The sequence below is a fragment of the Taudactylus pleione genome, unplaced genomic scaffold (genome assembly GCF_031769625.1).
Source record: "Taudactylus pleione unplaced genomic scaffold, aTauple2 ptg000642l, whole genome shotgun sequence".
NCBI lineage: Eukaryota > Metazoa > Chordata > Amphibia > Anura > Myobatrachidae > Taudactylus > Taudactylus pleione.
Window position 1 is genome coordinate 557,220 of NW_028285044.1, and position 288,358 is coordinate 845,577.

The 288,358-nt window shown below is 43.8% G+C and overlaps 5 protein-coding genes across 15 annotated transcripts; 2 read left to right on the plus strand and 3 right to left on the minus strand.

Annotated features, from left to right (window-relative positions):
* The first annotated feature begins 4,113 nt into the window (after window positions 1-4,113).
* Window positions 4,114-206,999, plus strand: MICALL1 (MICAL like 1). Of its 4 annotated transcripts, none has more exons than XM_088455095.1 (16): window positions 158,257-158,757; window positions 160,003-160,051; window positions 182,576-182,717; window positions 182,803-182,870; window positions 184,322-184,452; window positions 187,927-188,273; window positions 188,859-188,922; window positions 189,042-189,364; window positions 193,967-194,397; window positions 196,820-196,954; window positions 197,644-197,770; window positions 197,848-197,938; window positions 198,644-198,717; window positions 200,414-200,528; window positions 201,890-201,936; window positions 204,781-206,999. In XM_088455095.1, the coding sequence occupies exons 1-16, from the start codon at window positions 158,612-158,614 to the stop codon at window positions 204,921-204,923; spliced, it is 2,433 nt and encodes an 810-aa protein (XP_088311221.1). In that variant the 5' UTR covers window positions 158,257-158,611; the 3' UTR covers window positions 204,924-206,999. The 4 variants fall into 4 exon arrangements, with proteins under 4 accessions (XP_088311224.1, XP_088311222.1, XP_088311221.1 ...); XM_088455097.1 differs by having other exon boundaries at window positions 200,414-200,451; window positions 204,781-204,903; XM_088455098.1 differs by lacking the exons at window positions 158,257-158,757; window positions 160,003-160,051 and adding an exon at window positions 4,114-4,133.
* Window positions 121,618-159,690, minus strand: LOC148478988 (speedy protein 1-A-like). 4 transcript variants are annotated; one of them, XM_088455101.1, is made up of 7 exons: window positions 159,599-159,690; window positions 144,493-144,597; window positions 140,882-140,991; window positions 139,623-139,681; window positions 138,629-138,714; window positions 137,701-137,860; window positions 121,618-121,892 (listed from the first exon to the last, which is right to left on the minus strand). In XM_088455101.1, the coding sequence occupies exons 4-7, from the start codon at window positions 139,638-139,640 to the stop codon at window positions 121,656-121,658; spliced, it is 501 nt and encodes a 166-aa protein (XP_088311227.1). In that variant the 5' UTR covers window positions 139,641-139,681; window positions 140,882-140,991; window positions 144,493-144,597; window positions 159,599-159,690; the 3' UTR covers window positions 121,618-121,655. The 4 variants fall into 4 exon arrangements, with proteins under 4 accessions (XP_088311227.1, XP_088311225.1, XP_088311228.1 ...); XM_088455099.1 differs by lacking the exon at window positions 159,599-159,690 and adding an exon at window positions 158,563-158,708; XM_088455102.1 differs by lacking the exons at window positions 144,493-144,597; window positions 159,599-159,690 and adding an exon at window positions 158,563-158,708.
* A 3,365-nt stretch (window positions 207,000-210,364) lies between the features above and the next one.
* CUNH22orf23 (chromosome unknown C22orf23 homolog) lies at window positions 210,365-227,999 on the minus strand. Of its 2 annotated transcripts, none has more exons than XM_088455064.1 (7): window positions 227,911-227,999; window positions 220,203-220,315; window positions 219,218-219,280; window positions 218,211-218,393; window positions 211,157-211,285; window positions 210,977-211,077; window positions 210,365-210,818 (listed from the first exon to the last, which is right to left on the minus strand). In XM_088455064.1, the coding sequence occupies exons 2-7, from the start codon at window positions 220,303-220,305 to the stop codon at window positions 210,723-210,725; spliced, it is 675 nt and encodes a 224-aa protein (XP_088311190.1). In that variant the 5' UTR covers window positions 220,306-220,315; window positions 227,911-227,999; the 3' UTR covers window positions 210,365-210,722. The 2 variants fall into 2 exon arrangements, with proteins under 2 accessions (XP_088311190.1, XP_088311191.1); XM_088455065.1 differs by lacking the exon at window positions 227,911-227,999 and adding an exon at window positions 222,788-222,876.
* Window positions 228,000-228,045: 46 nt separating this feature from the next.
* Window positions 228,046-240,005, plus strand: POLR2F (RNA polymerase II, I and III subunit F). The gene is made up of 4 exons (XM_088455066.1): window positions 228,046-228,232; window positions 231,609-231,809; window positions 239,344-239,415; window positions 239,814-240,005. Exons 1-4 carry the CDS (start codon window positions 228,213-228,215, stop codon window positions 239,902-239,904), a joined length of 384 nt encoding a protein of 127 aa, XP_088311192.1. The 5' UTR covers window positions 228,046-228,212; the 3' UTR covers window positions 239,905-240,005.
* Window positions 240,006-248,980: 8,975 nt separating this feature from the next.
* SOX10 (SRY-box transcription factor 10) lies at window positions 248,981-257,972 on the minus strand. 4 transcript variants are annotated; one of them, XR_015872009.1, is made up of 5 exons: window positions 257,765-257,972; window positions 254,015-254,422; window positions 253,386-253,639; window positions 251,598-252,977; window positions 248,981-249,932 (listed from the first exon to the last, which is right to left on the minus strand). XR_015872009.1 is itself a non-coding variant. In XM_088455080.1 (4 exons), the coding sequence occupies exons 2-4, from the start codon at window positions 254,401-254,403 to the stop codon at window positions 252,304-252,306; spliced, it is 1,317 nt and encodes a 438-aa protein (XP_088311206.1). In that variant the 5' UTR covers window positions 254,404-254,422; window positions 257,769-257,972; the 3' UTR covers window positions 249,959-252,303. The 4 variants fall into 4 exon arrangements, 2 of the variants coding, with proteins under 2 accessions (XP_088311206.1, XP_088311205.1); XR_015872010.1 differs by having other exon boundaries at window positions 248,986-249,932; window positions 252,220-252,977; XM_088455080.1 differs by lacking the exon at window positions 248,981-249,932 and having other exon boundaries at window positions 249,959-252,977; window positions 257,769-257,972.
* Between the last annotated feature and the right edge of the window lie 30,386 nt (window positions 257,973-288,358).

Below are 288,358 nucleotides of genomic sequence, written 5' to 3' on the forward strand. Positions count from 1 at the left end.
ATGTCCCTGTCACCGATTGCATCGAAAGACACAGTTGCACTGACACTGACAGCCATGTGCAGATGGAAATTCTGTGTCTCCATAGGGCTGGTGCAGTCTTTGATGGTGCGTCTTAATACGCACCGTAACGGATTAGTGCCACAGCCAGTGGGCGTTTCTGTAGAAAGGCCATCAGCCGCGACGTGAATAAAGTCGCAGCTGCCGCAAAAGACGCACTCGCAACTGCATTCACCACTGTAGCAGGCCCACCATGTGAACATTCGTGTGTGTGTGTATATATATATATATATATATAATGTTTATATATATATGTTTATATTTATTTTTACATGCTTAACCCTGCTAATTATGGCGTCTATGTACTAAGCTTTGGGGCTAAATGTAATTGCACGCAGAGGTGTCTATGTGAGTAAAAAAATAAATAAAAGGATGCAGTACCTTGCGCCTCAGACTGCTGCTCAGTACTAATCCAAGGTTCACCAACCTTATAAACTACACACAATAAAAAAATGGAGCAGTACATAAGCGCGGTCTAAACAAAAACTCAGTAAAAAAGGTAATACTAAAATAATTGTTTCTATAATGAACACGTCTCAGAGATAAAACATGGAAAATATCAAATGTAGGCACTAAACAGATGGGTGAGGCTATTTGGGCATATAGATTTTTTTCCCAGGCATAACAAACGGTGTTTTATCAGTACATTCGAATGTCTGTTTATGGAGGATTTGGAAAAAACCCAATTCAAGACAGGGATGTTAATTTATCAAAAGAGGAGCGGGTGGCCATTAAAGTCTAAAAAACAATCAAGAGATTGCAATTAAGCCCGCTGATAAGGGAGGGGGGTCGTCTTCATGGAGTTGGATGATTATAATTCGGAAATCCTAAAACTATTGTCAGACGAAAGTACGTATAAAACATTTACGGGTAATCCATCAGAAAAAAATAAGTAAATTCAATACATTTTTGGCCCTATATAAATCTATTGGGATTATCAGTGAAAGGGAGCACAGTTTCTCAAAATCGGTCCTCAGGAACCCCAAACAGTGCATGTTTCCGTGTCTCCACAGAATCACAAGTGAAATAATTAGCTCCACTTGTGGATCTTTTAAAATGTGTCAGTGAGTAATGAATACACCTGTGCACCTGCTGGGTGACCTAGAAAAAGTGACCTGTGTGGGGTCCTGAGGACCGAGTTTGAGAACCTCTGGGATAGAGAATTTGTGTATTGACAAACCTCCATACAAGTAATTTATGGACTCCCTAAAATACATAAGAGCTAGCTACAACCTCCCTGCCGACCGATTTTTTTCAGGTACCAACTCTGTATTGTCTAATTTGTCCCAATTTATAGATGGTGCCTTACAGCCACTCGTGAAGAGAACTTCATATCTTAAGCATACCATCTCCCCTATAAACAAGGTGGCAGAAATATGTTGGGAATCGGCATTTACTAGTCACTGCTGACGTAACATCATTGTACACCATTATTAACTAAGAGTTGGGATTATCGGCTACTAAGTTTTGTTTTTTTCTGGATAAAGAGAACCTCTCAGATAAATATAAGGAGTTTATTCTGGAAGGTATTTCCCTGATCCTCAAGAACAACTATTTTTGGTTCACAGAGTCCTTTTACCTACAGGTGTCTGGTACCGCAATGTGTACCAGACTGGCCCCAAGCTATGCCAACCTCTTTATGGCCTTTTGGGAGGAGCACTCCATTTGGAGTGGGCATGGCTTTGGGGCTAGTCTGGTGTCCTGGATGCGCTATATTGATGATATTTTGTTCGTCTGGAAGGGCGATAGAGAGTCCTTAGAGAATTTTTGTATTTACATTAATAATAACTCCTGGAACATTCACTTTTACCATTAGTGAGGAATCTGAATTCTCTGGACCTCATTGTCTATGTAAACCAAGGAAAGGTGAAAAACACAAATTTTTGCAAACCCACTCATTTGTATTCCTTCATTGACACAGATAGTAACCATCATTGGAATTGGCTGAGGAGCATTCCCCTCAGCCAGTTCCAAAGAATCGGAAGAAATTGCACAGATGTATGAGTTTCAGGTCAAGATTCTTAAATATCAATTTTCCTCAAAAAGATATGATAATGGGATAGTAGTTGGAGCATTGAAACAAGCTCAAGAAATAGATATGAAAGTTGCTTTACAAAAGAAAGAGGATGTAGTTGTTAAACATAGAGAAAATTTCAAAATGCCCTTCATTACAGACTATCATAGCCAGTATAAGCAAATGGAAAGTAGAGTGATGATATTAAAAAGAACCTCTATATACCCCTGCCTGTACCTTCTAAAATCCTTCCTATAAACCTCTAAGGATGACGCTAATTTGCATACGCAGTCATACAGTAAATAAAGACTTAGACCTGGAATCTGTGGTTCCAAAGTGTTATTCAAGTAAAAGTTCAATTACACGCAATTGATCCAGACACAATTTAGGCGCAAAAGAAAATTATACGGACCCAAGTACAGTATACATACGCAGCACTTCCGGACCCGAAGATAGGCATCAGCAAGAGACCCCTCGTCATACAGCATTCAGCACGAAGACTAAGAACCCAGCGTTGGAGCACACATATTTATACCCCCCCAGAATAGACAGGACAATAGAGAAGTTTGCTGCTGATGTCATTGATTCCCAGGGGAGAAGCATCTGTTACAAAGCATTTAACAGGCTGGTTCAAATAGACTCTCCCTGCCTCTAACAGATCTTTCCCTTCCCGCCCCCTGCAACATCCTAACAGTTGTTCGTGAAATATACATTTTGATGCTTGTAGGCTCTGCGATCCATAACTCGAGAATGCATGATGCGATCTCCCCACCGATAACACTGGAATACTGTAAAAAGAGTACGCATCAGTACAAAACCAAACACGACTTGTTTAGCATGAATAATACCTTAGTTATCAAATATCTTCATTTCTCAGAATTTAAACTAACTGAACCAACTTAAATCATACACTTTAAAGCTTATTAAACCTTATGTGTGAATATGTAATGTGTGAGTATTCGGGGTTTGATATAAAGACGTTAGTTAACTGGGGACAGATGCGTGCGCATTTAGCTACTAAACTGCATTTTCTCCTTCATCCTCTAGGGGACACTGGAGAGCATAGACAGTGGGGTATAGATGGTGCTAAGTGGAGCTATGGCACTTAAAATTTTTAATAAGTGTGACTAGCTCCTCCCCCTCTATACCCCCCTCCAAGCCCCAGTTTTAGCTTGTGCCCGAGTGGAGCTGGTCGTGTGTACCAGAAGCTCTGGGTTTATTAGGCTTTCTATCAGTAGCGCTGCTGCGCTGAAGCTGAGGACAGACAGACAGGCAGCATCTGCCACTGCCTGTCTGCTTCGTGGGAGACTGCCGGCAGGGACCCACTCGCAACTGCTTGCAGTTCGCCTGGGGTCCCTGACTACAGGAAGAGACCACTGTCTCTGGAAGACTGCATGCCGCTGCACGCAGCGCACACTGAGTCCACCGCTGGTCACACCGCCGCCGGCAGTCGGGCAGCCAGTGAGTATGCCCTGGCTACCTCAAGTAGTGAGGTAGCCAGGTTATAGCAGGCGGTGATTTAATAGCAGCAGTGAGTGACTCCGATTAACGGAGTCACTCGGCAGCAGTAATGTGCGCACAGCGCGCTCATGGTGCGGGCTTTTCCCTCTCACAACGCTCATGAATTATGCATGAGCGGGGGGCGGAGCTTAGCTCCGAAGGCCTGTTTAATGGCTGTGCGGGCTTTTCCCTCTCACAGCGCGCTCATGAATTATGCATGAGCGGGGGGCGGAGCTTAGCTCTGAAGGCCTGCTTAATGGCTGTGCGGGCTTTTCCCTCTCACAGCGCGCTCATGAATTATGCATGAGCGGGGGGCGGAGCTTAGCTCCGAAGTCCTGGTTTTTAACAGCTATGCTGGCTTTTCCCTTTCACAGCACGCGCTTATGAATTATGCATGAGCGCATAAGCGTGGGGCGGAGCTTAGATCTGAAATGTGCTCCTTCCTCCCAGTGGTCCCAGCGCTTCTCAGAAGTGTGCTGGCGGCCATTATACAGTCAGCGTCTGCTGCACAGTGTAAAACTGTAACATGGCTGCTGCAGGAAACTGATAGCCTACCTGGACTGTAAGTAACACAGTGGGGTTTAGGCAGATCAGGAGAGCATTTATGGCAGGATCAGGAACTACTTGTTTAAAAGTGGTTATTTCCTCCTATGCCTAGCGTTGTCTGGCACTGCTAGGAGCGCTATCAAGGGCAAGGTGACTCTCTCCTGACTCTCTATATTTCAGTTTCCCCTTTTTCACTACACTGATATATGTATGTGTGGGGTCTGTATGTAGCATGACTGACTAAGGCGTCTCAAAAGCAATTACCTGCATAATTTGTGGTAGTGGGGGACTGCGGTCGTGTTTTCCCCTAGAACAAAAAGTGTGCAGTTAAGTTTACACAGTAACTGTCAGTCCAGCTAAGTGTGTGATAATTGCAATACTGAGCAACTCGGAGGCGCAGGTTACATCCGTTATATCCTCTCTCTCTCTCTCTCTCTGCTGAGCGGGAGGCTTCTTGAAAAGAGAGAGGCTTACAGGTAACTCTAGAAGAGATCCTTGGCGATATCCAGGGAGAGTTTCAAATGCCGTGGCTATTTCCCGTACCACTAGGGGATCCTCTCCTACGGTCTCCAAGAAGAGACTGTTCCAATTGGAGGAGGAGGATATGCAGAATATGCTTCAGATTCGCCTAAAGAGCACCAGGATTAATTTCTGCAATTCGCCAGGTATTGCAGATTCAGGACGGACTCGACTCCTGCACGGCAGTCTTTCTTTCTAAGGAAACAGACAGGCTGTTGCTTTTCCGGTATAGGAAGTTAGAAATTCAGATGTCCCGGCGGTGGTTATCCTTTTCCGACAAGGAAATCTTGTGAAACTCCCCCTAACGTAGATCTATCAGTTTCGCGGCTGTCTCAGAAGACTACACTACCAGTTCCTAGAGCCATGTCTTTGAAAGACATCCGACAGAAGATTGGATACTCTCAAGTCCATTTACACAGCTGCAGAGGTGACACTGCGTCCCGCAATTTTAAGCTGCTGGACTAACAAAGCTATTGAGCTTTGGACAAAGCAATTGGCTGACGGAATGAGAGAAGAGCTGCCGGGGGAGGAGCTTTTTCCATTAACAGAGCATATAGATGAGGCCGCGACTTTCCTGGGTGAGGCGTCCACGAATGTTGGCAATATCGCATCCAGGACTTCAGTTCAGGCGTTTTCAGCACGTAGGGTGTTGTGGCTTAGACAATGCCAGACGGATGCATCTAAGTAGTAGCACGTCCATTCAGGGGAAGTGTATTGTTTGGAAGATAGGTGGATTTCTCAAGCTACTGGAGTTAAATCCACTTGTCTTCCTTTTGCGGCTCCCCCCCGACCTGGAAGATCTTACTCTGGACCTTGTTTTGGTCCTTTCATCCTCCGGGACGTTCATGTGGTCGCTTCAGAGGAAGACCATCGACTTCCCATGGTTCCAGAGGTTGGGGCTGAGCCGCAACTACATTTCATCAACTAGTGCATGACTGGCCTCTCTCACCTGGGGGACCCCAGAGTGGCAGCACGTCTTAGGGACGAAATCTTGTATGAACGCTTGGGTACGGGATCGCATCACTCAGGGATACTACCTTGACTTTCAGTTTCAACCTCCACCGTGGTTTTTTACCACAGGTTTGCCAGATTCGAACGACCGGAGTGTCGTTTTACAGCAAGCTATAGACGAGCTACTGGCCGCCAGAGTGGTGGTCCACGTTCCCGGACATCACCAGTCTCTTCGTGGTTCCGTAGCCAGATTATTAGGTCAGAACTATTCTGAACTGAAAGGATCTCAATCCTTACCTAAGGATTTTCAAGCTCAAAATGGAGTCCCTTCAGTTGGTGATTGTGAGCCGTGAGGAAGGCGAATTCAGGGTATCTCTCGATATCAAGGACGCCTTCCTTCACTTTCCTATCTGGCCGCCTTTCCAGGCGTTTGAGAAGCGCTGTTCGGTACTCACATTTCCAGTTTTAGGCCTTACCCTTCGGCTTATCAGCCCCCCGGGTATTCACAAAGGTCAGGGCCTCCCTATGGAAACTGATGATCTGTATCCTTCGATAACAAGGGATCACGATTATTCCTTACCTGGATGATATTCTGCTGAAGGCCATTTCCAGGGACCAATTACTACAGAATATCACAGACCTTTCTTATTTGTCATGAGTGGATCCTGAATTTTCCCAAGTCTCTCCTACAACTGACGCAGAGGCTACAGTTTCTGGGAATGATCTTAGACATCTTATGTCAGTGAGTGTTCCTCCCTACAGAAAAGGTTAATTCCATTCATGAGAGGGTAAGGACGGTCTTTTGACATCGTCAAGTCTTGGTGCAGGTCTGCATTCGACTCCTGGGTAAAACTGTTGCGGCATTCGAGGCCGTTCCTTCCGGGCGTCTTCACTCCAGAAAGTTTTCAGCAAGACATCTCTTATAGGACGGGTCCCATCTTTTCCTTTACCAACGGGTAAGGTTAAGTCCCAGAACTCGGATTTCCCTCCTCTGGTGGTTGAACTCAGTACAGCTACTGGAGGGAAAGAGATTCAGAGTGTGGAATTGTCTCCTCTCACCACAGACGCGAGTTTGAGAGGATGGGGGACTGATTCAGGAACATCTCTTCCAAGGCCGCTGGACATCACAGAATGCGACTCTGCCGAGAATCATAATGGAATTGCGTGCAGTGTTCTATGCTGTTCATTGCAGGTCACCTGTTGCGGGACCAAGCAGTCAGGGTCCAGTCTGACAACACCACGACAGTGGCGTACATAAACTGACAAGGTGGCACCAGAAGTCAAGTGGCTATGAAAGGTAAGCTGAATTCTACCCTGGAAAATTTCACGAAGGCCCTTGGCAATCTTCATTCCAGGCGTAGAGAAGCGGGAGGTAGATCACCTCAGCCGGCAGGACGTGCATCCAGGGGAATGGGCACTACATCCACAAGTTTTTCAATAACTGGTCCAATGGTGGGGTCTTTCACAGGTCGACCGCATGGCATCCACACAAAATCATCAACTGCCTCTCGACTGCTCTCGGACCAGAGAGCCAGTGCAGTGGACGCACTGTTAACGCAGTGTCAGTTCCAATTTGTCTATCTGTTCCCTCAGTTTCCTCTTCCTCCTTGGATTCTACAACGCACAAAAGTGAGAAGGCCAGGTTTCTATTGGTAGCTCAGGATTGCCCTCGCAGAGCCTGGTATTCCAATCTTCAACTTCTGCGGATCGACGATCCGTGGCCTTTGCCTCCTAAGGGAAGGTCTTTTATTACAGTGTCCTTTAGTCTATCCAGACTTAAAGCGGCTTTGTTTGACGGTGTGGCTGTTGAAAGGGCCAGCTTGACTGTAGACATAAAGGGAATCCCTACTATGCTTAGTAATATTGAGAAGTAACTTCCTTCCATGCTCTAACGGTTTTCTTCCAGAAGAAGATGGCCTTGCTACCGGAGGTACAGTTCTTCTACAAGGTGTTATTAGGTTACAGCCACCTTTTTGTTCCTCCTACGGATCCATGGGATTTGGATCTCGTACTTTCCTTCTTACAGTCTCCTCTGTTTGATCCTTTGGAGTCGGTGGCATTAAGATACCTTACGTGGAAGGTAACACTTTTCGCACTGGCCTCTGCCAGGAGGGTGTCGAAATTAGAAGCTCTATCTGGTCATCGTCCTTACTTTGTATTACATGAGATTAGAGCGGAACTTCGGACTAGAATGGACTTTCTTCCAAAGGTGTTTTCAGCTTTTCCACATCAATCGACCTTTTGTGGTACCGGCTTTTCCACAAGATTCACCTTCTTCTATATACTTAGATGTTGTTAAGATTCTTCGTATTTATGTGGAAAGGACTACAGCCATATGTACAACGGACACTCTATTGGTTATATGATGCTCGCCCTGGTTGGCCAGCTTCCAAACCGTCGCTGGCTCGCTGTATTCATCTGACAATCAGACAGGCGTATATGGCCTCATCTGGGGAGCCTCCGCCTTCTATTACAGCGTATTCCACTCCCTCCATGGGTTCTTCGTGGGCGGTTGCTCGCAGGGTTTTTCATGGTTTCTCTTTGCCGAGCAGCCACTTGGTCTGGCCAGCATACTTTTGTTCGTTTTATAGTTTTGACATGTTTGCGGCCTCTGCAGCGCAGTATGGCCGGCCTGTTTTGCAGGGTTCTCAGCGCTCTCCCGCCCGTAATGGGAGCTCTGGGACATCCCCACTGTCTATGCTCTCCAGTGTCCCCTAGTGGATGAAGGAGAAAACAGGAATTTGGTACTTACCGATAAATCCCTTTCTCCGATTCCATAGGCGACACTGGACGCCCACCCTGTGCTGCTCCTTCCTGCCAGGGTTGGGGTCATATATGTTATGACTGTTCGAAAATGGTTTGATGTCTCTGGTTGTGTTACTGTTTTTCAACCCATCATATGTTCTGTGTACTTGCTTCGCCTCCTCCTCTTTTGTTTGTTTTTTCTCAGCTCCCCTCGGGCACAGTTTGCTAAGACTGGGGCTTGGAGGGGGGTATAGAGGGGGAGGAGCTAGTCACACTTATTAAAAATTTAAAGTGCCATAGCTCCACTTAGCACCGTCTATACCCCACTGTCTATGCTCTCCAGTGTCCCCTATGGAATCGGAGAAAGGGATTTATCGGTAAGTACCAAAATCCTGTTTTCATTTGGGGTCTTAAGCATAATGTGTGTATGTAAAAATGGTGAAAGATGCAATCGCATGATGCTAATAATTGTGCGTAATGTGCGGTGTTTATGCATGAGATTCCATCTATGATGGACTTAACATATCTATATATATATATATATATCCACACATACATACACACACATATCATTCCTCACTCACAGTTTCACTGTGAAACTAAACCATCCTGTCTGGGTATGAAACTAAAACCTGTTTGGATTCAGACAAATCAAATTGTGTAGATCAATGCCTGGATTATATTACAATTGCCATCAGGGATTCCCAATTTGTATGTAAATCATTCAGTTTCTGGTGCATTGTCTATTCTATTTAGATTATCAAAAAACATTGCCATCTGTTCTTAGCTCGTGAGTTGTAACTTAAAGTGATGCTGGTCACAAAATGGCGTCTTGCAGATTCTTATTTCTAAAATGGAGTCTAGCTGCCATTCGCAAGATGGCATCGCGCACGCTTCAATTTTAAACTGATCTTGTCTCAGCCAATTATCCAGCTTTGACAGTCCACCCTTTGATAGCGAACAACATGCTATTACAATCTGCTATTAGAATTTAATTTAGGCTTACATTTACATATTATTTAGTGTTATTATGGGATGGCACAAGGTGGTTCTTAATCCATCAATAATGTGTCTCTGGGTGGGGACATAAAACTACTATTATACGCACACCGCAGATCTTGGAAGATCATGTGAAAGGTGTGGGGGTTGCACCAGTCTTATAAAAGCAGTCTTGAAGGGGAATTTAGACTGTACATTATCTGAGGTGTTTTAAAAATAAAATTTCAATAATACATTCTATGCATGGCTAAATATAATACATTAAATGATGGTGTTTCCTAGCTCAGGGTTGTAATGAAGTTCTGTATTTACCTCTGTATTCATACTGGCCACCATCATAATTTCATTGTTTCGTTTTACTCTATTTTTACATTTTCCACACTTCAACACAATAGGAACACACCGGACACATATGTCAATTACTATGATGACAATTAGTATAAGGATTCAGAATTTGCCTATGCTGGCGATCACTTCCTGGACCCATTCCCCTAGACCTGAGAACCATTTCACTGGGTTCAGACATGAAACCCATCCTTCTATCTTCTCCCCTTCTTCAGCCACTGAAGCGTTTTGGTTCTTGCGAAATTCCCACTTTAGCTGCAGAATTTCATCCATCTTCCGGTCTATAACCTCCTTAGGGTCGCTGGTATCATTGGTGACATAGGTGCAACATTTTACTCCAAATTGGGTGGCTAACATTACGCAATACCCTCCAGTAACAGCAGTTAAATAATTCAACACTAGCCTGTGTTGCACCAGTTCTTTCTTGTACGCTTGCAATTCTCTCCCTGTATACCTGTATGTGTCATCGTACATCTCGGTGATATTATCTATCAATTTAGCAAGTTCCTGAATATATCTAAAATTTAATGTACCCCGAGCAATTCTGGTGGGATCCAGTGCGACTAAAACTTGAAAGCCAGTTGTCTCACTAATTAACTGAGTGGCTTTATGCACATCACCAGATATCATGTTTCTTTTGCCTCTGTGTTCATATTGCGTGTGAAGATATGGTGATGATATGTTTTTTTACGTATATCAAGCATTTCAACATGTGTGAGGGTCATAACTTCTAGAAGTATTCTTCCCAAATAACATAACAATTACAATACTAAAATTGGTCAGCCACTCCCCTGATTGGCATTGCACTCCTCCTCCTGACTCCACTCCATCAGCTCTGCCATCAGCTCACATTTCCTTTATCGGTCCTCCATCACAGACACTGAGTATCCCCAAACAGATCATCATGACAAAAACTCTGGAAAAAAAAAAAGAACTAGGATGACCACAGCAGACCACTCCATTGCTGGAAGCACTGATCTACACATTTCTTTAGCTCAGATATCTCACAGTCACCTTTTTAATCCATCCGGCACAAGCTCGCAATCGACATGTCCACGTTATCGGCCTTGTCTCCGCCTTGTATCTCCACCAGTTGGTTAACCTCCCTATAGTGAGTGGAATGGACCCACGTATCTTCCTCGGCCACCCTTTGTGGATGTTGTATCATCAGATACGGACCTTTCCACCGATCAGTCAAACAACCTGAGCTAAAAAAAATTTGGATCATAACAAATTCTCCAGATTTGACATCATGACAGTTTGCATTAAATATGTTAGTTAATAACACTTTCAATTTCTGTTATTCGCATTCATCTTCATGAGACCTTGTACAGTAACCTCATTATCATATTTTCACATGAGGCTGCCTGTTTGAACAGTATCTCAAAGGGGGGCAAATAATGGAAAAGACAGTCTGGGATAATCTTAGTGTTGTTACCCATCACCTTACACATGTTCTTGGAAACGTCACCTGTAAAATAAGTCCCCCTATCATTTTTAATAATTCTAGGGATATAGTATCTGCATACAGGTTCCTGCAATTAAATTTTGTTATTAATAGCTACTGCTCTAAATAATGCCTGTGCCACTGGGTTGGATAATATTCCGAGTAGTCGACCTTAGCCTGGCATGGCTGCCGTTTATCCTTATCAACCTTGTGTCCTGTGAGTGGGAGACAAAGCACAACAGTTTAATATCATTTAAACATGACCTAAATACAACAATAAATTGTCCACATTCTACACTAGAACAGATCCATCGGCAGGTTGAAAAGATTGTAAACAGTCATATAAGGCCTGGGAGAAGATACTGGGGTTGCCTATGAACCCATGGGAAACTCGTGTTCATGAGTGGTGTTCTTTACTTTGCAGTACTTATGTGTCCTGCTTGGTTGCAGTTAAAACATGTTTTTGAACGGGTTGGATGAAAGGATTGTTGTGGGAGTTGAGCAAGAGGGAAAGGTGGTTGGTATGGGTAAGGATATGGAGGATAAGGGTATGGTGGGAGGTATGAAGTTTGTGGGTAGTATGAGGCCTGTGGTTGTGTATGATATGTGGGGTAAGAATGTGTTTGCTGTGGTGTGGACATGTAACTGTTCAGGTGTGTGTGTGGGTGCAGGTGTGTCGGTTGGCTGTGATGTTATTATCATTCCCTCCAGAGCTTGGATACTGACAGCCATTAGTTTTTCACTCTGGGTCTCTCTCTCTTCTTTATGATATTTTTATCATGCTCTATGGCAGATTCTATGAGTGTATCTATTGTGACTCCCCTCCAGCCAGGTTGTGAGGTCTGAACCCGGGTTTTTAAACTCTCCTTCTGCTTAATGGTGAAAATTTTGTTCCAGTTAACTACTACTGGAAAATATATACCCAATTGAATTACAATGTGGGAAATGTTACCTTGGTTTACTTGGTCTGTTAAGGGAACGTCACCATCCAATACACAATCCGTGATAAATTTTGTCACGTCGGTATTGCGTGGTAGACAGGCCCTTAACACCACACGCCAATCTTTATTAGTGGGTTCATGAGAACTACCCAAATTTCTCAAAAATCTTTGACATTTGGCTAATTCCTTTTTGGGATCGGGGAAATCATTTATGATGGAATTTAGTTCTGCTCTTGTCCGAGGACAATGCATTACTACTTCCCTCGTGGGCACTATACCGTTCGCATCTGCATTTCCATTTGGAACAGTTATTGTCCGAATGGGATGCAGACCGGTAGCGCTGCTACCTTTTGACCTGGTTACCTGGCTGGGGGTTTAGTCTGCTGCTGCTGCGTATGGTATGAACAACTTCCTCTACGGGTGCAGAGGGCATTAACACTTCCCTTGCTGTTACTGATGGAGATGGCGGCACCACTCATGATTGTGGTGATGCAGCATCTATCATTTGTACAGCATGGGAAATGGCAGACATTACAGTAGGCTCATCATCCACATTTTCTTTATAGTTGCTTAAGAGAGGGTACAAGTTGCTTGTTACATTTTTATGGGTATTTTTGGTAACTGTACTTGCACCTCCATCCACATAAGGTGGGGGAGGTGAGCGTGAACTGTTGGCAATACTCTCCACAACGCTACCTTGCTGCACGGGCACGCCATTTTGTGGCTCGCCCTTATCGCAATTCAGCGTCGCGGATGTATTTTCTGGCAATGTGCTCACAACGCTAGTTTGTGTCGTTTGCACATTCTTAAGCCACGCATCCCCTTCATGCTGCCACACTTTTAAACATTCAAAATATTTAACCTTTTTCTTGCATAAGTACCCTACTTAGTATGCATGATATGACGGGCCCATCCGATCGGCGCCTCCATTAGCAGCACATCATTGTCTAACATCTGTACTGTTTGCGCGGCTCCCATTCTGAGACAACACCTACGCTTTTCAATAAAGATTTAAACTGGTGAAAGACAATCAAGATACTTTCACTTACCTGTGGATGATTTAAGTCGGCGGCGCCCACACACCTGGATAACATTTAGTAAGGCAACTTCCACACCTGGATAAGAATTGAAAAAGGCAACTTCCACACCCGGATAAGATTTAGTAAGGCAACGTCCACACCTATGAGAGTTTATATGTCGGCTACTCTCACGCACCTCTCTACAACAAAGACAACATGTACACCTGCTACTGTGTATAAAACGGTAAAGCTACTTACCTAGCGGCTAGACTAACCCTTGCACCTAGCCCTTAAAGGTCATACGGTACCATTAACTTTGTTCAACAAATATTCACTGTTACACACTTTTTTCCTGCGCAGAAAAATAAATGTTAACCCAGATATTGGTAACAATTGAAAAAGGTAAACTTCAACGGCTTTGTTAAAACACTTGGCAGCAGAACCGGAAGTGCATATACGCTATTGTGCGACCAGCCACATAAAAAAAAATAATGCGACTACCACACAACCGTATAATGACTTTTTAACTGCGTGCGCAAAAGTGCGTCTTTTCTGTGTGCAAAACTTCGACTCAGCCGCATACTCAGTACTGCGGCACCCCTTTAAACGCTAGGTTCTATCAACAAAGGAAAACAAACTTTTTCCTTTCTTGTCCCTGGATTCTAGTCAGCTTCCTTTGCTCACACGAAAATGGATAGCGATTTTTCAGCACAAAGCGGTTGCAGGAAAACCCTGCATGTGGCCACTCCACCCTTTGCTGAGATATCGATAGCCGTATGTGCCGTGTGAGTAGGTAAGTGACTTTACTCGATGAGCCCCCATCTGATGATATTAAAAAGAACCTCTATATACCCCTGCCTGTACCTTCTAAAATCCTTCCTATAAACCTCTAAGGATGACGCTAATTTGCGTACGCAGTCATACAGTAAATAAAGACTTAGACCTGGAATCTGTGGTTCCAAACCACAAGTGTTATTCAAGTGAAAGTTCAGACAGTTACACGCAATTGATCCAGACACACAAGAAAATTATACGGACCCAAGTACAGTATACATACGCAGCGCTTCCGGACCCGAAGATAGACATCAGCAAGAGACCCCTCATCATACAGCATTCAGCACGAAGACTAAGAACCCAACATTGGAGCACACATATTTATACCCCCCCAGAATAGATAGGACAATAGAGAAGTTTGCTGCTGATGTCATTGGTTCCCAGGGGAGAAGCATCTGTTACAAAGCATTTAACAGGCTGGTTCAAATAGACTCTCCCTGCCTCTAACAGCTGGGGATCTTTCCCTTCCCGCCCCCTGCAACATCCTAACAGTTGTTCATGAAATATACATTTTGATGCTTGTAGGCTCTGAGATCCATAACTCGAGAATGCATGATGCGATCTCCCCACCGATAACACCGGAATACTGTAAAAAGAGTACGCATTAGTACAAAACCAAACACGACTTGTTTAGCATGTATAATACCTTCGTTATCAAATATCTTTATTTTTCAGCATTTAAACTAACTGAACCAACTTAAATCATACACTTTAAAGCTTATTAAACCTTATGTGTGGATATGTAATGTGTGAGTATTCAGGGTTTGATATAAAGACGTTAGTTAACTGGGGACAGATGCGTGCGCATTTAGCTACTAAACGGTATTTTCATTCGGGGTCTTAAGCATAATTTGTGTATGTAAAATGGTGAAAGATGCAATCGCATGATGCTAATAATTGTGCATTTGCTACTGGGCGTCATGTTAGCAGCTCAATTGTGCGTAATGTGCTGTGTTTATGCATGAGATTCCATCTATGATGGACTTAACATATCTATATATATAGATATAGATATGTTATGTGTATATATATACATACACACACATATCATTCCTCACTCACAGTTTCACTGTGAAACTAAACCATCCTGTCTGGGTATGACACTAAAACCTGTTTGGATTCAGACAAATCCAATTGTGTAGATCAATGCCTGGATTATATTACAATTGCCAACAGGGATTCCCAATTTGTATGTAAATCACTCACAGTTTCTGGTGCATTGTCTGTTCTATTTAGATTATCAAAAACATTGCCATCTGTTCTTAGCTCGTGAGTTGTAACTTAAAGTGATGCTGGTCGCAAAATGGCGTCTTGCAGATTCTTGTTTCTAAAATGGAGTCTAGCTGCCATTCGCAAGATGGCATCACGCACGCTTCATTTTTAAACTGATCTTGTCTCAGCCAATTATCCAGCTTTGACAAGAGTATTATTAAAATACATTGGAGTGTGCTAACTAGAGACCCTGTTCTTACCAAGTATATAAACAATAAACCTTGTTTTGTTTACCGAAAAGCAAGGAGTAGTGTTCTTTCAATTCCGAAGGCCATTAGTCTCAATAAATCTAAAGGTTTCTTTAGATGTGGTTCCTGTACTATGTGTCGTCTATGTAAAAGTAATGCCAGCAAAATCACACAGTACAAATTACCCAAAAGAATCAGTTCTATACCATCAATGACTTTATTACCTGTCACTGCAAGTATTGCATTTATTTATTAGAATTCTCTTGCGGATCCCAATATGTTGGTAAGACCACGCGCATGCTAAAAGAAAGATTATCTGAGCATGTCTGTAATATGAGGAAGGGCATGGTTTCACATAATGTATCATTACACTTCAAAGAGAAACATTTATGCGATATTTCCCATTTATCTGCTTTTTGTGGAATACAGTGTTATACATCCGAATTGGCGTGTGGACAATAGGGATGTGAGATTAGCAAAAGCAGAGATGAAGAATATCTATAAATGTAAAAACTTTGGCCCTCATTCAGAGCCACTCGTAAGCGGCAGCTCGTTCGCTCCGAGCGATGTTTGCCAAACTGCGCATGCGTACGGATCGTTATAGGCATGCGCAAACCAGACAGTCAGGCCGAAATTCATGTGCTCGCAAAATAGCGAATGCCTGCTAATTTGAGTGACAGGATGAGGCGTATGTGGGTGGTAACAGGGGAAGGTGCTTGAAAACGGGGAGTGCAAATCAGAATGCAGGCATGCTTAAAGGTCAAAACGGGCGTTTTATGGGTGTGCATATTTAAAACAGCAGCGTCATTGACCACGTCACTGGGTTTTTTTTTAGCCAGAACTGCTTGCAAAATTGTGGTAGCAAAAACCAACCACAAGAATAGCGAGCAGTTCATACCCTGTTTGATGTACTCGATTAATCTAATAAATAGCGGACATGACGTCGGATGCGAGCGGCAAGGGGGCGTAGTTTCCCAAAAAACGACCGCAAGTTTTGTTCACTCGTTCAGACATAGAGGCGTGAACAGACTGCAAACAGCGAACGGTTCATTTGAATAGCCACCCCTATTTTCTGGACGAGCGAGCGCAAATAGCGACCGGCTCTGAATCAGGGCCTTTGTCCCCTAGGGGTTTGAATGCAGATTTTGAAGTGAAGTGGTTTTTGATGGAGTAGAGTCTATAAGTATTTATGTAAATGTTATATGTTTGGGAATAATTTAATAGTTTTGTACCCTACTCCTAAGAAATAAGCTCCGCAAAGGATGTTAATATGTTTTTCTCTTCATGTTTTATACTAATGAGTGTAAAGTTGAACTCCTGGTGATTTCCCGCTGTTGCCCTTATAGTCCGATGACTACTTCCGGAGCTTGCATTCCACCCTTCTACCTCTCCGCCTTGTGCGTTCCATTTACCTGTGACTTCCGGTTTAGTGACGAGCGGAAGCCGGAAATAGGATGTTGGCAGTCCAGCTCCCGCACGGACAAACCCTTTGCATACAGAACTGTTTGTATGAGGCATTTAATCTGTCCGGACATTAAATGGAGACAGCACTTGATTAACACAGATACCGGACTATGTGGGAACTGAATAAAAAATGGGTGGATCACTCAGAGGATTGTGTCGTTTATTACTGTATATACAGTATATAATGACCTCCGGAATGGGTATTTTCTGCTCCGTGATTTCATAGGAAATTGTGGCAAATTGTTTGGACAATTTAGCCCTTTTATCTATTTTTATGCTGTTTAAAATATGGTATTGTCGTTTTTTTTAAATTATATGTACATAAGGGAACATTGGTGTATTATATTATGGGGTTATGGACATAAGGGGATTGTATTGAAGGGGTAATAAGGCTGATTTTATGATGATTACCTGTATAGAGGATATGATATAAATAGCATTTCCTGTTGTGTCCTAACCATATCCTGGGGAAGGACCTTGTGGTCTGAAACGCGTAGATGGTGGTGGACTTTATTTTATGCCTAACAGAGGAGTGTGGATTTCATCTGGCTTCGATCATCTTACTTTCCGGGTTTACATAAGGAGAATTGTATGCCTCACCCATCCGTTTAGTGCCTACATTTGATGTTTTTCCATGTTTTATTTTTTATGGACTAAATGAATATTTTAATATTGGAGAAGCTATTTTCTTTTTTTTAAACGGAGGTGGAATATATTGAAGACCTTTCCGTCATAAATGTACCTTTTTGTGCATATGACAAGGGGCTTAGAGGTGAGTCCTCAGTCCATATGTTTTCACGTTTATGAGGATAATCAGTATAACAAATTAAGGCAAGATTAAAAGAAACCTTTCAAGGAGTGGTAAGGTTTTAATTTGGTGAGTTTTATCCAGATTTGTGTCCTCAAGTCTTGATCCTGATAGAAAATTGGAAGCCTTCGGAGAACCCCATTGGGAGACTTGTTCATTATAGAACCAATTATGTTAGTATTACCGTTTTTGTTTAGACAGCGTACGGAGATGAAGTACCAACCAATCAGCTCCTAGCTCACTTTACAGGCTGTGCCCATTAAGCAGCCCCTCAGCTCAGGGTGCCATTCCTCCTCAGCATAAGCTGCATTTCCGGTAATCACCGCCATTTTGGGTGTTCTTGTGCATGCGCAGGATTTGGAGTAGTCCCGCGAGAGTCCTAGTGGATACCAGCTCTCAGCGCTACCGAACACAGGAGTCGGTGCCATCTTAAGCCCGCGCATGTGCGGTAACTAGATGTGCCGAGGGATGAGCTCAATAGTTATTTATACACATATGATGCCGTAGCGGGCAGGGTGGCACCCATATTTCAATCCATTTAGAACCTTGACTATTGGGATTACTCCACAGTTAGGCGCACCATATATAAACATGATAGCGTCAGTGCTGAAACTTGTCTCACTATCAGCGGCCATTTTTTGGAGTCTTCTATACTTAAAACAGGGACTCCATTTTGTCAGGGATTAAAAATGGCACAATCATAAACGCCGCATCACATCCTGCATTAAAACGGAACTGCAAGGTATACATTCAATTATTAAAAAACATCAAACATAATTTGAAAAAAACTTAAAAACATACATAGAAAATGCTTATTAACAATTCATGTATATAAAAAGCTCATATGTAAAACTTGTATATATAAAAAGGGTATATACGTGGCTGATGATGTACAAAACAGAGTACCATAATAGCATCATACACCCATTGCTATAAATGTGGGCACTATATATAGTTAAAAAATATAAATTCCAGCAAAGAGTATTTAAAAAAGTAATATTATAATAAATATAAAGTGCAGTATTTGGGGTAAGTTAATTTACAAAAAGGGTGTAATTTCATATAACTCATTTAGACCATATGGAGTCATAGTATTTAATGTAAAAACCCAAAACATGTCACGTTAGGGAAACTTCTTATTAGGGATGTGCAGGTTCGGGTAGGTTCGAATGTGCACGTCGAGTTCGGATTTTTCCCTCAAAAAAACGGCACTCAGAAAGAGGCAAAACGTCATCTTGCATGGACAAACATCATCATTCCTGGACTTTTCTCCAGGAATGATGATGTTTGTCCATGCAAGATGACTTTTCGCCTCTTTCTTAGTCCCGTTTTTTGGAGGGAAAAATCCGAACTCGGCGTGCACATTCAAACCTATCCGAGCCTGCAGATCCCTATTTCTTATCCCTATCCCCTCCCATTTGAACATGTTCTATTGCTATATATTGTAAGCCAGAGGGGTCTGCATTATGATATTTAGTGAAATGTTTAGTGATAGAATGGTTATCAACCTTATTTCTTATAGCCCGTACATGTTCCTGGATTCTCAGTTTGATATTTCTTTTAGTTTTGCCCACATATGTTAAATGATATGGGCATTCAATTACATATATGACCCAGGTAGTCATGCAATTCATTAGACAATTTTAAAAAAGGTTGTATTATCATGATTGGAGAATGTATTATTATTGTTACTAACAAATTTAGTGTTCAGCTGTTACATTTGAAAAAAACCCTTAGGGCCAAATGTAATAGGGTGAGAGTTTAGAAAAGTGAGAGTTTCTGACTTTTTAAACTTTGCCAATGTAATAAAGTCCAAAAACGAAGTAACAGAGCGAACTTGCATGTTTTTTTAGACTTAAAAAAATCTCACAATTTAAAATCTCACTCAGATGTTTTCCCATTTTGAAGATAAAACTCAACCAATGTGAGAGTTTACTGCTAAACTCTCAAATTTTCTAAACTCTCACCCTATTACATTTGGCCCTTAGTGTTTTTAATTCATTGTTTGGATTTTGCTTCTAAGGGTCTCAGATTACTTGGGACAAGGTGATCTTTCAAATTACTCGCTTTTCTAAAAGTTAACAAGGGTTTATCCGGGAGCACTTTACTGAGAATATTATCTGTTTTTAGTATGTCCCAATGTTTGTTACGTATTCACCTGATCTCCTTCTCCTTGTGATTATATTGAGTAACAAAAATGGGTTTATTTTCATTTGTAGTTCTCGTCTTATATATCATAAGGTCTTCAAGTGTCAAAGTATTCGCTTTAGTAGCTGCTTCACGTATAGCTTCCTCTGGATACTCTCTTTCACGGAACCTCTCTGAATATATGTTCATCTGTTCTTTAAAGATGTTATTAGAACTACAATTTCTGCGTATATGGCAGAATTGTGAGAAAGGTATATTAGTTTTCCAGCCGCTGGCATGTCCCCTTTTAAAATGGACATAGCTTTTCGTATTGACAGGCTTAATGTAGTTACGACTTCTAATTCCAACACTATCACTACTTAAAATCAAATCAAGATACTCAACTGCAGACTCACTAAAGTTATGATTATGAGTAAATTATAGATTGTATTCATTGGATTTTAGATAAACCATAAAAGACAAAAATTCTCCTTCTGTACCATCCCAAATTATCAAAATGTAATCTATATATCTTGCATATAAAATTAGATGTTTGTTATAAGGATGGTCTACATAGATATATTTACACTCTCAGCCTCCCATATGGAGATTCGCAAAGCTGGGAGCGAAAACCGTGGCTATTGCTGTGCCTTCTACTTGTATGTAAAATGTCTCTAAAAATGTAAAAAACTTATGACTTAAAATAAACTTCATTAAAATACAAATAAAATCTTTATGCTTTGGGCTTATTGACTCATCTTCTACTAGGAACTCACAACAACTAGAGATCCCTACATCATATGGAATGGAAGTGTACAAGGAGGTGTACATCCACTGTTGCCCATTTATACTCTTCCTTCCACTGTACCCTACTTAGTATTTGTAGCATAGATGTATCTTTAACAAAGGATTCCAAGGTCCCTACGTATTTATTGAGGAATTTTTCTAAATACTCCAAGCAACCTGAAGTCAGCGAATCAATACCTGCCTCTAGAGGTCATCCTGGGGGATCCAAAAGTCTCTTATGGATTTTGGGCAGGTAATAGAATGTAGGAATGACTGGATTATTCTTGTTTTTTGTAATAAACTTCATTCAGTACTTATGACTTCCATTGAAAAAAAGAACATTCAGTTTTTTTTAACAAACAGCAATTCTTCCAATATCTTAAAATTTCAGTGTTTTCAAATACCTCACTTCTTTGTGCAGATCGTAATATCATTACCCATTCAGGGTTTCTTTTACAGAATACATGCTACATATAGGAACATGGTCATCATTTTTTTTGTTCTTTGTTTTCTTTTTTCTCTCCTCCCCCCCCTTTCCATTACTAAATTGCTTCTATATTAATTGGCATGTCTCCCATTAGTGATCTCGTTTCGTACCAATGAATCAGTTGAAAAGAATTATGTATCTGTCTTTTTAGATCCATTGTAAGAGAATTTATATATCCTTCCCATATTAAAAAAAAAAATCAGTTTTTTTTCTTTATCATTGTTTCCAACCAATCCATACGAAACACATAATACATTTTGGCTTGAAATATGGACATATTAGGTGGTTCTTTTTGTGTCCACATTTGTAAAATGCATTTTCTAGCCACTGCTGATATAATCATTTAGAATTTTTTACCATTAGCTGTTGATTTAATAGCTCCTGGGTGAATTCCCAGTACTTCCCATTCTGGTGAGAGTGGCAAATTATTTAATAGATATGTTATAGCAAATTGATGTACCTGTTCCCAAAAGTAAGCAATAAAAGGACAATACCACATACAGTGCATAAATGTTGCTCTTTCCATCCCACACTTTAAACAACTTCCTGTTTCATCTAGGCCCATCAAAACCCTTCTATTTGGAGAAATATATTCTTTATGGTAAATATTAAAAAATATTTCTTTATACATTGATGAAGACATTACACATGCAGAATAATCAATTGTCTCGAATATTGTGTCTATTGTTAAGTGAGAAAAAATTGTGTCCATGAGGATATTCCTCTTGAAGATTTCATCAAATCTAGGGGTATGTGCAAAACTTTATAATTTAGTGAAATAATTTTTTTGCCCGTCATTGGGCCACCTAATAGTGTATCTAAAGAATTCATCCAATCCTGTGTCCTCAATTCCTTTATCACCGAACTTACATAATGTTGTGCCTGGCATATTGCGAATATCTGTGATCTTGGAACAGAAAATGTTTATATTATATCCTGTGTGCTTAATAAGGACTTATTGAGTGTATCTACCAGTGCTTTCATATTCCTAATACCCTTTATATGCCAATTTTGAAAAGGTTCAATAGCCTTTCCTTCCTGAAATTTTATGTTCTGTACTAATGGTAAAAACAGAATAATTACTTTTTAACCCTCTGCGTTTTCTAATATATTGCCATATTCTCCATGCTGTCTCAAGAAGGGGGTTTTGAAAAGATATATTGGAAATTTCTGACTTACGACTGTGTAAGAATGATATAAAATTTTGTTCAGATAAAAAGTGTTGATCAATCTCTGTATCTGTATACATATCTGTTTGGCTGTCTAATCTCGAATAAATCTTAGTATTCCAGCATGGCTATAGTTTTTTCTGGGAAATTCACTCTCCCATTTATTGGAGTTTGTTGTAACTTAATTAGACTCATCCTCACTCTCTTCCCTTGCCAAATAAATTTCCTAAAAGTGGAGTAAATAAATTTTTCATCTTTTGCAGTTAACAATATGGGTAACATTTGTAAGGGGTATAATAATTTCGGGAATGTCATTATTTTAATTAAATGTATTCTTCCCATATATGATAGTACTAAATGTTTCCAGTAATCCAACGCACTCAATGCTTCCCGTATCACTGTTAACATATTTAATTCATATAGATCTTTAATGTTTTAGGTAACTGGATACCAAGATATTTTAATGATTTATATACCCAAGTTAATGGGAATGAGTTACTTCCTCGAGGGCGAACTTGAGGACCCAAAAACATGGCTTGTGATTTGCTTTGGTTAATCACAAATCCTGAGACCTTGCCATATTCCTCCAATTTTAATAAAATTGATGTTAATGTGGATTCAGGTGAAGATATAAATAATAGCAAGTCATCTGCAAATGATGTTATTTTTATTTCTTTTTTTCCCATTTGTATCCCTTTAAATGCCTTCCATGATTGTAAAAATCTCAGCAGGGGGCCCAGTGCTATGTTAAACAATAATGGGGACAAGGCACATCCCTGCCTTGTTCCCCTTGTCATGGTCATAGGAGGTCCCCGTTCTCCGTTTATTATTATAATATATGTGACTGGATTTAAATACATATATTTGAATATTCCAGAGAATGCCCCTCCAAATTCCCTAATTTCAAATATCTGTAATAGGTAATTCCATGACACGGTGTCAAATGCTTTCTTAGCATCTAAGCTGAGAAGCATATCTGTCACCGGTTTTTAATTAAGTGAAGCCATTGTGATTACTGCCAATGCCGTTCATACTCCCTTCACAGAAAACCGATTCTATGTAAATCCCAGCTGATGTGACATTAAAATTTGGGGTATTAGAACCTGGAGATGATTTGCAATTATTTTAGACAGTATTTTAAAATCCTGATTTAGTAATGTTATAGGTCGATATGACTCTACTAATTCCAAATCTTTTCCTGCCTTTGGTATAATTGTATGGGCTTCATTAAAATGGGGAAAGGGGACGTTATCTTTGTATATCTCGTTATACAGAGATGTCAATCTAGGCACAATATGAGTCTTTAAGATTTTATAATACTCCCCTGCAAATCCATCTGGTCCAGGTGATTTGTTATTTTGTAGCTGAGTTATAACTAAGGCTATCTCCATTTCTTCTATATCTCTGTTTAAAAAATCTCTTTGATCTGAAGAAATTTTTGGCAAGTTTGCCTCTCTTAACAATCTACTTTGTAATTGGGAATCCACATTCTTGGCTGTATATAATTTTTTATAATACAAATTAAATTGTATCAAGATATTTCTTGTAGCATGTACTTTATGATTTCCTTTCAAATTTTTTATTCCTGTAATATCTTGTTTCTTTTTTTTTATATTTATATTTTTATATAAGCCAATAACTTGCCTGCTTTGTTCCCCCATCTATAATACTTATTTGCCATATAGTCTGCCTTTGATTGAACATTTGTCAATAAAAAACTTTTCATCAATTGATGTTGTTGTTTATAACCTATTACGTTATCCTCAGTTGGCTCTATAGTGTATTTATGAGATGCCTTTTTCATGTTGTTATATATAGAATCATATTTCGCTTGGTATTCTCGTTCTTTTGGGCTTGATATCCTATAATATACCCTCTAATTACCACTTTTGATGTTGCCCAAAACAGGGCTGGCTCTTTTATATGTTCTAAATTGTTGTTTGTAAACTCCTGCCACTTAGTAATTAGATACTGACGGAAATGTTCAGATTGAATCAATGTCGATGGGAAGCGCCAGAATCTTATAGCACTTCTAGGGTTTTTAGTATTAAATTGTATGGAGATGGGTGCATGATCTGATACCAGAATGTCAAATATCTTTGCTATAGATGTCTTTGCTAATACTTGGCTGGAAAGCAAAACATAATCAATCCTTGAAAAGGATCTTTGCACATGTGAGTGGAATGTATATGCTTTATTGCCAGGATTAAATACATGCCAAGCATCATATAAACCATGCATATTTGTCATTAAATGCAATCCTCCTTCTCCTATATTTCCTGATGTATTATTAGCATTAGATCGATCCATCTTGTAATCAGCCACCCCATTAAAGTATCTTCCGACTATTAACTCATTATTTGTTCTATGCATCAACAAATTTGAGATATGTTTGAAAAATCCCTTATTATTGCTTTTAGGTGCATATAAATTTAACAGGGTGTATGGTTCCCCTCTAATTAACATATCCAGCAATACATTTTCTACTCAGACTAGCACCCTTACTACATTGGTTCAGAGCCTGGAGTCTGGCATAGTAATATGCACACCAGTCAGAGGCACAATATAGGTAAGTCCTGCAAATATTTAGACTGTGTAGTGCAGCTTTGGTTCATTTTTGGGGCGTGGGTCCCCCTGGATTGCTTTGGTAGATCTGTTTCAGTGCACCGCATTATAACACTTTTTTTTATAACACATTTTAACCCTTCACTGTTTGTTTATTATACATGTACCTCACTTTTTTATTGTCATTCTTAATATGCAGCAGTGGCTGGTCTTAACTATCTCTTTTACACTGCACTTTTCTAACTATGGCGGTGCCCTGGGGTGGCTTAGCTGGGCCAGTTTGGAGGTGTCCTGCACTCTGGATTTGAACCCTAGTATGTTAGGGACCTACCCAACAGAGGTTACCTGGATGTGGTGGGTAGGCCCATAACCTTGGCCAAGATTATGCCAAAAACCTCTAATCACTGCAAAAATGTATTTATTTATATACAATCAGTTAATTTGGAGTTGAGCACCTGTATTTCTTCTTTTTGTGCATATATCAATTGTCTCCACAGGTAGCACCTCCAATTATGTATATATATGTTCAAGGTGTGCAGTCTGAGGTCCATTTCCTATATAAATACCTTACTTGTCTGACCGACCTTGGTGGGCACAGAGGTGTACCCTGTGCCGACCCATCCCCTTAGGGGTCAGCGACGCTCCTTCCTCATACTCAGCTTGACACTCGGTGGGCCTTCATCCAGTTCCAGGTGTCTCTCCCACCAGTGTGGCCGAAGTCGTTGGGGTCTGTGGGGTACTCTGTGCCGACCCTTAGTATAAGTCAGACATAAATGCCTAACCTGTCTGGCCAACATCGGCGGGCACAGAGGGGTTCTCCGTGCTGACCCTTCCTCGTAGGGGTCAGCGATGGTCCTTCCTGATCCTTAGCTTGACAATTGGTGGGCCTTCTTTCAACTGTCTCTTCCACAAGTATGGCCGATCTTGGTTGGCACTGTGGGGTACCCTGTGCTGGCCTTAATAGAAATCAGACATAAATGCCTTACCTGTCTGGCCAACCTTGGTGGGCACAGAGGGGTACCCTGTGCTGACCCTTCCCTATATTGGTCAGCGACGCTCCTTCCTGATCCTCAGTTTGACACTTGGTGGGCCTTCATCCAGGTATTTGTCCCACCAGTATGGCCGATGTCGTTCGGCACTGTGGGGTACTCTGTGCCGACCCTTACTATAAGTCAGACATAAATGCCATACCTGTCTGGCCAACCTTGGTGGGAACAGAGGGGTACTCTGTGCAGACCATTCCCCGTAGGGGTCAGCGACGCACCTTCCTGATCCCCAGTTTGAAAGTCTGTGCGCCTACATCCAGGTGTTTTTCCCACCAGTATGACCGACGTTGTTGGGCACTGCGGGGTACTCTGTGCCAACCCTTACTATAAGTCAGACATAAATGTCATACCTGTCTGGCCAACCTCGGTGGGCACAGAGGGTTACTCTGCGCTGACCATTCCCCATAGGGGTCAGCAACGATCCTCAGCTTGACACTCTGTGCACCTACATCCAGCTGTCTCTCCCACCGGTCTGGCCGACCACGGTTGGCACTGTGGGGTACACAGTGCTAATACTTTTTATAAATCAGACATAAATGCCTTACCTACCTGGCCAACCTCGGTGGGCACAGAGGTGTGCCCTGTGTCGACCTTTTCCTGTAGGGGTCAGTGATACCCCTTTCTGATCTTCAGTTTGACACTCAGTGGGCCTTCATCCAGCTGTCTCTGCCACGAGTCTGGCTGACCTCGGTACGCACTGTGGGGTACCCTGTGCCGATACTTTTTATAAGTCAAACATAAATGCCTTATCTGTCTGGCCAACCTTGGTGGGCACAGAGGGGTACCCTGTGCAACTTTTTCCCATAAGGGTCAGCGACGCTTCTTCCTCATCCTCAGCTTGACACTCAGTGTGCCTTATTCCAGGTATCTCTGCCACCAGTATGGCCGATTTCATCGTTGGGCGCTGTGGGGTCCTCTGTGCCGACCCTTGAAAATAAGTCAGACATAAATGCCTTACCTGTTTGGCCAACCTCAGTGGGCACAGAGGGGTACCCTGTGCCGATGCTTTCCCATAGTGGTCAGCAACGCCTCTTGCTGATCCTCAGCTTGACACTTGGTGGGCCTTTATCCAGTTGTCTCTCCCACCAGTCTGGCCATCCACGGTAGGCACTGTGAGGTACCCTGTGCCAATACTTTTTAGAATTCAGACATAAATGCCTTACCTGTCTGGCCGACATCGTGGGCACAGAGGGGTAACCTGTGCTGACCCTTTCCTGTAGGGGTCAGCAATGCTCCTTCCTGATCCTCAGCTTGACACTTGGTGGCCCTTCATCCAACGGTCTCTTCCACGAGTATGGCCAATCTCGGTGGTAACAGTGGGGTGCCCTGTACCGATACTTTTTATAAATAAGACATAAACATTTTAACTGTCTGTCCGACCTCGGTGGGTACCCTGTGCCGACCCTTTCCCATAGAGATCAGTGATGCTCCTTCCTGATCCTTAGCTTGACACTCGGTGGGCCTTCATCCAGCTGTCTCTTCCACAAGTGTTGCCAATGTCTTTGGGCACTGTGGGGTACTCTGTGCCAACCCTTAGTATAAGTCAGACATAAATGCCAATCATTTTTTAAAATCAGAGATGAATGCCTTACCTTTCTGGCCAACCTCGTTGGGCACAGAGGGGTACCCTGGGCCAACCCTTCCCCGTAGGGGTCAGCGATGCTCCTTCCTGATACCCGGTGGGCCTTCATCCAGCTGTCTCTCCCAAAAGTCTGGCCAACCTCGGTAGGCACTTAGGGGTACCATGTGCCGATAATTTTTATAAATCAGAGATAAATGCCTTACCTCTCTGGCAGACCTTGGTGGGCACAGAGGGGTACCCTGTGCCGACTCTTCCCCATAGTGGTCAGTGACGCTCCTTCCTGATTTTCAGCTTGACAATCAATGGGCCTTTATCCAGGTGTCTCTCCCAACAGTATGGCCGACATTGTGCACTGTAGGGTACTCTGTGCCTACCCTTAATATAAGCCAGACATAAATGCCTTACCTGTCTGGCCGATCTCAGTGGGCACATACGTGTACCCTGTGCCGACCCTTCCACGTAGGGGTCAGTGATGTTCCTTCCTGATCCCAAGCTTGACTTTTGGTGGGCCTTCATCCAGCTGTCTCTCCCAACAGTCTGGCCAACCACGGTAGGCATTGTGGCATACCCTGTGCTAATACTTTTTAAAACTCCGACATAAATGCTTTACCTGTCTGGCCAACCTCGGTGGGCACAGAGGAATACCTTGTACTGACCCTTCGCCATAGGGGTCAGCGACGCTCCTTCCTGATCCTCAGCTTGACACTCAGTGTTATTCGTCCAGCTGTCTCTCCCAACAGTCTGGCCGACCTCGGTAGGCACAGTGGTGTACCCTGTGCCGATACTTTTTATAAATCAGACTTAAATGCCTTACCTATTTGGCTGAACTTGGCGGGCACAGAGGGGGACCCTGTGCCAACCTTTAATATAAATCAGACATAAATGCCTTACCTGTCTGGCCGACCTCGGTGGGCATAGAGTACCCTGTGCAGATACTTCAGCATAGGGGTCAGAGACATTCCTTCCTGATCCTCAGCTTGACACTCGGTGTTCCTACATCCAGCTGTCTCTCCCACCAGTCTGGCCGACATCGATAGGCACTGTGATAGGGATCAGCGATGCTCCTTCCTGATCCATAGCTTGACACTCGGTGTGCCTTCATCCAACTGTCTCTTGCCTGTGTATGGCCGATCTCGGTGGGTGCTGTGGGGTACCCTGCAGCACAGCATCTGGATGGCAGAGCACCATGTGCAGCACTGCCGCCCCTTTTGCTCCTCGCCCCACCCCCCCTATTCCCCCTGAGCACTTACCTGTCCATCCAAGGGGTGAAGGGTGGGCGATAACCATTGCCGGCATTCTTGGTGCGCCGCGCACACTGCAGGAGGTCTCTTCCTGCAGACCTCTGGAGCCAAGAACTGTGTGGCTGGTAACCCTGGAGGATTCTGCCCGGAGACACTGGCCGCACCACCCTCCCTACGGCCCTGGTATCCTGTGCCAACCCTTAGTCTAAATCAGACAAAAATGTCTTACCTTACTGGCTGACCTTGGTGGGCACAGAAGGGTACCCTCTGCGAACCTTTCCCTGTAGGGGTGAGCGATGCTCCTTCCTTATCCTTAGCTTGACACTTGGTGGGCCTTCATCCTGCTGTCTCTCCCAACAGTCTGGCCTACCTCGGTAGGCACTGTGGTGTACCCTGTGCTGATAATTTTTATAACTCACACATAAATGCTTAACCTGTCTGGCCAACCTCCGTGGGCACAGAGGAATACCCTGTGCCAACCCTTCACGTAGGGGTCAGCGATGCTCCTTCCTTATCCTTAGCTTAACACTCGGTGGGCCTTCATCCAGCTGTCTCTCCCAACAGTCTGGCCGACATCTATAGGCACTGTGGGGTACCCTATGCTGATATTTTTATAAATCAGACATAAATTCCTTTCCTATCTGGCCAACCTCGGTGAGCAGAGGGGTACCCTGTACAAACCCTTTCCTGTAGGGGTCAGCTATGCTCCTTTCTGATTCTTAGCTTGACACTCATTGGTCCTTCATTCAACTATCTCTTCCACTAGTATGGCCGATCTCATGGGGCACTGTGGGGTATCCTGTGAAAACACTTTATAGAAATCAGACATAAATGCCTTACCAGCCTGGCTGACCTTGGTTAGCACGGTATGCAATCGGGAAGCCGACTGCCTAAATACCAGCAGGCGGCTTTCCGACTGTCATATCCCAGCAAGGGTGAAATGCCGGGCGTCTAGATGTAGACGCCCGCATTTCCCCAACACCGGGAGACCGGTCCCGGCATCCCGATTGTAGGGATGATGGGCACCACGAGCGGACAGCCGCAGGGGGGGAGGGTTAGGTTTAGGGCTCCCGGGGGGGACTTAGGGTTAGGCACCCCCCCGAGAGGGTTAGGGTTAGGCTAGGGGGAGGGAGGGTTAGGGTTAGGCACCCATCCCACACTTTAAACAACTTCCTGTTTCATCTAGGCCCATCAAAACCCTTCTATTTGGAGAAATATATCCTTTATGGTAAATATTAAGAAATATTTCTTTATACATTGATGAAGACATTACACGTGCAGAATAATCAATTGTCTCGAATATTGTGTCTATTGTTAAGTTCCTCTTGAAGATTTCATCAAATCTAGGGGTATGTGCAAAACTTTATAATGTAGTGAAATAATTTTTTTGCCCATCATTGGGCCACCTAATAATGTATCTAAAGAATTCATCATATCTTGATACAAATTAAATTGTATCAAGATATTTCTTGTAGCATGTACTTTATGATTTCCTTTCAAATTTTTTATTCCTGTAATATCTTGTTTCTTTTTTTTTTTTTCGTAATATAAGCCAATAACTTGCCTGCTTTGTTCCCCCATCTATAATACTTATTTGCCATATAGTCTGCCTTTGATTGAACATTTGTCAATAAAAAACTTTTCATCAATTGATGTTGTTGTTTATAACCTATTACGTTATCCTCAATTGGCTCTATAGTGTATTTATGAGATGCCTTTTTCATGTTGTTATATATAGAATCATATTTCGCTTGGTATTCTCGTTCTTTTGGGCTTGATATCCTATAATATACCCTCTAATTACCACTTTTGATGTTGCCCAAAACAGGGCTGGCTCTTTTATATGTTCTAAATTGTTGTTTGTAAACTCCAGCCACTTAGTAATTAGATATTGACGGAAATGTTCAGATTGAATCAATGTCGATGGGAAGCGCCAGAATCTTATAGCACTTCTAGGGTTTTTAGTATTAAATTGTATGGAGATGGGAGCATGATCTGATACCAGAATGTCAAATATCTTTGCTATAGATGTCTTTGCTAATACTTGGCTGGAAAGCAAAACATAATCAATCCTTGAAAAGGATCTTTGCACATGTGAGTGGAATGTATATGCTTTATTGCCAGGATTAAATACATGCCAAGCATCATATAAACCATGCATATTTGTCATTAAATGCAATCCTCCTTCTCCTATATTTCCTGATGTATTATTAGCATTAGATCGATCCATCTTGTAATCAGCCACCATTGTAATCAGCCACCATTAAAGTATCCTCCGACTATTAACTCATTATTTGTTCTATGCATCAACAAATTTGAGATATGTTTGAAAAATCCCTTATTATTGCTTTTAGGTGCATATAAATTTAACAGGGTGTATGGTTCCCCTCTAATTAACATATCCAGCAATACATTTTCTACTCAGACTAGCACCCTTACTACATTGGTTCAGAGCCTGCAGTCTGGCATAGTAATATGCACACCAGTCAGAGGCACAATATAGGTAAGTCCTGCAAATATTTAGTCTGTGTAGTGCAGCTTTGGTTCATTTTTGGGGCGTGGGTCCCCCTGGATTGCTTTGGTTGATCTGTTTCAGTGCACCGCATTATAACACTTTTTTTTATAACACATTTTAACCCTTCACTGTTTGTTTATTATACATGTACCTCACTTTTTTATTGTCATTCTTAATATGCAGCAGTGGCTGGTCTTAACTATCTCTTTTACACTGCACTTTTCTAACTGGCGGTGCCCTGGGGTGGCTTAGCTGGGCCAGTTTGGAGGTGTCCTGCACTCTGGATTTGAACCCTAGTATGTTAGGGACCTACCCAACAGAGGTTACCTGGATGTGGTGGGTAGGCCCATAACCTTGGCCAAGATTATGCCAAAAACCTCTAATCACTGCAAAAATGTATTTATTTATATACAATCAGTTAATTTGGAGTTGAGCACCTGTATTTCTTCTTTTTGTGCATATATCAATTGTCTCCACAGGTAGCACCTCCAATTATGTATATATATGTTCAAGGTGTGCAGTCTGAGGTCCATTTCCTATATAAATACCTTACTTGTCTGACCGACCTTGGTGGGCACAGAGGTGTACCCTGTGCCGACCCATCCCCTTAGGGGTCAGCGACGCTCCTTCCTCATACTCAGCTTGACACTCGGTGGGCCTTCATCCAGGTGTCTCTCCCACCAGTATGGCCGAAGTCGTTGGTGTCTGTGGGGTACTCTGTGCCGACCCTTAGTATAAGTCAGACATAAATGCCTAACCTGTCTGGCCAACATCGGCGGGCACAGAGGGGTTCTCCGTGCTGACCCTTCCTTGTAGGGGTCAGCGATGCTCCTTCCTGATCCTTAGCTTGACAATTGGTGGGCCTTCTTTCAACTGTCTCTTCCACAAGTATGGCCGATCTCGGTGGGCACTGTGGGGTACCCTGTGCTGGTCTTAATAGAAATCAGACATAAATGCCTTACCTGTCTGGCCGACCTTGGTGGGCACAGAGGGGTACCCTGTGCTGACCCATCCCTATATTGGTCAGCGACGCTCCTTCCTGATCCTCAGTTTGACACTTGGTGGGCCTTCATCCAGGTATTTTTCCCACCAGTATGGCCAACGTCGTTCAGCACTGTGGGGTACTCTGTGCCGACCCTTACTATAAGTCAGACATAAATGCCATACCTGTCTGGCCAACCTTGGTGGGAACAGAAGGGTACTCTGTGCTGACCATTCCCCGTAGGGGTCAGCGATGCGCCTTCCTGATCCTCAGTTTGAAAGTCTGTGCGCCTACATCCAGCTGTCTCCCACCGGTCTGGCCAAGTATGGTTGGCACTGTGGGGTACACTGTGCCAATACTTTTTATAAATCAGACATAAATGCCTTACCTATCTGGCCAACCTTGGTGGGCACAGAGGGGTGCCCTGTACTGACCTTTCCTGTAGGGGTCAGTGATACCCCTTTCTGATCCTCAGCTTGACACTCAGTGTGTCTTCTTCCAGGTTTCTCTGCCACCAGTATGGCTGATTTCATCATTGGGCGCTGTGGGGTACTCTGTGCCGACCCTTGAAAATAAGTCAGACATAAATGCCTTACCTGTTTGGCCAACCTCAGTGGGCACAGAGGGGTACCCTTTGCCGACGCTTTCCCATAGTGGTCAGCAATGCCTCTTGCTGATCCCCAGCTTAACACTTGGTGGGCATTTATCCAGTTGTCTCTCCCACCAGTCTGGCCATCCACGGTAGGCACTGTGAGGTACCCTGTGCCAATACTTTTTAGAATTCAGATACTGTGAGGTATCCCTCGGTGGGCACAGAGGGGTACCCTGTGCTGACCCTTTCCTGTAGGGGTCAGCAACGCTCCTTCCTGATCCTCAGCTTGACACTTGGTGGCCCTTCATCCAACGGTCTCTTCCACGAGTATGGCAAATCTCGGTGGGCACAGTGGGGTGTCCTGTACCGATACTTTTTATAAATAAGACATAAACAATATAACTGTCTGTCCGACCTCGGTGGGTACCCTCTGCCGACCCTTTCCCATAGAGATCAGTGATGCTCCTTACTGATCCTTAGCTTGACACTCGGTGGGCCTTCATCCAGCTGTCTCTTCCACAAGTATTGCCGATGTCTTTGGGCACTGCGGGGTACTCTGTGCCGACCCTTAGTATAAGTCAGACATAAATGCCAATCATTTTTTAAAATCAGAGATGAATGCCTTACCTTTCTGGCCGACCTCGGTGGGCACAGAGGGGTACCCTGGGCCAACCCTTCCCCGTAGGGGCCAGCGATGCTCCTTCCTGATACTCGGTGGGCCTTCATCCAGCTGTCTCTCCCAACAGTCTGGCCAACCTTGGTAGGCACTTAGGGGTACCATGTGCCGATAATTTTTATAAATCAGAGATAAATGCCTTACCTCTCTGGCAGACCTTGGTGGGCACAGAGGGGTACCCTGTGCCGACTCTTCCCCATAGTGGTCAGTGACGCTCCTTCCTGATTTTCAGCTTGACAATCAATGGGCCTTTATCCAGGTGTCTCTCCCAACAGTATGGCCGACATTGTGCACTGTAGGGTACTCTGTGCCTACCCTTAATATAAGCCAGACATAAATGCCTTACCTGTCTGGCCGATCTCAGTGGGCACAGACGTGTACCCTGTGCCGACCCTTCCACGTAGGGGTCAGTGATGTTCCTTCCTGATCCCAAGCTTGACTTTTGGTGGGCCTTCATCCAGCTGTCTCTCCCAACAGTCTGGCCAACCATGGTAGGCATTGTGGCATACCCTGTGCTAATACTTTTTAAAACTCCGACATAAATGCTTTACCTGTCTGGCCAACCTCGGTGGGCACAGAGGAATACCTTGTACTGACCCTTCGCCATAAGGGTCAGCGACGCTCCTTCCTGATCCTCAGCTTGACACTCATTGGTCCTTCATTCAACTATCTCTTCCACTAGTATGGCCGATCTCATTGGGCACTGTGGGGTATCCTGTGAAAACACTTTATAGAAACCAGACATAAATGCCTTACCAGCCTGGCTGACCTTGGTTGGCACGGTATGCAATCAGGAAGCCGACTGCCTAAATACCAGCAGCCGGCTTCCCGACTGTCATATCCCAGCAAGGGTGAAATGCCGGGCGTCTAAATGTAGACGCCCGCATTTCCCTGACACCGGGAGACCGGCGCCCGGCATTCCGGTCGTAGTGATGATGGGCACCACGAGCATACAGCCACGGGGGGGAGAGGGTTAGGTTTAGGGCTCCCGGGGGGGACTTAGGGTTAGGCACCCCCCCAGGAGGGTTAGGGTTAGGCTAGGGGGAGGGAGGGTTAGGGTTAGGCACCCCTGGGGTGGACTTAGGGTTAGGCACCTCCCTGGGGGACTTAGGTTTAGGCAGCGGGGAAGGGGGTGGTTAGGGTTAGGCACTTAGATGGGGGATTAGGGTTAGGCACTTGGGGGGGAAAGTTAGGGTTAGGCATCCCTAAGGAGGGTTAGGGTTAGGGGGTTAAGTTAGGTTAGTAAATAGTCACCTATCCACGATCAGGATTTCCAGCGCTGTCGGGCTTCCGCTGCTTCGAACTCTGCTCATGTCGGGCTGCCGCTGACGGGAATCGAACTGCCGGCCATGCGGCCGGCGATATTTCATACCCATTCCGTTGGCACAGAGGGGTACTCTGTGCCAACCCTTTCCCATAGGGGTCAGCGATGCTCCTTCCTGATCCTCAGCTTGACACGCAGTGGGCCTTCATCCAGCTGTCTCTCCCAACAGTCTGGTTGAACTTGGTAGTTACTGTGAGGTACCCTGTGTTGATACTTTTTATAAAGTCTGGTCTACTCGGTGTTCACAGATGGGTACCCTCTGCTGACCCTTCCCCGAAAGGGTCAGCGATGCTCCTTACCGATCCTCAGCTTGACACTCGGTGGGCCTTCAACCAACTTTCTCTTCCACAAGTATTGCCTATCTCATGGGGCACTGTGGGGTACCCTGTGCCAACTCTTAATAGATCAGACATAAATGCCTTACCAGTCTAGCCGACTTAAGTAGGCGCAGAGGAGTACCCTATGCTGACCCTTCCCCGAAGGGGTCAGTGACACTCCTTTCTGATCCTCAGCTTGACACTCGGTGGGCCTTCATCCATCTGTCTCTTCCAACAGTCTGGCCATCCTTGGTAGGCACTGTGGGGTACACTATGCCGATGCTTTTTATAAATCAGACATAAATGCCTTACTTTTCTGGCCGACCGCGGTGGGCACAGAGGGGTACCCTGTGCCGACCCTTCTCAGTAGGGGTCAGCGACACTCCTTCCTAATCCTCTGCTTGACACTCAGTGGGCCTTCACCCAAATGTCTTTTTCACGAGTAGGCCAATCTAGGTGGGCACTGTGGGGTAACCTGTTCTGACCCTTAAAATAATACAGACATAAATGTCTATCTGGCAGACTGGGTGGGCATAGAGGGGTACCCTGTGCCGCCTCTTCCCCATAGGGGTCAGCGACATACCTTCCTGCTCCTCATCTTGACACTCAGTGGGCCCTTCATCCAACTGTCTCTTCCATGAGTATGGCCAATCTTGGTGGGTACTGTGGGGTACCCTGTGCTGACCCTTAATATAAATCAGACATAAATGTCTTACCTGTCTGGCTGACCTCGGTGGGCACAATGGGTACCCTTTGCTGACCCTTCACCATAGTGGGCAGCGACTCTTCTTCCTGATCCTTAGCTTGACACTTATTGGACCTACATCCAGGTGTCTCTACCACCGATCTGGCTGACCACTGTAGGCACTGTGGGGTACCCTGTGCTGATACTTTTTTTTTATAAATCAGACATAAATGCCTTACCTGTCTGGCCAACCTCGGTGGGCATAGAGGAGTACCCTGTACTGCCTCTTCCCCATAGGATTCAGCGATGCTCCTTCCTGATCCTCAGCTTGACACTCGGTGGGCCTTCACCAAGCTGTCTCTCCCAACAGTCTGGCTGACCTCAGTAGGAACTGTGGTGTAAACTGTGCCGATACTTTTTATAAATCAGACATAAATGCCTTACCTGTCTGGCTGACCTTGGTGGGCACAAAGGAGTACCCTGTACTGACCCTTTCCTGGAGGGGTCAGCAGCGCTTCTTCCTGATCCTTAGGTTGACACTCGGTGCGCCTTCATCCATCTGACTCTTACACGAGTATGGCCAATCTGGGTGGGCAATATGGGGTACCATGTGCAGACCCTTATTATAAATCAGACATAAATGTTTTATTTGTCTAGCAGACCTCGGTGCGCACAAGGGGTACCCTGTGCTAGACCTTCACCGTAGGAGTCAGCAATGCTCTTTCCTGATCCTTAGCTTGACACTCAGTGGGCCTTCATCCAGCTGTCTCTCCCAACATTCTGGCTGACTGTGGTAGGCACTGTGGGGTACCCTGTGCCGACGTTTTTCCGTAGGGGTCAGTGATGCTCCTTTTTGATCCTAAGCTTGACACTCAGTGGGCCTTTATCCAGCTGTCTCTCTCAAAAGTCTGGCCAACCTCTATAGGCATTGTGGGGTACCCTGTGCTGATACTTTTTATAAATCAGACATAATTGCCTTAACTGTCTGGCGGACCTCGGTGAGACCTCTTCCCCATAGGGGTCAGCGACGCTCCTTTTTGATCCTTAGCTTGACATTCAGTGGGCCTTCATCCAACCAACTGTCTCTTCCATGAGTATGGCCGATCTCAGTTGACATTGTGGGTTACCCTGTGCTGACCCTTAATATAAATCAGACATTGCTGCCTTACCTCTCTGGCCGACCTTGGTGGGCACTGAGGGGTGCCCTGTGCAAAACCTACCGCATAGGGGGCAGCAATGACCCTTCTTACCCCTCAGCTGGACAATCGGTGGGCCTTCATCCAGCTGTCTCTCTCAACATTCTGGCTGACTATGGTAGGCACTGTGGGGTACACTATGCCGACACTTCCCCATAATGTTCAGCGACGTTCCTTCCTGATCCTCAGCTTGACACTCAGTGAGCCTTCATCCAGCTATCTCTCCCAAAAGTCTGGCCGACCTCGATAGACACTGTGGGGTACCCTGTGCTGACACTTTTTATAATACAGACATAAATGCCTTGTCTGGCCAACCACGGTGGGCACAGAGGGGTACACTATGCCGACACTTCCCCATAATGTGCAGCGACGTTCCTTCCTGATCCTCAGCTTGACACTCAGTGAGCCTTCATCCAGCTATCTCTCCCAAAAGTCTGTCCGACCTCGATAGACACTGTGGGGTACCCTGTGCTGACACTTTTTATAATACAGACATAAATGCCTTACCTAAAATAAGTTTATAGTAGTTCCGCACAGAATTTATGTTGATTTGTGATATATTTCACACCTTGTACTTGCAAGAACCATACTCCTTTGTCTCTTTTATCCCCCTCTAATGGGATATATTGATTTTTATTCTTGTAATGAAAGTTCTTAGTAAAAATTTTTATACATATTGGGCCTGATTCAGACCTGCTCGCAAGCGTTATGTGCTCGTAAGTGGGTCGATGGTGGGGCATTGTGCACATGCGGCATGCACAATGCATGTGCCCCGGAGAGAGTGAGAAATTCACTCGCTCCGGGGCTTGCTACAAACGGGGCGGCTGTCGTTGTTGATTGACAGAACGGGGCGGCTGTCGTTGATTGACAGCTCGCCCCGTTTTGTAGGCGGGGAGGGGGGGTGGCTGGACAAACGGAGGCGTTCTTGAAGGAACACCTGTCATTTGTGGGCATCCCTACTGATATCACCAGTGATGTTAGTAGTGAGCTTCTGGCTCTATGCTCACTGGGGCTTGCGGCAGACGAGACCCTACCACAAGGGTCTCATCGCAAGCCCGATTGTCGTGACCATCAGCTGGCTGCTTGCAAAAGCTGTGGGTGGTCACCCACAGCTTAGCGAGTGGCCAGGAGTCCAGTTTTTTATAAATAAGCGGCTGCCCTGATTCAGAGCAAGCGCTTGCTTTTTGCGAGCGGCTCTGAATCAGGTCCATTGTTCCATATGAGACACTTGGGTGCTACCTATCTCACTGTATACGTACGTATACCTCTAGTAGAAAGAAAAAAGGAAAAAAGAGTGAGAATTATTGGTGCACTCTGGAGACTGTTATATGTGAGGGTTTGATGATTATTGATTAAAACTTAACTTTTATTAGTTTCTTGTAATAGATTGTGTGAAGGATAATTAAAAACTTGATAGAGACGTGATAAAGATTAGAAATAAAGTGATATAAAATAAGATGAAAATAAAATAAAAAATCTCCGTGTCTGTTTGTGTTTTAATTTCTTTAATTTATGTCATGTTAATTGATATTTTATTAAATTATATTTCCAATCTTATACGACTTTTAGGCTAAATTACTCTGTCAGTATAATGCTCTCTATTCAGATGGGGAAAATCTACTGTTATATTACTATGTTTCCCTCAAGGTTGTTACATTGTTTAGTGCCTTGTTAAGTATCTGCTGTTCAAATTACACTGTTGCAGTTATTATTGTGGTTAAAGCGGTGGTGGGGAGCGGACTCAGACGATCCCCTCTCACTACAGCAATAGCAGAGTACCATAAGGAAGGGACACGCCATACCATAGCACAGGTCCCATTAGAGATTCTACACCTAGTGTCCGATACAGCCGCATGGTGTAGCGCAGCGTTTTTCAACCGCTGTGCCGCGGCACACGAGTGTGCCGCGAGCGGTTCTCAAGTGTGCCGCGATGATGAGATTCCAAGTTCCCAAGTGTGCTGCTGCAATCATTATTACCGCGATATCGGACTTGAACAGTGCTGGGATTTACCAGGCGCCCAGACGCGACGCGACCCACAACCTATGACTCATAGGTCACGCATGTCACGTCGCCTTACCACCCGCCCAGTGCTGCTCCCCGCCTGCCTTCCCACCCACCCAGGCCAGCGCTGCTCCAGCTCCAATGCTCCGTAACATAGAAAGACGGGCACTCTGACACTCCCTCTGCATAAACTCCTGCAGGTGAAGGAGGGAGAGGAGAACAGAACTCCTTTAAAGTAGGGGCCAGTGCATTTTTATTTATTTTATTAATGTGGGGGGCAATGTGGGTGTAATTGCTATGAGGGCCAAAGTGTTTGTTTTATTACTGTGGGGCCCAATGTGTGTGATTACTGTACTGTGGGGGCCAACATGTAATTACTGTACTATGGGTGCCAACGTGTGTGTAATTACTGTACTATGGGTGCCAACGTGTGTGTAATTACTGTACTGTGGGTGGCAACGTGTGTATTGTCTGTACTATGGGGGCCAACGTGAGTGTAATTACTATGGGGGACAATTACAGTAAGGGACAATTCTTTATTACTTCAGGGGCCATTTTTTTGCTGTAGGGGCAGCAATGTGTGTGTTTGTTTTTTTGTGGGGGCCAATGTCTGTGCTTTTTTTCTGAGGGGCCAATATGTAGGTATTTTTTTCCCGTCGGGGCCAATGTGTGTCATTTTTTCCCTGGGGAGGACTGATGGTGTGCCCCAGCAATTTTAAAATCTTTTTCGGTGTGCCGCGAGTTAAAAAAGGTTGAAAATCACTGGTGTAGCGGCAGGAGGTGGACGCGCATAATACAAATATAAAGCGCTCTAAACAGCCACCTCTGTTTGAATGGCAGTTGGGGACTCACACACTGTGCCCACATAAGCCACATGCATAGTGGCAGGAGTCAGATAGTAATTAATGTGTGATGCTCAATACTAGTCAGTCATATAAATGGAGATATTCGGACACTTCATAATTCTATAAGTCCTAACAAGAAATATGTTCTATGGCAATTAAAAACTTACATATACCTTCAAACTGTAACACAAATATAAAGATCCACAACAGGATCTGCCAGGGAGCATATGAATAGAAGCTTGAGCTGTGCATAAATCTGTAACCACAATAATAACTGCAACAGTGTAATTTGAACAGCAGATACTTAACAAGGCACTAAACAATGTAACAACCTTGAGGGAAACATAATAATATGACAGTTGATTTTCCCCATCTGAATAGAGAGCATTATAATTTATACTAAAAGACATATAACATTGGAAATATTTAATATAATACCAATTAATATGACATAAATGAAAGAAATTGAAACACAGACACAGAGGTTTTTTTATTTTATTTTCATCTTATTTTATATCACTTTATTTCTAATCTTTATCACTTTATCTAGTCTCTATCAAGCTTTTAATTATCCTTCACACAATTTATTACAAGAAACTAATAAAAGTTAAGTTGTAATCAATAATCATCAAAGCCTCACATATAACAGTCTCCAGAGAGCACCAATAATTCTCACTCTTTTTTCCTTTTTTCTTTATAAATGCCTTACCTATCTGGCTGACCTCGGTGAACAGAGGGGTACCCTCTGCCGATCCTTTCCCGTAGGGGTCAGCGACGCTCCTTCCTGATCCTCAGCTTGACACTCGGTAGGCCTTCATTCAAGTGTCTCTTCCACGAGTATGGCCAATCTCGGATAGCACTGCGGGGCAGCCTGTGCTGACCCTTAAAATAATACAGACATAAATGCCTAAACAGTCTGCCGGCCTCGGTGAGCAGATGGTTGCTCTGTGCCGACCCTTTCCCACAGGCAATATGGGGTACCCTGTGCAGACCCTTAGTATAAATCAGACATAAATGTCTTATGTGCCTGGCCGACCTCGGTGGGCACAGAGGGGTACCCTGTGCTAACCCTTCTTCATAGGGGTCAGTGATGCTCCTTCATCCAACAGTCTTTCCCAAAAGTCTTGCCAAACTTGGTAGGCACTGTGGGGTGCCCTTTACCTGACAATTTTTATAAATTAGACATAAATACCTTATCTGTCTGGCTAAGGTTCGGAACAGGGTAACCCACAATGCCAATTGAGTTTGGCCATTCTCAATGCCAATGCCAATTGAGTTTGGCCATTTATAAATCAGAAGAGATAGTTGGATGAAGGCCTACCGAGTTTCCAAACCCTTAATATAAATCAGACATAAATGCTTTACCAGTCAGGTTCACCTCAGTGGGCAAAGAGGGGTACCCTGTGCCAACTATTCCCCATAGGGTTCAGTGATGTTCCTTCCTGATCTTCAGCTTGACACTCGATGGGCCATCATCCAACTGTCTCTTCCACGAGTATGGCCAATCTCATTGGGCTCTGTGGGGTACCCTGTGCTGAGCCTTAATATAAATCAGACATAAATGTCTTTCCTGTCTGGCTGATCTCAGTGGGCACAGTCTGTACTCTTTGCTGACCCTTCACCATAGAGGTCAGGGACACTTCTTCCTGATCCATAGCTTGACACTCATTGGGCCTACATCCAGGTGTCTCTACCACCGATCTGGCCGACCATGGTAGGCACTGTGGGTTACCTTGTGCCAATACTTTTTATAAATCAGACATAAATGCCTTACCTGTCTGGCTGACCTCGGTGGGCACAGAGGAATACCCTGTACTGCCTCTTCCCCATAGGATTCAGTGATGCTCCTTCCTGATACTCAGCTTGACACTCAGTGGGACTTATCCAGCTGTCTCTCCCAACAGTCTGGCTGACCTCGGTAGGAACTGAGGGGTACCCTGTGCCGATACTTTTTATAAATCAGACAAATGCCTTACCTGTCTGGCTGACCTCAGTGGGCATAGAGGAGTACCATGTACTGACCCTTCCCCGTAGGGTTCAGCAGTGCTTCTTCCTGATCCTTAGCTTGACATTCAATGGGACTTCATCCAACTGTCTCTTACAGGAGTATGGCCAATCTTGGTGGGCAATGTTGGGTACCCTTATTTTAAATCAGACATAAATGTTTTACCTGTCTAGCTGACCTCGGTTGGAACAGGAGGTAACCTCTGTTAAACCTTCACAATAGGGGTCAGCCACGCTCTTTCCTGATCCTTAGCTTGACACTCAGTGGGCCTTCATCCAGCTGTCTCTCCCAACATTCTGGCTGACTTTGGTAGGCATTGTGGGGTACCCTGTGCCGACACTTTTTATAAATCAGACATAAATATCTTATCTTTCTGGCCAATCTCCATAGGCAGAGGGGTACCCTGTGCCAAACCTTCCCCATAGAGGTCAGCGATGCCCCTTCCTGATCCTCTGGTTGACAATCGGTGGGCCTTCATCCAGTTGTCTCTCCCAACAGTCTGGCTGACCACGATAGGCACTGTGGGGTACCCTGTGCTGATTTTTATAAATCAGACATAAATGCCTTACCTGTCTTGCCAACTTCAGTGGGCACAGAGGGGTAGCCTTTGCCGACCCTTCTCCATAGGGGTCAGTGGTGATCCTTCCTGATCCTCAGCTTGACACTCAGTGGGCCTTCATACAACTGTCTTTTCCATGAGTATGGCCAACCTTGGTGGGCACAGAGGGGAACCCTGTACTGACTCTTTCCCATAGGGGTCAGCAGCACTTCTTCCTGAACTTCATCTTGACACTCGGTGGGCCTTCTTCCACAAGTATGGCCAAACTTGGTGGGCACTGTGGTGTACCCTGTGCTGATACTTTTTATAAATCAGACATAAATGTCTTAACTGTCTGGCCGACCTTGGTGTGCACAGAGGGGTACCCTGTGCTAAACCCTTCCCCGTAGAGGTCAAGGATGCTCCATTCTGATTCTGAGCATGACACTCAGTGGGCCTTCATCCAACTGTCTCTTCCACGAGTATGGCTGACCTCATGGGGTACTCTGTGGTTCCGTGTGCCGATGTTTTTTTATAAATCATACATAAAATGCCTTACCTATCTGTCCGACCTCGGTGGGCACAGAGGGGTACCCTGTGCTGAAACTTCCCTGTAGGGGTCAGCGATGTTCCTACCTGATCCTCAGATTGACCCTTGGTGAGCCTTCATCCAGCTGTCTCTCCCACAGTCTGGCCAACCTCGATAGGCACTGTGGGGTACCCTGTGCTGATACTTTTTTATGAATCAGACATAGATGCCTTATTATCTGGCCAACCTCGGTGAGCAGAGGGGTCCCCTCTGCTGGCCCTTTCCTGTAGGGGTCTGCAATGCTCCTTCCTGATCCTCAGCTTTACACTCAGTGGGCCTTCATTTAACTGTCTCTTCCAGGAATACGGCCAATGTCGGTGAGCACTGTGGGGTACCCTGTGCCGACCTTTCAAATAATACAAATATAAATGCCTTAACTGTCTGGCTGACCTCGGTGAGCAGAGGGTTACCCTGTGCCGCCTCTTCCCTAATTGGGGTCAGCGACACTCCTTCCTAATCCTCTGCTTGACACTCGGTAGGCCTTCATTCAACTATCTCTTCCATGAGTATGGCTGAACTCAATTGGCATTGTGTGTTACCCTGTTCTGACCCTTAATATAAATCAGACATAATTGCCTTATGGCCAACCTCAGTGGGCAGAGAGGTGTACTCTGTGCCAACCCTTCCCCATAGGGGTGAGTGACACTCCTTCCTGATCCTCAGCTCGACATTCGGTTGGCCTCATCCAGCTGTCTCTCCCACCAGTATGGCCGATATCGATGGTCACTGTGAGATACTCTCTGCATACCCTTATTATAAATCAGACATAAATGCCTTACCTGTTTGGCCGACCTCAGTGGGCACAGAGGAGTACCCTGTACTGACCCTTCCCCGTGAGGGTCAGCAGCGCTTCTTCCTGATCCTCAGCTTGGCACTCGGTGGGCCTTCATCCAACTGTCTCTTCCATGAGCATGGCCAATCTTTGTGGGCAATGTGGGGTACCCTGTGCTAACCCTTAATATAAATCAGACATAAATGTCTTACCTGTCTAGCCAACCTCAGTGGGCACAGGGAATACTCTGTTCTGACCCTTTAATGTAGGGGTCAGCAATACTTTTTCCTGATCCTTAGCTTGATACTTGGTGGTCCATCATCCAGCTGTCTCTCCCAACAGTCTGGCTGACCTCGGTAGGCACAGAGTGATATCCTGTGTCGACTCAACTTGGTGGGCCTTCATCCAACTGTCTTTTCCATGAATATGGCCAATCTTTGTGGGCAATGTGGGGTACCCTGTGCTGACACTTTTTATAATACAGACATAAATGCCTTACCTAAAATAAGATTATAGTAGTTCCGCACAGAATTTATGTTGATTTGTGATATATTTCACACCTTGTACTTGCAAGAACAATACTCCTTTGTGTCTTTTAGCCCCCTCTAATGGGATATATTGATTTTAATTCTTGTAATGAAAGTTCTTAGTAAAAAACTTTATACATATTGGGCCTGATTCACACCTGCTCACAAGCGCTATACGCTCGTAAGCGGGTCGATTGTGGGGCATTGTGCACGTGCACCATGCGCAATGCGTGTGCCTCGGAGAGAGTGAGAAATTCACTCGCTCTGGGGCTTGCTACAAACGGGGCGGCTATTGTTGATCGATAGCTCGCCCTGTTTTGTAGGCGGGGAGGGGGGGTGGCTGGACAAACTGAGGCGTTCCTGAAGGAACACGTGTCATTTGTGGGCGGCCCTACTGACATCAGCAGTGATGTTAGTAGTGAGATTCCGGCTCTATTAGAGCCGGAAGCTCACTGGGGCTTGCGGCAGATGAGACCCTGCCATAAGGGTCTCGTCGCAAGCCCGATGGTCGTGACCATCAGCTAGCTGCTTGCAAAAGCTGTGGGTGGTCACCCACAGCTTAGCGAGCGGCCAGGAGTCCAGTTTTTTTATAAAAAAAAGTGGCCTCCCTGATTCAGAGCAAGCGCTTGCTTTTTGCGAGCAGCTCTGAATCAGGTCCATTGTTCCATATGAGACACTTGGGTGCTACCTATCTCACTGTATATGTACGTATACCTCTAGTAGAAAGAAAAAAGGAAAAAAGAGTGAGAATTATTGGTGCACTCTGGAGACTGTTATATGTGAGGGTTTGATGATTATTGATTAAAACTTAACTTTTATTAGTTTCTTGTAATAAATTGTGTGAAGTATAATTAAAAGCTTGATTGAGATGTGATAAAGATTAGAAATAAAGTGATATAAAATAAGATGAAAATAAAATAAAAAATCTCCCTGTCTGTTTGTGTTTTAATTTCTTTAATTTATGTCATGTTAATTGATATTTTATTAAATGATATTTCCAAGCTTATACGACTTTTAGGATAAATTACTCTGTCAGTATAATGCTCTCTATTCAGATGGGGAAAATTAACTGTCAGTCAGTCATATAAATGGAGATATTCGGACACTTCATAATTCTATAAGTCCTAACAAGAAATATGTTCTATGGCAATTAAAAACGTACATATACCTTCAAACTGTAAAACAAATATAAAGATCCACAACAGGATCTGCCAGGGAGCATATGAATAGAAGCTTGAGCAGTGCATAAATCTTTAACCACAATAATAATGGCAACAGTGTAATTTGAAAAGCAGATACTTAACAAGACACTAAACAATGTAACAACCTTGAGGGAAATTTAGTAATATAACAGTTGATTTTCCCCATTTGAATAGAGAGCATTATACTGACAGAGTAATTTATCCTAAAAGTCGTATAAGACTGGAAATATAATTTAATAAAATACCAATTAACACGACATAAATTAAAGAAATTAAAACACAAACAAACAGACACAGAGGTTTTTTATTTTATTTTCATCTTATTTTATATCACTTTATTTCTAATCTTTATCACGTCTCTATCAAGCTTTTAATTATCCTTCACACAATTTATTACAAGTTAAGTTGTAATCAATAATCATCAAAGCCTCACATATAACAGTTTCCAGAGTGCATGAATAATTCTCACTCTTTTTTCCTTTTTTCTTTATAAATGCCTTACCTATCTGGCTGACCTCGGTGAGCAGAGGGTTACCCTCTGCCGATCCTTTCCCATAGGGGTCAGCGACACTCCTTCCTGATACTCAGATTGACATTCAGTGGGCCTTCATCCAAATGTCTCTTCCACGAGTATGGCCAATCTAGGTGGGCACTGTGGGGTAACCTGTTCTGACCCTTAATATAATACAGACATAAATGCCTATTTGGCTGACTGGGTGGGCATAGAGGGGTACCCTGTGCCGCCTCTTCCCCATAGGGGTCAGCGACGTACCTTCCTGCTCCTCAGCTTGACACTCAGTGGGCCCTTCATCCAACTGTCTCTTCCATGAGCATGGCCAATCTTGGTGGGCACTGTGGGGTACCCTGTGCTGACCATTAATATAAATCAGACATAAATGGCTTACCTGTCTGGCTGACCTCGGTGGGCACAATGGGTACCCTTTGCTGACCCTTCACCATAGTGGTCAGCGACACTTCTTCCTGATCCTTAGCTTGACACTAATTGGGCCTACATCCAGGTGTCTCTACCACCGATCTGGCTGACCACTGTAAGCACTGTGGGGTACCCTGTGCTGATACTTTTTTTTTATAAATCAGACATAAATGCCTTACCTGTCTGGCCAACCTCGATGGGCATAGAGGAGTACCCTGTACTGCCTCTTCCCCATAGGATTCACCGATGCTCCTTCCTGATCCTCAGCTTGACACTCGGTGGGCCTTCACCAAGCTGTCTCTCCCAACAGTCTGGCTGACCTCGGTACGAACTGTGGTGTAAACTGTGCCGATGCTTTTTATAAATCAGACATAAATGCCTTACCTGTCTGGCTGACCTTGGTGGGCACAGAGGGGTACCCTGTACTGACCCTTTCCTGGAGGGGTCAGCAGCGCTTCTTCCTGATCCTTAGGTTGACACTCGGTGGGCCTTCATCCAACTGTCTCTTCCACGAGTATGGCCAATCTGGGTGTGCAATATGGAGTACCATGTGCAGACCCTTATTATAAATCAGACATAAATGTTTTATTTAGGAATAATGGAGAGAGTCCGCACAAGTAATACCAAAAATCGTTGAAGAAAGTGATAACATATAAGATATTAAAATAAAGTAATATATACCAACATGATGGTTTATCACATACAATAAATTCTGGATGACACTAGGTTGGTGGTGCACCCACAAAAATTTGTGCAATACACATGTGAAAAAGTTTTAGTGAAGAACAAAAACTAAAGAAAAGACAAATATGTCTATGTGGGCGCACTCTTGTAACAAATTATAAAGATGATAGATAGAAAATTATTAAAACTTAACTTTTAATGAATAAGTTTACTTAAAAGAAATTCTCTTCAATATGCAATATCACACTTGATTATATATCAGCATGTTGATACAATGATCAAAAATTCAGAGAAAGAAATATTAATTCGAGGTGATACAGAATAATTGTATTTCCTGCATAGAAAGCCTGAGGTATAGTGTACAAGACCAATTCTAGGTCTAACCCACATTAATCGGTATGGAGAACACAAATGGTATGCAATGTATAGAAAACACCTATTATATTTAACCAATGCTCATATGCATAGTGCAGGAAAAATTGGCAAACATAAATACAAAAATTAAAAGGATCTCTATGGTCCTGTTTTTATTATTAAAGTCCACAATGGACACAGAGACATCACACACAGCAAACACAAACTCTGACTGACATGAAATAAATCAATTCGGCAAAAGTAATATACTGAATATCAGTCAGTCTGATAGATACTATTTCAATCGCAGTTTAACTCTCCCAGTATTAGTGAGTAATTATCAATTTGAGACACAGATCAATGTAACAAATTAATGTAATTACAAAGTACCGTCTAAGGGCAGACCAGTGTGGAACTGACCTCAAAGACAGTGTCTGAGAAATAAATGTATGAGTGTTGTGCCGGGAATCTCGTAGTTAAAGGAAAACAGTAAGGTCTGAGGTGAGAAAAATGCACTAAGTCACTTCTACTGTTCCCAGTCAATCAAACTGGGAATGAGAGAGTGACAGTGGCGTTGCCTCAGATGAAACAACAGAAAGGCACTTTTGCTTTCTGAGATGTAGCTGCGTCTGAGCCCTGATACCAGCTAGGCATTGCAGGGGGAGTCACATGCTAAGGACTCAGATGAGAGAGCGCATCTGAGCGATAGTGAAAGTACCTGTATCAGAATCAGTTGTGCTGAGTTGCAGTGTGTGTGAGATCCTGGAGCTGAATGCTGTCGCAGGACGCGCGTTTCGCCGGGAAGGCTTGGTCACCTGATCATTAGACTCCACTGCTGCTTCTCATAGTTAAGGAACAAGCGTCCAATCATAAGGTTGTTTGCCCAAGTGACTGATGTGACAGCCAATCATAGCGGGATAACATTGATTGATGCTTGCACAGACGGAGTTTTGAGGATGTTTATCCGAGCATAAAATAAACATATGTAAATATTATAGAATGTAAAACGAGTGTTGAAGAAGGAAAACTATTAATCTCAGTTGAAAAGCACATATTTATGGGTTAAAGTAACGGAGAATACATCCAATCATAGGGCTATAATTACAAGTGACGGACAAGCCAGCCAATCAAAAGAGGAAAGTATTAACCAATGCGTGCATCCACACAGTTCTGAGGGTGTTCTAACAGCGCATGGAATTAGCATATGTAAACAAAGTAGGTTGGAAAAGGATAACACGCACAAAAGAACCTGAAATCTCAGATATAAGGCATGTATTTATAACCAGCGAAGAGAAGTGCTGATAAAATAAAAAAACATATAAATAAGAGGGTATAACAAGATACCAATGAGTATAGTTTGGGATTGAAACTAGGGGTGCAAAAAAAATGAATAAGGAGGTGTACAAAGATTGATGGTATTAAGACTGTGTTCCCGAGTGACTAATGTGATAGTCAATCATAACAAGATAATGTTTGTCAGTGTGTGCGCAAACACTATTTAAGGAGTAATAGACCAAACATTGAATTAACATAAGCGAACATTAAATGACTTCAAGAAAATATTGAAAAGGTGAAGCTAATTGTCACCGTAAGAAAACACGTGTTTATGGGCTACGATTACAGGGAATACACCAATTCATAGGGCTATGTTTACAAGTGACAGAAACACCAGTCAATCCTGACCGAGTAATATTAGAAAATGTATACATTAACAGAGTAGAGGAGATGTTAGACATAACACAGAATTACCCTATGAAAACAGAGTGTATTAAATATACAAGTAAAGGAGAGACCTATAATCTCAGAGATAAGAGATGTGTTAAAACCTATAGAGAGGGATAATTATATTATAGATGAAAAAAGTGTGTCGAGAAACCAAACATTAAGATGTGAATAAATTGGTGTGCAAAGAGTGATGTTGTTGTGTGTGAATCAAAGAAACAAATTGGTACTATAGAAACAGTGACTGTAGGGATGTGGGACATGAAGAAGTGGAATAGGAAGGGAAGGGTAATGACTGTGATGAGAAATATACATGAGTTTAGGAAAATAAATAAATGTGAAGACAATATAGTAATGGTAGTAGAAATAATAATCAAAAACAAGATGAGAAGTAAAGGAAATAAATCCGAGTGAAAAAAGAAGAACAACTCGTATAGAGTAAAATAGAATAGAAAGGGATAAGTAAAAAAAAGGGGTGAAACAATAATATATACCGTTAAAAAAAAATATATATATTTATTCACATCTTAATGCTTGGTTTCTCGACACACTTTTTTCATCTATAATATAATTATCCCTCTCTGTAAGTTTTAACACATCTCTTATCTCTGAGATTATAGGTCTCTCCTTTACTTGTATATTTAATACACTCTGTTTTCATAGGGTAATTCTGTGTTATGTCTAACATCTCCTCTACTCTGTTAATGTATACATTTTCTAATATCACTCGGTCAGGATTGACTGGTGTTTCTGTCACTTGTAAACATAGCCCTATGAATAGGCGTATTCCCTGTAATCATAGCCCATAAATACGTGTTTTCTTATGGTGACAATTAGCTTCACCTTTTCAATATTTTCTTGAAGTCATTTAATGTTCGCTTATGTTAATTCAATGTTTGGTCTATTACTCCTTAAATAGTGTTTGTGCACACACTGACAAACATTATCTTGTTATGATTGACTATCACATTAGTCACTCGGGAACACAGTCTTAATATCATCAATCTTTGTACACCTCCTTATTCATTTTTTTTGCACCCCTAGTTTCAATCCCAAACTATACTCATTGGTATCTTGTTATACCCTCTTATTTATATGTTTTTTTATTTTATCAGCACTTCTCTTCGCTGGTTATAAATATATGCCTTATATCTGAGATTTCAGGTTCTTTTGTGCGTGTTATCCTTTTCCAACCTACTTTGTTTACATATGCTAATTCCATGCGCTGTTAGAACATCCTCAGAACTGTGTGGATGCACGCATTGGTTAATACTTTCCTCTCTTGATTGGCTGGCTTGTCCGTCACTTGTAATTATAGCCCTATGATTGGACGTATTCTCCGTTACTTTAACCCATAAATACATGCTTTTCAACTGAGATTAATAGTTTTCCTTCTTCAACACTCGTTTTACGTTCTATAATATTTACATATGTTTATTTTATGCTCGGATAAACATCCTCAAAACTCCGTCTGTGCAAGCATCAATCAATATTATCCCGCTATGATTGGCTGTCACATCAGTCACTTGGGCAAACAACCTTATGATTGGATGCTTGTTCCTTAACTACGAGAAGCAGCAGTGGAGTCTAATGATCAGGTGACCAAGCCTTCCCGGCAAAACGCGCGTCCTGCGACAGCATTCAGCTCCAGGATCTCACACACACTGCAACTCAGCACAACTGATTCTGATACAGGTACTTTCACTATCGCTCAGATGCACTCTCTCATCTGAGTCCTTAGCATGTGACTCCCCCTGCAATGCCTAGCTGGTATCAGGGCTCAGACGCAGCTACATCTCAGAAAGCAGAAGTGCCTTTCTGTTGTTTCATCTGAGGCAACGCCACTGTCACTCTCTCATTCCCAGTTTGATTGACTGGGAACAGTAGAAGTGACTTAGTGCGTTTCTCTCACCTCAGACCTTACTGTTTTCCTTTAACTACGAGACTCCCGGCACAACACTCATACATTTATTTCTCAGACATTGTCTTTGAGGTCAATTCCGCACTGGTCTGCCCTTAGACGGTACTTTGTTATGACATTAATTTGTTACATTGATCTGTGTCTCAATTTGATAATTACTCACTAATACTGGGAGAGTTAAACTGCGATTGAAATAGTATCTATCAGACTGACTGATATTCAGTACATTACTTTTGCCGAATTGATTTATTTCATGTCAGTCAGAGTTTGTGTTTGCTGTGTGTGATGTCTCTGTGTCCATTGTGGACTTTAATAATAAAAACAGGACCATAGAGATCCTTTTAATTTTTTGTATTTATTTTCGCCAATTTTTCCTGCACTATGCATATGAGCATTGGTTAAATATAATAGGTGTTTTCTATACATTGCATACCATTTGTGTTCTCCATACCGATTAATGTGGGTTAGACCTAGAATTGGTCTTGTACACTATACCTCAGGCTTTCTATGCAGGAAATACAATTATTCTGTATCACCTCAAATTAATATTTCTTTCTCTGAATTTTTGATCACTGTATCAACATGCTGATATATAATCAAGTGTGATATTGCATATTGAAGAGAATTTCTTTTAAGTAAACTTATTCATTAAAAGTTAAGTTTTAATAATTTTCTATCTATCATCTTTATAATTTGTTACAAGAGTGCGCCCACATAGACATATTTGTCTTTTCTTTAGTTTTTGTTCTTCACTAAAACTTTTTCACATAAATGTTTTATTTGTCTAGCAGACCTCGGTGGGCACAAGGGGTACCCTGTGCTAAACCTTCACCGTTAGGAGTCAGCAATGCTCTTTCCTGATCCTTAGCTTGACACTCAGTGGGCCTTCATCCAGCTATCTCTCCCAAAAGTCTGGCTGACTGCGGTAGGCACTGTGGGGTACCCTGTGCTGACACTTTTTATAATACAGACATAAATGCCTTACCTAAAATAAGATTATAGTAGTTCCGCACAGAATTTATGTTGATTTGTGATATATTTTACACCTTGTACTTGCAAGAACAATACTCCTTTGTCTCTTTTAGCCCCTTCTAATGGGATATATTGATTTTTATTCTTATAATGAAAGTTCTTAGTAAAAAACTTTATACATATTGGGCTTGATTCAGACCTGCTCCCAAGCGCTATGCGCTCGTAAGCGGGTCGATGGTGGGGCATTGTGCACGCGCGGCATTGCTACAAACGGGGTGGCTGTCATTGTTGATTAACAGCTCACCCCGTTTTGTAGGCGGGGAGGGGGGGTGGCTGGACAAACGGAGGCGTTCCTGAAGGAACACCTGTCATTTATGGGTGGCCCTACTGACATCACCAGTGATGTTAGTAGTGAGCTTCCGGCTCTATTAGAGCCGGAAGCTCACTGGGGCTTGCGGCAGACGAGACCCTACCACAAGGGTCTCGTCGCAAGCCCAATGGTCGCGACCATCAGCTGGCTGCTTGCAAAAGCTGTGGGTGGTCACCCACAGCTTAGCGAGCGGCCTGGAGTCCAGTTTTTTATAAAGAAGCGGCCGCCCTGATTCAGAGCAAGCACTTGCTTTTTGCGAGCGGCTCTGAATCAGGTCCATTGTTCCATATGAGACACATGGGTGCTACCTATCTCACTGTTTACGTACGTATACCTCTACTAGAAAGAAAAAAGGAAAAAAGAGTGAGAATTATTGGTGCACTCTGGAGACTGTTATATGTGAGGGTTTGATGATTATTGATTAAAACTTAACTTTTATTAGTTTCTTATAATAAATTGTGTGAAGTATAATTAAAAGCTTGATAGAGACGTGATAAAGATTAGAAATAAAGTGATATAAAATAAGATGAAAATAAAATAAAAAATCTCTGTGTCTGTGTTTTAATTTCTTTAATTTATGCCATGTTAATTGGTATTTTATTAAATTATATTTCCAATCTTATACGACTTTTAGGCTAAATAACTCTGTCAGTATAATGCTCTCTATTTAGATGGGGAAAATCAACTGTTATATTACTATGTTTCCCTCAAGGTTGTTACATTGTTTAGTGCCTTGTTAAGTATCTGCTGTTCAAATTACACTGTTGCATCCACCAAGGTCACCAATAATTCTCACTCTTTTTTCCTTTTTTCTTTATAAATGCCTTACCTATCTGGCTGACCTCGGTGAGCAGAGGGGTACCCTCTGCCGATCCTTTCCCGTAGGGGTCAGTGACGCTCCTTCCTGATCCTCAGCTTGACACTCAGTGGGCCTTCCACGAGTATGGCCATTCTTGGATAGCACTGCGGGGTAGCCTGTGCTGACCCTTAAAATAATACAGACATAAATGCCTAAACAGTCTGGCCGACCTCGGTGAGCAGAGGGTTGCCCTGTGCCGACCCTTTCCCGCAGTCAATGTGGGTACCCTGTGCAGACTCTTAGTATAAATCCGACATAAATGTCTTATGTGCCTGGCCGACCTCAGTGGGCACAGAGGTGTACCCTGTGCTAACCCTTCTCCATAGGGGTCAGTGACGCTCCTTCATCCAACTGTCTTTCCCAAAAGTCTTGCCAAACTTGGTAGGCTCTGTGGGGTGCCCTTTACCTGACACTTTTTTATAAATTAGACATAAATACCTTATCTGTCTGGCTAAGGTTCGGAACAGGGTAACCTACAATACCAATTGAGTTTGGCCATTCTCACGGAAGAGATAGTTGGATGAAGGCCTACTGAGTGTACAAACCCTTAATATAAATCAGACATAAATGCTTTACCAGTCTGGTTCACCTCAGTGGGCAAAGAGGGGTACCCTGTGCCGATCATTCCCCATAGGGTTCAGTGATGTTCCTTCCTGATCTTCAGCTTGACACTCGGTGGGCCTTCATCCAACTGTCTCTTCCACGAGTATGGCCAATCTCAGTGGGCTCTGTGGGGTACCCTGTGCTGACCCTTAATATAAATCAGACATAAATGTCTTTCCTGTCTGGCTGACCTCAGTGGGCACAGTGGGTTCTCTTTGCTGACCCTTCACCATAGAGGTCAGGGACACTTCTTCCTGATCCATAGCTTGACACGCATTGGGCCTACATCCAGGTGTCTCTACCACCGATCTGGCCGACCACGGTAGGCACTGTGGGTTACCTTGTGCCAATACTTTTTATAAATCAGACATAAATACCTTACCTGTCTGGCCGACCTCGGTGGGCACAGAGGAGTACCCTGTACTGCCTCTTCCCCATAGGATTCAGTGATGCTCCTTCCTGATACTCAGCTTGACACTCACTGGGACTTCATCCAGCTGTCTCTCCCAACAGTCTGGCTGACCTTGGTAGGAACTGAGGGGTACCCTGTGCCGATACTTTTTATAAATCAGACATAAATGCCTTACCTGTCTGGCTGACCTCGGTGGGCACAGAGGAGTACTATGTACTGACCCTTCCCCGTAGAGTTCAGCAGTGCTTCTTCCTGATCCTTAGCTTGACATTCAGTGGGACTTCATCCAACTGTCTCTTTCAGGAGTATGGCCAATCTTGGTGGGCAATGTTGGGTACCGTGTCCTCACCCTTATTATAAATCAGACATAAATGTTTTACCTGTCTAGCTGACCTCGGTTGGAACAGGAGGTAACCTGTGCTAACCCTTCACCATAGGGGTCAGCCACACTCTTTCCTGATCCTTAGCTTGACACTCAGTGGGCCTTCATCTAGCTTTCTCTCCCAACATTCTGGCTGACTTCGGTAGGCATTGTGGGGTACCCTGTGCCGACACTTTTTATAAATCAGACATAAATACCTTATCTGTCTGGCCAACCTCCATGGGCAGAGGGGTACCCTGTGCCAACCCTTCCCCATAGAGGTCAGCGATGTCCCTTCCTGATCCTCTGGTTGACAATCGGTGGTCCTTCATCCAGTTGTCTCTCCCAACAGTCTGGCCGATCTCGATAGGCACTGTGGGGTACCCTGTGCTGATACTTTTTATAAATCAGACATAAATGCCTTACCTTTCTGGCCAACTTCAGTGGGCACAGATGGGCAGCCTTTGCTGACCCTTCTCCATAGGGGTCAGTGGTGATCCTTCCTGATCCTCAGCTTGACACTCAGTGGGCCTTCATACAACTGTCTTTTTCACAAGTACAGCTGACCTTGGTGCGCACAGAGGGGTACCCTGTACTGACTCTTTCCCATAGGGGTCAGCAGCACTTCTTCCTGATCTTCATCTTGACACTCGGTGGGTCCTCTTCCACAATTGTGGCCAATCTTGGTGGGCACTGTGGTGTACCCTGTGCTGATACTTTTTATAAATCAGACATAAATGTCTTAACTGTCTGGCTGACCTCGGTGTGCACAGAGGGGTACCCTGTGCTAAACCCTTCCCCGTAGAGGTCAAGGACACTCCATTCTGATCCTCAGCATGACACACAGTGGGCCTTCATCCAACTGTCTCTTCCCCGAGTATGGCCAACCTCATGGGGCACTCTGGGGTTCCGTGTGCCGATGTTTTTTATAAATCATACATAAAATGCCTTACCTATCTGTCCGACCTCGGTGGGCACAGAGGGGTACCCTGTGCTGACACTTCCCTATAGGGGACAGCGATGTTCCTACCTGATCCTCAGCTTGACTCTTGGTGAGCCTTCATCCAGCTGTCTCTCCCACAGTCTGGCCAACCTCGATAGGCGCTGTGGGGTACCCTGTGCTGATACTTTTTTATGAATCAGACATAAATGCCTTACTTATCTGGCCAACCTCGGTGAGCAGAGGGGTCCCCTCTGCTGGCCCTTTCCTGTAGCGGTCTGCCATGCTCCTTCCTGATCCTCAGCTTTACACTCAGTGGGCCTTCATTTAACTGTCTCTTCCAGGAGTTCGGCCAATGTCGGTGAGCACTGTGGGGTACCCTGTGCCGACCTTTCAAATAATACAAATATAAATGCCTTAACTGTCTGGCCGACCTTGGTGAGCAGAGGGTTACCCTGTGCCGCCTCTTCCCCATTGGGGTCAGCAACACTCCTTCCTAATCCTCCGCTTGACACTCGGTAGGCCTTCATCCAACTATCTCTTCCATGAGTATGGCTGAACTCAATTGGCATTATGGGTTACCCTGTTCTGACCCTTAATATAAATCAGACATAATTGCCTTATGGCCACCCTCAGTGGGCAGAGAGGTGTACCCTGTGCCAACCCTTCCCCATAGGGGTGAGTGACACTCCTTCCTCATCCTCAGCTCGACATTCAGTTGGCCTCATCCAGCTGTCTCTCCCACCAGTATAGCTGACATCGATGGTCACTGTGGGATACTCTCTGCATACCCTTATTATAAATCAGACATAAATGCCTTACCTGTTTGGCCGACCTCGGTGGGCACAGAGGAGTACCCTGTACTGACCCTTCCCCGTAAGGGTCAGCAGTGCTTCTTCCTGATCCTCAGCTTGGCACTTGGTGGGCCTTCATCCAACTGTCTCTTCCATGAGCATGGCCAATCTTTGTGGGCAATGTGGGGTACCCTGCGCTAACCCTTAATATAAATCAGACATAAATGTCTTTCCTGTCTACCCAACCTCAGTGGGCAGAGGGGGTACCCTGTTCTGACCCTTTAATGTAGGGGTCAGCAACACTTTTTCCTGATCCTTAGCTTGACACTTGGTGGGCCATCATCCAGCTGTCTCTCCCAACAGTCTGGCTGACCTTGGTAGGTACAGAGTGGTATCCTATGTCGACCCAACTTGGTGGGCCTTCAGCCAACTGTCTTTTCCATGAGTATGGCCAATCTTTGTGGGCAATGTGGGGTACCCTGTGCTAACCCTTAATATAAATCAGACATAAATGTCTTTCCTGTCTAGCCAACCTCATTGAGCACTGGGGGTACCCTGTTCTGACCCTTTAATGTAGGGGTCAGCAATGCTTTTTCCTGATACTTAGCTTGACACTTGGTGGGCCAACATCCAGCTGTCTCTCCCAACAGTCTGGCTGACCTCGGTAGGCACAGAGTGGTATCCTGTGCCAACCCTTCACCATAGGGGTCAGTGATGCTTCTTTCTGATCCTCAACTTGACATTCGCTGGGTCTTCATCCAGCTGTCTCTCACAAAACAGTCTGGTTGACATTGGTAGACACTGTGGGGTACCCTGTGCCTTTACTTTTTATAAAACAGACGTAAATGCCTTATCTGTCTGGCCAACCTTGGTGAGCACAGAGGGGTACCCTGTGCTGACCCTTTACCATAGGGATCATCAATACTCCTTCCTGATCCTCAGCTTGACACTCAGTGGACCTTCATCCAGCTGTCTCTCTCAACAGTCTGACCGACCACAGGAGGCACTGTGGGGATACCTTGTGTTGATACTTTTTATAAATCAGATATTAAATGCCTTACCTTTCTGGTCAATCTCGGTGGGCACAGAGGGGCACCCTGTGCTGACCCTTTTTCATAGGGGTCAGCAACACTTCTTCCTGATCCTCAGCTTAACATTTGGTGGGCCTTCATCCAGCTTTCTCTCCCAACAGTCTGGCCGACTTTGGTAGGCATTGTGGGTTACCCTGTGCCAACGCTTTTTATAAAATAGACATAAATGCCTTACCTGTCTAGCTGACAGTGGGCACAGAGGGGTACCCTGTCCTGACCCTTTCCCATAGGGGTCAGCGATGCTCCTTCCTGATCCTCAGCTTGACAGTCTTTGGGCCGTCATCCAGCTGTCTCTCCCAACAGTTTGGCCGATCTCGGTAGGCACTGTGGGTACCCTGTGCTGATTCTTTTTATAAATCAGACATAAATGCCTTACCTGTCTGGCCAATGTCAGTGGGCACAGAGGGGTACCCAGTGCCAACCCTTTCCCCTAGGGGTCAGTGATGCTCCTTCCTGATTCTCATCTTGACACTCAGTGGGCCTTCATCCAGGTGTCTCTCCCACTAGACTGGCTAACCTCAGTGGGCACAGTAGGGTAGCATGCTCCTTCCTGATCCTCAGCTTGACAGTCTTTGGGTCTTCATCCAGCTGTCTCTCCCAACAGTTTGTCCGATCTCGGTAGGCACTGTGGGTACCCTGTGCTGATTCTTTTTATAAATCAGACATAAATGCCTTACCTGTCTGGCCAATGTCAGTGGGCACAGAGGGGTACCCTGTGCCAACCCTTTCCCGTAGGGGTGAGTGACACTCCTTTCTGATCCTCAGCTCGACACTCGGTTGGCCATCATCTAGCTGTCTCTCCCACCATTATGGCCGACCTCGCTGGTCACTGTGGGGTACTCTCTGCAGACCCTTATTATATATGAGACATAAATGGCTTACCTGTCTGGCCAACCTTGAAGGGCACAGAGGAGAACCCTGTGCCGACCCTTTCCCATAAGGGTCAGCAGTGTTCCGTCCTGATTCTTAGCTTGACACTTGGTCAGCCTTCATCCAGGTATCTTTCCCACCATACTGGCTGACCTTGGTGGGCACAAAAGGGTACTATGTGCAGACACTTATAATAAATCAGACATACATGCCATACCTGTCTAACCGACCTCGGTTGCACAGATGGGTACCCTGTGCCAACTCTTTTCATAGGGGTCAGGGACACTTCTTTCTGATCCTCAGCTTGACACTTGGTTAGGCCTTTATCCAGATGTCTCTCCCACAAGTATAGCCGACCTCGCTGGTCACTGTGGGGTACTCTCTGCAGACCCTTATAATATATGAGACATAAATGGCTTACCTGTCTGGCCGACCTTGATGGGAACAGAGGAGAACCCTGTGCTGACCCTTTCCCATAAGGGTCAGCGGTGCTCCTTCCTGATTTTCAGCTTGACACTTGGTCAGCCTTCATCCAGGTGTCTTTCCCAACATACAGGCTGACCTTGGTTGGCACAAAAGGGTACTATGTGCTGACACTTATAATAAATCAGACATACATGCCTTACCTGTCTGACTGACCTCAGTGGCACAGATGGGTACCCTGTGACAACTCTTCTTATAGGGGTCAGCAACACTTCTTCCTGATTCTCAGCTTGACACTTGATTAGGCCTTCATCCAAGTGTCTCTCACCATTCTTTACTTTTGTTAGCTTTACCTGGAAAGAAAAGAGAAATTGTAAGATTTAAAAAAAAAAAAAAACTGGCTACACCAGTGTAGTGATCTTCTATTACCACGGGGTCTTTTGGTCTTCTTCCAGCGATGACTTTTCACCAAGATGACCTCCCTTCTACTTAAGAAGCTCTTGATGGCTTCTTCTCCACTGATGAACTAACTTTTCCTTGCTCACACTGGCTGTAACAAGATGAAGTGAGGGAGTAGAGCTGTTAAGCAGTGCGCCGTGAATGGCTCACCATGGCTATTGTACCATGCACAGCTAGCCAAGATTGACTCAGATGGCGACACATGTAATGCCCCTCAAGCCAATCGACTTGGCTTGAGTCTGCAGATTCAAGCCCACAAAAGCCTGTTAGTCGACCGTTGTACTCTCCAAAGCCATTTTCTTCCAGCGAGTACACTTCTTTAGGGGCAGCTCCTTTTCTGTTGTTTCATAGACTTCCAGTTCCAACACTGAGTAGGTCCCAGTGCCTGCAGCCCTCGGCCACCTTGTTACATCGCAGTTATATATTTAAATTACTGCCCTAAACTGTATATTAGTTATACATTGTAATGTGATGCCGTAAAAAATATTATATACAGTATGTCATGGTTGAATATTGTTATGTGTCTTAGAAAAGTATTACTATATGTGATGGTGATGTATTAATATGCAGTGCATTAAAAATGTTATTATATGTTATTTATTTAATGTTATGACTTGCATTAAAACATTATTATGAATACGACATAAATGCCTTACATGTATGGCCAACTTCTGTAGACACAGGTGGGCACAAAGGGGTACCATGTGTAGACCCTTATTATAAATCAAATATAATTGCCCTACCTGTCTGGCTGACCTCGGTGGGCACAGAGGAGAACCCTGTGCTGACCCTCCCCCATAGGGGTCAGCGACACTCCTTCCTGATCCTCAGCTTGATACTCGGTAGGCCGTAATCCAGGTATCTCTCTCCCACCAGACAGGCCGACCTTGGTGGGCACAGAAGGGTACCATGTGTGACCCTTATAATAGATCAGACATAAATGCCTTATCTGTCTGGCCAACCTACGTGGGCACAAAGGGCACAAAGGGGTACCCTGTACCGACCCTTCCCCATAGGGGTCAGCGACGCTCCTTCCTGATCCTCAGCTTCATACTTGATAGGCCATTATTCAGGTTTCTCTCACCAGTCTTTACTCTCATTAGCTTCACCTGGAGAAAAAAGAGAAAGTGTAAGCTCTTTTCAAAAACGCCCTGGCTACACCAGTGCATTGATCTTTTATTGCCACAGGGTCTTTTGGTCTTCTTCCAGTGATGTCTTTTCACCAAGATGGCCCTTCTTCTACTTGAGAAGCTCTTGATGGCTTCTTTTTACACCGACAAAGTCACTTACCATGCTCGCACCGGTTATTACAAGACAAAGTGAGGGGTAGAGCTGTTAAGCAGTGCGCCGTGAATGGCTCACTGTGGCTACTCCTGATTGTACCATGCACAGTGAACCAAGATTGACTCAGATGGCGCCAAATGTAAGCCTCAAGCCAAACGACTGGGTTTGAATCTGCAGATTCAAGCCCACCAAAGCCTATTAGTCGACCGTCGTACTCACCAGAGCAGTTTTCTTCCCGCGAATGGGTCCCGGTGAGTACACTTCTTTAGGGGAAGCTCCTCCTCTGTTGTGTCACAGATTTCCAGTTCCAACACTGAGTAGGTCCCGGAGCCTACAGCCCTGAGCCACCTTGTTACATCGCAGTTATATATTTATTTTTGCCGTAAACTGTATATTAGTTATAAATTGTTATGTGATAGAGTAAAAAATGTTTTATATGTCATGGTTGAATATAGTTATGTGTCTTAGAAAAATATTACTATAGGTGATGATGATGTATTGATATGCGGTGCAGAAAAAATATTATATGTTATTTATTTAATGCTATGACTTGCATTAAAATATTATTATTTTCTGCTCAGGGTATTAGTATGTAACAAAGGTAGCATGTGAATAATATGGCTGCATGGGCAGTACTGAAAGCAGCCATAGGCTGCAGAGACAATTTGTTATTTATGTATGTATCTCTAAATCTGGCCTAGTAGTCTGGAAACAGGGCTGTGAAGACTGATATACCTGTGTCATGCCTCTTCTCATTACTTGGGAATTACTGCTCAGTGCATGGATGTGTACCGTAGGGTTACGCTGTTATTGCTCAGTGAGGTACATGATTTTATTTTTCACATTCATATATTGGTTATTACTTAGGAGCTGGTGCTGCCTGAGTCATTGTAGTGTGATGACACCTAAGTTGCTGTATATGATTCTGTCTATCTACCTATCAGTGACTGGGTGCTATGATGTGTTTTTTTCATTGTGCTGTTTTTCATGTATATTGTGATATATGTGTACTGGGGGCCAATATCCTGCATAGTGTGATTTCTGCTTGTAAGGTTTCCTATATGTATATGTACATTTGTCTTATATTGGGTATCATGGCAGCATATATGTCATGTTATGACATCATTAATAGGCACAGCTGATGCTGACTATGTTTGTCTGTAATTCTAATTGAAATGCTTTTTGTGTTTTTAAGCTCAATTTGTAAAATATTATATAAATTTAGTTAGTCGTTTGTTTTTAATAAAAGAATAGATCCATCAAATTCAAGTTTTCCCTGTGGCAGTTGATAATTTACCTAATGGGTAGATAATAATCATATCATATCCGAAAACAATGACAATCATATTGTGTGAGCCCAAATAGGGATAGGGCTTACATAAAGGAAAGCGGGAGTGCCATGCCCTCTTATTATCCCTATATAAAAAAATGGGGGGGGGCAATGCTCATTCTGGCACAGGGCACCAAAATGCCTAACCCTAACCCTCCCTCCTTAGTGCCTAACCCTAACCCTCCCTCCTTAGTGCCTAACCCTAACCATCCCTCCTTAGTGCCTAACCCTAACCCTCCCTGCTGTTGGGATTTCGGCGCCGGTATTTCGACCGTCGGCATCCCGCATGCCAGGATGCTGACAACATCCTGTTTTTAGGATTGCTGGTGCAAGTGGCAGGTGTATTTAAAAAAAAAATGCTCTATAAGGAGACAAAAATATATTTACACCCCTTTCATGTAACCCTAATTGAACTACTAGGGCAGTACAGACGGTGTAATGGTTAGCATTACTGCCTCACAGCACTGAGGTCGTGGGTTCGATTCCCACCACGGCCCTAACTGTGTGGAGTTTGTATATTCTCCCTGTGCTTGCGTGGGTTTCCTCCGGGTACTCCGGTTTCCTCCCACACTCCAAAAATATACTGGTAGGTTAATTGGCTCCCAACACAAATTAACCCTATTGTGTAGGTGTGTGCACATGTGATAGGGAATATAGAGTGTAAGCTCCACTGGGGCAGGGACTGATGTGAATGGCCAAATATTTTCTGTAAAGCGTAATGTGTGCGCTATATCAATAACTGGTAATAATTACTACTATATACTATATATACTATATACTATATAAAAATATATTGCTTTCTATCATTTTTTCACTGTTAGAGTAAAATTCACATAACAAAATTTGACACAATTTAAGAACCCCCAAACCTCTGATTATGGCCACAGACTTCTATAATGTTACCCAATATTGGTTTACCTTTTTTGGGGGTACAGGTTGATTTTCCCATTTTCACCTGTACTTAACGCCTGTCATCCCTGCAAGATTTATCACGTGAAAGCGTTAAAAGTAAAACCAGTTTTGAAATAGGATTGCGTGATAAACAGGATCGTGCATACATGCTATGTTACATATTCAGACGATCAGTGTGATAAGTTTCTGTTTCTTTCTCTCTCTCTTATCTGCTTACAAAGGAATGACTCTTCACACCGTTTGGCTTAGTCTTCAGCAGCTGAAACAGAGCTTGCATCAGGGAGTGAAAGGACATTCATCTTGAAAAAGGCACCGCAGCGCGCCGAAACGCGTTGATGAGTGTCGCTTCACCCATTGTATGCAGTATCCCATCCATTCTATATGCTACCCATTTTCCCTTACTGATCCGGGTCCATCTTCTGCAGGGCAATAGGAATCTGCATATTATTACCATCTGATGGTATGGGCTTACTGCTGCATTTTTTATATATGTTTTTATGTATAATAAATAGCTGTCTTTTATGGTACTGGATGACGGTCTTTTCTTTTATCTTGTCCTATCACGACTTGAAATTCCCCACATTCCATTAAGGACCACAGGTCGAGGTTTCTGAAAATAAAGATACCTTTATATGTCCATACATCGCCATTACAAGTAAGCATACATGTAAGGAACTCCACACGAGACTTATCCTCATTCACATCTGGGTGATTCTTACGGGAGTTGGGACCATACTAAGCTGGGAGAAGATCTTCATAGACCACCATATTCTCCTCATATTCACATCCCCGGGTCGCTACATCATACAGTGACATTATTACACTATATTGTGTTTTCCATTTCTTCTTTTTTTATACCGGAGAATTACCTATATATCGGAGGACATGGGACAATTCCCTTGATGGACTTTTGTTGACTTGTTGTAACAATCCAGATCACAAGTGAGGTTGATTTGTTTTGTTATATGCTATTAGATATAAGGTGGTGACTTATTATTTACCTCTGCAGCACTGGAGTGCAGAGCTATAGGATTTGTACATTTTTTGTTTGTATTAAAATAGTGTACATAACTTACCCACATCCCCCAAGGCAGTCCTGGTCCTGCTTGCCGTCCGTCCTGTACCGGCACTTCCGGTCGCGGCAATCCCGTCGCAACGGAAGTGACCCCACTCAGTCCGGCCCCGGCACCATGGAAACCTATGTGTATAAACAATCAGACCATGAGTACATGGATACAATGTGAGTGGTACATATGTATAAAACAACTTAACACATAAATAAATAAATAACATTAAAAACATATTGCAGTGATATTGATAATATTAAATACAAAATAGAAAATAAAACCGTGTGATAAAAAATTCCATACAGGTTTTGCAAAAATTGTCCATGTGCATAATATGAAGATAAAAATCCCAGACAGAAATATGAATAAAAAGCATGGCGAAAAAACCTATGAAAAACTACACATGTATCACACTATTTATATCTTTATCAAGCCCTATTCAATAATTAGCTGAAAACAGTAATCTAATACCACCATCTAGCGGTTAAACCATCAAATTACATACTATTACCGAATAAATCTACAAATTGTAGTCATGTAATTAAATAAAATTCATCAACACCAACAATTCGTTCAAACCTTGTGGGGCCATCGAGTCCAGACGGAAAATCCATCTGGACTCGAGTTGTAGTAATTTTTTAGCCCTATCTCCACCATAAATGGATACAGGTACATGATCAATGATCTTGTATTTTAAAGTTGCCATACTATGTTGGAACATGGCAAAATGTTGGGCCAGCGGCTGTTCACTGGTGCCCGTCTGTAATGTGGCTCTTGTGGCTGAACGGTGTTGTGCCATCCTCAATATGAATTGGCACTCCGTCTTCCCAATATAATACATGCCACACAGGCAAAAAATCACATAGCTCGAGCTGCATGTTAGAGGCCACTTGATCTTAAATCTTTTTCCTGAATATGGATGTAGAATGGTATTTCCTATACTAAGATAAGAACAGGTCGTACAGCTTAAGCATTTATAGCAACCATTCTTACGACTCAAACATTTTTTTGGCTTTATATTGATGAAACCCGTTAAATCTGTTTTAACAACCAGATCTTTCATGTTTCTGCCCCTGGTAGCATCAACCTGGTTTCATGTAGACATTTGAGGTCTGGATCTGAGGTTACAATTTGCCATAGGTTCTTGGCTTTGTTTTTTGTATATTTACGTTTGGAATCATATTTGTTGACCCAAGGCAACATTTTTTTAGTATGTATAATTTGTTTGGGATATAATAATTGCTGTCTGTCAATCAACATTGCCTTCTCTTTAGCAACAATTAACTCTTTTAAGGAATATGCCCAATCAACAAATTTAGCCACCATTAAATTCAACTGTTTCTCCATTTCACTTTTGTCACTATTACTCCTACATACACATATAAACTGTGAGCGTAAATCCCTCAAAGTCGCTGTGGGGTGGAAACTATTGAAATGCTATAGCGTATTGCAATCTGTGGGTTTTGAATATAACGTGGTGTTTATCTCACCATCATCTACTTTAATCAAGATGTCTAAAAAACAAATTTGTGTTACATCATGCATCAGGGTTAGTTTAATGGGTCTCTCAGATAGATTTTGTTTAGTCACTAAGGGGCCTATTCATCATAACTAAAATATCGATGGAGGTAATTAGATTTAGAACTCGCATGGAGTTCTACCTAATTACCAGAGGAATTCATCATTCCTCCTCTCCATCTATTCCGAACAGCTGTCATTTTTGCGATAACAGCTTTTCAGAAAATAGATTATTTTCCCTATCTGCTATAAGTTACCGCAGCTGTAATCAGTACTGCGCATGCGTCGTTATATTCACAAAATCGGCACATGCGCAGCACTGCCTACAGCTGCGGTAATTCTGTTGCCCCCTCCGCTCACCTCCCTGCCCCCCCACCTACCTGGCCGCTGCAGCCGCGGACCTCCGACCTCCCATCTGAAGAGAAGAAAACAGTAAAGTTAAAATAAAATATACAGTACCAGTCAAAAGTTTGGACACACCTTCTCATTCAATGGTTATTGTTTATTTAAATTATTTTCAACAAAGTAGATTAATACTGAAGACATCAAAACTATGAAAGAACACATATGGAATTATGTTGTAAACAAAAAAATGTTAAACAAATCAAAATATGTTTTATATTTTAGATTCCTCAAAGTAGCCCCCTTTTGCTTGGATGACAGCTTTGCACACTCTTAGCATTCTCTCAATCAGCTTCGTGAGGTAGTCTCCTGGAATGGTTTTCCAACAGTCTTGAAGGAGTTCCCAGAGGTGCTGAGCACTTGTTGGCTGCTTTTCCTTCACTCTGCAGTCCAACTTATCCCAAACCAGCTCAATTGGGTTTAGGTCGGGTGATTGTGGAGGCCAGGTCATCTGTCGCAGCAGAAAATAGATCAGGCACAAAGGTGTATGCTCGTTTGGAAATAATGCACGGTCATGTGATCCAGTGTGTCCAATCAATCTCTCATTGTCTTTTTATCTTCTCCTGCACCATTTTATATGTATACATATATATATATATATATATATATATATATATATATATATATAAGACCAAGATCTTGATAAAAGTTCAACAAGGAACTGAAACGTTGTTACATTAACGCCACTTGTCGCCTGTTATTGAATCGATGCCGTGAGTGCCGCACCTTGGTCTTCTGTATTTCTACAATTTTGTGAGGGCACCGGCAGCAGTCATCACATTGTGTGTTTTTGGGAGTGCCAGGCCTTTGGCATATTATATATATACTGTATATATATATATATATATATATATATATATATATATACACTCACCATTCGTGTACTCGCATACACGAATAGTATTCAATGTTTTCTCGAACCTGATTTTTTTGTTATGGTTGATTGCAGAGGGTCGAGTCCAGTAGTCCAGTAGGGGACAGCTCAGGGAAACTTCATGTACCCCAAAGTACATTGAGTAGTAAGCACAATAATCCCTCTTCCCAATGAATTAACACATAATACCACTGTTAAAGGATATAAATCCTCTTTGAATGGGATATAATTTTATAGTTACATGCAGGGGCGGATTGGGATGGAGAACCAGCCCGGGAAATTTATGGAAGCAGCCCTAATGGCTGGAGTCAGGGGGAGGGAAGGGGGAGGGAAGAGGGAGAGAGGGAGAGAGAGAGAGGGAGAGGGAGAGGGAGAGAAGGAGAGAGGGAGAGGGAGAGAGGGAGAGAGATGTTCATATAAACATACAAATACATAATCCAGTATTGCCTGGGCTTCTTTTTCTTTTTTTAAACTATTGCGGTCCCCGGCACATGGATTGTGAAAGCAGGGACACTGATGGGGGAGTTACAGGGAGGTTGAGTGTAGGGACACAGCGTGGCTTGCTCGTAAAGTAGGCGTGGTTTGATGGCACTACAAGTCCCAGCACATTCAGTTGATAGTGTGCTGGGACTTGTAGTCTCATCACAGCTGGATATGCAGTCAATGTTCTAGTTACATATAGGATCCCCAAACTTCTTACCTTTAAATGTAGAGCGCCAGGCCATCCTGTCCTAGTGCAGCCCCCTTACATAACCCCCCAGGGTCCAGGATCACGGTGTGCGGACTGTGGCGACAGGTGGTACAGTTCTGGACCGCTGGGAAGGGGAGCTGATAAAGATAAGGAAGCACCATACCTCCGGCTATATCCACCACTGTGATTGTGGTAACTGTGGGTTGCCCGCCCCTGTGTCCTCCTGCCCGACGTTGGCATTGCCTGCTGCCCGGCCCCGCACTGCTAAGGGGTGGTCTTCTTGTCACAAACGGACCACCCCTTGGCTTCACCTGGCCCTGCTAACAGTGCCGCACTCTGCCCCTGGCCGCTGTGGTTCCCTCGTAGGAGCACAAGCACAAGCTCCATACAGTGACACTGCTGCTCCTGGCTGACGCACTCTGAAATGGCTGCTAGCCGGAGAGGACAACCGCTTCCGGTTTGCGTTCCTCATAGGAGCGTAAATCCAAGAAGCGATGCAGCTGGCCCAGGCATACATGGGAATTAGCCTGTGCCGGTAGCCAATGTCAGCCGGCCTGGCAGGGCATGTCAGCCGGCCCAGCAGAGAGGTGCATTGGACCGGCCCAGCGGGACCTTTCCCGCTGTCCCGGTGGCCCAATCCGCCCCTGGTTACATGACTGGTCATATTACACAAATGTCAAGGTTCCTAATCCTATATTTTTATATTATAAAGAGTAGTCCCTATGGTTTGAAGATAACTTTCTGTACAGCTTATGGTGGTGCATTTAATCGAAAAAATATCTTTGACTCGGGTCATGCGACTATACTGTGAATTACTCTGTGACAAAAAACAGTGTTACATCTCCTCACTAGTCCAAACAAAACTCCAAATGGTTGTTGGTATAACATTAATAATAGTAATACCGGTATTTTGGTTAACTCTCCTCCCCCTCATGGAGTACATGAAGTTTCCCTGAGCTGTAGAGGACAGCTCAGGGAAACCTCATGTACTCCAATAATCCCTATTCCCAATAATTGACACATAATACCACGGTTAAAGGATATAAATCCTCTTTGTATGGGATATAATTTTAATATTACGTGACTGGTCATATTATTACACAAATGTCAAGGATCCTAACACAATATATATTATAAAGAGTAGTCCCTGAGTCCCTAGGATTTGAGGATAACTTTCGTAGCAGCTGATGTTGATGCATGTAATTTAAAAAATAAGTTTGACTCGGGTCATGTGACTATAGTGTGGATTACTCTGTGATGAGAAAACAGTGTTACCTTACCTCACTAGTCCAAACAAAACTCCAACTGTTTGTAGGTATATGTGTATAACATTAAAAGTAGAAGTAATTTGTTTAACTCTCCTACCCTGACTGCTGTGCAAGTATTAAGTCACTTTACTCTGAATCCATTTTTGCGGTATAGCTACAAGGTATGTATTTGGGTATCTCTCTCTCGCACGCGCTCGCATTTATTATTATTGTTAAAAGTTAGATGAGCTAGAGGCTATTAATATTTCTCTCAAGAGTCAATAGACAATTGGTTTCTGTAAATCTCACTCATGTATTGATCTGTGCTATAATAATCAGGATTTTGTATATACTCTCACAAGCAAGTTCCTACATTAGCCTCTCAGACTTCACTATGGGGAGATGTATTAAACCCTGGAGAGAGATAAAGTGGAGAGATAGTACCAACCATTCATCTTCTAATGGCCATTTTATAGGATTTGTTTTAAAAATGACAGAAGCTGATTGATTAGTACTTTCTCTCCACTTTATCTCTCTCCAAGGTTTAATACATCTTCCCCTAAGCCTCTCCTCTCAGGACCTGTATTACATCACATTGATAATCCAACCCATTTCAGTCACCTCCAGATACCTCTGTGGTTCAGAATAGTAATAAAACCTTGCATTGGCTGCCAGTTCCCTCCATTTCATCTCTGCTTCCCCTCACTCACTCACAAAAAACTGCACTTTTTCCTTTCTAATTTTGCCTCACCAGATGTAGGCTGAAGAGGGATATCCTCCCAGCCGGCCAGTGTCCTCAGCACCTCGCTTTCTCCTCTTCCAACAGTTACTTTAAGCCAACTGCCACTCCTGGTTGCCGTGGCAACCTCTTTTCAAATCGCCTCATATCTGTTGTGCTACATTGACCCCTACCTGACATTATCACAAATGGCAGTGTGTATGGTGGAAGAGGTTTACATCTATCTATCTATCTATCTATCTATCTATCTATCTATCTATCTATCTATCTATCTATCTATCTATCTATCTATCTATCTATCTATCTACATTATATCCAAGATGCAGGTGCACATTAATGACACAAAGAGCTTTATTTATTTGTTTTCACACCCTTTTCACATTATTTTAGAATCACCTATATTTACTAAACGGCAATTGGAGTATAATTTCGTAAAATTCTACTCCAAGCCCTAATTATCACACATTTTTTTAGTAAGCAGATCACATTTCCCATAATTGTAATGGGAAATGTGATCTGGCCAAAGTTACTAAAAATAAAATGTGAAAAAATACCAGGGAAAGCCCTGTCATAATAACGCCACTTGGAGGTGGCGTTATGCAGGGTCTACCCCTGGTACCGGACTCTAACAGGCAGAGCGGAGCCTGGAGTCGGCCCCATGGATCAGCTGTGTGGTCTAAACAGACCACAAGCTGATCACTGCAAAAAAAAAAAACACCTGCAAAAAAAAAAAACACCTGCTCCGATGATGTCCTCCGTACACATAGGGGGCGTGCTGTCGATGTTGAGTGAGGGGGGTGGCTGCCCAGATGGAGGCGTTCCCATGAGAATGCCTACCGTCTGGGGGTGGCCCCACTGACATCACAAGTGATGTCAGTGGGAGAGCTTTCGGCTCTGTTTGAGCCGAAAGCTCTCTGGGGCTTGCGGCCACGAGACCCTACCACAAGGGTCTCATCGCAAGCCCGATGGTCGCGATGGTCTTGACCATCGCGACCATCATCCTGGACGCTCACATTAGCTGTGGGTGGCAACCCACAGCAATGCAAGCGGCCAGGAGGCCGATCCATAAAAAAAAAAGACGCCCTGATTCAGAGCGAGCGCTCTGTCAGAGCGCCTGGCTCTGAATCAGGGCCTTGGTACAAAACCTCTTGGAAACCCTCCTTAATGACTAATTATACAAATATAGTTTTTTAATTAGCTTAATTTGGCCAATAATTACGTCATTTTTGGGGTAAAAAAATAAAAAGTGTTGGAAAATGGGTTTAAAGTAGTTGTTCAGGTATTTTGGGGGGCTGTTTGGATGGGACAGAAAAATATACTTGCAACCATTTTAATGTACCCCTAATTTAACTGCAGCATTTATTTTGGGAAAAATGTGCCTTCTATCAATTTTTCACTGTTATAGAAAACTGTATATAACAGCCATTTGGCAGCCAAGTTAAGAACCCCAAACCCTTTGATTATGTCGACTAACAGACTTCTATACTATTCCCCTATCTTAGTTTACCTTTTTTTAGGGTATAGGCTGATATCCCCATTTTCACCTGCACTTTTTGCTGGTCTTCAATGCAAGAATTATGGGGCAAATGTGTTGTTGTATCTTTTGCAATTGGATTACCTGATAAACGGGAGCATACAAACATGCGAAAAGCGGCAAATTCTGGCGAAAAGTTTTCTCCAGAGAAAACTTAACACTATCGAGGCTAATTGTATATGGCCCTAAGGGGGCAATTCAATAGTTTTTTTAGGTGCACTAATTGATGGGCACCCAATGTAACAATTCATTGTATTAAGCGTCCATTAGACCGGGTTTAGCTGTGTAAGATGGTTAAACCCATCTGAACTCCATATTAGCTGTTGAATGATGCAAAAGTATAGATTTTATAAACTGACTTCTAGAATAAACATTAGATTCTTTTCCAAAAGTCAGTTTATAAAATCTATATTATATATTACAGTTCAACAGCTATTATATTACTATCAAAAATCATTTGTATTGACTCAGCTGACAGTAGGACATCAGGATAAGCCAGAACATTATAATGGAGATCAGGGGCTGGCTGGCAACTTTTAGCCTGGGGGGCAAATGCATGCAGACGGCCCTGGCAGAGGAATAGCATGTAGCCAGGGTGCCCGAAAGAACGTGCATGCTACGGCGCCCCCCCCCTCAGGAGAGGACACCCTTATGCAGGCCTCGAGTAGTGCCCCCAGTAGTGATCCCCCCTATGCAGTGCCCCTTGTGCCCCCAGTAGTAAGCCCCTTATATAGTGCCCCCAGTAGTGGTAACCCTTATGCAGTGCCCCTTAAATAGTGGCCCCAGTTGTAGTCTTCCCCCTATGCAGTACCCCCACTATTGCCCTATATATAGAGCCCCCAGCAGTGGTCCCTCAATGCAGTGCCCCCAGTGGTAGTCCCCTCCCTCCTATGTAGTGCCCCTAGTAGTAGTCCCCTCCCCCCTATGCAATGCCCCTAGTAGTAGACCCCTTGTAGTGCCCCTAGTAGTAGTCCCCCCAGTAGTAGTACCCCCCCTTGTGCCCCCAGTAGTAGTCCCCCCCTTGTAGTGCCCCCAGTAGTAGTAGTCCCCCCCCTTGTAGCGCCCCCAGTAGTAGTAGTCTCCCCCTTTGTAGTGCCCCCAGTAGTGGTCTCCTCCTTATAGTGCCAGACCCCCCGCAGTAGACACACATAATATTAAAAAAAAAAAAAAAACACTTACCTGACACCCGCTCCTGCTCCTGGTCCTGCCGCCGAGATCAGCTCCTCCGTCTGCCGCTTTGTATTATGGGAGTGACGCGACATGGGAGTGACGCGTCACTCCCATTACCCACTGCGGGAGCCGGAAGATGTCCGGCTCTGGTAGTGGAAGCAGCAGCCGATGAGAGTCTGTCTGACTCTCATCAGCTGCTAAAGCAAACACACAGGGCACCAAAAAGTCTAGCTATGGCTCTGGCTATGGTTAGGCACCACCAGGGGGTAGGTTAGGGTTAGGCACAACTAAGAGAGGGTTGGGGAGGTTAGGGTACTTACCTCCCCCCGTCAGGATCTTCAGTGATCGGGCTTCGGTTTATTCAGCCGCCGGGATATTATACTGATCATACACAGATATATATAAATATATATATATATATATATATATATATATATATAGTGTTCCAAAAAGCTGCACTCATTGTTTAGTCCATATCAAGTGGGGTGCTCCATTAAAGACACAAGAGTCCAATGTATAAAAAAATGAAAAGATGGACACTCACCATTTAGTAGAAAAAATTAATCTTTACTCACAGGCATATAATCACATATGTGCCTGTGAGTAAAGATTATTTTTTTCTACTAAATGGTGAGTGCCCATCTTTTCATTTATATATATATATATATATATATATATATATATAAAATATGTATACATATATATATATATGTATGATCTGTGTAAATATATATGTATATATACATGTACAGTATACATATATACACACACACATATATATTTTGTACACATAATACATACATACATATACATCAAATGAATACACATATAAATATACACATATATATATATATATATTGTACACATGGGACCCAGTGCCTTTAAATTTAACTAGTAAAAAAATGATTAAACTGCCTGTCTTACCTTTCCTACTGTAGCTGACAGACTACACGTTCCTCTCTTCAGAGAACATCCTCCTCCATGCTTAGGGGCCAGGCTGCGGCTGTGCCCTCTCTTCCTCAAGCCTTCTCCTTCCCTGCAGCCTGCCAGTCACTGAGATGCAGGCTGCAGAATCACAAACATTGGACAGCTGAGCCGTCGCTCAGCTGCCCAGCACTTCTCTGTGGCGCCGGCGGCTGTCAGTGCGTATGCGCAGCGCTGGAGATCGGATCAGTATAGAGATCCGATCTGTGGCAGGGGGCCCCATAAGAGAGGGGGGCACGGGGATACTTACCCCCAGCGCTCCCCCCCTTTATCCAGCTCTGGGGGGCAGCATCACGGAGGGGGGGCAGCAGCATCGTGGGGGAGGCTGGGTCAGCGGCAGAGTCCTGGAATGCCCCCAGGCACTCCAGTTGCCCTAGGCATTTGCTTAGAATGCCTATGCCTAGGGCCGGCTCTAGGGAGGCTTGCTGGGACCTGTAGTTCCACAGCAAAAGACAATATTAACATTTCTATTTTACAGAACACATTTACACTATCAACCCAGCACCCACTGGCCAGGGGTGCCGGGGATAGCCCGGTGAAAGGGTTTCCATGGCTGTCATTACCCCCCTGCTAGAAAGAGTCTGGTGCTGGTTATGGAAATTACAGGGGACACCTACTCATTTTGTCCCATTTTTCCACAACCAGGACCAGATCAGAAAAGCCCTGTGCTGGTACTTAATATACAGGGGCCCCTATGCATTTTGGCCCCTATATCTTTAGAACCAGTCATGGCTGTACAAAGCCCAGGGCTGGTTAATCCTCTGGGGAGGGGGTGCACGTCTTTTTTTTTTTTTATTTAATGCGTTTTTATATATACACACAGAAACATACACATATCTCATGAACATTGTTTTTGCGAGTTCTCCGGCAGTAATATGTGCGAGCGAAACACTCACACTCTATTACATTAGCCAAGTTCTATCTAGAGAATGGGAACACATCTGGATGTGAGATATTTTTTGTGAGTTATAGTAAAGCCCGAAAATTGCAAATTTTACTATAGTCACACCCTATTACATTTGCGAGTGAGTAAAAAATGCAAGTTTAGCGCTAAATTAAATCAAAAGCAGTAACTCAAACCTGCGCTTCTATGGATTTAGCAGCTAGTACAACCTTAGAAAACAGGCACACCCTGATAGCCTGGAGATAATATGTATAAAGGAAAAAGACAGGTCAACCAGCGCTAGCTCATGGAAATATTAGTATACTACACAATGTGTTGAATCCAATCCTGCTTGTATCTTTTAGATCTGAGGGGTGAAAGACCGAGACTTACATTAAAATTCTCACCTGAATGTCCATAAAGGTATCTTTCCTTTCCTCTCTCTTATTTTCACACTCACAGGCTAGATGATACAACAGATATAAATCTTAAAAAGGAGACACTTACATTAGTATTCTGTCTCGAGAGCCCTGTAACAGTTTATTTGAACCTTGATTGACCTGTGTTTTTACTTTATACAAGTTTAGCACTAAACTCACATTTTTTATAAATTCGCAACCTATAACATTTAGCCCTGTTTGTCTGACAAGCTAAAACCATCAGATATCATGGCCATACACTGAGATATTTCATAGTGTATGACCACAGGAGATGAGAGATGAGGCGACAACAGCTCAGCCTCGCTTCTGTATAGTCAGACACTGCTTGCAGAGCTGGGGGAGGGCCCACACCATGTTCAGTAAGCTGCACAAAAAGAGAGTTAATAGAGGCATGCCTCTGAGTATGGGGTGTGTGCCTTGAGCACTGATGGACACCTAGGATTGTGTCATGTGAACTGGAAGTGCACTGCAGTGTTTAGAGATCGGAGCTTAGTCAGCAGTAGCAAGAGAAGACACAGTGATGCAGGTAGGAGAATCAAAGGACACTAAAGCTTAGTGTAGTGAGGGGAGAGTTACAGTGAGTAGGAGGTGAGACTGACTCCCAGCACTCAGACCCATCTCCATGTGTGCCTCCCCAGCCATTCACCTCGCCGCACGTCACAGGTGTTCAGATCTGGTCGTCCCCAGCACTCACTCTCCCCATCTAACAGCCACCAGGTACTGTATCCCAAAATGCTCAGGCGCCACCGCATTTTGAGTACTGAGTCCTGTTATAGAAGTGTAGGGTCACTTTACTTGTGCCAATGTTTTAAATGGGACTTTGGATCAACTTTACATATATAACTAAACACTATTAAACCAATATTAACCCTAACCCATATCTAGCTGTTCATGCTAGTCCATACAAACAGGGTGCTGAACGGTAGGTGACAAGGCTACAGGGGCCAGGTGTATACAGCAGACTGACCCTCTATAGCACAGGTGGAAACATGGGTGTAGCATAAACATTTCTGATAGATTTCCTGGACCCTGATGACACAGACAGAGGCCGTGGGCTGTACTGTGTTGCATATTGAGATAACCGTTTGATTAAACTTTCTATCATCAGATGATAGATGTGACCAATAAACTTAAACTAAACTTAACTAAAACAAACACATGAGACCAAGTTATGCCATTTAAATTAAATGGTCAGCTTTATTTAGTCACGACGTCTCTCCCGTAGTACCAAGTGGGAGGACGGAGGAGCGGACAGTGGCAGGAGTGGGGATTCAGGAAAGTGTTTTGTGTATGTATGTATATGTGTATGTTATGTAAGGGGCACTACTGGGCGGGGCACTATAGGAGCACTGTATCACTACTGGGGGCACTATAAAGGGGGGATTACTACTGGGGGAACTGCATAAAACAGACCACTACTGGGGGCACTGTATAAGGGGCCCTACTGGGGGCCTGATAAGAGTGACACTGCATAGGGGGGCTCTGTATAAGGGTGCTCTACTGGGGGCACTGCTTAAGGGTGCACTACTGGAGGCACTGTATAAGGGGCACTGCTACTGGGGACATTAGATAATGGGCACTACTACTGGAGGCATTTAGGTGCATATGGAATGGAAAGGAATGTTCCCAGAGTGATGAGAAATGAGGAAGGGGGGGTCATGTTGACACCCCCCCATTTTTAAGTGGTCACGGCCCTTGTAGCATGTGACCGCACCCACTTTTCAGCATGTGCACATGGGGTGGGGGGCTCTATTTTTCATCTTGCCCTGGGCTCCAAATACCCTAGTTACGCCGCTGCTATTTAGGACGGAGGGGTCTATTTACTAAGCAGTGTTAGGAGTAAGGATACTGCCTTTGAACCTCTATATACCCCTGCCTATACCTTCTAATATCCTGCTTATAAACCTCTAAGGATGACGCTAATTTGCGTACGCAGTCATACAGTAAATAAAGACTCCAGATCTAGAACCTGTGGTTACAAAGCACAAAGTATTATTCAAGTAAAAGTACAGCAGTTACATGCTATGATCCTCATATAATCTTAGCGCAAAGAAATTATACAGACCCAAGTACAATTATACATACGCAGTGCTCTCTGGTCCAGATGTAGGCATCAGCAAGAAACCCCCGTCAATCAGCATTCAGCACGAAGACTCGAAACCCAGGGTCAGAGCACACATATTTATACCCCCGAGAAATAGACAACACAATAGAGAAGTTTGTTGCTAATACCATTGGTCCTAAAGGAGAGGGCATATGTTACAAGGCATCTAACAGGTTGGTTCAAATAGACACAGTCCAGCCTCTAACAACTGGTGGTCTCTGGTTTCCCACCTCATGCAAATCCTAACAGTTGTTCATATAATGTACATTTTGTTGCTTGAAGTCTCTGCGGTCCATAAGTTGAGAATGCATGTTGCGATCTCTCCATCGATATTACCGGAATACTGTTGAGAGAGTATGCATCAATACAATACCAAATATGGCTTACTTATCACGTTTAAAACCTTAGTTACAAAGTAATCCTTATTTCATAGCAATTATAGTAAATGTGCATACTTGAATCTTATACCTTAAAGTTTATGGAACCTTGTATGTGAATATGTAATGTGTGAGTATGTGGGGTTTGATGTAAAGACGCTAGTTAGGTTTATCTGATTTGGGGCAGATGTGCACGTATGCAGCTAATAAACAGCATTTGCATGCTGGATATTGTACATTCGCTACTGAGCGTCATGTTAGCAGCTTAACTGTGCGTAATGTGCGGTGTTCATGCATGAGATTCCATACACATATATATATGTGTATATATATATATCCATACACACATATATATATATATATATATATATATACATACACACATACACACACATATCTCATTCCTTATTTACAGTTTCAAACTGTAATGCAAATGTGTTACCCCCAGCTGTGAAGCCGGGGGCCATTCTGTCTGGGTGCGGGACTAAAACCTGTTTAGGATTCAGACAAATTCAATTGTGTAGATCAATGCCTAGGTTATATTACAATTGCCACAACTATACTTGCCTACATACAGGGATTCCCAATTTGTATGTAAAACACTCACAGTATCCTGGTGCATTGTCTATTCTATTTACTTTTCTCAGGGGCTGCATTTCTAGTTGTTTATGGTAGATTATCAAAAACATTGCTATCTGTACTTAGCTCGTGAGTTGTAACTTAAAATGGCGCTGGTCGCAAAATGGCGTCTTGCAGATTCTTGTTTCTAAAATGGAGTCTAGCTTCCATTCGCAAGATGGCATCACGCACGACAATTTCTACGCTGGTTCCGTCTCAGCCACTTATCCAGCTTCGACAGTCCACCCTTTGATAGCAAACAACATGCTATCACATCCTGATTTAAAATTAATTTAGGGATACATTTATATAAATTACTTAATGTTATTAGGGGATGGCACAAGGTGGTTCTTAATCCATCAATAATGTGTCTCAAAGGAGGGGACATAAAACTACCATTATACGCACACCGCGGACCTTGGGGGATCATGTGAAAGATGTGGGGATGCAACAGTCCTACAAAGGAAGTTATTATGGGGAATTAGGGACTTACATTATTTGAGGTGTTTTTAAAATAACATTTTTATAATACTTTTTATGCACATCTAAATATAATACATTATATGATGGTATTTCTAGTTCAGAATTGTAATGCAGTTCTACATTTACCTCAGTATTCATATGGGTACTACTAACCACCATCATAATTTCGCTCTTCCGATTTACCTTATTTTTACATTTTCCACACTTCAACACATTAGGAACACACCGGACACATATGCCAATTATTATGATGATAATCAGTATAAGGATTAAGAATTTGCCTATGCTGGCGATCACTTCCTGTACCCATTCCCTTAGACCTGAGAACCATTTCACTGGGTTCAGCCATGAAACCCATCCTTCTATCTTCTCCGTTACTTCAGCTACTGAAGCATTATTGTTCTTTTATGAAATTCCCATTTTAGCTGCAGAATTTCATCCATCTTTTGGTCTATCACCTCCTTGGGGTCGCTGGTATCATTGGTGACATAGGTGCAACATTTTACGTTACGCAATACCCTCCAGTAACAGCAGTTAAATAATTTAACACTAGCCTGTGTTGCACCAGTTCTTTCTTGTATGCTTGCAATTCTCTCCCTGTATACCTGAATGTGTCATCGTACATCTCGGTGATATTATCTATTAATTTAGCAAGTTCCTGAATATATCTAAAATTTAATTTCCCCGAGCGATCCTGGTGGGATCCAATGCGACTAAAACTTGAAAGCCAGTTGTCTCACCAATTAACTGAGTGGCTTTATGCACATCACCAGGTATCATATTTCGTTTGCCTCTGTGTTCATATTGCATGTGAAGATATGGTGATGGTGTGTTTTTATAAATACCAAGCATTTCACCATGTGTAAGGGTCATAATTTCTGGAAGTAGTCTACCCAAATAACATAACAATTACGGTACTAAGATTGGTCAGACACTCCCCTGATTTGGCATAGCACTCCTCCTCCTGACTCCACTCCATCAGCACTGCCATCAGCTCCCATCTCCTCTATCGGTCCTCCATCACAGAAACTGGGTATCCCCAAACAAACCAAGATGACGGAAACTCTGGAAGAAGAATACAAAAATGAACACAGCAGAACAATCCCTTGCTGCGACACTGATCTACAGTTTTCTTTTAGCTCAGGTTTCTCACTGTCACCTTTTTAATCCTCCCGGCACAAGCTCGCAATCGTCAGGTCCAGGTTATCGGCCTCGTCTCTGTTTTGTTTCTCCACTGGTTAGTTAACCTCCTTGTAGTGAGTGGAATGGACCTACGAATCTTCCCCGGCCACCCTTTGAGGATGTGGTACTTTGTCAACAACGTCAGATACGGACCTTTCCACCGATCAGTCAAACAACCTGAGCTAAAAAAATTCGGATCATAACAAATTCCCCAGGTTCGACATCATGACAGTTTGCATCAGACATGTTGGAAAATAACATTTTCAATTTCAGTGGTTCTTACTCATCTTCGTGAGACACTGCACAGTAACCTCATTATCATATTTTCACATGAGGCTGTCTGTTAAACAGTATCTCAAAGGGGGGACAGATAAAAGAAATTACAGTCTGGAATGATGTTGGTTTTATTACCCATCACCTTACACATTTTCTGGGAAACGTCACCTGTAAAATGAGTCCCCCTATCACTTTTAATAATTCTAGGGATATAGTATCTGCATACAGGTTCCTGCAATTAAATCTTGTTATTAATAGCTACTGCTCTAAATAATGCCTGGGCCCCTGGGTTGGATAGTATTCCGAGTATTTGACCTTAGCTTGGCATGGCTGCCGTTTATACTTAGCAACCTTGTGTCCTGTGTGGTGTGTGAGAGATAAAGCACAACAGTTTAATATCATTTTAAACATGACCTAAATACAACAATAAATCGTCCACATTTTACATTAGAACAGATCCATTGGCAGGTTTAAAAGATTGTAAACAGTCATATAAGGCCTGGGAGAAGATACTGGGGTTTCCTATGAACCCATGGGAAACCCATGTTCATGTGTGGTGTTCTTCACTTTACAGTACTTACTTATGTGTCCCACTTGGTGACAGTTAAAACATCTTTTTGAATGAGGTGGATGAATGGATTGTTGTGGGAGTTGAGCAAGAGGGAAAGATGCTGGGTATGGGTAGGAATATGGAGGATAAGGGTATGGTGGGAGGTATGAAGTTTGTGGGTAGCATGGGACTTGTGGTTGTGTATGATATGTGGGGTAAGGATGTGTTTGCTGTGGTGTGGGATTGGTGAAGACTTGTAACTGTTCAGGTGCAAGTGTGTGTATAGGTGCAGGTGTGTCTACTGGCTGTGATGTTACAGTCATTCCTTCCAGAGCTTGGATACTGACAGCCATTAGTTTTTCGCTCTGGGTCTCTCTCTTCTTTGAGATGTTCTTATCATGTTCTATGGCAGATTCTATTAGTGTATCTATTGTGACTCCCTTCCAGCCAGGTTGTGAGGTCTGAACCCGAGTCTTTAAGTCTTCTTTAAGGCCATCCATGAGTATGGTGACAATCATTCCCCTGTGGTGAGTGCTATCTTTAATATCTTCTAACCCAGTGTACTGGGTGATAGTCTGCAGGGTCTGGTCGCAATAATCTTCTGCAGATTCACTCTCCTTTGGCTTTATGGTGAAAATTTTGTTGGAAAATATATACCGAATTGAGTTATGATGCGGGAAATATTATCTTGGTGTACTTGGTCTGTTAAGGGAACGTCACCATCCAATACACAATCCGTGATAAATTTTGTCACGTCGGTATTGCGTGGTAGACAGGCCCTTAACACCACCCGCCAATCTTTATTAGTTGGCTCATGAGAACTACCCAAATTCCTCAAAAATCTTTGACATTTGGCTAGTTCTTTTTTGGGATCGTGGAAATCATTTACGATGGAATTCAGTTCTGCTCTTGTCCAAGGACAATGCATTACCACTTCTCTCGTGGGCACTATACCGTTCGCATCTGCATTTCCATTCGTAAGTTATTGTCTGAATGGGATGCAGACCGGTAGCGCTGCGACCTTTGACATTGTTACCTACCTGGGGTTTTAGTCTGCTGCTGCTTCGTATGATATTAACAACTTCATCTACGGGTGCAGAGGGGGCTAGCACTTCCCTTACTGTTACTGATGGAGATGATGGCACCACTCGTGATTGTTGTGGTGCAGCATCTATCATCTGTGCAGCATGGGAAATGGCAGACATTACAATAGGCTCATCATCCACATCATGAACATTTTTTTTATAGTTGCTTAAGAGAGGGTACAAATTACTTGTTATATTTTTATGGGTATTTTTGATAACTGTACTTGCACCTCCATCCACATAAGGTGGAGGTGGTGTGCGTGAACTGCTGGCAATACCTTCTACAATGCTACCTTGCCGCACTTGCGCGCCATTTTGTGGCTCGCTCGTACTGCAATTTAGCGTCGCGGATGCATTCTCTGACAATGCACTCACAACGCTAGTTTGGGTCGCTTGCGTATTTTTAAGCCACGCTTCCCCTTCACGCTGCCACAACTTTAAACATTCATAATATTTTACCTTTTTACCTCGAGAGCGCATCAGACTGATGTGGTCTCGGACATTATTCAATACATCTTTATCAAAACTACCAATTCTAGGAAACGGTTTAACACTCTTCCTCGTCATATTAAACCATAAATCACAATACCTGGTTGCAATGGCACCGTACCTAATATGCATAATTTGCCGCGCCGACCCAAGTGGCACTTCCAACAGCAACAAATCATTTAACATCTCTACCGATCGCTTGGCCCTCATCCTGGGAGAACCCTAAGTTTTTCAATAAAGATTTAAATTGGTGAAAGACAGTCTAGATACTCTCACTTACCTACGGAAGAATTTTCCAGATGCCCCCGCTCACCTACGGAAGAAATTTCTAGATGCCCCCGCTCACCTACGGAAGAAATTTCTAGATGCCCCCGCTCATCTACGGAAGAAATTTCTAGATGCCCCCGCTCACCTATTATCTCTCAGCTCACAATCACAAATTTCCTAGTGTGGCTCAACTACAATGCTCAAATAACCCAACCTAATTATTGAACACTGCAATCACACTGAGAGCCGGTCCCTACAACAAAGACAACATGTACACCTACTGATGTGTATAGAACGGTAAGCTACTTACCGAGCTACTAGGTCAACTCCTGCACTTAGTACTTAAGGATCATACAATACCCTTAACCTTTAGGTCCCGTGTTACACACTAAACAAATACTCACAATCACACACTCTTTTCCTGCGCAGAAAACTACACGTTAACCCAATTATTGGCAACAATTGAAAAGAATGTAAACCTCGATGGCTTTGTTTAATCATGTGGCAGCACAACCAGAAGTACGTATACGTTATTGTGCAACCAGTCGCATACACAATAATGTGACTACCACACAACCGTATAACAACCTTTAGCTGCGTACACAAAAGTGCGTCTTTACTGTGCGCAAAACTGCGACTCAGCCGCGTGTTCAATACTGTGGCACCCCTTTAAATGTTAGGTTCTATCAACAAAGGAAAACAAACTTTTTCCTCTCTTGTCCCTGGCTTCTAGTCAGCGTCCCTGGCTCACACGAAAATGGGTAGCGATCTCTAAGCACTGAGCGGTTGCAGGTAAACCCTGCATGTGGCCACTCCACCCTTTGGTGAGATATCGATAACCGTGTGTGCCGTGTGAGTGGGTAAGTGACTTCACTATGAGCCCCAAACTAAGGATACTGCCTTTGAACCTCTATATACCCCTGTCTATACCTTCTAATATCCTGCCTATAAACCTCTAAGGATGATGCTAATTTGCATACGCAGTCATATAGTAAATAAAGACTCCAGACCTAGAACCTGTGGTTCCAAAGCAAAAAGTATTATTCAAGTAAAAGTACAGCAGTTACATGCTATGATCCTCATATAATCTTAGCGCAAAGAAATTATACAGACCCAAGTACAATTATACATACGAAGCGCTCTCTGGTCCAGATGTAGGCATCAGCAAGAAACCCCCGTCAATCAGCATTCAGCACGAAGACTCGAAACCCAGGGTCAGAGCACACATATTTATACCCCCCAGAAATAGACAACTCTCTGGTTTCCCGCCTCCTGCAAATCCTAACAGTTGTTCATATAATGTACATTTTGTTGCTTGAAGTCTCTGCGGTCCATAAGTTGAGAATGCATGTTGCGATCTCTCCATCGATATTACCGGAATACTGTTGAGAGAGTATGCATCAATACAATACCAAACATGGCTTACTTATCACGTTTAAAACCATAGTAACAAAATAATCTTTATTTACATGTACATACATACACACATACACACACACATCTCATTGCTTATTTACAGTTTCAAACTGTAATGCAAATGTGTTACCCCCAGCTGTGAAGCCGGGGGCCATTCTGTCTGGGTGCGGGACTAAAACCTGTTTAGGATTCAGACAAATTCAATTGTGTAGATCAATGCCTGGGTTATATTACAATTGCCGAAACTATACTTGCCTACATACAGGGATTCCCAATTTGTATGTAAAACACTCACAGTATCCTGGTGCATTGTCTATACTATTTACTTTTCTCAGGGGCTGCATTTCTAGTTGTTTTTGGTAGATTATCAAAAACATTGCTATCTGTACTTAGCTCGTGAGTTGTAACTTAAAATGGCGCTGGTCGCAAAATGGCGTCTTGCAGATTCTTGTTTCTAAAATGGAGTCTAGCTTCCATTCGCAAGATGGCGTCATGCACGCCAATTTCTATGCTGGTTCCGTCTCAGCCACTAATCCAGCTTCGACAGGAGACAGAGTGAAAAGTGATAAGGTGCCATCCAATCAGCTCCCAACTGTCATTTTTCAAACACAGGCTGTGAGATGACAGTTGGTAGCTGATTGGCTGGCACCTTATCACTTTCTCATCACTTTTCACTCTGTCTCCTAACACTGCTTAGTAAATAGACCCCCGAGTTTGCTAAAATTACACCCGTGATTATAATCTTTATTCTTGAAAAATCCCTGAGTTTTATTCCTGGTTATGAAAAGTACCTGCGAGTTTGTCCCAGGGGCGTATCTATAATGGGTGCAGGGTGTGTGGGGCTCTCCAGAGTCCCACATCGGCCTGGGGTCCGGCGCTGTAAAAATGATTGGAAAATGGCCATTTGCACATGCGCAGTACAGGAAACATGGCTGCCGTGGCCATTTTCCCGGTGACCTGCGCATACTTTATAGACTCTGGGCACACTCTAGTGCCCAGAGTCTGTAACTCCGGCGGTGGCCGCGCACAGCTCAGTGCACTGCCGGCCGCCGAATATAGGAGGGGGCTCGTGTTGGAGACTGCACACAGGCCCCCTCCTTTCTAGAAATGCCCCTGGTTTGGCCGATGGTGTATATATTTCTATTTGTGTTTTCACCTATGTTGTAAAGAGAGTTTCATGATTTCTCACCCGAGTTTGCCTTTAGTCAATTTCCAAGTTCTAAAAAATGGCCAAACACACCTGTGATTGTAATCTCAGCCAGACACGGAGCTTAGTAAATTTACCGCCAAGAATCAGTTTGATAAAACTACCAGCAAATATATGTAACACGGTGGATTGCAAAGATGTGCAGTAAACAGAGACTTTAGCAAAGGCTTGCCTACCCTCCCGATTTGCTCGTCAGCCTCCCAAATATTGGTTGTCACTCCTGACCCCCCGGAAAGGAAGGCAAGCCTCCCGGCTGCCGCCTGCCCCCCGATTACCTACTAGAAACCCCCGCAGTGGGGGGGCCCGGTGACGCAATTTGCGCTGAATCGCATCATCGTGGCTCCGTACCCTGCTTCACAATGCCTTTATTTTCATCATTGTGAGGAAAGGGACAGGGCCACGATGATGTGATCGTGCAGCCCCGCCCCCAACATGGACCCATTGCCCGGCCACGCCCCTCATTGCTTGCAGGCATTCAGCTTCCTCCCGGAAGGAGGGAGCTGAATGTCGGCAAGTATGCTTTAGCAGCAGATAAAATCGCTTATCAAGAAAAAACACCTATTCTTGCTGGTCATATATACTGTATATATAACAAGGTAGTGATCATAACTATACACTAATCTCTGAGAGATGGTTCACACAATATATGTATCAAGAAATGGTATATTTATTAAAAATGTATGTGCACATAAAGTATCACAGTGCACATAAAGTATCACAGTGCACAGCCTTATGTAAACATGTGTAAAGTGCAATTATAAAACTGTATGAAGTGCAGAGGCATATTAGGTATAACAGCTTATAGCACACCATATAACAATGCATCAATCTCTGTACATCTGAAAAATCATGAGATAACATAACAATACATTATATATTGTATATAGGATCATCTTTGCTCATACCATTAAGGGCTGGTGGTCTGTGCATCAATAGGGTATTGTGATGCAGTCCTAAAGATGGGCAGTTCTGCAACACACCACCTCGCTTTGCCCACTCTGCTGGAAGAGTCTTTTAGCAGTATCGTCAGCAGAGCATTCAGCACAGCATTTAGCACAACGTTTCAGGTCCAATCGATGCTTTATCAAGTGCATATTGCTGTGACTTGAGCTGTGCTATTTAACAGATGGGGTCCCAGAAATTAGCCCCTCTGTGTGTCGCGCCTCCGGTTCCCGCTGAGGTATGTGCAAGTTCTGGCACAGCGGTTGCCAGGATGCGCCCTGTGTTTTAGCACTTTACCAAACCACTTCTACAAATGGGGGGAGGAGGGGGCACTGCACACACTGTCACTGTCTGATCCTGGCTCTGATTGCTACAAACAGGGGGCACTGCACACACTGTCACTGTCTGATCCTGGCCCTGATTGCTACAAACAAACGGGGGGCACTGCACACACTGTCACTGTCTGATCCTGGCCCTGATTGCTACAAACAAACGGGGGGCACTGCACACACTGTCACTGTCTGATCCTGTCCCTGATTGCTACAAACAAACAGGGGGCACTGCACACACTGTCACTGTCAGATCCTGGCCCTGATTGCTACCACCGGGGTACACTGCACACACTGTCACTGTCTGATCCTGGCACTGATTGTTACAAACAGGGGGCACTGCACACACTGTCACTGTCTGATCCTGGCCCTGATTGGGGTACTTAAAAATGGGAGCAACTATATTTTTGTGCCATTTTAGGGTACTTAAAAAAACGTGCACCTGCTACAGCCACCAGCAATCCCAAAAACACTTATCCATAAAGCTCCCCAATTTATACCTACCACACTACTTTACACCCATTTTCCAACACTTTTTACATTTTGACATTTCATTATTAGAGGGAATTAAGTGAATGAAAAAAATATATTTTTGCCTAATTGGTTATTAGGGGAAGGGGGAGGCAAGAGGTTCTGAACCAAGTCCCCACATTTTTAGCCCAAAATAGGGGTTTTGCACATATTTTCACCTGCTCTGAGATGGTGAAATCTATCCGCCTCTTTTAGCTGCAGGAAATTGGCATGTGCGGAAGCCGCGGCCAATAGGATAGCACGATACGCCTTTTGGTGAAAACTTTGCACAAGTGTAAACCTATCGCCAACCTGTGGCTTTTCATGGCTAATTGTACCTGCCCGTAAGTGAGGAACACCTATTGTCCATGTGGAGCTTATTATTTTGTGCTTCATGACAGGCTGGCCAGTTTTGCTCAGGGGAACAGGGGGATTGTTACTGTGTAAAGTATATTGTATGCTACCATTGAAGGGTAATGCAAAGACAATGATCATATAAAGACATCGCAGAGTCAGATAGGAGGCAATGAGGAGACAAAGAGTTTGCAGATAACAAATGGCAACACACTATCAAAATGTGTCAATTGTAAGAAACAAGCATGTATGTATTTTTACATTACTTATATGTACATTAATAAATACCAGCCCAAAAAGTATACATTAATTCATTTTATTAATAATATGCAAAAGTGAACTTTTTCTTTGCTATGTCTGTGATGTGGGTGATGGTATGATTTATGCGCAGTGGCAGCCTCCACTCCTCCTCCTCTGTGGCACCTCGGCAAGGCGCATGCTGCCAGCTGGGCTTCCCTCTGCTCTCACAGGAGGTGGTCTGGTGACACTAATCCTGGGGACCTCAGTTGCCATTTGGTGGGCAAGTATGGTGTTCCGGGACATATAGTACCTTATGGCCCCTCCTAGGTGGATATTCCTCTCTCGTCTCCATGCCCAGTGATCGTCCCCTCTCATCACCTAGTTAAAAAACATAAAAACAAAAGAAAACTATAAGTCAACTATTCAAGGACATAGGGGTGTATTCATCATTACATAATTATCAATGGTGAAAATTAAGTTTTGAGCACTCTGCGACTTCAAAGAACTGTTCCGAGGCATTCAACATGCCTCATTCATCATCCCTCATTCATCATCCCTCATTCATCATGCCTCATTCATCATGCCTCATTAACTGAAGTATCACTTCCAAAAAATTGCTCTTTCTGCGGAGTCAGCTTTTCGGAATCGTGATACTTTTCCCTTTAATATATTCTGTCTCCGCTCCCAGCAAACACCTCATCCTCATGTCTCCCCTCTGCTTGCCTGTACCTCATGTCTCCACTCCCAGCTGACACCTCCACCCCATGTCTCCCCTCTCCCTGCCGCACCTCCTCTGCCCATGTCTCCGCTCCCTGCCTGCATCTCCTCTGCCCATGTCCCTGCCCGCACTTCCTCTGCCAGTGTCTCCACTCCCTGCCTACAACTCCTCCCCATGTCTCCACTCCCTGCCTGCACGTACCCGCATATCTCCACTCCCTGTCTACACCTCCTTTGTCCATGTCTCCGCTCCCTACCTGCATCTACTCTACCCATGTATCCACTCCCCACCTGCATCTCCTCTGCCCATGTCTCCACTCCCTGCCACATTCTCCTCTGTCCATGTTTCCGCTCCCTGCCTAAACCTCCTCTCCATGTTTTTGCTCTCAGCCTACACCTCCTGCTTGTGTCTCCCCTCTCCCCTGTGTTTCCTGTGTGGAGCCCCCTCCCTGCCCCGAGAGAGCTGGTAAGATAGCCTGCATGTGCTGTTGAGAGGAGGAGGAAGGGAGCGGTAGAAGACAGCTGCCGAAGATGGTGTCGATAGAGCAGGGAGGAATCTGAAAAGATCCCTCCCTGCACTTATGAAGGCTGTTGAGGGTCTGTATGCCATCTCAGTACAGATATACACGCAATTTAAAAGAAAAATGCATTTTTGGATGAATGACACAATTTACACATCCCCATACTAATGTATGGGGAGTGTGGAAAGTATCGGGGGAGAATTGTAACCATTAGATATCAGTGATATTTCCTGCGTTACAGGAATGATGAATGGGCCTGACACTTCATTTCTACAAAAGTATGTGAAAGTCTTGCCTTTGTATAAATTCAGTGATGATGAATAGGCCCCATATTCACATAATAATCTGCTAGTTGGTCCTCAATGCTCTAGAATAAAATGATATGCGGTGGCATGCCTATACTCTGTGTGTGACCGCGGGTGTATCTGCATGCAAAATGCTACGCTACAGTGTCATAGCCGCATGCAGGTATGGCGTGACTAGAAGGGCTGTTTAATGTGCAAGGACCTTAGACATATGAGGACACATCTGTACGTACTATTTGTGTCCCCAGGAGACTCGCTGATGCTGGCTTTGTGTATAGAGAAGGTAATATATGGCAGAGGCTAGGGGTGGACATTGTGCTGCTCTTAGTTGCAGTACTTATTTGCATTTAGTGCTACTTTAATCTCCCATGCCATAGCCTGACTCCACTGACATGGGATGTGATGCTGGCTTGGAGAATGTGACATTAAGTTACTAGGAAGCATGTCCCATTCTGCTGGCTGTAATCTGGGGCTGGACAGTTACATGTGCTCAGTTGTACCCTGTCTTTGGAGGTCCAGTGCTGACAATAGTGCACTCACCAAGCAGTGATAGGAATATAAAACTTGAAGCAGAAGTTAGAGTTGGGGCAATGAGCATGGAACTATGGGTGCATGACTATGGCATTTGGGGGAATAGTTTTAGATGATCTAATTGTGGCTCCTGGCAGATCAGGGCCGAGGCTTAGATTGTCTTCAATTTTTAATCTTGGAATGTAGGTAACACACATTACAGATAAACCTAGATACAGCACAACTCTTACTGAATATAATACAATAGCATCACTGTGCAAAATCACTGTACATATTATCCTTCCCAATTGTGCTAGAACTTTATTTTGCTCAACTGGAGTGATGGTTTTCCCCATTGATATCACACAATAAAATTCCACTAGAGGAGTTTTCCCGCTAAAGCTGGCTACACACTGTCAGATTGTTTTGATTGGGACGAGGAATGGGGCGATTTTTCGGCATATTGAAAGCCCCAATATCTGTGCTACACATTATCCAATTTTTTATTTGCAAGCTATCGATTTTCCACCACACTACACTCATTTTACATATGTCTGCCCACAAGGAGGATGACATAGTGACAGGAGAACATGGGGGAAACGGGCAGATTATGGAGGATGACCTAGTGCCAGAAGAACACAGGGGATACGAGCAGATTATGGAGGATGACATAGTGACAGGAGAACACAGGGGATACGGGCATATTATGGAGGATGACATAGTGACAGGAGAACACAGGGGATACGGGCAGATTATGGAGGATGACATAGTGACAGGAGAACACAGGGAATACGGGCAGATTATGGAGGATGACATAGTGACAGGAGAACAGGGGATATGGGCAGATTATGGAGGATGACATAGTGACAGAAGAACACAGGGGATACGAGCAGATTATGGAGGATGACATAGTGACAGGAGAACACAGGGGATACGGGCAGATTATGGAGGATGACATAGTGACAGCAGAACACAGGGAATACGGCCAGATTATGGAGAATGACATAGTGACAGGAGAACACAGAGAATATGGGCAGATTATGGAGAATGCGTACACACTGCTCAATATCGAGAAATTGAGGCCGAGATTTTCGTTCTTAACCGACAAATCGGATATTGGAAGGAATGCATTTCTGGATGTTTTCTAACTGTTTTATCAGTATATCGCTAAAATGATCATTCATACACACTATAACATAAATCAGGCCGATCACCCAATTATTGACAAATCGCCCCAATAATTGTATAGTGTGTAGGTAACTTTACTCCCAGTGTGGTCCATGACATGCTGTCCCATGAACTTAATCTACTACATTACACACCTCTTCCATCTGTTCTGGAGCCACGTATGTGCGGCGCTGGATCCTGGCCCAAAATGCTTTTTTTTTCTTCTGGAAGAACCGTAATGGATACACTTTAGTGATGTCATCATACATTCTTTTGTAAAAACGTTTGTCTTCCTCTGTTTGATTGGCCAGAAAACTACAGAAACAGAAGACCATAGTAAGTTTTTGCAACATAATAACCATCAAATTTGCAAACCTGCCTAAATTACCAGTATTACAGAGGACCTACCATGTTTTCCATAGCTCCTTGTATGCCAAGAACAAGGCTAAGGATAGACTGTGGTGTGGAAGGGTAGAGCCCTTCTCTGGGCATAATGCTGTAAAGGGACTCTCTTTACTGAACACAATTTAGTAATGAGATTTCGATAGATCATTCCTCTCCAGCTATTGTATCATTTATCAGCTATCCAAAACGATTCCTATTTTGTTAGCGCCATCTCAGGATGGCAGTAACAGACTCACCTTGATTTTTTTAAAAGAATGGGCATATCGTTCCTCTCCCAGAAATAAATAGTATTTTGGGGGGATAATGTTGTATTTTTATATTACACTTTCAGGTATACTGATGGTCTGGCCACGTACATACTCAGAGAAGAACGGAGGTCTCTAGAGTGATAACCAACTTTTACAGCTCTGGATTTTTGTCTCCAAGGCAGCTGGGTATTGGTGCTCACCTTCCATGGTGATAAATCACTGTTGAATCACTGTGATACGTACACTTATATTGTCTTGATAATCAGCGATAAAAAGATTAGACTGGCCAGTACATTGCTGTGTCCTGATGTTACACTGATAGCTACAGTATAATTTGTCAATTTAAGTTGGAACACAGGAAATAATAATTAACCCCTGACTTGCATTTTGCATTTCAGTCTCATCTGATGAATCAATGAGTTAAAATACTTACAGTGCGCAGTAAAAGTTGCCGATGGTAATTCATCCACGGTGAGACCAGCCCTCTTGAAATAAATGAGGGCCATCGCCAGTAAGTACTAGAATAGAAAAACAAGATACATGAAGATGGAGTAATGAATGTATACACACACCAGCAGTACTATTGTCTTCTGTTGGGAATAACATTGGTAACATGGTTATGGGATTTGGGAGTGTAGTTTTGGAGAATCTAAATGTAATCTAGTAGTGCCCACTCTAAGACTTGTTTGGCAGGGTGCTGACCACCAATGGGCAACATTTTGGGCGTGATGCATTGCTAAATCTGAAACATATAATATGGATATGCATTTAAATAGGCACATAGAACGACTGCTTATTATTTATACCCTTTTGAATTCAATTCAGTAATTCATAATATGCCACACAATAGTGCCCCCACCAATTCATAATATGCCACACAATAGTGCCCTCACCAATTCATAATATGTCACACAATAGTGCCTCCACCAATTTATAATATGCCACACAATAGTGCCCTCACCAATTCATAATAAAGGCCATTTTTATCACAATCTGCATTTATTAATGCTCACACCTTTCAAATGAAGTAATGTAGGTAAGTAAGTGTATGAGCACGATGCAGAAACATCAGTGGCGGGTCTATTATGGGTACAGGTCATCCAATAGAAGTATCTTTCCAGCAACATATTGGGAAAGATGGAGCCCTCACAACAGATAGCAAAGAATCGGCCACTATGCAAGATGCATTTCTGGATAGATGGCCGTACAGCCGGGAGCCAGTATGGGGAGGGGCACTACATGGGCACAAGCACAGCCAGCACTGGTATGGGGGGAGCTTTACTATGAGAGCCCCCTCATCTCTTAGCATGCCCCTGAAATAACCTTAGACACAAATAACCTTTTGTCGGAAGAGACAGTCATTGGTATATGTACATTACCAGAAGCCATATGGGGTACTTCCATATAACAGAAAAACATATGAAGTTGGAATCCCCTATAAACTGCTGTATAGTGAGAAAAGTACTGGCTCATAATAATAAGGAAATACCTTGTCGGACATCCACATTTTTTTATCCCTCTGCAGGAAACGCTGGATTGTAGGTAATTCTGAAATCAAAAGCATGAAATATAAAAATGTTGCTGGATATAGTGGGGAAAATTACAGAATTTCATTGGTTGATAGGTAACTGACTTTCTACATAGCTACCCATATAATAGTATTCATTATGCTATAAATGTAATACATAAAGTAATGTCGCATACTAAACAAAACTTTGCAACTGAATCTTCTCTTATTAAAGTTTCAATCTTCCTGTGCTGGGATGAGCTTACTCTGCCACCATGCTTTATAGGGGTTTGCTGAATGCTTTGCACCCATTGTGTTACTCTGCCACCATGCTTTATAGTGGTTTGCTGAATGCTTTGCACCCATTGTACTGGGAGGTTCTTACTCTGCCACCATGCTTTATAGGGGTTTGCTGAATGCTTTGCACCCATTGTGTTACTCTGCCACCATGCTTTATAGGGGTTTGCTGAATGCATTGCACCCATTGTGCTGGGATGAGCTTACTCTGCCACCATGCTTTATAGAGGTTTGCTGAATGCTTTGCACCCATTGTGCTAGGATGAGCTTACTCTGCCACCATGCTTTATAGGGGTTTTGCTAAACGCTTTGCACCCATTGTGCTGGGATGAGCTTACTCTGCCACCATGCTTTATAGGGGTTTTGCTAAACGCTTTGCACCCATTATGCTGGGAGGAGCTTACTCTGCCACCATGCTTTATAGGGGTTTTGCTGAATGCTTTGAACCCATTAGGCAAACCAGCAACTCTCCAGCTTTGAATGTTAACTGCTCACCAATGGGTGCCAAGATAGTGGTGGTAGGGTGTTTACTTATTACCCAGGCTTGTCTGAGGCTCTGGCTGTGGGCCTGTGCCAGCGAAGTAGGCAGATGAATGCTCCCCACTGCTCAATGGGTGGTACATAGGGGACCTTACAAACTTTTGCTATGGGGCCTTCAAATACCTAGTTACACCCCTGGGTCCAGATATGGGGGACTGGGATTATAACAACACTACAATGGTGTTTAGTAACTAATTTTTAACAGTATTTGCACAGCCGCTTGTGTGCCGCTCTGCACATCTGTCCTTCCCTGTATCAGGACCAGTAAATCACTGATAAACTCCACTTGGAAGAAGCAATAGTTGGGAAAATTCACTAAATCACCAGAAAATGGAAAGAGTGGATTTTACAAACTATTGGTTCTTCAAAGTAGAATTTATCAGTGATTACTGATTATTAAGCATCAATAGTAAAGTGCACCCTGGGACATTATGTGTAAGTGTTAATAAATAAGAATCGAATAAGCCTTACCCAGCAATTCACAAAAAGCCTCTCTCTCCTCCTGTCCAAGGAAAGTAGACAGAGAATTTTGGCTGCTGTCTACTCTCTTTCTCTTTGCAGGGTGTAACTCGGCTGATGTCCTGTGATTATAAAGTTTTCTCTATTATATATGATAATAATGAACATTTACAGTATTTTCAAATGAAAGATAATGGATACTATGTAGCATCCTTAAATGCACCTCTGCAATTCATTGTTTACTGTATTTTGTGTTCGCCCAGCACATGAGGGTAACATACCGCTTTTGGGAAATGCCATCATAAAATGGGGGTGCAGCTACTTTTGCAGGATTGTAGTTTTGACTAATATGTGCATAGTGATAACTGTTTTAATGTGAGGTTATTATATCATCCTATTGAGAGTATAACAGCAATCCCCAATTAGTGGCCTCTCCTAAGTGCCAATAGAAATCCAAATAGTTTTGCAGGTGGAAAGAAACTCTGCAGCCACCCACAAATCAGGTAATTCCTCTGTAAATGTGCATTAATCTTATTTAAATACTTTGTCCCACAAAATGAAGACTCATTTGCATTTGGATTCATTTTGAGGGTCATATTGGCGCATTGGCTGAGTACATTTTGTTATATTTAATTTTTGCAAAGAAAATATTAGATCTAAAACTATAACAAAGTTAGGGGTGTATTTACTAAGCCTTGGATGGATATAAAGTGGACGGAGATAAGGTACCAGCAATCAGCTCCTAACTGCCATGTCAGAGACTGTTTTTGAAAAATGACAGTTAGGAGCTAGTTGGCTGGTACTTTATCTTCATACACTATTTCCACCCAAGGCTTAGTAAATAGACCCCTTAGTTACAAATCTGTACCCTCTATGCTGGCCTGTAGAAATCAGTGGTATTGTATGTCTGCATAATATCTGACTCTACTATATGCCCAGTCACCTATACACTATATATATAGCCCCTTACCAGCGTGACCCCCATTACTACTCACCCTATAGCTTACAATTATAGTGACTTGCTTATCGTACTTACCCTCTGTCCATATCTCTGCTTGTCACTCACAACCAGCAAAGACTGAAGAGTCCTAATTAGGACTGGAGTCCTAATTAAACTAAATAAAACTAAAATCTACCTGAAAATTAAATAAATATATAATATATAATAAAATATTAACACTAACTAATTCTAAGTAGAAAATAATAAAATAAATTAAATATAAATATGAAAATATAATAAAATATAAATAAATCCTATCCTACTACCTAATTCTAAGTACAATATAATAAATGAAATATATATAAATAAATATAAATATAAAAAATCTTATCCTACTGCCTAAATCTAATACTAAGTATAATATAATAAATTAAATATATATAAATATAAAAATATAATAAAATATAAATATAAAAAAACTTAGGCTACTGCCTATACCTAATTCTAAGTAAAATATAACAAAATAAATTAAATATATGAATAATAAACTAAATATATAACTAAATAAATCAATAAAGAAATAAATGTTAAAGTCTGATGCTCTTCAGTGGTCTGGCTGTTATGTCATAAGACTCCAGAGCTCTTAGCCAGGTTGAACAATCACAAGTGATGTCACAATGACAACCTTTGATGACTAATGTTTTAGTGCTGTTGTCATGGATACAACATAACTTAATGGGCCACTGAAGCTAAAATGCTGCATTACATAAATTAACTAATAGTAATATTTACAATTATATATCACATCTATCTTAGTAACCTGTCACCAATTAATATATGTGACATGAGGCAGTAATTGTGGTGGAAAATTTTGTCATATGCATACCAGTTTTCCTGTGTTCAGGTCTACTGAGAAAACTTGCAGTTAGCCTATCTTAGGCCACTGACACAACAGCAAATGGCTATGGGGCCCTGAGGTGAGAGGCCCTGGCAATGCTAAAAGAGTAGAACAATGGGTCCAAATGCATTCCCAGTAATTTTACCAATTGGTATGTGGGGAGAAAGGGGGGTATAAGTGAATACTATCTACAAATTCTGCTATAGGCACAATTATACTATGTTCCAAAGAAGTGTATTAGTGGTAGTGACCCGGATCTCTGTGATTACATTGTCTGCTATATTATGGAAAGATAAAGGGCCTTATTTATCAACCAGGTTTATCACTCAAAAGGAGTCATAAAACTTATAGCGTATGATAAAGGTGCTCCAGCCAATCAACTCCTGTAATTTTTCAAACAGATGACAGTTGGGAGCTGATTGGCTGGAGCACCATTTATCATACACAATGAGTTTTATCTCTCGTTGGGAATAATAACACTCATTTATAAATGAGGCCCAAAGTGTGAATGACAGGTTACTGGGGTGTAAGATATGCTGCCACTCACAGTGTCATTGCTACATAATCATATAGTCCTCATGTATTTTTTGAATATTCTAACTGCACCTACTTGAATATGTGGTTTACTTATATCAAGTAACTGTATATCGGACCTGATTCAGCATGGATTGCAAATGCAACTGCGTACGCAGATCTGTTGTGTACTGCGCATACGTATCATCATGCAAGGTGTCACTGCACCCTAGGCAAAACATAAGCCTGCCACCCCTCACTTACTAGCTTCTCACAAATGACTTTTGAGGCTGCGGTCCAGATACACTGATGTCTGATGCAAAACGCTGTCCAAACTCCACTGCTGCTGCTGCATGGCTCCTAGATGGGCTGGAGGGGAGACTAAATGTTAGCGGCAGGCAGCACTAAGAATAGACTGACAACATTGCTGCTCAGTTGGGGCCATTCTGCACATGCATGGCCGGGTTAGTACCGTAGTCAGGGGAAAAGCTTTTCCCCTGACGACTAACCGAAACAGCTGTTGGGATTATGCACTGGGAATGACTTGGGACCCCAGTTAAGCTTACCAACATGGTTTATGTTAAGTATGATATGCTGAAGTAATTGCCATACATGCTGCCATGCAATGTATCTGTGTATACCATCATTAGTAAAAATTATGTTTTGGAGAAAGAGTGCTGGCCTCATCTCTGCTTGAACCCCTGGTGGAGCGTTGAACAGTGGATGGATATGGATATTTAATGGACTGGCCTTGCACCTACATTTAATGCTACAGTGTAGTGCGATTATCTTTATATATATATATATATATATATATATATGTATATGTAAATAAAACAAATCCTTTGTGCTCTATACGTATACAATTCATCTCCTTACTCACTCCCAAAAAGAAATGACTACAGCCCACCTCCAACCACATAACATTACCCCATCCCCAAATAACTTCAATATAACCCAATACACCATTAAGGGGTCTATTTACTAAGCAGTGTTAGGAGACAGAGTGAAAAGTGATAAGGTGCCAGCCAATCAGCTCCCAACTGTCATTTTTCAAACCCAGCCTGACATGGCAGTTAGGAGCTTATTGGCTGGCACCTTATCACTTTTCACTCTGTCTCCTAACACTGCTTAGTAAATAGACCCCTAACACACAACCCCATAATGGTAATACACCCTCCCACATGTAATATTATACAACCCACCCCATCAAGATAACATTAATACATCTCTAATAATATTAATATATACCACAACTCACATATAAAACTAAAAAGTACCCATCCCACCACAGATACTTACCTTTGCTTGTAGGAGATTCTGTGGCTCCTCATGTTCACCCCTCAGAGCAGCTGGTTGGGGACCCAGGAGAAATTACATAGGCAGTGAGTGGAATAGTGGGTGGAGCCTTGGGTTGGGAGGGGTCAGAGCCATGATGAGGGGCGGGAGAAGGGACAGAAAAGCAACAGTAGATCATGGGTGGCTGGTCCCGGGGCAGGAAGCAGCCACCATGCAGAGAGGAAAGGGGGTGGGCATCAGGCTCTGCTGCTGCAGCTGGCTACGCTGTACTGGACATGTCAGGCTGTGACATGTCTGCAGCAGTCTTGGCTAGGGAGCAGCTGACAAGTGTGGGAGAGGCAGCCGCGGTTTAGAAGATCTGTGTCCGCCACCATTATTATTGTTTTCGCCGCCTTCTTGGCGCCCCTTAGGTGCCAGCACCCTAGGCAGCCGCCTAATGGTAGCGCCGGCCCTGCCTGGTGCCCAACCAGGGGAGGGGGTTGCCAGGGTCTGTGTTCTCGGAAACGGAGCCATGTCTCCCCCATTTCCTGGGATTGGCCAGGCCAGTCTCGGTGTGGAAAGGCGGAGATTTCCTGACGCCAGAAATGCAGGTGAGACGGACATTCTGAGAAGCCTTTGGCTTTCTTAGCTGGCCTCAAGCTGCCTCCAATTGTCACCATGGTGATTCGCAGTTACATCTTCAGACACAGCACTCAGATCGCAGATGCTGACAGAAGGCGGCTATTTCCTTCAGATGTTTCCTGCAGCGTTAGCCTATTACACATTGCTGGTGTGGCCACAGACCTAGAAGCCATGTGTCCTGTGTCTACATCGGCATACGGTCCCATGCTACAAAGTTTTGTTCCATGTCAGCCATGAGTGTACTCTATCTATAATGGCTGCAGTGTGGTTATGTTGCCCTCGGGCCCCTGTGCCACGAACTGGTGTTAGGCAATGTCCCAATTATTTAACCCTGGACTGGCATGACTGTAGTTTGTCCTTAGCAACCCTGTGTCCTGTTTGTGAGAGATGAAGCAATAAAAGTTTAGTATCATTTAAACATGACATAAACGAATCAGAACATAACAATAAATCATCCACATATTGCATTATAACAGATCCATTGGCAGTTTGAAAAGATTGTTAACAGTCGTGTAAGGCCTGGGAGAAGATACTGGGGCTCTCTATGAAGCCCTGTGGAAATCGTGTCCATGTGTATTGTACACCCCTATATGTAAAAGCGAATAGGTACTGACAGTCAGGATGAAGAGGTACAGAGAAGAGAGCAGAACAGAGGTCAATGACAGTGAAATGGGTTGCATTTGGTGGGATCTGCATGAGAATGACAGCTAGATTCGGCACTACGGGGAATTGGCTCTCTACTACCTTATTAACCCCTCTAAGGTTTTGTACCAGCCTAGAACCCCTCCCACCACTCTTTCACAGGAAAGATGGGACTGTTGGCTACACTTGCTGTATGGACTAAAATTACCTGTTGTAATAACCGCTCAATTATGGGATAAACCCCTATCTCTACCTCTTGTTTTAACGGGTACTAGGGAATTTTTGGAGCTTGCCTACCGCTTTTTAGATTTACCATTACGGGATCTACATTTGCCATCAATCCAGTGTCCTGTCCATCTTTGGTCCAAAGTGAACCTGGTATTTGGGATAACATTTGATCTACCTGAGATGGATTTTTACCTGAACCAGTAGAGTGATACATTAACCTTTGGGGAGTGTCCAATATATCCCTCAGCTCGGGCGCAACTCTCTCTGGGATATCTAGAAATATACCATCAGGAGTAAAATATATGACACATCCCATTTTACATAATGAATCCCTTCCCAGTAGATTGGTAGGGGCTGATGCTGCCAGGAGAAAAGAATGCCTGGTATGCAATGGCCCGATAGTTTTGGTTAAAGGATAATGTCGCACCTTACCCATTACACCCATTGCTGGTACTGTTTCACTGGTCAACTGTAAATTAGCTGGGGATTTTATCACTGATCTGGTCGCCCCTGTGTCTACAAGAAAAGAATGTTTAGTACCAGCTACATCAATTAACATTACAGGTTCTTCTCTAACATCCCCAGTTAACCTGACTGACTGTAGACTACAGGTATGACCTGACCCCTATCGTTGACTCTCACTCTCCAATACAGCATTTAAGGCCACAATTGGAGCAGGTGACTGTGGAGAATCCCTGCATTCTGCATATATCCCTTATATGGATATCTAGGTACTCCCTGGTTAGGGGGTCCTACCCTCTTCACCTTACAGTTCCTACTTACATGTCCCACTTGGTTGCAGTTAAAACACCTTCGTGAGTGGGGTGGGGGGAAAGGTTGTTGTGTAGGTTGGGCAGTAGAGAAAAATTATGGGTGTGGGTATGAATTTTGAGGGAAATATGCTGGCTTAGGGTAGTATGGGTTTTGTGGTTGTGTGGGATAAGTGGGGTAGGGCTGTGTTTGTGTCTGTGCAGGATTGGTGAGCGCATGCAGCTGTGCAGGTGCATGTGTGTCTGGTGGCTGTGATGGTATATTCATCCCTTCTAGAGCTTGAATGCAAACAGCCATTAGCTTCTCGCTCTGGGTCTCTCTCTTCTTGAGGATGTTTTTATCGTGCTCACTGGCAGACCCCCTGAGTGTGTCTACAGTAACTCCCTTCCAGCCAGGTAGAGATGTCTGGACTCTGGGTATTCAGATTGTCTTTAAGACCATCCATAAGTACCGTGATGACCATTTCCCTATGGTGAGTGCTATCTTTAATATCTTCTATCCCAGTGTACTGTGATGGTGACAATTTTACTGCAGTTAACTACTACTGGAAAATATACACCCAATTGAGTTATTATGCGGGTAATGTTACCTTGGTTATCCTCGTCTGTTAAGGCACCATCTCCCTCCAATACGCAATCCGTGATAAACTTTTTCATGTCGGTATTGTGCGGAAGACACTCCCTTAACACCACTCGCCAATCTTTATTCGTTGGCTCGTGAGCGTTACCCAAATTTTTCGCAAATTTTTGGTATTTTGCTAATTCCTTCTTAGGCTCAGGGAAGTCAGTCATTATGGAATTTAGGCCCTCATTCAGAGCCACTCGTAAGCGGCAGCTCGTTCGCTCCGAGCTATGTTTGCCAAACTGCGCATGCGTACGGTTCGTTGTACGCATGCGCGAATCAGTCAGTGTGGCCGAAATTCATGTGCTCGCAAAATAGCGAATGCCTGCTAATTTGAGTGACAGGATGAGGCGTATGTGGGTGGTAACAGGGGAAGGTGCTTGAAAACGGGGAGTGGAAATCAGAATGCAGGCGTGCTTAAAGGTCAAAACGGGCGTTTTATGGGTGTGCATATTTAAAACAGCAGCGTCATTGACCACGTCACTGGGTTTTTTTTAGCCAGAACTGCTCGCAAAATTGTGGTAGCAAAAACCAACCACAAGAATAGCGAGCAGTTCATACCCTGTTCGATGTACTCGATTAATCTATTAAATAGCGGACATGACGTCGGATGCGAGCGGCCAGGGGGCGTAGCTTCCCAAAAAACGACCGCAAGTTTTGTTCGCTCGTTCAGACCTAGAGGCATGAACAGACCGCAAACAGCGAACGGTTCATTTGAATAGCCACCCCTATTTTCTGGATGAGCGAGCGCAAATAGCGACCGGCTCTGAATCAGGGCCTTAGTTCTGCTCTTGTCCAAGGACAATGCATCACTACATCTCTTGTGGGCTCCACACCATTCGCATCTGGATTCCCATTGGGAACAGTTATTGTCCGGATGGGATGGAGACCGGCTGCACTGCTACCTTTGCATTTGTTACCTGGCTGGAGATTCAGTCTATTACTGCTATGTACAGGATTAACAACTTCCGTTACAGGTATGGCGGATGTTAACACTTCCTGTACTACCACTGATGAGGATGGGGCCACCTCCTGTGCTTGTTGTAATGGAACATCTAACATTTGTACGGCATGGGAAATGGCAGACATAACAACAGGTTCATCATTCGCATCATAAACATTTTCCATGTGATTACTCAGGAGAGGGTACAGGTTACATGTTACATTTTTATGGGTTTTTATTAGGGGTGTGCACCGGCCACTTTTCGTGTTTTGTGTTTTGGTTTTGGATCTGGATCTTTCTTCGTGTTTTGGATCTGGATTGGTTTTGCCAAAACCACCCTTCCGTGTTTTGGGTTCTGGGTTTTGTGTTTTGGATCTGTATTTTTTTGAAAAAAAGCATAAAAACAGCTAAAATCACAGAATTTGTAGGTTTTTCTGCTCCTATGCTATTATTAACCTCAATAACCTTAATTTCCACTCATTTCCAGTCTATTCTGAATACCTCACACCTCACAATAGTGTTTTTATGTCCAAAAGGTTGCACCGAGGTAGCTGGATGACTATGCTAAGCGACACGAGTGGGCGGCACAAACACGTGACCCATCTAGGCGTGAAACTGCAGTGGCAGACAGGATGGCATTGAAAAACTAGGCCCCAAACTGTACATAATGCAAAGAAAAAAAAGAGGTGCAAGATGGAATTGTCCTTGGGCCCTCCCACCCACCCTTATGTTGTATAAACAGGACATGCACACTTTAACAAACCAATCATTTCAGCGCCAGGGTCTGCCACACAACTGTGGCTGAAATGATTGGTTCGTTTGGGCCCCCACAAAACAAGCTGGCAATTAATCTGTCCCTGCACAAACTGGCTCTACGGAGGCAAGAAGTCGTCCTCATCCTCCTCATCCACAGATTCCTCACCCTCTTCAGTGTTATGTACATCCTCATCCTCACAGAGTATTAATTCGTCCCTGCTGGAACCACAGGTCCCTCTGTACGTTCTGGAGGCTGGTCTCCCTGGAAGAGTTGATCATTCATTTTATGAACATCATCTTCTCCACATTTTGTGGAAGCAACCTCCTACGCCTTTCGCTAACAAGGTTCCCGGCTGCACTAAACACTCTTTCGGAGTACACACTGGAGGGGAGGCAACTCAGGTAAAATAGAGCCAGTTTGTACAGGGACCTCCAAATTGCCTTTTTCCTGCCAGTACAGGTACGGACTGTCTGACATGCCTACTTGGATGCTGTCACCGATGTAATCCTTTAACAGACAGACGCACGCTTGTCGCTGCTGCTTTGAGGATTCAAGTGCGGCTACAGCCCACACAATTCACAAAGACAGAAAAAAAAAAGAATATTTTTATTGTTTGTGGAGCACACTTTGAGGGTTACACCACCCTCTAACAGACAGACGCACGCTTGTCGCTGCTGCTTTGAGGATGCAAGTGCGGCTACAGCCCACACAATTCACAAAGACAGAAAAAAGAAGAAGAATATTTTTATTCTTTGTGTAGCACACTTTGAGGGTGTCACCACCCTTTAACAGACAGACGCACGCTTGTCGCTGCTGCTTTAAGGATGCAGGTGCGGCTACAGCCCACACATTTCACAAAGACCGAAAAAAAAAGAACAATATTTTAATTGTTTGTGTAGCACACTTTGAGGGTGTCACCACCCTTAAACAGACAGACGCACGCTTGTCGCTGCTGCTTTAAGGATGCAGGTGCGGCTACAGCCCACACAATTCACAAAGACAGAAAAAAGAAGAATATTTTTATTGTTTGTGTAGCACACTTTGAGGGTGTCACCACCCTTTAACAGACAGACGCACGCTTGTCGCTGCTGCTTTGAGGATGCAAGTGCGGCTACATTGCACACAAGTCACAAACACATAAAAAAAATAGTTTTTTATTTTTTGGAGCACTTCGTGAGTTACACCACCCTTTAACAGACAGACGCACGCTTGTCGCTGCTGATTTAAGGATGCAGGTGCGGCTACAGCCCACACAATTCACAAAGACAGAAAAAAGAAGAAGAATATTTTTATTGTTTGTGTAGAATACTTTGAGGGTGTCACCACCCTTTAACAGACAGACGCACGCTTGTCGCTGCTGCTTTGAGGATGCAAGTGTGGCTACATCGCACACAAGTCACAAACACATTAAAAAAAATTTTTTTATTTTTTGGAGCACTTTGAGAGTTACAACACCCTTTAACAGACAGACGCACGCTTGTCGCTGCTGCTTTGAGGATGCAAGTGCGGCTACAGCCCACACAATTCACAAAGACAGAAAAAAAAAGAACAATATTTTAATTGTTTGTGTAGCACACTTTGAGGGTGTCACCACCCTTTAACAGACAGACGCACGCTTGTCGCTGCTGCTTTATGGATGCAGGTGCGGCTACAGCCCACACAATTCACAAAGACAGAAAAAAGAAGAAGAATATTTTTATTGTTTGTGTAGCACACTTTGAGGGTGTCACCACCCTTTAACAGACAGACGCACGCTTGTCGCTGCTGCTTTGAGGATGCAAGTGTGGCTACATCGCACACAAGTCACAAACACATTAAAAAAAATTTTTTGATTTTTTGGAGCACTTTGAGAGTTACAACACCCTTTAACAGACAGACGCACGCTTGTCGCTGCTGCTTTGAGGATGCAAGTGCGGCTACAGCCCACACAATTCACAAAGACAGAAAAAAAAGAACAATATTTTAATTGTTTGTGTAGCACACTTTGAGGGTGTCACCACCCTTTAACAGACAGGCGCACGCTTGTCGCTGCTGCTTTAAGGATGCAGGTGCGGCTACAGCCCACACATTTCACAAAGACAGAAAAAAAAGAACAATATTTTAATTGTTTGTGTAGCACACTTTGAGGGTGTCACCACCCTTTAACAGACAGACGCACGCTTGTCGCTGCTGCTTTAAGGATGCAGGTGCGGCTACAGCCCACACATTTCACAAAGACAGAAAAAAAAGAACAATATTTTAATTGTTTGTGTAGCACACTTTGAGGGTGTCACCACCCTTTAACAGACAGACGCACGCTTGTCGCTGCTGCTTTGAGGATGCAGGTGGAATCTAGACGGGATTTGGAACCGAGGACACACTACCTCCATCAATTGTCTAAATCCCACTGCACTAATGTCGGATACCGGACGCACGTCTAACACCAACATAGCAGTCAAGGCCTCAGTTATACGTTTTGCTTCAGGATGACTGCTGTCATACTTCATCCTCATCGCTAGGGACTGTTGGAGGGTCAATTGTTTAGTAAAAGTAGTGATGTTCCTACTTCCTCTCTGGGATGATGAACAACTCCCAGCAGCAGCAACAGCACTAGTAGGAAGTGGTTCTTGATCTTTCCCTATTTTATTTTTATCAGAGAAAGTTTGGTCCTCCATTTATGTTATATTGATATATATACGTGCGGCTAAAGCGCACACAAACACAGAAAATATTTTTTTATTTTTGCTGGAGAGTAGTGCACTTTGTGGGTTACACCACCCTTTAAGAAATGAGCCAGCCGGCTCTTTACTTATGGGACACAGGCGCACGCTTGGCGCTGCTCCTTTGTTGATGCACGTGCAGCCACAGTGCACACAAGTCACAAACACAGAAAATATATATTTTTTTGGTTTGGAGTGTACTTTGGGGGTTACAGAACCCTTTAACGGTCAAGCCAGCTGGCCCTTTACATATGACACAGGCGCACGCTTGGCACTACTTTGTTGATGCACGTGCAGCTACTGCGCACACAATTCACAAACACAGAAAATAATTTTTTTTTGGTTTGGACTGGAGTGTACTTTGGGGGTTACAGCACCCTTTAACGGTCAAGCCAGCCGGCCCTTTACTTATGACACAGGCGCACGCTTGGCACTACTTTGTTGATGCACGTGCGGCTACTGCGCACACAATTCACAAACACAGAAAATAAATTTTTTTTTGGTTTGGACTGGAGTGTACTTTCGGGGGTTACAGCACCCTTAACGGTCAAGCCAGCCGGCCCTTTACTTATGACACAGGCGCACGTTTGGCACTACTTTGTTGATGCACGTGCGGCTACTGCGCACACAATTCACAAACACAGAAAATAATTTTTTTTTTGGTTTGGACTGGAGTGTACTTTCGGGGGTTACAGCACCCTTAACGGTCAAGCCAGCCGGCCCTTTACTTATGACACAGGCGCACGTTTGGCACTACTTTGTTGATGCACGTGCGGCTACTGCGCACACAATTCACAAACACAGAAAATAATTTTTTTTTTGGTTTGGACTGGAGTGTACTTTCGGGGGTTACAGCACCCTTAACGATCAAGCCAGCCGGCCCTTTACTTATGACACAGGCGCACGCTTGGCACTACTTTGTTGATGCACGTGCGGCTACTGCGCACACAATTCACAAACACAGAAAATTATTTTTTTTTGGTTTGGACTGGAGTGTACTTTCGGGGGTTACAGCACCCTTTAACGGTCAAGCCAGCCGGCCCTTTACTTATGACACAGGCGCACGCTTGGCACTACTTTGTTGATGCACGTGCGGCTACTGCGCACACAATTCACAAACACAGAAAATATATTATTTTTTTAGCACTTGGGGGGAGCACCCCTGATGGACAGAGCACCCCCTGGACAACACTACAGCACCCCTTTAGGACTGGGACACTGCACAGGACTTTGGAGTGGACACAGCCCCTATGGAGAACTGACTGCACAACACAGTCCAGCCAGCCCCTATGGACTTTGAAGTAGTGGACACAGCCCCTATTAACAACAGCAGCACAGCACAACACAGCCAGCCCCTATGGACTTTGAAGTAGTGGACAACAGCAGCACTACACTACACTACACTACACAGCACTAACTCCCACCCTCCCTCTTCACTGTCCACAGCCGAGTGAGAAAATGGCGCCGACGCGGGTACCTTATATAGGATCCAAAACCCGCGAGACTCGGAAGGCGGGATGATGACGTTTTGCCTCGATGTCAGATCCGAGTCAGGCGGGAAAAGTCGAGCCTGACTCGGATCGGACTCGGATCGGGGGGGCTCGGGGGGGTTCGGATTTCAGAAATCCGAACCCGCTCACCCCTAATATATATATATATATATACAGCCGAAACTGGATAAGTGGGATCTCAAGGGATGACTTAGCCAGTTTCTCACTTATTCAGTTTCAAGAAGTGTTTGTCTGACTTATAGAGGTTCTTACTTATGCAGGATGACTCAGTGGCTCTATGAAAGTCATGTGTAAGGAGATACCCCTGTTGTACTAATCGATGTGATGCCGTCAACAATTTTCCTTGAACTCCCCGGCACTCCCGGACATATGATATCATGCATACACACTGTGCAATCTGACCGATGACCTAACGGCATAGGTCGTTATAGGTATAGGGTCGTTAATGAGAGTGCCAGATCTTACTGCATGTAGGGAAGTTATGAGGATACGACCAACGACCAGCGGGACCACCCATCAGCGTTGTTGTTGCTCGTAATTACTGCATGATTTGTCGTTCCGATGCGTCTGAATTGGCCAAATCGTGCAAAAAATAGTCAAGAGTGTACCCAGCCCAAAGACGCTCGTCTCCTTTATAGATCTCACTTAAAGAGTTCCTAACAGTAATCATATCAGTTATAGAGGTGATTATTCCTAATAATCAAGAAAAATCAGTCTCAGATAAAAGAAATGTGATAGTCTCACTATTATCCCTTTTACACCGACTTCAAAATCCCGGATTTTTGCACATGAACGGGCATCAATCCAGGATTTTTCTCAGTGTAAATGTGTCTACTCGAGACCAGGGACCCAACTCAGGTAGTTTGCAGGGTTGGCCACGGGTCGTTCCCATGTTACCCTGCAGTGTAAACGGCGCGATCTAGGTCACAATGACCGGGATCGTGCCACATGCTACCCGATAGGCCGGCTTAAGTGGCACTGGGAGATGACATCATCGCCAAGTGTCTACTGCAACACCAGAAGAGCCAGGTCACTGCAGACCCGGCTCCGGTGTGAATGGTGATGAACCGGCCATACCCCGGGTTGGCGCGGCAGGTCTGATCTGGGTTGGAAATATGTTCCAAATCCCAGTTCAGACCTTGGACTTTGGTGTAATAATAGGTATAACAGGTTTCTCAGTGTAACAATTCCAGGACCTCCCAGTAATAGATGTTTCCCACTTATCCAGGTCCCACTGTGATATAGTAATAGTAATAGAATAACAAGTGAGATGTAAAGTGGTAAATGCCATAAGTAGCTTGTGCATGTGACAAATGGGGGAATTCAATTGTTTTTTTTGCGTGCACGTTGAGTAAATCAATTGTTTCTTCTGATGGGTGCGAATACATTATTTCTGCTCACCGCCTCCTGAGGTGTTGACCAGAAATTGGTGATAAGTCCCTCATGTGAGTGTGCTAAGCAGGGCTTTAGACAGGCTTAGCCACTTTAAGCATTTAAACCCAGTCTATTCGGGCGCGACATGCGCAAAAAACTTATTGAATATCATTCTGTCAGTTTAGATGGATGATCGTGTGTGCAAGAACAACAGAATTTCTCCCCCCCCTGAATTTGCAATGTGTAGAAAGTACTTTGTTGGAAAATTCTGCATCAGACACAGCAGAATTTCCCAATAAAAGAGGCAAGGGTCGGGTCCTGTACCTCTGTAATTATAGTAATGGCAGCAGATTGCTCCAGTTCTGATACTTACAGGGATATTTACCAACTACCAGTTTTTCAAAGCCCCTGATCTTTGGCAGCTTTGACTCATCTATCTCTACTATATAAAAGTGAAAATTTGTCCTTCTGTCTTTCTATACAAATCCAGAGTTTACAAGCCAAGATCGTGAAATTTTACATACGAGCGTATTAAAACATATTCTAGGCAACTAAAGAAATTTGAAATCAAAATTAATTGCTGTTAATTTTGAACTAATTATAAACCACAATTTTTGCTGTACGCTCATTGTGGGGCCTCACGGCATATGGGTAGAGCCTCGGAGCCTGTGTTTTGTGTTGTCATGTTTTGTCATGATCTTAATGTTTATTATCAAAGAGAGCTTTAGCAGGCTTTCCCAGCATTCTCAGCTCTCTGACTATATCAAATTATGCAACAACATTGACTTCTTTCTTCGACTGTGTCAAAATGATGACTTTTGTCAGTTTCAAGTTTGTCACACTTTTCGTGAGGCCTGCCTAAGGAGAGGTTTGTTGGAGGATGATGTGTAAACAAACATTCTTAAAATCCCGGGCAACGTCGCGTACTCCAGCTAGTAATAAATAAACGAACATTCATGATAAACTAACATCATATCCTTGCCATTTTAATACTATCGAACAAAGCACAAAACCAACAGTTATTAAATATACCCCTAGAATGGAGGTTTCCTTAACCATAAAACGTTACAGGTGCTTGCAGAACAATTGTTTATATATAGTGAGATAGATTGATGGGATTTGGCGCAAATAGTGTCATCGCTCTTCCAGACCGCCTACTTCTCTACGGAAGTGGGCCACAGGAGGCTCCCCTACACAGTTACGATTACGTACTCATCACAACACTATTTATCAGTATGTTTCATTGTTTGAGGGTCATACCCTATGATGCCCCATCTTGTATTTCATCAATAAAAAAAACAAATACTTATTCAATATATTGGATGGACATGTCCTTACTTTGCAAAGCCGAGACTAGCGAGTGAGAAATTAGACCATCAAAAGACATTCAGCGGTCACCTTCCATTCAACATGGGTTTGTGAAAGTGTCACTTGGCACAAGAAGGGGATTACTCCAGGGGTTTATGTGAGGTTATCTTAATCACTACTGGAGAGCCACCAATTTTTTCCTTTTTCTACCTGGGGTGGATTTAGGAGACACTTCATCCTGTTTCCTGCACTGTAAGACAACATGCCATTTGGCACCAGCCTATTTTATTTCGTTTTTACACTTTATGATTTATAATGTGCTACAAAACTGCATATAGCATCTCAGGCCATCATGGAAAATCCAAGCAGCGGGCATTGCAGCTGAGATGAAGTCTCAATTATTAGTAATCAACCCTGCCCGTCACGCTCGACTTACCCCCTATCGATAGCGCAACATCATCCTCTACAGGTCTGTAACCCTCGCTTTCACTGTGCATGACGGCTGACGGACAGACCACAAATTTATTTTATGGAGGTTACTACACAGCAGGTAACAACAACAAATCTATTACATAAAGACTAACTTTATCCTATTGATTGTGACCAGCTTTATCGACACTGTTTTCTAAATCAACTGATGAACAGTTATGCTGGCCATACACCTACATCGTGCAGGTGCGTGCTGATGTGACTCACCATGCCGTTTACCCTTCAACTCCCCACAGAGCTCCCTGGCAGTGCCGGCCGTACGTTTTTGTACTAATTTCACACATGATTTACACACGATCTGTCTTACGATCACGCGTCACTGTACAATGAATAGCGATACGATTTATCGTGTGCCACACAAAAAAACATGCGATCATGCGATAGATTGCGCCTAAATTTAAATAAAGGGCTGTGTTTCACTAGGGGGTTACTGGGATTGTCTGGGGGGTATAAATAGCAGCAGCCATTTTAAGGTCTCTGCAGTTTCTGTTTGCTCTGTGATTAGTGAGGCTTGGTTTTCACCCTGCTGAACGCTCCACATTGCTAGCAACTGTGCTTTGCTTGGCTTTACAAAGTGCTTTATCCAGCTCTATTTCCTGTGTTCTATCCTGCTCTTTTATGGTGATGGATCCCTGGCATCATAGAGCTCTGCTGTCCTATGCTGTGGTCAAGCTGAGTAAGGTGAGGCAGAGGGCCCAGTGTAGGAGGAGGATTAGGTCCTGTTGGACAAAGGATTGGCTGCTGGAGAGGGAGAGCCGATCCTACATGCCTCTGTAGACGGAGATGAGGGAGAACAACCTGGACAATCACCACAACTTCCTGCGGATGGATGAGCCCACATTCCAGGAATTGCTGTGTCTGGTGACGCCCTATATCTAGAAGCAGGACACCAAGTTTAGGATGGCCATCACGGCCGAGGAGAGGCTCGTGGTGACTTTGAGGTACCTTGATACGGGACACTCCTTTGAAGACCTCAAGTTTGGGACCCGCACCTCAGCTCAAGCTTTGGGACGCATTATCCCAGAGACTTGCATGGCTATCGTGAAGGTGCTGCAGTTCCGTTATTGTAAGGTAAGATAAAACACACAACACACTGTTTTTTATACTTAAACAAGATGATTGTTTTATTAAAACTAATTTTAGAGTTTTTGTTAATTTTAAAGACAGAAAAACTATTTTATTTGTGTTTTTCTATGTTTTTGTGGCCAACATGGCCTATAAAATGTATAAAACAAATTGTAATTTTAAATATAATAAACATATATGTTATAAAATGATAAAAGTATCACCAAGTTACCCAATCCCTGATAAGTATGGTGCGGTATGTGCTTTGATGTTTGCGGCCCAGATTTCAGGGGTGCAAACACATGCTGAAAGTGCTAATTTAGTGGGTCGGGCACCATTGAGATGCACTTCCAGCATGTGTCCATGAGCCGCCTGAGTCTGTGGGATCTATTTACTAAACAGAGTTAGGAGACAGCGAAAAGTGATAAGGTGCCAGCCAATCTGCTCCTAACTGCCATCTCACAGGCTGTGTTTGAAAAATGACAGTTGGGAGCTGATTGGCTGGCACCTTATCACTTTTCACTCTGTCTCCTAACACTGCTTAGTAAATAGACCCCTGTGTCACAAACACCATGATGCATACAGCACCATACTTATCAGGGAGTGTGACACTTCTTAGTACTGTGCAAAACTATGCCAACATTACACACAGTAGAGGGGACCCACATCAAAATTGAGGAAATCATTTTACTCATCACATAAAACTGAAAAAACCTTGACATCAAAGGTGGAGAACTGGGTTGGTAGGAGGAGGTGGGGTGGTGAGGAGGTTGGTAGGAGGAGGTGGGGTGGTGAGGAGGTTAGTATGAGGAGGTGGGTGGGTGAGGAGGAGGTGGGAGGGGGATCAGGTGGGAGGGTGGGTACTGTTGAGAAGAATAGTAGGTGGGTGGCGGCGTGGTAAATGTAGGGGGGCAGGAACTGCTGGCGGGGTTACAATGTTGGTGTCCGCTGATAGTAGAGACTGGCGAGCTTTGAATATTAGGTCTGAGGTCAGTCTTTCAAAATGCATTCATTGGTCTTGGATCATTGCTCTGAGTGCTGCACTTACATATGCAGCAAAGTGGTCATATTTGTCAGGGGGCTTTAATAAGGCTTCTCTGGCCTTTCGTAATAGTGGGTCATCTTCCTCCTGGGTATTTTTTGTTTTCTGGAGTTGCTTTTTGTCTTCTTGCGAATTGGTCCGGGATGCTGGTGATGTCAGAAGTCTGTTAACAGAGAACATTAAAACAAATGTCATATGTTACTTTTTTTTTCAATTGTTTCACAGTTCCTTACAAGCACGGAAAAGTGGTTAGCCATTGCAGACGAGTTTGAGAGCCATTGGCAGTTCTCTAACTGCGGGGGAGCTATCGATGGGAAACATATTAGGATTACCCCACCGGCCAACAGCAGGTCCTACTACTACAACTACAAGGGGTAATTCAGTATTGTTCTGATGGCGGTGGTGAATGCAAACTATGAGTTCCTCTTCGTAGATGTGGGGAAGAATGGCCGTTCTTCTGCCGGTGGATCATTTAAGAAGATGGCATTCTACAACTGTCTCACGACACAACCTGCATTTGCCGTCCAGAGAGGCTACCAAACATGGCCTACATTACATGTTTGTGGCTGACGAGGTATTCGCCCTTCATGAGCAGGCCATGAAACCATTCCCACAGAGGGTCTTGAATCATGAGAAGCGGGTGTTTAATTACCGCCTATCTCGTGCGAGGTGTATTGTGGAAAACACTATTGGGATCTTGAGCAACCGATTCCGAATTTTGCATAGCCCGATAAATCTGAAGGTGGAGATTGACTGGGTGGTGACGGCTTGCGGTATACTGCACAACTTCCTGTGCAAGAAAGCCACCCAGCAAAGGTTATTGGGCACAGCTGCAGTGGAAGACCAAGAAAATCCAGAAGAGGTTGTTCTGTTCCCCTCAATGGAGGTCCCCATGGTCATGGAAACCGGGAGTGCTCTGGCCAAAAAGGTCAGAGACGAATATATGGCCTACGTTAATGGGGACGGTGCGGTGCCGTGGCAGGAGGAGTACATATAAAAATTTGTTTGGTAGGACTCCATTTAGAATTGCTGACATTTCACATTGCTGGGTCTCTACTTACCAAAGATGTCTCTCCAGGTTCCCCCACATCCTCCTGCTGCAGGCTGCACTCCTTGGTCTCTGCCATCACCTGAACTGAAGGACATACCGGATCCTGCTGCACCACAAATTTGAAAAGGTCGTAATACCACAGCTTCGGCCTATAAACACAGTCAGTCCCTGCTCCGGATCTCTTCGAATTCTCCACTTTCTTGTACTTTCATAAGTTTTGGATCTTGTTGCGCATCCACTTTATGGAATTGCCTCTCTGCCAGATGTTAGAACATTCTTACATGGGATTCTCCAACTGCAGCCTCCGTTTGTCAGTGGCACCATCAGATTTATCCTTGATTCCTAGGGCATTGCAGGTTCCCCCCTTTGAACCCTTGGATAAGGTGGACTTAAGATGGTTGACAGCGAAGACACTTTTTCTTCTCGCTATTTCCTCGGCTCGCAGAGTTTCTGACTTGTCAGCACTGTCATGTCACTCTCCATATTTGATTTTTCATCAAAATAGAGCTGTCCTTGTACTAGGGAGGGTTACCTTCTGAAGGTGGTTTCCCATTTCCATATGAATGAGGAAATTGTAGTCCCGGCCTTTCAGTCTTCAGACCTTTCTACAAGTGAAGTTTCCCTGGATGTGGTTCAAACACTTCATATTTACGTGGATCGTACCAACTCCATCAGGAATCAGATTTGCTCTTTGTGTTATATGGGTTTCACAAACGAGGCTGCCAGCAAGCAAACAGACTTTGGCTCACTGGCTGCATACGACTATTTCTTAGGTCTATACACAGGCTGATCTCCCTGTCCCAAACAAGGTGACATCACATTCTACTCGGTCTGTGGAACCATCGTGGGCTCGACTGAACAACTGTGCAAGGCAGCCACTTGGTCTTCTGTCCATACCTTTATTAAATTCTATGCATTTGATACTTTTGCCTCCCAGAATGCTTCCTTTGGACGGCGGATTCTTCTCTCTGCTCAGGAGCGTCCCCACCCTTAAGGGAACTGCTTTAGGACAACCCCAAGGTAGATCCTGTGGACCCTATGGACACTGAAGAAGAAAATAAGAGTTATGGTATAACATACCTCAGTTAACTATTTTTCTTTGAGGTCCATAGGGTCCACAGGGTGCCCACCCTGATGCACCTGGCCTCAGTTGGGATATGTTCTTGCCTTTTTGTATCCTAATTCCCTCTTCGTATTGTGAGAGTGTTTCTTATGTACATTGTACTTCCTTCTCCACTTTCTGTCTCTTGTCCATAGACTTGTTTACAAACTGAATGCCTGTGGCTAGGGGCGGGGTATATAGGGAGGAGGACCAATGCATGCCGGGAGCTTTAAAGCTTTAAAGCTGAACCTGTTTGGTGCAATGAATCACTCAAACTACATACCCCCAAGGTAGATCCTGTGGACCCTATGGACCTCGAAGAAAAAGAGTTAACTAAGGTATGTTATACCATAACTCTTTATCAGTAATATGATGCTTCATTTTGTGACTAATACTATGGTACTTTTACGCAAATATTTGTGTGAATTTTCTGCAATTGAAAGTGCTGCATTATGTATAGTACAGTAGTGACGGCAATGGGAAAATACAGTACACTTGCAAAAACTTCAGTGAAAAATCTGGTGCCACTCTAGTGATTGTGTCATGCTGAGTAAGGACACACGTGTTTACCATGCTACATAACAAGCAGGCTCACGACACTGCCCATTTGTAAATGGATGTGTAATTCCATTTTACAGCCCTTTGGTCACAATAAGCCTGACGCCCACGGAATACATAGCCTGCGTGCGAACGCCTAGTGACGCCCATTAAACCACAAGCAGAGATGTGGTACAACTCTAAGTTGCTCATACTTGCGTGAAGTTGTGCATGCAGGCTCTGGCACATGCGTGGTTGCTGACAAATCATGAGATCCGTCTGCAAAGCGAAATTGCATAGAACTCTTAATCTGGCCCAGGGAGTGGCCTTGCGACATGCCTCATCTATGCATGCTGGCCGAGCAGAGCACAGAGAGGCAGAGCTAGACGGCTGTACCGGACTATCAGCCCTTCTGGCATTAGCCTCGATGGCCAGTCTGGCTGTATTTGAGAAAGTAATAGATGTGCCATTCTTGTCACCAGCTGGTCCCAGCGGCTGTATTCAGTCTTTGCATGTCTGGAATTAGAACTCTAGATATGACCAAGTTTTTTTTAACTGAGATTCACTAAAACTACTGTAATCTGTCTATGCAAATGTTACTTCATTCCACTTGTTGGTTCTAGCCCTGTGGTTTCACAATACGGTGGTGGAAGAGTTTGGCGTGGGAGTAGACATTTTCTGGAAGCACCTCCCTCCTGAGTTCTACGATAAAATGGACGCATATGGTAACAAGGACCTCACACCGGCCTCCAGGGCAGCGCAATCTTAGATCGGGCACTGAAGACTCTGGATGAACTGCCTGAGGAGTATAAAGATTTCTATGGTAGGAAAATGGTATTACGTGTACAGGCCAAAGCCTACAGTGCAACCTTTGAATAGAACTTTATACACAAACTGCAAATGAAGATATATATATATATATATTTTACTGGGTCTGTTGTATCATCCCTGATCATAGCCCAGAATTCAATTTCCATGTTCTTGATTTTTTTTTTATTTTAATGTTTGCTAGCGCTTCTAGCAATTGAAGAATGGAATAAATATATTTTTATATTTCATGGAACTGTTATATCGAAATATTGGAAATTTATCCCATTCCCACAACTATTCTCCTGGTTAATGTTACACAATTATTGCTGTACCAGTTATATCTCGCATCGCTTTACAGCTGTGTAATCAGCTAGTATTACAGAGTATGGTAGAAGAAGTATGTGTACTGTATTCAAGGTGTGACACCGTGATAAGGTGCAGGGACAAGGTTCTGTATTTTAGATTCATTTTTTGCCTGTTTATAGTCATACTGTACAGTTACTGCAGATGGTTACTAAGCTTCTGTCTGCATAATGAAACTATAATTTGAAGGACTAATGTTGGGGCACTGGTATTATTTCGTAAATATCGTGGCGACCATCGCTCTGTGACCATTTTGCAATTTCAACTTTTTATTTTATTACTATTTGAATTTGGTGGAAAAAAATATAATGTGCAGACTTTACAGTGAGGGAAGGGTCTGTTGCATCCGTGCTGCACACTAATATTATTATATCCAAGGTTATGTGGATCTTGTTGCAGATGTAAATGGCTTTGAAACTGTAACTGCTGATATAGAGGTGTTAGGAGTGTTCAGCAGGGACATGCAGGCAGAGCCTCCCCTGTCATACTCCAGAGATTTGATATAAAAATGATGAGAATAATATAAGGAATATATTTATAACTAATAAACATCGGCTTTGTTTGTTGTAATCATTTTTATAGTTAACACTCGCCAGCTTTGTGAAGCTCCCTGGGACTGCAGGGAGATGAGAGATGAGGCAACAATAGCTCTGCCTCGCTTCTGTATAGTCAGACACTTATCGATTCTAGCAGAGATAGGCAATACAATAGAACAGTTTGGCATGATTCCATTGGTTCTTCTTCCTGGTTCTTCTGTTACAGTACAGTTCATAGGTCAGTTCGTATGGACACAATACAGCCTCCAACAGCCCTTTGTGTCCTTTTTCCCACTGCATTATAAATCTAAGCTGGTTACATTACAGAGTACATTTTAATGTTTAACTCTCTATAGTCCATAGTTTGCAGACACAAGTTTCGATCTTCTCACCGATGATACCGGGGGAAGCAATCGGGAAGCCGACTGCCTAAATACCGGCAGCCAGCTTCCCGACTGTCATATCCCGGCAAGGGTGAAATGCCGGGCGTCTAGATGTAGACGCCTGCATTTCCCCGACGCCGGGAGACTGGCGCCCGGCATCCCGATCGTAGTGATGCCGGGCGCCTCGAGCGGACAGCCGTGGGGGGGTGGGTTAGGTTTAGGGCTCCCGGGGGGGACTTAGGGTTAGGCACCCCCCAGGAGGGTTAGGGTTAGGCTAGGGGGAGGGAGGGTTAGGGTTAGGCACCCCCGGGGGGGACTTAGGGTTAGGCACCCCCCCGGGGGACATAGGTGTAGGCAGCGGGGAAGGGGGTGGTTAGGGTTAGGCACTTAGAGGGGGTATTAGGGTTAGGCACTTGGGGGGGAAGTTAGGGTTAGGCACCCCTAAGGAGGGTTAGTGTTAGGGGGGTTAGGTTAGTAGATACTTACCTATCCACGATCGGGATTTCCAGCGCTGTCGGGCTTCCACTGCATCTAACTCTGCTCTTGTCAGGCTGCCACTGACGGGAATCGAACCGCCGGCCTTTCATACCCATTCCGATACCGGAAACCTGTAGAGACACAGTGGATCAGTTCAACACCAAACACGGTCTGCTTACCATGTACAAAACCTTAGATATCTAATAACCTTTATTTCACAACATTAATACTACTGAATAAACCTTGAACATTACACTTTAATGCTAGGGAACCTTTTATGTAAGTGTGCAGTGTGTAAGTATTGGGGTTTTGGGAAAAGACGATAGTTAGCGTTGTGCGGCTACGTGTTTGTGGAGTACACCATGGTACATGTTTTGCAGGGTTGATCATTTTATGTGTTTTAGTGACTGTCTGTATTGATATGAAGAGGACTTTTAACTTCTTTCTATTGCGTGGGAATTGCATGACGCTAAATAATAGCATCACTGCATGTACTTATAATGGGCAAGATTCACTAAAATGGCGCTGGACGGCCAGTCGCAAAATGGCGTCTCATTGCCATTCGCAAAATGGTGTCGTACAGATTTAATTTTAAACCGATCCTGTCTCAGCCAGTTATCTGGCTTCGACACATTGCTTGCAGAGCTGGGCAGTAAGCTGCACAGAAAGAGAGTTAATAGTGGCATACCTCTGAGTATGGGGGTGTGCCTTGAGCACTGATGGACTCCTAGGATTGTGTCCTGCAGTGTTTAGAGATCGGAGCTTAGTCAGCAGAAGCAAGAGAAGACACAGTGATGCAGGTAGGAGAATCAATGGACACTAAAGCTTAGTGTAGTGAGGGGAGAGTTACAGTGAGTAGGGGGTGAAACAAACTCCCAGCACTCAGACCCATCTCCATGTGTGCCTCCCCAGCCATAGACCTCACTGCACGTCACTGGTGTTCAGATCTGGTCGTCCAGCACTCACTTTTCCCATTTAACAGTCACCAGGTACTGTATCCCAAAGTGCTCAGGTGCCGCCGCATTTTGAATACTGAGTCCTGTAATAGAATTGCTGCCTAAGGGTAGAGTCACTTTACATGTGCCAATATTTTAAATGGGACTTTGGATCAATTTTGCATATATAACTAAACACTATTAAACCAATATTAACCCTAACCCATATCTAGCTGTTCATGCTAGTCCATACACACAGGCTGCTGAACGGTAGGTGACAAGGCTACAGGGGCCAGGTGTATACAGCAGACTGACCCTCTATAGCACAGGTGGAAACATGGGTGTAGCATTAAACATTTCTGATAGATTTCCTGGACCCTGATGACACAAACAGAGGCCGTGGGCTGTACTGTGTTGCATATTGAGATAACTGTTTGATTACTGTGTGCTGAGTTATTAATTGCCCAAAGCTGGGGTTTGCCATTACCTTAATTCTGTCATTTCACAGTAGTTATAAATTACTGCCATTAGTTATTATGTTACAATGCTGCATAAACACCTTCATATAGCAGCATTTTCCCTTTGGTATTAAGAAGCACTAAAGTTGTGGTTTAAAAAAAAAAATAGACTGTGTACTTCTGTAATTTCTGTTTCGTCTACTGATACAGAGTATTAAAGGTGTCATATCAACTGTTACCACTAGTTATGTTACATCATATTATATAGATGTAAGGTCACCGCAAATGACTAACCTCATCATAATAGACACCTGCTTAGAATGAAACGTCACTCCCATTGATTATAATAATAGGTTGTTACCAATAGTTATGTTACATTATATTATATAGATGTAAGGTCACCGCAAATGACTAACCTCATCATAATAGACACCTGCTTAGTATGAAACATCTCTCCCATTGATTATAATAATAGATTGTTACCTCTTTGCAGTACGGACCTAAATAACAAAAGTAATGACCTAACACTCTCCTTATACTTCACTACCTTCGGAATAAATATTTCATGTGCATCAGTTGTTATGAAACCAACTCCATATACCTGGCCCAGGTTGACAGGAAGATTTTCCTAAATACGTCTGGCTTAATGTTAACTCCAAGGATCTCAGACCATGTAACAGAGAGTTCACAAAATTCATTTGAAATGGGAAGAAACCACTGGGTAAATTTACTAAGAAAGACAAACGCCGGTCCTGTGTAAATGTGTAGCGCAGATCGCACTCACTGCGGTTGGCGCTACACTGGTTAACTAGGGCGGGCCGGTACCATGGCCGGCGGTGTCCCCCCGCGCAGCCGGTCCCACGGCGCCCAGGGCACGCACCCCGCTTGCCCTGCCCTAGTTACGACACTGGTACGCATAAAGTGTCACAGTGCACAGCCTTATGTAAACATGTGCAATTATAAAACTGTATGAAGTGCAGAGGCATATTAGGTATAACAGCTTATAGCACACCATATAACAATGCATCAATCTCTATACATCTGAAAAATCATGAGATAACATAACAATACATTATATATTGTATATAGGATCATCTTTGCTCATACCATTAAGGGCTGGTGGTCTGTGCATCAATAGGGTATTGTGATGCAGTCCTAAAGATGGGCAGTTCTGCAACACACCACCTCGCTTTGCCCAATCTGCTGGAAAAGTCTTTTAGGAGTCCAGTATTGTCAGCACAGCATTCAGCACAACGTTTCGGATCCAATTGATGCTTTATCAAGTGCATATTGCTGTGACTTGAGCTGTGCTATTTAACATATGGGGTCCCAGAAATTAGCCCCTCTGTGTGTCACGCCCCTGGTTCCCGCTGAGGTATGTGCAAGTTCTAGTGCAGCAGTTGCCAGGCTGTGCCCTGTGTTTTAGCACTTTACCAAACCACTTCTACAAATGGGGGGAGGAGGGGGCACTGCACACACTGTCACTGTCTGATCCTGGCCCTGATTGCTACAAACAGGGGGCACTGCACACACTGTCACTGTCTGATCCTGGCCCTGATTTCTACAAACAAACGGGAGGCACTGCACACACTGTCACTATCTGATCCTGGCCCTGATTTGTACAAATGGGGGGCACTGCAGACACTGTCACTGTCTGATCCTGGCCCTGATTACTACAAACGGGGGGCACTGCACACACTGTCACTGTCTGATCCTGGCCCTGATTTGTACAAACGGGGGGCACTGCACACACTGTCACTGTCTGATCCTGGCCCTGATTGCTACCAACGGGGGACACTGCACACACTGTCACTGTTTGATCCTGGCCCTGATTGCTACAAACAGGGGGCACTGCACACACTGTCACTGTCTGATCCTGGCCCTGATTTGTACAAACGGGGGGCACTGCACACACTGTCACTGTCTGATCCTGGCCCTGATTTGTACAAACGGGGGGCACTGCACACACTGTCACTGTCTGATCCTGGCCCTGATTGCTACAAATGGGGGGCACTGCACACACTGTCACTGTCTGATCCTGGCCCTGATTGCTACAAATGGGGGGCACTGCACACACTGTCACTGTCTGATCCTGGCCCTGATTGCTACAAATGGGGGGCACTGCACACACTGTCACTGTCTGATCCTGGCCCTGATTGCTACAAACAAACGGGAGGCACTGCAGACACTGTCACTATCTGATCCTGGCCCTGATTTGTACAAACGGGGGGCACTGCAGACACTGTCACTGTCTGATCCTGGCCCTGATTGCTACAAATGGGGGGCACTGCACACACTGTCACTGTCTGATCCTGGCCCTGATTTGTACAAACGGGGGGCACTGCACACACTGTCACTGTCTGATCCTGGCCCTGATTGCTACCAACGGGGGGCACTGCACACACTGTCACTGTTTGATCCTGGCCCTGATTGCTACAAACGGGGGCACTGCACACACTGTCACTGTCTGATCCTGGCCCTGATTGCTACAAACGGGGGGCACTGCACACACTGTCACTGTCTGATCCTGGCCCTGATTGCTACAAATGGGGGCACTGCACACACTGTCACTGTCTGATCCTGGCCCTGATTGCTACAAACAGGGGGCACTGCACACACTGTCACTGTCTGATCCTGGCCCTGATTGCTACAAATGGGGGGCACTGCACACACTGGCCCTGATTGCTACAAATGGGGGGCACTGCACACATTGTCACTGTCTGATCCTGGCCCTGATTGCTACAAACGGGGGGCACTGCACACACTGTCACTGTCTGATCCTGGCCCTGATTGCTACAAATGGCACTGCACACACTGTCACTGTCTGATCCTGGCCCTGATTGCTACAAATGGGGGGCACTGCACACACTGTCACTGTCTGATCCTGGCCCTGATTGCTACAAATGGGGGGCACTGCACACACTGGCCCTGATTGCTACAAATGGGGGGCACTGCACACATTGTCACTGTCTGATCCTGGCCCTGATTGCTGATCTTTGCTTGTAAATAAATGCAATTTAGGGGTACATAAAAATGGGAGCAACTATATTTTTGTGGCATTTTAGGCTACTTTAAAAAAAAAAAAAATGCACCTGCTACAGCCATCAGCAATCCCAAACACACTTATCCATAAAGCCCTCCCCCCCCAATTTCTACCTACCACACTACTTTACACCTATTTTCCAACACTTTTGAAGTTTTGACCCCAAAAATTACATTATTAGAGGGAATTAAGTTAATGAAAAAAATAAAAAAATATATTTTTGCCTTTTTGGTTATTAGGGGAAGGGGGGGCAAGTGGTTCTGAACCAAATCCCCACATTTTTAGCCCAAAATAGGGGTTTTGCACATATTTTCACCTGCTCTGAGATGGTGAAAACTATCCGCCTCTTTTAGCTGCAGGAAATTGGCATGTGCGGAAGCCGCTGCTAATAGGATAGCACGATACGCCTTTTGGTGAAAACTTTGCACAATTGTAAACCTATCGCCAAACCGCGGCTTTTCGTGGCTAATTGAACCTGCCGTAAGTGAGGAACACCTATTGTCCATGTGGCGCTTATTATTTTGTGCTTCATGACAGACTGGCCAGTTTTGCTCAGGGGAACAGGGAGATTGTTACTGTGTAAAGCATATTGTATGCTACCATTGAAGGGTAATGCAAAGACAATGATCATATAAAGACATCGCAGAGTCAGATAGGAGGCAATGAGGACACAAAGAGTTTGCAGATAACAAATGGTAACACTATCAAAATGTGTCAATTGTTAGAAACAAGCATGTATGTATTTTTACATTACTTATATGTACATTAATAAATACCAGCCCAAAAAGTATACATTAATTCATTTTATTAAAAATATGCAAAAAGTGATCATTTTCTTTGCTATGTTTGTGATGTGGGTGAAGGTATGAATTTATGCGCAGCGGCAGCCTCCACTCCTCCTCCTCTGTGGCACCTCGGCAAGGCGCATGCTACCAGCTGGGCTTCCCTCTGCTCTCACAGGAGGTGGTCCGGTGACACTATTCCTGGGAATCTCAGTTGCCATTTGGCCGGCAGATATGGTGTTCCGGAGCATATAGTGCCTTATGGCCCCTCCTAGGTGGATTTTCCTCTCTCGTCTCCATGCCCAGTGATCGTCCCCTCTCATCACCTAGTTAAAAAACATAAAATAAAACCATAAGTCAACTTTTCAGGGACATAGGGGTGTATTCATCATTACATAATTATCAATGGTGAAAATTATGTTTTGAACACTCTGCGAGTTCAAAGAACTGTTCCGAGGCATTCATCATGCCTCATTCATCATCCCTTATTCATCATGCCTCATTCATCATGCCTCATTAAAGTATCACTTCTGAAAAACTGCTCTTTCTGCGGAGTCAGCTTTTCGGAAAAGTTATACTTTTCCCTTTAATATATTCTGTCTCCACTCCCAGCAAACACCTCATCCTCATGTCTCCCCTCTGCCTGCCCACACCTCATGTCTTCACTCCCAGCCGGCACCTCCACCCCATGTCTCCCCTTTCCCTGCCCGCACCTCCTCTGCCCATGTCTCCGCTCCCTGCATATCCTCTGCCCATGTCTCCACTCCCTGCCTACACCTCCTCTGCCCATGTCTCCACTCCCTGCCTACACCTCCTCTGCCCATGTCTCCACTCCCTGCCGGCATCTCCTCTGTCCATGTTTCCTCTCACTGCCTACACCTCCTCTCCATGTTTTTGCTCTCAGCCTACACCTCCTGCTTGTGTCTCCCCTCTCCCCTATGTTTCTTGTGTGGAGCCCCCTCCCTGCCCTGAGAGAGCTGATAAGATAGCCTGCATGTGTTGTCGAGAGGAGGAGGAAGGGAGCGGTAGCAGACAGCTACTGAAGATGGTGTCGATAGAGTAGGGAGGAATCTGAAAAGATCCCTCCCTGCACTTATGAAGGCTTTCGGGGGCCTGTACGCCATCTCAGTACAGTTACACACTCAACTTAAAAGAAAAATGCATTTTTGGATGAATGACATAATTTACACATCCACATACTAATGTATGGGGAGTGTGGAAAGTATCGGGAGAGAATTGTAACCATTAGATATCAGTGATATTTCCTGCGTTACAGGAATGACGAATGGGCCTGACACTTCATTTCTACAAAAGTATGTGAAAGTCTTCCCTTTGTATAAATTCAGTGATGATGAATAGGCCCCATATTCACATAATAATCTGCTAGTTGGTCGTCAATGCTCTAGAATAAAATGATATGCGGCGGCATGCGTATACTCTGTGTGTGACCGCGGGTGTATCTGCATGTAAAATGCTACGCTACAGTGTCATAGCCGCATGAAGGTATGGTGTGACTAGAAGGGCTGTTTAACCACTTGCCTGGCATGGTCGTATCAGATACGACCGCACCAGGCTTGGCTTTCCCTGACATGGTCGTATCTGATACGACCAGTCAGAAATGCCCACTAGGTGGCTGTGGGAAGCTAATCTTCCTGCAGCCGCCTACATCAGAGGGACCTTCTGGTCCCTCTGCAAGCATGGCTGCCTCTCTAGCGTGTCCCGATCACTGCTGGCCACAGTGATCGGGCACCGTCGGCAGCCCCCCTCCCATAGAAGCAGCAGTGCTGCTGCTGTGACCCGATCATTGTGGCCAGCAGTGATCGGGCAGCCATCTCCACCCCCTTCAATAAACAGCAGTAGAGGCGGCTCTGGTAGCCGCCGCCGCCGCTGCTATCTATCCGGGCCGCCAGCGGGACACCCTCCTGCTGCGGCTCCGGAACGACAGTGATCACATAGTGATCACTGTGTGTGTAAAGGAGGAGCAGCGAGGGCTCTGGTAGCCGCCGCCGCTGCTCTGTATCCGGGCCGCCAGCGGGAGACGCTCCCGCTGCAGCTCCGGCACTACAGTGATCACTAGGTGATCATTGTGTAGGAGCAGCAGCTGCGGCTCTGGTAGCCGCGGCTGCTGCCATGTTCCCCCGGCGCTCCCGCCCACTCTCTTCTGGCCTCAGCTCCGCCTCCCCGTCCCCATGAGCCCGATACTGCTGGCCACAGTGATCGGGCACCGTCGGCAGCCCCCCTCCCATAGAAGCAGCAGTGCTGCTGCTGTGACCCGATCATTGTGGCCAGCAGTGATCGGGCAGCCATCTCCACCCCCTTCAATAAACAGCAGTAGAGGCGGCTCTGGTAGCCGCCGCTGCTGCTATCTATCCGGGCCGCCAGCGGGACACCCTCCTGCTGCGGCTCCGGAACTACAGTGATCACATAGTGATCACTGTGTGTGTAAAGGAGGAGCAGCGAGGGCTCTGGTAGCCGCCGCCGCTGCTCTGTATCCGGGCCGCCAGCGGGAGACGCTCCCGCTGCAGCTCCGGCACTACAGTGATCACTAGGTGATCATTGTGTAGGAGCAGCAGCTGCAGCTCTGGTAGCCGCGGCCGCTGCCATGTTCCCCCGGCGCTCCCGCCCACTCTCTTCTGGCCTCAAGCTCCGCCTCCCCGTCCCATGAGCCCGATCACTGCTGGCCACAGTGATCGGGCAATAAATAATTGAACAATTATATATATATATATATATATATATATATACATATATATATATATACATATGTGTATATATATATATATATATATATGTGTGTGTATATATAATATATATATATATATATATATGTGTATGTATATGTATATATATATATTATATATGTATATATATATATATATGTATATATATATATATATATATATATATAAAAACATGCACATAGATAGGCACTCTCAGTACTGAAAAAGTGAAAACATTATTTATTGAAGCTCACATATTCTTCAAGCGATAATCAGGTCGACGTTTCAGTCCTCCTGGACCTTTGTCAAGACATAAAAAATCCAAACTGCACAAACACCACTAAAGACAAGTAACTTCACAGTCACACCAGACCAGCCTATATACCCCTCCCAAATGCCAGTAGAAGACACCTGTATAACAACCAATCAACAATAATTAACATAGAAACAAGAAATCACATACCAAATATGTTAAGTCAGTCACAGTCACTGTAGTGTCCACCTCACCAACTTAAGTTATTTACATATTAACTGTAAATATGGAGCCCAACTAAACTTATACTAGGGATGTGCAGGCTCGGATAGGTTCGAGTTTGCACGTGGAGTTCGGATTTTTCCCTCCAAAAAAACGGAACTCAGAACGAGGCAAAACGTCATCTTACATGGACGAACATCATCATTCCTGGACAAAAGACCAGGAATGATGATGTTCGTCCATGTAAGATGACGTTTTGCCTCGTTCTGAGTTCCGTTTTTTTTTGAAGGGAAAAATCCGAACTCCACGTGCAAACTCGAACCTATCCGAGCCTGCACATCCCTAACTTATACACTTAATAAGTGGGGGACTGTCGCGTTGCGTTCCAACACGTGGAACACACAGAAGCCGGAAATAGTACAAAACATCCGCATAGCGCCGGAGCTCACCACCGCTACATGTGTCAGCTACATTGACGCGTATCGCCCGGGTCGTGGAATCAGGTCGCGTACCACGTGATCCACTAAGACCCATCCAGAGCGAGCAAGGTCTGCATTCCACACACGCGGAACGCAAGCCAAAGTCTATACAGCATGCACTTAGAAGTAACACATCACCACAATCACTGTGGGCGGCGTCATTACATGTCACGCATAACCAAACCAGGGTCGCGCCTCACGTGACCGAACGTGACCTGAGGAGACATAACATAACTGAGTTCCACTACCCTGGAACGCAAGCAGGAGACGGGCATGAACAGGCTGATCAGGGGTGACTGCAAAGATATAAACAACCACAGACATAAATAAACACATCAATTAAAATGTATAGCACATCAGACATATCTAATATCAAAAACCCTAAAACAGTATATCTATTGTAACCCGTGAGGGGGACATAGAGTATTCCAACCAATACTACCAAAGTATATACATATATTAATCAAACAATACTAAACAAAATCAATACTAATAATAAATCTATTAAACAAAAGAGAATAAACATACTAATAATACCCTTATTTATAACATAACATAATATTACCCATCACTAATAAGTGACACCAGTCCACCGATTCACAGACCCAGATCAAAAACTAATGAAAAAATAAAAATAACTTATTTGAGAAAAATGTTATACGGCAAATACTCGTTCAATCCACGTGGAGGCAACAGTATCCAACTGAAAAATCCAGCGCGCCTCACGTTTTCTCAAGAGCAACTCTCGATCTCCACCGCGCATGGTTTTAGGTACAGTGTCAATCAGCATACATCTCAGTGTCGAGGGGGGATGCTTGAAATCCAGAAAATGCTTTGCCACCGGTTTATCAGAACTAAGAGTCTGAAAGGCGGAACGAATTGATGAACGGTGGTTAGCCATTCTTTCACGGAATGGTCGCGTCGTCATTCCGATGTAGTATAACCCACATGGGCATGTAAGAAAATAGATCACAAAATCCATAGTATATAACAACTTGTGTCTAATAGTGATCCTCTTGCCGCTATGTAGGTGTGGGAAGTGCGTACCCACCAGCATTGATCTGCATGTTATACAGTTAGGGCACTTAAAACACCCCACCTTGTTGCTCAGTAGCCACTGCTGTTGGTGTCCACTTGGTTGCCTAGTTGGGTGTAACAGTAATTGCCGAAGGCTTGGCCCCCTATGGTAGGCCATCACAGGAGGTTTACTGCTAATGCCCTCAAAGACAGTGTCAGATGCTATAATGCCCCAGTGTTTACGAACAGACTTCGCACTGTAATGTGACGCCAGATCGAATGTACTTGGGTAAATCATACGTGTAGAATCCAATGGATACTTTTTAGTGGTTTGTGCATGTCTGGATCTAGCCTTTTTGAGACATCTACCGATAACATTCAGCGAGTAACCTCTTTCAACAAAACGATCACTCATTTCTTTTAACTGTATTTCCATGCGTGATTGCGTGGTATTGTTCCGTAATACTGTCATATATTGAGAGATGGGTAAACTCTCCTTGAGATTACTGGGATGATGGCTGGACGAGTGCAATAACGTATTACGGTCCGTAGTTTTACGAAAAAGAGTAGATTGCAACTGGTTATCCTTCCAAAAAATGGTTACATCCAAAAAATTGATTGCATCTTTGTTGATCTGGTCCGTGAATCTAATGGGACTGTTGAGTGCGTTCAGATTGTCAACCATTAAGTGAAAATCAGACTCAGTACCACGCCAGATGAAAAAGAGGTCGTCAATATAGCGTTTATAATGGCAAATCTTATCTCCATACATAGGCAATATGTGTTCCTGCTCGTACAGACTCATGTACAGATTCGCGTACGACGGCGCGAGATTAGATCCCATCGCCGTCTCCGCTATCTGTACATAATATTTATTACCATAAGTGAAATTATTTTTAGTAAGAACAATCTCGGCCAGTTCTAGGAGAAATTCTATAGGGGGACCTACATGGTTGCCCCTACTTAATACAGTTTTAACTTAAGTGACTCTAGACCCTCCTTATGTGGAATCACAGTATATAAGGATGCTACGTCCATAGTGGCCAACCAGTATTGATCACTCAGGTCAGTAAGTGTAAGGGTTTTGCCAAGAAAATCAGATGTATCTCTAATATAACTTTCCATGGACATCACATGAGGTTGTAGGAAACTGTCTAGAAACATCGCCAGAGGCTGAAGGACAGATCCACGAGCAGATATAATGGGGCAGCCAGGCGGGTTGGTTAATGATTTATGCACTTTAGGCAATAAATATAGTATAGGACATAGCGGATGTTCAACCTTCAAAAAAGTGGCTATGCCCACATCCAACCAACGGTGTTCTACAGCCCGGTCTACCACATGATCAACCAGTTTTTTCACATCATATATAGGATTGCTTGGTACTCGTCGATAGGTGCTGTCATCATCAAGCTGACGGCGCGCTTCAACATCATATGCCGCCCAGTCTTGAATGACCACAGCACCCCCCTTGTCAGCCTGTCTAATAACAATTTCATCATTGCGTATCAAGGAGCTCAAAGCCCTTCGCTGTTCACTATTAAGATTGTCATAATTTCTATGTTCAACAAAAGCCTTCATGTCATATTCCACCATTCTTAGGAAAGATTTAATACTGGGATTGGTAGTCTGTGGATCGAAGGTACAGGGAGCGCGGAACTGCGTTGTTACAACCTCAGAGTTACCACCTGAAAAAAATTCACGCAGCCTGAGTATGTATATATATATATATATATATATATATATATACGTATGTATATATGTATGTATATATATATATATAATATATATATATATACACGTATGTATATATGTATGTATGTGAGTATATATATACGTATGTATATATATGTATATATATATATATATATATATATATATATATATATATGTATGTGTAAATATATATGTGTATATATATATATATATATATATATATATATATATATATATACACACAATCCAAATTATCGGCACTCCTATTATATGAGCAAAAGCCTTGCTGCGGTGCTCACCCTGAGGATGGACGTCCCCTGTGTATAAGAATTTCCAGAAAGGAGGCACTCACAGGCTGAAGAGACTTGGAAAAAAACTAATGCTTTATTGCATTAGCGCATCTACGTTTCGGAATACATTCCCGTCATCAGGACACAAATAATGCATACAAAATACAAGTGATTTATACTCACAGTCATGGTGCAATTTCCTGCCGCATGCTGTCCCGGTCTCCGGTGTCCGGCGTTCTACTTCCGGTTTCAATGTCTCCATGTGACTGGAAGTGACGCTCGCCGGGTACAGGAAACAGCATTGCAGCTAGGAGTGACAATCATGTGTGTTAAAATGGTGTCAAATGTCCGCAAAAAGCGGGCTACACTATAAAACTATAAATAAACCAAATTCAATGTGCATTAAATACATTATTATTTAGACATAAAAAAACGGCAATATCATCAAAAACCATACTAAATGTACTGAATTGGCTCTAGTTATAAACAATTGAATATTGTAGACTTTATCCTACCATAGCTCCATCTGGTGGACAGAGTTATTAATACATATATGGATATGGACTGTCAATATGTACCAATCCAGACACATTGATGTGCTGCCACAAATTAATCTAAAGATATTATGCTGTTGCCTGTTGTATTTTCTTTGCCGACAATTGAAGAAAACTGGGGTAATTTAATACCACTGTCATATATACCTTTCACTCAATGATATTTCATAGGACACAGCTCAAATTCAAAGATTCATTTAAACCATAAGGGTTAACTGTGTTCAATTTAAATATCCACTGACTTTCAATCTGGAGCAGTTTTTTTGCTCTGTCTCCTCCTCTAATTTGCCAAGGGACATGGTCAACCATGCGGTATCTTAATGTGGCCAAGGGATGATTAGCTTCTAAGAAATGGCGAGTCACAGTTTGTTCACTATGACCCTGCGTTATAGCCGCCCTAATGGCTGCTCTGTGTTGGGCCATTCTTTCCTTGAACTGCCTTTCTGTCTTACCCACGTAGCACAAGCCACATGGGCAAGACAGAAGATAAACCACAAATTTTGAGGTACAGGTCAAAGAATACCTAATGGAATAGGATTTGCCTGTATATGGGTGGTTAAATTTGTCACCAGCAATTAAAAAACAACATCCTAAAGCGCCTCTGTTGTATATAATCCCAAAGATACACAAAAATAGTGAAAGGCCTCCTGGGAGACCCATAATTTGTGCCCGCGGTTCCTTATGTGAACCACTAGCTATCTTTGTGGATTTATATTTACAGCCGTGCATTACCAACACCTTTACCCATCTTAAGGATACACCCTCCCTGTTACGTGATTTATTGAAAATCGATACTGTACCTGATGAGACCATTTTAGCGAGTATCGATGTGGTGAGTCTCTATACGTGCATTCCGCACCTAGAGGGACTTAATGCGGTTAGATCTTTGATCACGGACAACAGTCTTTATAAAGGACCAGAGATTGATTTTTTTCTGACCTTATTAGAATTCACATTGACCCATAATTATTTTATATATGATGGGAGGTTCTTTTTGCAAACATCGGGATGTGCCATGGGCTCATGTGCAGCCCCGGTGTTTGCAAATGCTTTCATGTTCCAAGTTGAAAAGTCATTATTTTTTTCATCCGTAGAAGTGAGCCAGTACATTTACAAGTACTGGCGTTATATTGATGATTTATTAATTTTCTGGACGGGTACCATAAAAGATCTGGAAATTCTGATAGAAGGACAGAATAAGTCGTCCAGTTCAGCTAAACTCACAATGACTACCAGCATTGACAATATACATTTTTTAGATGTCAATTTGAGTATCAAAGACAATAAGATTTATCCTAAATTGTATAGTAAAGATACAGACAGAAATACACTTTTGAAATACGACAGCTGTCATCCCAGATCCACTATATCTAGCTTGCCATATTCACAATTCATTAGAGTTTGCCGCGTTAATAATGATTTGGCAGAAAGGGATATTCAATTGGAACAGATGACTGAAAAATTCCTCAGTAGAGGTTACCCCAAGAAAATAGTATTTGAGGCTAAGAAGAAAGCTGCACAAATTGAGAGATCTGTCCTATTACAAGAAAAAAATGAAAAACAATCTAAAAAGGACAGTATTCCATGGGTCAATCGATACACAGATAAAAGTAAAGAGATTGTTAAACAGGTGAAAAGATTATGGCCTTTAGTTACGACTGATCCACAATTAAAAACCTTGAAAGACAGCCGTTTATTACCTAGCTTTACATGAAATCCAAATTGAAAAGATTATTTGGTACAGACTGATCTCACGGATCGCGGTATACCCAGTACGAAATTTTTGATGACAAAACCAGGTTGTCATAAATGCTTAGGGTGTGTAACCTGTAGTTTTTTAATTGCTGGTGACAAATTTAACCACCCATATACAGGCAAATCCTATTCCATTAGGTATTCTTTGACCTGTACCTCAAAATTTGTGGTTTATCTTCTGTCTTGCCCATGTGGCTTGTGCTACGTGGGTAAGACAGAAAGGCAGTTCAAGGAAAGAATGGCCCAACACAGAGCAGCCATTAGGGCGGCTATAACGCAGGGTCATAGTGAACAAACTGTGACTCGCCATTTCTTAGAAGCTAATCAGCCCTTGGCCACATTAAGATACCGCATGGTTGACCATGTCCCTTGGCAAATTAGAGGAGGAGACAGAGCAAAAAAACTGCTCCAGATTGAAAGTCAGTGGATATTTAAATTGAACACAGTTAACCCTTATGGTTTAAATGAATCTTTGAATTTGAGCTGTTTTCTATGAAATATCATAGAGTGAAAGGTATATATGACAGTGGTATTAAATTACCCCAGTTTTCTTCAATTGTCGGCAAAGAAAATACAACAGGCAACAGCATAATATCTTTAGATTAATTTGTGGCAGCACATCAATGTGTCTGGATTGGTACATATTGACAGACCATATCCATATATGTATTAATAACTCTGTCCACCAGATGGAGCTATGGTAGGATAAAGTCTACAATATTCAATTGTTTATAACTAGAGCCAATTCAGTACATTTAGTATGGTTTTTGATGATATTGCCGTTTTGTTTATGTCTAAATAATAATGTATTAATTTAATGCACATCGAATTTGGTTTATTTATAGTTTTATAGTGTAGCCCGCTTTTTGCGGACATTTGACACCATTTTAACACACATGATTGTCACTCCTAGCTGCAATGCTATTTCCTGGACCCGGTGAGCGTCACTTCCGGTCACATGGAGACATGGAAACCGGAAGTAGAACGCTGGACACCGGAGACCGGGACAGCATGCGGCAGGAAATTGCACCATGACTGTGAGTATAAATCACTTGTATTTTGTATGCATTATTTGTGTCCTGATGACGGGGAATGTATTCCGAAACGTAGATGCGCTAATGCAATAAAGCATTAGTTTTTTTCAAGTCTATTCAGCCTGTGAGTGCCTCCTTTCTGGAAATTCTTGTGTATATATATATATATATATATATATATATATATATGTGTATATGTGTATATATATATGTATACTGTGTGTTTGTGTATATATATATACATATATATATGTATATAATGTTCGATATATATATATATATATATATATATATAGATATATATATATATATATATAGATCGATGGATATCGCAGAGCCTCTGATTAGGGATGGCAACTGACCATCAATGGTTTGCAAACCATCGATGGTCTGACTGAAAACAAGTGGTTTGCCATTGCTGGTGGCCATCAATGTTGCACCATCGATGTCAACCCTCAATTGATGTTTAGGAAACATCGTCAGTTGTGGTGTACACAGATCTCCTTGACCAATCGCAAAACAATTGATGGATTCTAACGATGGTTGAACCATCGATGGTACAGCCGTCAATGGCCATCACTACAGTATAATATAAAAATTGCTATTTTTATGGTATACTGTGTTTTAAAAAAATATTTTTTTCAAATAAAATAGTGATGGATAAGTTTAAAATTATGTTCGTGACCTAATTCAATCATAAAAGAAACCGACAATTTTGGAGCGGTTTTTGGAAAAAGAATTCGTCAGTTAAGTGGTTAATGCGCAAGGAGCTTAGACGTATGAGGACACATCTGTACATACCATTTGTGTCCATGTTTTAAACAATTTATTTTATGTATAACAAATACACTCGTTATTTGGCATAAATAACACTGCTAAAAACTCCCTATTACAGCAGAAACAATACCCAAGTTTTGTTTATGAAAAGTTTTAATTAGTGACATGTATCAGAAGCATCTGCTATGCCTGAGCAATACAGAGAGCACCAATCAGTGATGTGTATGAGAAGTTGAACCATCTGCTATGCCTGAGCAATACAGAGAGAACCAATCAGTGATGTGTATGAGAAGCATCCGCTATGCCTGAGCAATATAGAGAGCACCAATCATTGACGTGTATGAGAAGCATCTTCTATGCCTGAGCAATACAGAGAGCACCAATCAGTGACGTGTATGAGAAGCATCTGCTATGCCTGAGCAATACAGAGAGCACCAATCAGTGTGAGCGGAATAATAGGCAATCTGATGCATCATGTATGTAACATTAAGCTCTACCAGGGAAGTATTACAATGAATGTAACATTCTGCCAGACGCCCCCATATGCTATCACTGTGTCAGGAGCACCCAAAGTGACATTGCTGTGTATGGTATTCCCTCCCTATATGAAACCTTTCTGTAATGAAACTCATGAAGTACCATTACTGTCCCAAGGAGACTTGCTGATGCTGGCTTTGTGTATAGAGAAGGTAATATATGGCAGAGGCTAGGGGTGGACATTGTGCTGCTCTTAGTTGCAGTACTTATTTGCACTTAGTGCTACTTTAATCTCCCATGCCATAGCCTGACTCCACTGACATGGGATGTGATGCTGGCTTGGAGAATGTGACATTAAGTCACTAGGAAGCACGTCCCATTCTGCTGGCTGTAATCCTGGGGCTGGACAGTTACATGTGCTCAGTTGTACCCTGTCATTGGAGGTCCAGTGCTGACAATAGTGCACTCAACAAGCAGTGATAGGAATATAAAACTTGAAGCAGAAGTTAGAGTTGGGGCAATGAGCGTGGAACTATGGGTGCATGACTATGGCATTTGGGGGAATAGTTTTAGATGATCTAATTGTGGCTCCTGGCAGATCAGGGCCGAGGCTTAGATTGTCTTCAATTTTTAATCTTGGAATGTAGGTAACACACATTACAGATAAACCTAGATACAGCACAACTCTTACTGAATATAATACAATAGCATCCCTGTGCAAATTCACTGTACATATTATCCTTCCCAATTGTGCTAAAACTTTATTTTGCTCAACTGGAGTGATGGTTTTCCCCATTAATATCACACAATAAAATTCCACTAGAGGAGTTTTCCCACTAAAGCTGGCTACACACTGTCAGATTGTTTAGATGGGGACTCATTTTACATATGTCCACCCACAAGGAGGATGACATAGTGACAGGAGAACACAGGGAATACGGGCAGATTATGGAGGATGACATTGTGACAGGAGAACACAGGGGATACGGGCAGATTATGGAGGATGACATAGTGACTGGAGAACACAGGGGATACGGGCAGATTATGGAGGATGACATAGTGACAGGAGAACACAGGGAATACGGGCAGATTATAGAGGATGACATAGTGACAGGAGAACACAGGGGATACGGGCAGATAATGGAGGATGACATAGTGACAGGAGAACATGGGGAAAATGGGCAGATTATGGAGGATGACATAGTGACAGGAGAACACAGGGAATATGGGCAGATTATGGAGGATGACATAGTGACAGGAGAACACAGGGGATACGGGCAGATTATGGAGGATGACATAGTGACAGGAGAACACAGGGGATACGGGCAGATTATGGAGGATGACATAGTGACAGAAGAACACAGGGGATAAGGCAGATTATGGAGGATGACATAGTGACAGGAGAACACAGGGAATACAGGCAGATTATGGAGGATGACATTGTGACAGGAGAACACAGGGGATACGGGCAGATTATGGAGGATGACATAGTGACTGGAGAACACAGGGGGTACGGGCAGATTATGGTGGATGACATAGTGACAGGAGAACACAGGGAAAACGGGCAGATTATGGAGGATGACATAGTGACAGGAGAACACAGGGGATACGGGCAGATTATGGAGGATGACATAGTGACAGGAGAACACAGGGAATACGGGCAGATTATAGAGGATGACATAGTGACAGGAGAACACAGGGGATACGGGCAGATAATGGAGGATGACATAGTGACAGGAGAACATGGGGAAAATGGGCAGATTATGGAGGATGACATAGTGACAGGAGAACACAGGGAATATGGGCAGATTATGGAGGATGACATAGTGACAGGAGAACACAGGGGATATGGGCAGATTATGGAGGATGACATAGTGACAGGAGAACACAGGGAATACGGGCAGATAATGGAGGATGACATAGTGACAGGAGAACATGGGGAAAATGGGCAGATTATGGAGGATGACATAGTGGCAGGAGAACACAGGGAATATGGGCAGATTATGGAGGATGACATAGTGACAGGAGAACACAGGGGATACGGGCAGATTATGGAGGATGACATAGTGACAGGAGAACACAGGGGATACGGGGAGGATGACATAGTGACAGGAGAACATGGGGAAAATGGGCAGATTATGGAGGATGTCATAGTGACAGGAGAACACAGGGAATACGGGCAGATTATGTAGGATGACATAGTGACAGGAGAATAGGGGATACGGGCAGATTATGGAGGATGACATAGTGACTGGAGAACACAGGGGATACGGGCAGATTATGGAGGATGACATAGTGACAGGAGAACACAGGGAAAACAGGCAGATTATGGAGGATGACATAGTGACAGGAGAACACAGGGGATAAGGGCAGATTATGGAGGATGACATTGTGACAGGAGAACACAGGGGATACGGGCAGATTATGGAGGATGACATAGTGACTGGAGAACACAGGGGATACGGGCAGATTATGGAGGATGACATAGTGACAGGAGAACACAGGGAAAACGGGCAGATTATGGAGGATGACATAGTGACAGGAGAACACAGGGGATACGGGCAGATTATGGAGGATGACATAGTGACAGGAGAACACAGGGAATACGGGCAGATTATAGAGGATGACATAGTGACAGGAGAACACAGGGAATACGGGCAGATAATGGAGGATGACATAGTGACAGGAGAACATGGGGAAAATGGGCAGATTATGGAGGATGACATAGTGACAGGAGAACACAGGGAATATGGGCAGATTATGGAGGATGACATAGTGACAGGAGAACACAGGGGATACGGGCAGATTATGGAGGATGACATAGTGACAGGAGAACACAGGGAATACGGGCAGATAATGGAGGATGACATAGTGACAGGAGAACATGGGGAAAATGGGCAGATTATGGAGGATGACATAGTGGCAGGAGAACACAGGGAATATGGGCAGATTATGGAGGATGACATAGTGACAGGAGAACACAGGGGATACGGGCAGATTATGGAGGATGACATAGTGACAGGAGAACACAGGGGATACGGGGAGGATGACATAGTGACAGGAGAACATGGGGAAAATGGGCAGATTATGGAGGATGTCATAGTGACAGGAGAACACAGGGAATACGGGCAGATTATGTAGGATGACATAGTGACAGGAGAATAGGGGATACGGGCAGATTATGAAGGATGACATAGTGACTGGAGAACACAGGGGATACGGGCAGATTATGGAGGATGACATAGTGACAGGAGAACACAGGGAAAACGGGCAGATTATGGAGGATGACATAGTGACAGGAGAACACAGGGGATAAGGGCAGATTATGGAGGATGACATAGTGACAGGAGAACACAGGGAATACGGGCAGATTATAGAGGATGACATAGTGACAGGAGAACACAGGGAATACGGCAGATTATGGAGGATGACATAGTGACAGGAGAACACAGGGGATATGGGCAGATTATGGAGGATGACATAGTGACAGGAGAACACAGGGGATACGGGCAGATTATGGAGGATGACATAGTGACAGGAGAACACAGGGAATACGGGCAGATTATGGAGGATGACATAGTGACAGGAGAACACAGGGAATACGGGCAGATTATGGAGGATGACATAGTGACAGGAGAACACAGGGAATACGGCAGATTATAGAGGATGACATAGTGACAGGAGAACACAGGGGATACGGGCAGATTATGGAGGATGACATAGTGACAGTAGAACACAGGGGATACGGGCAGATTATGGAGGATGACATAGTGACAGGAGAACACAGGGAATACAGGCAGATTAGGGAGGATGACATAGTGACAGGAGAACACAGGGGATACGGGGATATTATGGAGGATGACATAGTGACAGGACAACACAGGGGATACGGGCATATTATGGAGGATGACATAGTGACAGTACAACACAGGGGATACGGGCAGATTATGGAGGATGACATAGAGACAGGACAACACATGGGATACGGGCATATTATGGAGGATGACATAGTGACAGGACAACACAGGGGATATGGGCATATTATGGAGGATGACATAGTGACAGGAGAACACAGGGAATACGGGGAGGATGACATAGTGACAGGAGAACACAGGGGATACGGGCATATTATGGAGGATGACATAGTGACAGGACAACACAGGGGATATGGGCAGATTATGGAGGATGACATAGAGACAGGACAACACAGGGGATACGGGCAGATTATGGAGGATGACATAGTGACAGGAGAACACAGGGGATACGGGCAGATTATGGAGGATGACATAGTGACAGGAGAACACAGGGGATACGGGCAGATTATGGAGGATGACATAGTGATAGGAGAACACAGGGAAAACGGGCAGATTATGGAGGATGACATAGTGACTGGAGAACACAGGGAATACGGGCAGATTATGGAGGATGACATAGTGACAGGAGAACACAGGGAATACGGGCAGATTATGGAGGATGACATAGTGACAGGAGAACACAGGGAATACGGGCAGATTATGGAGAATGACATAGTGACAGGAGAACACAGGGGATACGGGCAGATTATGGAGGATGACATAGTGACAGGAGAACACAGGGAATACGGGCAGATTATGGAGGATGACATAGTGACAGGAGAATACAGGGAAAACGGGGAGGATGACATAGTAACAGGAGAACACAGGGGATACGGGCAGATTATGGAGGATGACATAGTGACAGGAGAACACAGGGAATACGGGCAGATTATGGAGGATGACATAGTGACAGGAGAACACAGGGAATATGGGCAGATTGGTCCATGACATTCTCTCCCATGAACTTAATCTACTACATTACACACCTCTTCCATCTGTTCTGGAGCCACGTATGTGCGGTGCTGGATCCTGGCCCAAAATGCATTTTTTTTCTTCTGGAAGAACCGTAATGGATAAACTTTAGTGATGTCATCGTACATTCTTTTGTAAAAAAGTTTGTCTTCCTCTGTTTGATTGGCCAGAAAACTACAGAAACAGAAGACCATAGTAAGTTTTTGCAACATAATAACCATCAAATTTGCAAATATGTCTAAAATTACCAGTATTACAGAGGACCTACCATGTTTTCCATAGCTCCTTGTATGCCGAGAACAAGGCTAAGGATAGACTGTGGTGTGGAAGGGTAGAGCCCTTCTCTGGGCATAATGCTGTAAAGGGACTCTCTTTACTGAACACAATTTAGTAATGAGATTCCATAGATCATTTCCTCTCCAGCTATTGTGCCATTTATCAGCTATCCAAAACGATTCCTATTTTGTTAGCGTCATCTCAGGATGGCAGTAAGAGACTCACCTTGATCTTTTTAAAAGAATGGGCATATCTTTCCTCTCCCAGAAATAAATAGTATTTTGGGGGATAATGTATTTTTATATTACGCTTACAGGTATACTGATGGCCTGGCCACGTATATACTCAGAGGAGAACGGAGGTCTCTAGAGTGATAACTAACTTTTACAGCTCTGGATTTTTGTCTCCATGGCAGCTGGGTATTGGTGCTCACCTTCCATGGTGATAAATCACTGTTGAATCACTGCGATATGTACACTTATATTGTCTCGATAATCAGTGATAAAAAGATTATACTGGCCAGTACATTGCTGTATCATGATGTTACACTGTTAGCTACGGTATAATTTGTCAATTTAAGTTGGAACACAGGAAATAATAATTAACCCCTGGCTTGCATTTTGCATTCCAGTCTCATCTGATGAATCAATTAGTTAAAATACTTACAGTGCGCAGTAGAAGTTGCCGATGGTGTATTTATCCACAGTGAGACCAGCCCTCTTGAAATAAATGAGGGCCATTGCCAGTAAGTACTAGAATAGAATAACCAGATACATGATTAGATGGAAAAATGCGTGTATACACACACCAGCAGGACTATTGTTGTTGTGTGGGAACAACATTGGTAACATGGCTATAGAATTTGGGAGCGTAGTTTTGGAGGATCTAAATGTGATCTAGTAGTGCCCACTCTAGGATTTGTTTTGGTGATGCATTGCTAAATCTGAAACATATAGTTATGGATATGCATTTAAATAGGCACATAGAACCACTGCTTATTATTTATACCGTTTTGAATTCAATTCAATAATTCATAATATGCCACACAATAGTGCCCCTACCAATTCATAATATGCCACACAATAGTGCCTCCACCAATTTATAATATGCCACACAATAGCACCCTCACCAATTCATAAAATAGGGCATTTTTATCACAATCTGCATTTATTAATGCTCACAACTTTCAAATGAAGTAATGTAGGTAAGTAAGTGTATGGGGCACGATGCAGAAACATCAGTGGTGGGTCTATAATGGGTACAGGTCATCCAATAGAAGTATCTTTCCGGCAACATATTGGGAAAGATGGAGCCCTCACAACAGATAGCAAAGAATCGGCCACTATGCAAGATACATTGCTGGATAGATGGCCGTACAGTCGGGAGAGCAAGTATGGGGAGGGGCACTACATGGGCACAAGCACAGCCAGCACTGGTATGGGGGGAGCTTTACTATGAGAGCCCCCTCATCTTTTAGAATGCCTCTGAGATGACCTTAGACACAAATAACGTTTTGTCGGAAGAGACAGTCATTGGTATATGTACATTACTGGAAGCGATATGGGTTATTTCCATATAACAGAAAAACATATGAAGTTGGAATTCCCTATAAACTGCTGTATAGTGAGAAAAGTACTGGCTCATAATAATAAGGAAATACCTTGTCGGACATCCACATTTTTGTATCCCTCTGCAGGAAACGCTGGATTGTAGGTAATTCTGAAATTAAAAGCATGAAATGTAAAAATGTTGCAGGATATAGTGGGGAAAATTACAGAATTTAATTGGTTGATAGGTAACTGACTTTCTACATAGCTACCCATATAATAGTATTCATTATGCTATAAATGTAATACATAAAGTAATGTCGCATACTAAACAAAACTTTGCAACTGAATCTTCTCTTATTAAAGTTTAAATCTTCCTGTGCTGGGATGAGCTTACTCTGCTACCATGCTTTATAGGGGTTTGCTGAATGCTTTGCACCCATTGTGTTACTCTGCCACCATGCTTTATAGGGGTTTGCTGAATGCTTTGCACCCATTGTGTTACTCTGCCACCATGCTTTATAGGGGTTTGCTGAATGCATTGCACCCATTGTGCTGGGATGAGCTTACTCTGCCACCATGCTTTATAGGGGTTTGCTGAATGCTTTGCACCCATTGTGCTGGGATGAGCTTACTCTGCCATCATGCTTTATAGGGGTTTGCTGAAAACTTTACACCCATTGTGATGGGATGAGCTTACTCTGCCACCATGCTTTATAGGGGTTTTGCTGAAAGCTTTGCACCCTTTATGCTGGGAGGAGCTTACTCTGCCACCATGCTTTATAGGGGTTTTGCTGAATTCTTTGAACCCATTGGGCAAACCAGCAACTCTCCAGCTTTGAATGTTAACTGCTCACCAATGGGTGCCAAGATAGTGGTGGCAGGGTGTTTACTTATTACCCAGGCTTGTCTGAGGCCCTGGCTGTGGGCCTGTGCCAGCGAAGTAGGCAGATGAATGCTCCCCAGTGATCAATGGGTGGTACATAGGGGACCTTACAAACTTTTGCTATGGGGCCTTCAAATACCTAGTTACACCCCTGGGTCCAGATATGGGGGATTGGGATTATAACAACACTACAATGGTGTTTAGTAATTAATTTTGAACAGTATTTGCACAGCCGCTTATGTGCCGCTCTGCACATCTGTCCTTCCCTGTATCAGGACCAGTAATCACTGATAAACTCCACTTGGAAGAAGCAATAGTTGGGAAAATTCACTAAATCACCAGAAAATGGAAAGAGTGGATTTTACAAACTATTGGTTCTTCAAAGTAGAATTTATCAGTGATTACTGATTATTAAGCATCAATAGTGAAGTGCACCCTGGGACATTATGTGTAAGTGTTAATAAATAAGAATCGAATAAGCCTTACCCAGCAATTCACAAAAAGCCTCTCTCTCCTCCTGTCCAAGGAAAGTAGACAGAGAATTTTGGCTGCTGTCTACTCTCTTTCTCTTTGCAGGGTGTAACTCGGCTGATGTCCTGTGATTATAAAGTTTTCTCTATAATATATGATAATAATGAACATTTACAGTATTTTCAAATGAAAGATAATGGATACTATGTAGCATCCTTAAATGCACCTCTGCAATTCATTGTTTACTGTATTTTGTGTTCGCTCAGCACATGAGGGTAACATACCGCTTTTGGGAAATGCCATCATAAAATGGGGGTGCAGCTACTTTTGCAGGATTGTAGTTCTGGCTAATATGCGCATAGTGATAACTGTTTTAATGTGAGGTTATAATATCATCCTATTGAGAGTATAACAGCAATCCCCAATCAGTGGCCTCTCCTAAGTGCCAATAGTAATCCAAATAGTTTTGCAGGTGGAAAGAAACTCTGCAGCCACCCACAAATCAGGTAATTCCTCTGTAAATGTGCTTTAATCTTAAATACTTTGTCCCACAAAATGAAGACTCATTTGTATTTGGATTCATTTTGGATTCAACTATAACAAAGTTAGGGGTGTATTTACTAAGCCTTGGATGGATATAAAGTGGACGGAGATAAGGTACCAGAAATCAGCTCCTAACTGCCATGTCAGAGACTGTTTTTGAAAATTGACAGTTAGGAGCTAGTTGGCTGGTACTTTATCTTCATATACTATCTCCACCCAAGGCTTAGTAAACAGACCCCTTAGTTAAAAATCTGTACCCTCTATGCTGGCCTGCAGAAGTCAGTGGTATTGTATGTCTGCATAATATCTGACTCTATTATGTGCACAGTCACCTATACACTATTTATATCCCCTTACCAGTGTGACCCACATTACTACTCACCCTATAGTTTACTATTGTAGTGACTCGCTTATCGTACTTACCCACTATCCATATCTCTGCTTGTCACTCACAACCAGCAAAGACTGAAGAGTCCTAATTAGGACTGGAGTCCTAATTAAACTAAATAAAACTAAAATCTACCTAAAAATTTAATATATAAAATACTAACTAACACTAATTCTAAGTAGAAAATAATAAAATATAAATAAATCCTATCCTACTGCCTAATTCTAAGTACAATATAATAAATGAAATATATATAAATATAAAAAAAAAAACTTATCCTACTGCCTATATCTAATTCTAAGTATATAATAAATTAAATATATATAAATAAATAAATATAAAAATATAATAAAATATTAAAAAAACTTATCCTACTGCCTATACCTAATTCTAAGTAAAATATAATAAAATAAATAAAATATATGTATAATAAACTAAATATATAACTAAATAAATCAATAAAGAAATAAATGAAGCTAAAATCTGATGCTCTTCAGTGGTCTCACTGTTATGTCATAAGACTCCAGAGCTCTTAGCCAGGTTGAACAATCACAAGTGATGTCACAATGACAACCTTTGATGACTAATGTATAGTGCTGTTGTCATGGATACAACATAACTTAATGGGCCACTGAAGCTAAAATGCTTCATTACATAAATTAACTAATAGTAATATTTACAATTACATATCACATATCTTAGTAACCTGTCACCAATTAATATATGTGACATGAGGCAGTAATTGTGGTGGAAGATTTTGACATATGCATACCAGTTTTCCTGTGTTTAGGTCTACTGAGAAAACTTGCAGTTAGCCTATCTTAGGCCACTGACACAACAGCAAATGGCTATGGGGCCCAGAGGTGAGAGGCCCAGGCAATGCTAAAAGAGTAGAACAATGGGTCCAAATGCATTTCCAGTGATTTTACCAATTGGTATGTGGGGAGAAAGGGGGGTAAAAGTGAATACTATCTACAAATTATGCTATAGGCACAATTATACAATGTTCCAAAGAAGTGTATTAGTAGTAGTGACCCGGATCTCTGTGATTACATTGTCTGCTATATTATGGAAAGATAAAAGGGCCTTATTTATCAACCAGGTTTATCACTCAAAAGGACTGTCATTTCGTAAACAGATGACAGTTGGGAGCTGATTGGCTGGAGCACCATTTATCATACACAATGAGTTTTATCTCTCGTTGTGAATGATAACACTCATTGATAAATGAGGCCCAAAGTGTGAGTGATAGGTTACTGGGGTGTAAGATACACTGGCACTCACAGTGTCATTGCTACATAATCATATAGTCCTCATGTATTTTTGAATATTCTAACTGCACCTACTGGAATATGTGGTTTACTTATATCAAGTAACTGTATATCGGACCTGATTCAGCATGAATTGCAAATGCAACCGCGTACGCAGATCCGTTGATGGTGTGTACTGCGCATCAGGGCCGGATTACAGGGGGGGCGACAGGGGCGGTCATCCCTGGGCCCCCACACACAGGGGGCCCCCACACAGGAGAGCAGAGCAGGATATCGCTGCCTGCACTCCGGTTCTTGCCGGTGGCAGCTCAGCTGTTCCATATACAGCGGCCACCGCGGAGCTCACTACCCTGCCTGCTGTGTACTCATTGCCTGCACTCCTGAGGGGACTGACGAGCGGCAGCTCTGACTGACATCCAGCTGTAGCAGTAACAGAGAGCCAGGACTCAGGAGTTTCCTTCAGACAGTACAAGCAGCAGGGGGCTGTGACAGAGCGGGTAGTTCCTCCCCATAAGGCAGGCAGTGGGCGGCAGCCTCAGGAACGGACATTCCCCTAGTGAACAGCAGAATTTGAGGCAGGCAGGCTCTCCGCGGGAAGAAATGAGAGGAAGAACACGAAGCAGTGACTCCTTCCTTCAGTAACAAAAACCTGCTTCAGGACACCCGAGCAAGGTCTGTAATAAATTACTTTTTATCACAGCGCTACACATCCACCCTACACTTCAGCTGACTGCTCTAAACAATCCCTTCTCTGTGGTTCTGTAAAGAACAGTATAGCTGTCAACCGCAGAGAGGTTCTGTAGGTACAGAAAGCAATAAAACTTAACTAATTAATGACTGGATGTGCAGAGTGCAGGTCAGACTTTAATCATACTGCATTCCTCTGCTCACCTCATTAGGGCATCCCTGTATAGCTTAATAGACCGCAAATCTCTCTCTCTCTCTTTTTGCCCCCCCCACCTCCCAATGGTCCATTGCATTCTTTCTGTTTATATATCCGTGTTTCCATCCATTCACAGGGTTGGTAATTAAGGAGGGCACCGGCACATTTTTTAACAAGGAGCATATGAGTTCCGGCTGTTTCTTATTTTTTGTATATTATTTCTCAGCGGTCCACCTGGCAAATATTTCCCTGTCAAAAGTCGCACTGTACTGACATCATCACAATGCGACTTATTGGCCACATCACAGTGCAGCTCACTGCTCCGAGCCAACCCCACCAAAGGAGGATGCAGACCGCCCCATCCACCTCCACCCCAGCCCACTGTAGGCCCACCTCTTTCCTTATATTATTAGGGGCCCCCATAAGTTTATTGCCCAAGGGCCCCCACAAACCTTAATCCGGCCCTGACTGCGCATACGTATCATCATGCAAGGTGTCACGGCACCCTAGGCAAAACATTAACCTGCCACCCCTCACTTACTAGCTTCTCACAAATGACTTTTGAGGCGGCGCTCCAGATACACTGATGTCTGATGCAAAACGCTGTCCAAACTCCACTGCTGCTGCTGCATAGCTCCTAGATGGGCTGGAGGGGAGACTAAATGTTAGGACAAAGCGGCAGGCAGCACTAAGAAGAGACTGACCACATTGCTGCTCAGTTGGGGCCATTCTGCACATGCATGGCCGGGAATTGCTAGGTCATACAGACATACTGCACTGGAAGCCGGGTCTGGGGCTTCCAGGTGCAGATTCATTTGTATAAAAGCATTTTTTTCTTACCTCACATCTTGGAAGTGTAACCAGATGGGTGATCCAGCCCATAGGGGGGGAATTCAATAATCCCATGGAATGTACCCCACAGATGATTGATCGCATGGGAATATCTATTTATTAGCCTTTTCCTAGTGCAGTAAACACTGGGTTAACGTGCGTTAACCCATTGATTCCGCGTAAAATCTGCACTTTAATGCAGATTTCTTCCCTCGCAGCTCCTGAGGCTGCGAGGAAAAATCCTGCCTCTGGTAATTAGGGCGAGGGGCTACCGCAATTAATTGAAGTTGTAGCAATGGGTGGGGCTGTCTAGGGAGTATAAACAGCAGAAACCCTTTAAACTCTGCGTACATTCTGCTCTGCTACTAGATGAGGCTAGGTGTATTCCTGCTGAATCCTGTACATTGCTACTGTGCTCTTTGTATTTGGCTTGCCTTTTACAAAGTTTATTCTACCTGCAAGTGTGCACTACCTACCTGCATTCTATCCTGTACTGATGCGTCCCTCTCAGTATAGAGTGTTGGTCGCCCAAGCTGGGGTCCGGGAGATTAGGAAGAGGGCCCAGCGAAGAAGGTTGAGAGCATGCTGGACCAAAGAGTGGTTGCTACAAAGGGATACCCGCTCTCACATGTCCCTGCTGATGGAGATCAAGGAGAACAACCCGGATGACTATCGTAACATTGATAACACCACCTTTTGCATCTGGTGCATCTTGCTGCATCTGGTGACCCCCCACATCCAGAGACAGGACACAAAGTGGCGGAGGGCAATCCCTGCTGAAGATAGACTGGTGGCTACCCTGAGGTACCTGGCTACAGAAAGATCACTGGAAGACCTGAAGCTTGGGACCCTCATCTCACCTCAGTCCTTGGGCGTCATCATTCCAGAGACCTGCAAGGCCATTGTTATAGTGCTGCAGTACCAGTATTGTAAGGTAAGTAAAAAAAACACACCACAGATTGGTTTCTTGTGTAAAGAAAAAAAAAATGTTTTTATTTTTTCACAAGTAATGATTTCAATTGGATTTTTTAACTGTGCCAATAAGGCAGAAGACAGTGCTGTATAGAAGCCATCAGGTGTAAACAACACAACATAACTCTGCATTAATAAGGCAGAAGACAGTGCTGTATAGAAGCCATCAGGTGTAAACAACACAACATAACTCTGCATTAATAAGGCAGAAGACAGTGCTGTATAGAAGCCATCAGGTGTAAACAACACAACATAACTCTGCATTAATAAGGCAGAAGACTGTGCTGTATAGAAGCCATCAGGTGTAAACAACACAACATAACTCTGCATTAATAAGGCAGAAGACAGTGCTGTATAGAAGCCATCAGGTGTAAACAACACAACATAACTCTGCATTAATAAGGCAGAAGACTGTGCTGTATAGAAGCCATCAGGTGTAAACAACACAACATAACTCTGCATTAATAAGGCAGAAGACAGTGCTGTATAGAAGCCATCAGGTGTAAACAACACAACATAACTCTGCATTAATAAGGCAGAAGACTGTGCTGTATAGAAGCCATCAGGTGTAAACAACACAACATAACTCTGCATTAATAAGGCAGAAGACAGTGCTGTATAGAAGCCATCAGGTGTAAACAACACAACATAACTCTGCATTAATAAGGCAGAAGACAGTGCTGTATAGAAGCCATCAGGTGTAAACAACACAACATAACTCTGCATTAATAAGGCAGAAGACAGTGCTGTATAGAAGCCATCAGGTGTAAACAACACAACATAACTCTGCATTAATAAGGCAGAAGACTGTGCTGTATAGAAGCCATCAGGTGTAAACAACACAACATAACTCTGCATTAATAAGGCAGAAGACTGTGCTGTATAGAAGCCATCAGGTGTAAACAACACAACATAACTCTGCATTAATAAGGCAGAAGACTGTGCTGTATAGAAGCCATCAGGTGTAAACAACACAACATAACTCTGCATTAATAAGGCAGAAGACAGTGCTGTATAGAAGCCATCAGGTGTAAACAACACAACATAACTCTGCATTAATAAGGCAGAAGACTGTGCTGTATAGAAGCCATCAGGTGTAAACAACACAACATAACTCTGCATTAATAAGGCAGAAGACAGTGCTGTATAGAAGCCATCAGGTGTAAACAACACAACATAACTCTGCATTAATAAGGCAGAAGACAGTGCTGTATAGAAGCCATCAGGTGTAAACAACACAACATAACTCTGCATTAATAAGGCAGAAGACAGTGCTGTATAGAAGCCATCAGGTGTAAACAACACAACATAACTCTGCATTAATAAGGCAGAAGACTGTGCTGTATAGAAGCCATCAGGTGTAAACAACACAACATAACTCTGCATTAATAAGGCAGAAGACAGTGCTGTATAGAAGCCATCAGGTGTAAACAACACAACATAACTCTGCATTAATAAGGCAGAAGACTGTGCTGTATAGAAGCCATCAGGTGTAAACAACACAACATAACTCTGCATTAATAAGGCAGAAGACAGTGCTGTATAGAAGCCATCAGGTGTAAACAACACAACATAACTCTGCATTAATAAGGCAGAAAACTGTGCTGTATAGAAGCCATCAGGTGTAAACAACACAACATAACTCTGCATTAATAAGGCAGAAGACAGTGCTGTATAGAAGCCATCAGGTGTAAACAACACAACATAACTCTGCATTAATAAGGCAGAAGACAGTGCTGTATAGAAGCCATCAGGTGTAAACAACACAACATAACTCTGCATTAATAAGGCAGAAGACTGTGCTGTATAGAAGCCATCAGGTGTAAACAACACAACATAACTCTGCATTAATAAGGCAGAAGACTGTGCTGTATAGAAGCCATCAGGTGTAAACAACACAACATAACTCTGCATTAATAAGGCAGAAGACAGTGCTGTATAGAAGCCATCAGGTGTAAACAACACAACATAACTCTGCATTAATAAGGCAGAAGACAGTGCTGTATAGAAGCCATCAGGTGTAAACAACACAACATAACTCTGCATTAATAAGGCAGAAGACTGTGCTGCTTAGCAGCTATTTGGTATACAATTTTTTTGTTATTTTTATGCAGCAAAAAAAAGGCTGCATTAAGTACAATGTGCACTGACCTGTAGGCAACCCAAAGTGTGCACTGACCTGTAGGCAACCCAAAGTGTGCACTGAACTGTATGCAATATATATTGCAATAACATTTTTACAATACAACATTATCACCAAATTTTATGAATCCCAATAGGTAGCCGGCTGTATGTGATAGGGTGGGTCAGACGCCAGTTTGAACAGGCCAATACACACATGGCACAAGTATACATTGTGGCCCTGTGTTTAGTGACCTTGTCCAAACAGCGTCGTCACCATGCAGCCGGCACCGATTGGAAGTCATAAAATTTGGTGACATTTTTAAAAGCAAGAAAAAAAAGCCCAACACATAACTGTATAACGGGGCGATTCATCTTCTGCATCCAGCAGAGCATTAAATATGGTAGTGCTGCTGTTTGGGGTGCTGGGTGGGGGACTAATATCTAACTGGCCTGGGGGGGGCCTGACATAGGTTTTTGGGGCAGGGGAAAGGGGGAAAATAGCATAGGGTCAGCTATATACGTTGAATTGTGGATATTTTTGCTCATGCATCTACTCAATAGGTCATAATTTAACCTTAGAAAATTTTTTGGGGTATCCTCATCAAATTTTCTGAAAGTGCTATTTACATGGGCCGTAAAGTCATCTTTAGAATCAGGAGGTTTTTGAAGCAGCCGTTCTGCATTGTGTAAAAATATGTCCTCCTGTTCCGTATGGTTCTCCTTTGTTTTTTTTGGGGTTGTTGGAAAGAGGATGAGGGTCCAGGTGCAATGGGTGTTGCCAGTTGTGTATTCTCCACCTCACTGTCACCACCGAGCAGACTGAGGTCCGATGTGGATCCCAAATCAGGGTCTTGGGTGGGAGTCTATATTGGAGAAAAAAATATTATAGTCATGTTTTAACCCCTTTTTCTACTATTTTTACAGTTTCCTAACACCGGGGAGGAGTGGAAGAGCATCGCTGAAGATTTTGAACAACATTTGAATTTGGAGGAGCCATCGATGGGAAACACATCCGCATCAACCCACTTGCCAACACCGGATCATATTACTACATCTACAAAAGGATTCTTCAGCATCGTTTTCATGGCAGTGGTGAATGCCAACTACGAATTTCTGTTTGTGGATGTCGGCAAGAATGGCCGTGCTTCATATGGTGGGTCCTTCAAACAGACGACTTTCTACCAAAGACTCACCAACAAAAACCCTTAACTTGCCCTCACTGGACCAGAGAAAGCACGGCCTAAATTACATTTTCGTCGCAGACGAGGCTTTTGCATTACATGAACATGTATTGAAGCCATTTGCACAGAGGGGCCTGACCAGAGAGAAGAGGATCTACAACTACCGTCTATCCCGGGCACGACGCATTGTGGAAAATGCTTTTAGAATAATGAGCAACCGCTGCCGCATTTTCCACACCACCATCAACCTACGTGTGAAGATAGACTGGGTCGTGATGGCGTGCTGCATAACTTTCTGCGAAGAAAAACTACCCAACGAGGACCAGTCCCAGCTAGAGCAGAAGATGTAGGACCCCTGGAGAACATTGGACATTTTACATCTGTGTCTGCACCACCAATTACAACAACATCCACCGCACATGCCAAAGAAGTGAGGGAGGAGTACATGGCCTATTTTAACGGACCAGGTGCTGTGCCATGGTAGGGGGACTGTCTGTGAACTTACTAAATTGGACATTTTGGATTTCCCCCCCAAAAAATTAAGGATTTTGGTTTAAAACTTTGTCACTACTTACCAAGACTTCTGCAGACGGAATGGGTATGATATACCGCCGGCCGCACGGCGGTTCGATTCCCGTCAGCGGCAGCCCGACAGGAGCAGAGTGCGACGCAGCGGAAGCCCGACAGCGCTGGAAATCCCGATCGTGGATAGGTAAGTATCCACTAACCTAACCTAACCCCCCTAACCCTCCTTAGGGGTGCCTAACCCTAACTTCCCCCCCAAGTGCCTAACCCTAACCACCCCCTTCCCCGCTGCCTCCACCTAAGTCCCCCGGGGGGTGCCTAACCCTAAGTCCCCCCCGGGAGCCCTAAACCTAACCCTCCCCCCCGCGGCTGTCCGCTCGCAGCGCCCGTCATCACTACGATCGTGATGCCGGGCGCCGGTCTCCCGGCGTCGGGGAAATGCGGGCGTCTACATCTAGACGCCCGGCATTTCGCCCTTGCCGGGATAAGACAGTCGGGAAGCCGGCTGCCGGTATATAGGCAGTCAGCTTCCCGATTGCTTCCCCTGCAGACGGTCCAGGCACTTCTGCAATCTCCTCTTCTCCCTCGCGCTCAGCCATCAAGACGACAGATTCCCTTTGAGGCTCTTGATCACTGATGAATGACATCATATGGTAGTACCAGAGCGTGGGCTCATATGTATCATCTGTACCCGCTCCTGATCTTTTGGAGTCATCCACCTTCTTTTTTTCTTTTATGTACACTGTCCTGAGGTTTTGAATCTTCTGCCGGACAGTTTTCAGGTCTGCATCAGTAATGTACTTTTTCGTATACTCCAAGAGCAGCTCTAGTGCGGCCAACTTGTTGTGGTACTTGCAAGAATTGATCCTCCACAGACACTCTTTCGAGTGCAGGATTTTGATGAATCCTGTAACGAACTCACGTTCACTATCCATGGACATATCTATGAAGTGGAAAAAAAAGGAGGACATATAATTATTAGTGTATATAGTTTTGTTATATTTTATGTTGTTATGGTTACATTTTTGTATGTTTTAATATTTTCATTTTACAGGTTTTTAAAGGTTTGGTAGGTATGGTATTGTATTCGTGTTTTCTTTTACTGGAATGTCATGTGTTTGTTTTGTGGTATTTTAATGTTTTTCTTTGTTTTACAGCATGGGTCTTCCACCTTTGGTCCTCCAGCTGTTGTGGAACTACAGATCCCAGGATGCCCTGCCGCAGTTTTAGCATGCTGATATTTCCAAACCTTGGCAGGGCATGCTGGGATGTGTAGTTCCACAACAGCTGGAGGACCAAAGGTCGGGAATACATACGAATTACCGCCGGACTTCAACTCCCGACAGCGGCAGGCCGACACGGCTGAAAATACCGATCGTCCCCAGGTAAGTATGAACTAACCTAACCCCACTAACCCTCCCTTAGGGGTGCCTAACCCTAATCCCCCCTTCCCCACCGCCTAAACCTAACTCCCCCAGGGAGGTGCCTAACCCTAAGTCCCCCCAGGGGGTGCCTAACCCTAACCCTAACCTCCTGGGGGGGTGCCTAACCCTAAGTCCCCCCCGGGAGCCCTAACCCCCCCCCCCGCGACTGACCGCAGTGGCGCCCGGCATCACTTCAATCAGGATGCCGGGCGCCGGTAAAATGACCAGAGTCTACATCTAGACGCCGGTCATTTCACCCTCACCGGGATATGACAGTCGGGAAGCCGGCTGTCGGTATAATGTCAGCCGGCTTCCCGATTGCATACCAAAGGTTGAACAATCCTTTTTTACAGGAATGTTGTGTGTTTTGTAAATGTAATGTTTGTTTGTGTGGTGTTTTTTTGGTTACAGTAAACACGTTTTTTTTTGTTTGTTTTTTAAGTTTTATTACTTTAAATGTATTTGTATTTTATCTGTATTGTATTTGTAAATTTGTTTTGACAATTATTTTATGTAATTTCAATATGAAGAATCTTCCTGTAATGTATTTGTTTATCTTGTTTAAATATATTTGTTTATTAATTTTTTAAAAAGTTGAATTGTTTTCTAATTTATTATTAGGTGGGCCCATGACATTGGTGGCTAGTTGGTTTGGTGGGTGGCACACATTGGTGGGCAGTGGGGGAGCTAAATGCATGACCCAGCCACCGCCCGCCTCATTACGGCGGGCGGTGGCTGTGTCATGCATTTATTACCTGGGGGGGCACATATTTTTGGGCACTGGGGGAGCCTAATGCATAACCCAGCCACCACCCGCCTCATTACGGCGGGCGGTGGCTGGGTCATGCATTTATTACCTGGGGGGCTCACACTGGTGGGCAGTGGGGGGGCACATATTGGTGGTCAGTGTGGTTGCATTTAAACTGTACAAATATACTCACCAAACTTCCAACAAAACAACACTTCAGTGTGCAGGCTCCAGTGTGCGGCTATCTTCCTCCATACACAATGCTGCACAAGATGGCGATGGGGCGTGCACAGGAAGCGGTCAAATTTCGCGTTGTGCGATGAATCGTACGATTCGTCGTGAGAAAAAAAAACCCTCATGATCAGCTCCCATCGTGATCCAGGTTGGCTAATCTGACCTACAGCACGGAAGATAAGAGGATGCGAGGTACGACGAGTGGGGACGCGCATCGGCATCATGCTCATGAGTATAAACTCACGATTTGGACTTATTTTACCCGATTCGTCATCACGATTCGTCGAAAACGGACGAATTGGATGAAAAATCGCTATGTGTGTGGGCACCTTTAGGAGACAGAGTGAAAAGTGGCGTAACTAGGTTATTTGGAGCCCAGGACAAATTTTAAAATGGAGCCCCCGCATGCGAGCGCCTTCGGCGCGTGGAAAAAAATGGCCGTGGTCACAAGGGGCGGTGTCACTTAACAATGGGGCGTGTCAACAGGACACATATACGCCTTTCTCGTCACTCTTAACATTCCTTTCCATATGCACCTTAACCCCTGTAGTGCTCCTTATACAGTCTGACCTATGCAGTGCCCCCAGTAGTAGTCCTTCTTATGCAGACCCACAGTAGTGCCCCTTGTACAGTACCCCCAGTATCCAATATCCCCAGTAGTGGTCACTCTTATGCAGGCCCCCAGTAGTTCCGCTTGTACAGTACCCCCAGTAGTGGTCCCCCTTGTGCAGCTCCCCATTAGTTCCCCTTATACAGTGCCCCAGTAGTGGTCCCCCTTATGCAGGCCCCCAGTTGTGCCCCTTATACAGTGCCCCCAGTAGTAATCCCCTTTATGCAGCCCCCCAGTAGTGGTCCCCACTATCCAGTGCCCCTTGAAGTGGTCCTCCCTATTTAGTGCCCCCAGTAGTAAGCCCCTTATATAGTGCCCCCAGTAGTATTCCCCCCCTTATGCAGTGCCCCTTATATAGTGCCTCCAGTAGCAGTCCCCCCATGCAGTGCCCCCAGTTGTGGTTCCCCCTATGCAGTGCCCCCAGTAGTATTCCCCCCCTATGCAGTGCCCTTTATATAGTGCCCCCAGTAGTGGTCCCTGATGGAGTGCCCCAGTAGTAGTCCCCCTGATTAGTGCCCCCAGTAGAGATTCCCCCCAGTGGTGCCCCCAATTACTGCCTCCAGTAGTAGTCCCCCCAGTAGAGGTTCCCCCCAGTGGTGCCCCAAAAAGTAGTCCCCCCGATTAGTGCCCCAAGTAGAGGTCCCCCCAGTGGTGCCTCCAGTAGTAGTCCCCCCCCAATTGGTGCCCCTAGTAGAGGTTCCCCCAATTACTGTCCCCAGTAGTAGTCCCCCAGATTAGTGCCCCCAGTAGAGGTGGAATCGGTATGGAATCTCGGCTGCCGCATAGCCGGCAGTTCGATTCCCGGCAGCGGCAGCCCGACAGATCAGCAGAGCACGGCAGCGGAAGCCTGACAGCACTGGAAATCCCGATGGTCCCTAAGGTAAGTATAAACTAACCTACCCTAACCCTCCTTAGGGGTGCCTAACCCTATCCCCCCTCTAAGTGCCTAACCCTAACCCCCCCTTCCCCGCTGCGTAAACCTAAGTCCCCCCCCGGAGGTGCCTAACCCTCCCTCCCCCTAGCCTAGCCCTAACCCTCCCGCAGGGGTGCCTAACCCTAAGTCCCCGCTGGGTGCCCTAAACCTAACCCTCCCCCCCTGCGGCTGTCCGCTCGCGGCGCCCTGCATCCCTTCGATCGGGATGCCGGGTGCCTGTCTCCCTGCGTCGGGGAAATGACAGGTGACTAAATATAGAAGCCCGGCATTTCACCCTCGCCGGGATATGACAGTCAGTATTAAGGCAGTCGGTTTCCCGATTGTATACCGTAGAGGTCCCCCCCAGTGGTGCCTCCAGTCGTAGTCCCCCCAATTAGTGCCCCCAGTAGAGGTTCCCCCCCAGTGGTGCCCCCAATTTTTGAGCCCAGTAGTAGTCCCACTGATTACTGCCCTCAGTAGTAGTCCCCCCGATTACTGCCCCCAGTAGAGGTGCCCCCCCCCTCCCAAATACATAGCAAAAAAATAAAATAAAACGTACCTGATTTCACGCTCCTGCTGAAATCTATGAGAGTCTGTTTAACTCTCATTGGCTGCTGTTTAACACACACACATCTCCGCCAGCACTGGCGGAGATGTGTGTGCAGCAGCAGCAGCCAATGAGAGTTGTCTGACTATCATTGGTTGCTGATTAACACACACATCGCCGCCGCGCGGCGGTGATGTGTGTTAGCACAGCCTGAGCCCGTTCGCCTCCCACCCTCCTCCTGGTGCTATAGGGCAAGCGCTCAGAGGGAGGGAAGGGGCTCGGCTGTGCAGTACAGGACCGGCGCTGGGAAGCCTAGAGCCGGTCCTGTGTAAATGTGTAGTGCTGACTGCACTCACTGCGGTCGGCACTACACTGGGTAACTAGGACGGGCCGGTACCGTAGCCGGTGGCGCCCCCCACCCGCGACGCCGGTCCCACGGCACGTGCCCCGCTCGCCCTGCCCTAGTTACACCACTGCTCCTAACACTGCTTAGTAAATAGACCCCTTAATATGCATGTAGGACCTCTTCATATGTTTTGCTTATCCTAAGGGACATGCTGTATATACAATCTTTCAAAAAGGGATCTTTAGAAGATTGATGATACTTGTGTTTCCTCGGTACACCAATTATTCTTATACATGATACATCCTTTCGGCTGCCCTCAGTCTCCTTTGAAGACCTGCTTTCACCAATATAAATACTTTGAGCTGCTGGAATAACAAGATCTGTGCAGCGATAGTAGGATATTAGTGCTGGATCGATTAATACGGGCCATACATCTACGACCTGATTCCCAGTTCTGACGATTGGATCAGCGATAAAAAATGTGAATCTTCGGACATAAAAAGTTTAGCGATCTACCGGCGGATTGGGGAAAAACAGCTTGTTATAAATCCTCGACTCGCCCATCGCAATCATTTTTGGTCGGGATCAGTGAATCAAGAATTTCCGCGATTCCGCAAACCCGGCAGAAATGGAAATTGGAGCAATACATCGCAGATGAATGGGCCCCATTACTTATAAATAGCAACATTGTACAATGTTAGTGTAACCCACGGGGTGATACATTGTGCAATATATTATGGTTTGCTAACTCCACTATTGGAAGCCATATAACACTAACTACAAATCAACCTAGCAGTTTTATTAATATGATTTATACACCACTAGGGGCCTGATTCAGGACGGATTACAATTGCGATCGCAGCTGCGATTTTTGCACAGAATGCAGCTGCGGAAATATGCTACTGCTTGCCAAAGCTCAGCCGACATAAAGACGCCCACTGCTGCTTTCTCATATCATCCAATTTCACTGCGTAAACATCAGTATCATCAACGCACATCGGCCAGTCACACAGCATTTACACCAGCTGTCATGCTGTGTATGCAATAGCAGTGGCTAATTTATGCACGCCTATAATATGGCGTTCAAACGGACAGACATGCCTGCGTTCTTCTGACAGCACCGTCGCCACCCCCAAACGTTGACAGCCTATCACTCACTTTACGATAAACTCCTCTGTGCGTCTGCAGTCACAGTGCAATTGCTGCGCACGCGCAGTGTTGCCTATACGCATGCACGATGGCAAACAATTGATCGATGTGCATCCGCAGTTGCACTTGCGTTTGGTACTGAATCAGGCCCTATAACCTTTCAGGAGTTTATGAGAACATCCGTTGCCCTCTGCATTATATGGCAGGCACTGCCATGCCCGCTAAATTATATGCTAAGCACAGCGACACTGTCTACATTATATGCCAGTGTAAAGCTCTCTGCATTTTATGGCAGGCATTGATGGTCTCTGTATTATATGGTGGTCACTGCGATGCTCTCTGCATTATATGGCAGGCATTGTGATGCTGTTTGCATTATATTGTGGGCACTGATGGTCTGTATTATTTGGCGGTCTCTGCGACGCCCTCTGCATTATATGACAGTCAGTGCAACGGCCTCTGCATTATATGACGGTCACTGCAATGCGCTCTGCATTATATGGCGGGCAATGCGACGCTCCCTGTATTTTATGGCTCTCACTGCTGTTTCAAAGGCATCCAATAATGACAAACATTACATGCTAGTTCCAAATGGCCATGTTGTGCAAACAAAGGTAAACAGACCACACCCCAACACAGGTAGATGCACTTTGTAAACACTTACATGGCACCCCAAGACAGGGCCTCCATCAGGGGGGGATTGCCGGAACTGTAGTACCGGGTCCGGACACTGGCAGAACAGCGGGGGCCCGTCCACTATTACTGCCAATGCACATTGTGTCAGTCCCGGGTCCCATAATTTGTTATGGCAGCCTTGCCCCTAGATGGCATTAAAAACAAAAGACTAACATTACACTAACAACTGTGGCACTCTCTGGATTATATGGTGCTCACTGCGATGCTATCTGCATTATCTGGCAGTCAATGCGATGCTCTCTGCATTACATGGTGGGCACTGCAATGCATCCAGTATGTGATCCTGTGACTAGAGCAATGACACAGGCAACCAGCACTTATACAATGAGTGCTGCACTATTCCCATAATACTGATACCATGGGGTAAATTTACTAAAGTGCGGGTTTTTAGAAGTGGAGATGTTGCCCATAGCAACCAACCAGATTCTAGCTATTATCTTCTAGAAGGTGCTAGATCAATGTTAAGTAAAATCTGATTGGTTGCTATGGGCAACATCTCCACTTCTAAAAACACACCCTTTAGTAAATATGCCCCCATGTGTACTGAGAAGCCACACCATCGCCTTGCACAAAAAAAAATCCCTAGTTTGCAGTGGGGGCTCCAAAGTACTAGTTCAGTCACTGCAGGTAAGCACAATTTATTTAATTTAATTTTTTTCTGTATTTCTCCCTAAGAATGTTTGGCCTAGCGGTGCCATAAAAAATGCTTATACGCTAGGGCAGTGGTTCCCAAACTTTTCTGAATCATGGCGCCCTAGAGTATCAGCATTGTTTTCACTGCACCCCTAAACCAAAAGTTTTGTTATTGAGAAATTCAGAAAAAATGTAGTGAAGTAGTAGAGTGAAGTACAATAAATTGTGCTTACCTGTAATCCTTAGGTTTGGTTATATAGAGGTGGACAGGTTTGTGCTTCTGTTTGCAAACATATTTACATTACATTGACCATAAAGAATTTGATTTGGTGCTGGACCACTAACCTGAGGCACCCCTGCAAGTGTCCCGAGGCACCCCAGGATGCCAAGGCACACAGTTTGGGAACCACTGCGCTAGGGAGCCATGATTCAAGACAGTTTGGGAACCACAACCTAGATAACTCCTGATCTAATGTAAAAACCAAAAGGTCATAATAATACCACAGACATTGTGTATATAATGCGGCTGCGCCAGATCTTTGAGAGTCCAAAACTTTTATTGTGCTCCTTCTTAAGGACAATGCGAATATTAGAAATTTTATTTTTAAACCTGAGAGATTGACATCAGATCAATATGACTTAAGCTGGGTACACACTAAAGCGATAGATCGTTCCGATGCGGATCGGAACGATATATGGACCACATCGCTCAGTGTGTACAGATGATTGCACACTCATGTGCGTTGTTCGTCGTATCGCCTGATCTGCTGTACATGCACGGCATATCAGAAGAACTGACGGCTCACACCATGCTTCTGGATGCAGCGAGGGAACGATATATCGGGCGGTCGTACACCAGAACGTGTAGTGTGTACGGACCGCCGGCTATATTGTGCAGTTGCATCTGCCGTTGCTGGGTACACACATTGTCCAGTGTGTACCCAGCTTTAAAAACCTCAGAAATGGCAATGTCCTTTTTTTCAAGAATCAGATATGCTTCATGAGCCCTATGTACAGCAAATAAATTCATTGTTGTGTTCAGTGGACTCAGAAGTGCTGTGGGTGTTCACTAACTGTACAACGGGTTGTGTAGTTTCTGTACACAGACTGTGCAACGGATTGTATATCGTTGTGTGTGTATGTACGCTGACTACAGCGGATTGTGTAGTGTTGTTTGTGTACACTGACTGTACAGCAGATTGTGTAGAGTTGTTTGTGTACACTGACTGTACAGCGGATTGTGTAGAGTTGTTTGTGTACACTGACTGTACAGCGGATTGTGTAGTGTCGTGTGTACACTGTACAGAAGATTGTGTAGTTAGTGTGGCGTACTAGTGTGTAATGTACACTGACTACTGTAGATTGGAGAGAGATCAGGTTACTCCCCCTATCTCGGTGCAGGAGGAGGAGGAGCTGTAGGCGGGGGCAGCACAGAGACAGACACCGCCCGGCAGAGAACGACCGATAGAGACCTGGGGAGAAATCCTGAGATACCCGACCCTGGAACACAGACACCGGACGCCCAGGAACCGGCAAGCCCACACTGTGACTCGGCCGCTGTTGTACACCCTCCTCACTGCTAGGCCCCAACCTCATAGATAGCACTGTGTCTGCCCATCATTGCTGGGTGCCAGTGATCAGATGAAGCTGTCCCCCTCACCCTGACCTCCCCTGTCACCTTGCGCGGCTCACTCTCCCTGCGCCCGAGTCCTGCGCTGGCCCTTACAATGATGTCTGCCTCCAGGACCCTCCAGCTTTGGTGCTCCCTGCAATGCCAGGGGTACCACGACGTCCGGATTTCTGACCTGAGCTCCTCTTTCCGTGATGGGCTGGCCTTTTGCGCTCTTATCCACCACCACAGACCCGATCTCATGTGAGTACCACCCCCTTCCTGGGTCCAAGAGCTTGCCATCTACTATGAGAAACCAGAATAGTCCTATCAGATGTCATAGTAGGAGCACTGGGACCTGCAACTTCAATATAACTTTATCAGACATATTTTAACCCTGTATTGGTAATGTGATGCTCTTCTGATGTTTTCCTACGTAAGGGTTAAATATCTTGATGTGTGTTAAATTATACTATTTAGTGGTTATTCATATTTTAATGGCTTTAATGAAATAATGACATTTTAAAATATAATTGCTTATTTTATTTAAATGCATTTGTTCACATAAAGGCATTTTCATTAAGTATTTTATTGTCCACGTTTTACTCATAAATTGCTACAGACCTTAATTGCATGTTTCTTTTTTATGGGTTACATTTCTGCATTTTTATTTTCTTAAGAATTCCTATTAATTGACCTAGGGCATGAGACAGACTGGTGTGCCTCTGATTCATACTCATGAGTTACTGGGAAGTGATGATGTACTGTACTCACTGCATTCAATTTCACATATTTATTGCTGTAAACATACTATACTTGTACAATCATGTATTTATTGTTACACTTTGCATGGCAATGTGGTTTGTGTTACTGCTTACTCAATGCAAGCACAGGGGATGGGTATGGGATGCCGGCGCTCAGGAACCCAGCGGTCAGAATCCCGACGCCGGCATCCCGACCGGGTTACAATACCGACACCTGTTTGTCGGTATCCTAACCCTCCCCCTAACCCTCACTCCCCGATGCCTGAACCTAAACTCCCCCTTCCTGCACCCTAAACCTAACCCTCTCCCACCTTAGTGCCTAACCCAACCCCACTACTTACCTTCAGGATGGCGGCACCGGGATTATGATAGGTATTGGGATTACGGCGCTGGCATTCTGACCGCCAGAATCCCCGCGGTCAGGATATTGATGGTATCCCCAAGCACAGTAGGGCTTTGCAGTATATGGTTGAGAGTGTGTTCCGGTTCTTTTTGGCAGTTTAGAGAGTATCATATTTTTGTGAGGGGAATTTGAAAATGTTCCCCCTCCCTAGCCTGCCAGCATGTGTCTATATGTCTGTAGCAGTACACAGCTGCTGTAATGCCCACCTGTCTATGAGTTTAACATTAATAAAAGTGGCTTTGTGCGCTGTAACAGACACACATGCTGCTCTGAGCTATACAATCCCAGCTTTCATCCTCCTCCTGCTGACACTCATGTGTACCTCTCTCATTTCATCCTTAGAGACTTTGATTCCCTTTCCAAAGAAAATGTCTTCGAGAACAACCGGCTGGTGAGTTGTAAACTGGACATGGGGGCTGGTACTGTAGGAGTGATTTGTGGAGTGTATTCTTCATGTCGGCAGCATAAATGGGACATGTGCTGCAGTTTCCTGTCAATATCCACCTACAGATGGGTCCACATACATCTATCCATGCATTTGAAGGTAAAAAGATGCACGGTGCCACGCCACAGAATGGCGCGACTAGAAGGCCTGTTTAACGCACAAGGAGGCTAGATGTATGAGGACACATCCGTATGCAATAATATAGAGACCAAGGGGTAATTTATTGGAAAGGAAAGGATAAATTACATTTACAGTTTTTGACCGAGGTTATATAAACAATGGACATCTACACATAGCTGTACTCTCTTTTGCATACTCCAGTGATAATTACGAGCGTTATTGTGCTCAGCCTGTGTGTGTATATATATATATATATATATATATATAATATATAGAACTGTGTAAGTCCGCACTCAAAGCTAAATATAGGTTGGTATTGCGATGGTGCTCCTCATGAATCCCACAGGTATCTACAAATTATAGAAAAATAGAAAAAGGGCTAATGTGGTGATACTCTGACCTGTTTGCACCTTGTGCCATTGTCCTGGTGACGGTTCCTGTGGGGACCGAAACTTCGACTGTTATGACATTTTAAGTGAGTTACAAATAAAGGTGTGATTTACCTGGTGAGTGCCCTTTTTATATATATATATATATATATATATATATATATTGTTTTCGTATGTGTGTGGTAGTAAATTAGGTAAGAAGGGCTAATGGATAGAGAAAATTATTTTATTGGTTAATCACAGTGTTAACCTGTTGACATACAATGCATGCAGGGGGATGAGTACACATGTCCTTGTACAATAGACATAATACAGTTGGGGGTAGATACAGGCAGTAAATTACACAATAAAGCAATAAAACTTGAAACAATGAGTATGCAAAATGAACAATTTGTGAATAGTTGTCCACAGATAGTGGTTCACAGCAGTCAGTATTTTGATAAACTGTGTGCAGTTCTCGTAAACTAGTTGAAGAATGGTAATACGCTGTGCTGCTAGGAGTTCAGTTCTATTCTAATGCTGGTCTTTATATGAGTGTGCAGATTAAGTTACCTCAGTTTGTGATGTATGTGCACTGTAATTGGCAGTGTGGAGGGTTGGCTTTCCTGCCTTTCAAGAGATGCTGCAGACAGCGTACCTGTTTAGGGAGGACCTCAATCTGCCCAGGGGCCTGCTGTTCAGATATTCCTTGCCTCAAATTGCTCGGATGCGGAGCTTGCTGTATGGCGTCTTCTCCTTCCTGTCCCTTGTTACAGCTGCAGATGCGCCGGCTGTGGTGGATTACTGCGGGCTTCCGGGTACGACACTTCTGGGTTATCGTCGCATGACACGCGCCTGCCGGGTACCTGGGTAATGCTGATACCATACTTTGCTTGTTTGGTACATGAGACCAAGTTTCGTAGATCTGGCCATTTGTTGGTTGTGCATGTGACCAGCTAAAGTCACTTCAAATATGTGGAAATAGGTTACTTTGTTATTGGACATTTTTTTATCAAATGAATACACAATTTTATCTACAATTGTTACATTAATAAATGAGTCTATTAAGCTTTGCTTTATGACATCGCTGTACGACAGTACGAAGTATATAATTGTTGCCAGAGCCATAACTAGACTTTTTGGTGCCCTGTGCCAGAAAGAGCATTGGCGTCCCCCTCATTTTTCAAAGGGACATAATGCACCCAAAAAAGGGAAATGGCCTCATGAGGAAGGGCCAGGGAAGAGATAGGAGAGGCCAGGAGATGCGGGGGATGAAATTAGAGGAAGCTACAAATGAGAATGATAATAAATAGAAATTTGACAGGGCCAAACAGCGCCCCCTGACCTGTGGTGCCCTGTGCGATGGCACCGCCGCACTACACTAGCTACGGCCCTGTTTGTTGCACGTTTAATATAACTATACCGCATCATCCGTGGCATCGTCTCATCTGATGTGCAGCACATACGATGGGAAGATGCGACCATCCCCCCAATTCACCTTACAATGAACTGGGTGGTTTTCAGGGTACACACTATATGATCATTGTTCCAAATCATCGTGGACAATATATATCATATAGTGTGTACCCATCATTATTTGATATATTACAATTGCAAAAGTGACAAGTTCTCTCTAAACTGCCCACACACAAGCAGATGATGTTGTTTTCCTGAGTACCACACTGGATATAGGTCTGCATTGTTAACCACATGACCAAATTGGACTGTTCTGACTATTTGGTGCTAAGTTGAAACAACCAGAGCATGTTGTAGCTGATAAGTGCAGTTAGCTAATGACTGCACAAGCAGAATGGGGTTCCTGATTCAGCTTAATGGCACACTACAAGTCCTGTCATTAGCTGGCCGTAGACAGTGGTTCCCAAACTGTGTGCCGTGGCACCCTGGGGTGCCTCAAGGCACTTACAGGGGTGCCTCGGGTTGGTGGTCCAGTACCAAATTATTTTTAGTCAGTGTGATTGGCAGTCATTAGCACTGGTTTTTCCTATCAAATAATATGTGGACAAAAAGAAGCGCAGCCCTGTCAATCACCACATAACGGAACCGAAGGGTGACATATAAGCGCAATTTATTACATTTCATTTTTGCAGAATTTCTTAACTTTTGGCCCAGGGGTGCCTTGGTAAAAATGCTGATACTCTAGGGTGCCGTGATTCAAAAAGTTTGAGAACCCATGGACTAGGCAAAAGTGCAGCCACCATGGATAATCAGAGCGCCTCCATATACTTCAAGATGTATGGAGGAGATCTCTGTTCACTAATTGTAGTCGAATGGATGATCACTGAAAGGATTGTCAAGTTTTATAATCAAACAATACTGAGTGTTTTTCAGCTGCTTTCAGGTAGCGAATGATTATCTTTCAGGTCCATACACTGCACAATAATAACTTAGAATATTTGTTTCATCGGCTGACCTTGACAATTATCATTCAGTGTAAGGCCAGCTTTTGGTAGATTCGAGTTCACATGGAGTGATGTCATCTGCGTCAATTCAAATAGCTGTGATGGGGCGAGTTGCCGTTGCAACAGCGTGGAAACGCCGGCAACGCAACTCACTCCCTTGCAATCTGATCTTGCCCCGGACTCGTAGATTTTTATACGCAGCTGTATGGGGCTGCTAACAAAAATTCAGCTAGTCCGGAGGTATATAGCCGCTAGTGCGGCTAACTGAATTCCTCCCTTTGTGTGTAGCTAGCTAGACTAGTGGGGCCTGTCCATTCACTTGTAGCTGTGGTATCATGTCTGCAGCCAGCATTTTGAACCAATGTACATGTTCCCTGTGCTGGCAACAGGTTGAAGTATTCGATGTGGTAGCAGCTGCATAACTATCAAAATAGGGTTCTAGCCAAATTTTAGTCCATCCATCCCGTGAACTGGCAGCACATTGCTCTTGCGGTCCTGGTTGATAACTGGGTTATAAGGACAGGTGAATGCTGGCCGATCAAATATACTGAACTATTTGAACAATTGAGTACAAATAGTGTGCGGTTTGAAGGAAATGCAAATAAAAATGTGATTATTCAATTTCTACTAAACTTTTTTTTGAATACATATTTTATTCTTTCCCCTCCTTAAAGTCTGAAGCTGGCCACACAATACCGACTATACTCCCGTTCTGACGATGTGTCAGATTTCCCTTGAAACTCTCCTGGCAGCTCTGCACACGATATGCTGTCCAATCTTCGTCCAATCTTCATCCCGATCTCCTGCAGCCAGACTTTTTCACAGTGCATTTGAGTCTAGATCGTCAGATCTGCCCTACAGCATGGCAGATCTGAAGATGTGATGCGCACCCCCGCAGGTCGCACATCGCATCGTGATCGTGAGCGGGGACTCACGATTTGGTCATTTTTTACCCGATCTGTCGTTCGCTATGTGTGTAGCCAGCTTGACTGTGTTATTTAGATGACGAAGCTAGTAATAAGATACTCTATGTACTCTATATCTGGTGCTTTCCACATGTCTGATATGTGCCAAGTTGTGAGCTCTTTCGCAGGATTTGAAACACAATTTTGTCTTTGCTGGTGTACTGTGTAGCAAAAAGCAGTAAGGATCCAGGTTTTCAACAGAACTTTTTTTTTTTTTTTGCTCTTCTCCTTTAATTAGGACTCTTAATATGACATACAAATGCTCCCTCACTTCTTTTTAGGTGCTAGATAAAGTAGAGCAATTATTGGAACTACAACCCGTATTGTTGGGATTCTTAGTTTTAAGAAAATTATTTTAAAAGGTTCCCTTTATCATAACCCAGGGCCATAACTAGGGTAGTGCGGCCTGTGCCATGGCACAGGGCGCTGTTCAGGCTTGTCAATTTTCTGTTTATTATCATTCTCAGTTGTAGCTTCCTCTTATTTCATCCCCAGCATCTCCTGGCCTCCCCTACCTCTCTGGGCCTTCCCCATGAGGCCGTTTCCCTTTTTTGGGTGCGTTGTGTCCCTATTTAAAAAAAATAGGGGGGGGGGGGTGCCAATACTCTTTCTGGCACAGGGCACCAATAAGTCTAGTTACGGCTCTGCCCAGGTCTTTGCTGGGGACAGCAGCAGCATAAGGAAGCCTCGGGTGTGATATGTGCTGCTGGTGTTACTGTGTGGTGCAGGAGTCTCTAAAGCTTGTTCTGTTTCCTGCTGTTGATCATGTTTTGCATACACAACAGATTTCCAACACATTACCACATATATGTTTATAAAAAAGGGAAAAAGAAAGAACACCATGCAAGTTGAACATCTACTTCTCCCATAATAACTAGTTATTAGGGTAAATTGGTCTGACTACACAGAACCGCTTAAATCTTCAGTATAATTGGCTGTTATGGGTTACAACACATCATTACATGCATAAGTAATGTGAGTGTGAAATTAGCAGAATACCATGTTTTCAAGTAATAGGGAGTAGGTCTTGATACTCTCTGGGATGAGAAAAATGACTTCAGGCTAAAGAAAAGACCCGTGGAATATTTTATTATTAATATTTCCTATAGTCTGGAATGAGTCCTGTATGTATTGTTACGAGCTGGCTGGAAAAATATCAAGATATTTTTGAAATGTAAACACTTCTGGTTTTATATAAGCTAAGAAAGACAGGTTTCTGTATCTGGCAGTCGCCCGGGTGTGTCTGCGTGAAACATGCATCAGAGTGGGAGAAGGCAAGGATTGCCAAGAGGATGATATCATAAATCCACTATGACACACTCCATAATTCTGCTTCTGCATCTGGGCTAACAACACAAAATTTTAAGGAGCATGTCCAAACCTGTGTGACATACAGATAATGTTCATTCCCTCAAAGCATGTCATTCTGTATATGTGCAATTAACACAGTGAACCTCTCTTTGGGTGGTGGTTAGTTATGTGACAGGGTACGAAGGCTGTATCATAAGTGCGGAAATGCTTTGGAATGATGAAGGGACTGACGATGGACAGAAATGTGAGAACTACGGCATCTGTCGTTCTATGTTAAGATTTGTACAGTACAAATTTGTCCTGGAAGAGAAAATCGGTGTTCTGGTAATCTTAAAACTAGTCAAAACCTGAAATGTAGGAACATGTCCGCCTTGGTTAGGTACGGCCTATACTGTACCTGCCTGTCCACAGCCTGGGCTTCCCTGGAATTACTAGTTCTTATAGCACAATATTGTCTTTGCTCAGTGGAAAAGCTTATACTTCACCAAAATGTCTATCTATACTTCCCCAATAAGCTATGCATATTGTTCCCTTTGAGCTGTAAGGCATTCATTGACAGCCAGGAATGGGTGTGGGACCCACCACATTGAGCTGCCACTTCCTGTTAGTAGGTTTGCTGCTCCTTCTTCCCTGGAATATCTGGGATGCTCACATATTCTGGGGAGTTCTCCTGGGATCCGGGAGAGCAGACAACCCTCCCACAACAACCCTCCCACAACCCATCTACTTCTGCATTGAATCTTGATGACACAATTCGCTTTGAATCCACGTCTTTGTTGCCCTACCGCACTCCAAATTGCTGCATTTTGCAGCTGGGGAGAAACTGTGACGATGCAGCTCGTGACACCGCGCCACCTGCAGGTGACCCTGGATTTTCCTCATGTAGATCTCCTTGAGTCCCACAAATTCGGGAACTCTGTCTTCTCTTGAATGTCCTCTCGAAACTGATATCATGGATATATGCAGTTTTAGAACAGTGATGGGCAATAGACTTCCACGTGTTGGGCGCTAAATTTTTTTTCTACTTCAGGGTCCATAGGGTATCCACAGGATACCTTGGGGTATAGGTGTGACGTCAGTCGCAGGGCACCAAAGAGTTAAGCTTTCAGCCTCCCAGGATGCACTAGGTCCCCCTCCTATACCCCGCCCCCGGGCCAAGGCACCTCAGTTTAGTTTGGTGCCCGGCCGGAGTCGGGTGCACCTGTTGGAGTGGGGGCTAGAAGAGCCCCTGAAGCTTTTTCTTCATGCAGCTGTGGCTGCACATCTGGATGAACAGCATGGACAGTCAGTCCTGACGTCCATGCTGTCTTCCCTACACCCCGCCGGTACCAGAACGCCGGTACTGATCCGGGGATGCTGGTGGGCGTCTGGGGTCACAGCTAGCGGTGACCCCAGATGCTCCGGACCATGGCCGGATTCAAGGGGGACAGAGGTAAGCAGCGGGGTCCCGCGGTGGGTCCCCGCTGATCACATGGTCCTAAGTCCCCAGGCAGGGGGCTCCCTGGGGACTGGCTGCAGCGTGGAGCCAGGCGACCAACCTGCGCTTCCACTACCCCCTGGGACAGCGGACCGCAGCAGAGCGGTAGCGCTGCGGCGTCCCAGGGGTTAAATGCATGCCAGGGGAGCGCGCCTTCCCTGTCTCACAGCCGGCGCCTCCCCCGCTGCACACAGCCCTCTCTGCACTGTGCTGACTGGTCCTGTGTCAGCGCTCCTCCCCCAGGCCAGCTTCTCTCTGCTCCTCGGCGGCCATCTTCTCTGCAACGCATGGTGACCGCTGCTGGAAGTCTGGAAGGAAGCATCGTGGTCTGGGTCCCCCCGCATACCTCTCCTCCGCTGTGGCTCAGGTCTGTGTATGCAGCGCTGTGTCCTACCAGGCCCTGTGTCTGTGTAGTTGAGTGATCAGCGCTGTTAGTGCAGGAATTGTTATTTCTCTGCATTGTATGTGACTGTGCTAGCGCTGCCTGTAACTATTCTTCACTAAACTGTCAGCTTTATTACTGTCCCTGTTCTTTCTGCTAAAGCCCTTGCGGTGCGGTGCTGCAGGGTGGTCTCTCGCCTATTTAATACTTAATTGGTGAGAGAGGTCACATACGTGGTGCCATCATGTCTGAAAGTGATTTTCCCCTCCGGCTACAGTGTACCACGTGCAAAGTACCGTTAGCGGAGGGGGAGGGTAGCGCGGAGGGCCTTTGCCGGCAGTGTTGTCCATGGCGCGGCCTATTACGGTTACAGCACCGGTACAGGAGCCGCCCTGGGCTTGTTTCGCTCAGGCGTTAACAGCTTTAGTGGGCCAGTTAGCTCCGCAGCCCGCGTTTACTCCGATGGGTTTGTCCCAGCAGTCTGTGGTGTCGTCACCCATGCAGGGGTTCCCACGACAATTGGTGGTACCCCACAATCTCCCTATTTCCCCGCTCCCGGGTTCTCAGGAGCCAGCGTGGGTTAACTCCCTGACGAGTTCTTTACAGCACTTGTCGGATGTATTGCAAGGGGAGTCTGTGATGCGGCCTCATAAAAGGCCGGTGGCGTCTCTGTCCGCTCCTTATGAGGATGACGAAGGGACGTCTGATGATGGGGAGATTCTGGATCCTTACGATCAGGAACCTTTCCATACTAAGGACGCTGATGCTAAGTCCAAAGTATATATTCCTGGACTTATTCGGGCAGTCCGCACAGCCTTGGTGATTGAGGACGAAGTTCCCCCAGCGGCTAAATCTAAGTATGCCTTTTTCAAAGATGTGAAGGGCGATGCCACAGTCTTTCCTCTTTCGGGTCAGTTGGTGGACCATTTAGAGGAGGCGTGGAAACAACCTGGCAAAAGATACCAGCCGCAGAGACGCCTGGCGGTGGCTTATCCGTTCGCGGATAATTATTTTGCTAAGTGGGAATCCCCTCCACAGGTGGATTCTCACGTGACCCGTCTTGTCCGTAGTGCCACATTGCCGATGCCATCCATGTCCTCCCTTAAGGATGCTACGGACCGCAAGGTAGAAATCTGCCTGAAGTCCGCTTATTCCCTTGCAGGGGGGGCAGCACGGCCGGCTATGGCCATTTGCTGGGTTGCCAGAGCGATGGAGCGCTGGGCGGATTCATTAGAGGCTTCTTTTGAATCCGACTGTCCGGCCGAACAAGCGGAGTTGATTGGCAATCTCCGTGATTCGGCCACCTACATCAACGAGGCGGCTCTAGACATTAGTACTCTGGTGTCTAGAATTTCTTCAGCAGCGGTAGCTGCTCGTCGCACCTGGTGGCTGCGATCCTGGAAGGCGGACGCAGATCCAAGAAAGGTCTGGAAGCGTTGCCGTTTACCGGAGAAGTTCTCTTCGGTCCGGATCTGGATAAGATTGTGGCCACGCTGGCGGCAGCCAAATCTGCTTGTCTCCCGTCGGCCGCTGCTCCTTCTGGTTCTGGACCATCGTCCTTTCGGTCATCTAGGGCCCAGGGCAGGCCCAAACCACAGTCGTTTCCTCGACAGGCTGGCCCTAAGAAATCGGTCAAGCCCCGGAAACAGGCATGGAGTACCAGACGTCCGGCCCCCAAGCCAGATGACAAGCCTGCGGCCTGACGGTCCGGGTCTCCCCTTGGGGGATCCCAGGGTGGGAGGCCGCCTGCTGCAGTTCTCCCGGTGTTGGTCGTTCACTACGACAGACACTTGGGTTCTGGAGGTGGTCTCTCACGGGTACGCCCTCTCCTTCCGGCACAGACCCCCGGCTCGATTCTTCACCACGGGTCTACCATCAGACCGGAACAAGGCTACGGAGCTGCGGAAGGTATTGCACACTATGCTCCAGGCTGGAGTTATAGTGCCTGTTCCATTCTCCCAGAGGGGCCAGGGTTTCTATTCAAATCTATTTTTGGTACAGAAACCCAATGGGTCATATCGTCCGATTCTCAACCTCAAAGCACTCAACAAGTCTTTGCGGGTCCCGAAGTTTCGGATGGAGACCCTACGGTCCATCATTCTGGCGCTGGAACCTGGGGACTACATGGTGTCATTGGACATACAGGACGCTATGGCGGTCATGGCGGCTTCTCTGCGGCTGCAAGGAGTCCGCATGTTGCCGTACTTGGACGACCTGTTATTGGTGGCAGGATCTCCAGAGCTCCTGTTACACCACTTGGACCTGACCATTGCACTGCTGCAACGGCACGGCTGGCTAATTAACTGGCAGAAGTCCACTCTAATCCCGTCTCGGAGGATTCTGCATCTTGGAGCCTTATTGGACTCGGGACAGCAAAGGATCTTCGTGACGGAGGACAAGATCTCTGCTTTACAGTCAAGGGTGCGCAGTTGTCTGCACAGCCGCCGGGTGTCCTTACACTCGGCGATGAGGTTACTGGGCTCCATGGTGTCGGTGTTCGACATGGTGGAATACGCCCAGTTTCACTCTAGACCTCTGCAGCACCTGATCCTGTCCAAGTGGAACGGGCTGCCTCAGTCTCTGAAGTTCCAGACGATTGTGCTCACCCCGGAGGTTCGCCTGTCCCTTGCGTGGTGGTTAAAGATGACCCACCTCAACAAGGGACGTCCGTTCTGGGTTCCAAATTGGGTCCTGTTGACAACGGACGCCAGTCTTCGGGGCTGGGGAGCAGTTTCGGGTCCACACTTGTTCCAGGGCAGGTGGACACCGACAGAAGCGGAGCTTCCAATAAATATCTTGGAACTCCGTGCGGTCTTCAATGCTCTCCTGCAGGCACAGCGGTTTCTCCAGGGTCACCCGGTGCAGGTCCAGTCGGACAATGCTACCACCGTGGCCTACATAAACAGGCAAGGAGGAACTCGCAGTCGGGCGGCTCTCGTAGAGGTCTCTCGGATCCTGGTTTGGGCGGAGCGCAATCTTCCGGCCATATCAGCGGTCTTCATCCCGGGAGTGCTAAGTTGGGAGGCGGACTTTCTAAGTCGCCAGGACGTTCATCCAGGGGAATGGTCCCTGCACCCGGACGTTTTTCAACTACTGGTGGACAGGTGGGGTCTTCCAGAAATCGACCTCATGGCGTCCCGGCACAACAACAAGTTGCCGGTGTACGGGTCTCGCACAAGAGACGAAGGGGCGTCTCTGGTGGATGCTCTGTCCGTCCGGTGGACGTTCAGGTTCGCATACCTGTTCCCTCCGGTCTCCCTTCTTCCACGGGTAATCCGGAAATTCAAACAGGAAGGAGGGACGCTCCTGTTGATAGCTCCCGCGTGGCCCAGACGGCACTGGTTCTCAGACCTTCAGGGTCTGTCCGTGGACAGTCCTCTGCGGTTGCCGCTACGACCGGACCTTCTGTCTCAGGGTCCTTGTCTTCACCCGGACCTGACTCGGCTGTCTTTGGCGGCGTGGCTGTTGAGACGGCCATGCTGAGGTCCTGGGGGTTTGCCAGCTCTGTGGTGTGTACCATGTTACGAGCTCGGAAACCGTCTTCCGCGAGGATATACCATCGCGTGTGGCATACGTTCTTCCAGTGGTGTCGACCGAGAGGTTATGCACCGCGGGAGTTTCGTCTGTCTCGGATTCTCGCCTTCCTGCAAGCGGGACTAGATCATGGGCTTCGCCTTGCTTCTTTGAAGGTACAGGTTTCGGCCCTATCTGTCTGGTTTCACCGTAGGATTGCTACAATCCCGGATGTGCGCACCTTTATGCAAGGTGTTCTCCGTATTCAGCCGCCCTTTGTTCCACCTGTGGCGCCTTGGGATTTGGCTGTGGTCCTGAGGACTCTCCAAGGACCGCCGTTTGAACCACTGGGCTCAGTGGATATTAAATGGCTAACAGCTAAGACTGTTTTCCTTCTGGCCGTTGCTTCGGCCAGACGTGTTTCTGAGTTAGGGGCTCTTTCTTGTAGACCCCCTTTCTTGGTTTTTCATGGGAACAGGGCAGTGCTCCGCACTCGGCCCGAGTTTCTCCCCAAAGTTGTTTCCCAGTTTCAGGTTAACGAGGAAATAGTTGTTCCGGCCTTTAACTCACCGGGTCTTTCCGTGGGTGAGGCCTCTTTGGATGTTGTGCGGGCCTTAAGGACTTATGTGGACCGCACTTCTTTGTTTAGGAAGTCGGACGCTTTGTTGTCCTCTATGGCTTCTGTAAAAAGGGTTGGCCTGCTTCAAAGCAAACTTTGGCAGCCTGGATCCGTATGGCTATTTCTGAAGCTTATCTTCATGAAGGCCTACCGGTCCCTCCTTCTCTGAAGGCTCATTCCACTAGGTCTGTGGGTCCTTCGTGGGCAGCTTGACGTGGTGCCTCGGCAGTTCAGATCTGCAAGGCTGCTACGTGGTCTTCTGTCCATACCTTCGTGAGGTATTACAGGTTTGACACCTTCGCCTCTCAGGATGCTTCCTTCGGGCGGCGGATTCTCCTTTCTGCACAGGAGCGTCCCCACCCTTAAAGGATACTGCTTTGGGACATCCCCAAGGTATCCTGTGGATACCCTATGGACCCTGAAGTAGAAAATATGAGATATGGTAAGAACTTACCCTTGTTATCTCTATTTCTACGAAGTCCATAGGGTTCCACAGGACTCCCGCCCTGTCGCACCTGTGCTGCAGATGGGCTTTGCTCTGGTCACCGGTTTTCCGTCTCCCTCTGGTGAGAATGTGATTCTTGTATGTGTCCAGATCTTTGTTCTCTCTCTTCCTTCTCCTCCTCCGGCCTATGGCTTGGTAACTAACTGAGGTGCCTTGGCCCGGGGGCGGGGTATAGGAGGGGGACCTAGTGCATCCTGGGAGGCTGAAAGCTTAACTCTTTGGTGCCCTGCGACTGACGTCACACCTATACCCCAAGGTATCCTGTGGAACCCTATGGACTTCGTAGAAATAGAGATAACAAGGGTAAGTTCTTACCATATCTCATATTTTGTCCTTTTAAGCTGCACTCACTGCCCCAGCTCTTATTAATAAAGTGAGTGTGGAAGGCAGGGGGGATACATTAGAGCAAGCAGGAGTAGCATTTTGGAGTAACTGTGGTTCAAAATGGCCTTAAAGTATCTCAGTTTGCCCCTTGATGATTTAGTGTATTACCTGCTACTAAGACCATTATAATACAAAATCATTGTGTTTATACTTTGTTAAATTAGCCTAAACCTCTCAAGTTATTATTATTAATAAAATAATGTATTACTATTTAATTAAGGTGCATACACGTAACGATTTTGTAACCAACAATTTTCTGTCAGATTTTCCCTTGAAAAAGTGAACGATTTTTTGAAGTGTAATAAACTCTTTTTAAAACGATGAACAAAAATATACCTTCCCTTAATGAAAATCGTTATGTTGCACAGTCTGAAATGAACTACAAATGGGAGCGCGTTTGAATGATTTTCGTTCATCGTTATAACTCAGAAACTGAGCGATTTTTTTGAACGATAACGACGTAGTTATAGTTAAATCGTTCAAAAAATCGTTACGTGTGTATGTACCTTTACTGTTTAAAGCATATCTCACATTGCTGTAAATGGAGAGGATCAAGATGAATTTTAAATATGAATAGTGTTGACTGTTCAAGTAACTCAGCTTGTTTTGATGTATGAAGTTTTTATAAACATGCTGCAAATCTTTGCTATTGTCAGTTGCCAACTGCTTGAGTTGTATAATTATTGGGTATAAACAACAGTAAATGTAGTGATCTCAGGTCTAGAGCATGTTTGAAAATGAACCACAGTTCATTATCCTAACAATCCTGGGTGTTCTAAATCATATGCTCAACATAGTGTTTAAATCAACACTTAGCAGTTAAATCCACTTAAAATTTTGTGATGGGATGAAACCAATTTTTCTGTGACTGAAACAAATCTGTGATGCTAATGAGTCCTGACATCCAAATCCTACATGACAGCTCTGACTCTAGTTTACTATGAGTACTGTAGATCTAAACATCTCATTGGATATGTAACTATATCTCCTTTTAGAAGTTTTTGCTTAACTTTTTTTTTTCTTTTTCATCCTCTGATTTCACTTCTCACTCTTTTCTCTTTGTGAGTTACACCGTGAGTCACATTACAGTAACCCCTGCTTTGTGACCTTGTTGTGAATGGCTCCAGGGTACTGTCACCTATATCATACATCTTTCATTAAATGGATAACTGACTGGTTCCTGCACATTTTAGAACACATTTGCCAATTCTATTATATTTTATTTTAAACGCCACATACAGTTAATTGATTTAACTGAAATTATTTTGGACAGTTCCTAAAATGTATAGCTCCACTTCTTGTTGTTACATGGTCAGCCAGTCCTGGAACTTGTATTTTTTTATTTTAAGTTTTAATTGTTTGTTTGTTCATTTTAAGTTTGATGATAGTATTTACAGAATGGGTTATTCTATAAACTGGATACATGAGGATAAGTGCCACATATTGCATATTAGTCCAGCCAGATTGCAGATGTAAGATCACACAACAAAGTTAAGCTTAGGTCAGCAGGATGTACAAGTGTAGGTAGAACATATCTAAAAGACTGTGTAGCTTCAAACGTTCACTGTACATGCACTGACCTTGCATAGTTTCAAACGTGCACTGAAAACCCACCTATTCATCAAAGCAAACCCTTCCACCACATAACCGCCCACCCTCCTGCCTCAGCCATCTTTACCTCGCCTACATTCTTGCCTCTGGTCCCTATCCACCTGCTCATGTCATCTCTCTCTCTCACCTCTCCCCTAGATTGTAAGCTCCTAGGAGCAGGTTCCTCCTCCCTACTGTTTTCACAGTCCTCTTTTCTAGCACTTCAATGACTGCCTTCACCTTCCCAGCTGTACTGTGTCCTGAGAATTGTGCTGCTAATTGTTACTTGTGCTCTGTTTATATTTTGGTTACTGTAATGTTCTGTGTACCCTGTACTGTCCTACTGTTGAGGTATGTACAGCGCTGCGGACCACTTGTGGTGCCTTATAAATAAACTGGCATCGCAGGATCGCTGAAATCCAACATGTTGGATTTCACAGATATACCGATCATCATTGTCGTGATAGGCAGCTCGGTGAAATTTAACATGTAGGATTTCACCGATCCTGCGACGGATCACTGAACATCGATGGCCGAATTTAGAGATGTGCGTTCATCAGATGATTATGCTCGCAGACACCCTCCCCCCCCCCCCCAAGCCGCAGCATGTTTGACATGTTGCTATGTTTGGAGGGGGGGCGTGGCTTGTCACTTTTTCCGGAAACGGGCGCGTCTTCCCTGTGTTTCATGAGAGTCAAGCCCAAGGTCTGCTTCAGTGGCCGCAAATTCCTGCCCTCTTACATGACCAGCACCTGGTCAGACTGCGGGAAGTTTCAGCTCCCACAGCCTGACCAAGGGAGCAGCCATCGCGACTATCTGTCGCGATGGTGATCCCAGCCTGCGACCTCAGACGCAGTGCTGGGAACGCAAAGGCAGACCCCTCCTTCTGTATTTGCATTAGAGATGGACGGATTTGCAGAGCTGCTTGTGTTCGGTTCCACAAATCTGTCCATCTCTGAATCAAGCCCAGTGTACCTGGACAGGCAGATGTACTGATATATCGTCATCGGCTGTGCTGCAGGGCTGACCTGATATGTCTGTGAAAGATGTTGTCCACAGACATATCGTCTGTACGCACCTGCAGCTGCACTTAGTGATATGTCCTTCATCGGCTGTACGAATGACATATCGCATAGTGTGTACCCAGAATTAGAGTAGCATGTGGCTTGAGAAACACTGCCTTATATGTAAGTAAGGGTATTCTATATTGTACTTGGTAAAAACAGGCAACCGAGTTAAGGACTGACAGAGCGGACATCAGCAGGAAAACAATTTGCGAGGAACATCAGTCTAGCTGCTATATTCAAAACATATCAATATGGGAAGTAATGAGTGCATGAATTAGGTTGTAAAAGTGTCTTTATGAGTTATGGATGTATAGTAGATTGAATTCAGGATAAAGGATAATACCTGTGGCTAAATTTACTAAGCGGCAGGTTTGGTGTCATTGCCAACCCACCGGATTAGATTACAAGCTATTCTATTTTTTAAATGGAGAAGGAGAAAGTTGTAGGAAAGTATAAGGAGAACAATATAAAGTGATTGCTAATTTTATGTTATTTCATATACCTAAATTGCATTGAAGCTCACCGATGTACTACAAAATGGGAGCTCATTCCGTATCCCCACATCTTACGTATACCTCTCCATACCCATCACCCTTACTAGCACCCCTTTGGAATACACCACTATTCTTGTTATTGACTATGTTTCAAGGTCGTTATTCTATGGTAGCTGGTCCCCATTCCCTGAAGTGCCAAAAGAATTTCACTACTTCTCCCATTGCTTTGTCTTCTGTATTTGTCTATTTGAGGGTGTGTTTTCTATATAGACTTTTTTTTTTTTTTTTAAATATTACAACAACAAAAAAAAAAAATGGAGAATTTCCCTGTGGGCGCACAAGCTGCCGTTCTATAATCGATTAACCAAAATGGATATCCCTAAAATCCAAAGTATAAATGACAAAAGAATAGGAAAAGACCATAAATGGCGCTAATAAACAGAAATATATATGCAGTATTAGTACATTCCTTAATCATGTGACGTCCTGCTTCTGAGATATTAATTCATAACTTCTCCATTTGATGATTCCATGAAGTTCACTCAGTTGATATGTGAAGAAAAAATACAAATATAGAACAAAACAATGTGTAGTAATGTCTTTCAAATGAGATAGATGTGTTTTTCCAATACATATAATGGCGTACCCCACTCAAAATAGGGTTGGAGTTATCTGTGCATCAAGGTATCTTTCTCCTGACTTTAGGTATGGTATGATATAAGTCTGATAACGACTGGCCATGTTGGGGAATGAGGGAGGGTGCCTACACTGAACGACTAATCACTCAGTGTAAGCACTGCAGGGGATGGGGAACGACTGTACAATTACGTTGTTGTAATCGTACTTTCTTTCCCTAGTCGCCTAGTGGATGTGCGGCATGGGTTTAGTCTTTTTTTCTATGGCGGGTTTGCCAGCGGTTTTACAGTGGTTCTCAATTCCGCCTTTTGATAAATTAGGGCTTTCTATTCTATTCTTTCCAGTGTCTAAAACATTGGAGGTGCTTTGATGTTCAATTCCATTCTATTCTATTCTAAAATGTGCTTTTCCTGCGGTTTTGCAGCAGTTTTGACCTTAGTAAATTGGTGGGTTGCAAAACCACCAGGATTTAGAACTCACTGCTTAGTATATTTAGCCCCTAGTCATTGAGCTTGAGGGGTAGGGTATATTGTTGTTTTGTTCACATAAATAAAGATGTCAGGCTGGTAACTACTAATAGCTTTTGGGAAAATTATTAACTCTGTTTTTGTAGGACTATTTGTTTTTATTTTTCTTATGGTCACTCATAGTAATGCACATGTCCATAAAAAAAGTAATCTCAAAGTCCTGTAACTCATTTCGATCTTAAATAGGTCAGCCATCAGGATTGTCCTAATTGTCATGTTTTACGCTGTAATATTTTAATTACACTGGTGTATTTTAAGCAGTGCAGGGTAACCACTTCATATAGCATCCCTGGGGCTCTGCATTGGGAGAGGGGCAATCTTCGTAAATATGTTTCCTAGGTGGAGGTGCAGCTTGAACATTTTTTTTCAATAATGTTTGTTATTACCTTTGTTTTATACTCAATTTAACATTGTAACTAATATTTTATTTCTGCTATATAAATTCAGTGTTTTATGAATTATTTATGTTTCTATTTGTGAAAATAAATCTTCGTTAAAAAAAAAGAAAACAAACAATATGGAAGAGAGCCTTTGAATGAAAGTTTATATTGCTTTCTGCTGCCAAAAATAATAAAATGGGTTGTCTGAGGAGTAATTGTTGATAACTTGTGCTCACCAACATGCTGGTAACCTTTTACTAATTAATTGTACATTGCTATTTCCTAACAACAAACCAAACTGCACTTTCCTGTTCTTCCAAGTCAGCTGATATAAACAGCATAACAAAGGTTGCTTGTTTGTGGCTATTACACCAGTGTGACATTAATTTAGTAACTTACTAGCTTTAAAAAGCGTGCATGATGCTGTATTTGTTTTAAAACACTATGAAGTTACCCATATGATAGAGATGCTCATCGGAAACCCGGCATCGAATAGTTGCCAGGCTTCCGACATCAATCATGCTATGGCTAGTAGTCGTCGCATCAAAACCATTTAATGGTTATACTTGACGCAGAAGCTTTGTGCATGTGCACTTTAGCTGAGCTGCGAACACCTCTTCCGGGTATAAGCAGCTGAAAAAGAACAGCCAGCCATCGCGTAGGTATCGGAAAGCTGAATCCGATGGCTAGCAACCTTCGAATATCCACCATTCGATGGGAAAAAATACTTCCATCGGATCGTGAACATCGATGGTTGCTAATCACTGGCTTCTGATGTCCATCCCTACCATACGATCTTGATATTAAGCTATATAAAAAATAATTGGCAGTAATACATGTGATCATATAATGCTTTTAAAACAAATGCAATGATAATAGGGGGCAGTTCATACATGTAAGATAACTCAGGAGGGCGCAGAAGGTGCTTTTTGTGTCTACGGCAGCTAAAAATAAATTGTTGATCTATTCTTTGCATTTTGAGCATGGCGTTTCAGAATGTGTATGTGGAAAGTCACGTGTTGTATTATTGTAGATGTTGTGGTTTAATGTGTAAGGTCAGTTGTGGTTTGATGAGCCTTCTGGTATGCACAGCAAGGTTCTGCACTAGCATACAGTGATTGTTATCATGTAGGGAAAGCTCAACAGCCTTTAGTATGGAGCATTTCAACAAAGCACTGACAGTGAGCTTTCCTGTGGTGTGAGTAATCTCCGTCTCATTGTAAGACTTTTAGTTAGTCAGGTGTATTGCTAAACACAGGTGGCACAGTCACCTATATAGTGTGCAGCTATTTCTTCTAGTGGACATAGGGTTCACTGTGGCTGAATAGGTTAATGATACCCCTTTCAGACATATTGAGATTCTCGGGGATATTTGGCTTGCCTCGGCCAAATTCCCGGGATCTCGTGTATGTCTGAAAGGTACCTACCCGGGAACACGTTCCCGGGTAGCCGACAGTTCAATTGACCAAGGAATTTCCCGGGAGTTAAGTCCCAGGAAATTACCCTGCTCATATCTGAATGGTGCTACCCAGGAATTTACTCCCGGGCTGCACCAAGCAGCTTTTACATTGAGTGGGCAGCACAGAGCGTCCTATAGAACGCTCAGAGCTGCCGATCACCATCCCCCACGCTAGTGGCTGTGTCGCTGTAAATCAAGTCAGCGACACAGAGGACACCCGCCGGAGCTGGACACTGCCGACTGGTCTCTGCCACAGCAGACAACCCGCACTCCCGCTGGACCACCAGGGCAAATAGGGAATAAAACAAATAATTTATTAATAAAAAAAATGGCTGGATTGTGATTGGCCGGCTGCCTGATGCATTTTGATGACATCATCAGCGGCACCCGGAGAGGGGATAGGCTAGGAGGGGCAGAGGAGAGGCAGATAGTCTGAAAAACCCGGCTTATGTCTGAAAGGGGTCTACCTGGGAATTTCCCGGGTAGACGCTGTAGTGTGAAAGGGGGGTCTCGACCAAATACCTGGGATTTTGCACAGGAGAAATTCCCGGGTCTGAGCAGGAAATTTCCCGGGTCGTATGTCTGTAAGGGGGATTAGAGTATTTGTTCTGCTATGCTTACGCTCTGCATTGAACAAATAGGTGACCCAGAACTGTTTTCTTTGCTTGTCCCAATCTGTTTGTTATCACTCTGCTATGAGCACACTCAAGGTTTGTGTCTGCTACTTCTGTGCCTGCTCTGTCATATTCACAGTTATTACCAGACCTGAACACAATCCCACTGCCTTCATACGCTGCCTCATTGGTGATCCACAGGTACAGTCAGGTGCATAAATATTGGGACATTGACAGAATTTTCATATTTTGGCCTCTAGTCACCACCACAATGGCTTTCAAATGAAACAAACAAGACGTACTTTAACTGCATACTTTCAGATTTAATTTGAGGGTAATTACATCCAAATCAGGTGAACGGTGTAGGAATTACAACGGTTTCTATATGTGCCTCCCACTTTTTAAGGGGCCAAAAGTAATGGGACCATCAACTCAAAAGCTATTTCATGGACATGTGTGGGCTATTCCCTCGTTATTTCATTGTCACTTAAGCAGGTAAAAGGTCTGGAGTTGATTCTAGGTGTGACATTTGCATTTGGAATCAGTTGCTGTCGACTCTCAATATGAGATCCAAAGAGCTGTCACTATCAGTGAAGCAAGCCATCATTAGGCTGAAAAATCAAAACAAACCCATCAGAGAGATGGCAAAAACATTAGGTGTGGCCAAATCAACTGTTTGGAACATTCTTAAAAAGAAAGAATGCATCGGAGAGCTCAGCAACACCAAAAGACCCGGAAGAACATGGAAAACAACTGTGGTGGATGACAGAAGAATTATTTCCCTGGTGAAGAAAAACCCCTTCACAACAGTTGGCCAAATCAAGCACACTCTCCAGGAGGTAGGTGTATATGTGTCAAAGTCAACAATCAAGAGAAGACTTCACAAGAGTGAATATAGAGGGTTCACCACAAGATGTAAACCATTGGAGAGCCTCAAAAACAGGAAGACCAGATTAGAGTTTGCCAAACAACATCTAAAAAAGCCATTACAGTTCTGGAACAACATCCTATGGACAGAGGAGACAAAGATCAACTTGTACCAGAGTGAGGGGAAGAGAAGGAAAGCAACTGCTCATGATCCAAAACATACCACCTCATCAGTGAAGCATGGTGGTGGTAGTGTCATGGCGTGGGCATGTATGGCTGCCAATGGAACTGGTTTCCTTGTATTTATTGATGATGTGACTGCTGACAAAAGCAGCAGAATGAATTCTGAAGTGTTTCGGGCAATATTATATGCTCATATTCAGTCAAATGCTTCAGAACTCATTGGACGGCGCTTCACAGTGCAGATGGACAATGACCCGAAGCATACTGCAAAAGCAACCAAAGAGTTTTTTAAGGCTAAAAAGTGGAATGTTATGCAATGGCCAAGTCAATCCCCTGACCTGAATCCTATTGAGCATGCATTTCACTTGATGAAGGGAAAATGCTCCAAGAACAAGCAGGAACTGAAGACATTTGCAGTAGAGGCCTGGCAGAGCATCACCAGGGATGAAACCCAGCGTCTGGTGATGTCTATGCGTTCCAGACTTCAGGCTGTAATTGCCTGCAAAGGATTTGCAACAAAGTATTAAAAAGTGAAAGTTTGATTTAGGATTGTTTAGTTTGTCCCATTACTTTTGGCCCCTTAAAAAGTGGGAGGCACATATAGAAACTGTTCACCTGATTTGGATGTAATTACCCTCAAATTAAATCTGAAAGTCTGCAGTTAAAGCACATCTTGTTTGTTTCATTTCAAAGCCATTGTTGTGGTGAATAGAGGCCAAAATATGAAAATTCTGTCAATGTCCCAATATTTATGCACCTGACTGTATATAGGGCCTGATTCAGAGACACTCGTAAGCGGCAGCTCGTTCGCTCCGAGCGATGTTTGCCCAACTGCGCATGCGTACGGATCGTTATACGCATGCGCGAACCAGTCAGTGCGGCCGAAATTCATGTGCTCGCAAAATAGCGAATGCCTGCTAATTTGAGTGACAGAATGAGGCGTATGTGGGTGGTAACAGGGGAAGGTGCTTGAAAACGGGGAGTGGAGATCCGATCGCAGGCGTGCTTGAAGGTCAAAACGGGCGTTTTATGGGTGTGCATATTTAAAACAGCAGCGTCATTGACCACGTCACTGGGTTTTTTTTAAGCCAGAACTGCTCGCAAAATTGTGGTAGCAAAAACCAACCACAAGAATAGCGAGCAGTTCATACCCTGTTCGATGTACTCGATTAATCTAATAAATAGCGGACATGACGTAGGATGCGAGCGGCCAGAGGGCGTAGTTTCCCAAAAAACGACCGCAAGTTTTGTACGCTCGTTCAGACCTAGAGGCGTCAACAGACCGCAAACAGCGAACGGTTAATTTGAATAGCCACCCCTATTCACAGGACGAGCGAGCGCTATTTGCGTCCGGCTCTGAATCAGGCCAATAATTTGCCACTAGGACACACCTCCCACCTATTGTATTTTGAGAGTTTTATTACACCTGAATAAAATTGACTACTGAGCTCAGGGCGACTATCAGTCCTCTATTAAGATAAAAGGGGGCTTCTGCAGTTTGTATACCATAGACCCCCTCTGCAGAATATACATTTCACATGTTGCCAATACTTGCATGGTTCTGGATCACCTTATACCCCTCCCTAGTGTTCATTCTAGCACCTTGCACCTGTCACAACCCTTGTAGTTCCTCTGTCTTGCCTGGGGTGTCACTCTCTGCTCTGGTGCTTCCAGCACACAAACTGCTGAATGCAAGTTGTTGCATTAGCTGAGTGTGCTAGAGCACCAAAGCAGAGAGCGACACCCCAGGCAGGATAGAGGAACTACAAGGGTTGTGACAGGTGCAGGGTGCTAGAATGAAGACTACCCTTGGCACACATTATGCCCCCACAGTCACATCATATGACATTTTTCACCATAGCTGTGTCTACTCAGAATATGATAAATACTAAGGGGTCTACTTACTAAGCAATGTTAGGAGACAGAGTGGAAAGTGATAAGGTGCCAGCCAATCAGCTCCCAACTGTCATCTCACAGGCTATGTTTGAAAAATGACAGTTGGGAGCTTATCACTTTCTTATCACTTTTCACTCTGTCTCCTTACACTGCATAGTAAATAGACCCCTTAATATGTTTCACTTAACACATTGCTAAGTCTTCTGTATGATGAGAGATATGAGAATACAAAAATATTTACTCCTACTGAATTTGGATAGTGAGCCCATGCTGACTAACCTACATAGGTAAACTGTGCTTTAAACAAATGATTGCAGGCAGATAATATTAATATGCTGGTGATATAATCCTCAGGGACGTGCTGTGAAATGCTGAACATATAATATTGCTTACAAACACAGAGACAGAGAAGTAGTCCCTATGTAATTCAGTAAAGCGTGCCTCACAATTCTGTCTTTATCATACTTCCTTCCTAGTGTTTCCTGTATACCGTAATCACGTTGGGGCGTTATCAGCTCTGCACTACATTTCTCACACCGACGTGATACCAAGCCTGGGAAAATAGTGCTGCATAATGTAGTCTATAGGCATATGAGTCTAACAAATAAACTAGGAATTCAACCTGCAATCCATCTGTTTGTCTCATAATATCTGTCTTCACCTGCTCCTGCTTTCCTCACCTCTCTCATTCAGGCATTTGAAGTGGCAGAACGTGAGCTGGGTATCCCAGCGTTGCTCGATCCAGAAGACATGGTGTCCATGAAAGTACCAGACCGTCTCAGTATCATGACCTACGTATCCCAGTACTACAACCATTTCCGCAACTCCAATCCAGGTGATCACATTGCAGAAGGTGATGAGTGATGTCACTTAGTAACATACATATAATTCATAACCACTCATTTATTTCCCCTCCACAGCTGGAGTTCCGCAGCTAAAACAAACCTCCCCATTGGAAACTGAAAGCAGTCAGGATGCAGTTCCCCAGGTACAATATTTCTGCTGTTATTAAATAATAAAGCAGTGCTAGATAACTCTGTATTATATAATTCACACAATGTGAACCTTCAGATGATTTGTACACAACATTTCATTTATTAATAACGCATCTATCTAAAACATGCAAAATAATTAAAACATATCAGACGGTCCTCTCATGAGGTCTGTTAATAATAGTGTATGATGATTAATCCGTCACCATAGATCTTTACTCATAAAGATGGGTCACTCATACTCTCTTATCATATATGAGCACCTGCTATACAATGTTCCAAATGGATCACATAAGTCTGCACAGGTCACGGACATCCAATAGAGCAGGGGTGGGGAATTTTTTTTTTCTGCCGAGGGTCATTTTGATATATCATTATTTGCGGGCCTGGTGCAGGCCACACCCCCTCCATGTGATGTCACACAGGGGCGGGGCCACAATCGCCAGTGATTACAGCAATGTCCGGAGCATCCTGAGGATGCTCCGGGGAGCTGTAAGGGCAGCGGTGTGACCTTCTGAAGCGTCCTAAAGACCCTCCAGGCGGCACTGCTGCATAGATTCTGACTGCAGGGTGCCATTCTAGGCACCCTGCTAGCCAAATGAACCTAGCATAAAAAAGCTCAGAGGGCCAGACCAAATGCTTCCAGGGGCCTTATACGGCCCCCGGGCCTGAGGTTCCCCACCCTGCAATAGAGCAATCACATTGAATAGTTACCAGTTATTAAGGAGTCTGCGGCTGGTAGACACTTCTACACTAAAGCTGGGTACACACTAAATGATGTGTGTACCCAGAGATGTCGCTGACTATCCCAGCGCCGATCGGCCAACATATCAGGCGTGCAATACACACTGGGCGATCTGGTGCCAGACCGCTCGATATGCCGCCCCCCCCCCCCCCTGCATAGCGCTGCATGGGATCGTCGGCCACATCGCCTGATCTTACATGCAGCACATAAGATCAGGCGATTAGGCTGATGATCCCAGAGGAGCGCACACTACACAATGTAGTGCATACACACTACACATATTTTAACGATTTGTCTTTCCGATGTGTGTCAGAATTGGCCAAATCGTTAAAGGGTGTACTTGCTCCAATGTGACACTGGTAGCGCTGATTTGTTACTGTGACTCCAGCAGATATAGCACTGGTGCTTGTTGGTATACAGTGACCATGGCATCTCCGATCACTGTGGGTGGAACCTCTTATGTCACCTATAGTCACCTCTGCTTCTGCTAGCAATGTATGGAAGACACCTTCAGATAGAGGTTAAATCAACATCCCATATTACAGGACATCAGTGGTTGCAACCAAATTGTCATGAACTTGTGTACAAATTTGTGGTCATTATAATCCCATATAATTTTGGTTGACATTCTTGCTATGTAATAAGGTGTGAAATGTTAGGGTTCTGTGTAAGCTAATACACGGTATGTGACTTCTTAATTAGGAAAATCTGGATACCACCAATGTTGCCACTCGTGAGGCTCTGAGCAGCACCTGTGCCTTATGCCAGCAACATGTGCACCTTGTACAGAGGTACCTTGCAGAGGGAAAGCTCTATCACCGCCAGTGCTTCAGGTATTTGTTACAAACATTACTCTTTCATTTCCTGTTTGTAACTTTTCTCTTCCCTTATTGTTGTTGATTTTCTCTTCTTGCACCTACTTTCTGTTCTGACTTTATCACACTTATGTACAGTATGTCCATGCCCTGACTTTTGTGCTATGTATATTATTAATTTCTCCAACAAAGTTAGAATAAACAAATAGTGTAAAGCTTGGTACATACTGAGAGGATGTCGGCACAGTATGTCGTTTCCGGCCGATTCAGAACATATTGACCGTATCGCTTTATAGACATGGTTGGAATAAGTCATCCCCCACTCATTGGTGTCAACTATTTGGTTTCTTGTAGGGTGAATAGTGGACTCCTCTAGAACAGATTTCAATTAGGGGATATCTCATGCTGGTCCCTGAACTTTAGAGACACAATTACTGTTTTAAGTGCTTCACATATCAGGGTGTCATTGGTTTGACAATGGGTGTTCCTGGGCCTGATATGTGAAACACTTAAAACAGTAATTGTGTCTCTATAAAGTTCCTGGAGCAGCATGCGGCCCTCACTACAGAGGGTTATCTCTGCATTCACTTCCCTGTATATTGTACTGTATGTGTGGCAAAGGAGCACTTTCTTCTTCAGCTGAGCTGCCCGTTACTTTCAGTTCTGCCCATGGCTGTTATTTATGGTAACTCAATGTATGTTTGTAGAATATTTACTGTTCTGTCATTTCTAACATGAAGGAGTGTAATCTGTTTAATAAAATCGTTAAGAAGTAAACACCCGTGGTCACTTCTTGTGTCTGTAATATCTTCTATGTCCCACATAATGTTCAGGATTCAAATCCAAAAGTAAAAGGGAAATCAAATTCCCCTTCTACACAGCTGCCACCCAGCAACAATAAACTCATGTAAAACCAGCCTTGATCACTAACCCCCCTCCATGTTCTTTCCCTTCTTTATTTGTGCACCACCAGAGTTTCTATCTCGTAGTTAAAAAATCTCAATAAAAATGTATTGAAACATGAATCCTGCTTTGAACTAGGGATGTGCAGGCTCGGATAGGTTCGAGTTTGCACGCTAAGTTCGGATTTTTCCCTCCAAAACAATGGAACTCAGAAAGAGGCAAAACGTCATCTTGCATGGACGAACATCATCATTCCTGGACAAAATGATGATGTTTGTCCATGCAAGATGACGTTTTGCCTCTTTCTGAGTTCCGTTTTTTTGGAGGGAAAAATCCGAACTCAACGTGCAAACTCGAACCTATCCGAGCCTGCACATCCCTACTTTGAACACAATAAGGGGAGCAGTTTTTTTTGTTACTCACATTTTTAAATACATGTGTAAGCCGTCCACCATTATCAAGATGCTTACCCTGATGGGTTTATTCGGTGTGAAGTCTGGATGCCGACCATCGGCATCCCAACCGTCTATTCCTGGCAAGGGTCTAATGACAGGCGACGAAATCCCGACGCCTGTCATTTTACCTACGCAGGGTACCCGACGCCTGGTATCCTGATCGAAGGTAAGCCGGGCGCGGACAGCCGCGCGGGGGGGTTAGGTTAGGGGCTCCTGGGGGGGACTTAGGGTTAGACACCCATCAGGGACGGTTAAGATAAGGGAAGGGGGGCTAGGGTTAGGCACCCCCGGGTGGAGGTTAGAGTTAGGCAACCCCCCGGGAGACTTGGGGTTAGGCTGCGGGGAATGGGGGGGCTAGGTTTTGGCACTTAGAGGGGGGCTTGGGTTAAGCACTTGGGGGGGGAGGTTAGGGTTAGGCACCCCTAAGGGAGGGTTATAGGGGTTAGAAACGTTAGCGATACTCACCTTAATTTACGATCGGGATTTTCACCCATTCCATGCGGCCGGCGGTAATTCAATAAGATTCCGTTTATCCTTCCTGTAACCAAGAAGAGATACCAGCATTGGGTCACATTTATACATATTGTATGATTAAATTGAGAGCAAAGCTTCTGCTGTACTTAAGTAGGCTACAGATGTGTCCTCATACATCTAGCCTCATTACTCCAGGCCTGAATGAGCAGACAGGTCCCGTGCTACTCTGCTTGCGTCGGGCGTCTTTTTTTTTTTTTTTTCCTGAAAAATGTGATTAGGACACACCAGGAGACTGTGCTGATTAATTTGATATGTAACACTTGTATATCTGTGTGCACCTGAGTATGTATATGGGGCACAATGGAACTTGGAATGAAAAAAGCTGCGGCCGCTACATTGTAGCACTTTGTATACAGATTCAGAGACGCAGTTGCACACAGATATAACCGTGTCATAGCAAATGAATCAGCGCAGTCTGCGGGTACATCCTAGTGGCGTCGCATTGCGACTTAGAAGCATTTTCATCAAAACAAGCCACAAAAAAGACGTCTAGCGCTAGCAGAGTCTCATGGGACCTGGCACGTCAAGAGGGGCTTTTTAGTGTGACTGCAGCAAAGATGTATAAGGACATATCTCTAGGTCAATGAAAAGTGTAATACTGGCTCTCCAAGTTGCCCTCTTGCATAAAGAAGTGACTGTGGATTCTCTGGCATGTTTGTTAACTGTCCTAGTTATCAGCCTCAGTTGTCAGATGAGAAAACCTCAGCCACAAAACATCCATGTGACTTATGATCTAGATACTACTGAGCGCCTTTACATTCACAAAGCTGTTTGCTTGTTTGTTTTCATGAGACAAACATTCTCATGCAGTACATGAGGCTGGTGTTTTCCCTGTGTATGTATTTCATTTGTGCACGTCAGTGAAGTACGCAGACTTTATTATGTCCGTCTACCCCTTGTATGTGCTCAATATTCAAGAACCGATAACCCAGGAGAATGCAATGCTGCTATTATAGGAATGATAGACAAGCATAATGTTACAGCTCCCCACAAGCTCCCACTGCAACAAGATGATGGTGGATGATTGGGTTTCCATGGTCTCGCTGGTTGGTGTAGCACTATCCCTTTGCTAAGAAAGATGTGCATTTGTGAGCACAGCTCCGATGTAGACATGTAAGTGCCATACACAGGGCTTGCTGAGGGCCATTTTTCACTTCAGTTCAGCCCTGTATCCCACTTTTGTCTCAGTTTTTGTGACTAATACCTTGAATAGGGAGCAAATGTTGCTCTTCTGGCCTTTCTAATCCAAGAAAAGGGATGCAACTCTGTTGCCACAGAATATACCGAAATGCTGACATCCATCTTGGTCACTGTATATAAAGTGGAGAGAGAAAAAGCACCAACCAATCAGCTTCTAACTGTCATTTTTCAAACACAGCATGTAACATGGCAGAAGCTGATTGGTTAGTACTTTCTCTCTATCTCCAAGGTTTGATAGTTTTACTCCATAAAGTGGAAAACATTTCATACAGCCTCTTTATGCTTAAATATTAGGCAAACTTTACCACCTCTATCTGTGCCTCTCAGTAAACCATTTAGGATTGGTTTTGTATATAAGTTAAAAGCAAATCCACTTTATTTTCCCTTCTCATCTCTCAAGGTGTAAAGAATGCTCCAGCACGCTTCTTCCTGGTTCATACCGACCTGGTCCTGACACTGGTACATACGTGTGTACTCACCACTACCGGCCTCGGCCAGGCACTAGTAGTCCTGAGTCTGTCGACAAAAGTGTTGTGCAAAACAAAGTCCAAACCCCTGCCAAGCCACACACTCCACCAAAACCTCCACTTCCCAGCAAACCACAGAAAGCCAATGATGCTGATAGTGTGCCAGAAACCCGACCAGTGCCAACACCTAGGAGGACAAGTGATGTGATCCCTCAGCCTCTGCCGCGAGTGCGGGCAACAGCTGGGCAGAGTCCAGCAAGACCAACAAGTATTACTAATGGTAAGAGAATAAAAAAATGCATGTTTTGGGCCAAATCTATGAGACCATTGGGACATACCTACTTCTTCTGTTTCCTCCCCGGGAGGAGAAGCAGGTGGGCGGTGATAGAGGCGGGGCCGGACTTTTAGCGTCATTAAGCCCTGCCCCTCACGGTAAATTGTCGCTAACATGCCTATTTAACTAGAGGCAGGGCTAAAGGACGTGATTGTCATAGAAACGCGTCATTAAGCTCTGCCCCCTACTCGCAGACTGGCGATCCCTGGAAAAATTCTCCCCATTCTGCCCACTTCACTAGGAAGTGGGCTGGATGTGGGAGACGTGCCTACTCTTCTGGGGGTGCGGGGGGTTACCCCAAAAATCGTGAGCCTTGCGCAGGTTGCGGGAGAGTAGGAAGTATGCATTGGGATAATTTGCAAAGCATAATACACACACATACGTGGGTATATGTATAAATGTAGTGAAGAAGCGCAACACTCCAACATTAAAGCACATCAGTTTGGGGCATTACACATTATTTGTAAATATATGTGTCTGTATATGTGCAATTGTAATAAGTTTTCTACATTTCATTTCTCACCTTTTTAGGTGCACAGCATACGCTAACTCCACCTGTTCCTAAGCCAAGAGGCAGACCGAAGTCTTCTGAGGGGTAAATATCCATTATTTACCAGGAAAAGCCTAATTGGTGCTAAAAGAATATATTGAGTTTTTGTTTTTTTTCTCTCTTTGGGATCCTACTTTTTTTAAGTACTGTCGATTTTCTTTTAGGGAGGAGGAAGGAAAACCTCATAAAGACCCCCCATGGATTTCCTTGGTGCCTTCCACGGAGGTGAAAAAACGAGCTGCCCCACCACCTCCACCTGCAGTACAAAAGCAGGAAGATGTGGAACAGAGCAACATGTCAACAGAAGATAAAGCGAACCATAGTCCATCAAAGTCCAAGCACTACAACCCTTTTGAGGAAGAGGAGGAAGAAGAAGGAAGTGATAATACTTTAAAGCCAGGCCATCCGTGGTATGGAATCACCCCAACCAGCAGCCCAAAGGCGCACAAAAGACCAGCTCCTAAAGCGCCAAATGCTTCTCCATTGGGTAAGAAACACAGACTTCCTTCCACCTCATTAACCGAACATGTTGAGATGTACAGATGTGTCCACATACATCTATCCTCCATGCGCTACAAGTCTCGCCACTCATAATGCGGGAGCTCCATATACCCTGGTAGCGCTGAGCGTCTTTCGTGCAACTTTTTACCTTCAAATACGTCGTATTCACACAGTTATGAGAATAGCTAGTACAAACAGCTTCTGCTAATTAAAGCATGCCTATGTTCTGTGTGCGTCTGTGGGTGTATCTGCATGTGTAATGCTATGTTACAGTGTCAGCGGCTATAACACTGTAACGTAGCATTTCACATGCAGATACACCCGCAGACGCACACAGAACATAGGCACGCTTCATCGCAAGATTGAATACCAATACAACAAGGACCAGTAATTTGACTAGAAAAGAATGTGAAACGTTAAAAGATCTTCAGGAAACAAAATCAATTATCATCAAACCAGCAGACAAGGGGGGAGGGATAGTCATCCTGAACAAAGAGGACTATCACATGGAAGCCATTAGGATATTGGGGGATACAACAATTTGCAAACAATTAGACCATGATCCCACAGAATTATTTAAAAAGAAATTAGATCAACATATACTAAAAGGCTTGACAACAGGAATCCTGACAAAATTGGAACACAAATTCATAACAACAGATCATCCAATCATTCCGGTATTTTATTACTTACCAAAAGTTCACAAAAATTCAGTCAACCCCCCAGGAAGACCCATAATTTCTGGAATAGGATCATTGACATCGAACTTGTCAGAATATTTAGATTCCATACTTCAACCGTACGTTCACAAACAAAAAGCACATCTTAAAGACACTACACATATCCTCAATATACTACAGGACGTACAATGGGATGATGACTATTGGTTAGTCACTACAGACGTGACATCTTTATATTCAGTGATAAACCATGAACAGGGGATCAACAGCATCCGTTATCATCTAGAGAAAGATCCCAAATTACCTCCAATACAGTGCGAATTCATATTACAAAGCATAGAACATATTCTTAAATACAATTATGTCTGGTACGACAACAAATTCTACTTACAAATTACTGGTACGGCAATGGGCACGAGGTTTGCCCCAAGCTACGCCAATCTATTTATGAGTTGGTGGGAGGAGCATAACATCTGGCATACTCAAGAGCTTGGGGCAAGCCTCGTGCTTTGGAAGAGATATATAGATGACGTTTTTTTCATATGGAGAGGTGATGAAAACACCCTTAAGAATTTTCTGATCAAAATTAATAACAACTCGAACAATCTAATCTTTACAGCCAACTACAGTAAGACTGACGTCGTTTTCCTGGATCTCAATATATTCATACAGGATGGACAGATACACACCAATACTCACAAAAAGCTTGTAGATGTCAATAGCTTTATTCTTTCAACAAGCTGGCACCATCCAAACTGGCTTAAAGCCATACCCAAAGGACAGTTCCTACGTCTAAAAAGAAACTGCTCCAGACAAGTAGATTTTCTGAAACAGAGTGAAGATCTTGCCAAACAATTTGAAGAGAAAGAGTACCCACAAACCCTAATACTTCAATCACTAGAGGCAGTACAAGATAGAGACAGAGCTGATTTACTGACTCATAAAGTATCAGGCACAAATCGGGAAGGAACATCGAACGACGAAGTCAGATTCATTACACAATATTCACAACAAAGTAGACAATTAGAAAAGATCCTAAGAAAACATTGGGGAATACTCAAAGAGGATGATATGCTGGCAGGATTAATACCCAATAAACCCAAAATAACATATAGGAAGGCACCAGACCTGAGGTCTAAATTGATAAAGAACCATATTCCGCCTAAAAAAACAATACAGACCACTTTATGTACACCATCAAATGGCTTCTTCCATTGCCATTCATGCTCCGGATGCAGAAGCACAGGAGCAACAAGCACTAAACCAACTACGACATTTGAATCTTGCTCAACAGGAGATACATACAATATCAAGGAAACATTAACATGCAACCATAAGAATGTCATTTATCTTCTACAATGTACATGTCCGAAACAATATGTGGGCAGAACTACTAGACCCCTGAAAGTAAGAATTATGGAACATGTCAGAAACATAAATAAGGGATTGGACAGCCATAATTTATCCAAACATTTTAATGATCATCATGATAATAATCCAAAACATTTGAGTTTTATAGCATTACAGACAGTTGAACCAAACTGGAGAGGGGGCAATTTTGATAACTACATAAATAGAGTGGAACTAGAATGGATGTATAAATTACAAACTTTTCATCCTAAAGGTCTGAATCGTGACAATGAGGTAAAATCCATAATATGTAAAAATTAGATTACTATTCCATTCCATTCATTATGCAGACCGTATACCCCATATACCCCCTACTCGGATATGATTACAGAAGTATTGGCTTCTTTTTGCTTCACTTTCTCATATACACAATATACAATATGATAATATACTATTGAGGTCTAGGTTTGAGCTATCTATATCCCGTTAGACAATAATATAAGGAAAACTCTTATTCACCTTTATGTATCAATTACACCTCAGGTGACACCTAGGGATATATCTCCACTTGTTTATTAATTTCATCTCTATTCAGTATTTTTGGTTTAGTTATTCTTTATTTATTTATTTTCTTCATTTATTTTCTTTCTATATTTATTTATTTTCTTCATTAATTATTTAATTAATTAATTTTTTATTTATTATTTTTATTTATCTTTATTTTATCGTTTATTTGTGTGTATGTATATATATATATATATATATATATGTATACTTTGCATATATATATATGTGTAGATACATTTATACAAGCAATATCATACCTATTCATCTATGTATGTGGAACCTTATTATCCAGCCTATCAGCTACACATTATAGATAGCACGCTCAGGAGGATGTAATCACCAAGGTGACCCGCCCTCCTGTCAATCACAATTTGAACCAATCACAGACATTGTCGCTGTATTTGAAGGCTCAAGCAGCAGTACTAGAACAATTCAACTCCCAGAAGAAGACCTGACAGGTCGAAACGCGTTGGAGGAACACTGCAATCCCTATCTAACAGCGTCTCCAGTACCACATTTGCCGTCCAACTGTTTCAGCTTACCACTACCGGAACTTGAATCTACTAGCGAGCAACAGAAGCGCGCCATCACCGCCGACGAAGACCGCCGGGACCGGCAGCTTGGCATCCGGGTAAGTATCCTCTGGTGCAGTCGTCCGCGGCCCCCGGCTTGCGCAAGCCAGGACCGTAGGCACCCCTCTCCCCTGTCCGGCACCTGGTGCACGCGCACGGACCTGCCCCCTGGCAACAGGGACAGTGTCCGTGATCTCGGCACTCAGGGCGCCCGTGACGCAGAGTGATCCCCGGCGCTCGCCACAGCCAGCCTCCCCCACACTACACGGAGAATAACCCGGGCAACGTACAGACATCCACAGGACTTACAGCATACCACCGAGGTACCCCTTTGGAACTAGCGGGACGCCGCTAGATCTCCCTGACTAAACACTATACTTTAACCATCTCTATCATATTGACTATTCAGTTGGCGGCATCTAAGGTTGAGACCAGTACCAGTGCCTATTCACAAATAGATCGGCACATTTGCTATTTATATTTTGTCTACATTTGTCTATATTTTGTTTATTTTTGTTTATATTTGTTTACTTTTCCTTCTGACAATTTTGACATATTGCAGCATTGTCCATTGCAGCATTGTCCATTGTGTTTATTTGTTTGTTTCATCTGTTGGTGTATAACCAATGGTTTACAGGCACCATATTATATTGCATTACAATTGTAGTGACTATTATTGTGAAACTTTTATCAGTAAAAGCAACATTTGTTTCTTAGTTGGTACCCTCTCATCATTTTGGGTTCTACTACTTTAGAATATATTTAGAATATACAGAGTTCAGGAAATAGGTTGTGCGCAGCATCTGGTCCCCACGTTTCTCTGTATTTACCCACTGGATGAGGTCAGGCATCCCCCAGTGCAGCAGCATACCTGTGGCAAGCAGTACCATCTACACCACTTGCGCAGGACCTACAATCTCTCAAGAAATATCATTTTAATCAGCAGAAGCTGTTTGTGCTAGCTATTCGCATCACTGTGTGAATAAGACGCATTTGAAGGTAAAAGTAGCACAAAAAGACGCTCTGCGCTATCTAGTTACGCTATAGCAAGGTGCAATTAGAAGGGCTGTTTAATGCGCATGGAGGCTAGATGTATGAGGACACATCTGTAGCTTTACCCAGTTGAATAGCAGTCGGCTATCTTCAGGATTAATTGTAATTCTGCCTTGTTTATACCTGTTTGGGGAGGGGGGTATATATTTGACATTGAATATACCTAGTTTTGTTTTTGTTACTAACAAGTAAGTTCACCAGTCTTCCATTTTTATTATACAGTAATATTATTTGCTGAACATTGGTTGGCCATGTCTTTTCTAAAAGCTTTGTCTGTTCTTTTGCATGTACTGTTTCTTTTCGTTGCAGCTTTGTATTGAGTTTTAGACACTGTATACTACTCATTATCTATGTTCTTGTCTCTAGCTCGCCACTCTGGTCTTCTAGCTTCCCGCCTTTCACATTCAGAGCCTCCTTCAGGAAGCCCTTCCCCAGCTCTTAGCACAGAGAGCCTTCCCACAGAACCCTCCACAAGGGGCCACGAGTTAGAGAGTGTACCCAAGAGCTCCTCAGAACCAACCATTCACTCACCCACCACATCTGGACCACCAAATCAGGAGAGCCCAGACTTTCTTAGCCATTCCACAAATAGCCATGATCCCAGTAATCTGTCCACAAACACCAGCTTCTCCTCATCCAGCGACCTCGCCAATGCAAGTGACATGCAGGGAAGTCTGTCTCCAGCAAATAGAGACTCTTCCAGTGATAGTCTGAGGACTAGTCCCTGTCGACCAGCCCCACAACCACCTGATCCAGATCTAACGAAACCTTCTCCAGAAGTCAAACATCCAGCAAAGGTGAGCGTAACTTGTATGTAAATATTAGGCTTAAAAATCATAGCTTATAGTCAATTCTGCTGTTGTGCTTAATGAGTATGTTTTTTTATAACATATAAGCCCTGAAATTAAGCCATTCAAATACTAGTCAGATGGTTATATAGCGGTAAGTCTCCTCCACCAGGTGTGTGGTAGGGGGATGCAGCTATGTGTGGTAGATCTCATACAATGGTTTGTCATAAATTAGATTTTAAATTATATTCATATATCATTACACTCTGCGTTGACAGTTTCTATATGTGAAAAATCCATGAAGAATACATGACAAAGTAGGCTCAGATTTAATCAAGCTAACTTGTGAAACGGGCGCGTCATTGGTAGGCATGACCTCCGGGTCCCGAGGAGCGTACACGTGACCCGGCGGCCAAGCGAAGCAGCTTCCAGCCATGACTACATACACTGGACTGGTACACTCAGGCTCCAGGCTTACAGGTATTTTCAGGAGGCTCTCTCATCCCTGCCTATACTGACTATAACCATTTGATGAGTTTTTATACGGTTCAATTTATGGGCTTATATGTCACGTAATGGTTATGTAAACACCCCTGACACAACTAATATGGACAGGTGTTATTTTGGTATAATTACTTTATATTTTTCATGCATGCTTTGTATACTGGTACCCACAACAAATGTGAATTGGGATATTGGATCCTTGAATATAACATTGAGACATTACCTCTTCTGGATACCCAGTATAAACCAATATTGAGCTGACTTTATATGAGGACATTTTACCTCGGACAATGATATATGAACATTTAGTGTATACTTTGTATAGCACCACACTTTTATTGTTTAACTAGTATATAAAAAGTTAAATTTTTGAATTATCCATTCTACAAACAAAAGAGTGAACTAAAAAGCGACTTTTCTTCAGTTGGACCTATCTTGTGGTCCATCATTGCTCTTGGGTATACTGTACTTTTCTTCATGGTGCAGCCCCAATCGTCTATGTAAATCAACAAAGGATTACCCTGTATAATGAATACTTTATTGGTTGGTTACTAGATATTACATACATTTATTTTCTATTACTGTGCACATTTCCAAAAGGTGCCCATCCACTAGACGACAGGCAAAAGACTGCACGATTACGACATTGTAATCGTGCAGTCGTTTGTCTGTCTGTGATGTGCCTATACTGAATGAGCAGTCGTTCAATGAAGGCACATCAGTCATCTGCAAACATTTTGAACCTGACGATATCGTGAGGTTGTACAACATATTTGTATGATGATAGATGTCTAAACGACCAGCGGGAGCACGCATTGCTGGTCGTTTTAGATATTGTTTAAAACAATCTGCAAATGATTTTCAAACGATTATCTAATGATATCGTTATCGTTCGATCGCTCAATTTAATTGTCTAGTGGATAGGCATCTTAAGTTCTCTCCTTTCAGGATACGTGACATAACCAGAACAAGTTAGCACAGTATGGAAGTACAGCTAATAGCATTAATGAATGTATAAAAAAAAAAAAAAAAAAAGATTGTGGGATAACCAGTTTTGGTTAACAAGACCTGAAATAAAAGGTTTAGTATTCGGGTGGTCTAGTGCATGCCCAGCTTAGGCAGGTCATACCAATACCAACAAATCTAAAATCTCATCCAGAATGATATATAATTATATTATTTTTCCTATAGCCAGAGCCTGAAAAACCTTATATTTCCAGGTCTTTTATTTATATTTCCAGGTCTTTTATTTATATTTCCAGGTCTTTGGTTAATTTATTTTGCATGCAAATTTTCCAAGACTTCACTTTCATATAGACTTACCAGCCAAGCTATTGTTGTTGTTTTCACATATGGTTGGCATGCATGTTAGTCATAGATCTGCATATCTATGTTTAGAGCCACACGTATCTATAGCTACACTGAATAAACAACTCCACCATTACTTACCTGTTTACTCAAGCATTTCCCCAATGTCCCTTTAGTACCTAAAAAAAAAATACAAACTAAATACTTGGTTCTCTTTTCTGTTTTACGCTTATTTTGTATATTGTGTTTTTTTTAATGCAAATGTAAAGCACTTTGAGTCCTATTGGAAGAATAGTGCTATATAAATAACATTATTATTGTTATTTATTATTGATAAAATAGTGCAGAGCACCTAATCTTGGGGCACACAGGGTCACCCTATGGTATCTAAAAACTTTGTAGATAGCCTTGTATAAAATACAATACATAGACATCTGCAATGACTGGACACCTTTCCTATTGACAAGTGCTGTGACAGGCAGCGTGTGGGTGTAGTGTTGCTGATAGCTAATCACATCTGTTACCACAGTGATACATAGCATTTATGCAGATGAAGCTACTGTTTTGTGGATAAGAAAACAACTTGGTGATTTATGTCTGCCACTCACTATTCTTTCAGGCCTTATGCAAAGAGAACCCCTTTAACAGGAAGGCCTCCCCGGTCACTTCTCCGACCAACAGAAAAACCAAGAAAGGACCCAAACCGGCCCGTCCGCCTGCCCCTGGGCATGGCTTCCCTCTTATCAAACGCAAGGTGAGACCAAGAGTACTTCATTCCTTATTTACCATGCACTCTGGGAAAGTAAGCTCTATTTGCAAATCTCTGATTGAGGGATTTACAAGGCTCCAATGTTCACTTAAATCTCTGATGATTGATTGAAGATCATTGCATGTGCAGGAGCCGCACTGTGCATATGCAGATCAGGGCCTGCATTGTCGCTCGCAGTGCCCCAAAACCTGAAGCGCGATTGACATTGTGCTGGCGTTTGGGGACGGTCAGTGTTAAAGAAAACGGGGGAATTTCGGTCCCATTTTCTGGGTGCGTCGAAGCCTTTGGCTGCGTCCTCGGGCACATCTTCTCTGGCTATGGCAGCGTGATTTTTCCAGACATCCTGAGTGACCTGAGGGTTACTCAGATGTTTATGCAGTTGATCCAATGGATACGTCTTTGGACGCAGTAGCGGATCACAGAGCCGACAGTGAGCGTCTTTTATATATTTTAGCACAGCCACTGCGTACAAAGATGCAGCAACTGTGATTTAGCGTACATCTCTAAATCAGGCCCTATGTTAGGGATTTAGAGGATATACAGTTAATTTAAGAGGAATGGTTGAGATCTTCGTTTTTTGTAAGATGCTCAGATTCAGTATTTTGAATCACTTATTTTTAATTTATTTTCCTTTTTTTTTTTTTCCCAATTCTCTGCCTACTCACCATCCACAGGTCCAAGCTGATGACTACATTCCAGAAGATGAGATTCAGCTGGAGATGGAGACAATTGAACTAAGGCTCGATGAGCTGGAGCGGCGTGGCGTGGAGCTGGAGCACAAACTGCGCAGGCTGGAGAATGGTGAGAAGGAGGAGAGATGTTTGCTAAGGAGTAAATTGAAAGGGAGGTAGCTTTGTAATTGTGCCCTCTTAACACAGAGACGGAAGAGGACACTTTGTTGGTGGATTGGTTCAAATTGATCCAAGAGAAGCACACCCTGGTGCGCAGAGAGTCTGAGCTTGTGTACACGTGAGTATATCTGCTGTCATCCTATGTCTTCAGTAGTATCAGGGCCAGGAAAGAATAGCTGGGCCTTCTTGGCCACACCTTTTATAACATCATAAACAAGATGTAAAAGAATGAAGGTCCGGTCTCTGCTGGATACCAAGTGATGGGACACTGCTATTAGGTCAGGCCATAGCCGGGACATTGCTATTAGGTCAGGTCACAGCCTGGAGCCAGTTAGAGGAAGATTGTCAGCAGTGGATTGGTGGCTGATGGCATCATTAACTTGTTTTTTTCAACTAAGTATTTTTTTTTTATTTTTTTTATAACCTTTTTACATAACATCAATACATACTATACACATACAATAAAGAAGATTTTAGTATTTTTATTGAAATTTTAACATGAAAACACAATCAAACAGTAAAAGAAAATATAAGAAACAATGCCATTAAGCAGCACAGGCATCAAAGATGCAGCCATGTATGATAACATAGGAAAACAGAGCAAGGAGAAAACCATGGGGCAATCAGTAAAGCAAATGAATACGGTAGAGAGAGAAAAAAATTCCAGTATAGATTTTAGCAAAGTCACCACATAAATATAAAAGTGCAGACCTAAAGAAAATGTAACACAAAATAAAGAAAGGGGGGGCAGAGACACCCACGGACCAAAAAACAATAAAGGTATAATTAACCTATTACATTTGTGTCTCTCTTATCCTGTCAGCACCAAACAGCAGAGTCTGGAGCAGCGTCAGGCAGATGTGGAGTATGAGCTTCGCTGCCTCCTGAATAAACCAGGTACATTTAACTTCAGTAAATTGGGTCAGGAGAACATCCCTATGTGTCTCTCTACATTGTTTCATGACCATCCCTATGTGTCTCTATACAGGGCCGGTGCTAGGGTGTTCAGCGCCTCCTGCAACCTATATATTTTCACCCTCCCATTTTTTTTTATAAAGGGACGCACTGCGCCAAAGGTGCTGCAAGAAAAGGGGCATAGTCTCACAAGGAAGGGTTGTGGCCACACAATAGTACCCCCAATTCAAATTACGCCACACACTAGTTCAATCGTATTCACATTCCACTGCACGTAGTGCCCCTGAATCACAGTACACCACATAGTAGTGTCCCTTATTCACTTTACGCCACACAGTAGTGCCCCTTACGTTATGCCACACAGTAGTGCCCCTTATACGCATAATGTCATAGTGGTGGGTGGCCCTTATACACATAATGCCTCAGTGGAAGTGCCCCTTATACACATAATGCCACACAGTAGTGCCCCTTATACACAATGCCCACAGTAGTAGTGCCCCTTACACACAATGCCCACAGTAGTAGTGCCCCTTACACACAATGCCCACAGTAGTAGTGCCCCTTACACATAATGCCACACAGACACACAGCACTGTACTTAACTGAAGCCCCGCTCCTGCACCGTCCGTCAGCTCCTCACGCTCGGCGCTATGGGAAAGACGTCATGGCCTTTACACACACTGCAGGAGCAGGAAGGCGGAGCTCAGGAGTGAGCTCCAGCCTCTGTCTACAGGGAAGGAGCTGCCAGGCACCAGCTGGTAACAAAATCTCAGTGGGCTCCTGGCAAATGAAGAAGGCAGCGGTGGCACCTCTCCAGCCCAGCGGCTCGGTGCTACGGAGGGTCATTTTACTGCATCGATCTACATTGTTTCATGACTATCCCTATGTGTCTCTATACATTGTTTCATAACTATCCCTATGTATCTATTCATTGTTTCATGACCTCTTTATAGGGATATTGGGAGTTGTCTGTATTTATTCATATGTGTAGTTCTCCTAAATTAATTTATTTTCAATTGGTCTTTTCAAAGTTTATAATTTGCAGTGTGTTTGCATTTATACGCATCCAATACTGCTTACTTTACCAAATTAAAATTAAATATTTTCGATATGGTTGAAAAGTTGCTGTGCTTTGGCAATTTGTACAATTTAAACAAAGCATTTAAGGTATTAGAGTACCCTAGTTTCACTCAGCAAGAACACCTTTACAAAAGCACAATTCTACTGTACACTAAGGCCCCTATTTATTATTGCCCTACGCCCTAAACAATAGTTACTTAACGGAGCATATATAGGCAATTTGGAATATTTATTTTCTGAGCTATTTTTTATGGGGAAGACACTGGAACATGGGCTTCCATAACAGCCTGTTCTGGAAAAATTATTGCTTACGCTATCAATTTTCTTTGATTCTCCTCTCCACAAAAAAATATTTGTTTATGTACCATATAGTGGTTAATGCCATCTGCTAATGGGGCCATGCTCTGAAAGCCAAGCTTTTCAGCGAATGTTAAGAGGGGCATTATTGCAGTCCGCATAGAAAGCTAAGGGGACTGCTGCTGCGATTGTTAGGAGAAGAGATGGAAAGCTGCCTTCTTAAATAGATCCGATACTCTAAATGATGGCAATTTTTACTTTCATAAGTAGGCCCCTAATTATTATTGGTTATCTCCCACAGAAAAAGACTGGCTGGACGAAGACAAGGAGCGAGAGCAGGTACTAATGCAAGAGCTGGTGACTCTTATTGAGCAGAGAAACGCTATTGTCAAGTGCCTCGATGACGACAGGCAAAGGTGCAAAACCTAATATACTATACCAGGAATAAAGCTATACATTGGGTGGCTTCATGTTGGATCATTTATTACTGCATAAAGTACTGTTTGTTTGTGGGGTACTTTGTTTTTATTCCTGTAGTTGTGTGTTAGATTATATGCACTTTTAACATATTTCATTTTAGTTTCTTTAATGTATTTCATTTGTTCTACATATGATTTATATGATACCATTTTCATCCCAGCTATTACTGCCTTCCTTTCTAGGCTCACAGTAGTTAGTGCCAACTTTTCCATAGGCAGGGGGGGTCTGGGGAAGGATTATCCTGGCCTAGGTCTTTGTAGTTGCCCAGGAGTACAGGAAAGGCATACCCATGAAAGCCACAACCATGCCACTCTTTGTTGGGCTCTGTTGCTTTGCGGGGCCATATGTACATATACACAACTAGGGGCATAGCCACACCCCCTCAAGTCACCACACCCACCTATACCTAGCCCCCATCAGTACCATGTGCTTTTAATGCTTTAAGCCTAATACTGTGATTGTTCTGCAATGTCCATTTCTTCATAGGCACTTGCATAAAGAATGAATAGCATATGTGCACTGTCCCTAGTCTAATACCTAACATCCTTTATTCTATATATTTGTGTGTGTTCTCCTCTCTGTGTCTAATTTCATTTCCAAGCTAGAGTAGCAGCTCCAGTAATGGTGCATACACACGGTCAGATTTTTATTCAGATCTGAACGATAACTATTTAAAAAATCGTTCATATCTGAAGGAAAATCTGACATATCTGTCAGATGAACGATGCGCGTTCCCGATGGTCAGATAATGATATCTGACATCTGATCTGTTTGCAGTCAGACTTGGACGATTCCATTCATTTTAATGCAGTCAAAAATCGTTCAAATCATTCATCTGACAGATCTGACAAATCTGACCGTGTGTATGCTCCATAAGATGGTGCATTGGACGATTGCATACAGTAGATACTGTATAACCTGCTTTATGAAGCACAAGCATAACCCTCATATCATTAAGAAATAGCATTGACATGGCAGGCCACTACTTGCTGCTTAATGACTACAAGTTCAGCTTGGAGTCTGGACTTACTTTGTAATTTACACAATCCATATTATATCCTTATAATCCTATTTAATTGTAATTATACTGTTTTTTTTTAAATGATGTTTAGATCACCATGATTTCATCATTGGGTGCAATCTTAGTAGCACTGCTGACAAAGGAATCAGCCAGCTCCTGGCTCCCACTGATGGCAATGGTCGGTGTGTTCCAATAGTAACTCCGTGCAGCTTTTATATTGATGCTTGGAACATAATATAAACACGTTCACTTATTTGTTGCTTGATTTTTTTGCAGGGAGGAGGAAGAAGACAAGTTAATAGAAGCAATGATCCAAAAGAAAGGTAAGGGGATTGGATGTTTGTGTGTGAGAATTATGGGCTTCATTCACAGTAGACTGCAATTTAGCTGGATTGTAAGCATACATTTTTGGCAGCAGGATTGCAGCTTTGAGCTGTATGTATTTTAAGAAATACACAAATCAGAATACATAGTAAATAATCAGGCAGCATCATGACACATTATAAGGGGGACATTCAGTTTAGCGTGATGTGTGTCAGGTGTCTCTGTATCTTACTTTTCCCACACTGCATAACAGAGCCGGCCATAACCAGTTTGATGCCCATGGCAATATTTTGGGTGTGCCCCCTAGCACCATTGATAGTTCCTCCTCTGACCCAGCACCCCTCTCCAAGCACAGCACCAATCAACCAGCTGTACAGATCACAGCAGCAGCCAGCAACATCCATCACCCCTCACCTATTGCAATCCTCATCCACAGAGCTTTAACTAGACATTTTAGTGTCCTGTGCCAGCAAGAGCATTGGCGCACCCAACCCCCTGTTGTCTCCCTGCAGGCAGGCCCAGGCTACTGGATGCCGCAAAGGTCCAAGGGAGGAGGAGCTGCTGTGGCTGGGCGTGCCCGGCAGCCCTCCTCCAATGGCAATTTTTGTTACTGCCCGCTGCCCCCACTGTCTCTGCTCCCCAGTGCCGCTGCTGCCGGCTCTATGAGCTGCCGCCGATCAGAGCTGAGCTAAGGCCTCCGATCACGTTAGGACAGCAAGAGCAGAGGTGCGTCCGGCTGTCTCGGTCCCATCATTGTACGCTGTCAAGCTGAGTTGGCCCTAGGCTTGGAATGCATGCCCCTAGGCATTTGCCTAATTTGTCTATGCCTAGGGCCAGCTGTGCTGCATAGAGAATCTTCGGAAAATAAGTGGAGATGATTTACCGTACGAAGCAGTAATCTGTGCTATATTGTGGCGATGTCCCAGGACACACACCACTCTTTGTGTATTGACCTCTTTCAGTATTTTAACCTGCATCTTTGTTAGGATTGTTCTTTTTTTAATTCAGGATAAAATAAAATAAATTTCCTATGGATTTATGCAGCTCTTATAATGGGATGTAGTTGATAAGCTGGCGGACGGGATGCCGGCAGTCGAAATACTGATGCCAGAATCCCGCCGCCGGGCATACTGGCGATAGCCCAATGGACATCAGGATACCTGCGTCGGAAGCACGAACGTCCGTACGGCGGTAAGTATGTGCGCTTAGCCGGGGATATGGGGGGGTTAGGTATAGGCACCCCCGGTGGGACTTAGGGTTAGGCACTCCCAGGGGGAGGTCAGGGTTAGACAACCCCCTGGGAGGGTTAGGTTTAGGGTGCGGGAAAGGGGGGTTAGGGTTAGGCACCACTAAGGGAGGGTTAGGGGGGGGAGAGGGGAGAGTTAGGGCACTTACCACCTCTAGTCGGGATCTTCACCATTCGGCTTTTCACTGTCACTATTCAGCCGCTGGCATCTCATACCTATTCCCTTAAAATGGTACCTAGGGATCTGGGAGAGTATTAGGGAAAAAAAAGACAAAATGTAATGTTCAGTTTATGCATGGATTTTGTCTTTATTCTATTATTGCTTGGTTGATTTGTTTTGTTACTATTGAGTAATTTTGAAATACTTGTTCAAGTAGGCTGTAGCTGCCAGGGTATGCTTACACTTACTGTTCCATAAGCACCAGCTCGCTCTGGCAGCTATAGGTATGATGAAGCTTGTCGTTCTATAGCCACCAACATGCCAAAGCAATGGCTTTCTGGGACCTGTAGTTCCTTAGATGTACTGAATAATTTTCAGTTTTTATATTATTACCTGGGCCCCCATAGATATCAAGATGTGCTATTTTGCGAGTCAGAAGTGGTCTGGTCTGATTTAGAGATCACTGGGTGAATTCAGCCCTGTGCTAAACAGGTTTGGGCTGGTTTTACATGGTGACCCCACATTGCAGGTCTCTCTGTTATAGTGGCACTAGGATGGCATAGCATAGTCCTGGTAGCTGTTTGCACAATGGGACCTATAGACTTATTTTCAATGGGTGCAGGATGTGCAGTACACACAGCCCCTGTGTCCAGGCCCCACACCGCACACTCTGCATCCAAAGTACACCTACCTGGTGCGGGTAAGTGGGCCCCCCTCCACCTCATCTTCATAGTGACATATTCGGAAATATGGCCCCACGCAGTGAAAGCAAAGACTCCAGCACTGCCAGAGTATTTGCTGGTTTGTGTGCATGCGCCATCTTCCTGAATATAATAACTAGTAAAGAAATCTGGCAATCATCAGCATGTATTGTATTGTATCCCCATTAATATGATTTTTTTTCACTTTTTCCACATTGCTACTAGATTTGTAGATATCATCTTGATAGTTTCATGCAACAAAAGATAAGGTTGTTAAGCTGATATATCATTATATTATACACTTATGTTAATTTCAAGTAGATGCCCCTTTTCACAAAAGTGGCTTAATATCTTTCAATAACTGTGAATTTCAGCATTAAAAAGATTGTGTTGCACTTTCAGAGAAAACAAATGGCATGAATAGTCCATATGGCTCTCTTCACATATAACCTGCATTAAATCATTGATAGAGAATACTTTCAGAGAGAACCAGGGCTATGGCCCTGAGGCTTAGCTCTAACTAAAAATTTACAGGGGATGGGTCAAGTATTTCTTTTATCTGACATGGCGGGCTGTGTTTGGAATCACACTGTAAGTTCTTTGATGTGGTTTGTGGTCCTCCTTCCTATTAGATCTTGCTTTCTCTCATTTCACATGTTCTGCTATAACTTTTCTCTCCTGCCCTTACTACCAGTCTCCACACAATGTACTCTATCTCCTTTCTTATGTCTTTCAGATTTCCATACAGATCCTCGTAAGAAGAAGAAAGGGAAATTCAAGCACATGAAAGTTCTCAAGCTCCTTTCTCCAAAACAAGATGCAAAAGCTAAGAGCCCAAAGGACAAAAACCGAGAGCAATTAGGCGGGGCAAAGAGGTAGACTGGACTAAAAGTGTGGATGTGCGACCTGCCACCTGTACCTTCCTATCCATGAAAGACTATACTGACCACCTCCTGATGCACATTACAGGAGTCTCTATCGACACAATATAAATTAGCAACCTGCATTGGAACAAATAAGTGTTCATTATTCCAGATCTACTGAAGAGACGTGCTTAACCCAGTGTCTGACTGTCAAAAACAGCTTATTCACTCAGTATATTTAGCCATAATTTATCAAGTAGTGCTTGAAGGTCAATAATCTGGTGGTATGAGGGCCTTTTGTGCTCTCCAACCGCTCCTTGGTTCTTCATCAGTCAGCCTAAGAGCTAATTAACGCTGCTTAGTTAACGGTTTTTCTTTTCCATTGAAATTGTCAAATCTTTTCTCCATTTGCATAAACATAACAAATAGTCTGTGTTCCCTGCTTTTGGAGAACGCTTGTCTGAATGCAGAAATCAATTCTAACTCTGTATGCATATTTGTTAAGCAACGTGTTCATATGACTCCCAGTCAACTCATTTGCTTGGAAAAAAAAATAGTCAAAAATTAAGATACAGCCTTTAAATCCTGCAGCTGAATTTTGTTGCTTACTAAGTTTGGTTTATCATCTTTCAAGGAGTCTACTAATACCGTTTTAGCAGAGAACTCAGTTGTAGCTCAACATTCCTTAAATTTCTTTACAACCATTAGCTGATATCATATTGTGAGTCATTCTTTTTAACTCTTGTGCTATCATGCATGGCCAATTTGCTGAAAATGCATTAATGCAGTTGTTCACATTCCCATCATCTAATATTTCTTTTCTGGTGGATGCTTTATTCTAACTATTTGCAGCAAAGGAGCCATGCAGGATTTGCTGTCACCAGTGGTTTAGCCCTATGCAGCTGGCACCCACCCAAAGTAGAGTCCAGGAATTGCCTAGGTCCCGATTACCAGGATGTGTGAGATTCCATCAAACTTTTTATTTTATATTTTCTTAACTAAAGCTGTGCCAGAACAAATCATGCGGATTACTGTCTAGCAAAGGCTGCCTATGAGAAAAAAGTTATGGCTGTTTTAATTACATGTTATGGAGCCAAATGAATAACGAATGCCCTCTAGTGATATTAGTGGCAGATCTGCACAAAGATGGATTCTCACTGTGAAAGCAAAGCTATTAGCTAAACATTAACTTTTGCTCCGTGAGCAAAGCTTCTTTAGCCACTAGAATTTATATTTATCTGGCTCCAACATCCCTACTGATTTTGATGATAAAGGTGTTAATGACCATGTAAACAGAGAAAAAAATTAATTCAAATCTGACTCTTAATAGTATATTGCATTTCTGAGAAAACAGATTTGTGACGAGTTTTAACAAAGAACAATGCAAATATTTGACTTAAATATGTTTTAAGAGTTAAAAATGCACCTTTCTAAACAGTGGAAACTGATACATTGATACTATGTAATGCCAAACTTCTGTAGTATATTATAAACTAATGTTAACTTGTCATAACTTTGACAATAGCTGTCCTGGATGGTAAGGTTTATCTGCGTCAAATTGCTATTGGTATACTAAAGGAAAGTCACCTGACTTCTTGTCTGCATTGCCCACTTTTTAAGTCCCTTTGTAAGTGCACACAATGCTTAATATGATAATCTAGACCACAGGTTCTCAAACTCTGTCCTTAGGACCCCAACAGTGCATGTTTTTCAGGTCTCCTCACAGAATCACAAGTGAAATAATTAGTTCCACCTGTGGATCTTTTAAAATGTGTCAGTGAGTAATGATTACACCTATGCACTGGCTGGGTGACCTGCAAAACATGAACTGTGTGGGGTCCTGAGGACCGAGTTCGAGAACCACTGGTCTAGACTATCATCTCTGTTACTTAAAGTGTCCAATGGCGTCCCCGCCTCTCTCAGCCTTGTGGTAACACACCCAGCCTGCAGCCTATGACTGTTACACTGTTCTTGCCTTTTAGCGCTGTTTGTGTTTTTTTTTTTTTTTATAATAATTAAATTATTGCACTGTTTATAACTGTTTGGAAAAAAGCCTTCTGTATCAGAATAAAATGAAGGGACGATATAATAACTGTTCTAATTGTGTTATTACCTAGGCTGAAAGGATGTGATATATTTTAATAAAAAAAACATTTACAATAGTGTGCTAAACAGTCTTACATGCATACAGCTGTAAGGGGATGTACATGGGAACACAGCAGCTGTAACAAGTCACTCAGCACATTTCAGGCTTCTTAATGGCTATTCTTTAAGAGTGCACCATGAATTGTTTGCCCATTTTAAATGTGCTTTTTCTGTGATGCTGCATAGTTTCACAGACGTGTAAAATGACATCTTCTGACTGGAATTACTCTAGGCATAAATGAGGCCCACCATGTATACTGTCTTACTCACTCCTCACACCAAATTATTCACAACATTGCTGATCAATATTTTCCTTTCTCTTATTTTGATCTGTAAGTCTTTCTCCATAAAAAGGGTAAAGTCGTGTTGGAGGGGACAGATTTATCCCTGATCATATTGTAGTGAGAGTTTCCATTTCCACTAGGCATATTCTCCACTCACAAGCACATAAATGTGCACAGCACATACAATGGATACACTGGTGCTTGAAAGTTTGTGAACCCTTCAGAATTTTCTATATTTCTGCTGAAATTTGGCCTAAAACTGCTTCAGATTTTCACACAAGTTCTAAAATTAGACAAAGAGAACCAATAGACATGCTCATTTTTTGAGGAAAATGATCCAATATCATATATCTGAGCGTGTGAACCTTTGCGTTCAGTATCTGGTATGACCCCCTTGTGCAGCAATAACTGCTTCTAATCGTTTTTGGTAATTGCTTATTAGTCCTGAACATTGGCTTGGAGGAATTTTACCCCATTCCCCCGTACAAAACAACTTGTACTGTTATGTTGGTTGATTTCCTCCCATGAACTGCTTGCTTCAGGTCCTTACACAACATTTCGATTGAATTAAGGTCAGGACTTTGACTTGGCCATTCCAAAACTTTAAATTTATTTTTCTATAACCATTCTTTGGTCGAATGACTTGTGTGCTCAGGGTCGTTGTCTTCCTGCATGACCCACGTTCTCTTGAGATGCAGCTCATGGACAGATGTCCTGACATTTACCTTTAGAATATTCTGGTATAATAAAGAATGAATTGTCCCATCAATGATGGCAAGTCGTCCTGGGCCAGATGTAGCAAAACAGGCCCAAGGCATGATACCACCACCGTGTTTCACAGATGGTATGAGGATTTTATGCTGGAATGCAGTGTTCTCCTTTCTCAAAAAATAACGCTTCTCATTTAAACCAAAAAGCTTTATTTTGGACTCATCTGTCCACAAAACATTGTTCCAATAGTCTTCTGGCTTGTCCAGGTGATCTTAAGCAAACTACAGAGGGGCAGCAATGTTATTTTTGGATGCTTTCTCCTTGCAGTCCTGCACACCATTGTTGTTCAGTGTCCTCCTGATGGTGGACTCATGAACATTAACATTAGCTAATGTGAGAGAGGCCTTCAGTTGCATACGGGTTAACTTAGGTTCTTTTGCTATTCAATTCAGCGCGCTGTTAAGGATTTCTCCTCCAGGGGTGCGAGCAGAAATCCGACAAAAGTACAGGCACAATGCTGTTTTCTGCCCCTAGCGCCGCGGAAACAGCATCGCACCGGGAAGTTTAATTGGAGAATGCTCCAACCTAACAGCGCACTGAATTGAATAGCTCCAGGAGCTCCCTCCCAACGCTACTTTATTCGGTTTCAATTGAATCGAGCCCAATCTGTCTGACTGTTGATTGGTGGAGTCCAAACTCTTTAGAGTTGGTGTTGTAACCTTTTCCAGCCTGATGAGCATCAACAACTCTTGTTCTGAGGTCCTCAGAAATCTCCTTTTGTTCGTGGCATGATACACTTCCACAAACGTGTTGTGAACATCAGACTTTGATAGATACCCGTTTTTAAAATACAGTCACCCCATAGATTGAAAATACCTGACTCTAATTTCACCTTCAAAATATCTGCTAAGCCTTAAGGTTCACATACTTTTGCTACTCACAGATATGTGATACTGGATAATTTTCCTCAAAAAAAAAATTATGTCTAATTTTTTTTTTTTTTTTGATTTGGTTCTCTTATCTACTTTTAGGATGTGTGAAAATCTGAGGTAGTATTAGGGCAAATTTCAGCAGAAATATAGAACATTCTGAAGGGTTCACAAACTTTCAAGCACCACTATAGGTGAAGCACTGTTTTCGTTAAATAGCGAGGTCTCATAGTAACTGACTACAACTGGCGTCATTATAAAGGGACTATTTATTAGAAAGAAAATTTGGAGACAAACATAATTCCACAAAAATCGGTCACCCATATTTGAAATGTACATTATGGGCCTGATGTGGAGTTGAATGTAGGTCTGCTGTAATTGGTCCCGCATTGCTTTCAAGAAACTGAATGCAGAGTTGTACTCATCACTGTGTTGCATTTTCTCCCTATCCGTACACTGAGTTTTATTCATGTCATCCTCGGGGTGCTCGTCTACCAGCCTATACAAGGCTTGGTGCAATTTTGCTCTACTCTTTTGTCTTTTCCTTTTAAGTTTAGATTAACCTTTCCAAAGATGTTATTTTGCGGTCACCCTTATAGTAATACTGCTATTTTTGCCTCTGTATTCAGCCTTTTATTTTTTAATAATTTAGATGGCTGCTTCAGATGGTGCTGCCATGGGTAGGATGACCAACTTGGGGATCTATTCATGGTATGGTATCTCACACACTGTAACCTGCATAGTTCGCCCAAGATGGCTGCCTCACCTGGTATGCCTGCAGATAAGTTGTAAAATATTTGGATCGGCTGGCTATGCAAGGTCTCTGCTCTTAGATTCAGTATGCTGCAACTTCCCCATTTTGTGTTATCTCTCCAAAGCATTACCTATTCCACCCAAGGTGTAACCTATGTAGTGCGCCCAAAATGGCTGCCTCGCCTGGTACCCTTTGTGTGTGGGATATATAACCCGTGGAAGTTATTACCCAAAATGGCTTCACCAACCCTGCATTATGTCCATCGTACCTATTATGTTGACTATTTTTGGTTTGTTTGCTTTATTCTTTTATACTACACCCCTGTGCTTTGTTACTGATGTTGTAAAGCAACTTTGAGTCCTGATGGAGAAAAGCGCTATATAAATAAAACTATTACAATGAATTATTATTATTTGGTGCAAGTGATACAGCTGGAAACAGACGTGTTAATGCCTCGTCCAACTCTGATATCTCACAATGCCCTGACACAACCCTCACTGAGCTTTGCCTACATGGGAACATGTGTGCTCTTGGTTTCTGAGTATGCGCGGTATAAATGCATGCGAGATGTGCACCGCAAACCGGCATTTGTCCAATTCCGTATTGGGCCCTAAAAATTTAAACAGACACATAATAAATAACAGCCATTTTAATATTCAGTCAGGAGGAGTGACTAGAAAACAGAGAAATGACATTGTTTTCCTAGATCTCACAGCTTTGTGAGCAGAATAGCTAATAACTTGGTATAGTTTCCACATTTAGTAACAAGGTTTTAGCATATACCTTTTGTAATCACAGAATACAATGGGAAATCCAGCAGAACAAGATGATAGTTCCAACACAACATTATGCAAACGGCCTGCACCCCAAACTATTCTCTTTATGACCCCTGTGGAACTGCTTGTAAATTCCTAGTTTGATCACAGTTTGTAGATAGGGGGCGAGGGGCAGTAATTTTTTTTTTATGAGCAGCACTGTATCATCATGGGAGTTTATGGGATAGACTCTGCTTTGGTGCCAGACTTCTGAAGTGCTTCCTTAAGCTCTGAGCTTCTCTGCTTATCAATGATTTCCATCTCTCTCCGCTTCTGTAAGTGAAAAAGAAGGCATGCTAAGATGGATCTGTAAGGGAAGTTATGGAATAATTATTTATACCCCATCTCGGAAAACCTATACATTGTTTATCATGGCTCCTCCCGGATCCTAGTATTATCACAAGACTTTCCTACTTTAAATCAGATGTTACCTGTGAAATTTCGGTGTTGATAATGTTGTGATATTGTTTTCCTTGTCCGAGTGCTTCCATTTCCTCTAAGAAATCCCATCTCTCCTGAATTTCTGCTACCACTGGAGGAACAAACAGTCAGCAGTTTATAATCCCACAATCTCAGCCCAGCTCTTCCCCAGTACTCTGCCAAGAACTTACACTCATCAAATCTGTCTCTCTCCTCCTGCTCCACGACTTCTGTTTGTGGTGGTAATCGACCTGGTTCCGGCTGCTCCTTCCCTGTAGCCATAATGTTCTGTAATCTGATCTTCTCTTTGTTCACGTCTCCTGTAGGGAAAGGGACTCTCACAGTTAAATACAATATTGTGCTGTTATGCCTAATTTTAGTAATAGTCATTTGTTTGTAATGTCTGTATTTACAGATGCAGAATTAAAGTTACTTGCAGCGACCACATTAACCCCTTCAAGACTGGACCCATTTTCATGCCTTTGCGCTGTAATGTTTCAATTTTTTAATTGAACCGTTAAGTTTATACGAGTATATTGGTCATTTTGGGACATACAGGCTTTTATGTAACCATAATATAGTATTTTGTTTTACAGATACAATGTAGAGAAAACTGGAGCGATTACATTTTATATATTTATAACATTGCCAGAAACTCATCCTGAAACATACTAAAGGTGCGTATTCACTAGGCAATAGAGGAACGACAGTACGATTACAACATTGTAATCGTACAGTCGTTCCTCATCTGTGTAGTGCCTATACTGAGCGATATGTCATTCAGTGCAGGCACCCGCCCTCATCCCTGAACATGCCCAATCTGTCGTTAATCGGTTGAAAACGACCAGTGGGAGCGCGCATCGCTGGTCGTTTTTGACATTTTAATGCCCGATTTGTGAACGATTAATGAGCGATTGAACGATTTCGTTATCGTTCAATCGCACATTTTAATCACCTAGTGGATACGCACTTTAACTCTCCTATGTAAATAGATACCAAATATTTGTCAATATACTTAACTTCCTATGGAGAAGCAGAGGCAGTGACAATATAATGATTGTGTAAGGTACAAATAACGTTTAATGCTTATCTGTATAAATCTCAAGTTCAGAAACCAAACGAAATTGTTACCTGGTGGGACTGACAGCCTGGGATGTGGGGATCGTGCTGGAGTGAGATTCCCCCATCCATATGTACAGATGTGTTCTCATACACTATTGTTGCAGTCGCGCCAAACAGCCCTTCTCGGGGAACCAGGTCCCTAGTGACATAGCTTGCGCTGAGCGTCTTTATCTCTCCAATTTGCGTCTTAGTCACAACGTCATGCGACAAATGCTGTATGCAAAGTGCTGTTATGCAGCGGCCGCTGCTTTTTCATGTCAAGTTCCGTTGTACAGATTCAGACTCTGCGGCACACAGATATACAAGAGTCTCGTGTTGCAGATAAGATACACATACGAGCAATAAAGAGTCGAAAAGACACTACATTGCTCAGCGCAGCTCACTCGTGCCAGGCTTCTCACGCCATATAGTGAATTGAGGCTAGGTGTATGAGGACACATCTGTAGATAGAGATTTATAAATGTCCCATCAAATACTGCTAGAGAGAAGTGCACATATTGAACAATAACTTCAGTTGAACATTAATTCTTTTCCATATGTGAAATATTCCGCTGATCAAAAAACATTTCTTACTTTTAATATAGATTTTCATCTATGTTGCAATTGCTGTCTCTAGTAATGATTCAGAATTTTGAACTAGAATCTATCCATTTGTAATTTGTTTCATCCTACTTAGAGTAAATGTCCCTTTTTACCATTCTCCTGTATAGAAAGTGACCTTTATACTTTCTCCTGTATAGAAGGTAGCTGAGGAAGTGACTTTTATGCTATTCTCCTGTATAGAAGGTAGCCGAGGTAGTGACTTTTATACCAGTTTCCTGTATAGAAGGTAGCTGAGGAAGTGACTTTTATGCTGTTCTCCTGTATAGAAGGTAGCCGAGGAAGTGACTTTTATATTGGTTTTCTGTATAGAAGGTAGCCGAGGAAGTGACTTTTATGCTGTTCTCCTGTATAGAAGGTAGCCGAGGAAGTGACTTTTATGCTGTTCTCCTGTATAGAACGTAGCCGAGGAAGTGACTTTTATGCTGTTCTCCTGTATAGAAGGTAGCCGAGGAAGTGACTTTTATATCGGTTTTCTGTATAGAAGGTAGCTGAGGAAGTGACTTTTATGCTGTTCTCCTGTATAGAAGGTAGCCGAGGAAGTGACTTTTATGCTATTCTCCTGTATAGAAGGTAGCCGAGGTAGTGACTTTTATACCAGTTTCCTGTATAGAAGGTAGCTGAGGAAGTGACTTTTATGCTGTTCTCCTGTATAGAAGGTAGCCGAGGAAGTGACTTTTATATCGGTTATCTGTATAGAAGGTAGCTGAGGAAGTGACTTTTTATGCTGTTCTCCTGTATAGAAGGTAGCTGAGGAAGTGACTTTTATGCTGTTCTCCTGTATAGAAGGTAGCCGAGGAAGTGACTTTTATGCTGTTCTCCTGTATAGAAGGTAGCCGAGGAAGTGACTTTTATATCGGTTATCTGTATAGAAGGTAGCTGAGGAAGTGACTTTTATGCTGTTCTCCTGTATAGAAGGTAGCCGAGGAAGTGACTTTTATGCTGTTCTCCTGTATAGAAGGTAGCCGAGGAAGTGACTTTTATATCGGTTTTCTGTATAGAAGGTAGCTGAGGAAGTGACTTTTATGCTATTCTCCTGTATAGAAGGTAGCCGAGGTAGTGACTTTTATACCAGTTTCCTGTATAGAAGGTAGCTGAGGAAGTGACTTTTATGCTGTTCTCCTGTATAGAAGGTAGCCGAGGAAGTGACTTTTATGCTGTTCTCCTGTATAGAAGGTAGCCGAGGAAGTGACTTTTATATCGGTTTTCTGTATAGAAGGTAGCTGAGGAAGTGACTTTTATGCTGTTCTCCTGTATAGAAGGTAGCCGAGGAAGTGACTTTTATGCTATTCTCCTGTATAGAAGGTAGCCGTTGTAGTGACTTTTATACCAGTTTCCTGTATAGAAGGTAGCTGAGGAAGTGACTTTTATGCTGTTCTCCTGTATAGAAGGTAGCCGAGGTAGTGACTTTTATACCAGTTTCCTGTATAGAAGGTAGCTGAGGAAGTGACTTTTATGCTGTTCTCCTGTATAGAAGGTAGCCAAGGAAGTGACTTTTATATCGGTTATCTGTATAGAAGGTAGCTGAGGAAGTGACTTTTTATGCTGTTCTCCTGTATAGAAGGTAGCTTAGGAAGTGACTTTTATGCTGTTCTCCTGTATAGAAGGTAGCTGAGGAAGTGAGTATTATATCAGTTTTCTGTATAGAAGGTAGCTGAGGAAGTGACTTTTATATCAGTTTTCTGTATAGAAGGTAGCCGAGGAAGTGACTTTTATGCTGTTCTCCTGTATAGAAGGTAGCTGAGGAAGTGACTTTTATGCTGTTCTACTGTATAGAAGGTAGCCGAGGAAGTGACTTTTATACCAGTTTTCTGTATAGAAGGTAGCTGAGGAAGTGACTTTTATGCTGTTCTCCTGTATAGAAGGTAGCTGAGGAAGTGAGTTTTATACCATTCTCTTGTAAAGAAGGTACCATACGAATGCTCTTGGACTTATTGGCATATGATAAAGATGACCATTGTCTTAAGTCTGTCGTGTGGAATTTCTTGGCTCTATATCTATAGTAACTTTTTCATCAATTCTTCTTGGGCTTTGGTTGTTTCTCACATTAATGGTGCATACACACGGTCAGATCTGTCAGATGAACAATTTCAGACAGTATTAAAATTAATGAAATCGTCAAAATCTGACTGAAAACACAGACAATGTCAGATATTGTTATCTGACATGCGGGAATGCTCATCGTTGCAGGCCCGTATGTCAGATTTTCTTTCAGATATGAACGATTTTTAAAATCGTTATCGTTCATATCTGACAACAAATCTGACCGTGTGTATGCACCATAATTCCGTTGTAATTAAATTCCACCTATCTGCACTTCCATTGGTGTATACAGTACGTACCATAATTTACACTACAGGTTAGCCAATAATCATCAAAAGTGTATCAGCAATATCTACACAGCATTTAAATCTTAATTTGACCAAGAAAATTCCATAACTTCTTTCTCATATCAAATACAAGGATATAACTGCTGCCATTACTTAGGGAAAGTAATATGGAAACGGTTGCCACAACATTCTGGTTTTCTATGTAACTGCAGCATGACTCACTGTTTGGCACTGGACATAATAAATATTAATTAGACTGTGCAGAGCTGTAACTAAATCCTGTAGAAGGTGGTTCCTATCCAGATCAGGCCTGGAATTCTGGGTGCAGAGGGAACATCAGGTTCAGATGCTGGTTTCAGTCAATCAGATCCAGCAAGGTACTGCTGTTTTTTTTTACCAGACCATATTTTGGAATTTATTTATTGTTATTCCATTTAATACACTGAGGGGCACATTCAATTGGGGGCGAGAAAAGCAAAAATCCCACACCTGCGAGGTTTTTACTGAATGTGTGGAATTTTTGCTATTCAATTAGGTGCATGTTTTTTTCTATTTTGAGCCCCGGTAGTTTTTGATTCTCACAAGTGTGATTTTTTTTTTTCTTTCTAAAATCGTTTATTTTAGGAAAAATCAGTGGGACTTGCTCTGGAACCCTGGCGGCACCCCCGCTGCGGATTGGAAGTTTCCAATTTGCTTAATTATCCTTAATTGCTTACCTTCTGCAGCGCTGTCTTCTGTATCCAGCGTCGGAAGCCGAGTCTTCTGCAGCAGTGAATATGTCAGTGTGTGTTAGTGTCGCTAAAACTCGCGCCCAATTGGATATGCCCCATAGTCCTCTACAATGTTTAATAGATCTGATTTGCATACATCTAGCTAATTTCAAGTATAGTCTACCAAGGGGGCTCATTCTTCTTTCAGCTGCTGCACCAGCCATCATTAATAGATGTCTTATATTGTCGAACTGTAGGGTTCTGGTATACCTAAAGGGTGAGTAGGACAGTACGAGGGGTTGAGAGTGTTCCTGAATTGAGGAGTGTAGAAGAGTGACAATGTTGGTCAAGGGCATTGCCTGCTAAGTCTGACGTGATGACATATTTTTTTTTTTATCATCTCTGAAAATATGTAATCGATCTATATTTGGTGCAACTCCTGGAGCCCATTTTATTTTGTCAGGTGCAGTTTTAAACCCGCCAACAAAAATAAACCTTTACATAAGCGTGATGAGCACTCCCTACATTGCACTACATATGACATTCTCACTTGTCATCACTTTATAGCAGCCATGAGTATATCACTTTGTTACCATACAAGTCATGTACCCAACCCATATCACATTACACCAGTTTGTGCCCCACTTCACTTTATACCACCCATGAGCCCATACGATATGCCAGCTATGTACCAGACCACCCCATCCTACATGAGATACCTATTTTTGAACAAATGTACCATATTTATAGGTAAGTACATGTCTATTGGGGCACAAAAATGTGCACAGTCAGATGGTAGGAGCTGTGCAGATTAGGGATGGGCAATACACTTGTTACATAATAATGATGCAGTAATAGGAAAGCAGTTAAAGCAGTATGTCTAACTTTCTATTGCTGTGGTATTACACGTGTCTCTCCACCAAATCTTTATTTATATAATGCCTTTCTTTCAATAGGACTCCAAACACTTTACTACTTAGGTAGCAAAGATCTTGGGTGTGCTGAGTTGCTGTTCTGTGTAATCATTCCCAAACCCATTGGAGCTTAAATTCAAAATTTCCTAACACACAATAGGTTCCATTTTTGTAAGTAGCCAATGAATCTACTAGTATGTTTTTGGACAGTGCCAAGAAACTGGAGCAGCCAGGGGAGAACATACAAACTCCACTCAGATAGGGACCTGTTCGAATTGGCGTGCAGGAGATCAAAGATCCAAAGACCGCTTAATTTATAACGCTGATAGAGGCTCCATCACAAAGACCTCCAATGCCTGGTTATACAAGGTCATTATCAGGTGTGATATCACTGTGTGAGACCTTTGTACAGTGATATACATCAGATAAATCATTTGTTCTCAAAAAATGGATGAGTGTCACTTATTAGAAGAGTAATATGCTGGAGCACTCTGAGTCCATAAACTATTAGCAGAGCAACGGTTGATCAATTATCGTACCTGAGTGCTGATGTTAATATAAAGTGTGAAGTGGATTGTGCTAGGAGCTGTAGTTCTCCAGACAAGTTGGTGCACCAGAGTATAATATACCTAGCCAGAATGGGAGTGGTATTTAATAGGTGTATAATGCATTAGTTGGTGCTGATGGCTGTTAGTCCACACGTGGTACAGCTTAACTAGGTCTTACATATATTACATCAGGTAGAACAACAGGTAGCATGTGACACAGGGAATATCACAGGATTACCAGCGGTAAGTATAACATATGGATTGTGGCAGTTTGGAGTTCAGGGTATCGCAGGGTGTTATAGTGAGCTGGGCGTGAACACTGTACTGGCACAGGCGGGTGGTAGCACTGGTGGCCTAGTGTACTTGCGTGTAATACAGCGGTACTGCTAGGCTTCAAAGTGGTGTATCTCCTGGATCTGACCGTCCACGAGAAACGTCAGGGAGTAAAGAAGCATAGCGACACCGCACATGTGCAGAGGATAGACCTCTCTAGCTGAGCTCCAGCAGGTCCTAGTGACCTTCGGCTCCGTCCTCCCAGTTAAGTGCTGGAGGGAGGTGCACTCCTTCCAACAACACTAACCTACAAAATTCTACAGCCCTGACTGTCTCCAACAGGGAGGGGGAGTTGTTGGTTCTGTAGTGTGGTGGGGTACATTTTATTGGCATAATGAGTGAGTTCAGTTATCACCTTCACCTCACATTGCAGTACTTGATTCCTGATGAGAGGGATGTCAGGATGAGCTTGCGCTCATTTACAGAACACATGTGGCATGAGACTGATGTTATGGCCTCCTCAGTCACCAGATCTGAACATAATTGAGGATTTATGTGATCATCTGGAACAACACTTGAGTTGGCATTGTATAGCACCATCATTAGGCGTTAGTTACATTATGTTCCCGTGGATGGATACTGCTGCATCCCTCCAGCACAATTGCATGCATTGGTAGACTCATTTTCATGGCACCTACAGATCATATTAAAAGAAGCATTAGCATATGTAAATTCATCCACTACTTACTGGTTGCTCGGGGTTGGAACTTCTCCCTGATGTAAGCATCTCCTGCTTTACATCTCTTTTCAGGACGTAACCTGGGCCTGGCGTTTGCAATGGATACTTTTGTCGGCTGAACGACAGAGACTGGAGGTTTCTGTTGGGTGATGCTGGAACTGGGGTGACATTGGATTGGCAGTGCCTCCCCACCTGTGAAAATAAAATAGGCAGATAGCAATAAGGTATGCAGTAGGGAAGCTGGCGGACGTAATCCCGACGGCCGGCTTCCCGACTGCTTTATCCCGGCGAGGGTTAAATGACAGGCGTTTAAATCTAGACGCCTGTCATTTTACCGACGCTGGGAGACCGGCGCCCAGCATCGCAATCGAAGTGATGCCGAGTGTGGACATCCGCGGGGGAGGTAAGGGTTAGGCTAGGGGAAAGGAGGGTTAGAGTTAGGCACCCCCGCGGGGGACTTAGGTTTAGGCGGCGGGAAGGGGGGTTTAGGGTTAGGCACTGTGGGGAAGGTTAAGGTTAGGCACCCCTAAGGAGGGTTAGGGTGGGGAGGTTAGGTTAGTAAATACCTGGGGACGATCGGGATTTTCACCCATGTCGGGCAGCCGTTGTCGGGATTTGAACCGCTGGACTTGCATCCGGCGGTACTTCATACCGATTCCAGCAATAGTAACATTAGTCAAATTAATTTAGCATTCACACCATTTTCATAATCATTTTCTATGTCATAGAAATAATCAGAAAGATAATAGTCACCTGATCACATCAATACATAAACTGCAACTGCACAGGCTTCCCAGAAAGCTCTCTATAATTCTTAAGGAGAATAATTGCATTTCTGCAACAGTATATTTTTACCACAGGAAAGGAAAGCACATTCTCCTGTACAAAACCATCTTGGCTGAGTAATGTGACAATGCCACTGTGCTACACCAGAGGGAGACATTTATCTCTGCCATATAAGTGTGACTTAGGAGAATGGCAATATGTTATCATTACAGAATAAAGAATAGACGTACTTTGTAATCGTTCTCCGATCTGACGCCGCTGGAAGTTTGTCAGCTTGGATTCCTGCATCATCACTGGAATGAAAATAGATGTTTAATGTTTGTTTTCTGTCACTGGGTTATAGATTTGAGAAGAATTTGAATAAGTGATACTCAAATAAGCAGGTTCCATCATTCATAGATGATAATGATGACAAAAACATTCTAATTTCCTTGTGCTTGCTAAGATGAACAGTGCGCAGTCAGCCTTGCTTTGGCTCTGAGTAATCGTACAATGTGGTGATTACAAATGTGCTGGAAGATCTGAAGGCCATCATTGCGCACTGACACACACATAAGTTATTATTATTACTATCCTTTATATGGCGCCACAAAGGTTCCGCAGCACCTTACACAGTACATAAATGAGCACGCAAGAAAAAACAGTAATAGTAATACAAAACAATGCAGGACAAGGACGTGGTTTATAAACATAGCTGCATAGCACAAGCAGCAGGGCCTCAGCAACCAAGTGTTAGGTGCCAATAGGGGAGTTAGCAGTACATGATAGTATAAGTAGGGGAGGCAAAGCACATGAGGGACGAGGGCCCTGCTCGTGAGAGCTTACATTCTAAAGGGTAGGGGCAGACAGACAGGGGCGAGACAGATGGGTAGATAGTGAGGAAGGAGCATGGAGCAGTTGGTTAGGATATATGCCGCAGAATGTTTATGTTATAAGATGACATTGTGTTATGTCAAAATTAAGTCCTTCGTTCATCTATATGACAAAAATAGATTTTATTTATATGTTATTTGCATGAGAAATGTACAAAATAAAGTAGTTGCCCTAGAATTTTTGTCTGTTACATTTTAGCATCTAAATACATCCAGCTAAGTATGTGGCTATATGGGACCGCCCCGCCATCCTAATAGTGAGTACTATAGTACCGGCTGCTGAGGTATACATGTAAAGGAGGATTTCTGTCATCCACACATTAAACATTCACTATGATGTCACCTTTCAGAAGATCTTCAGTCTCTTTACTGTACCGCACTGGCTTTGTACTGGACCAGAAACCAGCGCCCTTCGACACCTGGACATTTCCATCCCTCTGGGACATAGTAGGGGTACTGTAAGTCACAAGGTAACACAAAAGAGTATAATAGTTAAAAAAAAAAAAAACTTTTGGGCCTGATATACAGTTGGATGTAAACCCATTTGCACAACCTAAAGATGTGACTTGCAAATAATTTATTGCACTGTGTATGCGCACAAAGTGAGTTTTACTTGTGCCCACTTGAAATTATAGAGGCGGGTCGTGGGTATTCACATGGCAATTCAGTACAGTAGGTGCATAGCGACACCAAGCCAACTTACATACATCTTTAAGACTTACATACAACTCTGAGCCCCTGGGTCGGGAATGCATTAAAAGCTGGGGTAGCCCGTGTGCAGTGGACCCCCACACCATGAAGCCTCCTGATATCTACTGCCAGTGTGCCTGCCTATGTTGCTCACCAGCTCCCGATACTTGTCCTGCGGTGTCCTGTCTGATGATGACTTCTTTGCTAGCTCTTGTGCAGCTCCATCTTTTTGAATATCTCACTACAAAGATGGCGCCACCGGCAGGTACTATCTGTGTGCTCCCATGGTCGCATGTGATATCTTTTGGTCGGCTGTGCTGGACGATATCGCATGCGGCTCCGTTCCGGGTAATGAAGGACAGAATGAGGGATGTGTACTGTGGTACAATATGTCGGCTCGTTCTGCCGACATATCGTCCGGGTACACATCGGCAAGTGTGTACCCAGCATTAGTTTTCGGAGTTTGATCATGAATTTATGGCAGGCATATCAGGGCACTAATGGTAAATAGGTCAGTTACATAAAACATTTACCTGTATTAATACAGTCAATTAAAGGGTTGTATGTAAATTCTGTTCAGTGTGGTTTGGACGGATTTCAGCTCAAATTCATTAAAGCGGGCACAGGCACCACATTTTGTCATTTTGAATAAGAAGCTGTAGTTATGCAGGGGTTAACTAGCTTCGGTCATCAAATGTTACACTTGAAACCCACAGAGGGTGGTCACATACATATGACCCATTTGCCTTGACCAACAAGGATTTTGGCATGAATAGGGCAGTAAAGCGGGCACAGGCATCACATTTTGTCATTTTGAATAAGAATCTGTAGTGCAGGGGTTAACTAGCTTCAGTCATCAAATGTTACACTTGAAACCCAGAGAGGGTGGTCTAGTACATATGACCCAGTTGCCATTTCCCTTGACCAACAAGGATTTTGGCATGAATAGGGCAGTAAAGCGGGCACAGGCACCAGATTATCTCATTTTGAATAAGAAGCTGTAGTTGTGCAGGGGTTAACTAGCTTCGGTCATCAAATGTTACACTTGAAACCCACAGAGGGTGGTCACATACATATGACCCACTTGCCATTTGCCTTGATCAACAAGGATTGTGGCATGAATAGGGCAGTAAAGCGGGCACAGGCACCAGATTATCTCATTTTGAATAAGAAGCTGTAGTTGTGCAGGGGTTAACTAGCTTCGGTCATCAAATGTTACACTTGAAACCCACAGAGGGTGGTCACATACATATGACCCACTTGCCATTTGCCTTGATCAACAAGGATTGTGGCATGAATAGGGCAGTAAAGCGGGCATAGGCACCAGATTATCTCATTTTGAATAAGAAGCTGTAGTTGTGCAGGGGTTAACTAGCTTTGGTCATAAAATGTTATACTTGAAACCCACAGGGGGTGGTCACATACATATGACCCACTTGCCATTTGCCTTGACCAACAAGGATTTTGGCATGAATAGGGCAGTAAAGCGGGCACAGGCATCACATTTTGTCATTTTGAATAAGAATCTGTAGTGCAGGGGTTAACTAGCTTCAGTCATCAAATGTTACACTTGAAACCCAGAGAGGGTGGTCTAGTACATATGACCCAGTTGCCATTTCCCTTGACCAACAAGGATTTTGGCATGAATAGGGCAGTAAAGTGGGCACAGGCACCAGATTATCTAATTTTGAATAAGAAGCTGTAGTTGTGCAGGGGTTAACTAGCTTCGGTCATCAAATGTTACACTTGAAACCCACAGGGGGTGGTCACATACATATGACCCACTTGCCATTTGCCTTGACCAACAAGTATTTTGGCATGAATAGGGCAGTAAAGCGGGCATAGGCATCACATTTTGTAATTTTGAATAAGAATCTGTAGTTGTGCAGGGGTTAATTAGCTTCGGTCATCAAATGTTACACTTGAAACCCACAGAGGGTGGTCTAGTACATATGACCCACTTGCCCCTTGCCTTGACCAATAAGTATTTGGTCATGAATAGGGCAGTAAGGCGGGCATAGGCACCACATTTTGCCACTTTGAATAAGAAGCTGTAGTTGTAGTTACTGTATACATGGTGACAGCAATACTGTTACCTAATTCAGCCTGGGAAATGTGCATGCCTTATATAGTATATTGGTATTTCCATTATAATAATTGATATAATGGGGATACAGTATATAGAATATACTTGTACTAAGAAAATTATCTACAATTGTTAAAATATGTAAAATCTACCTGTGTTATATAGACTTAAGATGGGTCAGTGATTGCGACGAGGCTGAAGTTGGCTTCTTATTCATTTCTTATTCAAGCTCCAGCTTCTTATTCACTTCTTATTCATTTTCCAGCTTCTTATTCAGAAAATGTTATACTAAAACATTTAAATAAAGTTAGATCACTAAACTAAGACTATGTAAACAAAGAATTGGGTCCCTTACACAGTTTTCAATTGTTATTTTCCTGGCACAATAAGGATTTGGCCCTGAAAAGGGCAGTAAAGCGGGCACAGGCACCACATTTTGTCATTTTGAATAAGAAGCTGTAGTTGTGCAGGGTTTAACTAGCTTTGGTCATCAAATGTTACACTTGAAACCCACAGAGGGTGGTCTGGTACATATGAACCTCTTTGACCAACAAGGATTTGGGCATAAATAGGGCAGTAATGTGGGCACAGGCACCAGATTTCTTCATTTTGAATAAGTACCTGTAGTTTTACAAGGGTAAATAGCCTTGGTCAACAAATTTGACAATTGGGGTCTTTCCCTAAATTAGTAAAAGCCCCAAACCTCTGAGCATGGTCTGGTATTGGAATACAGGAATTAAAATTGGTGTGGGGTTCACCTTTTATTTCCATAACCAGCACTAGGCTGGTTATAGGGAGGAAGGGCTAACACTATAGCAGGGACACACTTAGCGTGCTGTCCTCCTGCCATCACATTATCCAGCACTAGGCTGGTTATAGGGAGGAGGGGGTAACACTATAGCAGGGAGACACACTTAGCGTGCCGTCCTCCTGCCATCACATTATCCAGCACTAGGCTGGTTATAGGGAGGAGGGGGTAACACTATAGCAGGAAGACACACTTAGCGTGGTGTCCTCCTGCCATCACATTATCCAGCACTAGGCTGGTTATAGGGAGAAAGGGGGTAACACTATAGCAGGGAGACACACTTAGCGTGGTGTCCTCCTGCCATCACATTAACCAGCCCTAAACTATTCAGCACATTTCTGGAATCTCTCAGAAAGCTGGTACACTGGCAGTGGCGTAATATGGGGGTGCGTGTGGGGCACCTTGCCCTGGGCACCATCTGACAGGCCCGGCAGAGCGGGGAGCTGATGGCCAGGGCGATGTCCAGTACTCAATGGCGTAACTAGGGCAGGGCCGCCGCGGCCGCACCGCCAGCCACGGTACTGGCAAGTCCTAGTTAGCCAGTGTAATCACGACCGCAGTGAGTGCGGTCAGCACTACACATTTACTCAGGACCGGCGCTAGGCTTCCCTGCGCCCAGTACTATCCTGTGCTGCACAGCCACGCCCCTTCTCTCCCCCTGAGCGCTTACCTAATACCGCCAGGCGAAGGGTGGGAGGCGTCATGGCGTCTCTCCCACAATGCATACGGCTCCAGCCCTTGAGGACTGCGGTGGTGCGGCCTACGACGGGAGCAGGAGCCGGAGCGGGGATTCCGATAAGTGGTATCTATATTTTTTTTTTATCCATGTGTTGGTCTAATGGGGGCACTGCATCGGGGGGGGGGCTAGGAGGAAGGTGACCTCTACTAGGGACTACAACTAACGGGGGGAGGTAACTACTATTGGGGGCACTGCATCAGGGGGGCTCTACTGGGGACTACTACTGGGGGCACTGCATCGGGGAGGGACCACTACTGGGAGCACTACTGGGGAGGGGACTACTACTGGAGCACTGCATCGGGGGACCACTACTGGGAGCACTACTGGGGAGGGGACTACTACTGGAGCACTGCATCGGGGGACCACTACTGGGGGCACTGAATAGGGAGGACCACTACAGAGGGCACTGTATAAGGGGAACTAATGGGGGACCGCAACTAGGGGTACTGTATAAGGGGCACTACTAAGGGCCTGCATAAGAGTTATCACTACTGGGGACATTGCATACTGGGGGTACTGTATAAGGGGCACTACTGGGGGCCTGCATAAGGGGGATCACTACTGGGGGCACTGCATGGGGGGACTGTATAAGGGGCACTGAATTAAGGTGCATATGGAATGGAAAGGAATGTTCAGAGTGACGAGATAGGGATGTGTGTCATGTTGACACGCCCCATTTTTAAGTGTCCACGCCCATTTTTTGGTGCACGCAGATGGGGGGGGCTCCATTTTTAAATTTGTCCTGGGATCCATATACCCTAGTTACGCCACTGCCGGTGCTGTGATCCCAGCGCCTTAGTTCTGCAGTCCGGTGAGATGTATCCCCAGTAGGACACATAAGTGTCCGGTGCTGGGACAGTATGTCTGTTTTCAGTGCCGGTCAAGGACTAGCAGCGGCTGACATGTGGCGCCGGCTGCTAGCTGAGTGCAGCTCATGGACCGCCGGACATTGAAGAGTGGTGACAGTTTTGACAATCTGAGCCAATCATGGCGCGCACCGGCAGCCAATATAAAGCGGCCACAGTGAGCCAATGGTTGTAAGCCGTGTCATGGCTGGTTACGCCCCTGGCGTCTAACATCAGATGTCTCTGGGAGGAAGAGTCAATTTGGCGGAAATGGGTGAAGGGCTCCAGCGGCCGTGGAAGAGTCCAGAAGACACTGGGCTCAAAAGAGAAGAGCTCCAGCGGCTGCAGAAGACGCCAGGCTCAATAGAGAAGAGCTGCGGCGCAGCTGCTAGCCAGAACGGGCCAGCGACAGAAGAATGTGACTGAGGACTCAGAGTACTGCAGTGGTTAGGAAGTAAAAAATGAATGAAGCTCCTCACTACAGCATCTCCCACTGGACAGGTAGACCCTCTTTGAAGCCTTACCATCATTAACCCCTCCCTAGACCACCAGGTTGTCAGGCAGTAGGCACGTAGGGGTCATCAGGCCTTAAGCCTGTGGCACAAATAGAGGGGCATTAGGCCCGTGCTCCTAAGGCTATAATTGACCCTGGGCAATAGGCCCAGGTCACATAAATAAGCGAGGTGCCAACTTCTCATCTTGCCCTGGGCGCCAAACACCATAATTATGCCCCTGGACCTTGGTCACTGTTACCTGGGTGAAGACTGTTGTGGCACTGAAAGTACTGAGATCATGGGAGTCGGCCCACCTCTGGTAAAGGACACAGTGGTCGTGGATGATCTAGGCTTAGTTCAGCCAAAGACTACTGGACCGGTAAGTCTAATTGCATTTTATTTTCATTCAATTGCATGCTATTTTAATTGTCAGGCATTAGGCCTGTGGCCACTGTGGGCGTTAAACTCTAATCAGCAGGGACGACCTTTGTTAGGCGGACAATATGCTTCAGCCAGAGAGGGCACTAGTCCCACAAGGTATAAGGGGCATTAGGCCCTATAGGGTTCATTTGGGATCCACATCATTAACCCATTGTTAGGTGGGCAATAGGCCCTATATAGTGTCATTGATCCCCTAGAAGGCAGGCACTAGGCCTGAGGCAGCATAAGATCATTAAGCCCTGTAGTACTGTTGTTCTGATTTGATAATAATGTATTGTGGTTTGTAACCTTGTTACATCGTCATCTCAGCTACTGCAATCAGGCCTCCATTATAAGGAAGGCTGTAGTAAGGTACCTGTTTGTGATTATTGTAATGCTTTGTAACTGCATTAGTCCATTGTCCTGTAACAATTATTAAATTTTTGGTGTAGATGCATTCTTGGGGAGCATAGGGGTAGCATGGTGATATGGAGTGCACTACATCCAGCCTGTATTGCTGTTGGCAGGGTGCTGGTGTATGTGTGTGTAGTCAGGTTGGTGTGTGTGGTCAGAGGCGTCACCTACCTTGGTGACACCTGGTGCGGACGCTCCCGGAAGGGGGCGTGGCTTCGCAGGAAGGGGCGTGAGCCAATCTTGGGGGCATTACTGCCTCCTGTTCTCGGCACAGTGGGCTTCCCCAGCGTTCCTGCAGCAGCTGGGGCAGTCCCTCTCAGCGTCCTGGCATCACGGTGACACCATCCGATGGAGTGACACCAAAATAGCATCGCGGATGGTCTCACCCAGTTCGGCCCGCACCTCCCTTGTGACGCCAGTGTGTGTGGTACACACTAAAGAAAGAAGTCAGTATAGTGAAGCTGTGTAGGTGGCTGGTTTCTTTTGTGTTTATGTGCAAGTATCAATATCCAGACCATTTGTCCATTGCCCAAATTATTATGCCAAAATCCTTGTGCTCATGTGTACCTGACCCCCCCTCTGTGGGTTCCAAGTGTCAAATTTGTTGACCAAGGATATTTACCCCTGCACAACTGCAGCTACATATTCGAAATGACAAAATGTGGTGCCTGTGCCCGCTTTACTGCCCTATTCATGCCAAAATCCTTGTTGGTCAAGGCAAATGACAAATGGGTTATATGTACCAGACCACCCTCTGTAGGTTTCAAGTGTAAAATTTGATGATCGAAGCTAGTTAACCCCTGCACAACTACAGCTTCTTATCAAAATGAGATAATCTGGTGCCTGTGCCCGCCTTACTGCCCTATTCATGCCAAAATCCTTGTTGGTCAAGGGAAATGGCAAGTGGGTCATATGTACCTGACAACCCTCTGTGGGTTTCAAGTGTAAAATTTGATGGCCGAAGCTAGTTAACCCCTGCACAACTACAGCTTCTTATTCAAAATGACAAAATGTGGTGCCTGTGCCCGCTTTACTGCCCTTTTCAGGGCCAAATCCTTATTGTGCCAGGAAAATAACAATTGAAAACTGTGTAAGGGACCCAATTCTTTGTTTGCATAGTCTTAGTTTAGTGATCTAACTGTATTTAAATGTTTTAATATAACATTTTCTGAATAAGAAGTGAATAAGAAGCTGGAGCTTGAATAAGAAATGAATAAGAAGTCAACTTCAGCCTCGTCGCAATCACTGACCCATCTTAAGTCTATATAACACAGGTAGATTTTACATAGTTTAACAATTGTAGATAATTTTCTTAGTACAAGTATATTCTATACACTGTATCCCCATTATATCAATTATTATAATGGAAATACCAATATACTATATAAGGCATGCACATTTCCCAGGCTGAATTAGGTAACAGTATTGCTGTCACCATGTATACAGTAAATACAGATATATGATATATTATCTCATAAACTGACATTACTATTGATAAAATAAATATGAAGAAGCATAGATACTGGCCCGGGCTCTGTGCACGGTAACAGCTCACCTGCTGCTGCGGGCTGGAGATAAGCTCTATCTTGCGGGCTGATGTGTCCCGTCACCATGGAGACAGTGCCGGAGAAGGGGCCGGGTCAGTACTCTGTGTACACTGGGGGAGTGGGCGTGGGCTGCGTGTTGCGTGTTGCGTGTTGCGTGTTGCGTGTTGCGTGTTTCCGTCTCCTGCAGGGAAAGCAACAGCGGGCCGGGGCAGGCGTGTTTCCTACCAGCACCGGCCGCATAGCTGCTGTCCCCCGTGGGGGTCACAAACTACAACCGCGGGGACAAGAGCCGGATTGAGCGGGGAGCGCCATGTCTGACAACGAGGATAAGTGAGTGTGCCACACGCAGGGAACCCGGTTAATGCCGGACAGTGCGCTCCCCTCACATGCACTATGGTTGTGTATAGATCCATGCCTGTCCTGTTGCTGGTATCACCCATAGCTACTTGCCTATTAGTGTGATTCGCCCATAGGGTTATCATCAGAAATCGTGGGGCCCATTAGAATTTAAAAAGGCAGGCCCCCCCACCTCCTTGATTACCCCCGTAAGGACTGGTGGAGCAAGCGCGGGCATTGAAGCTCCCTCCACGGTATTGATGTCTTCCAAATACCTCTCAGACTTCCCCATATGTCCCCCATAGGTCTCTGCATCCCTACAGACCTCCCACATGGGGGGTATCCACTAGACGATAAAGTTGAACGATTGAACGATAATGATAAAATCGTTCGATAATCGTTCAAACATCGTTTGAACATCGTTTGCAAATCGTGCAGTAATTGTTTCTAACGATGTACGATGCGCGCTCCCGCTGGTCGTTTGATCGTCTCCTCCATCGACTGAACATGCAGGTCAATTTCACTTGATTGCTTACAAATCGTTTACACATCGTTCATGCTGAACGATCAAACGATGAACCACTGTCTGCCCACTATAGCTGAAAGCTCTCAATCACAGATTAAAACAACATAGTTTATTGTTAGATCGTTTGCAAATCGTTTGCAAATCTTTTGCAAATCCTTTGCAAATCCTTTGCAAATCTTTTGCAAATCCTTTGCAAATTGTTCAGAGTGGAAGATCATATTTCAAGGGAAACTTCAAGGGAAAATCGTTAAGAGGTTGGACAGGGATAAAATCGTCTAGTGGATGCCCCCCATTACAAGCCATTCAGACCTCACCACATGCCATCAGACCTGCCTGCATGACAAATACATATATACATATATATATATATATCCCCCTCTGAGATTAGTATTCTAGCATTATGCCCCATTCACTAGGCCTCTGCTCTGCGCTGAGGTCCTGTGCTGTTAGCTATAGTTGATGGAAACTGTATGATGTACTGCCGGACGTTAGCCCGGTGGATGTCATACCGACGCTGGAAAGCAGACAGTGAGGATCCCGACGGAGGTGAGTACCCCACTCTCACTAACCTCACCCCCTAGTGCCTAAACCTAACCCCTCCTCTTCCCCGCAGCCTAAACCTAACACTCCCAGGGGGGTGCGTAACCTCCCCCAGGGAGTGCCTAACCCCCCCTTCTTCTAGCCTAACCCTAACTTCTCCTAGCCTAACCCTAAGTCCCCCCCAGGAGACCCTAACCCTCCCGATTTAAAACCTACTCCTTCTAATGTCACTGCCCCCTCCCTAGTCACCAGTGGCGTGCAGTGAGGTAAATGGCTGGGGAGGCACTGGCTAGTATCAGAACCAGATTTACACATACATATATGAACCTGAGGGTTCATGTGGGCATTATACAAAGGTGCAGCAGTATATAGTGCTGGAAATGTGGTGTGTTTTGATCAGGGATGTGTGGAAAAAGTAGGACGGGGAGGCAGTGCCTCACCTGCCATACACTTTTTTACTCCAGAGTTTTGACTATAAAAGTGATTAGAACAATACAAAGAAGATATTTATAATATTTCCTATACATTTTTCTTCTATTTATAATGACTGTGGAGTATGTATAAGTATGACAGGAAAGGCTCTGCCTCACCTGACCGCACATCACTGCTAGTCACCCTTGTGAATAACATAGCTGTCTCTCCAGTCTGCTACCTTTGATGTCATTTTCATAATACACATCCAGTATCTTTCAGATATATATCGGCCATCTTCTGCTGCACAGCAGGTCAGATATGCCTGATAACGACGTCGTTCACAGGCATATCTGCTGTACACATCCGCCGATGCGCTATAGATACATCACCCGTTCAGTGGAACGGGTGATATATCAGTGTGTACCCAGCATTAAATACTCTCTCAAACCCATCTATTTGCTATTGCTTTCCGGCCCCCACCTATTGTTCTCCCTTTAAATGTTCTGCCAGCTGCAGTCCCATCGTCATTAAGCGTTCCATTAGCTCACATTGGGGGAGATGTATGAAGGGACAGGCAACAGGTGTTATTTGTCAGTACCCGCTTCACCCATTTAGTGCTACTGACCGTTCATACATTGGCTGGCACATCAGCGCTACTATCTTTTAGATAGCAGAGCTGAAAATGACAAGGGTGCATAGTGCCCCTGTCATTTACCACACAGCCCCACATTTATACATAGGGGAGAAGCAGTATCAGCACACATAACGTGCGCTGATACCACTAAACCCTATACATCCACACTCCTGTCTCAACAGTGCTCTCCCCACCTAGACTGTAAATTCTTGCTAAAAGGTACCCCTTAGAGAGCATACACACGGTCAGATTTGTCAGATGAACGATTTCAACGATTTGAACTATGAACGATTTTTGACTGCATTAAAATGAATGGAATCGTCCAAATCTGACTGCAAACACATCAGATGTCAGATGTCATTATCTGACCATCGGGAACGCTCATCGTTCCTCGTTCAGACATGTCAGATTTTCCTTCAGATATGAGCGATTGAACGATTTTTTTAAATAGCTATCGTTCAGATCTGAAGAAAAATCTGACAGTGTGTATGCACCATTAGGGCTCCATCCCACGTTTGCACCTGCTTTGCAACTTAGTATGTACTACTTCTACTACTATTTTCATGGCTGACTTGAGTTTTGTCATTTTGACGAACTGGCGCCTGAGAGCCTTTGGGGTACCTTACAGCTTATAATAAAGGCAAATGAGGGATTCCCTTTGGCTTGCAGTAATGCTTTAGGTGAATTACCTGGAATGACTACCTATGTGGGTTTCTTTCAAACAACAATCACAGGGATTGATATAAATCTAGTTAGATTTTTATCATTTAGGATGACATAGATAACTATCCTATGATTGCAGTTTGTAGTTCTTGGATGACGACATTGATTTCCATGCATGTGATTCAGTTCTTTGACCTAACTGCCGAATGACTGTCCATCTAATTTGCTATCACATCACTGCCTGAATAAGTCAATCAGTGTAACAATGGCCTACAAACAAGGCGCCACCATCTAGCGAGATATTCTGAAGCTGTGTGAATTTAATGGAAGTCTTGATGGCTGATAAAACACTTTTCCTTTTGTAGCAATTTAAAAATATATATCATACATGGGTGATATATCCCATCCCCCTTTCAGAGTCCTCCCTGTTAACTGGTGCAGACAAGCTGGCTTGTGCTTACAGCAGTCAGCCTATGTCCATCCATAGCTCACAATAAAACTTTAAACCTATACTGGGAATTTTATATCTTTTTTCAGATCGAAAATTCAAACTTTCCAGAAATTTTGTGTGTGTAATCTATTTTTTCTTACAGTTTTGATGCAGACTATTTTGATGATGCTGAAGAAGATGAGGGGCTTGATGACTTGTACAATGCAGAGGAGGAAGACCAGGAGAATGTGGCCATCTTACCTGCTGGTGAAGGCCAGCAGGGGAACCAGAAACGCATCACCACTAACTACATGACAAAATATGAACGAGCACGTGTTTTGGGAACTAGAGCACTACAGATAGCGTAAGTGTGAAGAAATATTGAATGTATTTTTGTATCGCCATCACTGTCGGCAGCCAAGTCTGGGGCTCGCAGCTGCCCCCCAGCAGTGACTATGACCTGGGGAGAGAAGGGAAGCCGCAGCTTTTCTGATCCTTCTTAGCCCAGGCTGCAGCTGCGGGTGGTTGATGCTTTTAACATCTCCCCCTTCTGAAGCCTGGCTGGCAGGAGGGGACTGAGGAGAGGTTGGAAGATCAGCTCTCAGCAGCTGTCGGCAAGCTCCTCTGACACGGTCACATCATATCAGGCCCTGTCTGGGAAAGCCAAGCTTGGAGTGGTCACATCCAGATGCGACCATGCTATGCAGATGCTTAAGTGCATAGATTGCTTTTATTTTAATTTCTTATTTGCAGGGCTGTAGAGAGTGACCACGGACCCTGATACTAAGAGGGGGCATGGCCAATCCAGGAAGGCGTAGCTACAGCCCCTCTAAAAAAAAAATGTGAAAAAATAGTATGTGTTGCATCTCCGCGTGCTGTACAGAGGGTGGCTGCAGCCACATGACATCGGGGAGGAGGGGATGTTAGGACGGGGGCACTCTAGGAGTAAGTCTCTCCCCATAGGGGCTGGCTACTGCGGGCAGGGCTCTGTGATTTCTAAGAACCGTCATGCCGCTGCCTTGCTGTTGTACAGTGTGCCTCTGGCAGTCTCACTGGGTGACAATGTCCCCTTTAGCATCTGGCCTGGGCTAGGCCGTCACCAGGCCCCTCTAACAAGCCTGGTCCCGGGTAATTATTACCCGCTCTCCCTCTTCCCCCTTCTTGGCATTCCTGTCCATATGTGAATTCTGTATTTAATGATGAGGCGTAATGTATATTTTAATTTTGTGTAAACTCCTCTAAGCCTAGTAGATTATAAAATAATAGGTCAATGGCTCAACAATCTCCAAACATGATCATTGGGGTCTACTTGAATAGTTCAGAAAATCCTTTTATTATCGAAAATCTTAATATTGTCAGTGCTGACTTTGGTAATTGATTGTGGTATGCTCAAAAAAATATCTCGCCACAGGGTCATCTCACCATTTGTTTGACAAATTGCTCAACTTGTATCTTGCCTAGAGTCCCATGTGGTCTTAGTCATGCTCTGCTCCTCTTAGTACTGTGTAGAATAATCTCTAAAAAATTATTACAATTATGAAAATATTCAACATAAAAATTTAACAGATCATAAATATATTAATTACATATAAATGAAACATCTGCAAATAAAGATTGATATTTATTTAGCAACATATACATTGAAATATGATTCACTCACATAAGGTGCTTACTTTCTCAGTAAGGCAAATTCTCTTCAAATACAATGACAACTTTTTTTACTCGAATAACCACATGTATTACTTAAATTGGATAAATTGTTACTCTGCTAAACTGAGTGTCTAGATCAGGGGTATTCAACATGTGGGACTACACATACCAGCATGCCCTGCCAGAGTTTTGTTGCCATTACTCTATCATTAATTAGTGACATGCAATTGCCTCTCACGTCTGTGCAAAATGAAGATGATTTTAAATGCACTATAGTGTTCACTCTAGGTCTGGCGGCAGGCAGGGCGCCGGACCTAGAGCAAGGGCACTTCTGCATGCATCGGAAAAGGGGCGTGGTCAATGAAAAGGGGGTGTATCTTTGACGTGTCCCCTCTTCGTCACTCTTGGGGGCGTGCCCGGCACTTGCGGACATGCCGGGCAGCCCACAATCGCTGCGGTCACTGTGAATGGATCCCGGGCGCATATGCCCGGCATCCATTCGCCGGTGGTGACCGCTGCTCTGCCGTTTTCCCCACCCACGGGACACTGCATACAGCCTAGCGGGAACGCTACACTATTTACTCATCATGCTTGAGTATGCCAATGCTGGGGGTGCCCCATGTTTTGTCTTCATTGTTTTATTTGCCAGAGTTTACATGTAGAACTACAAGGGTTCCTTTTCTACTTCAGGGTCCATAGGGTATCCACAGGATACCTTGGGGTATAGGTGTGACATCAGTCATTGGGCACCAAAGAGTTAAGCTTTCAGCCTCCCAGGATGCACTAGGTCCCCCTCCTATACCCCGCCCCCGAGCCAAGGCATCTCAGTTTCGTTTGGTGCCCGGCCGTAGTCGGAGGCACCTGCTAGAGGGGGGCTTAGAAGAGCCCCTGAAGCTTTTTCTTCATGCAGCTGTGGCTGCACATTTGGATGAACAGCATGGACAGTCAGTCCTGACGTCCATGCTGTCTTCCCTACACCGCGCCGGTACCAGAACGCCGGTACTGATCCGGGGATGCTGGTGGACATCTGGGGTCACAGCTAGCGGTGACCCCAGATGTTCCGGACCATGGCCGGATTCAAGGGGGGTCCCTGCTGATCACAGCGAGGTCCTGCAGGGGGTCCCTGCTGATCACATGGTCCTAAGTCCCCAGGCAGGGGGCTCCCTGGGGACTGGCTGCAGCGTGGAGCCAGGCGACCAACCTGCGCTTCCACTACCCCCTGGGACAGCGGACAGCAGCAGAGCGGTAGCGCTGCGGCGTCCCAGGGGTTAAATGCATGCCAGGGGAGCGCGCCTTCCCTGTCTCACAGCCGGCGCCTCCCCCGCTGCACACAGCCTTCTCTGCACTGTGCTGACTGGCCCTGTGTCAGCGCTCCTCCCCCAGGCCAGCCTTCTCTCTGCTCCTCGGTGGCCATCTTTTCTGAAGCATGGTGAACGCTGCTGGAAGCCTGCATTGGAAGCATCGTGGTCTGGGTCCCCCCGCATACCTCTCCTCCGCTGTGGTCAGGTCTGTGTATGCAGCGCTGTGTCCTACCAGGCCCTGTGTCTGTGTAGTTGAGTGATCAGCGCTGTTAGTGCAGGAATTGTTATTTCTCTGCATTGTATGTGACTGTGCTAGCGCTGCTGCCTGTAACTTTTTTTCTAAACTGTCAGCTTTATACTGTCCCTGTTGTTTCTGCTAAGCCCTTGCGGTGCGGTGCTGCAGGGTGGTCTCTCGCCTCTTAAATATATAATTGGTGAGAGGGGTCACATACGTGGTGCCATCATGTCTGAAAGTGATTTTCCCCTCCGGCTACAGTGTACTACGTGTAAAGTACCGTTAACGGAGGGGGAGGGATAGCGCGGAGGGCCTCTGCCGGCAGTGTTTGTGTATGGCGCGGCCTCTTACGGTTACTGCACCGGTACAGGAGCCGCCCTGGGCTTGTTTCGCTCAAGCGCTTACAGCCTTAGTGGGCCAGTTAGCTCCGCAGCCCGCGTTTACACCGATGGGTTTATCCCAGCAGTCAGTGGTGTCGTCACCCATTCAGGGTTTCCCACGACAATTGGTGGTACCCCACAGTCTCCCTATTTCCCCGCTCCCGGTTTCTCAGGAGCCAGCTTGGGTTAACTCCCTGACGAGTTCTGTACAGTACTTGTCGGATGTGTTGCAAGGGGAGTCTGTGATGCGGCCGTATAAACGGCCGGTGGCGTCTCTGTCGGCTCCTTATGAGGATGACGAGGGGACGTCTGATGATGGGGAGATTCTGGATCCTTACGATCAGAAACCTCTCCATGCTAAGGACGCTGATGCTAAGTCCAAAGTATATATTCCTGGACTTATTCGGGCGGTCCGCAAAGCCTTGGTGATTGAGGACGAAGTTCCCCCAGCGGCTAAATATAAGTATGCCTTTTTCAAAGATGTGAAGGGCGATGCCACAGTCTTTCCTCTTTTGGGTCAGTTGGTGGACCATTTAGAGGAGGCGTGGAAACAGCCTGGCAAAAGATGCCTGGCGGTGGCTTATCCGTTCGCGGATAATTATTTTGCTAAGTGGGAATCCCCTCCACAGGTGGATTCTCACGTGACCCGTCTTGTCCGTAGTGCCACATTGCCGATGCCATCCATGTCCTCCCTTAAGGATGCTACGGACCGCAAGGTGGAGATCTGCCTGAAGTCCGCTTATTCCCTTGCGGGGGGGGGCAGCACGGCCGGCTATGGCCATTTGCTGGGTTGCCAGAGCGATGGAGCGCTGGGCGGATTCATTAGAGGCTTCTTTTGATTCCGACTGTCCGGCCGAACAGGCGGAGTTGATTGGCAATCTCCGTGATTCGGCCACCTACATCAACGAGGCGGCCCTAGACATTAGTACTCTGGTGTCTAGGATTTCTTCAGCAGCGGTAGCTGCTCGTCGCACCTTGTGGCTGCGATCCTGGAAGGCGGACGCAGATTCCAAAACGGGTCTGGAGGCGTTGCCGTTTACCGGAGAAGTTCTCTTCGGTCCGGATCTGGATAAGATTGTGGCCACGCTAGCGGCAGCCAAATCGGCTTGTCTCCCGTCGGCCGCTGCTCCTTCTGGTTCTGGACCATCGTCCTTTCGGTCATCTAGGGCCCTGTGCAGGCCCAAACCACAGTCGTTTCCTCGACAGGCTGACCCTAAGAAATCGGTCAAGCCCCGGAAGCAGACATGGAGTACCAGACGTCCGGCCCCCAAGCCAGATGACAAGCCTGCGGCCTGACGGTCCGGGCCTCCCTTTGGGGGATCCCAGGGTGGGAGGCCGCCTGCTGCAGTTCGCCCAGTGTTGGTCGACCACTACGACAGACACTTGGGTTCTGGAGGTGGTCTCCCACGGGTACGCCCTCTCCTTCCGGCACAGACCCCCGGGTCGATTCTTCACCACGGGTCTACCATCAGACCGGAACAAGGCTACGGAGCTGCGGAAGGTATTGCACACTATGCTCCAGGCTGGAGTTATAGTGCCTGTTCCATTCTCCCAGAGGGGCCAGGGTTTCTATTCAAATCTTTTTTTGGTACAGAAACCCAATGGGTCGTATCGTCCGATTCTCAACCTCAAAGCACTCAACAGGTCTTTGCGGGTACCGAAGTTTCAGATGGAGACCCTACGGTCCATCATTCCGGCGCTGGAACCTGGGGACTACATGGTGTCATTGGACATACAGGACGCTTACCTGCATGTCCCTATTCTTTTGCGCCATCAACAGTTCCTCAGGTTTGCAATCCGCAGCGACCACTTCCAGTTTCAGGCGTTACCTTTTGGCCTGGCGACAGCACCACGGGTTTTCACCAAGGTGATGGCGGTCATGGCGGCTTCTCTGCAGCTGCAGGGAGTCCGCATGTTGCCGTACTTGGACGACCTGTTATTGGTGGCAGGATCTCCAGAGCTCCTGTTACGCCACTTGGACCTGACCATTGCACTGCTGCAACGGCACGGCTGGCTAATCAACTGGCAGAAGTCCACTCTAATCCCGGCTCGGAGGATTCTGCATCTTGGAGCCTTATTGGACTCGTGACAGCAAAGGATCTTCGTGACGGAGGACAAGATCTCTGCTTTACAGTCAAGGGTGCGCAGTTGTCTGCACAGCAGCCGGGTGTCCCTACACTCGGCGATGAGGTTACTGGGCTCCATGGTGACGGTGTTCGACATGGTGGAATACGCCCAGTTTCACTCCAGACCTCTGCAGCACCTGATCCTGTCCAAGTGGAACGGGCTGCCTCAGTCTCTGAAGTCCCAGACGATTGTGCTCACCCCGGAAGTTCGCCTGTCCCTTGCTTGGTGGTTACAGACGACCCACCTCAACAAAGGACGTCCGTTCTGGGTTCCAAATTGGGTCCTGTTGACAACGGACGCCAGTCCTCGGGGCTGGGGAGCGGTTTTGGGTCCACACTTGTTCCAGGGCAGGTGGACGCCGACAGAAGCGGAGCTTCCCATAAATATCTTGGAAATCCGTGCGGTCTTCAATGCTCTCCAGCAGGCACATCGGTTTCTCCAGGGTCACCCGGTACAGGTCCAGTCGGACAACGCTACCACCGTGGCCTACATAAACAGGCAAGGAGGAACCCGCAGTCGGGCGGCTCTCGTAGAGGTCTCTCGGATCCTGGTTTGGGCGGAGCGCAATCTTCCGGCCATATCAGCGGTCTTCATTCCGGGAGTGCTAAATTGGGAGGCGGACTTTCTAAGTCGCCAGGACGTTCATCCGGGGGAATGGTCCCTGCACCTGGACGTTTTTCAACTGCTGGTGGACAGGTGGGGTCTTCCAGAGATCGACCTCATGGCGTCCCGGCACAACAACAAGTTGCCGGTGTACGGGTCTCGCACAAGAGACGAAGGGGCGTCTCTGGTGGATGCTCTGTCCGTCCGGTGGATGTTCCGGTTCGCATACCTGTTCCCTCCGGTCTCCCTTCTTCCACGGGTAATCCGGAAATTCAAACAGGAAGGAGGGACGCTCCTGTTGATAGCTCCCGCGTGGCCCAGACGGCACTGGTTCTCAGACCTTCAGGGTCTGTCTGTGGTCAGTCCTCTGCGGTTGCCGCTACGACCGGACCTTCTGTCTCAGGGTCCTTGTCTTCACCCGGACCTGACTCGGCTGTCTTTGACGGCGTGGCTGTTGAGACGGCCATGCTGAGGTCCCGGGGGTTTTCCAGCCCTGTGGTGCGTACCATGTTGCAAGCTCGGAAACCGTGCTTCGGCCAGACGTGTTTCTGAGTTAGGGGCTCTTTCTTGTAGACCCCCTTTCTTGGTTTTTCATGGGAACAGGGCAGTGCTCCGCACTCGGCCCGAGTTTCTTCCCAAAGTTGTTTCCCAGTTTCATGTTAACGAGGAAATCGTTGTTCCGGCCTTTAACTCACCGGGTCTTTCCGTGGGTGAGGCCTCTTTGGATGTTGTGCGGGCCTTAAGGACTTATGTTGACCGCACTTCTTCGTTTAGGAAGTCGGACGCTTTGTTTGTCCTCTATGGCTTCCGTAAAAAGGGGTGGCCTGCTTCAAAGCAAACTTTGGCAGCCTGGATCCGTATGGCTATTTCTGAAGCTTATCTTCATGAAGGCCTGCCGGTTCCTCCTTATGTGAAGGCTCATTCCACTAGGTCTGTGGGTCCTTCGTGGGCAGCTCGACGTGGTGCCTCTGCAGTCCAGATCTGCAAGGCTGCTACGTGGTCCTCTGTCCATACCTTCGTGAGGTATTACAGGTTTGACACCTTCGCCTCTCAGGATGCTTCCTTCGGGCGGCGGATTCTCCTTTCTGCACAGGAGCGTCCCCTCCCTTAAAGGATACTGCTTTGGGACATCCCCAAGGTATCCTGTGGATACCCTATGGACCCTGAAGTAGAAAATATGAGATATGGTAAGAACTTACCCTTGTTATCTCTATTTCTACGAAGTCCATAGGGTACCACAGGACTCCCGCCCTGTCGCACCTGTGCTGCAGATGGGCCTTGCTCTGGTCACCGGTTTTCCGTCTCCCTCTGGTGAGAATGTGATTCTTGTATGTGTCCAGATCTTTGTTCTCTCTCTTCCTTCTCCTCCTCCGGCCTATGGCTTGGTAACTAACTGAGATGCCTTGGCTCGGGGGCGGGGTATAGGAGGGGGACCTAGTGCATCCTGGGAGGCTGAAAGCTTAACTCTTTGGTGCCCAATGACTGACGTCACACCTATACCCCAAGGTATCCTGTGGAACCCTTTGGACTTCGTAGAAATAGAGATAACAAGGGTAAGTTCTTACCATATCTCATATTATCCTACTTCTTCTCTCTTTCCAGAATGTGTGCACCTGTTATGGTGGAGCTAGAAGGAGAAACTGATCCTCTTCTTATTGCTATGAAGGAGCTCAAGTAAGTCTTAGACTTTGAAGTTTAATATAAAAAAAAAAATATATGTATTTGCAGCCAACTCACTCGCTCCAACAACTGCATGTACAAGAGAACGAAAACAATTTTTGGCAAAGGAAACACTACTTTTTATGTACATTGAGGTCTAATGGATCCAGTGAAAATCCCCATCTGCAGACATTTTTTTTCTTATCCTTTTAATGCCCCTTCTCTAATATAAGTAATTTATAATCAGAAATGGGTACATTGGACCTACTTTAACCTGGGTTTTGTTCTTTTAACATTGAGGTATTGTCCTTTGCTAATTTTGTATTAATATGAGCTTTATTTGTATGTATTTTATTTGTTAATAAATCTGTATCAAGTTATTAGGTGCACTAAGCTGTTTTCTCTACCCGCAGAGCAAGGAAGATCCCTATAATCATCAGACGCTATCTTCCTGATGGCAGTTACGAAGACTGGGGGGTGGACGAGCTTATAATTACTGACTGAGATGCTTCCCTGCCACCTCATTTGCGTGTTGTACATAAATTATTTTTTTTAATCCTATAAATAATTATTCCTGTTTAATAAAAATCCACAAAGCCCTCTCATTCTCTGACCTTTTAGTTGATTTAGATGCCTGTGCTCCTCCCTTAAACTCCAAGATACAAAATTTTGGCTTTATTTGGTAATACAGTAGCACTGAGGAGTGTCCTCAATAAGAGCGAGGTTATTTTGGGGATCTACTGGGTGACAATGTCTGTTCAGCTGCTGGACCGACTGAACTCAACCTTCATTGCTGTTGCCATAAATGTTTTTCGCAGGTGGGCCTACTGAGCCCAACTGTCTGTGTTCCAGCCCACGTGCCCAAGCAGCAACCAGAGGTGGTGGCAAAGGAGCCACTGACTAATCCAGCATTTATCTACATTGTGCATCTACTGTGTTTCTGTTTCACCACACTTCTCTCCAGACTCTATTGTGTGTCTCCAGCTCCCCCTCTCGCATCGCTTCTTTCTGCGCCCATTACCTGTCACACACAGAAATCCTCTTACAGTGTCCTATTTCTTATCCTGATCTATCGTGTCGTTGCTGGGGACATCTCATCCAGCACCAATCAATCTGCACTATCTGCTCACACTCTTTCCACCATGAAACTTTCCAAATACCTTGCACTTTCAATCCCCCAAACGTATCCCATTCTCTCCACTTCCCTCCCCTATTTTGTGTGCACTATGAAATGTGAGATCTGTGTGTAACCAGCTAAAATCATCCATAATCTTTTCAAATCTAACTTTTCACCTAATTTGCCATTACATTATTATCCTTTATTTATATGGCGCCACAAGTGTTCCGCAGCGCCTTACAAGGTACATAAACAAATAATTTGACAACTGACAGTACAAAATAGGACAAGGGCATGGATAATATATATTGATACATTAGTGACCATAACACCTAGATATGCAACAAAGCGTAAGCAACCAAGTGTTAGGTGCCCTGGTGGGGGGTAAGAAGTAGGTGAAAGTAAAGTAAAGAGAAGCACAAGAGGGTAGAGTCCCTGCTCGTAAGAGCTTACATTCTAAAGGGGAGGGGCAGACAAACAGGTGTGAAACAGATGGTTAAATGATACTCCGTTACTGCTGTTGCAGCGTTGTCATGTTGTGCATCCTAGTTTCTGCACAGTGCACTTTCTAAATCCCATCCCTAGAAACCTCCTTCTCTACCTTTATGGAAGCCCCACACCATCTTCTCTCCATCTTCATGTTATAATTTCAAGCTCACCATGTCCAGCCTCCTAATTGCACTAACAACACTTTTTGTCTGGCTGACATATTTTCTATCGTTTGACCTGCCTACACTCATACTAGATGATTTAATCATTCCCACTGACAATCAACTGTCTGCTACCACAAAGTGACTTGCTTGCTTCCTCATCTGGACTTTATCTCACCCACTGTGAAGGTCATTCCCTTCACCTAAACTTCTGTGCTTCACCTCTCTAACAGCCTTCTGCCTTTTAACCTCACCTCATGCTTAATTTTACCCGATCCACTAATCTTGGCTACAGCTACTCCACTCTCCTTTGATGTGACTAACTTTACAGCTGTATGCTCACTCCAGTCCTAGACAACGGACCTAGCTGATCAGATCGAGTTTTTCTTGTTCTCCTGTCACCACATCTTCAGAATATTGCTAGCATATGTTATCACCAAAGATGCAACCTCCATTCTTATCCTTTCTCTTCTTATCCTTTCTCTTCTCTGGTTTTCACTCCGGCACTCACTTTTTACCCTTCCCTCACTCTTGGTTCACACTTCAATCCATCTGAATGCTGGGGCAAGACTGCTCTTTCTCTATTCACAACTACGCAGGAAGTTTCCTCCAGAACCAAATGAAAATGACTCTCATATAAAGCTGGTATTCTAGTTCACAGGTTCTCAAACTCTGTCCTCAGGACCCCAAACAGTGCATGTTTTCCAAGTCTCCACACAGATTCACAAGTGAAATAATTAGCTCCACTTGTGGATCTTTTAAAATGTGTCAGTGAGTAATGAATGCACCTGTGCACCTGCTGGCTGACCTGGGAGACATGACCTGTGTGGGGTCCTGAGGACCGAGTTTGGGAACCACTGTTCTAGTGTATGACCAAATACTTGGCATACAAGTTTTTGAAATTTCCCACTTATTTTAATTTGGTTAAAATTCTTTGTTAGAAGTTGTCTATATTTTTGAGAATATTTTTTGGTACAGTCAGCAAACCAAAGACTTGGATCTAAATTAAAAAAAAAAACAATTATTTGGCAAACCAGTATCTCTTTAGCTCCCCTGAAAAGCCATGTTTAGTTCTAAAACTGACTAGTACCCCCGCTCGAACAGAGAACTCATTGTGTTTCTGTATCTCTGCACCTGTTGCTATGGAAATGCTCAAGGTGGGGACAAATTTCTCAGGAGTATCAGGAACCTTGGATGAATCCCACTCTTTGTTTAATCCACATTTCGTGGTCTGTTGCTCCTGCGTTCCTGTCACACCTGGGAGACAGGTGAGCTCTGATTCCTGTGCTACATTCTCGTTTTGGGAACATAACTGCAGATTAAACTGCCAGGTTCATAGTAGAAGTTTCTGCAAACCACTTTAAAAATAAGTACGAAAAAATAAAGCTAGTTATATAGTTGTCACATTTATTTAGAACAAGTAGAGACATTCCATATCGAAGAACCTGACATATGCTTGAAGGTATAAACATTGCTTTTCCGAGTCCTGGAAAAGATGTAAAGCTGACCAGATACACTGTACTAATGTGGGCTGTTTAGCTCATTTTGAAACTGACTAGCCACAGCCTGTGTGGAACCAAGAAGATTACCAATTCCAATCAGATATTGGTGGCAACTTTCAAAAGTTGTGTAGTGTGATCGGTGAATGCTACTAGGTACTTTGACCAAACAGCTTGACCTTTTGGCATTGGCGACAGACATTTGGCTTGTACATGTAATAAAAATATGACCAAACCACCCACCCCATCTCTAGTCATATTTACAATTGATTGGGTGAGACAATCCATATGGAGAAGTGTTTGAGGAAACCTAAATAGACCTGAAAATCAAACTTATGTTTACCAATATTTATCAAAAATCAATATATAGTGTATGTAGAGCTTTGCTCCTCAGAACAAGAGACTTCATTGTGTGAAAAATAGGTTTAAAAACATATATTCAGCTGTGTTCTTAACAAGACCAGGTAGTTACTCTAGGACAGATCTAAGCTTACAGATTTTTGTTTTGTTTTTTTACTTTATTTTTACCATTAGAATAAATATCCTGAAACTGGGGGCAGCAGTTATTGTATTCTCTCGAAATGGATCACTGCTTCCTATGCTGCAATTAAGAGGTATGTGTTTGCAGCCAGAGGTAAATGCAGTAAAAATGACATTAAATACCTACCATAGGAACCATTTATCTCTCTGGAGAATGGGATTACAATACATGCATGTTTTCATTATTAAACTATATAGAGCTAGTTAAGCTCGTGGGTCCATCTGTTCATTATGAATACTTGCATACAGTATATTACTAGACTATTTCCTAGAAGGACCAATGTCAATTTGTGCTGCATTCAAGCCCTTTTCAAGTGACCTTTTCACAAGTTATTTCTCCATAGGTCAAAGAATGGACATGTCATTTAGTGATGGATACCATGTAAAAGCTTGGGTCTGAATTACTTTAACTGTGGTTCTCTGTTCATAACATAATAATAAACCATGTCCTTGTCATCCAAGGGGTTAAGTGCACAGTCATCTGACTGCCTTATCTGGGGGATGAATACAATTTGCTTATTATGGACAAACTGTCATATGACTGATACATGGTGTAGCAGGCAGTCCTGCATGGATGTTAACATAGATATTAATTCAACTCATTTGTTTTTGTTCTTTCTTGTCTTCTAAAAGTAGATATACACAAGCATTGTTCTAGCCAGAATGACAACACTCGCACAGTTCTCTGAAACAGGAAAAAAACATCGTATAACTTAAGACCCAAACAAGAGATCTAAAGTTGTTACCAAAACATTAGAAATAAATGTGACTCGGATATAAGTGACTTGGTCGCTGTAGCAGACATTATTTGGAACTGCTGTTGGTATCGTTGGTGCTGAATATAATTGTGGAAATAACAAACATTACAATTGTCATTCTTAAGCTTGAAAATGGAAACAAAAGCCGTTGAGCTCCCAGTAGCCATTAAACTTGTTATGCGAATGTAGCTGCCAGTTTTTACTATGTGCGAAACTGATTGAATCGTGATGGCAGCACACACGTCTTTTCCATGTACTGAGCCCAGTGTGTAATGTACAGGCACGGTCATCTGACACAATCAGCCACAGTCATCTGACAATAATACCCAAAACATCTGACGGTAGTGGCAAAACACAGTCATATGATTGTGTGACGCTCAATCATCTGACAGTGAAACATATCCTATCTCTTTAGTAACACAGCATTCCAAGTGCTTGCTTGTTTTTTACTTTTCTGCAATTGGCATAATGTTTTTCAGTTTGGCCATTAAAAGCCTCACAATTTTGGAAGTACCCAAACACACACACGTTTGCTCTATATTTCTATAATTAGATTCAACCCAAATGTCTTGTGTGTATGTATGTATGCTCTTTTGTAGTATAATTGGACATGAAATAACGGCACCACCTCTTGTCACTCCTGATTCCTGATACCTTCCTGTTGTTTATCATTTTACCTGATAACATGATTTAGAAGTTTGGTTCTGTTGAATTCATTTTGATTTTGTAGCTTATCGGCATTTGTTGTGGAATACACGTTGCCTTATCTGCTTATGGTGGAACTGTGCGATAGAGCTGGAGCATGGTGTCACACCTGCTGCATGCTAAAGATTCTGCCCATTCACTGCAGTAGTCCTATGCGACAAAAATACCAGGGAAAAGCAATACATCTATAATTCCCATGTGGTTATGTTGCCTCACATCACAGGAGTACATTACTTGTAGCTTAGGATTCAGAATGTACATATTCTCCTAGTACACTTGCACAGTATAATCAGCAAATACTTTTTATGAGCGATGTTCTTTGATTCAGAAATGAGTTGGGAAGTTTTGTAAAACGGCAAACTCACTGAGACGAAGAAAAAACGATTACCTTACACCCCTTGTAAGGCCATGTAATAAGGCTATATAAATAGAAATCTGCGGTGTGGTTTATTTCAGTGTTGTGGATATGGTAATAGTCCTAAAACATCTTTATGTGCTAAATAATTGGTTTTGGAAGTATAGCGATAAGCAGGTTTCCGAAAATGTTACACACAGTGATGTGATTAATATTTTGGACAATTAAAGTATAAGCACGGAAAACGCTTTATCAAAACTGACAAGTTAAAATAAGCATTATATACAAACGTGATCTAAGTGCTGGTGACATTTAGGAAAGTTTTAGTAGCTCTAGTCCAGTTGTAAGCTGAATTGTACCAGTTACTGAAACCAAGGTGTACGTGATGATTATCCCTTGGCTTATGATATATGCCTGTTTATTTTGGTTATTTTATGTCATCAAAATGATCTTTAAATAAGTTGCCTAAATATTAAGGAGCTGATGTAGCGTTGAACGCACGGTCGTATTGTAGATGTACCTGTTCTGAAGCTAAGCACACGCAAGTAATCATAAGCAACTAGGTCACATCTCCACCTGTGGCTGAAAGGATGGCACTGGCTGTCAATGGGGCGTTTGCATATTGGCAAACTATAGAGAAGACATGTCAGTGGATTTGTGAGCAGGTTGGGTATGAAATGCTGACGGCTAGAAAGCAGTCTAACGAAATACCGACTCCGCAAGTCTGAACGCTCGAAATCCCGACTGGGGCTGGTAAGTACCCTAACCCTCTCCTCTCCCCCCTCTAATTCTAACCCTCCTTTAGGGGTGCCTTAACCCTAACCTCCCCCTTGGTGGTGCCTAAATCTAACCCTCCTGGGGTGGTGCCTAACCCTATCCACCCCCCCAGGGGTGCCTAAACCTAACCCCCCTCCCCGCACCCTAAACCTAACCCGGGGTGGTGCTTAACCCTAAGTCCCCTCGTGGGTCCCTAATCCCCCCCACCCCGCAGCTAAACCTTAACAGTGCCTGGCTTACCTTCGTAAGGGAAGCCGTCCGTCTAGATTTCGGCGTCGGTATTTCGATGCCTGGATTTAGACAGGCGCCCTCCCGGCCGTCGGCATTTTGACTATCCCCTGCAAAGTTGTGCGTAAGATCTCTTGCACCAGGGATAGGGCTGGTGCAAGTGCACACTGATAATGAGGACTGCTATAAAAGCAAGTGTACAGGCAGCAGAGATAAGTACAAATCTGCATTTGACGGAGATATATACACAATTTTTTTCCATGACCGCAACAATTCTTGCGGACATGTATTCAACTCTGCATTGACCCTTAAGTGGATGTCAGCATTACCAATAGTATTAATCATACAGATTTTGTGATACCCTAGTCAATTATGCAAGCTTCTACAGATGTTTTATTTGACAATCCATATAGCATCTTAGTGTTTAGTAGGATCTATGAATAGACACATTTGCCCAGACATAGACATTAAATACAGCTCACTGGGGGCGCTTTAATTGTTGTATAGGTGGCGATAATTGGTTCCAAGTGTTGCAATCCAATTGCGCTTGGGCGTCCATTAATTATCGCCATCTTCACGCCCTATTAGACCAGGTTTAGCCGTGTAAAACATCTAAACCAGACGAAAGTCCTGGTTAGGACACCCTAACCACGGGTTTATTGCACATTTTTGCTCGCACCCACCTGAGGGTGCAAGTAGAAATGCCGGCACCGGCAGCTATCGTACCCGAACGGAGCAACAATTGAATTGTTCCGTCGGTTGCCTTAAAAAAATAGCTGCCAAATAAACAATTGAATTGCCCCCACTGATGGGAATATCCATTTGCTAAGTTTGTTTAAGTAATTAAGCTAATGAGTATGATTGCTTCAGTGCACTTGGTATTAATAGCCTTTTCCACTGTAATTAGAGAAACATGCTAGTTATGACTGCCAGAGACAGCATTGTGAAGTGTTAGTAAATTTGCTGACAATAATAAATTCCATTTTTATGTATCCTTAAGAAAAATCTTGCCGATAAAGACTGACCGTCTGCTGACACCTCTGATGTCAGAGGTAATTGAAATGCCGGCTGTCTAAATACTGGCTCTCAAAGGCTCCAGAATCCCGACACCAGTCATAATCCCAGGGTCGGCATCCTGCCGATAAGCAGTGGGGCTAGGAGGGTTAGGCACTGGGGGGGAGGCTTAGCATTAGGCACTTGGAGTTAGATTTAGGCAGTAGGGTGGTACGTTAGGTTTAGGGAGCGGGGAGGGTTAGGGGTTGAGTTAGGGTACTTACCGGCCGATTGTCGGTATTTTAACTCTGTCAGGATGCTGGCATCAGGGTTCTGATCGCAGGGATCCCGAACGCCGACATCCTGTACCCAACCCATTATTTGCACGCAAGCCACTATGGAGAAAGGACTACTCACCCCTGTGTGGCATTAACTTCCATCCTCACTCATATGTCCACACCAACCTCTCAGCAACCCAAAGTGGACTGAGAGAATTAGTGATCCTCAGGTGTGAGTAAATGGAAAGGTGGATCTCATCACTTGTCTGCTTCTCAGACCATGTAGTTGGAACTGCTGTAGGATTAAAAGTCCGTGTTGCTCTGAAAATTGTTCTATGAAGGTGAATTTGAGGTTATTTAGTCAAACCGTGTACTCCAAGGAACATTTAATACCCACATGTTAGATCACTGAGTGCATTCTTTGTTTGATCATTATTCTAGTATGTTTTGTGTCTGTTGAACATTCAAGTTTTAAGCATTCCCTCTTGTTATAGATCTTCTAAAGACATTGACACATAGTATGGGACTTACAAAAGATACAAATTTTTCTCTTCTGTGCACCTTTAGTGTAGTGAGCGGCACCATTCACTTGACAAGTACAAAGGATGTTTGAGTAGACATGTAAAGAGCACTATATCATAGTTCTTGAACTGTCTGCTCAAGCAGCCCCATCACACAATAACCTAAGGATTTCTTTAATTGTATATAGGTGATCTGATCTACCAGAGTTTCTGCAACATGTTATCCCACAGAAACATCCTCAGTGCGACTTGCTAGGTATGTCCAAAAAGGATGGAAAATATGGCTTGGTAAGGGGCAGTATTGTGCCAACATCAACACACTAACCGATCATGAAATTCTTTTGTGCATCCTTCAACCTATTACTTTTTTTTTTAAATGTAATACCCAAAATGACAAACTTAAACATCTAATACTCTAAATACACAATTGTACAGAGAAGTCATTGGATTGCACTGCTTAGTGATATGACTTTAGTTACATTCACATATCCAATGGGGTTCATATATGTGTAATGAAATTAGTCTGAACTTCGTTCAAAGAGTTATATACTACCAATCATCTTGTCAGTAGCCGTGAGGTTAAATTTGGCCAAATAGGGTTAATTAGCTAATCAGGCCAACGTCCCACAGCAGAATCCCTTAATCACATTGGGGATGTGAAATTTCATCCGTGCAGACGCGGCTTTGTGTGTAAATCTGCAGGAGCAGTTCTGGCTTTTCCGGGGTCAGATTCTCAAGAGCTCCATTAAATAGAGCCTTTGTTTTCCAGGCTGTATGATACGATCATGAGGAACCGGAGACTGTTGGTTTGGTCCTGGGGAGGGGCCGAAAGGGGAGGGAGCAGAGAAGACGCCATACTTAACCCGTTACAATTCTCACTCTGTTTGAAATAGTTTATTCTGTATAAAATTATACCGTTGATTTTTTTTCCTTAAATGCTTTACACATATTTATGTGTGTGAGTGTCATTTGCATACCTGTTTTTTATAATTTTTTTTGTTTTTTTATAACTAACAAAAGTGAAAAAGTTTGTTACAGTTTTTTTGTGTATAGGGTTTAAATTAAACAGGCACTGTAATTACCCACAACCATACAGTGTAAGCTCTACAATCTCACAGACAAATGCAGCAATTCCCAATCACACACTCACAAATGTGAATCCCACTCTCCTCACACACATACAGTAAATACAGAGATTCCCAATCACACACATTTGTCTGCTTTTGTTTGTCCTCACTTATATTGCAATTACAATAACCTGGGCTAAATGAAATATTTGATGTTAAATCTGTTTTTATTAGGTTGCAATAATTTATGCTAACCAACTAATACCATTGACTAACCTAAAATTCCTAGAATACATGTATCAAGCAGACTAAATAAATGTGTTAGTGGAAACTGTGAAATCTATATAAGCTTCTTTTTCACACGACTGATACAAAATTAGTGTCACTGTTTGCACTCCCCATCAGAATGTCAGGGCAGAGCAGTCATTTGCTCAGGGGCCCCTACAGTCATCAGCCATATAAAAACAGCATTTACCTTTTAAATGCATAAGCTCTATACTACTATGTGTGATAATTTGTCTTCACCATTGCTTTTTTCAGTATTTGTCTATTAGTGTTTGCTTTTTGTCATGCCCCTTATTTATAACTCTAGACCCTGCAACCTGTTTCATCTCATTCATTCCTGACTACAGTGTAGTAGACAGTCATCATTAGAGATGATCCCCGATATAGAATTTGGTTACCATTCTACTTTGGAGAGCACTGCCAATTGGCTATGTTATCTAGTAAGCAGCAAATAGGGAATACCTAGGAATTGCTGCAATGTAGCGGCATGGAAATGAAAGGGATTTTAGGATAAAATGGCTCTTGCCTTTAAGAAACCATTGCCAATGTTCCTATAGACTTATTAACTCTCCTACAGTATGTGCACCCTGTTTCAATCACTGTCGTTTCACTACTATATGCTCTTGCTCTAAACATATTTCCAGCCCCATATATACAATTTTGCAGACACCATTAGCCCCTCAATCTCATTTATGTTGTCAAAGGCACTGAGGGGAGGGAGTTCCGTGCCTGACGTCAAGTCACTTGTGCTTCGGGTTCCTATGGTAAGAAAAAAATAAAAAGTAAATCAAATGTATGTAAAATATTTCATTCAATATTCCAGAAAACCTTAACTTTTTATTTATTTTTTATATATATTTCTTGTATATGTTTATGCACAGTTAAAGGAATGACAAGTCAGAAGAATTGGGTAAGATAGTATGATATTTACATAAATAAGATAGATACAGTTACACTTAATGAGATAGGAAAGACATACATTGAAAACAAAACCATCTTTAGCTGAATAAAGACTGATGGAGGAAGGGACAAATTTCATTATACACTGGGGTTAATCTGGGCATAGGACAAAGTATCAAATAACTTAACCCCAAATGGGTTCATGGATTTCTGTCCCTCTTCATATCAAAAACCCAAAATTGAAACAAAAAAAATGGTTAAAACCAAAGTCTGCCCGAGACATTATTTGGTAAAAAGCACCAGTCTCGTCACACCTTTCAAAAACAAAAATATATATATTTAGATATATATTTTTATATTTACATATTGCCTTTACTGTTTCCATTTTTTTCATCCTGATAAACATACTTCATAGTATCCTGTTTGGAGAAATGCCAGTGAAAAGTGTTCCCTTGAGGGGAAAATAAAATGACTGCCATTGAGAGTGTGCTAACTTTGAAATAGCTGCTTACTTACTGGATTTCTTGTGCTCATCCCTAAATATTATTAAGCTAGTTTTATTAAGTTGTTGGAGAATGCTATCTGCAAGTATTCGTTTTTAGTTGATTTGTAGAAAATAGGTGGTCAATTTGAATTTTACGAACTTCCCACCCTTCATGGGGGGAAATGCGGTCATAATATGACTGCAGGGATTCTGGCAGTTAGAATCTCTGTGCCGACATTCTGACTGCCGGCATCCTGAAGGTAAGCAGCAGGGTTAGGGGGAGGGTTAGGGTTATGGTGCCGGGAGAGGGGTAAGGGTTAGGTTACCGACCGACTAGTGTCAGTATCCTAACCCTGTCGGGATTTTGTCCACAGAGATCCCGAACGCCGGCATCCAGTACCCAACCGTTTCATGGAAAGATCTGATTGTACCACTACTCTACCATACTTTAAGGGCTTTGTAAGTATATTGTACTGTGATGTTTCCAACTATCACTGACATTTCTGAGATCTTATAAAAATATGTAAACTTCCACACAAGGTTCCTGATTGAAGACAGGAAGATATTTGAAATCTAGAAATGCTTTACTTATTAAGACAAGTAGAAGGTCATTTTATCCATTTTACAGTAGAGGGACTCTGAAGTCCAGGTTTATCTCTTAAAGGGAAATTATTTGATCTAGCTTTATGTTTATTTAGATTTGTTTTCTGACTTGCTTATCTTCTGTACTTCCTATACGTTTTGCTGATATCACTATGCCCAAAGATTTACACAGGAAGTGGGCAGTCCAGATGTCGGCCATTTTAAGCCTAATGGAAAATTGTACTAGTTTTTTTTCTTTTAGTAAACATACATCCATTGATTCAGAATGCATGACATACCACTACCATGTTGAGGAGGTGAAAATGACATCTTGATTTTCAAGACTCTCTCTGAAAATTGCACAGTACTGTGGATGAATATGCAAGCCAAATGTTGGCCATCTTGTTACACACAACAGTAACTCCAATTGGAGCTATTTGACACCTTATTGCTCTTACCACTGCACACTGAGTGGATTACTACTTGGATAATTATCTCCTGCCTCCACAAATTCAATTTCTTCAGGATATTTAAAATGCAGCTCTGTTTGCTCACTATCCATGCAGATGGGCTTATGAGAACAAGAACTGTATCAGAGTTTCCATCATAAATTACTATTCATCTTTGTATGCAAGTGAATAGTATAAACTAACAATCAGTCAATTTCCAAGTTGTTAAGTTGATTAGTGATGTTTGGACTATCCCTTCTTTCAAACAGGTTAGCAGCCCAGGTCAACTGGATAAGAAAGTCTAGCTGCTTTCAGATAGTAATTTGCCTTCAGCGGCCAATGGCTGTGCATAGTCAATTTTTGCCAGCCAATCTGGCGCCTAAGATCAAAGCCACTACCAAGTCAGATGTTGCAGCTTCCTCCCTCAATATAGGAGACACTAGTTCATTATAGGTGTATAATCTTTATTCCCTTCCCCCATCCCTGCATTGCCCTGCTATCCTACCCCACCATTTTTACACTGGAGTTTTTTATATCTTAGACATGGCCCATTTTCCCCGATCACCGTCTTTCCCAGGGGCCAGTAGAAACCAGCTACAGTTTCCTGGTGCACTTGGAATCCGGATTCTACCTGGGAGCTGAGCTTTGGGAGGATCCCGTCGGAGCATGTTGCTCTCCGAGAGATGTCCCTCCTTTTCCTCCTTTTCTGTAATTCTCATGGTCTTGAGAGAGTGGTGTAGACTGGCTGTTCCCAATGTGTTGGGCTGTGTGATGGAGCCACACTAGGAGCATCAGAAATTGCAGTGTAAAGAGGACGCTGTGGTGGGCCCATATAAGAGAATGCAGAGTAGAGGCTGGAGGCCTGACTAGGATGGCTGTAATAAGAACTTGTAGGTTGGTGATCTGAGTAATCGAATTGTGGCCTTGAAATGGAGGGAAAGGCAGAACCATAATGTGGCAGCCCCAGTGAAGTGTAGGTCAGCTGTGATGTTGAAGGTTGATCTGTATAATGGCTGGCACTCGAGTTTTCTGTCTTCACCTGGGCTTTTGAGTCTGCCACAGTGGGAGCATGTTGCTTTGCCAAAGCCCAAGCAGGACCAGCAGCCAGAGCTCCACTGAGACCATAGCTGGAGGTGTAACCCCCAATGTGGCTTGGGTGTGCAGCATGACCATTGGGAGGAAGATATTGATCGAGCTCATTGACATCAAATGTCTCCATGTTGGACATGACATCATGGCTTATTTCCCCAATATCAACATTTCCAAAATCAATATGGGGTTTCCCTCCTTCTGCCATGGAGCGAGATCCATCTCTCTTGCCCTCAGACTTTCCTCCCTGAAGCTCTGTTTTTGGTGTTGTTGGTGGAGTGGGTGGACCATGACTTTGACCTAGAATAAAGAGAGTTTGGTGTTACATGGGAAATAAACCAAGAATTAAGAACATTGTTTATTTCTGTCTTTGTCCAGCTCTGGTTTTGACAGGAGGAGATGGATACCCGCATAGAGATTATTGATTTTTACGAAGTAATGCACTGTTTTTTGTACTTTATAGAAGTGGATGTTAAAGCAGAGATGATAGAGAGAGAGAGACATAAAAATGGAAATTTGTGCATGGCCTTTAGTCAAGCTTGGGAACGAACAAAATGCAAGTGAATTTTGACAAAATAAATCAAGGAATATTAAATGAATATCATAAAACTATTAAATTGCTACATCATAAGAGTATAAAATTGTTACTTTTTAATTTACTGTCCATGCAAAGGAGGTAGGCTTAAGATTTTCAGATGTGCTTATTACCTGTGGAGTGTTCTGAATTCCCATCAGACATTGGGGAACCATGCCTATGGTCCAGGTGTGAATTTTTGTAGTGAGCCTGTATGGAAGCAGCACCTCCTTCTGTTTCAGAGGATCCATCTCCCTCTCCGGGTGTGGGCTTTCCATTCTTTCTTCTACGAGGCTGGTACTTATAGTCTGGGTGGTCCTTCTTGTGCTGCATCCGCAGTCTCTCTGCTTCTTCTATGAAGGGTCTCTTATCATTCTCATTCAACAACCTGTGGAAATAATCCCACAAAAAGTTAAAAGGCCTTTCAGTGTGTTATAAGGAAAGATTGAAGACAAATTAATTAAGGCAGGCCTATGAAGAAACTAGGATTGAAGATGAAGTTACTGATACTGTCTTTATTAACAATGTCCAGGCAAACAGAAGGAGAGCTGGGATGGGCAAAGATTCTACAAGGACAAAGCTGTAGGTTCCAGTATGTATCCCAGCAGGTTTCACATCAGGCATTTTACATAAAAAAAGTTATGAACATGGGGGGTGTTTGTTTTTATTTAACACAAACCGTTGTCAGTCGAAGCCAAATTTATACATATTTGTTCTCTGAAGAACCTCATTGTGCTGTGGAAAAATATTCCAGACTTCTTACCTCCAAAGCTTTCCCAGTGTCTTGCTTAGCTCTGCGTTGTGTAGGTGTGGGTACTGGTCAGCCAATTTCCGGCGAGCAGCCTGTGCCCATACCATGAATGCATTCATAGGTCTCTTCACATGTGGTTTTGACTTATTGCCTCCATTGACTCTCACTGGCATAGGGACTAGTGTCCAGTCATAACCGCTCAAGACCTGGGAGACAGCTTCACGTATGCAGACAGGAAATCTTTCGTCATCTGAATCATGCTCTTTTTTCACCTTTCCTTCATCATCATCATCATCTGGGCCAGAGTGGGCATGAGATGCCAGAGGCTCAGGTGTTAAAGAGGTATCTTCAGACCCAACAGGGCTCATCTCAACCTCAGACAGGCTCTGATCGTCACTCATGATGTCTCTCACCAGGAAACTGGAATAATTAATAATAATATTATTACAGCTTCTGCCCTGAAGAAAGCATATAACAATATAATATTCTTTTGAAAGAAAAGAGATATGACTACATCATGTCGAAGAGGAAAGTGTTTCCCCCTGAGCACTTACACAACAGGATAAAAGTTACACAAATCAAACACCTGCCAAGTTTCCATCTGCATTGTTTACTAAATATCATGGAGCAATCTGCACTGAATTCTATGTAAAGCAGGAGCACTTTATGGTCACATACAGTTAGAATGTTTCCAGTTGATAATTGGAATATGCATGTAACAAGGAGATCATGACAATGTAAAATATATCCATTATAATCTTGTTAGAATATGATAGAAACAACAAAGTATCCCAGCACTGTCTAAACCTGTCCTGTTATGCTGCAATCAGGGCATTAATCACAATAAATGTTGTCGCATCTTGTGTAAATAATCTACATTTTGGTACCTTTACCAAGGAATATTCCCAGCACAATAATCTAAAATTAAAATCACCAAACTTCAGAAAAGCAAGCACAGTCCACGACTGGCCTCTATGTGTATGCTATAGGAATTTTCTAGCTATAATCCTTAAATAATATGTAATTAGTAGCCACATGCAAACACATGCATGTGGCATTAGCAAAAGCCAAATAAATTATTTTCTAAATAGGATATCTAAGTGGGGTAGACGGATTAACAAACAAAGCTAATTGTATGTATTCGTTGTTTTGTAATACTTATACTGTATAGCAAATGTGTCATTTAAAGTTGAATAAATTTGTGTCTTTTTGCATCAATGAAAATAAATACACTTATTTTCTTATTGTTTATAAAACTAAGTCACTTTTATTGAAATTAAAAAGCATAACAAATATAGATATATCCACAAAGAATATTTTTATTTCTGATAAAATACATAACAAAGATATATTCACAAAGAATTAAGAATATAACCTTACCACGTTTTGTGCTTTCCTCATTATCCCTTACAATATTTATGAATACAAAATAGTGCAATTCTGTAAGTTATTTACAAGTAGTCAACTTTCCCTAATAAAGTATCATAAAATACCACTGTAACAAAATGAAAACATTAACAATCGATAACATATATGTAATTATTAACTCTGAGTGTATATGTAACATAGAAATGTATATAGAAATATTACATTAGTATATCAAAAGCATAAAAACACTAATAAATCAAAGTATTAAAAATGGCGTAGTGGTACAATTGCAAACCTGGGCCTGTGATATGTACAACAACAATAACATGAAATATTAATGAATATAAATTAATATTATCAACTAAGTTTTTATGTAAATATTACCATTCTATTTAAATAAATTAGCAAGTGTGAATTTGTGTAATAAAAGATCTAAATAACTGCTCTTATAGTTTTAGCAGACTCTAAAGAGGGATAAAAATGCCTTCTTTAATTGTTTCTTTCCATCTGCAATAAAGTTGAATGGTTTTTCAAATAAATTTGTTCTTGCAGGTCAAATTCAACAGTGTATCTGAAATATGACTGCCCCCATTATTGGAACTGCAAATGTATATATCTGGTACCTAATGTTATTTCTTTTTTTATGTTGAATGCTCAGGATTTGTTTATTTAGCCACAGTTAATTGGCATCCTAAATTGTTTCTATCCTAATATTGCGTTATATTTCAGACAGGTAACAGTTTTCTACAGTTGTGTTGTCTATGTCTATGAGATTGTCCTAGAATTTAACTTAATCAACGTCTTGCACATAGATTACAAGATACATGCCTACTATAGTATGTTTTCCTAATAAGGACACAATCTTTTTAGCTTTTCAACTCAGAAAGTTTTACTTAAAGCAGACACTTGTGCAGAAAATCTCCTGTACCTTACAAACTATGTAAGTCTAAGTTTATTATTTTCTTTTATCCAAACTTTAGAATGATTTTAATTGGCATGCCAATTTATTAAATGTCTGTCAATCAGTGCAGGCTTCTCCTGTCTATGGAAGTGAGATTTTTTTTTCTAGTTAAACTAAATTAAAAAGCAAAAATTTTACAACAAATGTTTAAATGACCTTGGGAAAAAAAAAAACTTTTGTAAAAGAAAAAAAACAAACAAAATTAAACTTAAAATGCAAGAAGAGGAGAATGACATTGAAAGTAATTGGGCTTTGTGCAATCATAAGGAGACAAATTAATTTGCCTAATATCTACCTAACAAGGAAAACAATGTCTCTGGAATCACTGGTGTCTTTTGAATGTATACAATATTATTTGTAAAATAAAAAATGGCATAAGTGCCCTAAATAGCAATCAGAAAATACCCCGCTCAGCCCGCTTCATATTCAGTAAACTACTTCCAATGCTTACTGTAGTAATGTCTATACATTTTCTGTATACTCAGAAACATGAATCATGTGTTTTGGACATAAAATGAATGCATGAACCTCAATTTCAAGCTAAACCACATCAAATAATACCTATCCAACCTGAATTATTATTATTATTATTATTATTATTATTATTATTATTATTATTATATTAATTATTTAATTCAATGTGGGGAAGGGGGGTTCTAAGCAGCAACCAAAATGATGGACCTTTATAAAATGACTATTCCAATGAAACGGACAACAAGTAAAATATAGTAAAAAACAAACAAACAGGAAATTGTCCACAACATGTAAAAAACCCAAACAAACAATTTCTATAAAAAGCTGTGTGTACTGGGAGAGTGAAATAATCATGTCAGCTTACAGAGAAGGGATCGTATGAATGAGAACAACTTTGGGGAACAGAGTGGAATAAAAAAGTTAGACATCTAAACAAATGTTTTGAGAGAAGTTCAAGGAAGATTCACAAGTGTAAAGGGAGAATAAGAACAAAAGTGTTTGAAATGTGTGAGCTAAAGGAGAAAATTGTCCATCTACAATATAAAAGTACAAAAATAAGAAGGCAATAAACTGACAACCAAAGACATACATAAGATAGTGATACACACAATGTAAATAAAGAGATGTTTGAATAATTACTGAATGAGACACATGCAGAGATTTAGCTGGAGGAGCCAAAGTTAGAAATGTGAGAGCAAGGTAAAACACCATTGAAAAATATGGGTAAAAAAGAATTATTAATCGCAAAATTACAAGGAATTGGGTGAGAATTGAGAATAAACATTATATATAATAATAATAATAGTGGAATATATCATACAAAATAGAAGGCAGAATAAATAGTAAAGGTAAATCAAACTATAAATCAAAATGGTATATTGTGGTTGTTTAAAGAGGGAGCAGAAAACTGAGGCTAAGCAAGAGAGGCGAAGCAGGAAGAGTAGGAATGCAGAACGTACCTACTGAGCCTTGGTGGTAGGAGGTGTGCTGGCTCGATGCTGTGTCAGTAATAGAGGCTCTGTTCTCCTATCTGAATGATGCTCTGTTCGCTGCCCTGATCACTTCTCCCCATGCATTTAAGGCAAAGCTTTTCTCAAACAGCCATTGGCCCTTCTAATTGGCTGCCACCAATGGAGAGGAGGAGACTAAAATGAGACGTACCTATTTCTGCCAAGAAAATGAAAACAAAAAATACGAGATTTTCCACTTTTTCACAAAATATATCTAACTTTTTTTTGTAATGTGACTCTTTGGCTGCGAAAGGGTTAAACTGTTAATACTTCAAGAAAATTACTTCTTATTGCATTAACAACTATGATACTATCCCTACATTCACCATCCTGGGTTTATATATAATATGCTAATCCCCATAAATTCCACTTTTCACAAAGTTATCCATACATTACATTCAGTGACGTTACCACGTAACCATATGCAGATTGTGCACTTCTGACTACTGTTCTAGCAAACTCACTAACACAGCCCTGCTAATCCAGACATTCACTTCACAAATCTGCTTAGATAAGACACTACTTACATATAGAGAGCATGTTTGCTATGCAAAAGCTTCTGAATCAATATCAAAGTATGCCCAGCTATACAATCACAGCACCTAACAACACCTATAAACGACTGCATTTCTTTCTAATACACAGCACAGACATTGCACGTCCCCTGTATTGCTGTACAGCTAATCCTGAGTTTTAGCCCTTACAACACCTCATTCATTCACTTCTAATCCAGACCTGATTCATTAATCCACAGATCTTATTCTCTGCCTTGGCACTACACTAAATATGTAATATAAACACAAAACTTGTATACAACAAACACATGTGCCTACATTTAAAGCTGGATGCAGAAAAAGTTTTAGTTTTAACTAAGTAAGTGAAAACTTAAGAAACAACCTGTTGACTAGACCAGACTGATAACTTGAATGTATTAAAACAACTCTGCTTCAATGCACTCACTATCTGACTGTAGCCATGTTATCTACCTGCCTCCATGTTTCCTGATTGTATTATGTCCGCCTCACCGTCCTTTCCATCCCGTCAAATGTCTCTTCACCCTGTCTTCAGTTCAACTCACTTTTTTTTTCTATCTGTTTGAACCATTTTTGCGCTGTTACATGAACCTGTTTGACTTTTGTTAAACAGAAGAATTAGGCTAAGGGAGCTTAAAGGATGGTACAGCACTGCTATGGCTGTGCTCTGTGTTGGACAGACAGTACCAGGCCTGTACAGTTTAAATTGTCCCTGCAGATGTAGTGTGTGATGCATCTGTGAAGGTATGTTATGTAGGAGGGGAAAACAGACAGAGGATGTCATGCACTGCCTCAGGGTCTCATGTCCTCATCTGTGCAACTGCTGGAACAGTGTGCAATTGTTGGTCCCCTCTGTTAGGAATGAAAAGCCCTGCAACTGGCAACTGTCTTCCCAGGGGAGCAAAGTTATAAAGTCACACGGATACATTAACTCTTTTACTGCTACAAATTACTATTGTCCCAAAGGTTAGTAATTCAGGAGGGCATCAGGACAATAGCTAAGGATAAAAAAAAGAAAGAAACAACACAGCTTTACATCTTCTACCAACCTGTCACTGAAGGGGACTAGGTTACCATATGAGACTGTTTACAATTAAGATATTTCATTGTTAAGGTCATCTAATAATGAAATTAGCTATATATATGGAGACAGTTTCACCTTAGCACATTTAACATCCTACTAATGAATGCTGAAATGTACATGTGCAAGTGAGACACTGACAGCTATTCTGGCTCTGAGCAGCTGCCTTTATCTCACGAGGACATCGGTGACAGCAAGCTTGCTGGGATTTATACAGGACTTCGTAATGAAATCGTAATGAAAATCCTGGTTTTGCTTAGACGATTTTGTAAATTTCATTGAATTTGATTTTCAGCAGCTCTGCAGTGATTCTCACCCCTCTTGTACCTGAGCTTTTTTCCCTCCCCCCTCAGAGACAACGCAGGCTTTTGTCCTGAGGGCAGGCCGCTCGCATATAGACCTTCCATTGTCCTGTCTTATTGGCGTAGCCAGGCTAGGCCGAAAGCCTGCACAATGAAATCTTACATACAGTAAAAAGGGGACATTAAAAAACTCTCCACAATAACTCTTGTGTTTAAAAAAAAAAAGGAGCAATGAAAGTTTGATAAGGGATACAGAGGCCCCCCTCCTCTTCCTCTCCTCCCTCCCCGGGATTGAAAACACTGAATATCTTTCTAGGCCTGGCTCATGGGTCTTTTTTTTTTTTTTCTTGATTTTCGGCTTGTCTTTGTGTGTACACTCTTTGTTCGTTCCAGGTGAACCGAAATCATGTGATATGAAAGGGGGACAGAGCGGGTTATTATAAAGAGTTTTCGGGCTCTGCCGAAGGCTGTCAGTGAGAAGATGCAGGCTTGGGGGAAACATAGCTATCTGCCTGCAGGGTCAGGTCTTCTACCATCTAATGGCTCACTGTATAGGGCATCTGGAGGGAGATCATGCCTTTCATCTCTGTAGATGCCATATGTTTTGCAGGGTAAGCGACTTGCCAGATTTGGAGATCCTGTCCAACCTTTATGATATTTTTGGAGTTTGAATGGTTTGACCATTGGAATAATCATGAATAATGGAGAAGACTGGGATAGAGATGAGCTGCTTAACACCTGGATATTATGGGAGACATTAATTCCTATTGTGTTCGGTGTATTGGATGTATCCCTTTACAGTAAGGTTATTCGCATATTCATCTCATGAAAAGGTGGACGTTCTACATATTCATCTTTGGAAGTGGTCCTTTTTGGACTCGTAAAGACTGAGACAGGTGACATGGCTTCTTTCATTTCTAGAGTAACAAGGCAGTAGGGGTGGGATGGCCGAACATAGCTTCTCTTTCTGCAAAAGAACCTGGTTGGTTCTCATTATTCAGGCAGTCAGAGATGGGCCCTATAATCCAAACGTTTCCAGAGACCCTGCATGTCACCCCTGTGGGAGGAGCTTTACTATCCAGATGTGCAATGATTAATACTTTTTGGTTTTGTGTTCCTGTTTTTATCACTTTTGTATCAGTATGGTAGTATTGAAGGAATATAAGGCATAAATACCTTTAATAGCTCCTAACTAGGCTGCATATGTGACAGCCTGTTAATCTTCCTGCACTCCAGCTTGATTTAGCTATAATACTCTTGTTGCTCATTTAAAGGTTTACAAATCCTACGCTGTACTCAAAGGCCTCATTCTGAGTTGGGAGTAAAGTAAAAAGGAGCAACTAACTGTGTATTTGCAAATACATGTATTTTTTTCTGAATGCAGGGTATGTATTGGCTGACTTTGCATGTAGCCCACAAATGCTGGACAGCTTTATTTTTACACTGCAATTTAGATTGGAGTTTGGACCCCTTTCAAATCTAAATCTCACTGTACATTTTAAATCTGGCCCACCTGCAGTGCAACATGGTTTTTCCAAGGTGCTCAGTTACTGCCTAAAGGCACGTATCCACTAATGAGCGATTGAACGATTATGACATTGTTATCATTCAATCGTTCATTAATCGTGCAGTAAAATGCCGGCAACGACCAGCGGGAACGCGTATCGCTGGTCAGGCCAACCTGACGATATCGTCAGGTTGTGCATGTTCAGGGATGAGGTAGGGTGCCTGTACTGAATGACATATCATTCAGTGTGGGCACATTCTCCACTGCACAGGTTGGTGAACGATGTTGTAATTGTACAGTCGTTCCACTCTCGTGTAGTGGATACGCACCTTTACGCCCAACTCAGAATCAGGCCAATAAAGAACACGGATACACAAACATTGATGAACATGTAAAGTTTTTGCATACTTGTTTTATGTAAATTTTTTTGCCGCTATTTACATCAGGGACCACCAGCTATAATGTACTGGTGCGATGTTAAATATAATTGTAAGGCTAAGGGGTAAATTTACTAATGGTCGATTTTGATTAATTTTAAATTGATGTTGTGTTTCAGGGGCTAAAAAGCACTTTTACTAACATTTAAAAATCAATATAAAAGAATCATCTGTTAGTAAACGTGCAATTTAGCCCCTGAATTACATCGATTTAGATCGATTTAAAATAGACCTTTATTAAATTTAACCCTAGTTGTTGAAAGGGAAAGAAATATTGGTCATATATCACTGTTTAGTAGGTGTATCAGAGTTCTCCTCTACAGTTTAACAGAAATAAAAGGACACAAGCACAGAAGGGGTAAATATTTAATCCACTTTCCCCCTGAATTCCTCTACAGTATCTCTCCTGGCGATGACAGTATGTAATCTTGTCCCATTAAATCCAGACTGTGATCAAAGGTATAATCTTGGATCGGACAGGACATAGCTCCCTCTATGCACCTGCTATTAACTCTGTCCCTTCCACACACAGCCTCACCTCACCCCAATGTGTCACCTGCAGTTATCTGCAGGGAACATTAGTAACCAGAAATAACAATATTTCTTTTGCAGCTACAGTATAGTCTGCAATTAACAAACATCCCATTGAATATTATATTAAAACCCCTGACTTATTAGTTGATCGCCATGTTGGCATATCAACTGCCCAGTTGTGTTAATAGTAATGCATATACATAATATGTTAATTAAAGCCTCATTTAACCTTACCTAATGGCAGTTGCACAGTATAAAGAAATTATTACCCTGTTTTTAGGGTTTAACTGCAGTTTGCAAACAGACCTAAACCATTGTAAAGCTTAATTTGCTCTGACCTACAGTATATTCCACCACTGTTCTTTTTCATGTCAACAAATATAGAGTGTACTGCGGATATCAGACTTTTATTTAAGGGGAGTATAAATCAGAAAAAGTTTGAATGCATTGCTTGATACGGAACTACAACTTCAAAGGGCGTCTTAAAATTGGAACTTTTATTGCAGTTACAAGTCGCTACTGCAAATGGCAAGATCTGTAAATAATGGTGTTACATGGAGTTCTTCACACTAAAGCCTTGACCAACCGGGTATTGATCAAGATACAACCACATCCATCTTTCCAGCAGGATGACAACATCTCTTAGCATCTGGATCTACAGCTTGTATATAGGAAAAGCAGAGAAACATTCTATTGTGTGACTTTGTAGGTACTAATTGATATTTCCTTTATATAATTTAGCAGTATGAAGAAATACAGCTGTGGAAGATACTCCTTTTGAAAGTTGTTGTAATGACCGTCACAACATACACTAGTATCCAGAGTGCATCAAAGAAAGGGAAATGTTACTTTTGTTTGCTATTTATTGCATACATTTTCACTTTACAAGCATGGCTAATTACTATAACATGTACCCTGTCCTTGGATTACTAATCATACAGCTGGAGGCAGAAAGTAGCTCCTGACACAGCCAGGCATCTTCACATCTGCAGAAAGTTACGTTCCTGATCATTCAGTCACATGGGGGCTATTTACGCAGGACTTTTGTGGCAACAGTTTTGAATCTTGAACACAGCAAAAACTGCATGGAAAAGTCCAATAGAACTGTCATCTGCAGCAGACATGGTGTGATTCACTTGTAATAATTGTTAGTCCCTATGAAAACACATTTTCCCAAATCTAATTCTCATGGATATTCATAAATAAACTCTTTGTGCAATAGGTTGCTAAAGGGGATAAATAGGTAAAGTTTAGAGAGGGGACATATGTGAAGTAATTTATAATTTATAATTTGCTTGACTGCAAATCTCAATCCCAGTAGTTTGATAATTTATCATGTGCACAATGGAAATATATTACAAAGGGGACTCACAAATATCAGTTATGACTCTTGAAATGTATTCAGTGATTCGTTGTAACAGTAAATAATGGGAAAAATAAATAAAATAGTTTTTATGCAAAGTAAACACAATTCCGAATATAAATTAGGATTTCTGTCTCTGCCAATTTAATGAAATAATAGGTTTAGTTATGTGGTTACCCATGAATAATATAAAAAGTAAATAAAATATATCTCATAATATAGTTTTAAGCTAGCTATGTATGTATGCATGCATGCAGAGAAGGCTGTAGTGTAATTTAATTAATAATTATGAATAATATAATTTTATATAATTGTACAGTAGGATAGGTTTTTTTAAGATAGCTACACATATGGTTATTGTAATATGTCCTTGCCGTGTGCATGTAGCTAGTCATCTGAGGTCTGTCATACATGTGTAAGTCATCACCAGCATCTGCCGTCTGCATGGTATGCATCTGAGCTCTGCTGTGCATTATACATGTGGAAGCAAATGTGGCAGCACTTGTTATATACTTGACTCTTACCAGCACCTGTTTTACATCTGGAACTAGTTAGCGATGGAAGCAGCTGGCTAAACTTACAAGCACCTGCTGCACATGTGGAAGTCATTATTGTTTCAGACTATTGAACAGCCAAACCCCAATGACCCAAAACAAATTTACTGTAAAGGACAAGGCAATTCCAAATTTTGGAAATATGTAAATACACGTATTTGTTGCGCTAAATTAAAGTCTACATAAGCTGATTTGACATTAAAGAATATATGATGGTTCCATGGCTGTGCCTACCAGGAATGATGGTAGATGATGATATTTTAAGAAGTAATGAGAAAAACCGTGTAAGTGTAGTCTGTTGAACAAGTAGTAATTAAATGGTAATGTGATTCTACTATGTCTTTGGAAGTCCTCTTTAAAGGACTGGGACAAACGGGGTTAATAGATAATTTCTAGACCAGTAATTCTGTAGGAAGCAAGAGAACAAGGGACTCATTCTACCAACAATGAACCCATAGCAGACTCATCTCTTGTGTCACCAATCCTGATCAGATCTCCCTGGAATACTCCGGACCCGTCAGAGCCTGGGGGCAAGATGCTGAGCCATTTCGGTTATTACAGAGTGAGGCGGGGGAGTGGTGGATTGTAAGATGGGAGAAGAAAGGAGGGGGCTATCCTGAGGAATGTATGAGAGTGTCACACAGCTGTGTCCCCAATGGATTTGTTTATATGGAAAGGTTGGATTGTGGAATAAAGATTGCATAATAGCCATATATATATATATATATTCTTATTTTTCATATTAAGTTGTTGAAGTAAGAATGTATGTAACACACAATCTTAGCATTCCAAGTACTAAATGGTGAGTGTTGATACCCAAGTATGTTTTGATTGAACTCTTAAAAAAATCAATAGCAATTAATTATGTTTTAAAATGTTTTTGTGTTTTATGGTCCAAAAAAAGCTATGTCACAAAATAAAGAGCAAATAAATGCTTTGAAATCTAGAGCCTTAGCCTGGTTTAATCTGCTGTAAAAAGTGTGAAAGGAACACATTATGCAGAATGAAATGGATGTCTAGAAACCACTTAGACATTATTTTTGGAATATATTTGTTTCCTTGGGATGCTAATGAAAAGAACATTTAGCTTAAAACTATAGTGCTCTATTAATTTCTTAGGACAGGATATACTAAGCATCACATCCACAATGCAGTACATCCTGCCACTTATTGGGTACATACCGGCGTTAATTATGCGATTAAAATCACAAAGGACCGTTCTCCTGATAAGAGCTGTCCAGCTGTCCTCTGCAATAGAGAGACTTCCGGGTTTAATATCCAGAAGTCCCTCTGTACATGCGCAGAACAGCGTGTGCCACCGAGGAGGACACTGGGAGGTATCTGATTGGATCCCTCCCAGAAGAATTGCGGAAAGTAGCCCATAGGCTTCAATTGGGTAAAGATGGCGTTACCCACCCGGTCCAAGTTCCAGAATGTATCACTTTGGTACTTGGGGCTTGGTACATATGAGAAATGTGGTCAAACCCCCAAAAACTGCATTTTTGGTGGTTTTGCCCATAGTACATCCCATCCTTAGTGACTCAGGGGTCTATTTATCACATGGAAAAAAGCCCTAAATCTGACTTAGGGATTTCCCCTATTTATCATTCCCAGTTGCCTGTGATGGTAATTTCAGGGCCTCTTAGCTTCCTCACTACTCACTGCCTCACTACTTAGCAGTGCGCAGCCTGCCCAGTGATTCATTTTTGTTAAGATTTTCTATTATAGCAATCAAAAATCTGTAATTTTGGAGCTATATGATAAATAGTCCCCTCCTCAGTGTACTATATGTAAATGATTGGTTATGTTTGATGCATCTATAAAGCCTATTATTACTCATTATTATTATTATTATTATTATTATTATTATTATTATTATTATTATTATTATTATTATAATACCATACAGAATCATAACTAGTTCCCTAGGAGAGAAAGAAAAGTAACTTCCCTCCTCTCATTTGGTGGAGGTGGCAGCAGTTGACATGGATAGTATACATTAAATAATGGTTAATTTGACTAAGAGAGCAATATTATGTATTAATTATATGTATATATATTTAATATATTATGTATATTAATTACTGTATAAAATATATATTTATGAAGTGGGCAACATTTGTTATCTTATGGCTCTATAAATGGTGCCACAACTTAAAAAATTTATTTATAAGGGGGCAATTTATTTTTTAACACCAATTAACAATTAATATTGCCCCTTTAATATAATTACTAAATAATATTGAAATCTCAATCAAATTAAACATTAATTTTGCACCCAATTATATTAAGAAAATATTTCCCTCATAAGTATATTATTAATATTATTTTCCGCCTCCATCAATACATAATGATTTCCTTCATTATAAGTGTATAGAGAGCCCTTGGGCTCAGACGCAGACGATCGTTTGACTTTGACCTATGGATTTTAAAGAGCAATAGTAATTAATGCTAAACCACACTGATTGCTATTACCCTTTGAAATAAATTGGTCAAAGCTGCTGATCATGGCGGCTTTGTAATCCCACGAACAGTTATCTGCCTCCTTGCCTTCTGATTGGTTACATAGATTTTGGGATTTTGTGGTGGGTATTACGTTGTCATTTGGACCAAACTGCCAGCGGTTTGGCTATTTGTAAGATGCCAGGAATCCACACAATATACCAGTACAAAGATCAAATGCAGAGCACATTCTTGTTGACCAGTAAACAATACATAATGTATACTCCAGTGGCTAGTACAGTATGCATTGCAGACCCTATTCTGTTGGGTAGTGTAAAATACAAGCATATTTTATGACTGCCAATATACATTAAAGGCCCCATTCTCTGAAGGCTAGCGATTTCTAGTAGTTAAATGCAGAACCCATTTGGTGGTGATAGACAATAGAGATCTTATTCTCGGATGGCAGTGGACAAAAAAATATTCTTTATCCCATTGCATAGTGTCTGGTGGCTAGTGGATGATACATAGTCTATCCCTTGGTGGACAAACCATGGTTTCTCAGTATAATTGCCACTAGCCTTCTGCATAGCTATTATGTCCTGGCATATTTTCCCTGCTTTACCTTTCTCTGATACAACATAATGATTGCCATTATCTTCCTTCTTCAGTAATGTGAGATTTTTTTTCTCTTGTGCTAAGAGAGTATGGCAGTGTTTCAAGAGGTGCTGGCATTCCCTTCTACTTGTATGCAGGCCCCAGGACTTCTCACATTTTCAGATAATAAATATATTTGGAATTCACTACTTTAACTCCTACATTACCAGATAAAGTTTTCAACCTTTATATCTACAACAGTTTTTGAATCTATGTGCTGCATTGAGTTTGCTGAATTATTATCTGTCACACAATCAAACACATGCACACTAGGGCCCATTTTTGTCATTAGTAAATTGACTAGTATATTTTTGGACTGTGGGGGTGATTCATGTTAGCAGCTGCGATAGCTGTAATATGGTAATGCAGTAGGTGGCATTGACACAACATTGGATCATCTGCGTGTTCCTAAGCCGGCTGCGTGACCATGGGGTCAAGCAAGCCGGCCATCGCAGATACCCAAAAGAGGCCAGGAAATCTCCGTCTGCCTACTGAGATCCTGGCCGCTTTCCTCCCCCACAACGACAGCGACACGCCTCTATTTTGAGAAATGTAGGCTGCCTGTTGATACAGAGGGGAGGCTCCCAGCAGCAATCATGTCTGTGATGGACTAGGTGTGCGGTTCAGGGCTATAATATCACAGCCAGCATCACACTCCTAGGGCAAAATGTACTAAGAATCGTGTTGACTTCTAAACCAAATGGCTGGACATCATCGGCAGTTTAGAAGGACAAAATCACAAATATACTAAGCAGCAGATTCAACTGTCTACTGTATTTAGATTTAGATCTGATGGTGATACAGATCAGTTTCTTTCATGTGCAATGACAGTCGGATATCCACCGTTTACGATAGACTCTGCAGCAAAATAGAATTCTGAATTTGCTGCCAGTCGGCAGCAGGTGGAAAGCACTTCTCAGATCAGTCTGATCTGTGCAGGATTTGGTGTGCTAAAGTTAGCAGCGGCTCCTGCCCTCTTACCTGAGGGGGGCTGCTGCTGGTCTGGCCGTGGCTGGCTGGGTCCCGGTGCCTGCACAATAGATCTGGCAGGTGCCTGGAACCGGCACATGAGCAGTGGAGACGCCGCATATGACACCGGTTTCTGAGGGCTGCATTCACTGCGGCTTCCACTGGAAGCCGCTCTTTGCTTATCGCAGTCCGGAATGGCAGTCCCAGGGGGAGGAGACACCTCCCCATAGGGCTGCCTGTTCTGTGCGTGACTGCCAGGTGGTGCGTCCAATGGGAAGCCACCTCCAGTCACAGTGCAGCCCCGCAGCCCCTAGGTAAAATCCGCCACTGGTTAAAGTGTAAATAGAGGGTTAATTTAAAAGTTAAAAAAAAAATTGGGTGGGTACCCTCCCACCCAAAATCATATCCAGGCCTGGACCATGGTTCTCCTAAAACAGAAAAATGCAAATCCTGAACCAAGGCAGACACACACTGTACCTAATACAGTGCAATGTGAAAATTACTGGGTCATTGCTGTTACTGAAAAAATGGGGGGACCCCACTCTGGATTTTTCTCCTCAATTTTCCAGTACCAGAACAGGCTCAGAGGTCTGTGGCTGGTTATGCTCTTTGGGGGAGGACCCCACACAATTGTTTTTTTTGTAAATGAACCCTTTATTTACACTTTAACACACCAGATCCTGCACAGTTTAGGCTGATCTGCGCAGTGCTTCGGACAAACCTGCCGCTCACAGACAGGTCTATTTAAAACTTCTATTCAGATGCGATTTGGCTTGTTTTTAACAACATGATTTTTAGTAAATCTGTGATTTCCACTGTGATCTATGCAAAGCATACAATGTTCTGACTGATTTTGCCTTTAGTAAAATGCCAACTCAGGGGAGATATCGCAGAAAAAGCCTAAATCGACCAAAAACGATCTGTAATATTACCCCTTGCAGACGATGCCTTTCCTCAATGCCTGAGACAATGCCTGAGAGGGTAGGTCACCTGGCAATTTGTTGGCACCAGAGGTAGTAGATTGTCCACCATGACCAGTACTTGCAAGCTGGTAAAACAAGAGAAATAAAAGCATTTGAAGTATATAGTAAATTAGATCTTGATATTATAGAACTAACCCCTTATCATTTTTCTCTCACAGTTATAACACAGTAATAACACAGACCATTGGTGGACACTGGAAATATGAGGTATAGAGGTGTCTATCGGCCTGATACAGAGATGTACGTTCATTCAAGGATAAACGCATATCTCCAAAGTTTAGGGATCCCATTCTGTGCATGTGAACTCGCTCGCAGACCCCCCATTTGGGGGGCGGAGCTGGGGCGTGCCTTGTCACCATTCCCGGAAATGGAGGAGTATTGCCTCTATTTTCCGGAAGGGACGAGGGCAGGGTCTGCGCCGGCGGACACAGATTCCTGGCCTCTTGTGTGACAAAGCATCGACCATACTGTGGGAAGCTTTAGCTCACGCAGCTTGACCGAGGGAGCAACATGCAACGTCGGTCGCAGTGCTGGGATCGCAAATGCAGCAAGGAGGTGTCTGACACTTCCTTCTGCATTTGCATCTGAGATGGACGGATTTGCACATCTGCTTGTGTGCGGCTGTGTAAATCCGTCCATCTCTGAATCAGACCCTATATCCCCTAGCCTAGTTTTAGTTTTCTAAGTACCGCTAGGAGCAGAACTTTGGCAGTATTAAATTAGTATTTTAGGTTATTCTTTATATTTTTATTTATTTGTGTTTCATCTAATTCAGCTGTTGAAACTGTTACAACGGCTGGCAGGCAGCTTTGCTCACACTGTCAAGGTGGAAAAGCTGCTGGAAAGCCCGTCTAACTGATCACCAGAAGGTGACCTATCACTACTGATGCAGTTAGTTACCATCATCACTCTGTGGCTGCTGCCATAACAGTAGACAGATTTTCTAAGCGAGACCACACTCCAGCACAGAGTTATCTGTTCAGCTACACGCTCCCTCCACTGGAGGTAGAGAGCACTGGTGAGGTGACCAGTGGTTTGCAGTATTTATTCCAGGTCTTAACTACTGGAAATGTAGCTCTACAAAGGCTACATTTTGGAGAAATGTCCCTTTATACAGAGATACGGTATTTCTACAGATAGTTGAGATGCGGTGTCAACCAGATATTGACATGATGGATCTCTGGTGAATCACAATGACCACTACTATTATTCATGCACAAGGGACCTAAGGGCATCCTTAGTAGATGCCATTTTAGTTCCTTGGCACTTTAAAATTGTAACTATGCTGTAACAAAAAAACGAGTCACTCTTACCATGTCCGACGGCACTTTACCAAGGTGGACTATCACTGTAGGTTCACGGGCGCAGCCATGTTGTCTCTGATCAGGTGTGCATCAGTATTCACCTCTACTTGTCTCCTGCGCTCACATGACCACTTCAGCGTATCTCTGACAAAAGCGCCTTATTTAAGCCTGCACCTGACACCTCAAATCACCTTGTCGGAACTATGTGGTTCTTTTCCTCCCAGTGATTTCACTCACTAGTGAGCAACTGCTATCTACGATCCACTGCTTTAACCAGTGCAGCTAGACTCCTGCAAGCTGCTGTCTCTGAGATATTACATTAACTCTGCAGTCCTGCAATGTATGCTGCTTCCAGTCAGCCTGTGTTCAAGTACCAGTTCCAGTGCGGCTCAACTACTGATACTCTCACCAGGCCCACTTCGGCTGATGGCTGCTATCTCTGGTCCCACTCTGGTTCAAGCCTGCAGTTCCACTCTGGCTGGCTGCTATTCTCTATGTTCCCACTCTGGTTCAAGTCTGTGGTTCCACTCTGGCTGGCTGCTGCTCTCTCCGAGTCCACTCTGGTTACTTTGCTGCTCTACCTCTGGTTCCAGTCCAGTTCAAGCACTGGTTCCAATCTGGCTACTCTCCAGTTACCTCCAGTCCCAATCCGGGTCAACCCTCTGGTTCCACTCCAGCTACTCTGCAATTACCTCCAGTTCCAGTCTGTTTCAAGCCTCCGGTTCAACTCAGGCTACTCTGCAGTTACCTCCATTCAGAGGAAGGCTGGGCTGGGGGACAGGGTGCGATCTGCCCCCTGGGCCAGTACAATCTGGACACTTTGGGACTGCAGGCAGCCAGCGGCCTTGCTCTGTCTACATTTTGCTGTCAGTCGGGAAGCATGCAGAGGATTCATGCTTAGATGTTAAAACCCAATCTGAGCGACTGGGCAGCATTTTTTGCCTGGTCCCTGACCGGCGACAGCCATGTCCCCACTCTGTGCCTGTTGTTGGCAACTGGGTGCTGGATTTAAGTTCCTCTTTGAGGATCTAGGCTCCAGTGACCCAGCTCTGATAATCAGTCTGCAGCATCTGTTAGCAGACTCCAGACGAGCTACCGATTACCTGAATTACTCGCTGTGCTTCCTCCTGAGTTCTCAAACACTGGTTCCAGCCCCTTATCCCTATATCCAGGATGAGGGGTTGAGTTGGACTCAGTTGGTTCCAGGGGCAGACTGGGAGCCTTGCAGGTGTCACTGACCTCTCTGAAGGTCCCAGGCATTTACCACATGGGTCTCACCCATGAGTAGATCTCTGATTATACCACTACTATTCTGCTACAGCCCATCAGCCTAGTCCACGGGTCCTGACTCAGATCTAAAGACCCTAAATGGGACATTATAATGGGACATGAAGAAGTTCTGGTAGTTTTTGTACCACCAGATTGACCAAGAATATTGTGGTACAGGGATGTTCTAAATGGTAAGAGGTGTCATCTCAGTTAAGCCAAGTACAGTTTGCTCATTAGAATTCTCATCGATTTGCTTTAACATCATGGCTGTATTTCAGTTTTATCACTATCAACTGTCAGAAAATGACAGGTGGGAGCTAATTGGCTGGGGCACCATTTATCATACACAGTGAAATTTCTCACTCGTTTTGGTGATAAAACTCGTTAGTAAATGGGGGCCTAAGTTAAAAGCAAGAAACCTGCCTTTGATTAATAAAATAAACATTTGTAGAAGTGATCTCCTTCACAGTAAGGCATTGTCCTCATCAGCAATTTAAGGCTCTCAAGTGCTCACTGCAGTGTCCTTTGTTAGATTCATTGGTAAAAAATCTGGCGTACATAAGGAATTGGGCATGTTAGTTCCTTCAATAATTTTTAGTAATCATACTTTATTGAAAATGAAAAGTAGTAAAAAATATAAGTAATAAGTAATCACAATGATCTCATCACATGGATACAGTAAGTACATACTGCACATCAGAGGCCTTACTAGGAGGGGTCGGCCGGGACTCGTGCCCTGGGAGCCGATGGACCGGCGGCGTGTGGAGGTGCCATTGGAGCGGCGGTGCGCAGGGTCCGTTTCAGTTAGTGTAGTGAGGACCGCAGTGAGTGCTATCCGCCCTACACAGTAAAATAAACACACATGCATAAGGGGGACCACCACTGGGGGCACTGCATAGGGGGGGACCACTACTGGGGCACTGTGTAAGGGGCACCACTGGGTGCACTGCATAGGGGGGGCTGACTACTGGGAGCATTGTATTAGTGGCACTGCTGGGGCACTGCTACATGAGACACTGCATAATGGGCACTGCTACTGGGGACATTGCATAAGGGGCACTACTACAGTGGGCATTGCAAGAGGGACCACTTTAAAAGGGTGCACTACTGGGGCACTGTATAAGGGCACTAAAGGGGCACTACTACTTGGGGCACTGCTACTGGGGACAATGCATAAGGGGCACTACTACAGTGGGCATTGCAAGAGGGACCACTTTAAAAGGGTGCACTACTGGGGCACTGTATAAGGGCACTAAAGGGGCACTACTACTTGGGGCACTGCTACTAGGGACATTGCATAAGGGGTACTACTACAGTGGGCATTGCAAGAGGGGCACTACTACTGGGGGCATTAAGGTTCATATGGAATGGAAAGGAATGTTCCCAGAGTGATGAGAAACAGTGGTGTGTCATGTTGCCATGCCCCCATTTTGCAGTGGCCACGCCTTTTCAATGTGCGCGCCTTCGGCGCGTGCACATAGGTGGGGGGGGGGGGGGTCTGTTTTTCATCTTGCCCTGGGCTCCAAATACCCTAGTTACACCACTGCTGTACATTAAAAAGAAACAAATGCTTTGGGGGTATTCAATTAGTCGCGGAGTTTACTCCGTGACTAATTGCCGGCAAAAATCTCTGTGGAGCAGGGAGTGTCTATTCAATTAAACAGCCTTTTTCCTGCACCGAAAACTCGGGATTCAGGAGTGGAAACCCACCGATTCTGTGTAAACTGCGGAATCAATGTTTTTTTTTCCTGCACACGAAACAGATTTTGATATAACGGAGGTTAGGAATAGAGCCGACGGCACATAAACTTCTAGTCAGGGATAGAGGGGTTAATAAAGTTAAAAATGTTTGTTTACAGTTATAGGCAGATGCGATAGGACGTTGGGTTAGGGGCGGAGTTAGTGAGAGGGTGTAGAGAATCTACTGTGGTAAAATCTGCCTCTTTTGAATTGATCTGCGACCAGGAAAGTACAGTTCCTTCTTAGCAGATCTGTCTGTTGTGAATTAAAGTTCTTTATTCATCCCTACTTTCTCTTTCCCTACTTTATATCTTTCCCTACTCTCTTCTCCATACTTTCCCTATATCTACACTCTCTTTTCTTATCTTCTAATTTTAAATTTTTTGTTATTTTTATTTCTTCTTCTTCTTTCCCTTGCTCACTGTTGGAGCAGCATGAGCCGTCCCCAACGTGCGCGCTCGGTACCCGCCCGTCTGTCAGACGGTGTCGGGTCCGGTGCGCTTTATCCCCCCCTCTCTCAAGGCCTGCCCTCCCGGCGTTCGGGAGGGTCAGGCGTGCCCTCCTTGCAGTTGGGAAGCGGGGCGGGCGCGCGGCCGCGGCGGTGCCGCGAGACATCAGCTGCTCTGCCTCCGCCTGCCTCTGGTTCCCCTCTGGTCGCCAGTACTAGCGCGGCCGGGGACCAGGGCAGGCGGGGATCGGGGGAGGCCGAGCGTGCTACAGCACCCGCGAGAGTCACGGGCGCGCGCTCTGGCCTTTCCCGCGGGCGGCAGCGGGCTGTAACGCCGCCTGTCTCTTCTCCCACGGTGGCCGCTCAGATTGAGTCGGCCACTGTGCGGGCGGAGGGGCGGCGAAAAAGAGGGCATAAGCGTGCAGGCCGGGTGCCTGTCATGGCGCTGGCCTGCACGCACGATACTATAAGCACAGGCGGGGGGCGGAGATGAAGGGGGAGGAGCCAGCACCTGCACAGTGACAGGCAGGTTGGTCCTCCTCCTATTCTGCTCCCCTCTGTGTATAATGGTGACTCAGACATGGGTTCCCCCATGTCTGTAGTGGCCAGTTCTTTCAGGCCTGCAGGTGTGGCAGCAGCACAGGCAGTCTCTACACCTGCAGGGTCTGCGTCGACAGGGAGTGTTCCCTCGTTTGACGCTGGTGCCATTGCCGGACTGCTGGTCTCTGTGGTGGGTGCATTGACGCCGCTTTTGACCCAGCAGCCTGGAAACACTGACACTGGAGGCCCTTCTGCGTTGGCGGCGTCCGCCGTGCAGACGCAGCTTGGCCCTCTGGTGCAGCAATTAGGCAGGATTTGCGGTCTTTCCCTCGCTCCCATGCCCGCAGCTCCTTCCGTTTCTTTCTCTCCCTCTGCCATCTCCCTTCCTCAGCCCACTCAGGCTACGGACACAGACAATGCGCACGATGCCGCCTCAGTCTCTTCTTTTACAGACGACAGTCTGGAGGAGTTAACAGTGGTCGCAGCCCCGACCAGAAGTGCGACGGCGGAAGTCGGAGCTAACGCAGGCGCTGGAGTTACCAATGCCCTTGCCAGTGCTTCTGGTGAGTGTGACAGTACATCTGACTGCGGGTCTACTTCCATTTCCTCCTCCTCTTCAAGCGATAGTTCGCAGAAGGCTAGGCGTAAAAGGGCAAGGAGGTCTCGCAGACGTCGCTCACGTCGTCATAGGCATTCTAGCGAACGGTCCTCTGGCAGTAGTACCAGTGTAGATCGCGGAGCAGGTCCGGAGGATGTTGTACACTGCGCTAATACAGCTGTCACTCGAGGTATGCGTACCAGGGTTAAGCAGCGGATCAAAAAAGGGCGCTACGTAGATATGTTCACCCTTACAGCTACGGCGAAGAAAGCTGCTGCGACCGCAAAGACAAAAGGGGGTATTGGTCTGGAGGCCTTTAAGTCTTACACGAATTGGCTATCTGGGTTCTGCGTGTTCTCAACTTGCTATCTAAAAACCAGGCCTTCCGAGTACCTTAATGTTATACGATATTTACACCTGATACATGGCCTATTCAAGGCCTCACGCAGTACGGCGTGGCGCCAATACGACGAAGAGTTTCGTCGGAAGCAAGATCGGGTTAAGGTCATGGAATTGGGTTGTAAAGATGTTGAAGTGTGGATGGAGGTGACACAGCCTACACGCGTCCTTGCTGATCAGTCCCCTGGGCGGCCAGTTCAACCCTCGTCCCCCTCGGCACCAAGGACAGCCAATGGAGGGCAAAACAAGCGGAAGTGTTACGCATACAACAATGGGAATTGTACCCTTGGTAACAGGTGTCGCTTTCGACACCAGTGCCTCCGCTGCGGTGCGGCACACCCCAGTAAGGACTGCTCCCGCGGTCCAGGAGGAGCTCAGGCCTCCTCTGCAGTACCCTCTGCCAAACGGTCAGGGGCCGGGACTTCAAAGTAAAGCGTTGACCCACATTCATCTAGATGCCATGGCAAAATGGTTAGACTGGTATCCTGTGCGGGACGCCGCCGCCTTTTTGCGTAAGGGTTTTGCAGAAGGATTTTCGCTTCCAATAATACGGCCTGTCAGTTCCGGGTCCCCTAGGAATTTACGCTCGGCCTGCGATTTACCTCACGTACTAAAGGATAAGGTTATGAAGGAGGTAGGGCTGGGTCGCATGATTGGACCTTTCCCGCAGCCTCCGATACCCGATCTGGTCCTTTCCCCTGTGGGTGTTGTCCCCAAGAAGGCCCCCGGGAGTTACCGTTTAATTCAGCACCTGTCACATCCGTCAGGCACGTCGGTTAACGACGCCATAGATGTTGAGGTCTGCCGCGTACAGTACCAGTCATTCGAATCTGCGTTAGCCTTGGTTCGCGCAGCGGGTCCGGGTTCTTTCATGGCGAAAGTGGACATTGAGTCCGCCTTCAGATTGTTGCCCCTGCATCCTGAATCATTTCGTTTCATGGGGTTTCGGTTGACGGATGGCTATTACCTGGACAAATGTCTTCCGATGGGTTGTTCTATTTCCTGCGCGTTCTTCGAGCGTTTCAGTTCCTTTCTCCATTGGTGTGTCGCGGTGGGGTCTGGGGAGACGAGCATAGCCCATTACTTGGATGACTTCTTGTGCGTAGGTCCAGCTGGCTCGCGTCGCTGCAATCGTCTCCTTTTTTCATTGCAAGCACTCTTCTCGGAATTTGGAGTACCTATTGCGCAAGATAAAACTGAGGGCCCAGCCACTAAGCTGGTTTTCTTGGGTATTGAAATTGATACCTTGGAGGGTCTTTGCCGGCTGCCGCCGGACAAGATTCGTCGCTTGCAGGATGCTATCCTCCTAGCGTTGGCAGGAGGAAAGGTAACTCTTCGTCAAGGTCAATCCCTGCTCGGGCTGTTTAACTTCGCGTGTCGAGTTATCCCGATGGGGAAGATTTTCTGTCGGAAGCTACAGAGGGCTTTGGTAGGGCTGCGTCACCCGCACCATTTTCTGCGACTGTCGTCTGAGCTAAAGCTGGACCTGGCGGTTTGGGACGTTTTTTTTGGTCGATTTTAATGGAGTGCGCGTCTGGCCTGCGGATCCTCAGCCTAATGCTTGCCTGCAGCTCTTCACGGATGCTGCTGGATCATCAGGTTTCGGATCTTTTTTGGGAGGAGATTGGTGTTTTTCAGTTTGGCCGGCGGAATGGGTGCAGGCAGGATTGACCAAGAACTTGCTCCTACTGGAGCTGTTTCCCATAGTGGTGGCATTAGAGCTATGGTGTCAGCGGTTGCGCGACCGTTCCATAGTTTTTTGGTGCGATAACCTGGGGGTAGTACAGGCGATCAATAACCAAAGATCGTCATCGCTGCCAGTGTTGCGGCTTCTTGCTTGGCTGGTTCTGCGCGCTTTGCAGTTTAACATATTGTTCACAGCTCGTCATGTGCCAGGTACTGATAATTCCATTGCTGATGCGCTCTCCAGACAGGATTGGCGACGGTTCCACGAATTGGCCCCGTACGCGGCATTAAAAGGTGAGCTTTGTCCATTTCATTGCTGGCAGATCATCAAACCAGAATGGAAGATCTCGCACGTCGGTCCGTGGCCCCACGGACGTTGACGGCCTACCAGACATCTTGGCAACAGTGGGAGAAGTTTTTGCAAGGGCGGAGTTCGTCAGGTAAATCTCGTGATACTAATATGGTTGCTTTTGTTTGTTTCTTGTTCGATTCCGGCAGGTCGCGGGCTTATGTTGCCCAGAGGCTTGCTGGGATTTCGTTCTTTTTGCGCCTAGCGGGGCGGAGGGACATAACTAAGGGTTTTTTAATACAAAGGGCCCTTAGGGGTTGGTCTCGCGTCAGGCCTGCCGCGGATGACCGACGTCGTCCTATTGGTCCTGATTTGTTAGCGCGTCTAGGTGAAAGTTTGACGGGCATTTGTTCTTCGCAATTCGAGGTTCTGTTATTCCGACTCGCTTTTGCGATGGCCTTTCATGGGGCGTTTCGCATCAGCGAGCTGGTAGCGTCTTCGCGCCGCGCTCAGCCCCCTCTGCTTCGTTGTCACATTTTGCTGCGTGATACGCTGCTGTGCCGTATTCGGCGTTCCAAGACCGATCAGATGGGTAGAGGTCGCTGGGTGTCCCTGAAGTCCTGATGACGGGATTTGTCCGGTTCACTTAGCCTCCCAATATACTCTTTGCAGGCCAATGCGGCCGGGGGCTTGGCTTATGCACGAGGACGGAAGTCCTTTGACTAAATTCCAATTTAGATCGGTCTTCCATCGCTGCATACGGCACCTCGGGCTTTCCCCTTCGGATTACGGCACCCATTCTTTTAGAATAGGTGCCGCCACTTTTGCGGCCTCCTCGGGTCTTTCTTCACAGGAGATCCAGGCTCTCGGAAGATGGAAGTCCAATGCTTACAGAAGTTATGTTCGTCTGGAACCATAAATTGTTATACTTTATTCGTTTGGACTTGAGTGCCTTGGCCAACTCGCTGCCTTTCCGGTGGGGGTCCCGAGAGATTTTGCCCTGTTTTTTGCCCTGCTTTGGACATTGATCGTTTAGCTTAAAATAATATTAATGTGAACGAATGAAATATAGAAAAGATCCAGCAGGTTTTTTGTAGGTTTTCACCTCGGGTCAAGTCTTCCTCCCCCCCTCCCACCCTCCCACTCCTCCTTCGTGATTTACATGTTGCATATATACTTATCTATTATATTTCTGTATATTTGCAGGTTTCCAGGACGCTAGGCCCATTTGGTTGATTGGTCACTCTTTTATTTTTTGGGCCGGGCAGTCGCGCTTTGCTGAAGATGCCTCCGTGTTCCCACGTTGGGAGAGTGTTAGGTGGTTGGGGCAGAGGGGCATGCTGTGGGAAGCTTTGTTGTGCAACTTGCACAGGGCAGTAGCTGAATTTGGTCCCCCTTTAGTGTTAATTATCCATCTCGGGGGCAACGATTTGGGTCAGCAAACGTCCTTAGAGTTGCGCCATGCGATTGTTCGTGACTTGAGAGAGGTGGTTCGGTTATTGCCTAACTGCCTTTTGGTGTGGTCCCCTATCATCGCCAGGCTTTCCTGGCGCTATTGCTATAATAGTGTGGCTTTGGACAGGTCCAGGAGGAAGGTTAACAAATGGGTGGCTAGGCACGTGCTGGAAATGGGAGGGCTAGTGGTGCACCATCCTTTAATTCGGATTCAGGATGCCCACCTTTTCCGCAGGGATGGAGTTCATCTTACTGAGGAGGGTAATTTTTTGTTTCTAGAAGATATTTTTGCAGTTTTTAAGGGTTTGGTTGGTTAGCATGGTGGCGGGCTGCTTCTCTCCTGAGAGCCGCTGTGGCGGGAAAGACCGGCAATATTGAAGTGTCCATCTTGCAGCAGTAATAGCGGTGCGCACCCCTTCAATGCACTGATAGGCTGATTTCACCCTATTGGGGTCAGCGGCACCTCTCGACCGAGCAGGATGAATGGTGCATTGGCATGGGTGTTGGGGCCGCATCACTTGCTCTGAAAGGGATAGTTGGCCCTTTGCAAGTTTTTAAGATCACCCTACCCTTGTCTGGGATAGTTGGCCCTCACAAGTTGTGATTTACTTCCGGCCTAAGACAAGCGGACGCGGGTTAGTTGCCGTTCTTTCTCCTGCCACCATGTCTACCTTTGTAACCAAATAAAGCTGACCAATTAATTTAAACGGCATAACTTGGTCTCCTGTGTTTATTTTAGTTAAGTTTAGTTTAAGTTTATGGGTCACATCTATCATCTGACGATAGAAAGTTTAATATAACGGAGGTTAGGAATAGAGCCGACGGCACATAAACTTCTAGTCAGGGATAGAGGGGTTAATAAAGTTAAAAATGTTTGTTTACAGTTATAGGCAGATGCGATAGGACGTTGGGTTAGGGGCGGAGTTAGTGAGAGGGTGTAGAGAATCTACTGTGGTAAAATCTGCCTCTTTTGAATTGATCTCCCACCCTCCCTACCCTCTTGTGTCTTGTGTCGGCTTTGTTTCATTGGCAGGGAAAGACCGGCAATATTGAAGTGTCCATCTTGCAGCAGTAATAGCGGTGCGCATCCCTTCAATGCACTGATAGGCTGATTTCACCCTATTGGGGTCAGCGGCACCTCTCGACCGAGCAGGATGAATGGTGCATTGGCATGGGTGTTGGGGCCGCATCACTTGCTCTGAAAGGGATAGTTGGCCCTTTGCAAGTTTTTAAGATCACCCTACCCTTGTCTGGGATAGTTGGCCCTCACAAGTTGTGATTTACTTCCGGCCTAAGACAAGCGAACGCGGGTTAGTTGCCGTTCTTTCTCCTGCCACCATGTCTACCTTTGTAACCAAATAAAGCTGACCAATTAATTTAAACGGCATAACTTGGTCTCCTGTGTTTATTTTAGTTAAGTTTAGTTTAAGTTTATGGGTCACATCTATCATCTGACGATAGAAAGTTTATGGTTTTGTTCGTGGAATTTACTTCGCTGCTCCATGAGCTTTCCAGTTTCAGTCTGACTGCGGGGACTCACACGCAGGGTAATCCCCGCTAATTGAATACCTACAGCGCAGCAATTTATGCAATTACAGTAAATACCCTGAAATGGTGCAAAGATTGAAAAAAAAGAGGTTAGAGGTTAAAAAAAAAGTTTGTGTGCAGCTCTGCAAATCCATCCATTTCTGAATCAGGCCCACAGTCTCCAGAAAGGATTGGTATGAAATCCCGACGCCGGAAGACCGGAAGATCCCGACAGGTAAGTATTTAACTATAATAACTAACCTTGCCCCCCCTAACCCTCCCTTAGGGTTGCCTAACCCTAACCCCTCCTGTAAGTCTCCCGGGGGTGCCTAATCCTAAACTCCCCACCGGGGGTGCCTAACCCTAACCCCCCCTTCCCCTTGCCTAACCCTCCCGGCGGGGTGCCTAACCCCGAGTCCTCCCCGGAAGCCTCTAATCAAACCCCCCCACGCCCGTCACCTAGCATTCCTTCGTTCGATATGCCAGGTACGGGCTCCCGGCATAGGTAAAATAACAGGCGTCGGAATTTGATGCCTGTCATTAGACCCCTGAGGAGATTAGACAGTTGGGAAGCCGGCGGTCGGCATTTCGACTGTCGGCTTCCTGACTGCTTCCCCTACAGACTTAGGGGTAAATTTACTAAGATTGGAGTCCTATTTAAGAAGTGATGTCGCCCATAGCAACCAATCAGATTCTACTTCTCATTTATCTAGCACCTTCTAGAAAATAGTCCCTGGAATCTGATTGGTTGCTATGGGCAACATCACTTCTTAAATAGAACTCCCATCTTAGTAAATTTACCCCTTAAACCCTATTGAACTGGCTTGCTATGAACTGGACAGAGGAGTGAAAGCAAGCAACCTACAAGTGCAACGCATTTGTGGGAACTTCTGCAAGAATATTGGGAAGAACTTCCCACACAATATTTGATTTCCATTGTAGAAAGAAAGTCACAAGTGTGTACCGCGTTTATATCTGCAAAAGGTGGGTGCTTTAATGAGTATTTAGATAACATTTTGTTGAAAAATATTATTGTATGATTTATTTTTTTATATACAATTATTTATTTGTTCTGTGCTTTAATTTCAAAGCACTTTGAAACGTTAAACTGCGTTGTTTTCATTTTAAACTGATAAATGGGTGTGTTCCAAAACTTTTGACCAGTAATGTGTATGTGTTAAAGCTTTGCAAGCAACACAGAATTGAGTGGTAAGAAGATATCATGGGGGACAATGCATTCTGGAAAATCCAAAGATGAAAAGATGAAAGAATATATACATCACCACATAACTTTGTGTCAGCAGTGAAAGACTGTAGCACTTAACACTCTGGAGCCATACCTGTAATAAGGTTATTACAGCTAATTAGTTTAGAGAAAGAATGAAATCTCTCCCATCAGTCAACACCAGTGGCGGCTCCTACATTTTTCTGTCGGGGGGCTGCCCGTGCAGCATCCCGGCCAGCTCTGTCCTCTTACTGTTCCGCTCCTGCCAGGTGCATGAGCAATTTATCTGGCAGGGTCCGCGATTGTCAAATGTGCAGAAGCACTGGCTTCTAGGGACTGCATCGGCTGCAGGGCTCACGGCAAGGCAGGAGAGTGACTTCACATTTGGAACCGTGGTCTGGATTGGCAGTCCCAGAGGGAGAAAACACGTTCCCTGGGACTTCCTGTCTGGATGTGATTAGCAGGGAGCACTTCTAATAGGAAGCCACTGCCTGCCAGTGAAAGGAACACTCACTTTGGGTAGCGGATTTTACGAGGGGCTGCAGCCCCTAGGTAAAATCCGCCACTGGTCAACACAGATCTGCTATATTTTATAACATTAATCTGTGCAGATTCTCTACTATCCCTACCACAGGAAACATGGTCAATCAGCGCCAAAAAAAGATATTTTGTGGACTAAACATGGGAAATGTTTAGCAATAGTCAGATAATCAAGTACTCCATGTAATCAGTTAGGGTTTAGTGGGTTGGGAATGTCCATGACTTAATGAGGAATTTGTATCGCAAACCAAACAGATTCAGAAAACAGTAAAAAATGTTTCATGTGAATAGAGACATCTGTGACAACCAGTCCTAAAAGTCAATGTTCAGCCCTCTGGGTTTTTAGAGTATGTCTCAGGCTAGTGGTAACATCCTCCTTATTAAAATAACTGCCCTATGGTACTGGAACATCACTATATGTGTTTTTTAAGTCAATCCCAGTTGTAATTAACATAATTGCCATAGTATTGTAATAAACTGAGAAGTTCAGTTGGCCAGTAAAAATACGCAAACTGAACATATTTAAAGATATGTTAAAGAAAATTCTTCTTTTTATTTGATCAATAAATGTTATCTAGATTTATTTGGCTATATCATAACGTTATGTAGTCAGCATTCCGGCGGGATGCCAACGGTCTGAATACCGGCTCCAAAATCCCGACAGGTTGGGATCCAGGCACCAGTATCCTGACCGCCAGCATCCCGAAGGTAAGTATCATGGTGTTAGGGGAAGGTTAGGGTTAGGTAGCGTGGTTAGGGTTAAGCATTAGGGGGAGGGTTAGGGTTAGGCACCGGGGAGGGAGTGTTATGATTAGGGTGCGGAGAAGGGGAGGTTAGGTTTAGGCAATAGGAGGGGAGTTTAGGTTTAGGCACTGGGGAGGGGTTGTTAGGTTTAGGGAACAGGAGGAGGTTAGGCTTAGGCACTAGGGGGGGAGGTTAGGGTTAGTCACCGGGGAGGGAGGGTTAGGGTAGGGATTAGGAAAATACTTACGTTCATTGCTATGGGTGTCGAGATTTTGGCTGTTGAGATGCAGCTGTTGGTATTCTGACCAGCGGCATCCCAACAACTGGGATTTCATACCCAACCCATCATAACTGTAGATTTGAATAATCTCCCTCCCTTACTCCCTCAAGGCTCAGCTCCATCCATCCATCTCTTCCAACAGTGCAGGTGCCATGCACATAATAATATATGAGAATTACATTTAGCTTTCTGACTGTATGAAGTCATAAAGAACCCCAAAAGGAAAATACATTTGGATAAGACAGCATGTTCCATTTACTACTAACTCTCCTATGAATAGCTCTGTTTGGTAGCTAAGCCCTGGTGGCTCCTCTTTGGACTGTTGGATAGTCAAGCCGCTGTGATTCTTCCTTGGTGCTCCACTGCAGATATTGTGAAATGGATATTGATGACACAGCACGATGAACCCTGAAGTGGACCACACCAGGTTATACTCCTGACAGCTAAGGACAGGAAACTGGGCTAGAGTAGGAACAGCCTCACACATATAGGACAGTTGAAGATTGTAAAAATGTCTCCAGGTCTTACAAGTCGCTATATTCGCTGCTACTATCAAATGATAGGGTCAGGATTGGTATCAACAACATGGATCCATCATTGCCTCGTGTCAACAGTCTAGACTGCTGGTTGAGGTGTAATGGTTCCACAAACATGACAAAAAAGTTAAGTGAACTGCCATGGCTTCATAGTCACCAGATATCAATTCAGAGCACCTTTGTGTTGTGGAAGAACAAGAGATTTGCAGCAAGAATGTGCAGCCAACATATATGCAGCAAATGCATGATGGTATCAAGTCACGGAATGGGATTGAAATGCTGGCGGCTGTTTAGACGCCGGTTCAAATCCCGACAGCAGATGCCTGACATGAGGAGATCCCGACTGGGGTAGGTAAGTATACTAACCCTCCCCTGCCCCCCCCCCTAACCCTAACCCTTCCTTAGTGGTGCCTAACCCTAACCTCCCCCCTTAGTGCCTAACCCTAACCTCCCCCCCAGGGGTGCCTAAACCTAACACTCCCTCCCCGCACCCTAAACCTAACCCCCCGGGGGGGTTGCCTGAACCTAACCTCCCCACCAGTGGTGCCTAACCCTCTCTCCTAGGGGTGCCTAACCCTAATCTCCCCCACCTCCAAACCTAACGCTAACCCCACTAGACTCCCTGATACTAACCCTCCCCCCCGTGGCTAACGCTGAGAGTGCCCCGGACTTACCTTCATTCGAGCTGGCGTCCTCAGCGTTACGGCATCGGGATTAACATAGGTGTTGGTATTTCGACGCCTATGTTACATCCCTTGCCGGGATTCTGTTGTCGGCATTGAGACCATCCCTCAACTCACTATGGACCAGAGTATCTAAGGAATGTTGAACCCATGCCATGAGGAATTAATGCCTTTCTGGGGGCAAATAGGGATCCTACCCAGTACTAGAAAGGTGTAAATAAAGTGGCCACTAAGCGTAATATTATAAAAAAAAGTATGGTTTACCTTGGAGGTAGTAATTTATGTTATAACCATACTAAAAGCATAAAGTATACTTGCCAACATTCTGGTACCCCACACCAGGAGGAGGCAGAAAGGTCGACTCAGCGGGGAGGGGAGGGAGGAGTCTATTACGGAATTAGAGAATAGAGGTCCCTCCAAGGAATAAATGTCCAGAAGCAAGTATAGTTCCACAATTTGTTTGAGGGAGTATATGAAGTTTATTGGTTATTCTGAGGATGCCCGGTCAGAGCTGCACTTACCGGGGTGCCAGTCATGCCCCCTTCTGTGCAACGTCATGATGTTGAGCACTCAGGGGATGGGACCAGCACAGGGAGCAATTGTGCCTGGTTATGGCTCTGATCAGCATAGTTTCCTGGTGAATCCTAGTAGTCACATCGCATTTAAAAAAAAAAAACACTAAAAAGACGCCCGGCGCTAGTAGTTCCTCACGGGACCAGGCACCCCAAGAGGGGCTGTTTGGCACGACTGCAGCAAAGATGAGTGAGGACACATCTATAGCATGTTTTGTTTGCCTATCCTCACTGTGGCAGCAAACACTACAACAATGGTACTGATTTTGCCAACATATGTGTGACTGAAAACTGATAATAATCCTAATGAAATGATGATTATGGGTATGTTGGAAAATGGCTAGTATAAGCTGGTGGAATCAGTCATCTTCTGTCAGCACTAGTATGCCCTAATAATGGCAGAAGTCATCTGACTGCTTCACATGAATAGCCGAATGGCTGAATCTCATCCGGTTTGGCCACCTACCTATTGCTAAATTTCTGTCATCTAGAAAAAAAAAATGAGAATATATAATGCAGAAATATTTCTGGCCCTGCAATCATTACACACAGCATTCAAATAATACCTCTGATGAAGTACCTTTTCCTATAGTTTGGGAAGCCCATAAGGCGGTGATTAGAGGCCACATAGTGCAGTTTGCTTCCAGATTCAAAAAAGCTTCTTTATTACCAGTTATTTATATAGCGCACACATATTCCGCTGCGCTTTACAGAGAATATTTGGCCATTCACATCAGTCCCTGCCCCTGTGGAGCTTACAATCTATGTTCCCTATCACATGTACACACGCACACACACTGGGGTTAATTTGTGTTGGGAGCCAATTAACCTACCAGTATATTTTTGGAGTGTGGGAGGAAACCGGAGCACCCGGAGGAAACCCACGCAAGCACAGGGAGAATATACAAACTCCACACAGGTAGGGCCGTGTTGGGAATTGAACCCATGACCTCAGTGCTGTGAGGCAGTAACGCTAACCATTACACCGTCTCTTTAGACATTAGCATAGCGCAATTGCATTGGGAGCGCAAAAGAACACTCTCAAAGAAGACTCTTGCCCAGTTGTCTCAAAAACATGCTGAGTTGCAGGCCCTTCTAGCCAAACGTGTTGAACAGAGGTTTTGCTGGGTAAACCAAAAATTCTACAATAAAGGTAATAAAGCCCATACTTTGTTGGCACATACGCTTAGAGCCAAAAAAGCACCACAAACTATTCCTTCTATTAGAGGCCCCTCTGGGAATATGATCTATAACCCTAAACAAATTAATGACCAATTCAAAAACTATTATTAGGCCATTTATAATCTGAATGCTCCGTCTAACGTTACCTCCCATGGTCAGGGTATTCAGCAATATTTGGACTCTTGTGCTCTACCCACTATTTCTGAATTTACGGCCCGTATGTTAGGAGCAGATATCACAGAGGAAGAATTCACTTTTACTCTTAAATTACAAAAAAAGTCTAAAACCACAGGCCCTGATGGGTTTTTGACATATTACAATTCTTTTGCCCAACAGCATTCCAATCAGTTGATTTGTTTATTTAATGAGGTTTTGTGTGTAGCCCCATTTCACCCTGTTACTACCACATCTAGATATAGTACTGCCAAAGCCAGGAAAATGCCCTGGTAAAGTACTCTGCTCCAACTATCATCCCATTTCCCTAATCAATACTGATCTTAAACAATATTTGCAAAAATCTTAGCAAATAGATTGAACGGAATGCTAACCTCTTTGATACACCCAGATTAGGGGGTCTATTTACTAAGCAGTGTTAGGAGACAGAGTGAAAAGTGATAAGTCTGTGATAAGGTGCCAGCCAATCAGCTCCCAACTGCCATCTCACAGGCTGTGTTTGAAAAATGACAGTTGGGAGCTGATTGGCTGGCACCTTATCACAGACTTGTCACTTTTCACTCTGTCTCCTAACATTGCTTAGTAACTAGACCCCTAGGTGAGTTTTGTTTCTACCTGTCAGGCTTCAGACAACACTAGATGCACCATAGATTTGATCCATTATATTAACGCTGATAAAATCCCTTTGGTTGTCTTGGCATTAGACATGGAAAAGGCATTTAAACGGGTGGGGTACGGAATCCTGGCGCACACAATACCAGCGCTCAGATTCCTGTCTGGTTTGAAACAATGATAACTGTAGGTACGTACTCTTCCTAACCCCCTCCCCGCAGCCTAACCTCCCCCCTCCTCCGCAGTCTATCACTAACCCCTGACCCTAATACATACAGTCAGGATATCAGCGGTCGGGATTCTGAAACCGAGATTCTGACTGCTGTTGGGATTCCGTCACCGACATTCTGAGCATCGGCATCCTGACTGTCAGGATGCCAACTACATCCCGTTTGAACACCTTTCATGGTCTTTTCTGTTTAATAATGGCCTACATAGAAATCGCTTATGGGCACTTAAAGCTCTTTACTCTTAGCTCTCATCATCGGTCATGATGAATGATCTGCATTCCCCACATTTTGCTTTGGGCAATGGGATGAGACAAGGATGCCCCCTGTCCCCACTTAGTTTTGCTCTCTGTATAAAACCATTAGCGGCTAGAATCAGAGCTAACCCAAATATAGGGGGAGTCGAGGACTCGATACAAGCTGTCTCTTTTTGCGGATGATATCCTTCTCACTTTGATCAACCCCTTAATATCACTCTCTAATCTTCAAACAGAATTAGAAGCTTACAGTTCGCTCTCTGGATACAAAATTAGCAGTACCAATGCTGAAGCTCTGGCTCTTTGTGTTCCTGCTCATGTACAGTTAGTGCTTACAACTGAATTTAACTTTATTGGCGTCCCTCTGCAATTAAATATCTTGGGAATTCCATCACTAAGTCCTATTTTTATATCAGGTAGCTACTCTCTGATGTTCCAGTCATTAGCAAATGACTTACTGAATGGAGGTCCTTCTATATCTCAAGGTGTGGTAGAATTAATTCAATAAAATTAACCTCCTTCCTTGATTATTGTACTTGTTTCAGACTTTGTACATTCCTGTCCCGATTAGGACCTTGCGCTCCAACTGTTACCCTCTGTAACAGTTTTATCTGAGCAAATGTTAGGCCTAGTCTTCATAGATCGATCTTAGCCATACCAATATCTAAGGAAGGCCTTGGTTTTCCGATACTCCTTGTTGTGCCTCACTTAAGCTCTCCCCATTTGAACGCCTATGCATATACTCAATAGGCTGTAAAGGCAACATTTCTGTATTCTATCATTCCTTGCTAGCCCCGACTTCTACTGACAGTGAACATCACGATTTAGTGTTGAAAGGCTGATCTCCCTGCCTCCATTAATGACGAGGGATGGTCTACTATTCGGTCCAGAATC

Bases quoted from the DNA above. Each gene is read 5' to 3' on its own strand.
- POLR2F (XM_088455066.1), top strand. From the start codon at position 228,213: ATGTCTGACAACGAGGATAA. The intron at 231,810-239,343 runs GTAAGTGTGAAG...CTCTCTTTCCAG, and splicing joins ACTAGAGCACTACAGATAGC to AATGTGTGCACCTGTTATGG. The intron at 239,416-239,813 runs GTAAGTCTTAGA...CTCTACCCGCAG, and splicing joins ATTGCTATGAAGGAGCTCAA to AGCAAGGAAGATCCCTATAA.
- CUNH22orf23 (XM_088455064.1), bottom strand. From the start codon at position 220,305: ATGTCCCAGAGGGATGGAAATGTCCAGGTGTCGAAGGGCGCTGGTTTC. The intron at 218,394-219,217 runs GTACGTCTATTC...TTATTTTCACAG, and splicing joins GATCGGAGAACGATTACAAA to GTGGGGAGGCACTGCCAATC. The intron at 211,286-218,210 runs GTAAGTAGTGGA...CTTTCCCTACAG, and splicing joins GTTCCAACCCCGAGCAACCA to GAGACGTGAACAAAGAGAAG.
- MICALL1 (XM_088455095.1), top strand. From the start codon at position 158,612: ATGATGTCTGCCTCCAGGACCCTCCAGCTTTGGTGCTCCCTGCAATGC. The intron at 196,955-197,643 runs GTGAGACCAAGA...CACCATCCACAG, and splicing joins TCCCTCTTATCAAACGCAAG to GTCCAAGCTGATGACTACAT. The intron at 197,939-198,643 runs GTGAGTATATCT...TTATCCTGTCAG, and splicing joins GAGTCTGAGCTTGTGTACAC to CACCAAACAGCAGAGTCTGG.
- LOC148478988 (XM_088455101.1), bottom strand. The intron at 137,861-138,628 runs GTAAGTATTTTA...CTGTTTCTGTAG, and splicing joins GGCAACTTCTACTGCGCACT to TTTTCTGGCCAATCAAACAG. The intron at 121,893-137,700 runs GTGTGTAATGTA...TTTTTTAACTAG, and splicing joins CTCCAGAACAGATGGAAGAG to GTGATGAGAGGGGACGATCA.
- SOX10 (XM_088455080.1), bottom strand. From the start codon at position 254,403: ATGAGTGACGATCAGAGCCTGTCTGAGGTTGAGATGAGCCCTGTTGGG. The intron at 253,640-254,014 runs GTAAGAAGTCTG...TTATTTCCACAG, and splicing joins ACACTGGGAAAGCTTTGGAG to GTTGTTGAATGAGAATGATA. The intron at 252,978-253,385 runs GTAATAAGCACA...TCTTTATTCTAG, and splicing joins GAATTCAGAACACTCCACAG to GTCAAAGTCATGGTCCACCC.